This window comes from Lissotriton helveticus, chromosome 5_1 (genome assembly GCF_964261635.1).
Source record: "Lissotriton helveticus chromosome 5_1, aLisHel1.1, whole genome shotgun sequence".
Lineage (NCBI taxonomy): Eukaryota > Metazoa > Chordata > Amphibia > Caudata > Salamandridae > Lissotriton > Lissotriton helveticus.
Genome location: NC_136065.1, coordinates 289,089,043 through 289,377,400, shown reverse-complemented (window position 1 = coordinate 289,377,400; position 288,358 = coordinate 289,089,043). Strand labels below are relative to the sequence as shown.

Below are 288,358 nucleotides of genomic sequence, written 5' to 3'. Positions count from 1 at the left end.
CACACCCCCCACCCACCACCACCCTCCCAGTGGACATGGGGGCCTGTTGGGAGTTGTTAGTGCTGGTCTCTCACACACCCCACCCACCTCTCACACACACCCCACCCACCACCACCCACCCTGTCGACATGGGGGCCTGTTGGGAGTTGTAGTGCTGGTCTCTCACACACCCCACCCACCACTACCCTCCCTGCGGACATGGGGGCCTGTTGGGAGTTGTAGTGCTTGTCTCTCACACCCCCACCCACCACCACCCTCCCTGTCGACATGGGGGCCTGTTGGGAGTTGTAGTGCTGGTCTCTCATATACCCCACCCACCACCACCCTCCCTGTGGACAAGGGCGCCTGTGGGGAGTTGTAGTGCTGGTCTCTCACACCCCCCACCCACCACCACCCTCCCTGTTGACATGGGGCCTGTTGGGAGCTGTAGTGCTGGTCTCTCACACCCCCCACCAACCACCACCCTCCCTGTGGACATGGGGGCCTGTTGGGAGTTGTAGTGCTGGTCTCTCACACACCCCATCCACCTCTCACACACACCCCACCCACCACCACCCTCCCTGTAGACATGGGGGCCTGTGGGGATTTGTAGTGCTGGTCTCTCACACACCCCACCCACCACCACCCTCCCTGTGGACATGGAGGCCTGTTGGGAGTTGTAGTGCTGGTCTCTCACACACCCCACCCACCACCACCCTCCCTGTGGACATGGAGGCCTGTTGGGAGTTGTAGTGCTGGTCTCTCACACCCCCCACCCACCACCACCCTCCCTGTGGACATGGGGGCCTGTTGAGAGTTGTAGTGCTTGTCTCTCACACCCCCCACCCACCACCACCCTCCCTGTCGACATGGGGGCCTGTTGGGAGTTGTAGTGCTGGTCTCTCACACACCCCACCCACCACCACCCTCCCTGTGGACATGGGGGCCTGTTGGGAGTTGTAGTGCTGGTCTCTCACACACCCCACCCACCACCACCCTCCCTGTGGACATGGGGGCCTGGGGGGAGTTGTAGTGCTGGTCTCTCACACCCCCACCCACCACTACCCTCCCTGTGGACATGGAGCCTGTTGGGAGTTGCAGTGCTGGTCTCTCACACACCCCATCCACCTCTCACACACACCCCACCCACCACCACCCTCCCTGTCGACATGGGGGCCTATTGGGAGTTGTAGTGCTGGTCACTCACCCACCCCACCCACCACCACCCTCCCTGTGGACATGGGGGCCTGTTGGGAGTTGTAGTGCTGGTCTCTCACACACCCCACCCACCACCACCCTCCCTGTGGACATGGGGGCCTGTTGGGAGTTGTAGTGCTGGTCTCTCACACACCCCACTCACCTCTCACACACACCCCACCCACCACCACCCTCCCTGTAGACATGGAGGCCTGTTGGGAGTTCTAGTGCTGGTCTCTCACACACCCCACCCACCACCACCCTCCCTGTGGACATGGGGGCCTGTTGGGAGTTGTAGTGCTGGTCTCTCACACACCCCACCCACGTCTCACACACACCCCACCCACCAGCACCCTCCCTGTAGACATGGCGGCCTGTGGGGAGTTGTAGTGCTGGCCTCTCACACCCCCCACCGACCACCACCCTCCCTGTGGACATGGGGGCCTGTTGGGAGTTGTAGTGCTTGTCTCTCACACCCCCCACCCACCACCACCCTCCCTGTGGTCATGGGGGCCTGTTGGGAGTTGTAGTGCTGGTCTCTCAAACACCCCACCCACCTCTCACACACACCCCACCCACCACCACCCTCCCTGTCGACATGGGGGCCTGTTGGGAGTTGTAGTGCTGGTCTCCTACACACCCCACCCACCACCACCCTCCCTGTGGACATGGGGGCCTGTTGGGAGTTGTAGTGCTGGTCTCTCACACCCCCCACCCACCACCACTCTCCCTGTCGATATTGGGGCATTGTGGGAGTTGTAGTGCTGGTCTCTCACACCCCCCACCCACCACCACCCTCCCTGTGGCCATGGGGGCCTGTTGAGAGTTGTAGTGCTTGTCTCTCACACCCCCACCCACCACCACCACCCTCCCTGTCGACATGGGGGCCTGTTGGGAGTTGTAGTGCTGGTCTCTCACACACCCCACCCACCACCACCCTCCCTGTGGACATGGTGGCCTGTTGGGAGTTGTAGTGCTGGTCTCTCACACACCCCACCCACCACCACCCTCCCTGTGGACAAAGGGGCCTGTGGGGAGTTGTAGTGCTGGTCTCTCACACCCCCCACCCACCACCACCCTCCCTGTTGACATGGTGCCTGTTGGGAGTTGTAGTGCTGGTCTCTCACACCCCCCACCCACCACCACCCTCCCTGTGGACATGGGGGCCTGTTGGGAGTTGTAGTGCTGGTCTCTCACACACCCCATCCACCTCTCACACACGCCCCACCCACCACCACCCTCCCTGTCGACATGGGGGCCTGTTGGGAGTTGTAGTGCTGGTCTCTCACACCCCACCCAATACCACCCTCCCTGTGGACATGGGGGCCTGTTGGGAGTTGTAGTGCTGGTCTCTCACATACCCCACCCACCACTACCCTCCCTGTCGATATGGGGGCCTGTTGGGAGTTGTAGTGCTGGTCTCTCACACACCCCACCCACCACCACCCTCCCTGTAGACATGGGGGCCTGTGGGGAGTTGTAGTGCTGGTCTCTCACACCCCCACCCACCACCACCCTCCCTGTGGACATGGGGGCCTGTTGGGAGTTGTTAGTGCTGGTCTCTCACACACCCCACCCACCTCTCACACACACCCCACCCACCACCACCCTCCCTGTCGACATGGGGGCCTGTTGGGAGTTGTAGTGCTGGTCTCTTACACACCCCACCCACCACCACCCTCCCTGTGGACATGGGGGCCTGTTGGGAGTTGTAGTGCAGGTCTCTCACACACCCCACCCACCACCACCCTCCCTGTCGACATGGGGGCCTGTTGGGAGTTGTAGTGCTGGTCTCTCACACCCCACCCAACACCACCCTCCCTGTGGACATGGGGGCCTGTTGGGAGTTGTAGTGCTGGTCTCTCACATACCCCACCCACCACCACCCTCCCTGTCGATATGGGGGCCTGTTGGAGTTGTAGTGCTGGTCTCTCACACACCCCACCCAACACCACCCTCCCTGTAGAAATGGGTGCCTGTAGGGGGGTTGTAGTGCTGGTCTCTCACACCCCCACCCACCACCACCCTCCCTGTGGACATGGGGGCCTGTTGGGAGTTGTTAGTGCTGGTCTCTCACACACCCCACCCACCTCTCACACACACCCCACCCATCACCACCCTCCCTGTCGACATGGGGGCCTGTTGGGAATTGTAGTGCTGGTCTCTCACACACCCCACCCACCACCACCCTCCCTGCGGACATGGGGGCCTGTTGGGAGTTGTAGTGCTTGTCTCTCACACCCCCCACCCACCACCACCCTCCCTGTCGACATGGGGGCCTGTTGGGAGTTGTAGTGCTGGTCTCTCACATACCCCACCCACCACCACCCTCCCTGTGGACATGGGCGCCTGTGGGAGTTGTAGTGCTGGTCTCTCACACCCCCACCCACCACCACCCTCCCTGTGGACATGGGGGCCTGTTGGGAGTTGTAGTGCTGGTCTCTCACACACCCCACCCACCACCACCCTCCCTGTGGACATGGGGGCCTGTTGGGAGTTGTAGTGCTGGTCTCTCACACACCCCACCCACGTCTCACACACACCCCACCCACCAGCACCCTCCATGTAGACATGGGGGCCTGTGGGGAGTTTTAGTGCTGGCCTCTCACAATCCCCACCCACCACCACCCTCCCTGTGGACATGGGGGCCTGTTGGGAGTTGTAGTGCTTGTCTCTCACACCCCCCACCCACCACCACCCTCCCTGTGGTCATGGGGGCCTGTTGGGAGTTGTAGTGCTGGTCTCTCAAACACCCCACCCACGTCTCACACACACCCCACCCACCACCACCCTCCCTGTCGACATGGGGGCCTGTTGGGAGTTGTAGTGCTGGTCTCCTACACACCCCACCCACCACCACCCTCCCTGTGGACATGGGGGCCTGTTGGGAGTTGTAGTGCTGGTCTCTCACACCCCCCACCCCCCACCACCCTCCCTGTGGACATGGGGGCCTGTTGGGAGTTGTTGTGCTGGTCTCTCACACACCCCATCCACCTATCACACACGCCCCACCCACCACCACCCTCCCTGTCGACATGGGGGCCTGTTGGGAGTTGTAGTGCTGGTCTCTCACACCCCACCCAACACCACCATCCCTGTGGACATGGGGGCCTGTTGGGAGTTGTAGTGCTGGTCTCTCACATACCCCACCCACCACCACCCTCCCTGTCGATATGGGGGCCTGTTGGGAGTTGTAGTGCTGGTCTCTCACACACCCCACCCACCACCACCCTCCCTGTAGACATGGGGGCCTGTGGGGAGTTATAGTGCTGGTCTCTCACACCCCCCACCCACCACCACCCTCCCAGTGGACATGGGGGCCTGTTGGGAGTTGTTAGTGCTGGTCTCTCACACACCCCACCCACCTCTCACACACACCCCACCCACCACCACCCACCCTGTCGACATGGGGGCCTGTTGGGAGTTGTAGTGCTGGTCTCTCACACACCCCACCCACCACTACCCTCCCTGCGGACATGGGGGCCTGTTGGGAGTTGTAGTGCTTGTCTCTCACACCCCCACCCACCACCACCCTCCCTGTCGACATGGGGGCCTGTTGGGAGTTGTAGTGCTGGTCTCTCATATACCCCACCCACCACCACCCTCCCTGTGGACAAGGGCGCCTGTGGGGAGTTGTAGTGCTGGTCTCTCACACCCCCCACCCACCACCACCCTCCCTGTTGACATGGGGCCTGTTGGGAGCTGTAGTGCTGGTCTCTCACACCCCCCACCAACCACCACCCTCCCTGTGGACATGGGGGCCTGTTGGGAGTTGTAGTGCTGGTCTCTCACACACCCCATCCACCTCTCACACACACCCCACCCACCACCACCCTCCCTGTAGACATGGGGGCCTGTGGGGATTTGTAGTGCTGGTCTCTCACACACCCCACCCACCACCACCCTCCCTGTGGACATGGAGGCCTGTTGGGAGTTGTAGTGCTGGTCTCTCACACACCCCACCCACCACCACCCTCCCTGTGGACATGGAGGCCTGTTGGGAGTTGTAGTGCTGGTCTCTCACACCCCCCACCCACCACCACCCTCCCTGTGGACATGGGGGCCTGTTGAGAGTTGTAGTGCTTGTCTCTCACACCCCCCACCCACCACCACCCTCCCTGTCGACATGGGGGCCTGTTGGGAGTTGTAGTGCTGGTCTCTCACACACCCCACCCACCACCACCCTCCCTGTGGACATGGGGGCCTGTTGGGAGTTGTAGTGCTGGTCTCTCACACACCCCACCCACCACCACCCTCCCTGTGGACATGGGGGCCTGGGGGGAGTTGTAGTGCTGGTCTCTCACACCCCCACCCACCACTACCCTCCCTGTGGACATGGAGCCTGTTGGGAGTTGCAGTGCTGGTCTCTCACACACCCCATCCACCTCTCACACACACCCCACCCACCACCACCCTCCCTGTCGACATGGGGGCCTATTGGGAGTTGTAGTGCTGGTCACTCACCCACCCCACCCACCACCACCCTCCCTGTGGACATGGGGGCCTGTTGGGAGTTGTAGTGCTGGTCTCTCACACACCCCACCCACCACCACCCTCCCTGTGGACATGGGGGCCTGTTGGGAGTTGTAGTGCTGGTCTCTCACACACCCCACTCACCTCTCACACACACCCCACCCACCACCACCCTCCCTGTAGACATGGAGGCCTGTTGGGAGTTCTAGTGCTGGTCTCTCACACACCCCACCCACCACCACCCTCCCTGTGGACATGGGGGCCTGTTGGGAGTTGTAGTGCTGGTCTCTCACACACCCCACCCACGTCTCACACACACCCCACCCACCAGCACCCTCCCTGTAGACATGGCGGCCTGTGGGGAGTTGTAGTGCTGGCCTCTCACACCCCCCACCGACCACCACCCTCCCTGTGGACATGGGGGCCTGTTGGGAGTTGTAGTGCTTGTCTCTCACACCCCCCACCCACCACCACCCTCCCTGTGGTCATGGGGGCCTGTTGGGAGTTGTAGTGCTGGTCTCTCAAACACCCCACCCACCTCTCACACACACCCCACCCACCACCACCCTCCCTGTCGACATGGGGGCCTGTTGGGAGTTGTAGTGCTGGTCTCCTACACACCCCACCCACCACCACCCTCCCTGTGGACATGGGGGCCTGTTGGGAGTTGTAGTGCTGGTCTCTCACACCCCCCACCCACCACCACTCTCCCTGTCGATATTGGGGCATTGTGGGAGTTGTAGTGCTGGTCTCTCACACCCCCCACCCACCACCACCCTCCCTGTGGCCATGGGGGCCTGTTGAGAGTTGTAGTGCTTGTCTCTCACACCCCCACCCACCACCACCACCCTCCCTGTCGACATGGGGGCCTGTTGGGAGTTGTAGTGCTGGTCTCTCACACACCCCACCCACCACCACCCTCCCTGTGGACATGGTGGCCTGTTGGGAGTTGTAGTGCTGGTCTCTCACACACCCCACCCACCACCACCCTCCCTGTGGACAAAGGGGCCTGTGGGGAGTTGTAGTGCTGGTCTCTCACACCCCCCACCCACCACCACCCTCCCTGTTGACATGGTGCCTGTTGGGAGTTGTAGTGCTGGTCTCTCACACCCCCCACCCACCACCACCCTCCCTGTGGACATGGGGGCCTGTTGGGAGTTGTAGTGCTGGTCTCTCACACACCCCATCCACCTCTCACACACGCCCCACCCACCACCACCCTCCCTGTCGACATGGGGGCCTGTTGGGAGTTGTAGTGCTGGTCTCTCACACCCCACCCAATACCACCCTCCCTGTGGACATGGGGGCCTGTTGGGAGTTGTAGTGCTGGTCTCTCACATACCCCACCCACCACTACCCTCCCTGTCGATATGGGGGCCTGTTGGGAGTTGTAGTGCTGGTCTCTCACACACCCCACCCACCACCACCCTCCCTGTAGACATGGGGGCCTGTGGGGAGTTGTAGTGCTGGTCTCTCACACCCCCACCCACCACCACCCTCCCTGTGGACATGGGGGCCTGTTGGGAGTTGTTAGTGCTGGTCTCTCACACACCCCACCCACCTCTCACACACACCCCACCCACCACCACCCTCCCTGTCGACATGGGGGCCTGTTGGGAGTTGTAGTGCTGGTCTCTTACACACCCCACCCACCACCACCCTCCCTGTGGACATGGGGGCCTGTTGGGAGTTGTAGTGCAGGTCTCTCACACACCCCACCCACCACCACCCTCCCTGTCGACATGGGGGCCTGTTGGGAGTTGTAGTGCTGGTCTCTCACACCCCACCCAACACCACCCTCCCTGTGGACATGGGGGCCTGTTGGGAGTTGTAGTGCTGGTCTCTCACATACCCCACCCACCACCACCCTCCCTGTCGATATGGGGGCCTGTTGGGAGTTGTAGTGCTGGTCTCTCACACACCCCACCCAACACCACCCTCCCTGTAGAAATGGGTGCCTGTAGGGGGGTTGTAGTGCTGGTCTCTCACACCCCCACCCACCACCACCCTCCCTGTGGACATGGGGGCCTGTTGGGAGTTGTTAGTGCTGGTCTCTCACACACCCCACCCACCTCTCACACACACCCCACCCATCACCACCCTCCCTGTCGACATGGGGGCCTGTTGGGAATTGTAGTGCTGGTCTCTCACACACCCCACCCACCACCACCCTCCCTGCGGACATGGGGGCCTGTTGGGAGTTGTAGTGCTTGTCTCTCACACCCCCCACCCACCACCACCCTCCCTGTCGACATGGGGGCCTGTTGGGAGTTGTAGTGCTGGTCTCTCACATACCCCACCCACCACCACCCTCCCTGTGGACATGGGCGCCTGTGGGGAGTTGTAGTGCTGGTCTCTCACACCCCCCACCCACCACCACCCTCCCTGTGGACATGGGGGCCTGTTGGGAGTTGTAGTGCTGGTCTCTCACACACCCCATCCACCACCACCCTCCCTGTCGAAATGGGGGTCTGTTGGGAGTTGTAGTGCTGGTCTCTCACACACCCCACCCACCACCACCCTCCCTGTAGACATGGGGGCCTGTGGGGAGTTGTAGTGCTGGTCTCTCACACCCCCACCCACCACCACCCTCCCTGTGGACATGGGGGCCTGTTGGGAGTTGTAGTGCTGGTCTCTCAAACACCCCACCCACCACCACCCTCCCTGTGGACATGGGGGCCTGTTGGGAGTTGTAGTGCTGGTCTCTCACACACCCCATCCACCTCTCACACACACCCCACCCACCACCACCCTTCCTGTAGACATGGGGGCCTGTGGGGATTTGTAGTGCTGGTCTCTCACACACCCCACCCACCACCACCCTCCCTGTGGACATGGAGGCCTGTTGGGAGTTGTAGTGCTGGTCTCTCACACACCCCACCCACCACCACCCTCCCTGTGGACACGGAGGCCTGTTGGGAGTTGTAGTGCTGGTCTCTCACACACCCCACCCACCACCACCCTCCCTGTGGACATGGGGGCCTGTTGGGCGTTGTAGTGCTGGTCCCTCACACACCCCCCACCCACCACCACCCTCCCTGTAGACATGGGGGCCTGTGGGGAGTTGTAGTGCTGGCCTCTCACACCCCCCACCCAGCACCACCCTCCCTGTGGACATGGGGGCCTGTTGGGAGTTGTAGTGCTGGTCTCTCACACCCCCCACCCACCACCACCCTCCCTGTGGACATGGGGGCCTGTTGGGAGTTGTTAGTGCTGGTTTCTCACACACCCCACCCTCCTCTCACACACACCCCACCCACCACCACCCTTCCTGTCGACATGGGGGCCTGTTGGGAGTTGTAGTGCTGGTCTCTCACACACCCCACCCACCACCACCCTCCCTGCGGACATGGGGGCCTGTTGGGAGTTGTAGTGCTGGTCTCTCACACACCCCACCCACCTCTCACACACATCCCACCCACCACCACCCTCCCTGTAGACATGGGGGCCTGTGGGGAGTTGTAGTGCTGGTCTCTCACACCCCCACCCCCCACCACCCTCCCTGTGGACATGGGGGCCTGTTGAGAGTTGTAGTGCTTGTCTCTCACACACCCCCACCCACCACCACCCTCCCTGTCGACATGGTGGCCTGTTGGGAGTTGTAGTGCTCGTCTCTCACACACCCCACCCACCACCACCCTCCCTGTGGACATGGGGGCCTGTTGGGAGTTGTAGTGCTGGTCTCTCACACACCCCACCCACCACCACCCTCCCTGTGGACATGGGGGCCTGTGGTGAGTTGTAGTGCTGGTCTCTCACACCCCCCACCCACCACCACCCTCCCTGTTGACATGGGGCCTGTTGGGAGTTGTAGTGCTGGTCTCTCACACCCCCCTCCCACCACCACCCTCCCTGTGGACATGGGGGCCTGTTGGGAGTTGTAGTGCTGGTCTCTCACACACCCCATCCACCTCTCACACACACCCCACCCACCACCACCCTCCCTGTCGACATGGGGGCCTGTTGGGAGTTGTAGTGCTGGTCTCTCACACACCCCACCCACCACCACCCTCCCTGTGGACATGGGGGCCTGTTGGGCGTTGTAGTGCTGGTCCCTCACACACCCCCCACCCACCACCACCCTCCCTGTAGACATGGGGGCCTGTGGGGAGTTGTAGTGCTGGCCTCTCACACCCCCCACCCAGCACCACCCTCCCTGTGGACATGGGGGCCTGTTGGGAGTTGTAGTGCTGGTCTCTCACACCCCCCACCCACCACCACCCTCCCTGTGGACATGGGGGCCTGTTGGGAGTTGTTAGTGCTGGTTTCTCACACACCCCACCCTCCTCTCACACACACCCCACCCACCACCACCCTTCCTGTCGACATGGGGGCCTGTTGGGAGTTGTAGTGCTGGTCTCTCACACACCCCACCCACCACCACCCTCCCTGCGGACATGGGGGCCTGTTGGGAGTTGTAGTGCTGGTCTCTCACACACCCCACCCACCTCTCACACACATCCCACCCACCACCACCCTCCCTGTAGACATGGGGGCCTGTGGGGAGTTGTAGTGCTGGTCTCTCACACCCCCACCCCCCACCACCCTCCCTGTGGACATGGGGGCCTGTTGAGAGTTGTAGTGCTTGTCTCTCACACACCCCCACCCACCACCACCCTCCCTGTCGACATGGTGGCCTGTTGGGAGTTGTAGTGCTCGTCTCTCACACACCCCACCCACCACCACCCTCCCTGTGGACATGGGGGCCTGTTGGGAGTTGTAGTGCTGGTCTCTCACACACCCCACCCACCACCACCCTCCCTGTGGACATGGGGGCCTGTGGTGAGTTGTAGTGCTGGTCTCTCACACCCCCCACCCACCACCACCCTCCCTGTTGACATGGGGCCTGTTGGGAGTTGTAGTGCTGGTCTCTCACACCCCCCTCCCACCACCACCCTCCCTGTGGACATGGGGGCCTGTTGGGAGTTGTAGTGCTGGTCTCTCACACACCCCATCCACCTCTCACACACACCCCACCCACCACCACCCTCCCTGTCGACATGGGGGCCTGTTGGGAGTTGTAGTGCTGGTCTCTCACACACCCCACCCACCACCACCCTCCCTGTGGACATGGGGGCCTGTTGGGAGTTGTAGTGCAGGTCTCTCACACACCCCACCCACCACAACCCTCCCTGTCGATATGGGGGCCTGTTTGGAGTTGTAGTGCTGGTCTCTCACATACCCCACACACTTCTCACACACACTCCACCCACCACCACCCTCCCTGTGGACATGGAGGCCTGTTGGGAGTTGTTGTGCTGGTCTCTCACACACCCCACACACCACCACCCTCCCTGTGGACATGGGGGCCTGTTGGGAGTTGTAGTGCTGGTCTTTCACACACCTCACCCACCTCTCACACACACCCCATCCACCACCACCCTCCCTGTAGACATGGGGGCCTGTGGGGAGTTGTAGTGCTGGCCTCTCACACCCCCCACCCATCACCACCCTCCCTGTGGACATGGGGGCCTGTTGGGAGTTGTAGTGCTTGTCTCTCACCCCCCCACCCACCACCACCCTCCCTGTGGTCATCGGGGCCTGTTGGGAGTTGTAGTGCTGGTCTCTCACACACCCCGCCTACCTCTCACACACAGCCCACCCACCACCACCCTCCCTGTCGACATGGGGGCCTGTTGGGAGTTGTAGTGCTGGTCTCCTACACACCCCACCCACCACCACCCTCCTTGTGGACATGGGGGCCTGTTGGGAGTTGTCGTGCTGGTCTCTCACACACCCCACCCACCACCACCCTCCCTGTGGACATGGGGGCCTGTGGGGAGTTGTAGTGCTGGTCTCTCACACCCCCCACCCACCACCACCCTCCCTGTCGACATTGGGGCCTGTTGGGAGTTTTAGTGCTGGTCTCTCACACCCCCCACCCACCACCACCCTCCCTGTGGACATGGGGGCCTGTTGAGAGTTGTAGTGCTTGTCTCTCACACCCCACCCAACACCACCCTCCCTGTGGACATGGGGGCCTGTTGGGAGTTGTAGTGCTGGTCTCTCACATACCCCACCCACCACCACCCTCCCTGTCGATATGGGGGCCTGTTGGGAGTTGTAGTGCTGGTCTCTCACACACCCCACCCACCACCACCCTCCCTGTAGACATGGGGGCCTGTGGGGAGTTGTAGTGCTGGTCTCTCACACCCCCACCCACCACCACCCTCCCTGTAGACATGGGGGCCTGTGGGGAGTTGTAGTGCTGGCCTCTCACACCCCCCACCCAGCACCACCCTCCTGTGGACATGGGGGCCTGTTGGGAGTTGTAGTGCTGGTCTCTCACACCCCCCACCCACCACCACCCTCCCTGTGGACAAGGGGGCCTGTTGGGAGTTGTTAGTGCTGGTTTCTCACACACCCCACCCTCCTCTCACACACACCCCACCCACCACCACCCTTCCTGTCGACATGGGGGCCTGTTGGGAGTTGTAGTGCTGGTCTCTCACACACCCCACCCACCACCAACCTCCCTGCGGACATGGGGGCCTGTTGGGAGTTGTAGTGCTGGTCTCTCACACACCCCACCCACCTCTCACACACATCCCACCCACCACCACCCTCCCTGTAGACATGGGGGCCTGTGGGGAGTTGTAGTGCTGGTCTCTCACACCCCCACCCACCACCACCCTCCCTGTGGACATGGGGGCCTGTTGAGAGTTGTAGTGCTTGTCTCTCACACCCCCCCACCCACCACCACCCTCCCTGTCGACATGGTGGCCTGTTGGGAGTTGTAGTGCTCGTCTCTCACACACCCCACCCATCACCACCCTCCCTGTGGACATGGGGGCCTGTTGGGAGTTGTAGTGCTGGTCTCTCACACACCCCACCCACCACCACCCTCCCTGTGGACATGGGGGCCTGTGGTGAGTTGTAGTGCTGGTCTCTCACACCCCCCACCCACCACCACCCTCCCTGTTGACATGGGGCCTGTTGGGAGTTGTATACTGGTCTCTCACACCCCCCACCCACCACCACCCTCCCTGTGGACATGGGGGCCTGTTGGGAGTTGTAGTGCTGGTCTCTCACACACCCCATCCACCTCTCACACACACCCCACCCACCACCACCCTCCCTGTCGACATGGGGGCCTGTTGGGAGTTGTAGTGCTGGTCTCTCACACACCCCACCCACCACCACCCTCCCTGTGGACATTGGGGACTGTTGGGAGTTGTAGTGCAGGTCTCTCACACACCCCACCCACCACCACCCTTCCTGTCGACATGGGGGCCTGTTGGGAGTTGTAGTGCTGGTCTCTCACACACCCCATCCACCTCTCATACACGCCCCACCCACCACCACCCTCCCTGTCGACATGGGGGCCTGTTGGGAGTTGTAGTGCTGGTCTCTCACACCCCACCCAACACCACCCTCCCTGTGGACATGGGGGCCTGTTGGGAGTTGTAGTGCTGGTCTCTCACATACCCCACCCACCACCACCCTCCCTGTCGATATGGGGGCCTGTTGGGAGTTGTAGTGCTGGTCTCTCACACACCCCACCCACCACCACCCTCCCTGTAGACATGGGGGCCTGTGGGGAGTTGTAGTGCTGGTCTCTCACACCCCCACCCACCACCACCCTCCCTGTGGACATGGGGGCCTGTTGGGAGTTGTAGTGCTGGTCTCTCACACACCCCACCCACCACCACCCTCCCTGTGGACATGGGGGCCTGTTGGGAGTTGTAGTGCTGGTCTCTCATACACCCCATCCACCTCTCACACACACCCCACCCACCACCACCCTCCCTGTAGACATGGGGGCCTGTGGGGATTCGTAGTGCTGGTCTCTCACACACCCCACCCACCACCACCCTCCCTGTGGACATGGAGGCCTGTTGGGAGTTGTAGTGCTGGTCTCTCACACACCCCACCCACCACCACCCTCCCTGTGGACACGGAGGCCTGTTGGGAGTTGTAGTGCTGGTCTCTCACACACCCCACCCACCACCACCCTCCCTGTGGACATGGGGCCTGTTGGGCGTTGTAGTGCTGGTCTCTCACACACCCCCCACCCACCACCACCCTCCCTGTAGACATGGGGGCCTGTGGGGAGTTGTAGTGCTGGCCTCTCACACCCCCCACCCAGCACCACCCTCCCTGTGGACAAGGGGGCCTGTTGGGAGTTGTTAGTGCTGGTTTCTCACACACCCCACCCTCCTCTCACACACACCCCACCCACCACCACCCTTCCTGTCGACATGGGGGCCTGTTGGGAGTTGTAGTGCTGGTCTCTCACACACCCCACCCACCACCACCCTCCCTGCGGACATGGGGGCCTGTTGGGAGTTGTAGTGCTGGTCTCTCACACACCCCACCCACCTCTCACACACATCCCACCCACCACCACCCTCCCTGTAGACATGGGGGCCTGTGGGGAGTTGTAGTGCTGGTCTCTCACACCCCCACCCACCACCACCCTCCCTGTGGACATGGGGGCCTGTTGAGAGTTGTAGTGCTTGTCTCTCACACCCCCCCCACCCACCACCACCCTCCCTGTCGACATGGTGGCCTGTTGGGAGTTGTAGTGCTCGTCTCTCACACACCCCACACACCACCACCCTCCCTGTGGACATGGGGGCCTGTTGGGTGTTGTAGTGCTGGTCTCTCACACACCCCACCCACCACCACCCTCCCTGTGGACATGGGGGCCTGTGGTGAGTTGTAGTGCTGGTCTCTCACACCCCCCACGCACCACCACCCTCCCTGTTGACATGGGGCCTGTTGGGAGTTGTAGTGCTGGTCTCTCACACCCCCCACCCACCACCACCCTCCCTGTGGACATGGGGGCCTGTTGGGAGTTGTAGTGCTGGTCTCTCACACACCCCATCCACCTCTCACACACACCCCACCCACCACCACCCTCCCTGTCGACATGGGGGCCTGTTGGGAGTTGTAGTGCTGGTCTCTCACACACCCCACCCACCACCACCCTCCCTGTGGACATGGGGGCCTGTTGGGAGTTGTAGTGCAGGTCTCTCACACACCCCACCCACCACCACCCTCCCTGTCGATATGGGGGCCTGTTTGGAGTTGTAGTGCTGGTCTCTTACATACCCCACACACTTCTCACACACACCCCACCCACCACCACCCTCCCTGTGGACATGGAGGCCTTTTGGGAGTTGTTGTGCTGGTCTCTCACACACCCCACACACCACCACCCTCCCTGTGGACATGGGGGCCTGTTGGGAGTTGTAGTGCTGGTCTCTCACACACCTCACACACCTCTCACACACACCCCATCCCCCACCACCCTCCCTGTAGACATGGGGGCCTGTGGGGAGTTGTAGTGCTGGCCTCTCACACCCCCCACCCATCACCACCCTCCCTGTGGACATGGGGGCCTGCTGGGAGTTGTAGTGCTTGTCTCTCACCCCCCACCCACCACCACCCTCCCTGTGGTCATCGGGGCCTGTTGGGAGTTGTAGTGCTGGTCTCTCACACACCCCGCCTACCTCTCACACACACCCCACCCACCACCACCCTCCCTGTCGACATGGGGGCCTGTTGGGAGTTGTAGTGCTGGTCTCCTACACACCCCACCCACCACCACCCTCCTTGTGGACATGGGGGCCAGTTGGGAGTTGTCGTGCTGGTCTCTCACACACCCCACCCACCACCACCCTCCCTGTGGACATGGGGGCCTGTGGGGAGTTGTAGTGCTGGTCTCTCACACCCCCCACCCACCACCACCCTCCCTGTCGACATTGGGGCCTGTTGGGAGTTGTAGTGCTGGTCTCTCACACCCCCCACCCACCACCACCCTCCCTGTGGACATGGGGGCATGTTGAGAGTTGTAGTGCTTGTCTCTCACACCCCCCACCCACCACCACCCTCCCTGTCGACATGGGGGCCTGTTGGGAGTTGTAGTGCTGGTCTCTCACACACCCCACCCACCACCACCCTCCCTGTGGACATGGGGGCCTGTTGGGAGTTGCAGTGCTGGTCTCTCACACACCCCATCCACCTCTCACACACACCCCACCCACCACCACCCTTTCTGTCGACATGGGGGCCTGTTGGGAGTTGTAGTGCTGGTCTCTCACACACCCCACCCACCACCACCCTCCCTGTGGACATGGGGGCCTGTTTGGAGTTGTAGTGCTGGTCTCTCACACACCCAACCCACCACCACCCTCCCTGTTGATATGAGGGCCTGTTGGGAATTGTAGTGCTGGTCTCTCACACACCCCACACACCTCTCACACACACCCCACCCACCACCACCCTCCCTGTAGACATGGAGGCCTGTTGGGAGTTGTAGTGCTGGTCTCTCACACACCCCACCCACCACCACCCTCCCTGTGGACATGGGGGCCTGTTGGGAGTTGTAGTGCTGGTCTCTCACACACCCCACCCACGTCTCACACACACCCCACCCACCAGCACCCTCCCTGTAGACATGGGGGCCTGTGGGGAGTTGTAGTGCAGGCCTCTCATACCCCCCACCCACCACCACCCTCCCTGTGGACATGGGGGCCTGTTGGGAGTTGTAGTGCTTGTCTCCCACACCCCCCACCCACCACCACCCTCCCTGTGGTCATGGGGGCCTGTTGGGAGTTGTAGTGCTAGTCTCTCAAACACCCCACCCACCTCTCACACACACCCCACCCACCACCACCCTCCCTGTCGACACGGGGGCCTGTTGGGAGTTGTAGTGCTGGTCTCCTACACACCCCACCCACCACCACCCTCCCTGTGGACATGGGGCCTGTTGGGAGTTGTAGTGCTGGTCTCTCACACCCCCCACCCACCACCACCCTCCCTGTCGACATTGGGGCCTGTTGGGAGTTGTAGTGCTGGTCTCTCCCACCCCCCACCCACCACCACCCTCCCTGTGGACATGGGGGCCTGTTGAGAGTTGTAGTGCTTGTCTCTCACACCCCCCACCCACCACCACCACCCTCCCTGTCGACATGGGGGCCTGTTGGGAGTTGTAGTGCTGGTCTCTCACACACCCCACCCACCACCACCCTCCCTGTGGACATGGGGGCCTGTTGGGAGTTGTAGTGCTGGTCTCTCACACACCCCACCCACCACCACCCTCCCTGTGGACAAGGGGGCCTGTGGGGAGTTGTAGTGCTGGTCTCTCACACCCCCCACCCACCACCACCCTCCCTGTTGACATGGTGCCTGTTGGGAGTTGTAGTGCTGGTCTCTCACAACCCCACCCACCACCACCCTCCCTGTGGACATGGGGGCCTGTTGGGAGTTGTAGTGCTGGTCTCTCACACACCCCATCCACCTCTCATACACGCCCCACCCACCACCACCCTCCCTGTCGACATGGGGGCCTGTTGGGAGTTGTAGTGCTGGTCTCTCACACCCCACCCAACACCACCCTCCCTGTGGACATGGGGGCCTGTTGGGAGTTGTAGTGCTGGTCTCTCACATACCCCACCCACCACCACCCTCCCTGTCGATATGGGGGCCTGTTGGGAGTTGTAGTGCTGGTCTCTCACACACCCCACCCACCACCACCCTCCCTGTAGACATGGGGGCCTGTGGGGAGTTGTAGTGCTGGTCTCTCACACCCCCACCCACCACCACCCTCCCTGTGGACATGGGGGCCTGTTGGGAGTTGTAGTGCTGGTCTCTCACACACCCCACCCACCACCACCCTCCCTGTGGACATGGGGGCCTGTTGGGAGTTGTAGTGCTGGTCTCTCATACACCCCATCCACCTCTCACACACACCCCACCCACCACCACCCTCCCTGTAGACATGGGGGCCTGTGGGGATTCGTAGTGCTGGTCTCTCACACACCCCACCCACCACCACCCTCCCTGTGGACATGGAGGCCTGTTGGGAGTTGTAGTGCTGGTCTCTCACACACCCCACCCACCACCACCCTCCCTGTGGACACGGAGGCCTGTTGGGAGTTGTAGTGCTGGTCTCTCACACACCCCACCCACCACCACCCTCCCTGTGGACATGGGGCCTGTTGGGCGTTGTAGTGCTGGTCTCTCACACACCCCCCACCCACCACCACCCTCCCTGTAGACATGGGGGCCTGTGGGGAGTTGTAGTGCTGGCCTCTCACACCCCCCACCCAGCACCACCCTCCCTGTGGACATGGGGGCCTGTTGGGAGTTGTAGTGCTGGTCTCTCACACCCCCCACCCACCACCACCCTCCCTGTGGACAAGGGGGCCTGTTGGGAGTTGTTAGTGCTGGTTTCTCACACACCCCACCCTCCTCTCACACACACCCCACCCACCACCACCCTTCCTGTCGACATGGGGGCCTGTTGGGAGTTGTAGTGCTGGTCTCTCACACACCCCACACACCACCACCCTCCCTGCGGACATGGGGGCCTGTTGGGAGTTGTAGTGCTGGTCTCTCACACACCCCACCCACCTCTCACACACATCCCACCCACCACCACCCTCCCTGTAGACATGGGGGCCTGTGGGGAGTTGTAGTGCTGGTCTCTCACACCCCCACCCACCACCACCCTCCCTGTGGACATGGGGGCCTGTTGAGAGTTGTAGTGCTTGTCTCTCACACCCCCCCCACCCACCACCACCCTCCCTGTCGACATGGTGGCCTGTTGGGAGTTGTAGTGCTCGTCTCTCACACACCCCACACACCACCACCCTCCCTGTGGACATGGGGGCCTGTTGGGTGTTGTAGTGCTGGTCTCTCACACACCCCACCCACCACCACCCTCCCTGTGGACATGGGGGCCTGTGGTGAGTTGTAGTGCTGGTCTCTCACACCCCCCACGCACCACCACCCTCCCTGTTGACATGGGGCCTGTTGGGAGTTGTAGTGCTGGTCTCTCACACCCCCCACCCACCACCACCCTCCCTGTGGACATGGGGGCCTGTTGGGAGTTGTAGTGCTGGTCTCTCACACACCCCATCCACCTCTCACACACACCCCACCCACCACCACCCTCCCTGTCGACATGGGGGCCTGTTGGGAGTTGTAGTGCTGGTCTCTCACACACCCCACCCACCACCACCCTCCCTGTGGACATGGGGGCCTGTTGGGAGTTGTAGTGCAGGTCTCTCACACACCCCACCCACCACCACCCTCCCTGTCGATATGGGGGCCTGTTTGGAGTTGTAGTGCTGGTCTCTTACATACCCCACACACTTCTCACACACACCCCACCCACCACCACCCTCCCTGTGGACATGGAGGCCTTTTGGGAGTTGTTGTGCTGGTCTCTCACACACCCCACACACCACCACCCTCCCTGTGGACATGGGGGCCTGTTGGGAGTTGTAGTGCTGGTCTCTCACACACCTCTACCACCTCTCACACACACCCCATCCACCACCACCCTCCCTGTAGACATGGGGGCCTGTGGGGAGTTGTAGTGCTGGCCTCTCACACCCCCCACCCATCACCACCCTCCCTGTGGACATGGGGGCCTGCTGGGAGTTGTAGTGCTTGTCTCTCACCCCCCACCCACCACCACCCTCCCTGTGGTCATCGGGGCCTGTTGGGAGTTGTAGTGCTGGTCTCTCACACACCCCGCCTACCTCTCACACACACCCCACCCACCACCACCCTCCCTGTCGACATGGGGGCCTGTTGGGAGTTGTAGTGCTGGTCTCCTACACACCCCACCCACCACCACCCTCCTTGTGGACATGGGGGCCAGTTGGGAGTTGTCGTGCTGGTCTCTCACACACCCCACCCACCACCACCCTCCCTGTGGACATGGGGGCCTGTGGGGAGTTGTAGTGCTGGTCTCTCACACCCCCCACCCACCACCACCCTCCCTGTCGACATTGGGGCCTGTTGGGAGTTGTAGTGCTGGTCTCTCACACCCCCCACCCACCACCACCCTCCCTGTGGACATGGGGGCATGTTGAGAGTTGTAGTGCTTGTCTCTCACACCCCCCACCCACCACCACCCTCCCTGTCGACATGGGGGCCTGTTGGGAGTTGTAGTGCTGGTCTCTCACACACCCCACCCACCACCACCCTCCCTGTGGACATGGGGGCCTGTTGGGAGTTGCAGTGCTGGTCTCTCACACACCCCATCCACCTCTCACACACACCCCACCCACCACCACCCTTTCTGTCGACATGGGGGCCTGTTGGGAGTTGTAGTGCTGGTCTCTCACACACCCCACCCACCACCACCCTCCCTGTGGACATGGGGGCCTGTTTGGAGTTGTAGTGCTGGTCTCTCACACACCCAACCCACCACCACCCTCCCTGTTGATATGAGGGCCTGTTGGGAATTGTAGTGCTGGTCTCTCACACACCCCACACACCTCTCACACACACCCCACCCACCACCACCCTCCCTGTAGACATGGAGGCCTGTTGGGAGTTGTAGTGCTGGTCTCTCACACACCCCACCCACCACCACCCTCCCTGTGGACATGGGGGCCTGTTGGGAGTTGTAGTGCTGGTCTCTCACACACCCCACCCACGTCTCACACACACCCCACCCACCAGCACCCTCCCTGTAGACATGGGGGCCTGTGGGGAGTTGTAGTGCAGGCCTCTCATACCCCCCACCCACCACCACCCTCCCTGTGGACATGGGGGCCTGTTGGGAGTTGTAGTGCTTGTCTCCCACACCCCCCACCCACCACCACCCTCCCTGTGGTCATGGGGGCCTGTTGGGAGTTGTAGTGCTAGTCTCTCAAACACCCCACCCACCTCTCACACACACCCCACCCACCACCACCCTCCCTGTCGACACGGGGGCCTGTTGGGAGTTGTAGTGCTGGTCTCCTACACACCCCACCCACCACCACCCTCCCTGTGGACATGGGGGCCTGTTGGGAGTTGTAGTGCTGGTCTCTCACACCCCCCACCCACCACCACCCTCCCTGTCGACATTGGGGCCTGTTGGGAGTTGTAGTGCTGGTCTCTCCCACCCCCCACCCACCACCACCCTCCCTGTGGACATGGGGGCCTGTTGAGAGTTGTAGTGCTTGTCTCTCACACCCCCCACCCACCACCACCACCCTCCCTGTCGACATGGGGGCCTGTTGGGAGTTGTAGTGCTGGTCTCTCACACACCCCACCCACCACCACCCTCCCTGTGGACATGGGGGCCTGTTGGGAGTTGTAGTGCTGGTCTCTCACACACCCCACCCACCACCACCCTCCCTGTGGACAAGGGGGCCTGTGGGGAGTTGTAGTGCTGGTCTCTCACACCCCCCACCCACCACCACCCTCCCTGTTGACATGGTGCCTGTTGGGAGTTGTAGTGCTGGTCTCTCACAACCCCACCCACCACCACCCTCCCTGTGGACATGGGGGCCTGTTGGGAGTTGTAGTGCTGGTCTCTCACACACCCCATCCACCTCTCATACACACCCCACCCACCACCACCCTCCCTGTCGACATGGGGGCCTGTTGGGAGTTGTAGTGCTGGTCTCTCACACACCCCACCCACCACCACCCTCCCTGTGGACATGGGGGCCTGTTGGGAGTTGTAGTGCTGGTCTCTCACACACCCCACCCACCACCACCCTCCCTGTCGATATGGGGGCCTGTTGGGAGTTGTAGTGCTGGTCTCTCACACACCCCACACACCTCTCACACACACCCCACACACCACCACCCTCCCTGTGGACATGGAGGCCTGTTGGGAGTTGTAGTGCTGGTCTCTCACACACCCCACCCACCACCACCCTACCTGTGGACATGGTGGCCTGTTGGGAGTTGTAGTGCTGGTCTCTCACACACACCACCCACCTCTCACACACACCCCACCCACCACCACCCTCCCTGTAGACATGGGGGCTTGTGGGGAGTTGTAGTGCTGGCCTCTCACACCCCCCACCCACCACCACCCTCCCTGTGGACATGGGGGCCTTTTGGGAGTTGTAGTGCTTGTCTCTCACACACCCCACCCACCACCACCCTCCCTGTGGACATGGGGGCCTGTAGGGAGTTGCAGTGCTGGTCTCTCACACCCCCCACCCACCACCACCCTCCCTGTCGACATGGGGGCCTGTTGGGAGTTGTAGTGCTGGTCTCTCACACCCCCCACCCACCACCACCCTCCCTGTGGACATGGGGGCCTGTTGGGAGTTGTGGTGCTTGCTGCTTTGACAACATGCAAGGCAGGGAACGTAGGAGGCAACATTTGTGTTTGGTCATGGTGGGTGCATTTGAGCCCAGGACTTCACATTTGGGTGACTATGTGGCCCACATGCATGGATTGCAGTCTGGGAGATGTGTGTTGGCAGTTGTGCAAGACAGACCATGGCAGTGTGATAGTGGTCATTGGTTTGTACTTACCAGCCTCCAGTCCCTCTTCGATTCCTTCCAGGCTCTCAGGGTGCAGTATGCCCAGCACCTTCTCCTCCCATTCTGCATATGGTATGGGCCCCGGGGGAGTGCCGCCACCAGTGTGGTGTGCCCACAGGTGGTTCTTTGCCCTGATGCCTTTCACCCTTGTCTTGAGGTCGTGCCACCGCCTCTGGATCTCGTGTTTGGTGTGTGGCACGGTCCCTGACGCATTAACTCTGGTCACTATCCTGTCCCACATGTTGGTTGTGGTTGCCACGGTGGTCTGCTGGACAAGGGTACCGAAGAGATGTGGTTCGACACGGATGATTTCATCCACCATGACCTTCAACTCACTGTCTGTGAACTTGGGATTTTTCTTTGGTGCCATGGTGTGTGATGTGCAAGGTGTTGGTGGGGTGGGGTGGGATGTGCAGGTGTGTGGTGTGTAGGGATGGTGTGGTGGGTGTTTGTGTGGTGGGTGTGTTTGTGTGCAGGTGGTATGTGTGTTTTTGTGTGTCTGCTGTTAGTGGTATTCTGCCTCTTGCTTGCAGCTATGCTGTGATGCAAAGGATTGTGGTTGTGGGAGGGATCCATTTTATAGTCTGTGTAGTGGTTGTGTCCCAATGGTTGTTGCCAGTCAGGTGTACTGTGGGTGTGGTGACTTGGGTGCATTTTTCGGTGCTTGGGGGGGGGTCATTGGGGCGTGTAGTTGCTTGGGGTGGGTGTTTCTGGTGGGTGGGTGTCTTGCTTAGTGTGTTTTCTATCTACTTCCGTCTGCCATTTTGTAATCGTTTTGACGCCAGGGATGGTGTTCGCGTGGTCCTTCCGCAGTCATGCTCCATTTGTCGATGCATTGTTTCCGCAGCGGTAGAGGAAGGTGGTGAGTTCCGTTGGAATGGCGGCGTTATCCTAATCGTGAGGCCGGAGCCTACGCAGGTATGGCGGCGGTTGTGCCTGTTCCCGCGGTCATGTTCGTCCGCGGCGGAGGGTGTTTCTTTAGTACCGTCCGCTTGCGGCGGTCTTTGGTGTGCTCCGTCCGCCGCGGACGGTGTTTAATGTGACCCGTCCGCCGCGGTCGGAGTTTCTTGACATTATTATCCTAATTGCAACCGCGGATTATCCACGGTGCGGTCGGAAGTGGTTTTGCCGCGACCATGGCGGACGGGACACATTTCCGTCCGCAATCCTAATAGGCCCCTAAATGTCCTAAATCTGGGACTCAAGCTGCAAATTTAATAAATATGTTTATAGATTGACCGAAATTACAACTTTACTGGCAGAAGATCGGCCTAGTGTTTTATAGTAAACTTGGAATGGGACCTACATTTACTCCTATAGAAATCATGTTGGGGTATAAGGTAGATAAACCTGTTCTAGCACGGCCATTTACTATCATGATGCTAGCAGCTAGGTTGGCTATCGCCCGGATGTGGGTTTTCCCGCTACCACCAACAATTCATGATTGGAGGTCCATTATTAAAACGACTTATGGTATGGAATTCGCCCGGCTAAAGCTGGGGATACAACCTCTATGGTAAAAAATGTGAAAATATGGGGCCCTATGGATCTCTCGATATAGGTTATTACTGATAAGGAAGGTAATTACTATTATTTAGGAATTGGAATGTCCCAGATTAGGCAGCCCATCTGCTGACGAGGATTATGATTATTCTGTTTCTTTTTTCTTTTTAATTGATGATTCTATGCATATAATTGAATTTGTGTTATGAATTATTGTATATTATCCTTATGTGATGTCAATAAAAATTGATAAAAAAGAAAAAAAAGAAAACTGCAGGGCGAAAATGGATCGAGTTGAAAAATTAGAAGAACTGTATGCCCAAACGGTGGTTGCATTTAGGAAAGCCAAGGGAATTTGGGATTTTTCTAGGGCAGAGGTAGCAGAAGAATAATGTAATGTGATATTATGTGTTGTTAGATTGATTCCTAACAACAAATTATGCAATCTCAGAAAATACTGTTGCTATTTTATGCAGTAGTATTTATATATTGTCAAATGAACTGTATTCAATGGATGTTGTTCTGATTTTATGGTCATTTATGGACTATGATAATATTCTTGATCATCAAAATAAAATATACCCCACCTTGCAGAGTGTGAGAAGGGCGACCTGTAACTGGATCTTAAGCAGACTATGCTGTTCCTATATTTCTCTGACCATAAAAAGTTTTGCTTTCCGCTCCTTGATGCCCTTTCAATGCTCTGGCATGATTCCAAGGCACAGGAGTTATGGTCCGATTCGAGGAACCAGAGGTAGATGGAATGGGGATCTATTATGGGTGTTTGCCCCTTACAGTCCCCACAAAGTTTAAACCCTGATTGCTTGGGGTGGACATGATACAGCATCAAAATCTGTGTGCAAGGAAAACTTAACAGAGACTGTGCTGAAGACGCAGAAAAAAGGGAACTGAAGTTGTTGTGCCAGAATGGATGATGTTGGAAATGGCCCTTTTGCAGGGTTATCACCATACATTTTGCTTCTTCATCCTATTTTTTCTGACCTGCTTTTGTTGGCTTTAGGACTCTGGGCACTTTACCGCTGCTAATCAGTGATATGGTGCATACTAATAGTGGGCCTGCAGCACTGATTGTGTCACCCACGAGTAGCCCTGAATAGGTGCCCAGACATGCCACTGCAGTGTCTGCGCGCAGTTTTAAACTGCCATGTTGACCTGGAAAGTGCACCCACTTGCCAGGCCCTAACCTTCCCTTTTCTTACATGTAAGGCCCCACTCAGGTAAGCCCAAGGTACCCCAATGGGCAGGATGCAGTGTATGTGAAAGATAGGAAATGTACTGCTGTGTGTGGCATGTCCTGATAGTGAAATTGCGCCAATTTTGTTTTTCTTTATTGAGGCTATCTGTCCCATAGGATAGAATGGGAAGTACTTTGTAACATCTAACAAATGTAACTTCCCATTGGGACAAGATAGAATAACGTTTAGGCTCTCTGAACTCAGAGTTTAATAACAAATATTGAAGTAAAGATATTTTTTTAATTGTGGGTTTGAAAATGCCAATTTTAGAAAGTTGGCATTTTCCTGTTTATCCATTCTTCTGTGCCTCTGCCTATTTGTGAATTGACGGTCTGGTTTTAGAGTGACAGTGGCTGGGGATGTGCATTCCCTGTAGACAGCCACTGGTGGGGGGGGGGCGTGGAGGTGTGTCTGGCCCTTCCTGGATGACACAGAGCTGAGCTGAATAGACTTTCGCTGCATTTAGAGTTATGGGAGGAGTTTTCCTTGCACCTGAATAGGGCATAGCTCCCTTGCACAATGATGTCTCCACCCCCTGTGGTCAAACTGCACCAGTGAGAACAGAACTGGTTTGGACTTTGCCTGCAGTTGCTGCTTCTGCCAAGGAAAGGACAAAGACTGGAACTTTGCTGAAAAAACCTGCTTGAAGAAGGGCTTGTGTGTGCCTGCCTCCTGCTCTGAAGTCTCAGGGACACAAAGAGTTCACCCCAGCTCCCCTGAACTCTACTGCTGAGAGTTCTGACCTGCCAGTAGGTGCATGTTCCAGTTTTGGGCCACTGGAGGTTGTTCCTGCTGTTGGGAGCTGGAACAAATTGAAGAGGCGCAAGAAAAGCAATCTCCGACCCTTGTCAGGGGGCACTGCTCGTTAATTGCACAACGTACCAGCGGGCCTGCACTGCAACTCCAACGCCCTTCGCCGGCTGCAGTTATCTGCATTCCTGACACCAGTGCTCGCAACGACTCCGTCATTGCCAGCGCCTGCATCTTGTTATCACGGCGCCGATAACCCCCGGGGGTGACTCCACAAGCTTACCGACTTCGAATCGCCTCACCAAAACAGACACCTCACCGCCAACGCAACCGACTTCTCCTGTCCTGGACTCAACGCATCACCTCCTCGCGGACACAACACCTCGACTCCCCCATGGCAGCCAGGGAGCCGGCCTCCACCTCAGTACTGACGCCTCATCTCCACAATTCCGTGCATCGTCATACACTTCGTTTTCCAAGGTACTGTTGTTTGGGAGTCCATGTATGTTGGATATTTGTCATTTTGGTCTTGTTGACTTTATATAAAGACACTTTATTTTTCTAAACTAGTGTAGTGTCCATTTGTGGTCTTTTCACTATAGAACTGTGTGTTTTGAGTACAAATACTTTACACATTGCCTTTGAGATAAGCCTGTCTGCTCGTGCCAAGCTACCAAGGGGGTGAGCAGTAGTTATCTAGAGTGTGTATCCCCCTAACCCTGACTAGAAGCAAGGATCCCTACTTGGACAAAGGTACATACCTCTGTCAACTAGAGACTCCCTTTACTAACAGGTGCCATACGGCTTCAGTAAAACCATGTGATGCCCCTTTCTGCATAGACACGAAGCCAGTGCCCCTTACCAGTAACACAAGAGATTTGAATTTTACGGATCCAGTGTGGCATCTGGATTAGTCTACAGGTTAGGAATCTGCCTATAGAAGTATCCATCATAAGCGACAGTCAAACAGATCATAAAAAGTACCTCAAAATATTCATAATGATATCCTCTTTCAAGTCACATGACCTGTGTTCTCGCCTAGAATACACAGTCTTGACACAGAGGCAGCTGAGACACCTGCCAATCTTGACCACAACTGGCAAGTTACAAGAAGGCCACTTGTGCCCTCTGCCTGACAGAACCAGCTAGAAACTGAAGGTTAACATCAAGGGGGCAGAGGGGCACTGCATACATTTCTCTGTGAAAGACCAGACACCCCCATTATTACACAAACAAATCTGCAATTCCAGTTCATTTGAACCTAAATTGACTATTTGGTTAAAACACACCACCTTAACAGCTGCCAACCCCATCTAGATGCCTTGTGAATGCCAGTCTGTTATGTTAGATCTTCTGGCATCACTAATGTAACAAGATAGGCCTACGTGCTAGCCATTGAAAGAGAACCACGTCCCATGGAGTAATATAGGTCCTTGAAAAGCAGACTATTGCCACCATTATATTTTAGGTAAACCTATGTAATTTATCAGTGCTGTACACTATCCCAGACTGGGCATTTACCTCAAATAAGAGTGTTTTATTCAGGCATGACGGTGGGCCTGATGCCAATCTTCCCAGCTTTTGTAATCACACGTACAGCTTCAGAAATTACAAACACAGCACTAATTATTCCCTAACTGGTCATTAGTCTGTTTGGCTGTAACATTAAATGTGAGTGGTCTGAAACAAATATGTACCCGGTGTACCTGGTTGCCGATGGCATGAGCTGCTTGAGATAACTCAATATAATTTACTGAAGAGCTAGGGAGTAGAGCTTTACCAACCTGGGTATCTCAGGGCTCTATTGTACCAAACTGAGCAATTAGGATGTATACATGCATACAGTATGGACTAGCCACTCATCACAACAAGCATGCAAGGATGCATCACCTTGACAAAGACGTTTGACAAGGACAATGGCACTGCTGCCATATGGACAAAGAAGAGCTCAGTTGGGGCAGAGGAGGACTGAAGCCAGAAACAAGTGCCTCACAGGAATACTATTCAAGTAGAATCCACAAGCCCTGGTGGTATTAGGGGATTTCTGCCATCAACACTAAATCAGAACATTGAGAACATTTTAAGTTCTTCTTTACCAAGAAGCCAAGCTAAACTTTAAACATGATGCTCTTGAACCCAGGCGTCAGGCTGGATTCGGAAAATGTAGACCAGTACCTGTGTACGCCAGTAGGCTATGTATTGTGGCTCAGCACTGACACTCCGGAAATTATGTGTGGGGCCTATTTAGGCACCACTCCCGCTCGCTGAGGTCAGTTGCTTTTAAGTCTGATGCCCCCAACAGAAAATTGGCTTTCAGCAGTATGCAGATCCCTTGACTCTTATTAATTAGTACAGCCCAATTCACAGAACGTGAAGGATCATGAGGAATTTGCAGTTAAAAAGAGACTCTACCAAACAGAACGTTGCCAAAGGAAAATAACTTGTTCTTCTGAGAGGGACTTCTAACTGCAGAGTCTTCATCTTTTGAATAGATACCAAAGCAGTACCCATTAGGAGGTGGGTCTGTGAATTGGTTCAAACCAAGAAGTCCTAAAAGAACGAGCGGGCAAAAAGCCCTTCTCGTCGAACTTGGCTGTCCAGACAGTAGTGCTTCCTGAACGTATGTAGCGAGACCCATGTAGCCACCTGGCAGATAGTTCACTGACAAAATATCGCCACCCAAAATATCCCCATACAAAAATATCATGACCAAAATATTGATGTCAAAAATATCGTCATCCTATACTTAACTCCTTCCATGCTCAGGACGTGTCCCTGCCATCATGAGTCACAGTAGACGGGTGCTCATGACGGCCGGGAGCCGTCCGAGCGTTGCCGCTCCGCCAAACGCATGATTAATTTCCTGCCTGTGCGGGAGAATTAATCAGTGGGCAGAGTTTGGACGGCTCCCGGCCGTCATGAGCACACGCCCATTGTGACTCATGACAGCCGGGAGCCGTCCCGAGTACGAGTGCCACGCCCAGCCCCGCCCCCCCTCGCACCGCGGTGGAATTTGCCACACGGCGAAGGGGATACAATGGTAAATACAAAAAAATAAACAAAAAAACTATTGTTGTCATAACTATCGGTGTATTAATATCGTTTCGTAAATATAAATTAAAATATTAACTATACTAAATAGTAACATTAATTAAAAAAATAAAATAGCCTAATATATATTTTAACAAATATAACACAAACTAATTTTTACAAAAAGTTAAACACACATTTAATAATTTATACATTATATTTATACTAATGATTTTAAATAAAAAAATTACACATAAAAATATGACAAATACATATATATATGTATATATATATATATATATATATATATATAATATATATATATATATATATATATATATATATATATATATATATATATATATATATATATATATATATATATATATATATATATATGATAGAAACAATCCGGTACGCCCTCTTCGTTCAGCGGAAGCACAGGCTCGGACCTCCCAACTCCAAAGGCAAATTAACACTCCACAACACGTAGGTGGGGGAAGCAGTGACGATTTATTTCAAAAATAAAACCGTGAAATTCACAGGACCAGTGCCTGCCATGACGCGCTCCGCTCCTCACAGGGAGCTTTATCACATGATGCGTCTCCAAACTATGATGTGATAAATAGTGATGAATGGGCACAACCAGCTCCTGAAACAATATATATATATGTATAATGACAGAAACGAAGTAAGCGCTCTCTCAGGGGATTGTATCAAAAGCCTCTCCTTGTTCACACACACGTCTGTGGTTCAAGCACATATTTACATAGTAGAATTATGACATAGAAGATGGACAAGAGAGAAACAATGGTGCACTGGGTTACCACAGCGACCATTTTGAAATGGCTATGTAGAACATAATTGTTGTCTAGTAGAAATGTAATGTCTTTCCACCATTGTCGTGGACACTTGTAAAATTAAAAATACAAATTAAAATTAAATTGTAAAGTGTGTCCCAATCTAGGATGTCCCTATTAGAAAATTGCAGGGTATCTTCATGTAGAGACAAATCCTGAAACGTTTTCGATGTCAGATTAGCAAAGGGTGCACTGCCATCAGTGTACGCATCAATGAGTAGCGCGCTGTGTAGAAGTGGTGCAACTGGGTGAGTGGGAAACCCTTAGATCCACTCAGTAGTTAGTAGAAAGAACTACCAACTAAATGAATAACGGGAGTACCCTATGCACACACAAAAAATCATTCAAAAGTTATATAACAATCATTAAACAGTGTACAAAGAAACAAAGCAACAGAAAGTTGTAGGGATCTCCTGTGGGAGAGTAGTCCGATGAAATCCTTTATTGTGTTAGACAGCCAGCCGACACGTGTTTCATCGCCTATGCGAATCCTCAGGGCTGAAATAACAAATAGGTAACAATGGAACATCTCGTATACAGTTGTGCAATAATATTGATCACAACATCTCATGGTGTGTGAAAACATGTCATGGTTCCACTGGAGTGAGACAAACATTTTATTAGCAAATGAGTGCCAATGGAATGTGGCAAAAACAGTGTAATATGGGAGGTAAACATTGTTCATTGCATCTTATCTTGGCCATGGTTCCTTAGATCTGTTCGGGGGCGAATTCATGGCTTATTAGTTTCAGCTCCACTAGTTTCACGAATTTCACCAACTTCCCATTTAGTGGCGGAAGACCTGGATCAAAGCAAGCGAGAACTGCTTGTCTGCATGTGCAAATTCTTTGTTCATTAAAAGCAGTTTTTAGCAGGGCTGCTCTTTCCTCTTTCAGCCCCGGGCAGGTGCATAGCAGATGTTCAAAGCTTTCGTTTCCTGCACCGCACAGCCTACATTTTATCCCACAGTTCCTTCTCAGCCATGGTTGTAGATGTGGTATGGCTGGTAGGATTCCTAGCCTATGTTTTAAAAAGGCTTCTTTAGTTTTCCTGCCGTACCCCAGACCAAAATAAGCTTGTAGCCCCGGTGATTTATATGTGCACAGAGTCATCCAGGCGTGACGCCTGTGGGAAAAGGTGGCTTTATCTTCCACATGCGAGTGTCTTTTTATGCTCTTGTTTACTACATGCTTGAATTGCGCATGCGGTAGTGGAGTATCCCATAATTCTTTCAGACCTGTGACAGTCAGGGACTCCTCTAAGTATGCTTTCGCCGGCAACTTGGAGAAACTGCTCAAGTCTTGCCAGAGCTGATGGTTCAATGTATTTTCTGGTGAATTCTTTATTTTATGCCAGCACTTTAAATATGCCCCTCTTCTTGCAAGCGTTTGGCAGGTCAGTCCAAATTCTAACCGGATCTGGGCTTGTGAGGTGTAGGTTGGCAGGTTAAAGAGAAGTCTGTAGGCCTTTGCAATGATTATGTCCAGCAGTTTCGCGTCTGTACCTTTTAGAGCCTCACTGCCGTACGTAATAGATGATTCTATTTCGACTTGAGCCACGCGGAGCAGTGGCATAAGCGTAGGACCATTCAAGTTTGACTTTAGCTGTTTAAGTGTTGTAGCTATCAGCATACCTTTCCTCTCAATGGCCTCTAGTTGGTTTGAGTGGCGACCTCCTTTGTCGACTAGGATTCCAAGATATTTGTATTCCGAACAATTTGCGACAACCTTCGTTCCGAGGAACCAAGTGTGCGGCTTTTTATTCCCAGTTAGATACGAAACTTTGGTCTTGTCGATGTTTACTTCTAGTAGGTTTGCTTCGACGTATCCGTGCAGCGTATTGATAAGATTCTGGAGACCTACTTTCGTGTGGCTAACCAGGACCACGTCGTCTGCATAGGATATGCTGGACAGTGCTTTGCCCCCCAAACGGGGTGCGTGCGCGTTGCAAGCCTCTAGAGCAGGTGGCAGGTCGGCTGTAAATAGATTAAAAAGGGTGGGCGCTAAAACGCACCCTTGCTTTAGACCTTTCGTAGTCGGAATACGCCTAGAGAGGTGTGTGCCCTTCCCGAGCTTTACCTGAACCCACGTGTCGGTATGCAATTCGATCAAAAGGTTTAGTAGAGTCGCGGGGATCCCCCAAGAGGCCAGTTTTCTCCAAAGGTTGCCCCTGTTGACATTGTCAAACGCCGCCTTGAAGTCCACAAAGCAAAGGTGGAGAGCCTGTTTAGTCACCCTTGCCTTGTCGATAAGTAGCGAAATTGCCAACAGATTTGTTGTTGTTCCCGTGTCTCTGCAGAATCCCGTTTGGCTAGATGGAATTAAGTTGCGGTTTGTTGCCCATTCGCGCAGCTGTGTCAGTAAGAGCCCCGCGAAGTATTTAGCCTCAATATCCAAAAGTGCTATCAGGCGGTAGTTTTTTAGTAATGTCCTGTCCCCCGCCTTATATATAGGTGAAATGGTTGAGCCCCTCCATGAGGCAGGAAGGCATCCCGAATGGCTGACAGACGTGTAGAGGGGGGGTCAGCGTTTCTGCCCAGTATTCCGGCTCAAGTTGAAAGAGGGACGGAGGAATTCCGTTTGGCCCTGCTGCGCCGTCTTTTCTTCCTTTGGAGATTAGTTTCCTGAGTAAAGTCGCAGTAGTTACAGGTTTGAATTCTTCACATGGTGTTGTGGAGGTTGGCCCTCTAATGCAACATGGGGCTTACTTGTTATAGCAACCTGTTGGTTAAAGTGTGTGTCTAAGAAGGATTCCCATGAGGATTTAGTTATGTGGGATGTTATTCCACTGTTTTTCGGATTTAACATTTTATTTATTGTGGACCAGAACTGGGTGCTGTTGTTTCCCTTTGAGTCGTAGTAAAGTTTGGCCCAGAAGTTGTCTTCGTTGGATCTTTTGACTGCCCATTTCAGTTTTTTTAGGTCTGCCCGGTGTTTGTGAAGCTGTGCAAGAAGAACACCGTCCCCCGGGCTTTTTCTCAACAATCTTAGGGATTTATTGATTGCTTTTTTGTGGATTTTCAAGGCTAATTTCTGGGTGCTTGAGGCATTCCTTGTGAAACCAGAGCAAGAAGATGGAAAATGCCGTACAGTTGTTGAGTATTTGTTTGCGAAGACGGCCGTGAATTTTTCCCATCCTGCTACTGGGTTGCCCGAAGGATAGTTTAAGCTGTTTAGTTGAGATTTAGCTGCTTGAAGTACCTCCACCGTGTTTGCGACCGAGGTTTTGATTCGTTTAAGGTTTATGGTATAACTGGCATGTGGTCCTGTTGGGTTTGAAAGAATTAGGTCCGAAAGGGCACAAAAAGAGACTTCTTGGGGGCGATGGTCACTATCTCCCTTGTCCCCTAGTTTGAAGTCCAGTACATGGTGAAAAAGTGGAAGAGAGACTAACGTGTAGTCTATTGTAGAGGTTGCGTTGCCTGAGTTGAACGAGGCCACAGATGGAGAATCTTCAGGAAATCTTCCATTTAGAAACCTCAGGCCGGTATGTTCCAAGTCTTCCAGCAGCTCCTTTGCAGGCTTGGGGATTTTACCTTGGCTGCTGAATGATTGGATTGGAATATTCCAGTGGTAAGACTGGGCCTGTATGTCACTGTTTAGGGATGACCCTAAGATACATTGATTGAAGTCTCCAGAAAGAATTAAATTGGGAGAGATTTGCATAGTCATGAGGTAATATAGGTGGTCCATTAGACGTTTCACCTCTTGTTTCTTCTTCCTTGGATTAATGTAGGTGTTAATCAGCTGAACCTCTTTCTTCTTACCCCCAAAATTTAATGTAATCCCAACTGTGTTGATAGCCAGAGAGTTGATGGTGAATGCCTGGACTTTGCCAACAGTTGAGATTTTGATGTAGGTTGCTTGGCCGCCTGCCAGCCGCCCGAATTTGCTTTTCCTTGTGGCTGGGGAGTGGTAGCAGGTGTAGCCCTCTATGTGAACCGGCTCCTCCACCCATGTTTCCTGGAGGAGGATGATGTCGAAAGCTTTCACGTATTGTAGGAAATCAGAGTCTGCTGCTTTGTTGTTGAGCTCATTTAGATTCCATGAGCATAGTTCCAGGTGTGGCGCGGCCGAGCGCAGGCCTGACTCCGTTGAATTCCCTTGTCAATGAGGATTACTTGGTGTATTGCTTATTCTGAAGAGCTGGTGTTCGACCGTGCTGTACGAGTTGGCGATCATTGAGCTGTTTTTGGTCAGTGTCGCCTGAGCGGTTGTGGGAGATCGACCCAGTGCACCCCTCAGCACCGACCCTGTCGTCGAAGTTGTTGTAGGTAATAACTGCTTGGGTCTCTCGAGCAAGGGCAGCGGATATCCTATGTTGTGGTATACCGCCGATTTGATCCCCCATGTTTTAAGGAGATTTTCCTCTTTTAAGATTTTATTTGCAATTTCTGAAGAAATCCATGTTGCTTTTGTCGCTTCATTGCCGTATGTCCTATCAGATTTTATGAATTCTATAGAGAGAAGGTCAGCTGAGGATAGGTCGTTTAACGCTGGTATGGTGCTAAGTAACCGTAATAAGTTCCCTCTATTCAGTATGTCGAATGGGCCCGTTGATTCGTACTCTGGAGTGAAGAGGATAATAGTAGAGTTCCTGTTTAAATAATTCGACTGTACTGTTGGCAGATGGGTAAGGACTTGGGTCCTTAAGTTGCTGTTGTCGGACTGCGGTACGATTCCTATGAGAGTGTCCCCGGAGGAGCGATTTATGGAAGTGAGAGCAGATGGAGCTGTAGGAACACTCACTATGGTGGAATATAGCTGAATTTGGGTGCACGGGAGCCCTATTTCCCTCTGTTCTTGAGCTTGGGATCTTTCACAGTGGGTGATAATAGAAACTTCCCGTGCCGAGTCCATTCTGTGCTTAAGCTGCTGTAGCCCCCTTGGTTCAAATGTTGATAGTGGTTTGGCGGGGCTAGCGTCGTTCTCTTTATCAGGGCCACGGTTTTCCTTCGTGTTTTGGTTTCCAATGTCCCTGCCAGACCGAGCCCTCCCATCCTCCTGCGTAGATGCCCCTGTGAGTGCTACTGGGTGTACTCCGTTTGAGGAGGATCTGTGCCCCGTGGAGGTTAGTTCTCCACTGGCATTGTTTACTGTAATTGGGCCCAGGTCTTGCTGCTCCTGTCTTTTTCCTGACTTAAAAAGTGGGTAAACTTCTGGCAAGCTTGTGGTTGTTAATTTTTTGCGGCCTTTCCTCTTTTGCTGCCGCCACCCTTTCGCGTTCAGGGGCGGCGTGTTAACCTTCGGAGGTGGAGAGGAGCATGTTGTCAGATGGCCCGATGGCAACATCAGACAGCCCGACGTCGGTTCCAGTGCAGCCTTGTCTGCTGTGCTGCCTATGATAGGCCCTCTTGTTGGTGGTACGAGGAAGGCTGTTTTGCCGGGGTTTATGAGCTGGAGCCTTGCGTTGGGACCTTTTGGCAGCCCTTCTATCAGAGAGGATACTATTTCTGGAAGTGCTGCCAGTTTGTCGGTGATAGGACCGCAGCTGCATAACAGCTTTGCGTCTTGCTGGGCTCTGCTGATTAGAGAGTTTAATTGGCCAAGTTTCTCATCTATCCGCCCAACAAAGACAGCCAAGGTGTCAAGTAAAGTCAGCTGTAGATCCATTTTGTCAGATTGGAAGTGGAGAGTGTCTACAGTCCGCTGCATGGTGTTTAGAAGAATGTCCCACGTGTTTGACACGTCTGAAGCTTGAGTCCTGGGTAGGGACATTTTTTGGGTTGTCTGTTTGTTGGGTGTTGAAGACATAGAAGAATTCGGTAAAGCGGTTGAATTTGAAAAAATACCCTCCCGGTCAGAGCCCCTTTTAGTAGGCTGGATTTTTTTGATTGATTCCTCTGTAGGCGAGGATGGGTTAGCCAGCATGGTCGGAATGTATGAAGCAACTAGTTCTGCCCACTCCTGTGAACCCAAATAGGTTAAGTTGGCGGGCTGTTGCTCCCAAGGTTTGATATCTTTCCCACGTCCTCCTTGCGATGGTCATCGGAGCTCTGGTCTTTTGCAGTTTCTTCAGTTGGCTTTCGGTGAGATTTTGAGCTGTCCAGTTGGTCCTGAAGGCTTTTATCAGTAATCAGCGAGTTGTTTAGATTGTCTGGGTTATCGCTGCTTAGGGGTTCTTGCCATTGAGAGAAGTCCTTGCCGCTGCAGGTAGTGTGGTTGTGCAAAGAATGCTTTGGTTTCTGACTACTTACAATTGAAGGTAAGGTTGTTGGTATCGGTGGCGAGTTGGTGTATGTAAGAGAGGAAGATAGATGTGGGACAGGGGTAGGCCACCTGTCGCCTGACCGTGGGGCTGGGGGGCTGCAAAAGGCCTTGATTGTTGGCTCACCTTCACCCACGGGCCCTATTATCCCCTCTACAGGTGGACCCGATACAGGTAGGCCGTCTGCTGTGGAAGAGCGGTTCGTGGTTCCGCTTACTTGGCTCAAGGATTGGTCTTTTTGCAGTTCACAGGGGGATAGTGGAAGAAGTGAGTCCTGGAGGCCCAGGATTTTTCCACTGGACGAAAGATAGTGGAGAGTGGATCCTTCAAGAAATTAAATGTTGATGTTATTTTTAGTTGTCGAAGGTTGGGGCAAGAAATCGCAGCTGATGGGGCTTGGTCGCTGGACACTCCGATTTCTCCTATAGATGAATCCCAACACCCACTGGCTTCGTTTGTGTTTTCCTTTTTGTTGGCGGTTGCTGCAGCGTCCTGCTTTGCCTTTCGCTTGGTTTTAGGCTTGTTTTCGAGGTGGATCCTTTTCTTGCCTGATCTCATACTGAAATTATGCCAAATATGCCAATAAGTTAGTCAAATAAATTAAGAAAGGTGCTTGGCTATGCAGTCTTTGCCCCAAAAAACGTGTTCAGTGGCTGGTGTCCCAGAAGCGAGGTACAGGTGAAAGGGACGCAGTCTCGCAATGCACCAGTCTCTAGGTATCGCCACCCCCCCTGTCCTCAAGCCTCAAGCCTCAGGGCCTCTGGTCCTCTCTCTTTAGGTCTTCCAATCCACTCTGCTCCACTCCGCTCATTCAGCTCAGTTGGACCAGCACCTTTTTTTTCCTCCCTTCCTTCTTTTCTTCTCCCCACTCCTTCCTCGTGGTGCTGCCGCTCCCTTACCGCAGGCTCTCTGCTCACCGCGGGGCTGCAGACAAGCTGACTGAGCTGAACTCGCTTGCTAGTACGGCCGGCTGGCCGGCTGGCTCGACTATTGAGTTATTGTCCGATGTAGCTGTTGAAGCTGTTACGGCTATTAGCTGTTAGCTATTGGAGGTCGCGGCGGGGGTCATGGCGGCTCACCTTTCCACACCTCGCCGATGCCGCTGGCGCCTCCGCCGCCACTCCTCCACCTCCGCTCTGCTCCTTTGACTCAGCCACTCAGCCACTCCACTTCAGAGCTCAGCTTCTGAGCTCTGCTCCAGTACGCTCCGTAGCTTCCCGCGGCAGATTCTCCGGATCAGCTGATTCAGGCTCCGGTTTGGCTCCTACTGCAGCCGCCGCAGGTCACACAAGCAGCACGGCACGGTGGCTTCACCCCGTAGCTCAGATTTGCCCCTGCTATTTCACAGGGTCTTCGGGTCACCCTGCCGTAACTGGAGAGCTCTGGGTCGCCGGTATTCACTTCCACCTGTGCGCCTTGGAGCCGGCAACATCCCAACACCGGCACCGGTTACAGCTACGGCTATGGCTACAGCTTCGGTTACGGCTCCAAGGCTCCAAGGCTCCCAGTGCAGATGCCGCCAGAGCCAAATTCCCTCTCTCCTCTCTCGGCTACTCGAGGCCAGTGGTCCGCGGCTTGTGGCGTTCGCAGCTCTCTGCGGCTCTCTGCTCACTGCTGCTGCTCACTGCTGCTGCTCACTGCTGCAGCTCTCTGCTCTCTGCTCACTGCTCACTGCTGCTCTCTACAGGTCTCTTCACATTCCTGACACATTGCATTCAGAAACATTAAGACGACCACGCAACAATACTTTGAGACGGATCACTGATGTTAATTCCCTCCATGGTGCGTTACGCAAAAGCGTGACTAAAAATTGGGCGCTTTTGAAATCTGAGAGAGCTATTAGAGACTTTATTTCTGACAAACCTCAGATTGCTTTCAGGAAGGGCGATACACTCAGGACTAGATTAAGTCCAACTGTACCTCGTGGTACCAACCTCACAACCTGGATGACGCAACACAGTCTTGGATTTTATAAATGTGGATTCTGTACCATGTGCAGATGGGCCAAACATTGCACCACACATTTCACTGGTCCTAGAGGGGAGAATTTTTCCATTAAAACGAACATAAACTGTACCACCAAGTTCGTAGTATACATTATTGAATGCAACTGCGGCAGATACTATGTGGGCAGCACAATTAGACCCCTCAAAGACAGAATAACAGAACATCTCAGAGCTATACACAAACGAGACCCCAAGTATCCTGTGGCTTTACATGTCGCCACAAGCCAAAGTGAGGAAAGTGACATACATGTACGATTTTTTGGCATTGACATGGTCCCACAAGGAGTTAGGGGTGGCAATAGGAAACTCAAGCTACGTCGTACGGAGGCCATGTGGATCATGTGCTTACGTACTGTCGAGCATGGACTGAATTATGACCATGAGCTGCAATATTTCTTAGGTGATTGATATTTCTGTGACCAATTGTATGTGACAAATTTCCTGTCAGAAATGTGAGCTTGTGATTGGATTTACTACTTACTGGTCAATGAGGCTGAAACTTGGCCAGTGATCTTTCTATCATTCTTTGAGCTTCTTGTCCGTTCTGTTTGATAATATACATTAATACTATACAACAGCGTTTCAATCCACTGAGTTCAAGATGTACAATGTACCAAAGACGATAATAATGTAGTGGGATGACCTCTCACTGTTCTGTACGATTTGTTATCACATGACTTTGGATATCCCCTTTTATCAAAAAATAAGAGCCTTTTATCCTTGAGAGATATTACTAGACACATTCTCACACTTATGGTGTCACTATATACCTCCAGAGATGTTAGGACATTGTGGTTGATATGTCTTCTATGTGTTTAAGAGCTATGTAACTGTTAATTAGCTACTGGCCAATATCATAATGTACTGTATCTAGCCACGTATGAGTGGGAGTCGGACCTGCATGTATGCACGTACTAGCACACACACAGTATTGCATGTTTGCGTTATATCACAGTTAGTTTGATAATCCCGCTGTCCTGGTTTTCATGTTTTATTTTTTCAGGGAATTGACTCAATAAGCGATCCGCTTTGAGGAATTTAATTTTGTTACTCCGTATGATCTCAGCTTTTGTGATGATGCTCATGCCGTCCTTCGGGATTATGATTAGCAGCATTGCTCTTACTTACTTCTACGCCGGTCGCACGCAATACGGTTAGCGGCCCAGTCTTTAATGAGCGTCTGTTACGTTACGCTTCCTATTTAGTATTCGCAACTTCCGGGTCACATGTCCATACAGGAACCGGTGACCCAGGAGTACGCGGCTTCACTGCACTCGCGTTCATCAGGTAAGATTCTGGTTACCTTAGCTAGAATCGTTGTTTTCGTTTGTAGTTTTGGCTGATTTTTCGATTTTAGCCTAACAGCTGACAGTACCTTGTCTCTGTTGTTCCCAGACATTTCGGAGACAATTGGGATTCTTTATCGAGTTCGTACACGACTCCCGGGTACTACACATCTTTACACCATCTATAGGTAAGATGGTGAGCTGGTGTCCAGGGCCATTATTATTGTGATCCCTGTGATGTACTGTGTTCTATTTTCCAGATGTGTTCCCGCATAACTCAAGGGCACTGATCCATATGTTTTTTAACATTACAGAATCGCACGATTTTCACGATTCTTCCACACGTTGCCTACGCATTATACTGGGACCCTTCATAGTGATCACCCACTCCAGGACACAGGGGTAAGCACTGTTTGCCAAGACTTGATAATGCCGGATATGGTTTTGATATTTTCTATGATCGGCAATTCTTTAATTTTATTACCGGGATACACGCGAATTACCTGATGCACACCCAGCTAATAGTATTGAGTGCTAGTCCTATACTCAGATTACGGGTACAACACAGTGCCTATGTAGTCTGGGATGCTATACGAAAAAGAGGCACAGGTTTTCGAATCAGAGATAAACTACTCAAGTCTCTAACTGTGATGTACACTCCTACTATTAGATATTGACACATTGTTTTTTGTGCCTTTTAGCAAATTGTTGTTTTTTGATATTGAACCCTTTTCTTACTCTCTAACTCAATCAATTAATTGAGACTCCGGCTGTTTACCCTCTTTTTATCTCATCACCCATATTGTTTGATCCTTGTACAGTGTGGACGTCATTTCCCTGAGACTTACAACCAAGGTCACGGGCCCTGCTGGGTCGGAAATATCTCTAATAAAAGAGAGGGACCCCAACGTCCAAAAGGGTAGGGTACCAGACGACAAATGTCAAAAAAGGATTCCCTTTTGGGTGAAACCTTATGATATAGAAACACTTTTTCACACATAACAACTCATTTATACAGGAGCAAGAAGATTGAATTGATTAAAAAAGACAGTTTATTCAATTATAGTCATAAAAAAGCTTATCATTCCTTAACATTCGACACAGTTAAAAATTACATTCACAAAATAATATACAATAAAAGACTTATGGCAGTATACATGTGGAAAACAAAGCCAAAGGAATAAATGGATCCTAATGACAAGAGGTAAGTACATTAGTAACAGTCATAATCCTGCTCTGATATCCAAGAGGTATTTTCAACCAGAGTTGTTATTACCACAACTTAAAATACTTTGACTCAGCAAAGAGCATCAATTTGTTATTTCAGCCCTGAGGATTCACATAGGCGATGAAACACGTGTCGGCTGTCTGTCTAACACAATAAAGGATTTCATCTGACGACTCTCCCACAGGAGATCCCTACAACTTTCTGTTGCTTTGTTTCTTTGTACACTGTTTAATGATTGTTATATAACTTTTGATTGATTTCTTGCGGGTGCATAGGGTACTCCCGTTATCTTCATGTAGAGAATTTCTACTATGAAAACGTACATTCTATTGTGACTCGATAGTGTGGAAATCCTAGACTATAGTAGTCTGTGACCTGCTCATATGTGTACTCACACTAGTGGCTACTTGGCTGCTTGGAGTTGGTTTAAAGTTGAATTCTATATTCTCCTCCTATAGTCGTTCTCTAGTGGAAGTCGTGACATATTTCTCGCACCTAGTGGCTAGAGAACTAAGATGTCGAAGTATCCTAGATCTATTGACTTATCTCCTTGATGCGGTTGTCACAGCTCTAATCTACGTCTTTCCAATGTATGTCCAGTGAGGTTCGCCAGCACCGCGCTCCAACTGCCACGGGCGAGAGAAGGGCAGTAGAAGCAAATCGGAATCAGGGTGTGTATATATATATATATATATATATATATATATATATATATATATATATATATATATATAGATACATAGATAGATAGATATAACTTGTACATGCTGGAATAGTGATGCAGCAAACTCTCTAACCTGCTAATAAAATAAGAGAAATACATGCCAGGTGTGGCGTCTCCATGGTGAGCAACTCTTGTTGGGATGTTTAAGCGGCCTGCTCGGGTCGCAAGACGCCCCACTGCTGAAGTGCAGGTACGGCGTTGATGACTTCAAAGGCGCACGAGGAACAGCATGGCTTATTGGTAAGGATTCAAAAGAAACACAGTTTACGGCCTTACCTGATTTTAGCAACCACTGTGGAAAGTGAAGACAGTTGGGGGAACAACAGCATCCACTTGGATTATAGTATGAACTCTAAACAAAGTAATACCACTAATGCATACGCCCATAGAGGCGGGATATAAAATGACTGCGGTGATTAGTTTGCTACAGTTTCTCGTGACTACGCCAGTGAGCAATGGCTTGAGAGAGCCCGAAACGCATTTGGCGAACTTGTACAAGCTGGAGTAGTGATGCAGCAAACTCTGTAACCTGCCAATAAAATAAGAGAAATACATGCCAGGTGTGGCATCTCAATGGTGAGCAACTCTTTTTTGGAGATATATATATATATATATATATATATATATTATCCAAAGGTGCCTCTGATTCAAGGACGCCACTCCATTGAGAGGTAAGTTTACAAACCTTTATTTCTGAAAGCGGCACATTGTGGCTGTTTCTTAAATCCCCAACGCATTTCAGAGCCACAAGCTCCTTCCTCATGGGGTAGCAGTTACAAGTCACGGCACGGCCACACCTATTATTTACCCAAAATGCATGCAATTTCCAGTGAAGCATGCTGGTAGTTGTGGTCAAGTATTCCCCGCAGTTAGGGTCCATGAATTTTGTCAATACAGTTTATTTTGCCAATTATTCAGTTTTCCAGCCCTCCGGTGGGCCCCAGACATAATGCACAGCTTTCCCAGTGTAGCCTCTCAATGCTGCTTTCACGGCAAACAGTTTTCTGCCGTGCAATCCCGCATCCATATTTCAAGCAGGTGGTGCATCCTTCGCGGTTGAGGCCGCCGCGTTTAATATTATCCAAAGGTGCCTCTGATTCAAGGTCACCACTCCATTGAGAGGTAAGTTTACAAAACCTTTATTTCTGAAAGCGGCACATTGTGGCTGTTTCTTAAATCCCCAACGCGTTACAGAGCCACAAGCTCCTTCCTCATGGGGTAGCAGTTACAAGTCACGGCACAGCCACACCTATTATTTACCCAAAATGCATGCAATCTCCAGTGAAGCATGCTGGTAGTTGTGGTCAAGTATTCCCCGCAATTAGGGTCCGTGAATTTAAGAAACAGCCACAATGTGACGCTTTTAGAAATAAAGGTTTTGTAAACTTACCTCTCAATGGAGTGGGGTCCTTGAATCAGATATAAGAAAGGGGAGGTTGTGTCCAAATGAGCACTGGGTAGGACAACGTAATTACATGAATTAAATGAGGGGCACCCAGTCGCTTTTTATTTTTGCTGCTTATTTTATTTTGAGCAGATTCCACCCAACGTTTTTAAATTCGTGGGTGTTGTGATTTATTTATTTATAACCACATTTACAAGTTGCTTCACTTATATCAACCAGTGTAATAGTCCGAGGGTTTGTTTTGTCAAACACCAGAGGCTAGTATTTATATACAATTTTTACAAAAAACGTTCAAACAAACAATTGGGAGACAAAACTATACATTACTATACATATTTACTTATATTTACATACAATATGCAACAAAGTGAAATGGAACCCTACTAACGATTTTTACCACCAGGCCATTATTATATGACTTCAATGTGATTGTGGACTGGTTGCGCCAGGGCATGCCTTTTTCATGCACATTTATGTGAAAAATCACAACATTAAACTAATGGCCCTTAGCGCGTTAAATGTTCGAGAACAAATCAGGTGTAAACAAGCCGACGCGTTTCCAAGCCTGTGTCTTGTTCGCCAGGCTTTTCTTCAGGGCTTTTGTCAGTCGGGTGCCTATAAAAATCGGGGGGAGATCTTATTTAAAATGGGACCTTACATATGCATCAATCCTGTACTTTAAACCGTTTGCATTGTGTATTACCTTTATAGGCTGTGGGTTGACTTTATCATGGTGGGAACTCCTGGGCTTTTGATAATTCTGCAGGGGTAAGAGGAGCTTATTATATCCATTGTCTATGTTTGTGCAACCAGCTATCACGATAATTGAAGAAAACAGGACTTACGTTTGTTAAAACTAGTCGTGGTATTATAGCTTGGTGTCTGTTTTTCTCTGTGCTTTTTTTCTATTAGCTCTCGTTTGTCAGGGCTGCTACGGCAGGGTCTGTGTAGATGAGGCACGGGGAGAACCCTTAGTCGTCTACTCATCTATTTTCCAAAAATCAAGTGGCAACATTATATTAGACTTGCTTACTTGGGGGTATTAGTCCGCGGTCCAACCGCTGCTTTTTTTGATGCGCGACGCCGCCTATGGCTCTGTTTTGTTTGTCTCGCGTGTAGCTGCAAGAATTCAATGGAAACATTTATTTTAGGAGTTATACTGTGTTTGCGCCTTGTTTACCCTGCAGGCAAACTGCCCTTACCTTTGAATCTCTTAGATGCTCGTAGTTTTCCTGCTGGCTTTCGTGACAAACTAGTGTTCAGTAATGTTTGGTCACATGACTACTTCTATTTATTCATGTCATGTGATCAGGGAATTATGGGAGATGTAGTCCTAAATGGAATTTTATGGGTCAGTGTTTTCACAGGGACATCAGTGAACGTTCAGATTTCGAATTGTTCATTCAAGCCTGTATTCATGCAGTTGAACTTGGCGATTAGGTATGCTTCTCTTCTCAATAATAGCATTTCTACATTTCCTCCTCTCGGAGGAATTTTTATTCCAGAAAGCACAGACCAACGAAAATCTTTTTCGGTGTGGTTTTTCTCTACGAAGTGTTGGACCATTGGTGCGGTCAACACTTTCTGCTTTATTCTCGAGCGGTGTTGGGCCAATCTCTGTGTGATTTGTTGATTTGTTTTGCCTATGTATATCTTGTCGCAAGGACAAAGTATAACGTAGACAATGTTTTTGCTTTTGCAGTTAGTGAACTCATTGTGATTCCATCTAATGGAATTATGTTCAAATTTTGTCCCCTCAATTGTACTTGCACATAAGATACAGGTGCCACATTTATGGTGGCCCTGTATTGGACTCAAGTTCCATAATGTACGAAGATCACTTTTCACTGTTGAAACACCCAAGTCGGCTCTTATTAATTGTTGACCCAGGTTTTTGTTCTTTTTTAGAGCGAACATCGGTCTTGCAAATGGGGCTTCTAGATTTGACAGCATGTGCCAGTTGTTCAACACAATTGATTTGAATTTGTTTGTCAGGGGACCATATGTGGAAACACACACTAGCTGTTCCAGAGGTTTTTTATCTTTTTTTGTTAACAAGGCCTCTCTTGGGGTAAACCACGCCCGTTTGGTTGCGTGTTTTAGCATCTTTCTCGGGTAGCCTCTCGCTCTAAGTTGCTCACAGAATATTTCAGCACGTGTGAAATAGTCTTCTTTTCTTGAGCAATTGCGCCGAATTCTTAGTAGTTGGCTGTATGGTAGATTTTCTTTTAAACTCTGTGGGTGGAAGCTTTGATAATGTAGAATGGTGTTTTTATCAGTCTTTTTTCGGTGTAATGTGGTGACTAGTTCGCTATTGTTGACAAAGACCTCGACATCCAAAAAAGTTAAGCGAGTATTACTGTGTGCCATACTGAATTTGATGTCTGGATGCCTGTTGTTTAGCCAATCATGGAACTGGGCCAGATGTTCTAGGGTCCCGCTCCAATGGCACCAGACATCGTCTATGTAGCGATACCATTTTAGGACATGCTTATTGTATGGATTATTTTAATAGACAAATCTTTCCTCATACAGGGCCATGAAGAGCACCGCCATCTCCGGGGCATAAGGACACCCCATGGCGGTGCCCTTCACCTGCACGTAGAAAGTGTCCATGAATCGGAAGAAGTTTCTTTTTAGTGCCAGGCTGGCCAAGGCTATTATGAATTTGGTAGGAACTCGCTTAACTTTTTGGATGTCGAGGTCTTTGTCAACAATAGCGAACTAGTCACCACATTACACCGAAAAGAGACTGATAAAAACACCATTCTACATTATCAAAGCTTCCACCCACAGAGTTAAAAGAAAATCTACCATACAGCCAACTACTAAGAATTCGGCGCAATTGCTCAAGAAAAGAAGACTATTTCACACATGCTGAAATATTCTGTGAGCAACTTAGAGCGAGAGGCTACCCGAGAAAGATGCTAAAACACGCAACCAAACGGGCGTGGTTTACCCCAAGAGAGGCCTTGTTAACAAAAAAAGATAAAAACCTCTGGAACAGCTAGTGTGTGTTTCCACATATGGTCCCCTGACAAACAAATTCAAATCAATTGTGTTGAAAAACTGGCACATGCTGTCAAATCTAGAAGCCCCATTTGGAAGACCGATGTTCGCTCTAAAAAAGAACAAAAACCTGGGTCAACAATTAATAAGAGCCGACTTGGGTGTTTCAACAGTGAAAAGTGATCTTCGTACATTATGGAACTTGAGTCCAATACAGGGCCACCATAAATGTGGCACCTGTATCTCATGTGCAAGTACAATTGAGGGGACAAAATTTGAACATAATTCCATTAGATGGAATCACAATGAGTTCACTAACTGCAAAAGCAAAAACATTGTCTACGTTATACTTTGTCCTTGCGACAAGATATACATAGGCAAAACAAATCAACAAATCACACAGAGATTGGCCTAACACCGCTCGAGAATAAAGCAGAAAGTGTTGACCGCACCAATGGTCCAACACTTCGTAGAGAAAAACCACACCGAAAAAGATTTTTGTTGGTCTGTGCTTTCTGGAATAAAAATTCCTCCGAGAGGAGGAAATGTAGAAATGCTATTATTGAGAAGAGAAGCATCCCTAATCGGCAAGTTCAACTGCGTGAATACAGGCTTGAACGAACAATTCGAAATCTGAACATTCACTGATGTCCCTGTGAAAACACTGACCCATAAAATTCCATTTAGGACTACATCTCCCATAATTCCCTGATCACATAACATGATTAAATAGAAGTAGTCATGTGACCAAACATTACTGAACACTAGTTTGTCACGAAAGCCAGCAGGAAAACTACGAGCATCTAAGAGATTCAAATGTAAGGGCAGTTTGCCTGCAGGGTAAACAAGGCGCAAACACAGTATAACTCCTAAAATAAATGTTTCCATTGCATTCTTGCAGCTACACGCGAGACGAACAAAACAGAGCCATAGGCGGCGTCGCGCATCAAAAAAAGCAGCGGTTGGACCGCGGACTAATACCCCCAAGTAAGCAAGTCTAATATAATGTTGCCACTTGATTTTTGGAAAATAGATGAGTAGACGACTAAGGGTTCTCCCCGTGCCTCATCTATACAGACCCTGCCGTAGCAGCCCTGACAAACGAGAGCTAATAGAAAAAAAGCACAGAGAAAAACAGACACCAAGCTATATTACCACGACGAGTTTTAACAAACGTAAGTCCTGTTTTCTTCAATTATCGTGATAGCTGGTTGCACAAACATAGACAATGGATATAATAAGCTCCTCTTACCCCTGCAGAATTATCAAAAGCCCAGGAGTTCCCACCATGATAAAGTCAACCCACAGCCTATAAAGGTAATACACAATGCAAACGGTTTAAAGTACAGGATTGATGCATATGTAAGGTCCCATTTTAAATAAGATCCCCCCCCCCGATTTTTATAGGCACCCGACTGACAAAAGCCCTGAAGAAAAGCCTGGTGAACAAGACACAGGCTTGGAAACGCGTCGGCTTGTTTACACCTGATTTGTTCTCGAACATTTAACGCGCTAAGGGCCATTAGTTTAATGTTGTGATTTTTCACATAAATGTGCATGAAAAAGGCATGCCCTGGCGCAACCAGTCCACAATCACATTGAAGTCATATAATAATGGCCTGGTGGTAAAAATCGTTAGTAGGGTTCCATTTCACTTTGTTGCATATTGTATGTAAATATAAGTAAATATGTATAGTAATGTATAGTTTTGTCTCCCAATTGTTTGGTTGAACGTTTTTTGTAAAAATTGTATATAAATTCTAGCCTCTGGTGTTTGACAAAACAAACTAAATAAATAAATCACAACACCCACGAATTTAAAAACGTTGGGTGGAATGTGCTCAAAATAAAATAAGCAGCAAAAATAAAAAGCGACTGGGTGCCCCTCATTTAGTCCTTGAATCAGAGGCACATTTGGAATATATATATATATATATATATATATATATATATATATATATATATACACACCCTCCTCCTCTTGAAGAAGTAGAGGCCACAACGGGGGACAGTCAGGAAGCAACTTTAATAAAACCATGGCGAATGCATTTCGGCATAAAATGCCTTCTTCAGCGCCCAAGACTTCAGGAGGCTTCCTTCAAACTACCATCACAGTCCTGCAGCCTTAACTAATACAGTGATAATAGGCTCCGCCCTACACGATGTTCTCACACCTGTTGCTGTTCTCGATGTGGTCGCGAACTGCAACACCCAGAATGCAGTTTTCTGCTGCCAGGTAAGTGCTGTGTGGAAGGGCTGATGCCGCAAATTGTTGGGCGGTTCGCAGGGCTGGAATGTTGTCAGGTGCCCAATCTTCCTGCTTGTGGTGATACTCTAAAGCGCTTCCTTGTGTCCCCCGCACCGCTTCAGCCCCATATATATATATTTAAAAAGAACACACACGCTCTTCCAGCAGCGTCGGACAGGCGACACCACCTGCTTCTGACTGAATCTTTATTTAAATAAAAGGCATTACGCGTTCCGAGCCCAACAGACTCTTAATCATATGCCAAATGCTGCTGTCACGGTGGGTTCGTTAAGCTTTTATATAACGTGACTAATGGACATTGAAAAAGGACATTTCTTCCAGCTTTAAAGGAACAGTCTGTTTTCATTTTGCGGGTATTATTCTCAATTTTAACACAAATCTTGAATGTAACGAGGTTAAGTACAGTCATTTGTATAGGTTTGTCCTCTTAACCCCCTAATGGTGAATATTTCATGTTTTCCCTCGTTGTACATATTTCAAAACACTCTTTACTGCTGTTTCTGGGACTGCAACTCCCAAAATGCTGTAAACCTGTCCTTTTGTCTTTCTGGTTCTCAATGTCGGTTTGGGTGAACCTTCACTCATTATTACTGTGTGCCGAGTGCAACCTTGCTTCGAATGAATAGTTCCATACCTCTGCCACAGCATACAACGTGGATGTCCCACTACCATCGTGTTCCTTAGCAGCTCTCAGTCAGCCTTTTAAAAAAGTCACAAGCAAGAAGTGCATGGGGAGAGATTCTATTACAGGACCGGAGGCTTCAGATTATGCTTCTCAATCTTTACTGCATAAAACACAGCAGCCAATGAAAATGTATATTTTCAGTAAACATTAACAACAAAACTTCATTACCCATGAACACCCATGAGTATAGGCACGCCCCCACAGTCCATAAGAACCCCTTGCGTGCTCCCATCATCCTCTTTCTTTGCTGCTCACAAGCCAGAGTTAAGTGCACCTTCCCTGTCCCCTCACTCTGCTTGTCGGTTTGGGGGTGCTTTGGGAGACTATTGTATTTGTTTATGTTTATTCGATGGTTTTGAGTTGCTGCGGCTCAGTCCGCTCCCTGATTGAGGACATAGGTGTATATTCTGGTGTTTAGTGTTTCTTGCTGGTAAATTTGTATTACGCGCGAGGGGTCCTCTCACCTCGCTGTACACTCGCTGTGGGGCCGTCTTGACACTGGGGCAGCTTCCGCTGGGGAGCGCACGCGTTTTAGCGCGATCACGACGGTCTTTGACCGGCGAGGGGCCGCCGCGTCTTCCAGATGGGCCCGTTACCGGCAGCCTGAGGGCGCGCAGGAGCTCCCTAATACGCCCTGCGTACAGGCCGGGTGGCTCACGGCCGACGCGCGCGCCCAAAAACGCTGACCATTTGGGCTTCTTTTTAGTAGATTTTGGTAGCGTTTTGGGCGGCGCGCCTCGGCACGTATCCAAGGCTGACAGGAACGCGCGTTTTGCGCGTTTTCACACACCGGCTTGCCTCTCGTCATACCGCCAACTTCTGGTTGTAGAAAAACGAGGTCCTGAGCGAGCACACGCTCTGTGTATGTTGGACCTGGGTCACTGGCCCTGTTGAGTACAGCGTTGCTGAGGGGGTTTGGGTATCGTTTGACCTATTTATTGCTTGTGTGCAGTGGGCTGACCCCCCCCACCACCCCCAGTTCTGCCAGGGTTTATTCCCTTGTGATTAGCTGTATAGCACCATGGAAAATTGGGCTAAGTACCCAGATGAGGAACAGGCAGAAGGGGAGGAAACATCAGAAGGACAGCACGATGCTGTCCTGGAGGATAATATTGTGGAAGCCCTGGATGCCTCGGTCCAGGCTTCCGTGAATAGAGCCATGGACACGAAAGTCCCTCAGACTGTGCAGCAGGCACTCGCAGTGGCCCTGCGCCCCATTAAAAAACAATTGGAGGGTTTTGCTAAGCGCCACGGCTATGGCAAGCACAAGAAGCAGAAGCGGCCTACCCCCTCTACCTCTACAGCAGTTTCGGACGACCGCCACCTGTGGCCTCACGCTCAGTCCATGGCTTCCTTGCAGGATCTTGACGCTCCTACTCAGCCACGATCTGGTGGCAAGGCGAAGAGTAAGCGCCAAATAGTAGTGGACACAGATACCACCACCTCCTACACTGATTCCAGTACAGGCACTGATTCATCGGAGGAGCAGCCTCCGCCCCCTAAGAAGGCTAAGTCGGCTCCCAAGGCGGCGGAGGACAAGGCACCCAGGGCCTTTCATTTTGACCCTTCCGACATAATTCACCCTCGGTCTTCGGACTGGGTCCCGCCAGCGGAGGTTTCGGAGTACATTCACGAGCACCTCCGGAAGAGTTTCACGAGGGAAGTACGCAACCGGCTGCGGTCGGAGTGCCCGCGTCCAGATATACCGGACAATGTCGCCGACACTCCGGGAATTGATGCCAGTATGTTGACCTTTTTGAAAAAGTTTTCTAAAGACCCCACAAGGGGGCTTGACAGGGCCTGGCGGGGCTGTCAGGACAAGATGCTTGATGTTATTGGCCCCCTGGCCAAGATCTTAGAAATGGCCCTTGCGGCCAAGGAAGGGGCAACACCTGTAGACCCAGACATCTTGGCTGAATGGACTCAGCGCGCGATTTGCTTTCTAGGCAACGCGAATTGCGCCGTCTCTTCGGAGAGGCGCAAGTCCTTGCTGCTTCGAATGGACGGTAATTTGACAGAACTTGCGGAGGCGGAGCCGGGTCCCCTGGCTGGTGGTTGTCTCTTCGGGGACCGTTTCGTTAAAGATGTCACCAAATATGTTGGTACCTTCACCGCGTTGGACAAGGCCCAGAGCGGTATCAAGCGAGCACTCACACAGGGTGTTTTCAACAGGGCCGGGCGAGGCGGGGGTCGCTCGTCAGGCCGAGGCTTCCAGAGAGGCTCCCAGAGAGGTGATTTTGGACGAGGCCGGGGCGAGTGGGACTCGACCCGCGGCGGCACCTTCTATCCGTCTCGGAAAGGCTTCAACAGAGGACGTTTCCAGTCGGGAAACAACAGGGCGAGTTTCAAGGCCCATCAAAGTTCCGGTGAGTGTCACGGCCTTATCTCTTCTTCCATTGGGGGGTCGCACGCAACATTGTCTTCTGCACTGGCAGGCGTTGACTCAGGATGCTTGGGTTTTACAGACTATTCAGGGGTTCCGGCTGGAATTCTATTCTCCTCCTGTGCAAGCGTTACCCCCGCCACCTCTCCGTTTTTCCCAACTAGATCACAGTTTCATAGACGCAGAGGTGGCGGACTTGCTGAGGAAGGGCGCGATCGCTCAGTGTCAGCGAAGCCCTCGCGGCTTCTCCAGCAATGTCTTTATAGTTCAAAAGAAAGGAGGGGGCAACAGACTAGTGCTCAACCTCAAAGATTTCAATCAGTATCTGGTATACAACCATTTCAAAATGGAAGGTATTCACATGTTAGCAGACTTATTACAAGAAGGAGATTGGATGGTTCGATTGGACTTGAAAGATGCTTATCTTTCTATTCCGATTTTTCCGCCACATCGCAGGTTCCTGCAGTTTCTTTGGAACGGCCGTTGGTACGAGTACTTGGCTCTTCCTTTCGGTCTCTCCTCGGCTCCCTGGTGTTTCACCAAGGTCATGAAGCCAGTGGTAGCCTACCTCAGGGAAAGAGGAGTGCGTCTGATCATTTATCTGGACGACGTCCTGATCATGGCGCAGGACCGGTCGGTCTTACGGCAACAGCTGACCATGACTACTTCACTGTTGCAGCGCCTAGGATTTGTGATCAATCTGAAGAAGTCCGTGATGATCCCTTCTCAGGTGATAGATTTTCTGGGATTCACGATCAACTCCCTCACGGCGCAACTGTGTCTCCCACGGGCGAAGTTGAGGGAGCTGAAGAAAGAGATCACAAAATTACTGGACAGTCAACTGGTCACGCTCAGAACTCTGGCCAGGATTGTAGGGGTCCTGGCGTCGTCAATCCAGGCGATATTCCCGGGTCCTTTACATTACAGGGCCCTCCAACGCCTGAAGATCAGGCACCTTCAGAAGGGTCTCTCATATACGGACTCGGTACCGCTTACGGACGAGGTTCGGCACGAACTCCAATGGTGGCTAGGCCACGTGGATGCCTGGAACGGCTGGGCGATCTTCGGGTCGCGCCCGGACGTGGTAATAGAGTCAGACGCCAGCAGATGGGGCTGGGGCGCGCGCTGTGGAGATGTTTCCACAGGCGGCAGGTGGTCATCACAGGATCTGGAACTCCACATAAATTGTTTGGAGCTACTGGCAGGATCGTTCGCGGTCCGCACGTTATCCCCGAAGCAGACGTCATGTTGCATCCTCCTGCGTCTGGACAATGTGTCCGCAGTGAGGTATATCAACAAGTTGGGCGGCACGAGGTCGTCTCTTCTTGTCCAAATAGCCAAGGAGTTCTGGCACTACTGTCTGCAGAACCAGATATCTGTCATAGCGGAGTACATCCCGGGTCAGGCCAACCAAGTGGCGGACTGGCATTCCAGGCACTTGAGGGATTACAGCGACTGGAAGCTGCTTCCCCAGGTCTTTCTCTGGTTGCAGGCGATTTGGGGTCCTTTTCGGACGGACCTGTTCGCCTCCAGGTTGACGTATCAACTTCCCCGGTTCTTCAGTTGGAGACCGGATCCGATGGCAACGGCAACGGATGCCTTTCTCCAAGATTGGTCGATGGGGACCCAATATGCCTTTCCCCCCCTTTCTGTTGATCCCCAGAGTAATGACTCAAGTGATACGGCAAGAGGCGGAAATTGTCATGGTAACGCCGTGGTGGACATCACAGGCGTGGTTTCCCAAATTGTTGCAGTGGAGCTGCGACCGCCCCCGGCTACTACCGGATTTGAAGTGGTTGTTGCAGGGCCCTCGTCAGGAACAGCACCCGTTGCTGTTGGAGGGCAGGTTAACCCTGATGGCATGGAGGCTTTCAGGGAACAATGGCAAATGCCAGGAATTTCGGACAAGACTGCTGACTTTATCAAACAGGCTTGGGCACCTTCCACCAGGAAGCGATATTCCGCTGCCTGGAAGAACTGGGTGGATTGGTGCGTGGGACGACGTCTGGATCCCGTGGGGGCAGAGTTACCCCAAGTTTTGAACTTTCTATCTGAGAAAGCGGCAGGAGGCCTAGCATATCGTTCAGTCAACAACTTTCGCTCAGCCATCTCGGCGGGACATGCCCAGGTGGACGGTAAACCAGTGGGCATGCATCCGGTTGTTTGTAAGTTGTTGAAAGGCATCAGGGTGGCCAACCCTCCCAAACCCAAGTATACGGGTTTGTGGGATGTCTCAGTTGTAATTTCTTTGCTCAACAGATGGCCGGTTAATTCTCTCCTGTCCAGGAAGCAATTATGGGCTAAACTGGCCATGTTGCTTTGTTTATCGTCTTGCAGAAGATCTTCGGATGTCAGAGCACTCGACGTAACAGGTAGAGTGTTTACCCCGGAAGGGGTTTCTTTTCATATTACAGGTCGTACTAAAACATTGTCTCGACATATATCTTATAATGCTTTTCCTGAAAATGAAAAACTGTGTGTGGTCCAATGTTTAAAGACCTACGAGGAATGTACGAAGGCCTTGCGGCCGCAGGGCTGTTCACAATTGTTGATTGCTATTCAAAAGCCCTTTAAACCAGTGGCGGCTGCCACTATTGCTAGATGGCTTCGGTTCATTATGAAGGAAGCAGGTGTTGATACAAACATTTTTGGTGCTCATTCAGTTAGAGGCGCGATGGCGTCTAAGTCATATGGTTTAGGATCAAGTATCCAAGATATCATGCGTTGTGCAGATTGGTCCTCTGATTCAACGTTTAAGATGTTTTATTATAAGCCGGTGGGAGATATTACTTCAGTGGTTTTTAATCAGCGTTAAACTAGCATAATCTGAAGCCTCCGGTCCTGTAATAGAATAAAAAATTTGCTAGCATTCGCGACAAGAATTTTCAATTCTATTAGGACACGGAGGCGAGGATTATCCCACCCGGCTTAATGTACTGTATGTATTAAGCTTACCCACCCTTTGATGCAAGGATTACGGTGGTGTTATTTCCTTTATTTCAGGATCTGATAAGAAGTCGGACTGATCGACTTTGGAGGTCAGGATGTTCCGCCTGATGATGTTCTTCCACGTTGGAGGATTATGACCGTTCAAGTTTTGTTGGACTTGTTTCGCCTCAAAGAAAGAGGATGATGGGAGCACGCAAGGGGTTCTTATGGACTGTGGGGGCGTGCCTATACTCATGGGTGTTCATGGGTAATGAAGTTTTGTTGTTAATGTTTACTGAAAATATACATTTTCATTGGCTGCTGTGTTTTATGCAGTAAAGATTGAGAAGCATAATCCTCGCCTCCGTGTCCTTAATAGAATTGAAAATTCTTGTCGCGAATGCTAGCAAATTTGTTATTCTCCTGCAGATCCTGGCTGTAAGAAAGTTCATTTGCCAAGTTCGGGCGGGCCTCACAAAGGGGCCCTTCCATCAAGCTTAGTTCATGTTCCATATCGGGCATCCCTTTAGGTTAAGCTCCGAGCTTCAAACAACATCCTGACATAAGGAATGCCTCTGCCTTGCGGATCGTGGGCTCGTCTTCAGGTGTTTCAGACACCTCTTTAACAATTAAAAAGAACACACGCGCTCTTCCAGCAGCGTCCGACAGGCCACACCAACTGCTTCTGACAGAATCTTTATTTGAATAAAAGCCAAACAGGCATTACGCGTTTCGAGTCCAACTGACTCCTAATCATATGCCAAATGCTGCTGTCACGGTGGGTTTGTTAGCTTTTAAATAACGTGACTAATGGACATTGAAAAAGGACATTTCTTCCAGTTTTAAAGGAACAGTCTATTTTCATTTTGCAGGTATTATTCTCGATTTTAACACAAATCTTGAATGTAACGAGGTTAAGTACAGTCATTTGTATATATATTCACATACACACACACACACATACCAGTAACATAATTTTTTTACGAAACAAACCATTTTTATTAAAATTAAAAAGTAACAAATTTTTTTTATAGAAATAAATGAATATTGTTACACATTAAAAATATTAATAATTATAAATATTATATCAAATAAACAAAAACATAATAATATAAATTATATAAACTAAAACATAAAATATAAACATTTAATATGTATACTTTTCCCACTACATTATATATAAGAGTATGCAAACTATTCTAGTAAGAATGTAAAAAACATACTACTCACTTCACACAACGCAAAAGTAATAAAACTATGTAAAATTTACAATTTTCCCTCCATTCAATGCAACATTAGGGAAAGTTGGATTACGGAGGGGTAAAATGTATTATTCTCACTCCAGTCAATGGAACAGTAAGGAAAGTGTTTGATTGGGGAAGGGTAAAACCTACTATTCCCACTCCAATAAATCCAACAGTAGTGAAAGTGTTGGATTGTGGAGGGGTAAAACGTACTGTTCCCACTCCAATAAATGAAACGATAGGGAAAGTGTTAGACTGCGGAGGTGTAAAACTTAATATTCAGAACTCCAGTCAATGAAACAGTAGGCAAAGTGTTGGATTGCGGAGGGGTAACATTTACAATTCCCACTCCAGTCAGAACAAGAGTAGGGAAAGTGTTGGATTGTGAAAGGGTAAAATGTGCTATTCCCACTCCAGTGAGTGCAAAAGTAGGGAAAGTAATGGATTGCCAAGGGCTAAAATGTACTATTTCAACTCCAAACAGTGAAACAGTAGGGGACGTGTTGGATTGCGGAGGGGTAAAATGTACTATAACCAACATAGTCAGAACAGTAGGGAAAGAGTTGGATTGTGGGTGGATAACATTTACTATTCCCACTCCAATGACTGCAAAAGTAGGGAAGGTGTTGGCTATTCCCACTCCAGTCAGTGCAACATTAAAAGCAAAAAAATATCTTCAAAACAATAAAATAATTTGTAAAACAAAGTAAATAAAGAAAAATATAAATATATAGAAAAGAAAATCAAATATTTTTAATATTACAAATTAAAACATAAAAACATATCACAATATTAAATACATACCACACATAACTACAAATATTATAAATAAAATACAAAAATAATTTTTGCCCAAATAAATATTTTTATTTAGAAATTATTTAACAGAAATAATGTGTTAAATAATTTTAATTTAGTGACTGACCACCCCATAAACCCACAAAACTCACAACCTGCATCTAAAACCTAACATTAAAAAGAAAAGTATTTACACTTTTATTATAAATATTTACCAACAAACTCATTATCATTAATTAAATAATAATTATTAATTATAATCAATTTACTTCCAACAATATACGTCCACAAAACACACAACACACTCCTAACTTTTTATAGAAAATTAATCACAATGAACATAATGATCAATTTAATAATTATCAATTAAAAAATTATTACTTACTTAAAAAAAATTTTTTTTTGAGTTCAAATCTTTTTTTATTGAGCAAAAACAAAAATGATAACGGCCATAAGGCATCAGTAAAGTTACATTCGTATTGGAGTGACGCCGTGGTCAAGCATGGATCAGTGCATATAACACAATACATACATACATTAACGGAAAATAAAGCATAATGAAAACAAGAAGGTAACATCAGTCCGGATCTGTAAATGAGATGAGATGAATGAGATGAATGAGATGAATGAACAAATAAATGGATAAACAAATAAATAAATGAAAAGGTGAACAAAAAAATACGCCATCCTTGCAGTCTTTACGTTTGTGTACGGTTCCGTAGTGCTCTCCATCCAGATCTAGTCAGATAATACTAGGCATACTTTGTCATCCCTGCACATTGTGTCTAAGTCTGGTAAGCCCATATGGGCAGGAGATAACCAGTACAATTCGTGCATCGGGCACCCCCACATTTACCAAGTGTTGATCTCATTGGTGGTGAATCATGGTGGATCGAAGGTAAAGGAGGCCTGGTCTAAAGAAGACCATAGTTTTTTGTTGGTAACCTGCCATGGTGATGAGTGAAGAGCGGGATTGTCAGTGCCCCTAATGCAGGATAGCCATTCCCTCCAGGCATTAAAAGAGACCTCAGATGCTGATTTCCAATTGCATAGGACTACCTTGCATGCTAGTGTTAGCAGGAGATCCAGGAGCTGACGGTCATGATCCCCCTTTAGTAGTGGGTCTAAAGCCCCCAGGATAATGTAGATGAATTCCCTTGCAGGGGGTATGTCAAACGTGTGCCCAATGTAGTCAAAGATTTTAGTCCAATATGTTTGGAGCATGGGGCAATTAAATAACATGTGTGGAAGGTCACCAATACCCAAGGAGCAGTTCCAGCAAGTCGGTGTGTCTCGTAGGCCAACCTTAAATAATCGTTGTGGGGTCCAGAAAGCCCTGTTATACTTACTTAAAAAATAATGTACTTCCCACCCTATGCCCCTACAAAACCCACAACCCATATCTAAAATCTAAAATAAAAAATGTAATCGCTCAGTTAACATATTTATCAATTAAATAAATAATATTAATTGAAAACTATTAGTTACTGAGAACTAATTAACTTGCCACCCTTTACCACAGTAAATCTTACAACCTGCACCTAAACTTTCACTTTAACAAATTTTATTACACAATTAAAACAATTGTCAATTAAATTAACACTATTTACCAACTAATTATTAATTTAAATAAATGTACTGCCCACCCTTTACCCCTTTAATCCCCACAACCTGCACCTAAAAAATCATTACACAGTTAACATAATTATCAATTAATTAATATTAATTGACTAATTATTAGTTAATTAAAAATAAATTAATTCCCACCCTGTACCCCTATAAACTCCACAATCTGCACATCAGTTAAATAAATATTAATTAAAAAATAGTTATAAATGTCATATCATTGAAGAGTTTCCACCCTTAACCCCTATTAACCCACAAACCACTATGTCACCAAATTTCACACACATTAATCAATTTAAATGTATTAACTACTAAAAATGTAACAAATATATTCAAAAACAAACAATAATTTTACACAAATTAACACCATATACATTTAAAATATATACTAAAATACATTAACAATAATTAAAAAACAATGTTATAAACAGCGATATTTTTGTAAACTATAATAATGACTTCTATAATTTAAAAATCGATATTACTTACCTTAAAATCAATATTCTTGACAATGATATTTTTGCTGACGATATTTCCATTTCACAATGTTTTGGACAAGGTATTTTGGTATGAAGATATTTAAGATTTGATATTTTGTCTGAAAACCCTGGCAGATATCCAAGACAGGAAGTCCCCAAGCTAATGCAGTGTTAGCAGCTTTTGCCCTAGTGGAATGGGCTCGCAGACCACCTGGAGGCTGCTTTTTGGCCAATGCACAGCAGAATTTAATACAGAGCATGATACAATATGAGATGGCTCTCTTCTATACAGCCTTGCCTTTTTTCGCTCCACCGAACTTCACAAAGAGCTGCTTGTCCACCCAGTGCTCTTGGTATGATCTATGTAAATGCTCAGCTCTCTTTTGGGGTCCTAGAAATGAAGTCTCTCTTCCTCCTAAGTTGGTGAATGGGTAAGACAGAGCATATAACACCAGCAGGGTGATGGTTTCACCGATGGGGAACCTCCTCACAACTTTTAGTGAGAAGGATACTCACATTCACAGAAACAGCTTGTATAGGATGGGGGTGGTATATGACAGGCTAACATAGCTGGAAGTTTGTTCACTTGCTGAGGTGATGGTGATGAGGAACGCAGTCTTAATGGTGAGGAGCCGCAAGGGACAGCTGAGAAACAGCTCAAAGGGAGTGTGTTTCAAATATGTGATGACCAATTAAGGGCCCACTTAAGGCATATAGGATGAGATCGGTGTAAACAAAAATGCTGAAGACATTTAAAAAAATGCATACCAACTGGTGATTTAAACAATGAGGGCTGGTCCATCTACCGTAAAAATGCCAAAAGAGCTGAAAGGTGCCCCTTAACTGTGCCCACAGCAGAGCTTTGCTGGGCAAGTGACAGAACGTCAAGTTAACTTGGAATTAAGGGGATTCATCGGGCATGTGCCGCACCAAGCCACAAATGTGTCCCAATAACAGGCGCATACAGTTTTTGTTGAGGGACACCTGGCTGCTTATATGACATCAACAACCTCCAGAGGAAGGTCGAAACAGTTCAGCATGCGTTGCTTAATCTCCATGCGTGAAGGTGAAGATTGAGAAGGCCTAGTTGTAGAATCCTGTCCTGTGGTTGTGTGACGGACCCCACGCTTGTGATTACCACACATGCCAGTGGCACGCAGTCTTAACCATAAAAGTATTAACCACACATATGCCTTTACCAAGCATGCCTTTACAAAGAAATATGCGTTGTTAAGGCATGTATGGCAAAGACATATGTGTGGTTAACACTTATCAGGTAAGTGTAACCGCCCCACCCCCCCCCCACCCTGAGCCCCAAAAACGACCAACTCATGGCCCCTCGCACAAGCCCAAAAACGTCCCCCAACCCTCTGCCCTGAGACCTAAAACTAAACCCTCCCTCTTGAAACCCCCCTTGAGCCCTATAAACGTTCCTCCCCCTAAGTCCTAAGAACTACCCAACCCGCCCCCGAGTCCTAAAAACTACCCCGACCCCCTGAGCCCAAAAATCTTCCCTGACCCCCCCAGCCCTGAAAACAACCCAAACCCTCCCCTCAGCCCTGAAAACTACCCGCAACCTTTAAAAACCCAGCCCCACTTACCTCACCGTGTTACTCCGCGATCTTTCCTCTTCCTTCTTCTTCTTCAACCCCCTTATTCCAGCAACTAGACCGCGCACTGCCTTAACCACGCATATGCGTGGTTAAAGCATGAGTAGTTGCGCTTGTTGCGTTGTTTGGACACTCGTGTCTCAGCCCACGTTGTTTGGACAGTTTACCCTGTCCTGTTGTTGTGACTGCAGGTCCCCCCAGAGGGCAGCCCGCTCGTAGAACAGATGCTTAGGCCTCGGAGTTCATTATACCATACACACTCTGTGTCCAATCTGGAGCTAATAGTATGACTTAGGCCTGGTCGTTCCAGAACTCAGGGCAGGAGTGGTATCAGCATGAAGGCACACAGGAGTCCTGAGTTCCACTCTAAGTGAAATGCGGCTCCTAGCAAGAGATGCCTTGTTAAAGCCAACGTGCAGAACTGCTGCCAATGTGTATTCTTAGCAGTGCCAAATAGATCTAGCAAAGGTTCTCCTCATATGCAACAGAGACCTTGCACCACCTCTGGGTGTAACTGTCATTCATGATCAGCAAGGAGTCGACAGCTGAGCTCATTCACACTGGCATTCAAAGATTCTGTCAGGTGGTTTACCACCAGGAAGATCTCTTTATGGTCCAGCAATTTTCAGAGGTAAAGCACCCCCTAGCACAGCTTCCAGAAACCCACACTACCTTGCTTTTTGCAATACCTAATGGCAGTAGTGTTATCCATAAGTGCCTGAACCAGCCTCCCATTGATGGACAGCAGGAAGGCTTAGCCGATGACCCTCAAGCACGTGGAGGTTGATATGAAGCCAGACCTCTGCGGTCAACCAGACATCTCTGATCTCTATCTCTCCCAGATAGCTGCATCAAATCGGAAGGGAAGCATCAGTCACCACTCCTAACTCTGGGTGGGGTATGGAAAGGGGTCTGCCATTGTCCCAATCGTGGTCCAGTAACCAACATTGCAGATCTTTCACAGTCTCCTCTGAAATCTGGACGTGGTTAATGAAGTCCCCTTGATGTTGGACCCATTGAGACTTCAGATTCCCCTGCAGAACCTGCATAGGCGATCTGGCATGTTTTACCAGCAGGATGCAGGAGGCCATCAGTTCCAGCAGTCTCAGAGTCGAATTCACTGCAATGCAGGATACAGGCTGAAAGATCTGGATCATAGCTTGAATGCCCTGGACACGAAACAGAGCCATGCTCGAATGGCTCCGATGAGGAGGAAGGTCTGATAAGGACTCTGTTGTGACTCAGCACATTGATAGTGAACCCCAAAGATGACAGAATGTTCATCGTAGTCTGGAGGTGGGTGGCAACTTTCTGGGTCGAACTCGTCTTCATTAGCCAGTCATAGAGGTAGGAAAAGATTGGTACGACCACCTCCATCTTTTGTGAATACCAGAGTGGGCACGGTGAGACCAAAGGAGAGCACGGTGAACTGAAAATGCTCCTGTCCCACCACGAACCACAGGTAGCACTAATGGGACTGCAGGATGTGTATATGGAAATAGGCATCTTGCAGGTCTACCACAATCCAGTCTCCAGGGTTGAGGGCAGCCAAGACCTGGGCTATTGTGAGCTTTTTTTTAATTTTTCCTTGTGGAGGAAAGCATTGGGAGGCATTGAGAAGGCACCTGTCTAAAATAGGGCAAAGGCCTCCTTCCTTCTTAAGCACCAGAAAGTAGCGGGAATAACAAATACAACCTTCTTCTTGCGCAGGCACCCTCCTCTCTTTAGACCCTTTGGCCAAAGGCTCTTACATTTCCTGCTGTAAGACAGGTCCTCCGTCAGTTACTCTGGCGATGGTGGAATGTGCGGCGGAGTAGAAATGAAGGGAAAGGTGTACGTATTATGGAAATCAGCAGGACTTCTCTGTCTGATGTGACTGTCTGCCAGCTCGTCAAGAATTGTTGTATCTCGCCTACCTTTCGGAATCCCTGATGAAAGGCCTCCCAGCTACGTGGGGCCTGAAGGCACACCAGAGGGAGTCAACAACGATCCGAGGGTTCAGAGGATATCCTCGCTGAACTCTTTGATCTGCCTCAATGTCAAAGACGGCCCTGGAAACTTGGGTTGTGCCAGAACAAATTGTGGAATCAACATCAGGAGCGAGAGTGAGAATTGAAAAAGAATGCAGAAGAGAGAAAAGCGAAAGGAAGGGAAGAAAGAGGCAGGACAAGAGACAGTAATTAGGAGAGAGGAGGAGATGGAGAAGGAATAGGAGAGTGAAGAGACAAGGAAAGATAAAAGGACAAGGAAAGTAGTGAACCTTATAGCAAAAGGCAGGACTGGGTGAACAGATGAAAGGGCAGGAGAGAGGAGGAAGAAGAGAGCAGAAAGGGGAAAGGGAAGAAAGGAGACCCTGGGATTGACAGGAAGTAAAGGGAGATAACCAAAGGAAATTAAAAACATTGTTATGGGGTGAGCTCTACTGAAGACAATGACGTGGCTCAGGGATTATAATAGCTGGTATAAGCCTCTTGCTCCAATATTCCAATGTTTGTGTTTCTGCAATTCTTAATTCAGGACATTCTATCCTTAATGGGTGGAAAATTCGTATAGCCCTTATGCCTCAGGCTATACCGGTTGTTAAAGACTCTGCCCCTTGTTACAGGCCCAAGATGCAGGTGTATGTGTGGAGTGTGTTGGATGTGTGAGGTGCGTGGGGCTAGTGAAGACGGTGAGGTGGAGAGTCTGTGTGAAATGGCAGGTGGTGCAGAAGAAAGCAACTTCAGTGTTGAGTGGCGAGGTGCGGCAGCAGTGCTGGCAGATGCAACCGGGATTGAGGCTGTGGAGGGTCATGGTGGAGTAGCGATGGGGGAGGTGGACAGGAGGAGGACCAGGGTCCTGGCGCTATGGAGGCACAGACAGGTGCAGTAGGACTTGACATCGTTGAGCCAACTGTGCGTCTACCTTGCAGCCTCCATTAAGTGAAGGTAGTTTTGGTGAGAAACCAGTGATGTCACTTCCTGTGCAGATGAATGATGGGGAATCTATTAGCCACTTCCTGAGCTGATGGATAATGGGCCATCCAGTGATGTCACTTCCTGTGCAGATGGAGAATAGTTAATTTAATCCCACCTCTCCTTTATGTATGCTGTCCGCGTGACTAGCTTTGATTGCATGAACGTGCATCTTAATCTGCCATCAAGAAAATCTAAAAAACGTCATAAGATGTCCTGCAGCCAAAGCATTTTTAGATTACTTGAATGGTCAATTTTTAAAATGTATTGTCTTTTTTAGTGCTTTTATGGGTACTGCTGTACCCGAATAAATATGAACTGACCTGGGTGCACCATGACACAAAGCCTTAGCAGTATGCATAGTTCCAGTTTGCATAGTGCTGCCTCATCGTAATTGGAATCTCCCTGAATAGCCATACCTCTTTGTCGAAGATTAAAACAACAAAATTCTAAAACTTGAGGAGCCTTACTGCTAAATTCAGTGACTCGGGGTCAGGGTGGCTGGCCCGATCCAGATTAATTGCTAAAACATAATAATATGTTAATAATTTCCAACGTGGTTTCAGTGACACGGTCAAAAGTGTCCATCTGGTCCAGTCCGCAGTAATAATATCCATTTCAAAACGAAAGCCTGATCCTTTTGCACACCTATGGGATTAATTTTAAATGGGCAAGAATACATTAATGTCCTGTACCAACAGATCTATACAACATTGTCTTTCAATCTACATTAAAATTTATTTATTTATTAAATTAAATATAGTATACAAGCATGAAATAAATTAAAATGTCACCTGTAACCAGAAAATGCAACAATATAAATGTGGTAATCAAAGAAAGTCAATACAATTAAAGAAAGCTCCTACGCCGGTTTTGCACTGCTTCTTCCCTCTCACCGGTACTAGAGGTTCAGCTTTCAATGAAATTAGGTTTCTTGAACTCACTGCAGGAATAGGATTTTGCTTACCTGACCCTGCATTTAGGCAGCACCAAATCTAGAAATAACACTGCAATCAACATTTTCCACCTTGACTTCCATACCTTCAAAAGGTATGACGGTTCTTCACAACCATCATAACTCTGACACATGCACAACCGAGTACGGTTGGATGTGGACCTAAGGCACACAAAAGCGGGTGAATCCAGAACGATGAGGAGCACTAACACTTTCCTCCTCGTCCCCCCCTTATTAAAAAAGAAAACCACTCAACCTCGCGCCTTGTCTGGAAATTCACCAATCGTCTGGAATGCCCTCCCAAAGGAACTGCGTTGCAACCCCTCCTACCTTGCCTTTAAAAAAAGACCTTAAACTGCACCTCCTCTGCAAATACTGGGGCCCCAAATTCGGACCATGTACCTTCCCTGTCTCTACCCGCCTCCCCTTCTCTCTCCCCTATAACTTCTCCCCACTCTCCCTCACCCCCTTGTATCCCCCACCACCTTCCCTCCACCCTCCTACTCCTCTTCCCCTTTCCTCCTTCCTCTCAACACCCCTCCCAGCTGACCAACTCCCCTCTCCCCCAATCCTGGTTTACCCCGGAATATCCTTCCCTAACTTCTGCTGCACCTACAGCTCTGCCCAGAATCCTGTTCCCACCGCAGCCACTATATATATATATATATAATATATATGGTGGCAGTGGTGTGGGCTAAATAAACAGCTTGAAGCACACTATCTTGGGTCTGCATCTGTTCTTGTTGGCAGTGAACATTTGGAACGGAGTGTTGGATATATATATATATATATATATATATATATATATATATATATATATATATATATATATATATATATATATATATATATATATATATATCCAGATGCAGAGAAAAGATCCTCATTGAATGGTTCCCGTGTCAGGTGGCGCATAATCCGGCAGGATCCATTGTGCCGGTTCGTAATGTAAACAGACCAGATTCCTAACAAAAGGATTTGATGCGCACTCAGATAGAGGGTAAAACTCGCCAAAGTTTTATTATTCAGAAGTCGCTACGCGTTTCGAGACCCACCGGTCTCTTGATCACACGATGATTGCTTTGTCTCCCAAACCGTGCATACATAAAGTTTCAAAGTGACTGCGTGAGTAAACACAAAGAAAAGACAATCATAACCACATGCTGTAAGCTTGTGAACATGGCGGCCATTTTGTAGTGGAGTATATAATGTATACTTCTCTAGTCATAGTGACTGGTACATACATAGAAAACAAAGACTGACATGCCTGAACTTAAAAAACGACCAGTGTCTGTATTGCATGCATACTGGCCCAGCCTTATAGATGCTGCTAAATAACATTAAACATTTAAATAACATAATTTTTTTCTGATTATTCTGTGCAGCAGACTACCATTGTTAAACAATGTGGTTCATTTTGGATCCATCATTTGCGCAACCAATGGCACTATGGAAAGCTCAGTCATGAGTGCTTTGTCTCTCTTTCACATTTGGAGAAAGGTGAACGAAACCATGTTTTGTATTCGGACTAGTGCCCCTAATACAGTTGTCAAATTAAATTCAAAATCAATTGCATCTCCCATGAACAGAAAAAGTACTGTCTATATTCGGACTAGTGCCTATGGGACATATGTAACAAATTATAATGCCGCTAGTTTGTACACTGCTATATATATCGGTCAGTGGTATCCAATGTCTTTTCTAAATTTCATATCCAGAATAGATATACACCCAATAAATTTACCTTAGTGCATATTATGTGATGATTTTAGTGATTTGTACCAAAATTGTGAGATAGATTCTCTCCAATAGACATTACTGTGTCATAAGGTCAGAGAATTATTGAAAAATTGAAACAGAATTCATCCCTTAACTACATGTCCTTCCTGTACCTTACAGCAGGTTTAGTCATGTGTAGAAAAAGGGTAGGAGGCCGTGCATCTTTATCAAAAGTGAGTTGTGAAAAGGCCCCTTCCTTTTCCTCCTGAAATTTAAACAGAATGAAAGGAAATAATTAAAATGCTGTTAAAACATATGTACATCTTAAATCATCAAATTTCTTGTAAAACAGACTTATTTACTTTTTCACAACATGGACTAGCAATTCATCAAGTATCGTATAAATGTGATGCTAGCTCCTCATCAAGGTTATGTCCCCCGGGATAGCTCGTCTCGAGCTGCATTATCCAGCTTGATTCTCTTTTCCGCAAAGCCATGAGACGATTGCCCCCTCTACCATTTGTGTGTACTTGTTCCAGAGCAAAGTATTTCAATAAAGCATTGTTAGACTGATGATGTGTCTGGAAATGGCGTGCAATGGGATAGTTCTTATCAATATTAGTGATTGCACGCAAATGTTCCTGCACCCGTTTCTTTGCCATACAGATGGTACTACCCACATACTTGAGTTTACAGGGGCACTCTAGGACATATACAACATAATTGCTGCTGCAGGTGAGGAACTGTCTTATACTATGTTTTTTGTTGAGAGCACCTGGTATCTCCACTTCTTTCACCATGGTACTGGTTGAGCATGCTCGACAGTGTCCACAAGGATAGAAGCCTTTGAGATTATGTGGGCTCGCACTGTTTCTGGGGCTAATGTCCCCTTTCACCAGGATGTCCCTCAAACTTTTACCTTTCCTGTAAGTGACTAATGGTCGATCACCAACTTTGGCACCAATGACATTATCACTTTTTAAGATATTCCAATTGGCCAACAGTACTTTATTTACATTCCTAGAATCTTCAGTGAAGGTTGTGATAAGCCTTGTGATAGGTTCTGTCTCTGTCTCTGGGATTTTGGGTTCTAAGGTACTCTCCCTAGTTCTTTGACTGACTTTAGTGACTGCCTTGTTGAGAACCCATTCTGGGTAGCCTCTCTCACGAAATCTCTTGAGCATCGTGTTTTTTTCCAGCTCATAGAGGTTTTCTTCGCTACAGTTGCGTTTGGCTCGTAGGAGTTCCCCGTAGGGGATACTCCATTTGAGACTCTCGGGGTGGGCGCTCTGGGCATGTAGTAGGCTATTGCCTGCTGTATCTTTTCTGTACAATTGGGTTACTAGACGTCCGTCTTGTACTGTGACCTTCGTGTCCAGAAACTCAATACTTTGGGTACTGGTATTCAGGGTAAGTTTAATGTTGTAAGGGTTACTGTTCAGTTTCATGACAAAATTCTGAGCCTCTTCTTCGGGTCCGTCCCACACAATGAAAAGATCATCTATGTACCTGACCCAGGTCCTGACTTTCCTGAATTCTTCTGTGAGTGATTGATCTTTGTGGAGCTCCTCCTCCCACTTGCCCAGAAAAAGGTTCGCCAGGCTCGGCGCAAAGCTCGAACCCATGGCGGTCCCACGTACCTGTCTAAAAAGGTCCCCATTGAACATAAAAATGTTGTTTTTTAGACATAATCTGAGCATCTCCATGATCATGTTGGTATGATCAAGGTACGCTAAATCTCTTGCTTGCATGAAATGTAGGCACGCTTTTATGCCTTGTTCATGATCAATTATAGTGTAGAGTGAGCTCACATCCATTGTCATGAGTGTGAGCCCTTCCTCCCACTCAATTGCAGAGATTTTGTTCAAAAAATCCTTAGTGTCCTCAATATGCGAAGGCAGAGCGTTGACATAACCACGTAAAAAATGATCAATGTATTTTGAGATATTTTCATTCACACTGCCTATTGAGGACACTATGGGTCTTCCTGGTGGTCTTCTGGGGTCTTTATGGACCTTTGGAAGAAGGTATAGGATAGGTAACTTTGGATAGTCTTTTTTCAAAAAGCAGTATTCATGCCATGTGATAAGTCCCTCATTCTGCCATTTCTCAAGATTTTCCCAAGTACTGGTGATACATTGGTTGTATTCAGCTGTGCTACTTTTGCAATAATAGTTGGCATCATTCAATTGTTTCTGAGCTTCAGCAATATACATTTCCCGCCCCCAGAGCACTATGTTGCCTCCCTTGTCCGAGGGCCTAATGACAATGGTATCATCTTTAGCTAGTGATAAGATGAAATCTCTTTGTGATTTGGTTAAGTTGAAATTATGTTTACTACTGTTTGCACTCTTATGTTTCTGTTTTATCAATTCTTTGGTCACAACCTCATGAAAAGTGTCTATACTGTCATGGGGCATGGTCGGATAAAACACAGATTTAGGTTTAAAGTTTGTGTGTGCTGCCATGTCAGTTCTAAGTGCATCTGGGGTGTGTAATTCTGGGGTATTGCCATCATCCTCAGGTATTCCTCCTAACTCAAAAACAGTGTGTAACATCTCATTATCCCCCACAGTGAGTTGTATTGATTCAGATTGGTCATATTCCATATATGGTGGCTTCCTGTTGAACATTGTATGCCACTTTTTAAGTTTCAATTTCCTTATGAATTTAAAAATGTCAACACGAGTGTTGGAATAGTTGAACAATTCTGTCGGACAGAATGTGAGGCCCAAGCATAACGTACTTTTCTCTGAGTCATTTAAATGTTTATCAGATAAATTGATAATTGTTCTATTTACCATATTGATGTCCATCATTGTTTTCCCTTTTTGGAGCCACCATGCACGTTTCCCACGGGCTTTTTGTTTGTTGTTTCTTTGCTTTGCTTTGAGGCGTCTCTTCTTGGAGCGCCCCTGCCTCTTGGTCTTCCCCTTGCTCGTCCTCGTTCTTGTGTTCTCTGTGGTGTGCTGTCTCTGCTTTGTATCTGTTCTTTTTTCCGCCGGGACCTGAGGACCCTGAACTCGTCTAAAAAAGTCGCCTGCTTTTTGGTGACCACTACATCCGACATTGTGCTTGTTGTTTGGATGGACCCCTCTGTATCCGAATCTGTGGCTGATGTGAGATCTGGGTGATCATCTCCACTTTCTACAGTTTTCACTTCATCACTTTTATCTTCTTGTTGTCTGTACAAATGATCATATTTGGGACTGTAAGTGAAAATCCTCCCACTCTCGTAATCTCCACAGTCTCTGTGTAGCTTTCTCTGTTTCCTATATTTTATATCATCTTCATATCTTTTCAATTTGTTTTTTAATTCTTCCCGAAATTTTATAATCCTATCACCTTCCGTGCTTTTTTTCCCACTCTTCTTCTATTTCTTTCAATTCCAAGAGTATTTTTCACGGTCCTCCCAAGCATACTTTATCAAAATGCACAACATGTTTCTTGAGCTGTTTGCTGAGTTAGTCGCCCAATCTTGTAGCATTTGTGGGTTCATTGCTTCGTGTGAGGGGGTGAAGTAGATTCGCAGACCTCGTGGAACCATTTCCTTGTCCACGTAGTCCTGTAGTGAAATGGCTTCCCACCATTTAGATGCTTCCTGTTTTTTCAGTTTTTCGTATCGTTTGAATGATGCCGTCATAGTGTCACTTTCAGGTTGTTCTAACATAACTGTTACTCCTGTTGTTTTGCCTGGTGCTCTGGCAAATAATGCTAACGCCTCCTTTCGCCTAGCGCCCTCTTCTTCCATGTTGTGATTCTGTATTCTTTGTCTGTGGTAAAAGGTCGTGTTGTTGTTTGGTTGCACGTGCTGGCAGAGCTCTGAAAGCTGTTACCGCAAGCGCCTTGCTTACGGTGCAGCAAGTGTCTTTTAATGGCAAGTTTACCCTCTATCCCCACTTGAAATAAGTGGTTCCTGATGCCACCTTGTTAATGTCCGTGGCGCTGGTTTGTGAAGTTAAATGTTCGTCACAGGTAAGTTGCAAATTGCTCTTTACTTTCATGTGGGGCGATCCCCCGTTATGTCTCTTTTTGGCTACCACCGGACTGTCTTTCAGATATAGCCCTACGCACACCTTAGGCTCGAATCGCAACCCGGCATAGCCTTGTGAAGGATTCACGGAGCGGTAAAACTCCAGCGTTTCCCTCCGTAGCAGCGCCTAGTTATGAGCTTACCTTCGTGCTGTCCGGGCGATCCAAACTTCACGTTCTTCCCAGTCGCCTCAATGGAAATCCATCTATGTCGCTGTGGCCGGCATCCCCTTCAACCGAAATTGTCCAGATGCAGAGAAAAGATCCTCATTGAATGGTTCCCGTGTCAGGTGGCGCATAATCCGGCAGGATCCATTGTGCCGGTTCGTAATGTAAACAGACCAGATTCCTAACAAAAGGATTTGATGCGCACTCAGATAGAGGGTAAAACTCGCCAAAGTTTTATTATTCAGAAGTCGCTACGCGTTTCGAGACCCACCGGTCTCTTGATCACACGATGATTGCTTTGTCTCCCAAACCGTGCATACATAAAGTTTCAAAGTGACTGCGTGAGTAAACACAAAGAAAAGACAATCATAACCACATGCTGTAAGCTTGTGAACATGGCGGCCATTTTGTAGTGGAGTATATAATGTATACTTCTCTAGTCATAGTGACTGGTACATACATAGAAAACAAAGACTGACATGCCTGAACTTAAAAAACGACCAGTGTCTGTATTGCATGCATACTGGCCCAGCCTTATAGATGCTGCTAAATAACATTAAACATTTAAATAACATAATTTTTTTCTGATTATTCTGTGCAGCAGACTACCATTGTTAAACAATGTGGTTCATTTTGGATCCATCATTTGCGCAACCAATGGCACTATGGAAAGCTCAGTCATGAGTGCTTTGTCTCTCTTTCACATTTGGAGAAAGGTGAACGAAACCATGTTTTGTATTCGGACTAGTGCCCCTAATACAGTTGTCAATTTAAATTCAAAATCAATTGCATCTCCCATGAACAGAAAAAGTACTGTCTATATTCGGACTAGTGCCTATGGGACATATGTAACAAATTATAATGCCGCTAGTTTGTACACTGCTATATATATCGGTCAGTGGTATCCAATGTCTTTTCTAAATTTCATATCCAGAATAGATATACACCCAATAAATTTACCTTAGTGCATATTATGTGATGATTTTAGTGATTTGTACCAAAATTGTGAGATAGATTCTCTCCAATAGACATTACTGTGTCATAAGGTCAGAGAATTATTGAAAAATTGAAACAGAATTCATCCCTTAACTACATGTCCTTCCTGTACCTTACAGCAGGTTTAGTCATGTGAAGAAAAAGGGTAGGAGGCCGTGCATCTTTATCAAAAGTGAGTTGTGAAAAGGCCCCTTCCTTTTCCTCCTGAAATTTAAACAGAATGAAAGGAAATAATTAAAATGCTGTTAAAACATATGTACATCTTAAATCATCAAATTTCTTGTAAAACAGACTTATTTACTTTTTCACAACATGGACTAGCAATTCATCAAGTATCGTATAAATGTGATGCTAGCTCCTCATCAAGGTTATGTCCCCCGGGATACCTCGTCTCGAGCTGCATTATCCAGCTTGATTCTCTTTTCCGCAAAGCCATGAGACGATTGCCCCCTCTACCATTTGTGTGTACTTGTTCCAGAGCAAAGTATTTCAATAAAGCATTGTTAGACTGATGATGTGTCTGGAAATGGCGTGCAATGGGATAGTTCTTATCAATATTAGTGATTGCACGCAAATGTTCCTGCACCCGTTTCTTTGCCATACAGATGGTACTACCCACATACTTGAGTTTACAGGGGCACTCTAGGACATATACAACATAATTGCTGCTGCAGGTGAGGAACTGTCTTATACTATGTTTTTTGTTGAGAGCACCTGGTATCTCCACTTCTTTCACCATGGTACTGGTTGAGCATGCTCGACAGTGTCCACAAGGATAGAAGCCTTTGAGATTATGTGGGCTCGCACTGTTTCTGGGGCTAATGTCCCCTTTCACCAGGATGTCCCTCAAACTTTTACCTTTCCTGTAAGTGACTAATGGTCGATCACCAACTTTGGCACCAATGACATTATCACTTTTTAAGATATTCCAATTGGCCAACAGTACTTTATTTACATTCCTAGAATCTTCAGTGAAGGCTCGTAGGAGTTCCCCGTAGGGGATACTCCATTTGAGACTCTCGGGGTGGGCGCTCTGGGCATGCAACTGTAGCGAAGAAAACCTCTATGAGCTGGAAAAAAACACGATGCTCAAGAGATTTCGTGAGAGAGGCTACCCAGAATGGGTTCTCAACAAGGCAGTCACTAAAGTCAGTCAAAGAACTAGGGAGAGTACCTTAGAACCCAAAATCCCAGAGACAGAGACAGAACCTATCACAAGGCTTATCACAACCTTCACTGAAGATTCTAGGAATGTAAATAAAGTACTGTTGGCCAATTGGAATATCTTAAAAAGTGATAATGTCATTGGTGCCAAAGTTGGTGATCGACCATTAGTCACTTACAGGAAAGGTAAAAGTTTGAGGGACATCCTGGTGAAAGGGGACATTAGCCCCAGAAACAGTGCGAGCCCACATAATCTCAAAGGCTTCTATCCTTGTGGACACTGTCGAGCATGCTCAACCAGTACCATGGTGAAAGAAGTGGAGATACCAGGTGCTCTCAACAAAAAACATAGTATAAGACAGTTCCTCACCTGCAGCAGCAATTATGTTGTATATGTCCTAGAGTGCCCCTGTAAACTCAAGTATGTGGGTAGTACCATCTGTATGGCAAAGAAACGGGTGCAGGAACATTTGCGTGCAATCACTAATATTGATAAGAACTATCCCATTGCACGCCATTTCCAGACACATCATCAGTCAACAATGCTTTATTGAAATACTTTGCTCTGGAACAAGTACACACAAATGGTAGAGGGGGCAATCGTCTCATGGCTTTGCGGAAAAGAGAATCAAGCTGGATAATGCAGCTCGAGACGAGGTATCCCGGGGGACATAACCTTGATGAGGAGCTAGCATCACATTTATACGATACTTGATGAATTGCTAGTCCATGTTGTGAAAAAGTAAATAAGTCTGTTTTACAAGAAATTTGATGATTTAAGATGTACATATGTTTTAACAGCATTTTAATTATTTCCTTTCATTCTGTTTAAATTTCAGGAGGAAAAGGAAGGGGCCTTTTCACAACTCACTTTTGATAAAGATGCACGGCCTCCTACCCTTTTTCTTCACATGACTAAACCTGCTGTAAGGTACAGGAAGGACATGTAGTTAAGGGATGAATTCTGTTTCAATTTTTCAATAATTCTCTGACCTTATGACACAGTAATGTCTATTGGAGAGAATCTATCTCACAATTTTGGTACAAATCACTAAAATCATCACATAATATGCACTAAGGTAAATTTATTGGGTGTATATCTATTCTGGATATGAAATTTAGAAAAGACATTGGATACCACTGACCGATATATATAGCAGTGTACAAACTAGCGGCATTATAATTTGTTACATATGTCCCATAGGCACTAGTCCGAATATAGACAGTACTTTTTCTGTTCATGGGAGATGCAATTGATTTTGAATTTAATTTGACAACTGTATTAGGGGCACTAGTCCGAATACAAAACATGGTTTCGTTCACCTTTCTCCAAATGTGAAAGAGAGACAAAGCACTCATGACTGAGCTTTCCATAGTGCCATTGGTTGCGCAAATGATGGATCCAAAATGAACCACATTGTTTAACAATGGTAGTCTGCTGCACAGAATAATCAGAAAAAAATTATGTTATTTAAATGTTTAATGTTATTTAGCAGCATCTATAAGGCTGGGCCAGTATGCATGCAATACAGACACTGGTCGTTTTTTAAGTTCAGGCATGTCAGTCTTTGTTTTCTATGTATGTACCAGTCACTATGACTAGAGAAGTATACATTATATACTCCACTACAAAATGGCCGCCATGTTCACAAGCTTACAGCATGTGGTTATGATTGTCTTTTCTTTGTGTTTACTCACGCAGTCACTTTGAAACTTTATGTATGCACGGTTTGGGAGACAAAGCAATCATCGTGTGATCAAGAGACCGGTGGGTCTCGAAACGCGTAGCGACTTCTGAATAATAAAACTTTGGCGAGTTTTACCCTCTATCTGAGTGCGCATCAAATCCTTTTGTTAGGAATCTGGTCTGTTTACATTACGAACCGGCACAATGGATCCTGCCGGATTATGCGCCACCTGACACGGGAACCATTCAATGAGGATCTTTTCTCTGCATCTGGACAATTTCGGTTGAAGGGGATGCCGGCCACAGCGACATAGATGGATTTCCATTGAGGCGACTGGGAAGAACGTGAAGTTTGGATCGCCCGGACAGCACGAAGGTAAGCTCATAACTAGGCGCTGCTACGGAGGGAAACGCTGGAGTTTTACCGCTCCGTGAATCCTTCACAAGGCTATGCCGGGTTGCGATGCGAGCCTAAGGTGTGCGTAGGGCTATATCTGAAAGACAGTCCGGTGGTTGCCAAAAAGAGACATAACGGGGGATCGCCCCACATGAAAGTAAAGAGCAATTTGCAACTTACCTGTGACGAACATTTAACTTCACAAACCAGCGCCACGGACATTAACAAGGTGGCATCAGGAACCACTTATTTCAAGTGGGGATAGAGGGTAAACTTGCCATTAAAAGACACTTGCTGCACCGTAAGCAAGGCGCTTGCGGTAACAGCTTTCAGAGCTCTGCCAGCACGTGCAACCAAACAACAACACGACCTTTTACCACAGACAAAGAATACAGAATCACAACATGGAAGAAGAGGGCGCTAGGCGAAAGGAGGCGTTAGCATTATTTGCCAGGGCACCAGGCAAAACAACAGGAGTAACAGTTATGTTAGAACAACCTGAAAGTGACACTATGACGGCATCATTCAAACGATACGAAAAACTGAAAAAACAGGAAGCATCTAAATGGTGGGAAGCCATTTCACTACAGGACTACGTGGACAAGGAAATGGTTCCACGAGGTCTGCGAATCTACATCACCCCCTCACACGAAGCAATGAACCCACAAATGCTACAAGATTGGGCGACTAACTCAGCAAACAGCTCAAGAAACATGTTGTGCATTTTGATAAAGTATGCTTGGGAGGACCGTGAAAAAATACTCTTGGAATTGAAAGAAATAGAAGAAGAGTGGAAAAAAAGCACAGAAGGTGATAGGATTATAAAATTTCGGGAAGAATTAAAAAACAAATTGAAAAGATATGAAGATGATATAAAATATAGGAAACAGAGAAAGCTACACAGAGACTGTGGAGATTACGAGAGTGGGAGGATTCTCACTTACAGTCCCAAATATGATCATTTGTACAGACAACAAGAAGATAAAAGTGATGAAGTGAAAACTGTAGAAAGTGGAGATGATCACCCAGATCTCACATCAGCCACAGATTCGGATACAGAGGGGTCCATCCAAACAACAAGCACAATGTCGGATGTAGTGGTCACCAAAAAGCAGGCGACTTTTTTAGACGAGTTCAGGGTCCTCAGGTCCCGGCGGAAAAAAGAACAGATACAAAGCAGAGACAGCACACCACAGAGAACACAAGAACGAGGACGAGCAAGGGGAAGACCAAGAGGCAGGGGCGCTCCAAGAAGAGACGCCTCAAAGCAAAGCAAAGAAACAACAAACAAAAAGCCCGTGGGAAACGTGCGTGGTGGCTCCAAAAAGGGAAAACAATGATGGACATCAATATGGTAAATAGAACAATTATCAATTTATCTGATAAACATTTAAATGACTCAGAGAAAAGTACGTTATGCTTGGGCCTCACATTCTGTCCGACAGAATTGTTCAACTATTCCAACACTCGTGTTGACATTTTTAAATTCATAAGGAAATTGAAACTTAAAAAGTGGCATACAATGTTCAACAGGAAGCCACCATATATGGAATATGACCAATCTGAATCAATACAACTCACTGTGGGGGATAATGAGATGTTACACACTGTTTTTGAGTTAGGAGGAATACCTGAGGATGATGGCAATACCCCAGAATTACACACCCCAGATGCACTTAGAACTGACATGGCAGCACACACAAACTTTAAACCTAAATCTGTGTTTTATCCGACCATGCCCCATGACAGTATAGACACTTTTCATGAGGTTGTGACCAAAGAATTGATAAAACAGAAACATAAGAGTGCAAACAGTAGTAAACATAATTTCAACTTAACCAAATCACAAAGAGATTTCATCTTATCACTAGCTAAAGATGATACCATTGTCATTAGGCCCTCGGACAAGGGAGGCAACATAGTGCTCTGGGGGCGGGAAATGTATATTGCTGAAGCTCAGAAACAATTGAATGATGCCAACTATTATTGCAAAAGTAGCACAGCTGAATACAACCAATGTATCACCAGTACTTGGGAAAATCTTGAGAAATGGCAGAATGAGGGACTTATCACATGGCATGAATACTGCTTTTTGAAAAAAGACTATCCAAAGTTACCTATCCTATACCTTCTTCCAAAGGTCCATAAAGACCCCAGAAGACCACCAGGAAGACCCATAGTGTCCTCAATAGGCAGTGTGAATGAAAATATCTCAAAATACATTGATCATTTTTTACGTGGTTATGTCAACGCTCTGCCTTCGCATATTGAGGACACTAAGGATTTTTTGAACAAAATCTCTGCAATTGAGTGGGAGGAAGGGCTCACACTCATGACAATGGATGTGAGCTCACTCTACACTATAATTGATCATGAACAAGGCATAAAAGCGTGCCTACATTTCATGCAAGCAAGAGATTTAGCGTACCTTGATCATACCAACATGATCATGGAGATGCTCAGATTATGTCTAAAAAACAACATTTTTATGTTCAATGGGGACCTTTTTAGACAGGTACGTGGGACCGCCATGGGTTCGAGCTTTGCGCCGAGCCTGGCGAACCTTTTTCTGGGCAAGTGGGAGGAGGAGCTCCACAAAGATCAATCACTCACAGAAGAATTCAGGAAAGTCAGGACCTGGGTCAGGTACATAGATGATCTTTTCATTGTGTGGGACGGACCCGAAGAAGAGGCTCAGAATTTTGTCATGAAACTGAACAGTAACCCTTACAACATTAAACTTACCCTGAATACCAGTACCCAAAGTATTGAGTTTCTGGACACGAAGGTCACAGTACAAGACGGACGTCTAGTAACCCAATTGTACAGAAAAGATACAGCAGGCAATAGCCTACTACATGCCCAGAGCGCCCACCCCGAGAGTCTCAAATGGAGTATCCCCTACGGGGAACTCCTACGAGCCAAACGCAACTGTAGCGAAGAAAACCTCTATGAGCTGGAAAAAAACACGATGCTCAAGAGATTTCGTGAGAGAGGCTACCCAGAATGGGTTCTCAACAAGGCAGTCACTAAAGTCAGTCAAAGAACTAGGGAGAGTACCTTAGAACCCAAAATCCCAGAGACAGAGACAGAACCTATCACAAGGCTTATCACAACCTTCACTGAAGATTCTAGGAATGTAAATAAAGTACTGTTGGCCAATTGGAATATCTTAAAAAGTGATAATGTCATTGGTGCCAAAGTTGGTGATCGACCATTAGTCACTTACAGGAAAGGTAAAAGTTTGAGGGACATCCTGGTGAAAGGGGACATTAGCCCCAGAAACAGTGCGAGCCCACATAATCTCAAAGGCTTCTATCCTTGTGGACACTGTCGAGCATGCTCAACCAGTACCATGGTGAAAGAAGTGGAGATACCAGGTGCTCTCAACAAAAAACATAGTATAAGACAGTTCCTCACCTGCAGCAGCAATTATGTTGTATATGTCCTAGAGTGCCCCTGTAAACTCAAGTATGTGGGTAGTACCATCTGTATGGCAAAGAAACGGGTGCAGGAACATTTGCGTGCAATCACTAATATTGATAAGAACTATCCCATTGCACGCCATTTCCAGACACATCATCAGTCAACAATGCTTTATTGAAATACTTTGCTCTGGAACAAGTACACACAAATGGTAGAGGGGGCAATCGTCTCATGGCTTTGCGGAAAAGAGAATCAAGCTGGATAATGCAGCTCGAGACGAGGTATCCCGGGGGACATAACCTTGATGAGGAGCTAGCATCACATTTATACGATACTTGATGAATTGCTAGTCCATGTTGTGAAAAAGTAAATAAGTCTGTTTTACAAGAAATTTGATGATTTAAGATGTACATATGTTTTAACAGCATTTTAATTATTTCCTTTCATTCTGTTTAAATTTCAGGAGGAAAAGGAAGGGGCCTTTTCACAACTCACTTTTGATAAAGATGCACGGCCTCCTACCCTTTTTCTTCACATGACTAAACCTGCTGTAAGGTACAGGAAGGACATGTAGTTAAGGGATGAATTCTGTTTCAATTTTTCAATAATTCTCTGACCTTATGACACAGTAATGTCTATTGGAGAGAATCTATCTCACAATTTTGGTACAAATCACTAAAATCATCACATAATATGCACTAAGGTAAATTTATTGGGTGTATATCTATTCTGGATATGAAATTTAGAAAAGACATTGGATACCACTGACCGATATATATAGCAGTGTACAAACTAGCGGCATTATAATTTGTTACATATGTCCCATAGGCACTAGTCCGAATATAGACAGTACTTTTTCTGTTCATGGGAGATGCAATTGATTTTGAATTTAATTTGACAACTGTATTAGGGGCACTAGTCCGAATACAAAACATGGTTTCGTTCACCTTTCTCCAAATGTGAAAGAGAGACAAAGCACTCATGACTGAGCTTTCCATAGTGCCATTGGTTGCGCAAATGATGGATCCAAAATGAACCACATTGTTTAACAATGGTAGTCTGCTGCACAGAATAATCAGAAAAAAATTATGTTATTTAAATGTTTAATGTTATTTAGCAGCATCTATAAGGCTGGGCCAGTATGCATGCAATACAGACACTGGTCGTTTTTTAAGTTCAGGCATGTCAGTCTTTGTTTTCTATGTATGTACCAGTCACTATGACTAGAGAAGTATACATTATATACTCCACTACAAAATGGCCGCCATGTTCACAAGCTTACAGCATGTGGTTATGATTGTCTTTTCTTTGTGTTTACTCACGCAGTCACTTTGAAACTTTATGTATGCACGGTTTGGGAGACAAAGCAATCATCGTGTGATCAAGAGACCGGTGGGTCTCGAAACGCGTAGCGACTTCTGAATAATAAAACTTTGGCGAGTTTTACCCTCTATCTGAGTGCGCATCAAATCCTTTTGTTAGGAATCTGGTCTGTTTATATATATATATATATATATATATATATATATATATATATGTATCTGCTTTAACTGTATATCCATGTATTAGTCTTCAATGGAGTGTTTTTATTTACTTATCGTTATATTGTACCCTAAAACTTTTTCTGTAATTCTTGTCTTTGCACATTTAATTGGAGTGTTGTTTTTTTACCACTGTTATACTGTGCCCTTGAACAACTCCTATAATCCTGTCTGTGTACATGTAAAGCGCTCTGATACCCCCGGGTCTAGCCAGCGCTATATAAAACCTTTCAAATTAAATAAATAAAAGGCAGGTCTTGACAGGACCCTCTGTGACCCTCCTAAAACCCCAAGCTGTGCACAGGCCATGGCCCATACCGTGTTTTACCTAAATCACAAAGCCAAGTGTTAAGGTGACTTGGGCACTATGTGTACTGAGGTATGGGCAGCGCATCTGGTGCAAAGCCAGCACATGGCTTTATCTTAACAGTGGGCCCTGCAGGTAACCTCAAGAGGTGATCAAGATGAAGCTTGGTGGAAGACCAGCCGGGGTCCTCAGCTGAAGCACTGCTTGGGACTATGAACACCGCCAAGGGAGAGGCACAGTCAAGCATCTGCCAGGGAGGCAGAGGTGAAACCAGGAATGAAACCCTAAAGGGCTCCCTTTGAGAAATCCAACACATGCCCCCAAAACACACCTTTGGGGCACCGAGGGAACAGTTTAGATGATGGTCTTAAAGCGTCCCCCCACAAAAAAATTAAATCCCCTTCGGTTCAAAAGACACCAAGAGCAAATACCACAGGGCTGTAGCACAGAGGTCCCGGAGAGGAAACTGAAGGTGCCCTCTAGCTAATCAGCCGATTAATATTCTATTATCCTTCCCACGCAGGCCTGGCGGGCGACACCGCAGTCCACAAAGCGCCGATGCGCACCAGGGCTGCGCACACTTCACTTGCCCATAATTGAAATTCTGTAATTCAATTTCCGGCTTTTACATAATTTATGTTTTTGCATGTTTAAGAAAAAGTTTGCATGAGGTTTCCAAACTCACTCTATTCTCCACAGACAATTTCTAGATGTGAAACTGAAATTCGATTTTGCTTTGGTAGCTTTTCGGGTCCCTCGGGGCACAGAGTCGCTCGTCCTTATGCGTTAAGGGGGCACTAACCTAACCTCCGTGCTAACTCTGCAGTGGACATTCAGAGCCATGCTATGCACGTGAATCACTGCCACAGCCCCACAAGTGTATTCGAGACATCACCCGACAATAATTAAAAACAAGCATTTGCAATGCAATAGGTCTCGCATTAGGAAAGTTTGAGTTATTGGTTTTGTAAATGACACATTTTTTATTTATGTGTTGGTTTTGAGAATAGCGAAATTAATAGCTTTGTCATTTACAATGCCAATACTTTTATCTTTTGCAAATGTGACACCTATAGCATTTGTAATGCAACATGTTTTGTCTTTACGTGACTTAGATGTATTGATATTACAAATAACAATGGCTTATCATTTTTTTAAATAATTAATACTTAAAGAAAAGTTATTGTAATTTATACTGGCAATAGCTTAAACTTTTGTAAATAACTTTTGTGAAGATTATGTTCAGTGTATTTTATTGTGACGAAAATCCAAGAACAGAAGTGAAATATTAACATCTTTTTGTGACATTTGTAATAAAGCTTGAAACATTGAGAGAAAATATTTGAACCAGTTATTGTTGAATGGTTGCACAGATTGATACTGTGGTGGCGCTGAGTGATGTTGTGGTGGCGACGAGTGATGCTGTGGCGTTCAGTGATGCTGTGGTAGCGCATAGTGATGTTGTGGTGCCCTTGAGTGATGCTGTGGTGGTGCGATAGATAGAGTGAGGGCGATAGATAGATAGAGTGAGGGCGATAGATAGAGTGAGGGCGATAGATAGATAAAGTGAGGGCGATAGATAGATAGAGTAAGGGCGATAGATAGATAGAGGGAGGGCGAAAGATAGCTAGAGGGAGGGCGAAAGATAGCTAGAGGGAGGGCGAAAGATAGCTAGAGTGAGCGTGATAGATAGATAGATAGAGTGAGGGCGATAGATAGATAGAGTGAGGGCGATAGATGGACAGAATGAGGGCGATAGATAGATAGAGTGGGGGCGATAGATAGATAGAGTGAGGGCGATAGATAGATAGAGTGAGGGCTATAGATAGATAGAGTGAGGGCGATAGATAGAGTGAGGGAGATAGATAGAGTGAGGGCGATAGATAGAGTGAGGACGATAGATAGATGTGTGTGATTGTGTGTGTGTGGTTGTGGGTGTTGTTGGGTGTGGTTGGGTGTGTGGTTGGGTGTGTGGTTGGGTGTGTGGTTGGGTGTGTGGTTGGGTGTGTGGTTGGGTGTGTGGTGGCGTGTGTGGTTGGGTGTGGTTGGGTGTGTGGTTGGGTGTGGTTGTGTGTATGGTTGTTGTGTGTGTTATTGAGCGTGTGGTTGAGCGTGTGGTTGAGCGTGTGGTTGTGTGTGTGGTTGTGTGTGTGTGGTTGTGTGTGTGTGGTTGTGTGTATGTGTAGTTGTATGTGTGTGTGGTTGGGTGTGGTTGATAGCGGGATGGAGGGCGATGGAGGGAGGGCGATAGAGGAGGGCAATAGATAGATAGCGGGAGGGCGATAGATAGAGGGAGTGCGATAGATAGATAGATGGAGGGTCGATAGACGGAGGGCGATAGAGTGAGTGAGGGCGATAGAGTGAGTGAGGGCAGTAGAGTGAGTGAGGGCGGTAGAGTGAGGGCAGGAGGGCTTAGAGTGAGGGCGGTAGAGTGAGTGTGTGAGGGCGGTAGAGTGAAGGCAGTAGAGTCAGGGCGTGTGGGTGGTAGAGTGAGGGCAGTAGAGGCGGTAGAGTGGTAGAGTGAGGGCAGTAGAGTGAGGGCGGTAAAATGGTAGAGTGAGTGCAGTTGAGTGAGGCCGTGAGGGCGGTAGAGTGGTAGAGTGAGGGCGGTAGAGTGGTATAGTGAAGGCGGTAGAGTGAAAGTGTGAGGGCGGTAGAGTGGTAGAGTGAGGGTGGTAGAGTGAGGGCATGAGGGCAGTAGAGTGAGGGCGGTAGAGTGGTAGTGTGAGGGCGGTAGAGTGAGGGCAGTAGAGTGGTAGAGTGAGGGTGGTAGAGTGAGGGTGGTAGAGTGAGGGTGGTAGAGTGGTAGTGTGAGTGCGGTAGAGTGAGGGCCTGAGGGCAGTAGAGTGGTATATTGAGGGCGGTAGAGTGTAGGTGCGAGGGCGGTAGAGTGGTAGAGTGAGGACGGTAGAGTGAGGGCATGAGGGCGGTAGAGTGGTAGAGTGAGGGCGGTAGAGTGAGGGCGGTAGAGTGGTAGAGTGAGGGTGGTAGAGTGAGGGCGGTAGAGTGGTAGAGTGAGGGTGGTAGAGTGGTAGAGTGAGGGCATGAGGGCAGTGGAGTGAGAGCAGTAGAGTGGTAGAGTGAGGGCGGTAGAGTGAGGGCGGTAGAGTGAGGGTGGTAGAGTGGTAGTGTGAGGGTGGTAGAGTGAGGGCATGAGGGCAGTAGAGTGGTATATTGAGGGTGGTAGAGTGAGGGTGTGAGGGCGGTAGAGTGGTAGAGTGAGGGCGGTACAGTGGTAGAGTGAGGGCGGTAGAGTGGTAGAGTGAGGGCGGTAGAGTGGTAGAGTTAGGGCAGTAGAGTGAGGGCGGTAGAGTGGTAGAGTGAGGGCGGTAGAGTGGTAGGGTGAGGGCGGTAGAGCGGTAGAGTGAGGATGGTAGAGTGAGGGCGGTAGAGTGGTAGGGTGAGGGCGGTAGAGCAGTAGAGTGAGGGCGGTAGAGTGAGGGTGGTAGAGTGAGGGTGGTAGAGTGAGGGCTGTAGAGTGGTAGAGATGGCGGTAGAGTGAAGGCGGTAGAGTGGTAGAGAGGTAGAGTGAGGGCGGTAGAGCAAGGGCAGTAGAGTGAGGACGGTAGAGTGGTAGAGTGAGGGGATCGAAAATCAAACATTTTCATATAAACAGACAAAAAACAGGTATACATTCATAAATGTGAAAAAAGTCAAAAATTAAAAAAAATAATAATTAAATAGAAAAACAACAGCAAAACAATATTACAACTCCCTCCATTACATGCACGTGAACATGGCAGGTGCGAAGCCATGGGGATGTCAGCTTTGTTTCGGTCCAATTAAACAAACACGCCTGAAAACAATGATTTGTAAATGAAAAGTCCAGGACGGTGAAAATGCTGCCACAAAGATGTGTTGTGAGGTTGTGTCCCTGCCCCAACGATACAAATAGCTTTTGGTTAAAAAGTAAGGACTGCCTGAAGGTGTCACTTAGGGATGTATGATGATACATCGCTAACCGCCACAACGCCAGCAATGACCACGCCGTTTTTACATCGCAAAAGGCATCACATCGCACGCATTCAGTGCGCATGCTGTCCCCACGCTATTGTAGTGTATCTTCCGCTTTAGGCAAATACATCGCCGGTCATCACATCGCATTTGTTTTCCCGAAAGTGTTTATTATAGTCCAGACTTTGTTAATATGGATTGCACGCATCTGCCATCTTCCGTGTTCGTGACAACTCATGTCATCTTGCATCAGTGGGTCTAAAGTTATCATTTTCTATAGTTTAAAAGTAACGTTTTTTTCATAGTGTAACCATATGTCATCTAATGTCAGCCCCGTGGCTATTGGTATAACGTCACGCAAAATGTCATAAATCTGCACGCATCTGTCATCTTCCGTGTTCGTGCATACAATCTCCCATCTTATCTGTCATCTTCCGTGTTAGTGCATACTATCTCCCATCTGCCACCCCCGTGTCTATTGGTATGACGCCACTGCAGCACACGCATCTTGCATCAGTCATAATGCGCAGCTGTCATCTGCACGCATCATGCATCCTTTGATACTATGTCATCCATGTGCCCCTGCTAATTGCATAATAATTTGTATTGATAGAAGTGGTCGGCATGTGGATCGGCATCTGTCATCTTGCACGCATCTGCCATCTGCCGTGTTCGTGACCCCCCATGTCATCTTGCATCAGTGGGTCTAAAGTGATATTTTTGTATAGTTTAAAAGTAATGTTTTTCCATGTTCAATACAACTAATTGCTAATTGCATAATAATAATGTTTTTTCATATTCCATACAACTGCACGTATCAATAATTTGTAATGAATACAAGTGATTGGCATCTGTATCAGCATCGGTCATCTTCACCATCTGTATCACTCGCATCTTACATCTCATCTGTCTTTTCTAATGTCACGCATAATGTCTATCTTCGCACTCCGAGTTCAATACAAGTAATTGCTAATTGCATATTGCAAATTGCACAATACTAACGGTTTTTTCTTATTAAATACAACTAATTGCATATTATTTTTTATAAAACACAAGTGATCGGTGCACGCATCAGTCCTACAACTAATTGCTAATTGCATAATATTTTGTATTAAATACAAGTGATCGGTGCATACAAGTAAATGCTAATTGCACAATACTATTTTTTTTGCATATGAAATAGAACTAATTGCTAACTGCATAATATTTTTTATGAAATACAAGTGATCGGTGCACGCATCAGTGGCCTCCCGTGTACCATCTCCCATGTCATGGCAGCAACCACGTGGCTATTGGTATGACGTCACTGCATGCCGTTGAAATCTCCCATATCATCTTAGTCTGCGTACAAGTGATCTCCCATGTTATCTGTCACCTCGGCACAGTCATCTAAGTGGGACGCATCAATAACTGTTATTGAGATCTACATCTCGTCTGATACAAATCTCGGCACTCTGCGTTTTATACATGTCGGCACTCTGAGTCTGATACACGTGATCTCCATACATCTCAAATCTCGGCACTCTGCGTTTTATACATCAGTCATACAACGAATTGCTAATTCCATAATAATTTGTAGTATTACATACAAGTGATCGGTGCATGCAACTAATTGATAATCAGTCACCTCCCCTCCGCTGTGGCTATTGCTATGACGTCACCGGCACAGCAGTCACCTCCTGTGTACCATCTTCAATGTCATGGCAGCACCCCCATGCATCAGTGGCCCGCATCAATAATTTTTATTTCCGCACTCTGCGTTTTATACATGTCGGCATACAACTAATTGATAATTGCACGCATTAGTCACCTCCCCTCCGCATCAGTCACCTCTCGTGTACCATCTCCCATGTCATGGCAGCACCCCCGTGACTATTGCTATGACGTCACCGGCACAGTCATCAATTTTTATTTCGGCACTCTGTGTTTTGTACATGTCGGCACGCGCATCAATAATTTTTATTTCGGCATTCTGTGTTTTGTACATGTCGGCACGCGCATCAATAATTTTTATTTCGGCACTCAGCGTTTTATACATGTTGGCACTCCGCGTCTGATACAAGCGATCTCGGCACTCGCGCATTGTCATGGCTAGCGATGTTAATGTGAATGCGCATTAGTAGCATGCTTTCTAAAACCATGCACTGTAATGGTTCCTGTGATGTGAAAGTTGCGTTGCGATGGCAGTGCGTGAAAACACAGTCGTTGTAATGGGTGTTTCCCGTCACTTAGCAGTATTGTTTCTATAATCGGACTAAGAAAATTGGTAGAAAGCTGTAGCTGATATTAAAAGTTGAACCTAGCAGCACTGAGATGCCAAAGGGCGCAGTGTCACGTGCCACGCCTGTAGCCAGTTTGGGGCTTTTAGCCAACACCGTTTACTATTTTTGGACAGGGCTTGTGTTTAGACTTAATGCGTGTGGGCTTTCAACAGTTTCCCAAATAAAATCGCTTTGCGCCTATCGGATTGAAACTGGCTGTCTCAATGCATTACACATGACATGCGGCTGTCTCGCTTGTCTGTCCGGTGTAACGAATTTCTATTTAACGTGACATCTGAAAATAAAATATAATTTGAGTCAGAACCAAGCAGGGCTGGAGCAGATCGGCTGAAGCCGGAGGTTCGCATTCCTCTTCTAATCTGCGCCGGGATCTGAAGGCGTCCAAGCGACAGACGATAGACAGAAGTGGAGCAGTCCTGCGCGAGCCGAGACCACTGGCAGCAGAGACAGGAGGGCGCGCGCTCGCCTAGGGGGAACGGCAAAAAAAAAAAAAAAGAAACAAAACGTGTGCGTGAGGAAAACTGCCATGGGGCGGGACTTCTGTTTCCTGCTGGAAGCCCACGGATTGGCTGGCTAGGAGAGGAGCAGTGGTGACGCGGGGCTCCCATGCCCGAGGGAGAGCCCCGCGGTGGCAGCTGAACTACGGAGTTGCGCCGATGCTGTAAGTGGGGTTGGGGGGGCGTGTGTGTATGTATAAGTGTGGCTGTGTGTCTGTTAGCTGTGCGTGTGTATATGTGTCCTGATGCATTGTGCCTGCGTGGGTGTGTGTGCGCATGCGTGAGTGTGGCTGTGTGAGTGTGTTTGCGCATGGGAATATGAGGCACGAGAGGGGCACGGCGCCGTGCGCGCCCACGAGGTGAAATCTGCGCTTGTGCCCCTCTCGTGTCCACATTCCCAAATACGGCTGACAATAGGTCTAGAAGCAGACAGCAATCAATGCTTCGCATTGAATGCAGGTCTGCTCGACCTAACTAGCTTTGAACTATAGGCCCCATGTTCACGTCCTTAACTTTATCGGCAAAACACTGCTCAATGACTATCAAATCTCTTAAGGTAATCCGTGTAAGCAATGCAGTTTCCATTTCACGTGTTTTACTTCATCTTGGTTGCAATGAGAGTATTTGATTTTTCCAGATGTTGTGTTTCTGTAACTTTTTTAAGCAACATATATCGCTTGTACAGTTCAGGTTGTGAGTTATGTTTACAATGGTGCAACGCTGACAAGCCCGGAGTGGAGGATGAAGTCAGTGCTTTTTTCGCACAGTGCCGTTTGTGTGTTATGAAGGTGTTCAGACTACTGCACATCCAATCTTTGGCCTCTCTGCAGAGTGCATAGCACACTGGGCATATATGAACAAGTTACTTACCTTCGGTAACGATATATCTGTAAGAAACAGTAGTTAGTATTAGATTCCTTACCTTAGAATATCCCCAGGCGTCAGTCTGGATCCGGAAACTTTTGCGTAGCAGTACCCCTGCGCGTCGGTAGGCGTCGTCTGCAGGCGTCCCCTGCGGCTCCGCGTCGTCAGCGTCGTGCGCCGTGATGACGTCGCTGGAGTATATAGACGCCGCCTCCGCGCGCTGACGTCAGTTCTTTGCACACAGCTTTTCCGCGCCAGAACACGCAGAGCCATGTGAGAACTAACACTGGTGCCATTTGAAACTAGGGCCCTGAAAGGGATGTCCTTAACCCTAGGTATCAGTTCGCAGAACGGGGAGGATGGGCGGGGCGGTAAGGAATCTAATACTAACTACTGTTTCTTACAGATATATCGTTACCGAAGGTAAGTAACTTGTTCATCTGAAAGAAACAGGTTAGTATTAGATTCCTTACCTTAGAATAGATACCCCAGCAATACCAACCCCGGAGGTGGGTCTGCGAACCAATACAACCTACATCAGAAAGTCCTGGAGGACCGAACGGCCAAAAAAGCCGTCCCTCCGGACTTGACTGTCCAGGCAGTAGTGCCTCGCAAAGGTGTGCAGCGAGGCCCACGTAGCCGCCTGGCAAATGTCCTGCAAGGGGACTCCCCGGCCCAGGGCAGTAGAAGCCGCCGTAGCCCGAGTGGAATGGGCCCTCAGCCCAACAGGAGGCTCCTTCCGAGCCAAAGAGTAGCATGCTTTGATGCACAGGACGACCCACCGAGAGATGGTTCGTTTCTGTACCGCCCTTCCCTTCTTCTCACCCACGTAGCCAACAAACAGTTGGTCATCCACCCGGAACTGGCGTGTGCGATCCATGTAAAATGAAAGCGCACGTTTTGGGTCCAGACGATGGAGCCGCTCTTCATCCTTTGAAGGATGCGGAGGCGGGAAGAAGGAGGGCAAGGTGATGGACTGCCCAATGTGAAAAGCAGAGACTACCTTGGGCAGGAAAGAAGGTCTAGTCCGAAGAACCACCTTGTCAGGATGAACAGACAGGAAAGGAGGTTTTACAGAAAGAGCCTGGAGCTCACTCACTCTCCTGGCAGAGGTGATGGCAACCAGGAAGGCCGTCTTTAAAGTGAGAAGACGGAGAGGACAGGAATGAAGGGGCTCAAAGGGAGCACACATCAGGAATGTCAGAACCAGGTTCAAGTCCCACTGAGGCATCACGAACGGAGCAGGTGGATACATGTGCGTGATGCCCTTTAAGAATCTTAACACAATAGGGGACTTGAATAAAGATGGCTGATCAGGTAGCCTCAAGAAGGCGGAAAGGGCAGAAAGATAGCCCTTGATAGTGCCCAGAGCAGAGCCCTGCTGGGCAAGGGAAAGAAGGAAGAGGAGAACCTCAGACAGAGGGGCAGAAAGGGGATCCACAGCCTTCGCTGTGCACCATGCCACAAATCTGTTCCACCGGCAGGCGTATACCGACTTTGTGGAGGGACGCCTGGCTGCCAGAATTACGTCACAGACTTCAGGAGGCAAGTCAAATGGCCTCAACTGTCGCTGCTCAATCTCCAAGCATGGAGGTGGAGACTGGACAGGTTCGGGTGGAGGACCGTCCCCTGCTGCTGCGACAGAAGGTCCTCCTGAAGGGGCAGGCGGATCGAGGGACCGACTGTCATGCTGAGTAGCTCGGGATACCAGTATCTTCGAGCCCAGTCCGGAGCCACAAGGATAACTTGGGCCCGGTCGCGCCTGATCTTCAGCACTCTGGGCAGAAGTGGTATAGGCGGAAAGGCGTACAACAGACCGCAACTCCACTCGCGCCGAAAGGCGTCGCCGAGCGAGTGCCGTCTTGGAAACTCCAACGCGCAGAACTGATGACATTGCGCGTTCTCTTCTGTGGCGAATAGATCTAACCAAGGCTCTCCCCATTGCTGAAAGAGGCCTCTCGCCACGTCCGAGTTCAGACGCCATTCGTGATCCACCGAGCACCGACGGCTGAGTTCGTCCGCCCTGGCGTTCAGAGAACCTGCCAGGTGTTGAACCGTCAGAGTCACGCCCTGACGTTCCAGCCATTGCCAGAGACGCAGAGCCTCTTGGCAAAGGGTCCACGACCCCACACCGCCCTGTTTGTTGCAGTACCACATGGCGGTGGTGTTGTCCGTGAACACCTGCACTACACTCCCGTTGACAAAGGGGAGGAATGCCTTCAGTGCTAGGCGAATCGCCCGCAGCTCCAACATGTTGATATGGAGCCGGGACTCCGCCGGAGACCAGATGCCTCTGATCTCTGCCTCTCCCAAGTGGCCTCCCCAGCCCTGGAGGGACGCGTCCGTCACAACTACGTGCTCCGGTTGGGGAAGGGAGAGGGATCTGCCTCTGACCCAATCGCGGTCCGTAAGCCACCACTGCAACTGTCTCGCAGTGCCCTCCGAGATCAGGACATGGTCGGACAGGTTGCCCTGATGCTGGGCCCACTGAAACTTCAGGTCCCACTGCAGAGCCCGCATCCGCCATCTGGCGTGATGCACCAGAAGGATGCAGGAGGCCATCAGCCCCAGAAGCCGCAGCGTCAACCTGACCGAAACCCGGGATAACGGCTGAAAGATGGGAATCAGAGCCTGAATATCCCGGACCCGCCGTTCCGGAGGATAAACCCGAAACTGCGCCGAGTCGAGAACCGCTCCGATGAAAAGGAGCTTTTGAGAGGGACACAGGTGTGATTTCGGCACGTTGATGGAAAACCCCAGCTCGTGCAGGAGGTCTGCCGTCATCTGGAGGTGGTGGACGACTGTCTGGGGCGAGCCCGCCTTCAACAACCAGTCGTCGAGGTAGGGGAAGACTGAAACCCCTAACCGGCGCAGATGAGCTGCGACCACCGCCATCACTTTCGTGAACACCCGTGGGGCGCTTGTAAGGCCGAATGGGAGCACGATAAACTGAAAGTGCTCGTGGCCTACCGTGAACCGCAGGTAACGCCGGTGGGCCGGCAGGACGGGGATGTGAAAATACGCATCCTGCAAGTCCAACGCTACCATCCAGTCTTGTGGGTCTAGAGCAGCCAAGACCTGAGCCAAAGTCAACATCTTGAACTTCTCCTTCCGGAGGAAGCCGTTGACGTTCCGTAGGTCCAAGATAGGACGCAGGCCTCCTTTGTCCTTCTTGGGCACCAGAAAGTAGTGGGAGTAGCAACCACACCCTACTTCTGGCCCAGGAACGCGCTCGATGGCCCCCTTGGCCAAGAGGGCCGTAACTTCCTCCTGCAGAAGTGTCAAGTGGTCCCCCGACACACGGTGGTTCTGCGGTGGCATGGCTGGAGGAGTGGACTCGAAGGGGAGGGAGTAGCCCCTTCGGACGAGCTGCAGCACCCACCTGTCCGATGTAATCGCGCGCCAGCGGGAGTGGTGATGGCGAACCCTGCCACCCACTGGCGTCACGTGAGCCCGAAAGCTCGGACTAGGAAGACTTGGAGGCTGCAGCGGGGGGAGGCGTGGACTGACCTCGCCGCTGCCCTCTACCGCCACCACGGCGGAATCCACGGCCGCCACCGCGCTGGGGAGCGTTCTGCGGCGCGTGGCTGGCAGCACGTGTGGGACCGCCCCTTCCTTGGCCACGAAAGGGGCGAAACAAACCCGTCTGCTGGCGCTGGGTCGAAAGACCCAAGGACTTGGCCGTGACCCTGGAGTCCTTGAAGCGCTCCAGCGCGTGGTCCGCCTTGTCACCAAACAGGCGACTGCCATCAAATGGCATGTCCATGAGGGCATTCTGGACGTCCGGTGAGAAGTTGGCAGATCTCAGCCAAGCATGGCGCCGAATCGCCACAGTCGTGGACATAGCCCGTCCCAGCGAGTCGGTCGTGTCAAGACCACACCGGATCGAGTACCTCGCCGCATCCCGGCCCTCAACCAAGGCCTGGTTGAGCTTGTCCCGCACTTCCTGCGGGCATTGCGGCAAACACTCCGCGACCGTATCCCACAGGGAGTGGGTGTAGCGGCCCAAGAGGCATGCGGTATTACAAGACCGCAGTCCAGCGCTCAAAGAGGAAAAGACCTTTTTCCCAAATTGGTCATACCGCTTTGATTCCCGATCGGGCGGGGCCGATGGAAATGCGGACTGCGAAGTGGAGGCCTGGATCACCAGACTCTCCGGGGAGGGATGGGTGGAGAGGAAGGCAGGGTCGTCCGAACACGGACGGTGACGCCTGGCAACGTTCCGGTCAACCGGTGCACCGGAAGCGGGCCTAGACCAGGTGCCCAAAAGGACATCCGTCAGAGCCTCATTAAACGGCAGCAGAGGCTCCTGAGGGCATGACTGCGGTTTAAACACTTCGGTCAGAATGTTTGGTTTGACCTTAGCGACGGGGAGCTCCAGGCCCAAGGTCTTGGCAGCCCTCAGCAGGACCACCGAATAGGCAGCCCCCGCCTCAGACGCCACAGGGGTCGGCGAGACAAACCCAGTGTTGGGTGACTCGTCCAGACCACTGGCATCACCCAAGTCACCTACCCAGTCCACATCATACTGGCAGGCACGGGATAAAGGGTCCTCAGACCCCTCCCAACCCTCTCCATACTCGTCCTCATCGCCGTAGTCTGGGTCGACGATATAGACTTCGGGGTCAATGGGCCCCATCGGCGCCGGATCCGGCGTCGGACGACGCCGGTCCGACTCCGCGTCAGGAGTCAGAGGGGGAATGGGGGTGGCGCCGTGCGGCGCCGGCGCCCCGACGCCGGCCGGAACCGACGGCGGAGTCACTGCGCCGCGCGGAGGCGGCACCACGGGTTGGCCCAAAGGAACCGACGCCGGAGAGGCCGGTAGACCAGCCGGCGACGAACCTGAGGGGCCCAGCGGCGCCGGGGCCGGAGCCACCGGCGGCGTCGAGGCAGGAGCACCCGAACCGCTCGGGCCCCCAGACGGGACCGACGGCCCCGCAGGCGCCGTAGGCCCCGCCGGAGGAGACCTCGCCCTCATAGCCATGAGGAATGCCTCAATCTCCTCGCACGACGCGCCTTCCCCAGGGACCGACGGGTATGGGGCAGACGGCGTCGGCGACCCACGCGGGGGTGGGGCCACCCGAACCCCCGGCCGCATCACGCGGGCGTCGGGGGGAGTCGGGGGTGCGATGACGACGCCCCGACTTCTTACGCTTACCTGACGAACCGGAGGAATGGTGGCGACTCCCGGAGCGCTCATGGCGGCTCCGCGATCGTTCCCTCGACCGCTCCCTCGACCTCCGACCGGACCGGGACCGCTCTCGACGCGGGGCCGACACTCGGAGCTCGAGAAGCTTGCGGGACCGCTCCCGCCTAGCTTTACCAGTCAAGGCCCGACAGTCGACGCAGGACTCCACGACGTGGTCCGCGCCCAGACACCGGAGGCAGAGTCGATGGTGGTCGGTGACCGACATCATGCGGTCGCAATTGTCGCAACTCTTGAAACCGGGCATCCTACCGGCACCGTAGAAGATTTATTCAACAAAAAACTTGGTCAAAAGACCGGAGTACTGCTCTTCGGATCTGCGCTAACTGGCGCGGAAAAAAGAAGAACTGACGTCAGCGCGCGGAGGCGGCGTCTATATACTCCAGCGACGTCATCACGGCACACGACGCCGACGACGCGGAGCCGCAGGGGACGCCTGCAGACGACGCCTACCGACGCGCAGGGGTACTGCTACGCAAAAGTTTCCGGATCCAGACTGACGCCTGGGGATATTCTAAGGTAAGGAATCTAATACTAACCTGTTTCTTTCAGATATGCCAATTTATCTGAGATTCTGTGAGCAACAGTGTGGAGGAGATGCACAGCTGCTGAAACATGATGCTCACTAAAGGAAAAAATGCAGCGTTTAGGTGAATGCCAGTGCTTTAAATGGGCCAGTAGTCACAGGTATTGAGTACAGGCACTTTGTATTTTTTATCTATCCGGTTACCAGCACTTCTCTACTGCCAAGGAGAGCACTGGTACTCATGAACAGTAGGCTTATTGTTTGCTAGCGCTGGTGAGCACTAGACTGATAGGGTTGGAACTAGTCTCTGACAGTTTAGTCTGTAGCTCTGAGCTAAGCCCCAGCTCCACTATTCAGCGTGGACTCATTTGCATAATGTCCAGGTGTTCACCATCACACTGTATTTGGCAGTGGAGAGTCCATTTAGGCCCTATGCTGTCGATTAAATTCACACTATTGTGTGCATTTGTGCAAACACACAAATCGAGGCCGCCGGCTGACAGAAGCATTTAAGAAAGCTGTTGGAGGAAAGGAGTTTTAAATTGCTTTAATCCCACCTGAGACTTTTGTGTGAGTGAATGCTTATGTTCGTGTCTTGTGTTGTTGTATAGCTTTTTAGGACCCAAGTGAAAATGTACTGATTCATGCCCTTATATAGGTAAAATTCACATTGCCCTTATATAGGCATAGAAATCATAACCATATTTAGACATAGCCCATCCAGTCCAAATACAGGCATGGCTACTTCCACTAGTTCCAAAAAGCCACAACGATTTCTTGGAAAACTCGGCTTCAGCAGTCAGGGACATCCCCTTTCTTGAATATTGATTTGTCCTAGAAATCATGGTGTTTTCAAAGAACTACCATTCCCTTGGGGTTCTTTGGTGACGTTATTATGTCCGACTTTACGTCAAACTAGGCACCTTCAAGGTATACATATGCCTTCACTTGCCCTAGCAAACACACGGTGGTTTGGAGCAGTTCGACTATCTACTTGCCCGACACATTTTGCTACAGCAAGTGCCGAAGGAAGCCGACCCTTCAGCTGTCGCACTGACAGAGAGGCTGCCTTTCTCTCGCTGAGAATCCAGCTCCAGTGTTTCCAAGCTCCCCTTGCATGGTGTTGGGAAATCAAGTCCGAGGCAGAGATACCAGACCTCCTTCATTCTAAAACCAAGGTACGGAGCTGATTAGACCCTAAGAGAAATCTTGGATAGATTCTTGGCAAAGAAACTAAACCTATGCTACACCACACTTACTTCTTCCCTCGTACTAGACTTAGGTTAGGTACATTGGGGTAGGCGTACTTTAGAAGCACCAGTTGAGTACTTTTAGTCTTTGTTATTTATGTATGTATTTTATGGCTTAGAAACCATACTATGCTTTTACAGTATTATTTTATAATACTCTTCTTACTGTACGCATTATACTTTGCAACCAGTATTACGATTGTAGTAGTTAATTTCTTTTGCATGAGAAAGAAGACTGTTCAATAAATCCTTTTATTGAAAATGCCAGTCTCTCTATTTCTCTGCACCTCTGGTGAAACGAAGCATGCACGATTGACTGAGTGAAATATCTATCTATTGTTTCCGTGACTCTAGAGATACTTCTTATTCTTGGGAAACAAAGTTGTCATGTTTATGCGGTTGTCAGAAACTAATCCCTTCTTGTTTATTCGAGAAAGTTTCTAGTGACCTCTGAGCTAGCTGGCACTCACAATTAAGTCTAATATATTCGATAGAGACCTAGTTGACATAAGTCTTAAGTCAAATCTATAGGATATGTTATTCCAATGCGCAGAACCTATTGGGAATATAGGAACTACACTACAGTGTGTGCCTATTTTTGTGTAAGAGAAAGAGGGAGAGAGTCAGGACACTCTCAGGAGGTATTTTAAAAGAAGTGTGTGGAATGCTGTGTGCCAGGTCTGCTTATTTTTTTCTGAGTGTCTGCATGCTTGAAAATATATAATATTGTGCCAAACAACAACAAATTACAGTATGGCATTAAGAAGCTGCAAATATTATAAAATAAGGAAATGTTAACATATTGTGTTTGGCTTTCATTTTATGTAGTGAACTAACCAGTTTTGTTTACTTAAACACATTTCTCATGTGTTTTGGTACGTGATGCTAAGGGTATAGAAGTCATTAAGTATCATCATGTCTTGCCCTTAGCCCCACCCATTTGCCATACCTCTATAGCTCCTTTTAATGAGTACCTGCACTTATTTTTTACCATTCAATGCACAGGTGAGTGGTGAAGTAGAGGAGATGAAAGGAAGTACAGCAAGACAAGAGTTAAAAAGATGGTGCTGAGGAGGAAAAGATGACACACAAGATATGCGTATAAGGTATTTCATGAAGATGTGAGGAAAAGGACAGACGGCTATAACAGAGTGAGATTGCAAAGAAAGGGGTGTGAAAGGGAGAACGGGGGGTGACTGAGGTACTCCAAAGACCACTACCACTTCCACAGACCTTATTAATATTCAATTCACAACCTCATAAACATGCAAACCTCGATCTTTACATGACCACTCATGTTCTATGTATAAGTTTACCAGTAGAGGACCAAGGAATAACATGGGATAGAACAATGGTTCTTAACATGTAGGCCAGACGATGTATCCTATGTTTTTTCTGTCTATCAAAATTTCAATAAACAAAATAAAAAAATAAAAAATTCACAGCTTCATAGTTTCAAAATGTAAACTTTTTCAATTCTAATTAGTCAAAACAACATTATTCTTACTCATTTATTTAATACTGCTAACAAGTACTGGAAAAGCCATCAGGTCTAGCATGTTTTAAGTGTATTTTGTTATATGTCTGGATATAGTAAGCGAAAACTCAGTGGGAGGCACCAAATCACAGGTGAGGTAGAACGCTGTGTGATGCACAACATTTTATTTTATGTGTTTTACTTACATAGGCCACACCTTTAGTATAGGGTTCCTAGTGAAGCTTATTTGGCCACACCGCTCTCAAAGATCCCACCCCCTAATACCTTAAACTTAAAGCATTAGGAGCAGGGCACTACTTACTGTTGTGTGGGGGCATTTTAGAACCGTATTATGTAAGTATTCAATACCTGTGTTCGGAATAGAATGCTATTGTAGTACAATGCATTTTCCTTGTAGCAGCTGGATTGCAAGGAGGTGTGGACCAGGCCTGTAGTAAATTATTTCAGAAGTACTTACCTTATACGTGTGTATCAACTAGGAGACACAAGTTCAAGAAGCCCTGAGTACCACTTACTGAATAATTGTTTTGATTCTTTGTGCACACATTTTTATTGGTAGTTTAATCAAGTTTCGCTGTGTGCTGCTACATTCGTTGCACTTAGTCGCAGTGCCTAAAATATGAATTGTAAAAGGTTCGGTCAGGAGAGTCCTTATCCGAAGAATGTGCGCACTTTTTAGTTGGAATAATACTGTTCCTTGTTGATTTTGCAACACGTTATTCATTCAAAATAAATCCAGCTTAAAAAAAGTCTGGTTTTTTGAGTCTTTATTCCAAGGTTCATAAACTTCTTATGTTTCTTCAATTTTTAGAAGCTGTTCAAATTTATGGGTTATCAATAATCATTCCATCAATGCCAAAACCCAATGCATATCGGGTCACTCAAATGGACCCTTCTTCAGGGGTCTAAAGAAATAAACAAAATCTAATCAGTCCTGCAATATATAAAGAATATATATACACTGTTCAGAAAACATTTTCAATAAAGTTGGTTCAAAGCGTGGCATTATAAAGTTCTAGTACATAATACACGGTTTCATGTGACATATATGTTGCAAAAACGTTAGATTATTGCTATAATACCATGGTTACATAATGTGTGATAATATAAATCTCGTTAAAAGAGTACAGGTCTAGCGAGACTACTCTATTTGTTACGTGGCATTTATATGCGTAATGAACCCTCCGATAGCTTACTTAGTGTTTGCATGTTCAAATCCAGCAAGTCGAGTGGTTGTCATTATTATTTGGCGCTATTCATTGAAGGACAAAAATGTGTGTCGGGAAAATAGAACGCTCATCATATTTACTGGTAGCATCTACAACTAAAGAAAAAAATCAGAATTCACCGTAATTGTGAAAGTTCTATTAGAATGCGTAAACTGTTTTAATCTGTGAGTTTAGTACATAATCAAGATTATCTTGTACTCGTAGGTACGGAAGGTGACCAAAAAGCGGTCTTTAACCCCTTCCATGCTCATGACGAGCTCAGCTCATCATGCAGTACACTGCTTGTGTGCTCATGACGAGCTGAGCTCGTCCTGAACAATGGGATTCATAGATCATCAGCATGGAGGAGGAATCTCTGTAGCATTGATGGTTTTAATGAAATTGTGTAAGCGGCATCAAACTCGCTTTTGAATAAAAGAAAAAAAAGATTAAAACATGCTGGCATGGTCGTAGAGAATGGCGTTAATGCCCGAAGTTAGTACGATCAAATTTGGTTCATCATTTCAATTATTGTGCTCAACTGTTAGATATTAGTGGTCTAGAAATTAAAAATACCCTTGGTTTTTTAAATGCTTACCGCATTGAGCCTTTGATGGGTTATTAAGCAGTTTCCGTGTTCCTCTGATCAGGTGAAATGTTTAACCGCGAGTCTGCATTCAGACGCCGTAATGCGAGAGAAAAAAAGCTACGTTTTACGTGTTACGAGACGCGTGCGCGAGTCACATGTTCAAGGTTATCTAGTTTTTTAAAGGGGTAGTAGCCATCGACGCGATGGTGTACATTGGTGATATGAGTCACTATATATTTAACAAGATTACGAGTTTCACACATTAATGTATCTGGATTAAGAAGTTCTACATGCACCTGTAATATGCAATCATGTAATGGATAAAATTTACATTGTTCTTAATTAACATGATTAACCATTAGTTGCATTAAAACAGTGTTACACTTATGTAATTAATTTAGGTCATAGAAAACAAGCTAATTTAATACCGTCATTTAACCCTGCAGGTTTTAGGGAATTCAATCTCTTTATCCCCAAAAAAATCAGATTTTAGTAACTGTTTATGTGGATCTGTCCCAGAACAGAATTTCAATGGTTCCAATATGGTGAATCTTAATTGTGAAACATTATGTCCGGCTTCTTGCCAGTGAATTGCTACTGACGATTTTTCAATCTAATGTTGCTCTTATGTTCCGTCATTCTGAATTTTTTTATGCTGGATTTATTTTGAATGAATAACGTGTTACAAAATCAACGAGGAACAGGATTAGTTCCAACTGAAAAGTGCGCACATTCTTCGGATAAGGATTCTCCTGACCGAACTTTTTACAATACCACTTACTGAACCCAGAATTTAACTATTGTACAGTCTTCACAGACTGAATTTGCACCTCCGGAATCGTGACTTAAACACTACATGTAATGAGCCTGTACCTGCTTGAGAACAGTTCAGTTACATTACGGAAGCTCTGTTTTGCTTGCCATGCGGTTATGTACAATTACAAACATGCATCTCTAACGGCTGCGTGAAAATGAGCGATGTGCTGCTGGTTGCCACTAGCATTTTGCTTTACGGTACTCTTGAAACTTGATGCGCACTGTACGTACCACAGTGGGCAAACTTTGACTTCTGTGTCATATAGTTGTGGTGGTGGGCGAGCGAATAAATAAACATGGGAAGCCAAGTCAAAGTCTGTCTTGGCTCTAAGAGCCCTGGCTCGAGCCAAGCCATGGAAATGTTTGCCATGTAAATCATGCAACATCAAGTGAAGCATGATATTGTGTAGTACCTGATTGTTAATTACATTATTGACATGTGAATATCTTCGTTGCTTTCATTTAATTGAGGGTGTTGCATACTTAGGATTCTTATATGGAATTGTAATGTTTTACACATCTAGGGGTCGATTCCGATTCAGGAAACTAATCTGTACGACGATTCGGATTCGTAGTCGTTTCCGTCCGAATTGTACAAATCCGTCCGAATCGCGTAATACGATCCGTAGTAAAATAATACGTCCGAATTCTAGCGAACCGTACGAAAAGCAAGGGAAAATCCATACGATACAGACCCTGAAAGTGAACCGTACAAATCGTAAACATGCCGTATGACCCAACAAGTACGATCTGGATTGGGGACCGAGAACGCGATTCGTACGGGAAACGCCATATGAGCAATTCGTACGGAGAGCCACACATTCACATACCGCCGTACCACTGCAATCATGGGGGATACGCACCGTACCCCTATGCTCTGTACCCCATGCATCGTGCCCCGTGGCACCATACCACTATGCACCGTACCCCAATGCTCTGTACCCCTACGCACCGTACCCCATGGCACCGTACCCCTACACACCGTACCCCTGCAAGCATGTGGTGTACTCACGTACCCAGGGGGGGTCCATTTCGCACGCGGTTCGAGTCGAAATCTGCTTTTACGGACGTTTTAAACTCCCATAGAAAAAGAGTCGTACGGAGTGCTGTCGTAACGAATCGTACTCGCTGGGTCGGAAAAAGCTGCTTCGATCCGTACGGACATCGCGTACTTCGTGTTCCGAAGGCGATTTGTACGTATATGTAAGTCGTACGGTGTTTAGTACAATTCATACGGAGATCTGCTTTGGGTTCAGATCGTACTTCGTCGTACATACGGGGCCGTTGAAGGTGTACGATTCATACGGGAAAAACGCTCCGTAGGGCAATTCGTAGGGGATTTTACCGAATCGGAATCAACCCCCTAATGTTGTGTCATCGAACAGTTATTTGAGGTGGTGACAGCTGATGAGACTTAGCTTTTCGTCTTTACTGTTGCTCCTTGTGGGCCTTAATTCTTTGTGAAAAAAAGAAAGGAAAATACACTTGTTCCATTACAGAGTTTCATTTTTATGTAGTGCCTGTGTTTCTAAATTTGGCAACTAGTTTCTACAATTGTTTAATTTTCATAGGCCCACAAAGTAGAATCAAGCCTTCAGCAGACACAACTTTATAGTAAGCTGAAGACAATTCAACACTGGAGAAATTAACAATTTTAGTTGAATTTGAGGTAGTGTTGCGACACGATTTGCGGAACTACAAAATATTAATTTTTGGATAGTTGGGCTGTTTTATTGCACCCGAATCAGTGCCCCATTCTCGTGCAGTATGACTCTTTGATGGGCTGTTTACTCACTAGATCGGCGAGTTTTTGGAAAGATACTCAAATGCAGACAGTTTGTGCTGAACAATGTTTTCAGGACTGTCTCACCTGAAGAGTGGTATGGCAATGTTTTTTTTTTATTTATTTTTTATTTGAGAAGTTTTATATAGCGCTGACCTGACCCAGGGTATCGGAGTGCTTTACATCAGTTACAAAGCAGAACATAACATAATACAGTAATGCGGAAAATCCCGTAATAAAAATAATAATAAATGACAATGAAGGAGAGTTCAAGTTCTGAGCCTTGCTGACGCAACGACGAAGAGGAGTGAGGTGCCTACTTCAGTGCTCCGACTGCTCCTATCGGTTCACTAGGGATCGGTCAAGGAACAGGATTTTGAGCTGACTTTTGAATTTAGCAAAAGAGGGAATAGTTCTGATGTGAGGGGGAATAGAGTTCCAGGTTTTGGGTGCGTTTCCGGTAAAGGACCATGCCACGGTTTTTTGTTTTCGTGATTTCAGCGGGATGAGTAGTAGGGTGTTAGAGCTTCTGAGGTTCCTGCTCTGACCCGCTTTTTGGAGTTTGGCAGGCAGATATTCGGGTTTGCCGGTGTGCTGGGTTACCTTATGCCCCATCGTTCATCGTAATTCCTTCATGGGTTTCTTTAAAAAACAAAAAAGTATGCTTGGAACGATGACTGGTACTGCACAAATAATAAAATTGTCTAATTGGAAAATATATTGATGCAATTTTTCTAATTTTTAATGGAACTGCTAACAAACTGGTTGATTGTAACAGTTTGGTTATTTGTACCTGTGAATTGTTCTTAATGTGGAACCATTTGTTGGTTTTTCTATATGTTGATGGAATAATATGATGCAATGTTTATCTATAATCGTTTTTTTCGCTGCTTTAGGATGTGAATGAATTCGCTCTGAAAAATGTAATTATGTTCTGATGAAAACATGATGATAAACGTATATTATCCTTACTATTTATATAATACGTAGTATTATACAAACTAATATATATGTGGTCATTAATAGCAGAGATATTGTGGGGGAGCTATGATATAGGTAGCTTGGTATTATAATGATCCAGATACTGACTGTCTAATTTCTTTAAGAGATATATCTGTAAACCATATTAATATGCAATATTATACTGTTCAAGATGTCAATGACAAATACAAAGTGTTTTTTATTTCAAAAATTAGTCAGGTGAAAGAATTTGTGCATAAAGTGAAGCTTAAGAAAGGAGCTATTCCAATTCAACATACATTTTGAATGGTACCATTCAGTGTTCATCAAAACGTAAGGAACATCTTGATAAGTTGATTGACCGATAGCTCTGAATTGATTTTTGCAGTTGTAATTAATTGCTTTACAAAATGGTGATAGATTTCTTTGTGCTGACTTGAGATCATGAAACAAAAATATTGTGGTAGACTGTCACCTCCTACCAAGGATACAGGATTTGTTACTAGCTCTCAGTGGTTGTAAATATTTTTCTATAATTGATGAAAAATCTGCATATTACCAAATTGCTTTAGCCTAGGTGTCATGTGATCTTGGTGTGTTTGTCTTACCATTTGAACTTGCTTCTGCAGCTAATGCCTTTCAAAAGTTAATGGACGCACTTATCCAAGGTCTGAATGGAGTGCAAACATTCCAAGTTGATATTTTAATCTTGCAAGGAATCTAAAAGAACGTAATAAGTTGTTAGTTAAGGTGTTACAGATGTTGTAAGACAAATGTATGGCTGTAAGCATTGACAAAATGCAAACTTCTTGAGAATTAAGCTGACTATATAGGACACAAAATCACAACTAATGTCATTGATCCTAAAACAGATTTAGTCAATGCTATTGTCAAGGTTGCTAAACCCTATGATAAAGATCTTTCATATATTTCATAGGATTGAGAGAATATTAAGCATTGTTTTTGCTGGGTTAAGCAATTTTTACAGAACCACTGTGTAACCAGTTAAGGCAGCGTGAACTTTTTAAGTGAGGCAAAGTGCAAGATGAAGCATTTGAAAGGATTACATTTTTGATTGTTCGAGAACCAGCACGTAAACATTTTGGTCCATGTGGCAAAAGATTTGTAACTGTGGATAAGAGTGCTTTAGGATTAGGTGCTATTTGTAGCCAAGTAGTTGAGGGGAAGGAGATCACAGTCTCTTATTTCTACTGCATTTCATGGTGCAACGTTGCACCACAGCCCAACTGAAAGAGAGACGCCTGTGTACGGCTGTAGAAGAACTAAAAACGTTTCTGTCGGGGAAAGTTACTTCATGTAAACTGTTGTTTTACTTGATGGATGTAAAAGGTCTGGCAGAGTTTCCTCTAGATTGGCGAGACTAGTTTCTAGACTTCAAGGATTTCATTATAAAATAAGACATATTGGTGTTGGGAACAAATGTAGCAGTTGATTGTTTGTCTAGACTTCCACATGGTTCTAAAGGATTGGAGACTGTTGCATCAACTGGAATGTGTTGTTGCTGTTTTAGATGCGGTTGTTTGCATGGTGTCATTGCTGAAAAGGAATGGTAATAAATGTGTGAGTGCAATAGTGAATTTGTACTTATACACATATTTAGTGAATGGACAGCCACCTAGCAGAAACCTTGATCTGGGTCTACAGTGTTTTGCACAACTTTCAGCTGAAGTAAGTTATGAACCAGGAATTGTGTTAAGACCTGTTATATTTGTTCCTCAACTATGTCTCAAACAAATAGAATAGTTCATCAAGGACATCCTGGTGTGTCAGCTACTTAGAAATGTCTTATACAACATTATTGGTACCAAGTATGTATTCTGTTGTATAAAAATATATTGATTTGTGTGCTGTTTCTTTTAATTCTGATAAACATTGGAAAACCTCTTGTGAAGAATCTCATTTTGCCGAAACACCTAACAGGCCATGGCAGAAAGTTTCTATTGATTTCACAAGTCCCTATAATGTGTTAGGACGAACAAAAGGTTTTGATTGTACTTACTGATAATTTATCTAAGTGGATTTATTATACTTTTGTCAATAATCCAACAACTGAAGAAGTAATTTCTTTTCTTGTTAAGATTTTCCAGGTGGAAGGGTTTCCTAAAGTGCTTTTATCGAAAAAGGGAGTGCAATTTTTCTCCAACAACATTTTGCATTTTCTCAAATGTTGTGGCATGAAAACAGATGGAATTCCTTTGTATTGTCCCAAAACTAATGACCAAGTTCAACGCACCAACAATTTCTTGAAAGAGAGAATCCTTTCTGCCCTGGCTAATTGCAAAGATGTTCAGGAACTCTTAAAAAAGCCTTTGGAGTTATCATAACACTCTACATTTGGCAACATGCTTTTCTCCCATTGAAGAGAGGAAGAGAAGCTTACACTTTAATGACCTCAGGTTTATCTAAATTTTCAGCAGTAGAGACTATGAATTGAAAAGATTGGTGAAACTGAGAGGAGATTTCATTCTAAGGAAGCTACCAATAAACATACGATGACATTGTAAATAGAACAAGAGCCAACAAGCATTGGAAATGCAATAGGTCTCGCAGCATTAGAGTTAGTGCATTTAGAATTGTTTTTGGTTTTTTTGTTGTAAATCTTTTGCATTTTTTTTTTTTTTTGCCAATGCTAAAGAATTACAAATCAAAAAAGCAATAAACAATTGTAAAAGCTGTAACTAAAAATCCTACGAGACCTATTGCACTGTGTGAGGGTGAGGTGTTGAGGGTGAGTGAGGGTGGGGATGAGTGAGGAGTTGAGTGTGAGTGAGGTGTTGAGGGTGAGTGAGGTGTTGAGGGTGAGTGAGAGTGAGAGTGAGTGAGGGTGAGGGTGAGGGAGGGTTATTGCGAGTTAGGATGAGGGGTTGAGGGTGGGTGATGGTGAGGGTGAGGAGTTGAGGGTGAGTGAGGATGAGTGAGGGTGAATGAGGAGTTGAGGGTGAGTGAGGGTGAGTGAGGGTGAGTGAGGGTGAGTGAGGGTGACTGAGTGTGAGTGAGTGTGAGTGAGGGTGAGTGAGGGTGAGTGAGAGTGAGTGAGGGTGAGGTGTTGAGGGTGAGTTGTTGAGGTTGAGGTTTTGAAGGTGAGGTGTTGAGGGTGAGGTGTTGAGGGTGAGGTGTTGAGGGTGAGGTGTTGAGGGTGATTGAGTGTGAGTTAGTGAGGGTGAGGTGTTGAGTGTTAGTGATGGTGAGGTGTTGAGGGTGAGTGAGGGTGAGGGTGAGTGAGGGGGAGGGGTAGGCGTTGAGGATGAGTGACGTGTTTAGGGTGAAGTGTTGAGGGTGTGGGTGAGGAATTGAGGGTGAGGGAGGGTGAGTGTGGGTGAATTGTTGAGGGTGAGTGATTGAGGGTGAGGTGTTGAGGCTGATGTTTTGTGGGTGAGTGAGGGTGAGATGTTGATGGTGAGTGAAGGTGAGGTGTTGGGTGAGGCGTTGAGGGTCATTGAAGTTGAGGGTGGTTGAGTGAGGATGAGTGAGAATGAGGGTGAGTGAGGAGTTGAGGGTGAGTGAGGGTGAGGTGTTGAGGGTGAGTGAGGGTGAGTGAGTGTGTGATGTTGAGGGTGATTGAGGATGAGTGAGAGTGAGGGTGAGTGAGGATTTGAGGGTGAGGCGTTGAGGGTGAGGTGTTGCTGGTGAGTGAGGGTGAGAGTGATTGAGTGTGAGTGAGTGTCAGTGGGTGAGTGGCGTTGCGTGGGTGAGTGGCGTTGCGTGGCTGAGTGGCGTTGCGTGGGTGAGTGGCGTTGCGTGGCTGAGTGGCGTTGCGTGGCTGAGTGGCGTTGCGTGGCTGAGTGGCGTTGCGTGGCTGAGTGGCGTTGCGTGGGTGAGTGGCGTTGCGTGTGAGTGGCGTTGCGTGTGTGAGTGGCGTTGCGTGGGTGAGTGGCGTTGCGTGGCTGAGTGGCGTTGCGTGGCTGAGTGGCGTTGCGTGGCTGAGTGGCGTTGCGTGGGTGAGTGGCGTTGCGTGGGTGAGTGGCGTTGTGTGGGTGAGTGGCGTTGCGTGGGTGAGTGGCGTTGCGTGGGTGAGTGGCGTTGCGTGCCAGAGTGGCGTTGCGTGCCAGAGTGGCATTGCGTGGGTGAGTGGCGTTGCGTGGGTGAGTGGCGTTGCGTGGGTGAGTGGCGTTGCGTGTGTGAGTGGCGTTGCGTGTGAGTGGCGTTGCGTGTGTGAGTGGCGTTGCGTGGCTGAGTGGCGTTGCGTGGCTGAGTGGCGTTGCGTGGCAGAGTGGCAGTGCGTGGCTGAGTGGCGTTGCATGTGTGCGTGGCGTTGCGTGTGTGAGTGGCGTGTGTGAGTGGCGTTGCGTGGCTGAGTGGCGTTGCGTGGGTGAGTGGCGTTGCGTGGGTGAGTGGCGTTGCGTGAGTGAGTGGCGTTGCGTGGGTGAGTGGCGTTGCGTGGGTGAGTGGCGTTGCGTGGCTGAGTGGCGTTGCGTGGCTGAGTGGCATTGCGTGGCTGAGTGGCGTTGCGTGGGTGAGTGGCGTTGCGTGGGTGAGTGGCGTTGCGTGGGTGAGTGGCGTTGCGTGGGTGAGTGGCGTTGCGTGGGTGAGTGGCGTTGCGTGGGTGAGTGGCGTTGCGTGGCTGAGTGGCGTTGCGTGGGTGAGTGGCGTTGCGTGGGTGAGTGGCGTTGCATGGGTGAGTGGCGTTGCGTGGCTGAGTGGCGTTGCGTGGCTGAGTGGCGTTGCGTGGCAGAGTGGCAGTGAGTGGCTGAGTGGCGTTGCATGTGTGCGTGGCGTTGCGTGTGTGAGTGGCGTGCATGAGTGGCGTTGCGTGGGTGAGTGGCGTTGCGTGGGTGAGTGGCGTTGCGTGGCTGAGTGGCGTTGCGTGGGTGAGTGGCGTTGCGTGGCTGAGTGGCGTTGCGTGGCTGAGTGGCGTTGCGTGCGTGAGTGGCGTTGCGTGCCTGAGTGGCGTTGCGTGGTTGTTTTAGCGTTACTGAGCGTGTGTGAAAGAGTGTGATAGTTTTGTTGTGTGAGGGTGATGTTAAGAGTGTGTGTATATGTTAATAATAATTAAGTAATGTGTTGTTTGTAACTAAAGGTGTCCCCTTTGTATTACTTCAGTCTTATGTGTATATTAGTATGTAATTTTAAATGTGTATGTATTGTACTAACTATGTGTATGTTTTGTAACATGTTTGTGTAGTCTCGTTTTTATTTTTTTTTTAAAATGGCCGACGTATAGCGTCACGTCGACGTCTGCTATGTTTAGCGGTCTAGTTTATTTTTGAGTTGTGTGTGTTTTTTGTTTACGTATTTTTCTAGCCAATCGGAGCGCGACGTTTTTGACGTAGCGTTCCGATTTGCATACGTCAACCGTTGAATTCCCCATTGATCGAGAATGTTGGTGTGCGGAAGGCGTGTTCTTGTCCCGGTGGTGTTGCTGCGTCGTTTGACAGGTAAGAATGTATTCCTAAGTTTATTTTAATGTAATGTAATGTAGTATATATACTATGTAAAATTTAAATACTTGCTAAATTTATTTAATTCACTCGTAATATTTGTAAATGTTTGTAATGTAACATAAAGTAGTGTTTTTTATTGGCGATGTGTAATGCATATGTTTTGTTAAACTGTAATGTAATGTATTAATGTCCTTTTTTTGGTAATTTGACATACAAAAGGGGTTTGTTTCATTTCGAAGTGGTAAATGTGTTGTAATATATTGATGTAAGTTGTTTTTTTATTATTTTTTTGTGTGATGCTGAAGTAGTCGGATAATTTGTTATTGACGTACTTGAAGTATGAAATGAAACTTTGTGTCTTTGCTGACTGTAGTATTTTTAGCAATGTATGAACGACATGTACAGTGAACTAATGTATTTTTCGTTAGATTTTTGTGACTGACTCTTTCTATGTTCGTAATATGTTTTATTGTATTTGAACTAATTCCGTCTGGATAAATGCTATTGTGTTAAGCGTTTCTTTTTTTTGTGTAAATCTCGACTATTGTATTCAATGCGTCCCATTTTCCGGATGAATCGTTCTTGTTTATTTCCCTCTGAAAAATTTGATTGTTTCTGAATTTTTGTTTATTTCGTCATATTTGCTTTATATTAGACGGAATTCCGTGAGAAGAAGTGCTATTGTTGTATGCGTCCGGTTTTTTGTGTAACTGTTGACTACTGTCTTTAAACCGTCCCATTCTCCGGATGAATAGTGCTTGTTTATTGCCCGGCGAAAAAGTTGCCTGTTTCACTTGTGTCTTTGTATCTCCTCGTCCTCGCTTCCTGACACATATTTGTATTTGTTTCCTTTGTGTAATATTGTTGTAATATCGTACGAATTAAATTTACTTTTTGGCCCGAAGACTGATTAACATCCTTGCATCCTTTTAGGTCAATGATGTTAAGTTTTTTTTGTGTCTAACGTATCTGATGCTATACTCCGTCGACCCCCTTGTTTTCCGTCCTGAAATTTCTTTATGTGTAAGAAAATGGCCTAACATTCCTCAAATTGCAGAGTGGGTGAATGCTGCAGAGTGGGTGAATGCTGCAGAGTGGGTGAATGCTGCAGAGTGGGTGAATGCTGCAGAGTGGGTGAATGCTGCAGAGTGGGTGAATGCTGCAGAGTGGGTGAATGCTGCAGAGTGGGTGTATGCTGCAGAGTGGGTGAATGCTGCAGAGTGGGTGAATGCTGCAGAGTGGGTGAATGCTGCAGAGTGGGTGAATGCTGCAGAGTGGGTGAATGCTGCAGAGTGGGTGAATGCTGCAGAGTGGGTGAATGCTGCAGAGTGGGTGAATGCTGCAGAGTGGGTGAATGCTGCAGAGTGGGTGAATGCTGCAGAGTGGGTGAATGCTGCAGAGTGGGTGAATGCTGCAGAGTGGGTGAATGCTGCAGAGTGGGTGAATGCTGCAGATTGGGTGAATGCTGCAGATTGGGTGAATGCTGCAGATTGGGTGAATGCTGCAGATTGGGTGAATGCTGCAGATTGGGTGAATGCTGCAGATTGGGTGAATGCTGTCTATTGGGTGAATGCTGTCTATTGGGTGAATGCTGTAGATTGGGTGAATGCTGTAGATTGGGTGAATGCTGTAGATTGGGTGAATGATGGAGATTGGGTGAATGATGGAGATTGGGTGAATGATGGTGAGTGGGTGAATGATGCAGAGTTTCTGAAAGATGGATAGTGTGTGAATGATGGATAGAGTGTGAATGATGGAGAGGCAGAGTGCTGTTGCGTTTTTGAGTGTTAGTGTGTGTAACTGAGGGTGAGTCGTTGAGGGTGAGTGAGGGTGATGTTGAGTGAAGGTGAGGGTGAGGTGTTGAATGGTATTGAGGGTGAGGGTGAGGTGTTAAGGGTGAGTGAGTGTGACTTGTTGAGGAAGAGTGAGGGTGAGTGAGGTGTTAAGAGTGAGGTGTTAAGGATGAGATGTTGAGGGTGAGTGATGGTGATGTTGAGTGTAGATGAGGGTGATGTGTTGAGTGTGAGTGAGGGTGAGTGATGGTGAGGGTGAGTGAGGGTGTGGAATTGTGGGTGAGGTGATAAGGGTGAAGTTAGTGAGGGTGAGGTGTTGAGGGTGAGGGTCTGAGGGTATGCTGTGCTGTACCTGCTCCGTGTGTGAGGGAAGCTTGCACTGTTGCCGCCTGTGCTGTACCTGATGTATGTGTGATGAAAGCTTGCACTGCTGCTGTCGGTGCTGTACCTGTTCCATGTGTAAGGGAAGCTTGCACTGCTGTTGGCTGTGCTGTACCTGCTCCGTGTTTGAGTGAAGCTTGCATTGCCGTTGCCTGTGCAGTACCTGCTCCGTGTGTGATGGAAGCTTGCACTGCAGCTGCCTGTGCTGTACCTGATGTATGTGTGAGGGAAGCTTGCACTGCTGCTGTCGGTGCTGTACCTGTTCCATGTGTAAGGGAAGCTTGCACTGCTGTTGCCTGTGCTGTACCTGCTCCGTGTTTGAGTGAAGCTTGCATTGCCGTTGCCTGTGCTATACCTGCTCCGTGTGTGATGGAAGCTTGCACTGCAGCTGCCTGTGCTGTACCTGATGTATGTGTGAGGGAAGCTTGCACTGCTGCTGTCGGTGCTGTACCTGTTCCATGTGTAAGGGAAGCTTGCACTGCTGTTGCCTGTGCTGTACCTGCTCCGTGTTTGAGTGAAGCTTGCATTGCCGTTGCCTGTGCTATACCTGCTCCGTGTGTGATGGAAGCTTGCACTGCTGCTGTCGGTGCTGTACCTGTTGCATGTGTAAGGGAAGCTTGCACTGCTGCCGCCTGTGCTGTACCTGATCTATGTGTGAGGGAAGCTTGCACTGCTGCTGCCTGTGCTGTACCTGCTCTGTGTGTGAGGGAAGCTTGTACTGCTGCCGCCTGTGCTGTACCTGATCTATGTGTGAGGGAAGCTTGCACTGCTGCTGTCGGTGCTGTACCTGTTCCATGTGTAAGGGAAGTTTGCACTGCTGTTGCCTGTGCTGTACCTGCTCCTTGTTTTCGAGTGAAGCTTGCACTGCTTCCGCCTGTGCTGTACGTGATCTATGTGTGAGGGAAGCTTGCACTGCTGCTGTCGGTGCTGTACCTGTTCCATGTGTAAGGGAAGCTTGCACTGCTGTTGGCTGTGCTGTACCTGCTCCGTGTTTGAGTGAAGCTTGCATTGCCGTTGCCTGTGCTATACCTGCTCCGTGTGTGATGGAAGCTTGCACTGCTGCTGTCAGTGCTGTACCTGTTGCATGTGTAAGAGAAGCTTGCACTGCTGCCGCCTGTGCTGTACCTGATCTATGTGTGAGGGAAGCTTGCACTGCTGCTGCCTGTGCTGTACCTGCTCTGTGTGTGAGGGAAGCTTGCACTGCTGCCGGCTGTGCTGTACCTGATGTATGTGTGAGGGAAGATTGCACTGCAGCTCTCGGTGCTGTACCTGTTCCATGTGTAAGGGAATGCTGTTGCCTGTGCTGTACCTGCTCCGTGTTTGAGTGAAGCTTGCATTGCCGTTGCCTGTGCTGGAGCAGCTCCGTGTGTGATGGAAGATTGTGAGATCTGGCATAACGGAAGGATTGGTAGTGCGTGCCCAGTTTTTTTTTTTTGTTTGTTTATTGTTGTAGTGAAAAGTTTTATGTATGCACTGTGTATGTTCTCTTTGTGTGTTTTCTTTTTTATATTTTCTTTATTTCAGGGAATGAGCTGCTACGATGGACAGGTAATGACAAATTAATTTGCATAATATTAAAGCGTGTCTTTGTGACTTTTATACTTTTGTTTATTGATTTGCTTATTGTAAAGCTAATGTAATTATTTTATTAGGTCTCTCTGCTCGCATGTACTTTCTGCCTGGCTTCTTGGATTTGATTTTTATTTTATCAATGGCTGCTATTTCGGTGTATTTGTTGCCATGGATTGTGTTCCGTTTTGCCGTACGTGTTTTTTGGTCGCACTTGGCTTGTGTATACGTTTCTAAAATTATGTAGTGTATGTAATTAAAAGTTTTTGTTTTTCTGTTCTAGTAAAGGGTATTACGCAATGTATTCCCTTTACGTTTGTTACGTAAGGGATGTTAGCGTTCTATTTTTTAATTGATGGTGATGTAATTATGAGCGTTACGTAATTTTTAGCCGAGTAGGTGAGTGGCGTTGCGTGGGTGAGTGGGTGAGTGGCGTTGCGGGTGAGTGGCGTTGCGTGGGTGAGTGGCGTTGAGTGGCGTTGCGTGGCTGAGTGGCGTTGCGTGGCTGAGTGGCCTTACCGTAATTCGACTTGAACTGTCTGCTCCAAGTTACCCTTCAAAATAGCATGAGGGGTTGAGGGTGAGTGAGGGTGAGTGAGGGTGAGGCTGCTGCGGATGCGCCCCTTAATGTGTGTGTATAAGAAATATGGTAGTTATCCAAAAGAAGGCAACATCGGAAATGTTCCACTGAAGGCAACATAAGAAATCTTTAGTCTGTACAAGCGTCGACGTAGAATAGGCCGATTTTAAATACCACGCTGTAGAGGGAAGTTGTGAAATACTAGACATGGTTATGTGAAGTAAATAATTTTTGTTAAAAAAACATCACGTTTCTAGTGTTAGTATTTTCGTTCAGTGGGATTGTTTAAGTTTAGCGAAAAAGCATCACGTTTCTAGTGTTAGTATTTTCTTCCAGTGACTTTGTTTTTGGGGGGGTTTGTTGTTGTTCTCGAGGTAACACCCGGCTCGCATCCTGCTGTTCTAAATTAGCACATCCCCAAAGGAACTTCACAAGTGATTACAATCTTGAACACGGCGCTTAAAGTAGTCTAGCATCCTGGAGTTTTGGTAACGAAAGCCTTGGAGTCTGTGGCCTGGCTTTGTGTTCATGTAAATGGTATTAAAGAATGGTCCCAGCAGGTCCGTCGTATTGTTGGGGGTTATGGCGGGTTGCGAGGACTGTTTAGTCACGTGGATGTGCTAGAGGCTCTGTGATGTCACTCTGTGTCGGAGGAGGGAAATAGTAGGCCCGTTGAATTGAACTGACTCTGTGTGTTTCATTCCGTTTATAAACATGTCAAAATATTACATGTTTTTTAGGTGCAATGCTATAGATACAAGCGCTATTTTTGGCGTAGCAGGCTGTAGAGGGAGGGGTGGGAATAGTAGGTCTGCTGATTAGGGAATGTACAAGGCCATGTAGCTTGTAATGCGTCTGTCATTATTTCATTTTGTAGACGATTTCAATTTCAAGTCTTTTTGTGTTCTGAGAGCCTGGCTGTGTGCAGGGACAGAGAGGGGAGGTGCTGGCGTCTGGGGAGGGGGAGTTGAATTGCGAGCCTGGATGTGTACGGGAACAGAGGGGAGAGGTGCTGGCGTTTGTGGGTTGTAATATTAACTGTTTTTTAGGTGCAATGCTATACATACTAACGGCGTTGCGTGGCTGAGTGGCGTTCCTTGGGTGAGTGGCGTTGCGTGGGTGAGTGGCGTTGCGTGGGTGAGTGGCGTTGCGTGGGTGAGTGGCGTTGCGTGGGTGAGTGGCGTTGCGTGGGTGAGTGGCGTTGCGTGTGAGTGGCGTTGCGTGTGTGAGTGGCGTTGCGTGGCTGAGTGGCGTTGCGTGGCTGAGTGGCGTTGCGTGGCAGAGTGGCAGTGCGTGGCTGAGTGGCGTTGCATGTGTGCGTGGCGTTGCGTGTGTGAGTGGCGTGTGTGAGTGGCGTTGCGTGGCTGAGTGGCGTTGCGTGGGTGAGTGGCGTTGCGTGGGTGAGTGGCGTTGCGTGGGTGAGTGGCGTTGCGTGGGTGAGTGGCGTTGCGTGGGTGAGTGGCGTTGCGTGGGTGAGTGGCGTTGCGTGGGTGAGTGGCGTTGCGTGGCTGAGTGGCGTTGCGTGGCTGAGTGGCGTTGCGTGGCTGAGTGGCGTTGCGTGGCTGAGTGGCGTTGCGTGGGTGAGTGGCGTTGCGTGGGTGAGTGGCGTTGCGTGGGTGAGTGGCGTTGCGTGGGTGAGTGGCGTTGCGTGGGTGAGTGGCGTTGCGTGGCTGAGTGGCGTTGCGTGGCTGAGTGGCGTTGCGTGGCTGAGTGGCGTTGCGTGGCTGAGTGGCGTTGCGTGTGAGTGGCGTTGCGTGTGTGAGTGGCGTTGCGTGGGTGAGTGGCGTTGCGTGGGTGAGTGGCGTTGCGTGGCTGAGTGGCGTTGCGTGGGTGAGTGGCGTTGCGTGGGTGAGTGGCGTTGCGTGGGTGAGTGGCGTTGCGTGGGTGAGTGGCGTTGCGTGGGTGAGTGGCGTTGCGTGGGTGAGTGGCGTTGCGTGGGTGAGTGGCGTTGCATGGGTGAGTGGCGTTGCGTGGCTGAGTGGCGTTGCGTGGCTGAGTGGCGTTGCGTGGCTGAGTGGCGTTGCGTGGCTGAGTGGCGTTGCGTGGGTGAGTGGCGTTGCGTGGGGGAGTGGCGTTGCGTGGGGGAGTGGCGTTGCGTGGGTGAGTGGCGTTGCGTGGGTGAGTGGCGTTGCGTGCCAGAGTGGCGTTGCGTGCCAGAGTGGCGTTGCGTGCCAGAGTGGCGTTGCGTGCCAGAGTGGCGTTGCGTGCCAGAGTGGCGTTGCGTGGGTGAGTGGCGTTGCATGGGTGAGTGGCGTTGCGTGGGTGAGTGGCGTTGCGTGGGTGAGTGGCGTTGCGTGGGTGAGTGGCGTTGCGTGGCTGAGTGGCGTTGCGTGGCTGAGTGGCGTTGCGTGGGTGAGTGGCGTTGCGTGCCAGAGTGGCGTTGCGTGCCAGAGTGGCGTTGCGTGCCAGAGTGGCGTTGCGTGCCAGAGTGGCGTTGCGTGCCAGAGTGGCGTTGCGTGCCAGAGTGGCGTTGCGTGGGTGAGTGGCGTTGCGTGGGTGAGTGGCGTTGCGTGGGTGAGTGGCGTTGCGTGGGTGAGTGGCGTTGCGTGGGTGAGTGGCGTTGCGTGGGTGAGTGGCGTTGCGTGGGTGAGTGGCGTTGCGTGGGTGAGTGGCGTTGCGTGGCTGAGTGGCGTTGCGTGGCTGAGTGGCGTTGCGTGGCTGAGTGGCGTTGCGTGGCTGAGTGGCGTTGCGTGGCTGAGTGGCGTTGCGTGGCAGAGTGGCAGTGAGTGGCTGAGTGGCGTTGCATGTGTGCGTGGCGTTGCGTGTGTGAGTGGCGTGCATGAGTGGCGTTGCGTGGGTGAGTGGCGTTGCGTGGGTGAGTGGCGTTGCGTGGCTGAGTGGCGTTGCGTGGGTGAGTGGCGTTGCGTGGGTGAGTGGCGTTGCGTGGCTGAGTGGCGTTGCGTGCGTGAGTGGCGTTGCGTGCCTGAGTGGCGTTGCGTGGCTGAGTGAAACAGGCAGAAACGTAAATGGAGAGGGGGGTGAGAGTTAAAAGAGAGAGTAAAACAGGCAGAAACGTGGAGAGTTAAAAAAAAAAGCAAATGAATCTAAGCTGCGAGATGTGGCATAACAGAAGGATTGGTACTGCGTGCACCGCTGCTTGGGGTATCTGCGAGATTTGTGTAAGTAAATGGAGAGGGGGGTGAGAGTTGGAAGAGAGAGTGAAACAGGCAGAAACGTGGGGAGTTAAAAGAAAGAGGGAATGAATCTAAGCTGCGAGATGTGGCATAACAGAAGGATTGGTACTGCGTGCACCGCTGCTTGGGGTATCTGCGAGATTTGTGTAAGTAAATGGAGAGGGGGGTGAGAGTTAAAAGAGAGAGTGAAACAGGCAGAAACGTGGAGAGTTAAAAGAAAGAGCGAAAGAATCTAAGCTGCGAGATGTGGCATAACAGAAGGATTGGTACTGCGTGCACCGCTGCTTGGGGTATCTGCGAGATTTGTGTAAGTAAATGGAGAGGGGGGTGAGAGTTGGAAGAGAGAGTGAAACAGGCAGAAACGTGAATCTAAGCTGCGAGACGGAGAGGGAGGGAGAGAGGAGGAAAAAGAGAGGGGGAGTGAGACAGAGGGAGGAACACAGTTAGAGTGAGACAGAGGAAGACAGGAGAGAGGGAGGGGGAGCTATAGATGTAGGGAGAGCGCGAGAGAAAGAGAGCGATAAAATTATGTGTATGCCGGGAGGGCTCAGTGCACGAAGCCTTCGGCTGCAGGGTCCTGTGATTAACTTCATGGTCAGTTTTATGTTGTTGCTCTCCCTCCAAGCGCAATGCCGCTGCCAGCAATACCAGCATCAAAGAAAACAAGACGGAGGGAAGAGAGGGGAGAGGGGAGAGGGGAGGGGGGAGGAGAAATGCGACACGGCGGGAAGGGGCAGGCAGGATGACTCAGGGGAGGGGGCGGAGCGGGGCAGAGCGGCATGTGGGTGTGAACAAGCCGGGCCTTTGAAGTGAAGCTAAGTTTCACTTCAAAGGTGTCGGAGGAATGCGGGCGGCTGTGCACGCGCTTTTAAGCTCAATGCACATGCGCATTGAGCTTAAAAGTCACGGGCACTGCAAGGAATCGCCACGATTCCTTGAAAGTTAGATAAAGTCTGGATGAGCCCCTATAGTCTCGCTTGCTCGATGCGCATGCGCATCGACAGGCGAGACCTAAAAAATCTAGTTACGGGAGAGTGTGTGTGTAACTAGAAACCTAATATTGTGTCTATTGGTAATCCAAGTTTACTGATCCTGTACAAGTTCTTAAAGTCACAGATAGCTGTTGTGGAGTGGTGGAACAAGAGTTCTGTAGTTGTCCTCAAACTAGGACAATAAGATTTTGGTAAACATAAAAAACTTGCGGATATCTCCGATGTGGAAGATTTTACTGGTTTGAATTTAGGCAAATAATTCATTTTTAAGCGAAAGAAATTCTTATTCTGTTCAGTTTCCACTTGATGATACAAATATCGTTGAGATTGTGCAAAGTAATATGATGGACCACTGTTAATGCGTTGGACACACAGTGTGAAACAAGGTTTGAAATAGTTCAAAAAGGATTGTGAAAGTGCCGGAAAAGGTTAATGATTTTATTTAATATTAATTGATGAATGTTTAGTAATGCTTGTTTCTTTTTTATGTGTTTACAAAAAAAAACCTGACATGTAATACCTGATTGTTAGTGCATCATTGATATGTGAATTAAGTAGGTACTTTCGTTTAGCTGAGGACGTTGCATGCTTAGTTTTCTTATATGGAATTAGAATGTTTTTACTGCTCTAATGTTGCGCCACAGTATGATCATTTGATGCCGTGACAGCTTTTGAGACTGAACTTTTCACCTTTACTATTGCTCCTTGTGAGCCTTTATTCTTTGCAAATAAAAGGAAACAACACTAGTTCCAGAACTGTGTTTCATTTTTTATGTAGTGCCTGTGCTTCTAGTTAAGTCTCTTCTACATTAAAAAAACACACATCTTTAACATGCTGCAGCTTTGACATTAATCATTCACATTATAGGTTCATTAACAGGTAATGAAGAAAAAAGTGCGGCTGGTGAAAGAAAATATTTGCCTAAGATCACACATTTTGATTAAGAGGGGAAGCCGGGATTAATCCCAGGTTTTCTGGTTTCACTTTGTACATATCAGCCACTCAATGGGTATTTATTTGTCGCTCTTCTTTACCTCACATGTTAATGCTTTGTTTTTTTAACTTTTTGCACAAGGGTAGGGATAGGATGGCATGCAGAAGCCACATGAAAGCTCTGCTCATTTTGGGCTTGAGGTTCCAAGAGGACCTAAGGTTGAGCCAGAGGCCTGCATCTGGTTCGAGCTTGAAGTGACTGCCTACTCTACACCCTTATCGGCATAAGACACTGTGTCAGAAACTACTTGGGAAAAACAAACACAGAAGGGTTTTGGCAGTTTCCTGTAGACACACGTAACCAGGAGAATGTAGGCTTAATACAATAGTACACCTGTACTAGTAAAGGGCAAATAGCCTCTTTGCACTCAAGCTCAACTCTTATTTACTATATTACATTTACACTGGTCGGAGTTATATGTGGAAAAAAAGGTACTGGGGCCCCTCTTTCCTTTTGGAAATATTTGCTGCACAAACCTACCGTTTGACTCATCCACAACCTTTTTTATATATTCCTGTAGAACCACCCTCTAAATGGCAAGAGCGGCAAGAAAAGTTCATAGGGGGTGTGGCTGGCAGCCGACGGGAATGGTCGCTTACTGAAGCGGCTCCTCAGCCCTCTCCTGTAAATCCGCATCACAGATCCGATTTCTATACTCAAGAGCTCCCCAAAGCTGAGGGATCTCCTCTATTCACAGTCTGGGCATTATATCCGCTCTTTCCAGCTACCTCAGTGATCCACACTGAAGAGAAACATCTGTGGCAGTTTGTGCCTTGCGGCTTCAAGATGGCGGCTGGGGGTGACGAGCGCTTCTGTGACCGAGAATAGCCGTGAGACCGGAACTCTTCGAGGTGCTACAATCCAGCAGCGGGGTCGTGTGGAGGCTCCGGGGTGTGATCGGAAGCGAGACAGACGTCTCAGAGGAGGTTGCGGCACCCGAAACCTGCAGGGTGGCTACGACGCTAAGGTGTGGCTGGCCGGCTTGGAGCCGGGGATTCGGCTATGCGAGCTCCCCGGCTTTGGGGCCTGCACGCAAGACCGGCTGATGAACCCAGGGACTTCCCGGACCAGGAAAGGTGCCGACCCGCGGACTGGCGGACCAGCTTGATGAACGCACCCCCCGCGATTTCTGAGGAACATTGTCCCGGTGCGTGGAGGCGGGCGGAGGCGCCGTCTGTCCCTGACGCCCAGGTTCATGGCCCCCGTAACAGATGCTGGTGAGCCTCTGGCCCTCGACAGTAGAGGCGGAGAACAAGGCCTGGTTAAACGGGTGAGTGCTTTCACCTGACTGCTAGGACTGACGATGTCCACAAGAGATCCCAGGGGCCATTGGCTTTAAAGTGAGACATGGTGCCTGTGGTGACAGGGCCTAGAAGTTTTGCGACCCGCTCACAGAGGAAGCCCCTTTGGTCGGCGTCGGTGTGGATCTCCCGGTTCCCGGGACAGTCTGCTTATTGCCACCCTGGCTTTGGCCCGCAGAGTTTTGAGCACAGCCGAGGGGTACTCACGCTGGGGTAAATGACTCACCTGCCCTGAACTGCGGGTTGATGAGGACCCGTCATAGTGACAGTAGAGCCGAAGAAAGACCCCATGGTCTGGGCATGCTTGGCTTACTGAGTCCACGGTTTGCCCTGCACAGTAGACGCTGGGACTGTGCTTGCTTTTGGCCCTCAGGCCTGCGCTCGGGAGTTATCCGAGATCAGAGGCCCCCTCCGGAGGTGAGACCTGGCTGTGAGGACAATCCCCCCACTATCTCAACAAGACCTACCTGGGCGTTCAGCATCTAGTTAAGGAATACCCACTTCCATATATAGAGGATTACTGTTGCAAGCTGGACTTAAGGGAGAGTCGCTCCGTCTACTTTACGAATGGCTTCAAACAGGGGGAACAGGCCGTCCACACAAAAACAACTTACTAAGTTCTCTTGGACTTCCAAAGGAGAGAACAGAGAGAAGGCTTCTGAGGGAGACCCAAAGGTTGTGCCCTCATCACCCGCGACAAAGACTCTAACGATGGAAGATGTTATGGAGGCTATAGCTGGAGTGCGGACATCTCCCGAGTCTCGTATAGATTCAGTAAACATTAAAGTCACTCTGTTGCGAGCAGATCTGCGCAAGATGGACTCCAAGGTCAAGGATGTCGAGATAAAAACTGCGGCACTCATAGATGATACCTCCACTCTCCAGCAGCAGGTGGCCCAGCTTCAGAAACAACAGCACCAGATGGGTGAGCTCCTGGATGACTACGAAGGGAGAGCAAGACGGAACAACATCCGTATTCTTGGGGTTCCAGAACGAATGGAGAGGCCTGCGGTCGACTCCAGTTATTTCTCCATCGAACGGGCACATAGAGTTCCAGGGGTAGGCCGAGACCTGGGCCCCCCCCCACGCCCAATTATAGCCAGAGTATTCAACTTCCGTGACAGGGATGTCATTATTCAGACTGCCCGAGCGGGACCACCGACGAAACTCGAAGACGCCAACATTACATTCTTCCCGGATTTCACAGTGAAGGTGCAGGCACGCAGATGCAGCTTCACAGAAGTTAAAAAAGCACTGCGGGTAAAAAATATAAAATATTCTATGTTGTTTCCTGCAAAATTACGTGTAGATTCGGAGGGCAAGGCCTGTTTTTTCCTATCCCCGGAGGAGGCATGGGACTGGATGGAAGGATGGCGCCAGGTGGGGAAGTCATCGAACAATTGTAGGGCAACCGAGACAGATGCTCGTCACAATCATCCACTGGAACGGAGAGAGCAGACCACGATGCCGGCCAGGATAATTCGCAATGAAACCTCCAATGATGCGGTCTGAAACGGACGCTGTGTGCTACCATCTTCAGGACGGCTGGGCTTATCGATGCCATCCCCGCCCTTGGATGCGGGCCAGAGCTCGGGACCCCTCATTAGACCCTCATGTCTTTCCTCTTCGGATTGAAACGGATACATACGCCAAGTTGTATAACCCATTTTTTATGCTGCCATAGGAACTGGACTGTTAAGTTTAGAATATTATTAATCTACATTTTTATGCTGCTTTAAGGCGAGAGGTACAGGCGGCTCACCAGGTACCCCGTAAATGGTTGGGAGGGCGACAGGCACTCTGCCTAGTTGGGGTGTGGATAGTTTAAAGTCCGCGGGCAGGGGGGCAGGGTGGGTGGGAGGGAGAGGGGGGTGGGTGGGAATGTTGTGGTTTGTGGTTATTGTATTTTCCTTTCGATGCAGAGCATTTTGTGGTTTTGGGTCATGTCAGCAGCAGTGTCCAGATTCGGGGGGCCACACCGGTCCGAGGCGGGGGGTTCCTCAATCCCCCCGGGGGGTGTCTCAGAGTATTTTCCTGACTGTGTCTGTGAATTTTAAGTGGGGAGGCAACTTTCTCGAGTGGTCATCCGAATTGTTTTTGCTCCAACCACCGCCATGACGAAGTCCCCGGAAAAGGCACTCATAATCATGACGTGGAATGTAAACGGCCTAGGCAACAAAATAAAAAGGGGGTGGTTCTGCAGTATCTCAATCGCCACATGCCCGACCTAGTTTTATTGCAGGAGACACACCTGGTGAGAAACAGCTGTCAGGCACTTCAACGCTGGGGTTACAAATTATTAATACATGCGGGGTTGACATCCGGATCCCGTGGTATGGGTATCCTTGTAAGGAAAAACCTGGCACTCACACACACGAACACCTGGGCTGACCTGCTGGGACGGTTTGCAGTGCTGGAGGCCACCTGGGAGCGATCTGCGCAAGATGGACTCCAAGGTCAAAGATGTCGAGATAAAAACTGCGGCACTCATAGATAATACCTCCACTCTCCAGCAGCAGGTGGCCCAGCTTCAGAAACAACAGCACCAGATGGGTGAGCTCCTGGATGACTACGAAGGGAGAGCAAGACGGAACAACATCCGTATTCTTGGGGTTCCAGAACGAATGGAGAGGCCTGCGGTCGACTCCAGTTATTTCTCCATCGAACGGGCACATAGAGTTCCAGGGGGTAGGCCGAGACCTGGGCCCCCCCTACGCCCAATTATAGCCAGAGTATTCAACTTCCGTGACAGGGATGTCATTATTCAGACTGCCCGAGCGGGACCACCGACGAAACTCGAAGACGCCCACATTACATTCTTCCCGGATTTCACAGTGAAGGTGCAGGCACGCAGATAAAGCTTCACAGAAGTTAAAAAAGCACTGCGGGTAAAAAATATTAAATATTCTATGTTGTTTCCTGCAAAATTACGTGTAGAATCGGAGGGCAAGGCCTGGTTTTTCCTATCCCCGGAGGAGGCATGGGACTGGATGGAAGGATGGCACCAGGTGGGGAAGTCATCGAACAATTGTAGGGCAACCGAGACAGATGCTTGTCACAATCATCCACTGGAACGGAGAGAGCAGACCACCGATGCCGGCCAGGATAATTCGCAATGAAACCTCCAATGATGCGGTCTGAAACGGACGCTGTGTGCTACCATCTTCAGGACGGCTGGGCTTATCGATGCCATCCCCGCCCTTGGATGCGGGCCAGAGCTCGGGACTCCTCATTAGACCCTCATGTCTTTCCTCTTCGGATTGAAACGGATACATACGCCAAGTTGAATAACCCATTTTTTATGCTGCCATAGGAACTGGACTGTTAAGTTTAGAATATTATTAATCTACATTTTTATGCTGCTTTAAGGCGAGAGGTACAGGCAGCTCACCAGGTACCCCGTAAATGGTTGGGAGGGCGACAGGCACTCTGCCTAGTTGGGGTGTGGATAGTTTAAAGTCCGCGGGCAGGGGGGCAGGGTGGGTGGGAGGGAGAGGGGAGTGGGTGGGAATGTTGTGGTTTGTGGTTATTGTATTTTCCTTTCGATGCAGAGCATTTTGTGGTTTTGGGTCATGTCAGCAGCAGTGTCCAGATTCGGGGGGCCACACCGGTCCGAGGCGGGGGGTTCCTCAATCCCTCCGGGGGGTGTCTCAGAGTATTTTCCTGACTGTGTCTGTGAATTTTAAGTGGGGAGGCAACTTTCTCGAGTGGTCATCCGAATTGTTTTTGCTCCAACCACCGCTATGACGAAGTCCCCGGAAAAGGCACTCATAATCATGACGTGGAATGTAAACGGCCTAGGCAACAAAATAAAAAGGGGGTGGTTCTGCAGTATCTCAATCGCCAAATGCCCGACCTAGTTTTATTGCAGGAGACACACCTGGTGAGAAACAGCTGTCAGGCACTTCAACGCTGGGGTTACAAATTATTAATACATGCGGGGTTGACATCCGGATCCCGTGGTATGGGTATCCTTGTAAGGAAAAACCTGGCACTCACACACACGAACACCTGGGCTGACCTGCTGGGACGGTTTGCAGTGCTGGAGGCCACCTGGGAGGGATGGCCGCTATATGTTGTATCGGCGTATCTTCCACCGGCGTTAGGTGGGGTAGCGCTGCGAGCCTTAAGTAAAATACTGCTGGACCTCCCCCAAGGCACACTGATTATCGGTGGCGACTTTAACATGACAATGAACGACGAGTTAGATAGACATCCCCAGAGACGATTGCACCGACATGGGTCCGAGCTTACAGATTTTGCACAGGCAATGGGGCTTGATGACCTATGGGGAACATTACACCCAGACACTCCCCACTTCACACACTATTCCAATGCACACAACAGTATGTCCCGTATTGATTATTTCTTTTGTCCCACGGCGGATGTCGGCCACTTTCGACATCTAAAAGGACTCCCCCGGGGCATCTCCGACCATTCTCCCCTTAGTGTTGAACTTGCAAATCATCAGCAATTTACCCGGGGGCCAATAATTATTAACCTGTGGCTCTTAAAAATCCCCGACATCAAAGATGATTTGATTGAACACACAGACTATTATTTTAATGAGAACATAGGATCGGTGCAGTCTGCAGTTACAATTTGGGAGGCCTATGAAGCCGTTATTAAAGGAAGAGCCCTGGCTCTTCAAGTTGGATACCTACGCAAACACAACGAGAATCTGATACAGGCTGAAACGCTCTATCTTGAGTCGGCCCATAATACTAACCCCACAGAGGATACGGCTAGTCAGCTCCAAACTAAGCAGCTAGAATATAAGGCTCTGGCTCACGAGATGGCACAGACCAGGCTGCTTCAGACTCATCATCGAGTCTATGAGCTTGGAGACCGAGCCGGCAAAATGCTGGAATGGCTGGAACGGCGTGAGCAGAGAAGTAGATGGGTCCCACTGCTTGTCCGACCAGATAAGACACGAATTGCGGATCCCCAAGAGGTGGCAGAGGCCTTTGCCGACCACTTAGAACATGTCTACACGGCCAGAGCACAGTACACCTCGGAGGAATCTCGACAACTATTGGAGGGGATGCATTTGCCCACTCTTTCCGAGATGGATAGAGATGCTCTAGATGCAGACATTACGGCAGAAGAGATCTGCAAAGCTATCTTCGCCATTAAGTTGGGTAAGGCCATGGGACCCAATGGGGTCCCCATTGAATTCCTGAAGGGTATGGCTCTTGGAATAACCCCCCACCCAAAGACCATGTTTAAGGAGAGCCTAGATAGAGGTATTCTGCCTCTGGATCAAAGATTGGCCTCCATAGTTGTTATCCATAAACCAAATAAACCAGTCACCGAATGCTGTTCATATAGACCGATCTCCCTGATAAGTGCGGAAGCCAAGGTCCTGGCGAAGCTTTTGGAGACTAGACTCCTTACAGTTCTCCCGTCTTTGATTCACGACGGGTCGTAACACAGCTTTGAATCTCCGGAGGATAAATAATGTTTTGGGTAGACGGCCTTATTTACAGGAAGATGCCGTAATACTATCTCTCGATGCCACAATGGCATTCAATTCGATAGAGTAGTCTTACGTTTTTGAGGTCCTGGCAAGATTCAGTTTTGGCTCTAATTTTATCCAGTGGATTAGATTGTTTTATACAGACTTACTGGGACAGGTACGGGTCAATAATAATACATGCCGGCAGTTCACACTGCATAGGGGGACCAGACAAGGCTGCCCCCTCTCACCATTATTGTTCGCATTGACCCTGGAACCGTTGGCCCACTGGATCCGCAATGACACCTCTATTAGGGGTCTCAAGTGGAGTGATGATACAATCGATAAGATCTCCCTATATGCTGACGACATTCTTGTCTATGTGGCCTCTCCCGTCACTTCCATCAACAGTTTATTCCATGTCATCACTAATTTCGGAGAGTATTCTGGTTACTCAATTAACTGGTCCAAGTCAGTGTTATATGTGTTACATGCCCCCCCCCCGCCCACTCTGCCCCGGAGATATTCAATTACCTTGGCCCCAGACAGTTTTAAATATCTTGGCATCTTCGTTAACTCTGATCCTAAAATGTTTCATGATCGCAATTTGGTGGGCCAGCTGAAAAGACTGCATGATGATATATCCCTGGAGATCACTGCCTTTGTCCCTCCCCGGCAGGGCAGCCCTATTTAAAATGTTACAAAGGGAAAACAGCTGGATTTACCTCTTGAACTCCAACAAACCTTTTGGTCTGAATGACCGGACAGAATTTATGTGCTATTTGTAAATGACATTTATTCGGTAGACCTTTTGGTCTCGTTTTGCCTTGTATCTGACCTGTGAAGACCCCAGGCCTTTTCTGACAAGCAAGTATTGTTCATGCTCCGTATTATGCTCATGCTTAATTATGCTTTATTATTTAATACTTTATTATTCATGGTCATTTTCTTTCGCTCTGTTTAGCCTGCTATTCGTCTCATTACTAACTTTTGTTTTGTTTCATATAACTTTATTTATATTGACACCATGTTTTTCTATAGACTGACAGTGGCGAGAATATCTGTTCACGAATGGCTGCTCCTCCGGTCACGTGATAGGGAGCCCAGCCAATCGCGCAACATCTACTTTGCAAGCTGCATGACTGTAGTTGTTATTAAGAATGTGGATGGCCGCCACAGAGGGCTGTCTTACACCAGCTACTAGCGTTGCTTTGGGCACGGCTGACATGAGAGAGACGCTCCGCGTCTTCCGAGTAAGTTGCAGAATTTCATTGCCGCTGTGATACACGCTTTACTTTTACGTTTATACTAGCACTCATACTTGGATATAACTATAGGCACCCATTGTCGTGTGTTCTTTCGTTAGGTTTGCTAATAACATTATCGTGATACCTACCATGAACAGAACGACATGTGAGTTTCAATGAACTTTTCACTTTACGCACCACACACCTGGGTTTATTCACTGGTTTGCATGTTATTCCCACATTCACATTGTCGACAGAGCATGAATTTTGTCAGTATACTTGTCTTATTTTGTATTCAACATATGTTTATCTGATACTGAATACGCCGTTATTTTGCCTTGTTTCTAGCCTTGTGGTCCCCGAAGAAGGGCTTAACAGCACGAAATGCATTGAACTAAGGAATTTGTTGTTCATCAATTTAACATAAACACTAAGAAAGGATCACTGTGATATATAAATGGACTTATGAATAAAATAAGACCGTTATGATGAAATGTTCTTTTTGATATCTTACTTTCATTGAGAAATTCTGGTACAATCCAGAAGATCAGAGTGGAGCGCCAGGGGATGCTTCCAATGACCCATTGGAATCACAACAGAGAGTTCTATTTAAAATGTTGGCACTCCCACAATTCCTATATGCTCTTCAAAACTGCCCATTTCCCATCGTGGACTCTTACTTCAGCGCGCTGGAAGAGGATCTGCGGCTTTTATTATGGGATGAAAGGGCACCCCGTATAGCCCTCCACAAGCTCACCAAGGGATAGTATGATGGTGGCATTGCCCTACCTGACATGCGCCTATATTATTGGGCATCCCAACTGGTAGCCACAAATCATTGGATCCACGGATCACCTTCAAATCCAGCCTTTCACTTAGAGAGATATCAAACGGTACGGGAGGGTTACTTAGAAGCTCTCTATAGCAAGAATACTCGGAATCGTTACTTGAGACCAATGGCGCAGACAGTAGCCGTATGGCGTCGGGCTAATAGAAGTCTGGGTTGGTCTAACAAATTCACTAAAGCCACGCCGCTATGGTCGTCGCAGATCCTCAGCTCCCTTTGCTTCCAACTAGGCTTTTATAAATGGGACACCACAGGTATATATACACTGGGGGATTTGATCCATAGAGGGGTGCTCTTAACCTTCTCCGACCTCCAGCAGAAACACGCACTCGCTCAGGGAGATGTTTTTCGATATTTACAAATCATACACGCCATTCTCACGAACATACCCGACCTCTCCTCCCTACCTGAGGCTTCACCCCACAAAGACAGACTGCTCTCCGAACCCCTCCAGACAAAGGCCTTATCATGCACCTATCGCAAACTATGCAATAATTTGCCTGACTCTTTTCAAACTCTACGTGACAAATGGCAGGGCGACATGGGACACCTGGAGGACGAGGAATGGCAGACGGCACTGATGTCCCCCAGAGAAACGGCGATAAACCATCGCTTCTGACTGATACAGTTGAAAGTTTTACACAGGGCCTATATGTCTGGTCCCCTCCTGGCTAGGATAGGCCGGCCTCCTGATGATTTATGTCTGTGGGGATGCGGCCTGACTGGCACCTTCTATCATATCTTATGGGACTGTCCTGTGATTCAACTGCTATGGAAGGGGGGCGACCCAGAAAATGACAGATGCACTGGGGAAACCCATCCCATTATCACCTAGGGGGGATCCTTAATGTCTGGGGGGCCACAGACTTCACAGAGATAGTACTTCAGTGGGTGGCTCTGGGATGCCTTCTTATAAAACGCTCGATAGCGATGCACTGGGGCGCTCCTCAACGACCACCGATAGTTGGATGGGTGGCAGAAATGGATAGATGTATGATTGCTGAGAAGACCGTCTATAAACTCAGGGGCGGTTCCAAAAAGTGGGACAAGAAATGGGGACACTGGAATGTCTACAGGGGAGAGATTTGTAGTTCCCCCACCGCTGAAATGGCCATGGACAGAACTGAACCTTTACACCGCGGTACCCGCTGATATACTGTGTTTATTATGTACAATGCATATCGTATTGATCTCTGTATGTCTTTGTGCTATTGTATTGCTGACTCTGCTCTGCTTTATTTCAATAAAATGTTATTTTAAAAAAAAAGTTCATAAACTACATAAAGACAATAGAAGACATGGAAATTACTCCAGAGAGAAAAAAACATTTTAATAGTTTCACTGGGCCCAGGGTGCTTACATAGGTACAATCAAATGTAAAACGAAATATATACAAATAGGAACAGAGAATGTGCCCATCAATGGTTTATCAGATTTGGATGATTATTGTGAACCCAGGGAGTGTGTTGCAATAGACAAATATATTTTTTTCCACAAACATACGAGGGAAAACGAGACCATTTCTGAGTATGTGCCTGCCTGAAAGTAAGTCAGTAGGAATTGTAGATTTGTGACTGAGATAGGGACCCACAAACAAATCAATTTGTGATCAAATTATTATGCATACGAATAATGAAAATGTTCATGAAAGACTCCAGGAGCATGGTGATTGTACATTAAAAGAGGTTATTGGTGATTTCTCTATGGCAGGAATGTATATACACCGTGCCAAAGCAGCAATACCAGAAAGTGAGTGTGAAAGTAAAGACATTGGCTATATTCACAAACTGCATTTTGTAGTCCGTTTAGCAGGGCTACAACAGTACTGCTAAAGTATTACAAAATGCTACTCACAAACCTAAGAACGCAAACCCCAGCTTCCACCTCTCCTATCTGTTCTTTTGGAAGATCCTCACATATGTAAGATTACTACTTGGGGGCTCATTACGCACTTCCGCCCGACACGGACTCGGTCATGGGACGACCGACACCAGGTCATCGGTCCAGATTGCCCCCATAGGATGCGACCGAACACTGTTCCTCCAATCGGAGACTGTGCACCAAAGAGGGCCCTGCTGTCCCCCAAACATGCTTTCCGACATGGTTTCATGTCGGACTGACCGGCATGGAAACCATGTCGGAAACCGGGCATTGTAATCTGAAGGGCGGAAAGAGCCGCCATTGAGATTACAGGCTGCATTCCGACTGGCGGACAGGCTCTCCGAGCCGATCTTAAACCAGCCCGAATGACCGATCAGATTACTTTCCGAACGCCTCCAATAAAATGAGGCAGTTGGAAAGGAATCCGACTGGCCTATTACAATGTGGCCCTACTGGCTCCGACCGAGGGTCGGAACCTTTACGGGTCGTATAGTAATCAGCCCCATAGTAGCAACTGTGGGAAGGACCGGGGAGTGGCTGGAAAAAGGGGTACACTTACTACTAAACTGAAGGGGTTTAGGGAGGAGTAAGGAGGTGTTTGGAGACAGTTAGGGAGGAATCTAGGGAAGGATATGCACCCACCCACAAAAGTAACCCCACATACATTCAGAAACTGCACTTCTAAAGTTACTCCAGCCAAAAAGGGACCCAAAAGAGTAGTAAATTACTCCAGCTCAGAACTGGAGTGAGTCCAGCACCACACATTGCCAACCACTGGTACTGCAACACTCTTCCATAGAAACAAATGGTGAATCAGCATTAAAATAATAGCCCATAGACAATAAAGATAAATACTAAATGTTTGAATAGTTGAAAATATAAACAAATATCATTTCATGTTAAAAATATCTAAAACAAATATTTAACTACAAAATATTTTAAACTTTTTGGAACTTCCCTCTGACCTGGTGTGATGACTCTGTGAAATATCGAGGGGTTCACATCCATAGGGACAATGACCGCATTCTGCAGCTGAACTATGGCCTAGCTGTAGAGAAACTGGAACGCATCATTGAACGTTGGTTGCAACTACCCCTGTCAATGGCTGGAAGGATAGCTATAATTAAGATGGTGGTACTACCACAATTTCTGTACTTCTTTTTAAATATCCTCATCCCGCTCTATAATAGCTTCTTCACTAATTTACGAACGTTGTTACTACGACTGGTATGGGGAGGTAAGCGCGCCCGCATTGGCTGGTATACCTTAACACTCCCATATGAGAGGGGTGGGTTTGGCGTGCCTAACCTACAGCTTTACTAGTTGGTAGCGCAGGCGAGCTTTGCGTGACAAGGGTACTACACACATCTTCAGATACCATACCATATGCCTGAAGCTGATCTGGTCCTTCCTGCTGCACTTAACACCCTGTTGCCGTGGGGGTTCCCTAGGGACCCGCAGGATATCCAGACAGTGTCCATGACTAGCTGGGCGTCTGACTGGGGCTCGTGTGTTATACTCTCCCGCTCTACCACTGGCAGGGAATAGCTGAATTCCCATCCGGGAAGAGACCCTGGTCAAGTGTACGTTGGCCAAGTTCCAGATGACCATGTTTGGCGATCTGTTTCCGGGTGGGCACATTTTTTCCCCCACTGACAACCCTCGCCTCCGCACCGCCACTACGATTGACCACTTTGTGTTAATGAGAGTGCAGAGGGCACTGCGCATGTGTATGGATAGTTATCCGTAGGAGCCTCCTGACTTCGCTATTTTAACTGGGGTAATAAGGGGGGTGATGGGAGCCACTTAGTGGTCCGAATGTACAAGGCAGAGGTGACATTGCTCCCATGCCATGATGCGAAAGTGTGAGCAGCGTGGGAGCATGAACTTGGGTACCCCTTGACCGATGTGCAGTGGGGGCGGTGTTGTGTTCAGATACCCCGGGTGTCTCCCAATCACAGGCATAAACTGCTGCATTTCAAATTTCTTTGGAGGGCGTATATGACCCCTAGTAAGTTGCATCATATGGATTCCACACGTCCGCACGCGTGCCCGCGGTGTTGCTCCCTGGGGGCCATTTTTGCGCACATGACATGGACCTGCTCTAGAATTGAGGATTATGGAGATCAATTTTTTGGGGTGGTATCCCGGATGATGGAGGTTGAGATTGTGCCATCGCCTCTATTAGCACTATTGGGATATGTTCACAATCTCCCTAAATCTAAACGCCGCTTTGTTGCCATAGCGCTACTGCTCGCTAAACGTGAAATTGCTATCAAATGGTCCTGCTTGCGGCCACCCACACTTGCTGCATGGCTTCGTAGCATGACGTTTTGTAACACCACCAGCGACACATGCGCAGCTGCAGCTGCTGGCTTCTCGGCCTGTAGACATCTGGCAACCGCTCCAAACCTATCTCTTGGCTGCGCAGGATGGTAGTGATCCTCCCTCTCAGAACCCAACTAACCCCTCTGGGCCTGCAAATTTGTAAAGGTGTATTTCCTTTATGTGTTCCCTCCCCTGATTCAGGACTATTGCACTCAACAACTGGTTCTTTTGTAAGGAAGACCTACGAATGCATTCATATCTGGTAATGTACGGGACCTTGTATTTCTTGCTATATCTGCACAAGTTACGCTACTATGTACGTGCCAGCAGACAAAGGTGGTGCCATGGTAATTATGGACACTCATTTCTATGAGAGGAAAGTTAACGATCATGTAACAGATACCAATACCTATTTGTTACCCCACAGTAAAACTCCAACAAATGCTAAAGGAATTATTACAAATTGCTATTGACCAAGGTTGGATTGACAATAACACACAAGGTTTTTGATGACCTCGCATCTAAGATGCCCTAAGCTATATATGATCCCAAAGGTTCACAAACACGTGACTAATCCTCCATTCAGACCAATTGTCTCGGAGTGTGGGTCGATATTCGACCCCCTCGGATGTTACTTGGATTATTTTCTGCAAAAATTTGTGCAGGGATGGAGTTCTTACATCAAGGACACATCAGATTTTTTGAATAAATTATCCACAAGGCAACGGGATTTCCAGGAACATTGGATTCTGTGTACAATTGATGTTGTAGCACTTTATACTTCGATTCCACATTTATCAGGTCTAGAATCTATCGAATGGGCATTACTTAAAATGGAAGATGTACCCACAGACAAAGTATTCTTATTGCAACTTCTTCAGTTTTGTTTACACAACAGTTATTTTCAGTGGAAAGACCAATATTTTGCACAACTATCTGGCACTTCTATGGGTTTTGCAGGGGCTCCTGCTTACGCTAATATCTTTATGGCCCAATTCGAGGCAGAGAATTTGATGAACACTGATGCATGGAGCAACATTAAAATGTACTGTCGGTTTATTGATGACATCTTTTTAATATGGGACGACACAATAGATGCATTACAAGAACTAATCTTAAAACTCAATCAGGTGAATCCGAGAATACAATTTACTCATAAAATTGACAATAATGTGATGGACTTTTTGGATGTCAGAATAATCAAGAAAACAACAAGATTTGAGACCGAACTGTACTCAAAGCCTACAGATCATAATAACGCACTGATCTACACAAGTTTTCACCCTAGAAGCCTGGTAAAGAATCTTCCACTTTCTCAGTTCATCAGGATCAAGAGGATCTGTTCAAACCCAAAGACATGCATAACATTGTTACAAGAACAAGCACAAACATATGTGGACAGAGGCTACCCAAAAGAAGAACTACAAGCAAACATAGATAAAGTCATGAAGATGGATAGACAAGAACTATAAACACCTAAAATCAAAACAGCCAGTGATAGAATGTTTTTTGTTACGAAGTACAGGACACAATCTAAAGCTATCAAAAGCATCATCAACCAGAGATGGGAATTACTGTCCTCAGAAATTGAGTTCAAAGATATATTCAGAGATAGACCCATGCATGCTTACACAAGAGGACAAAATCTCAGGCAAATATTGAATAAACAACGGAAACACATAACCCAACAGATACCAGCGCATAAAGGAACAATACGTTGTCAGAACTGCACGCATTGTAATAATGTGGTCACAGGAAATGCATTCACACATCCTACAACAGGAGTAAAGATCAAACTCAGACACACAAGTGACTGTAATGCGTCGAATGTGGTTTACGCGATTAAATGTGCATGCAGGAAGATGTACGTTGGTAAAACCAAACGCAAACTAAAAATCAGACTCACAGAACACAAGAGCAGAATACGTAATCTAAATTTATTTTCTCCATTGGTCACGCATTGGAGAGATGCGAAGCACACCATCTCACAAATTTGTTTTCTTATCATCGAAAAGGTTGATATGCGACCTGGAATAGATAATGACCAAAGACTGTTACAACGTGAACTATTTTGGATTAAACATCTTAAGACCATGATTCAAATTGGTCTAAATGATAGGTATGACTTATCGTGTTACCTGTAAACTTTGTTCGATAACTAAAACAACTGAAGCTCTTCATTCAAACTACCCACAGTGGTTTAATGGTGATGGTGTATAGGACGTAATAGATGTCTTTAATGTTCAATAACAAATAATGCTTTATTTTGAAACGAACATATGATATCTGCAATAAGTTTTATCCCAATAATGTATTTTAGCACTTTCTAACCACACGTGATGTAAGAATGTAACTCAAATTCGCATTTGAATGTGTTCAAATAGCATGTATGTACAAAAAGGTTTGGTTAATAAGAAGGATTAGATAACATGATCTGTTCACAGTGTGGCAACTGTTCATCAAGTATGGTATGGAACCACATAGCAAACGACAATTGTATTGATATTGAGCTACAACTTGTGTAACAAGGCATCAAACATCAAAGCAACAGTAGTTACCGCATCCACTGAGCCATATTGGTAGTATCACACAGTAGCATAAGGTTATTGCTTGTAAATCTCTTAGCTATGAGTTATCGCCATGCATTGACAAGGATCATTGCATTTAAATTTAGCTACCACTAGTGAGATAAGTATCCAATACTATCACAGCTCTCGTCACTGCACTCATTAGATACACTTTCACCTCCTATGACATGTTTCTTAGAATATGTTCAGTCCGTCCGCAGAGCGCTTAAATATGACATATAGTTGTATTTGACTGCATATAACAAGGTTCAGACAACAAAAGTTGTTAGTCCCGTTAGCAGCCATATATTACACATATTTTAACTAGACTTAATTGAGTAACCTCGGACACTGAGGGTACACAGTCCCCTACGGGGGCAGTAACCACTATATTAGATGCACGTTGCGCTCTCCAGTGAGACCGCAACTATAAGAGCTAACATGTCGATTCGACAAAATCCCATATAACATCTATTTCGTTTTTTAATACATTACACCATCGTAATAAAATGTGGGATTCTTACATTTTTAATCACAGTCGGATTATGGAGCAGATAGTATCTTTCACCACGTCGTTAGTGATATTATCCCCCAGTTTAACATGGCGTTCGTTGAAACCATTGTTTTAGACAATGTAGTTTTTTAGTCCGCTCTTTATGTTCAAGGCGGATCAGCGTCGGGGACCTCCCTGTAAAACCGCGTCGGGTATGGCGGCGATGTAGAAAGCGATTCTGAATACTTTGGATACTTATGGACGGTAACAGACACGGATAAAGGTTAAAGCGGAATACGAGTTTTTTTGCAATCTAAGCATTCTTGTTTAAATCAGTGGCAAGAACTCACGGTGCTTTTTTCGTTTTTTCCGTTTACTTTTTAGAGCATCTATCGGAGTATTGAGGTACGTACACATGGTCTATTGGCCTTTCTTAACAAGCAGCAACTTGACTTGCGAGGCGATTTAACACCAGTTACATATTTTTACAGGACCATTAACAGATCGACTACGGTCCAGGTATGTTTGGTTAATTGCATATATAGTGTAAAAAGACATTTAAATGGATGTACTATACGGCGTTACATAGAGTTTCATCACCATGATTATTTCACTTTCACAGCTCTTCCAAAGCAAAACAGAGTTATAAACACGGTAAGCTCTATCACTCATTTTCTCAATGAGACAGTGAGTAATCACAGTCAATTAGAAATAATACTTCATGAGTAAACATGAATATTTTTTCATCCTTATTGATTTCAGCTCGCGAGTACATCAATTTGATTACACAGGTAGGATTCGGCACATCCACCAGATCACAACCATGGGCGATCTATAAATACCGATACACTTACATCTCCCTATTGTTTATTTTTTCAGAAACTGGCCCCTGATGAAGGTACCATTGTGTACCGAAATGCATAGGGCAGAATAAGAAAACTGCAATGTTCAAACAAAGAATGAAGGAATATAAATGATGTATATGTATGATTTAAAGTGCATTTAAATGTTATTGTATATGTTGATATGATGAAATAATCAGCATCGTGTAAAAGTATGCACAGTAAACAATGACTATTATGTATTAAAAAAGACAATTGTTTTCAGGTTTAGCATTTAAAGGAATTTTTTTTTGAAGTTGGTGAAGGTGTAAACACACCAAGTGCACAGTGCGCGCCTAGGTGGGTTTGTTAACCCGCCATAACTAATCTCTCTCTGTATTGCCACACTGTAACACTATGACCATTGTGTTTCTTTATTTTGTCCGTTATTTGTAAAATTCAATTAAAAAAACAAAAAACTTTTTGGCACTTATAAATTAATGTAACATTCATTTTGAATAAAATATAATTAAATACTTTTAATTATTTCTGTTTATCACTTTTAATATTTATTAACAATAAATGTTTTTTTACTTTTGGTGGGAATATATTTAATTTAAATTTCAGAAATAATTTAGCTAATTTATTAAGTTTAAACTGATTAAATATTTATTTCAAACATAAATAAGGCTGTTGAATCTTTTTCATTTTGCTCTACATTTAAATAAGTATTTAGAACTAATTTATATAAATATTTAACATAAAATATTTTTACTAAATTATTATAAAGTTTAAAAAAAACTTTTCAATGCTTAGAATAGAACCGAAGAAGATTAAGGGGAGCAGGAAACAGAATGTCTCAAGAAGCAGTTGGAGAATCTTTGGGGTAATGTTCTTACAGAAAACCAGTAGAAAATACGGAAAATTTGGTGTGACTCCTATACTATATCTCAGACAGTGATTAAACCATCGAATCTTAGAAGGAACCACATGTATACAGCCTATAGAGTATATTGGACTCCGGGGAACTATCCAAGGTTAGCACAAGGTTATACTACTGCCCCAGATGTAAACATCAGGCTGCTGATGATCAACATATGTTTATGGGTTGCCCAAAGATTGCTCCATACTGGGCTGAGGTGTGTGGCTTCCTGAAGGAGGTTCTATTAAGACCTATTGAAGTCACTACTACATTAGTTTTTTTCGGACTATTGTATAAGCACCCCCGCTTCAAAATTTTTGTTCTACGTAATAGTCATTGCCAGAGGGAAATCTGTAGGGCATGGAAATCGGAGGCCCCACCCACATTTACTGACTGTCTTAAAAACATCATCATGACGAGTCAGTCTGATATGGCCTGCGATTAATCTAGTAGTAATAAGATCTGGGCAGCCTTGGAGACCTGGAGGAAGAACTAACATCGGTCCTATGATTATGCCAGAGGTTTGTTGTCCAGTCCTCCCTAGTTTCCTGCTTCTTGTTTAGTCAGGAGAATGGGAGTGGGACCAGGAGGCAGTCCTACCTCTGGGTAAACTCTGTCTGCCTGGCACAGATATCCAGGGCGGTTATCGAATATGTTTGAGTGAAAGGCACAGAGGGATCCCATCTAGAGTTTATCAGGTCTGATGGCATGTATGAGGACAAAAAAAAAGAAAGAAAAAAAAAGAAGCAGTGGGCAAGACCGATCAAAGGATGGTCGAGTGAGTGATGTACAAAAGAGAAAGGATTCGCAAAGCAGGTGTTAAAGGTGTGGTGGGAGCCTGGAACTTCTAGCACTGAGTAAACCACGACCTGTACATTAACCAAAAATATGATGGTTGTGCTATCAGAGGTAATTTTGTATTAGTCTGTAGGAAGACAAACAGAAGAAGGGTTAAGTAAGTGGAAGCAAAGTGAGGGAAGAGTCAGATAATGATAGTTCAGATGATAAAGATAGAAAAGGAACAAAAGATTAAGCCCTTATTGAGCATAAAAAGTTGAATGCATGTACATTCTGAACTGAAAGTTGAAAAGTACTCCTGTTTCCGCAGTTATACTGGGAAGAGTGACTCTGTGGATCGAAGCAGATTCAGGCTCACCCCATACGATTACTGACAAAAATATGCGGGGGGAAATCTGTTGCGGTTTTATGGCGAAGGCTCACATTTTCAGATATTAACATGGACAGATTTAAGGGTGAGTCTATGTCAATGCTTGGGTCCAGGACAGTCATCTTTTACTTTAAAGATAGGAAGGCAACTGGAAAATCATACATAGGAGAGGAAAGATAATCGGACCTTGAGTGAATTGCTCAAAATGCCTTAGATATCATACTGAATACCAACAGTTCAGAACAGGTACTGTAGGTGAGTGAAGAGAGTAAGCACAGGACATTAATTGCTGAAATAATGTCCAAGAGTATTTTCCAAGAAAATAGGCGCCTTGAGGCAGTGTTCTCATTAGCTAATTTTAAAAGAAGGTGCCACTCCAATGGTACATAAGTTGAGGAACTTACTCATGACTGTGAGAGAGGAGGTTGATAGGGAAATTAACAAGCTGTTTGAAGCTAGTATTATTAAGACCATACAATCATAGCTAGAAGGGCCAATTGTAAAATTTGCCTTTGCAGCGACCATAGAAATCTTAATAACAATATTACCATAGAGAACTTTCCCCTGCTGAAAAAAATGCAATGCTGGCCTTGGCTAATGGGATGAAGTAGTTTTCTTCAACTGACCTTTCCTCAGCGTACCAAGTACAGTTATATCATGACCGCAAGATTCAAAAAGGTACATTTAGATTTTTGTAAGTTTACTACTTTTTGGTATTCATAAAGGTAAGTTACCACATAACTTTAATACTAGTAATTTTAACAAACAAGTAATTGAACCATTTGTAACTTTATTAGTATTAATGTTACTAGTAGTAACTTACTTTTGTGAATACCAAAAAGTAGTAAACTTAGATTTAAGTCTAAGTTTACCTTTGTGAATCGGGTCCAGCATTTTTAATGCCACAAGGTTGTTTTCAATACATTACTATGCCACTTGGAATATCGTTTGTAGCTGTTGTGCTTCAGAATATAACATAATTTTCTTCATAACCTCCAGCGCATAATGTTCCATTCAGGATGACATTTTGGTATTGGTTTTAAATGTCCTGGAAAACATGGTGTCATAAAAGAGCATATAAGTGCAAGTTTGCTATACAAAGTTTCAATTATTTGGAACATGAAGGTAGTTGTGAGGGAATTAAACCGAAAGGAGACTTGTTGAGGGTGACAAAAGAGACACTAACTCAAATAAGCAAAGATGATCGGAGGTTGTTCCTTGTCCTTGAATTAGTCAACTTTTTTTAAACAAACTAGGAATTTCTGTGCAAAAAAAAGAATTCCCCCACGGTCACAGTGAAGTTTAACTGAACAGCTGAATGTCAGGATGATTTTTCCAAAATCAAGAAAGAGGTGTTCTGCAGCACCATTATAGGGTTACGATCCAACAGCAAACAATATTGCAATTATGGATGATCGTTGTAAGGGCATCGGAGATGTGTCATCCTAAAGAAATAAAAATGGGTAAGAAGGGATTATCATATTTGGGATGGATTGCACACCATTATTTTTAGTTCACGTTCATCCTTGTTTATACCTTTAAGTTCAACGTTGCGTGCATTTTCATTGGCGACGTGCTTAGCCCAAACTGCACGTTTAAAACTTCACAACATCTGATTGGGGCGACCTTTCGTCCCAGAACCTATGGCACTGCCAGTAGTGCATTTGCAATTTTACTCTATCCTTTTTGTATTTATCATTTGTTTTTTCAATTCGTTCCACTCTTTCTCTCTTGTAGCTCTTCTAACCATCGTGCAAGAAAAGCAATTTCCTGGGTTTCTAGTGTTCGAAATGGGCCATCCGAACCTCTAATTAAGAACACGTACAAGCGCTGTATTCACCAGAAGCAGTTTATTTAAACCCAATGCATTTCGGGCCTCTATAGGCCCTTCATCAGGGGATACTGCATTCTAAACTGTTCTTTTCACTCCATCACCAAAAACGTTAAGAAGGGATTATATCATTTGCATCACAAGCTTTAACCGGAGCAGCGGAACGCTTGTAAATTATTGCGAAAGAGACACCAGCGGTGGTTTGGGTTTTAGAACATGATTTCCAATTTGTGTGGGGAATAGAAGTGTTAATTTAATGTGATTACAAACCACGGACTATGGTTTTATGCTTGGAAGGACTCTTCAATGACTGCTTGGTTATCTATGCGATTAATGGATTGTGACTGTAGGTTTCAATTTGTTCCTGGAATCAAACACCGAGTGTCAGATTTTTTGAGTGGACTTCCCTTGCCGCCCAAGAGATTCAGAAAAGTGTTTGGATCAATACCATGCTGCATGGTTGGGTGATAAAAATATGAATGCCATTACGAACAAAGAATGGAAAGAGGCTTAAAATGAGGATGAATGGGTGAAGTGAATTAGAAGCATGTAATGCATGGTTAGACAATAAAGAAGTAGGTGAATACAGCATTGAAAGGATTCTGGGAAATCTGTAATGGACATTCAGTAGAAAATGGAATTCTATTTAAAAATGCCAGAGTGATTCCACTTGTCAGTATGATGGAGAGAAAAATGTGAACTTACATTATGAGGGTCACCTAGCAATATTTAAGAGTAAAAAAGCAGTTCAAGAAATTGCATTGATGGCCAGGTTTAGACAAAGATGTTGAGTGAAAAGTGGTAGTGTGTGTTGAATGTTAAGGGGCAAATAAGTCTCAACTAACTTTGAGCCCACCCTGGAGTTCTAATAAATGTCCCAGCATGCTTTATGGAACTGGTGTAGAGGAGATCATGGATCTGATTTCCAGGTTTTTTTTTTTTTTTTTTTTAGTTTTATATAGCTCGAACTAGACCCGTAGATATCAGGTATCAGAGTGCTTTACATGAGCACCAGTTTGTTACAAATGGACACATTCGTTTTTTTTGCTAGTGATAGTATTGTTAAGTTTGCTTTCGTACTAATGGATGTTGGTTGTTTCACATAACTCTCACAGTTAAATGGTATTGTTAGTTCTATATATGCAAGATGAAGATGTTACTTCCTTTCAGTAACATTCTTTCTGGTGAATACTCTATCTAGCCATAGACTTCCCATCTGCAGCATACCCCTCCCCAGGCTTCAGTCTAGATCTGCCCGTTTTCACAGCATTTCTCCTGCACGACGCTAGGTGGCACTGTGCCATCTGCGTTGGTTTTGTTTTGTCAAGGAAGTGGCAGAGTGGAGGTGCATATAAGCGCCACTCCTGTGCACCAACGTCAGATTTTTGCCTGCAATTTCCATAACTTCAGGCATGGAGCACAAGACAATTGTAGGTACCAGCGTGAAAACCTATAATTTGAGTACATTCAAGATGGTAACAAGTGGCTACTTCACAGATCGGAGAGATGGGAGGGAGGTGAGGAACCTGTGTTTAGTTAAGATTATCCACCAGAAAGAAAATGTTACCTGCCTTGTAAGCATCTGCTTGTGTCATGTAGTGCAGGAGATTCGCATACTGTGCATACTTCTGCCATCTAGTGTGGGGCTCAGATGTGAGCAAGTTGCATTTTTAAGAAGTCTTTTCAAGTCCTGAGGTAGTGTGACTCCACCTCTTGTTGGTAATGAGCATGATCACCGGCTCCACTGTTAAGATTGTTTTCCGCGTGGCGGGAGAGTATGGATCTGGAGCAAAGCAATATAGAAGAGAGATGATCATGAAAGAGCATTAAGAAGAAATGATAACTGAAACAGCCAGAGGCCTCCAGGGAGGAGGGTGGGTGCATGTGAATCTACCTCATTACATGCCACAAACAGATGCTTAGAGGGTAAGTAACATTTTCAGTTTGTGGCATGTGTGGCTGTAGATACACATGGTGTACATAGACTGTAAAGCAGTCCTCCCATAAGTGGTGGCTAGCCTGTGGGTGTTGCAGAAGACTCAAAAAGGGTAAGGAGTATAGCTTGACCAGCGTTGGCTTGCTGGCATGCTAAAACACCTACAGAATAGTGTTTAGAGAAAGTGTGTGGTGTAGACAAAGTAGCTGATTTGTAAATGACAGCTAAGGTGATGTTTCCCAAGAAAGCCATAGAGGCCCCTATATTCCTAGTAGAGTGGACTCTTGCAGGAATAGGCAAAACTCTCTTCGTTTTTACAAAACATGTTTGAATGCATTTAACCCTTTGGATGCGTGCGAAATTCGGACGGCTCCCGGCTGTCCGACGCACACGCCACCTGTAGCGTTGGACAGCCGGGAGCCGTCCGACGCAACCAAAGGGTTAACTATCTATCTAGCTATGCCGGGCTATAAGACTTTTCCTTTATGCAGTTCAGAAAAAACAACAGAGCTGATGAGTCTTTCGAAAGGGTTTGGTCCACATAATACATAAGGCTGCTTAAAATCTACGGTATGAAGGGCCCGTCCTGCAACTGAATATGGTTGAGAAAAGAAAACTGGGAGCTCTACAGACTGATTAAGGTGGAAGTGCGAGACCACCATAGGAAGAAACATAGGGTGAGCATAAAGGACACTCCTATCTCTATGTACCTGAAAGAAGGGTTCTTCAAATGTTAAAGCTTGGAGCTTAATGCCATTTCTGTGTGAGGTGATAGCCATCAGACATGCCACCTTTCAAGAGGGTAATTAAAGGGGGCATGAGTAAAGGGGCTCAATGGAGGACCCTTGTGTCTTGTAAGGATGATACTGAGATTCCACAGCGGTGCTGTGGGGACCAGTGAAGGAATGACCCTCTTGAGGTCCTCCATAAAAGCTTTATGACTGGAATCCTAAGGACTCAAACAGGTTGCCTATTTTGGAGAATAACCGCCACATCAGTTAAGTGGAGCCCAGGGAGGTGAAGGATAGTCCAAGTTTGCAAATCTAGTAGGTGGCAGATAAAGTCCTGGATGCTAGCTGCTATGGGGTCCATGTGCTTTGAAAGACAGTAACAGACAACCCTTTTCTCATTTGGCAGAGAAGCAGGCACAATTAGTAGGCCAGCATGCCTGCTTGAGACTATTCATGCATTCTGAAGGTAAAGTGAGATAACCAAATTCTAAGACTTTAGGAGCCAGGTTGCAAGGTTGAGGCTCCTGGGGTCGGCATGCCTGATCTCTCCTTGGTTTTTCTTAAGGTCAGGACTGTTGGGGAGCCTCTCGTGCGGAGCCACAGAGACCTCAATGGGAGTGGTTAACCATGGCAGGCTAACCCAGATGCGAGTCACTAGGATGAGAGAGGTTTACCGAAGCCTCCACGCCACAAATGAAAGGACGGGAGAGAGGCAGAAAAGCATAGGCAAATACCCCTGGCCAGGTCATCCATAGTTCATTGCCCATGGACTGTGGGGGTGGAAATCTGGAGGTGAATTTTGGGCATTTTGCGTTTTTTTCTGTGCTGAAGAGGTCCACGTCGGGAAACCCCCATCACTGGTAGTATGGGTGGAGGGCTCGCAGGTGGAGTTTGTGGATTTGTTGATGCATCCTGCTGAACAGGTCGGCAAAGTCGTTGTGCACCCCCAGCAGGAACTCCGCTAGCAGATGCCTCCCAGTTTAAGTAGGTAATACATGGCTGTCATGTTGTCCGTCCAGATGAGGACTACCTTGCCCATGTCTAACAGCTTCAGATAGTTGATGTGGAGACCACGGTGACTGCGCTCGCACTGGTCTTGAATGGGCAAGTTCTGTAGATGCGCACCCCACCCTATGAGAGATGTGTCTGTTGTAATGGCAATCTGCGGACTTGTGTCAAGAAAAGGCCGCCCTTGCAACAAATAGTTGGTGTTCCAACATTGCAGAGAGTGATAGGTGTGGTGGTGGATCAACACTGGATAGTCCCAATGAACCCACCACTTGAGAACATTGATGAGTTAAGCATTCTTGCAGCAGGCGCCTGTGTAACCCGGAATGGGGAACTATGGCAGTGCAGGAGGCCCTCATGCCAAGGAGGCACATGACCATCCAGACTGAGACCTGTTGATCCGGATGAAAAAGAGGTAGCAAAGCATGGAAGGACTGGACCCTCGCGGGCTGGGATAGGCCATGCCCACTTCTTGATTGAGGATTACGCCCAAAATAGGGTTGGATCTGAAGGATTGGAGGTGGGACTTTCCAGTGTTGATGGTAAACCCCAGATCGTGTAATAGGTTTATGGTGGTTTGTGTGTGTGCATGCAACATTACTGCTCTGCTGTGTTGCAATCTATCTGGCAATTTTCCAGGTATGGATGTCCTGTCTTTGCAGGTGTGCAGCTACTACTGCAAGGCCCTTTGTAAACACTCGAGGTGCAGTAGTGACTAGGATTGGCGGTACCATGCACTGATAGTGTTTGCCACTTACCACAAACTGGAGGTAGCACCTATGTGCTGAATGAATCGGGATGTGGAAGTAGGCGTCTTTGAGGTTGAGTGCAGCCATTAAGTCGCCTTGCTATAGTAGGGAAATGTCATCCTTTAAAGTGACCATGTGGAAATGTTCTGACAGGTAGTATTCGTTGAGGGGCCTAATGTCCAGAATATGCCCAAGGGATCCATCCTTCTTGGGAATGAGGACCCAGTGGTAATACATCCCTGTGCCCTGTAGGTGTGGTGGCACAGGCCCTAAGGCCCCTTTGAGGAGTGCTTGAACCTCTTCCCAAAACAGGCGTTGGTGTTCTGGGGAGTGAAGGTGTCTGCTAAGTGGTATGTTGGGAAGTGTAGAAGTGAGCTCCAAGCGGTAACCGTGTTGAATGATGTCTAACACCCACTGGTCTGGGTGATGTGTTGCCAGGTTGGCAAGAACCTCTGATGTCATCCCCCAACAGGTGTTGAGTGGTCAGGAGAAGGTGGGGCAACTCACTGCTTGGCAGGGGAGCCAGCCTTGCCTCTACCTTTGGAGCCGTTACCCCAGTATCCCTCTCGGAAGTAGCCCCTTGTGGAGGGTTGCTGAGCCTGTTGACGCTGGAGAGGAGTGGAGGCATCTGGGAGAGGTGACCTTGGAGCCACATCAGTATGCTGGTCTGCGAAAGTAGCTACGAGGGATACGCATCTGGAAGGCACCCATGGCTTTCGCGTCTATGTGTCCTTTTATATTTTTTCAAGCATCTCATCAACCTGTGGCCTGATTAGGTGTTCCCCATTGAAGGGTAGGTTGAGGAGTTGCTATTGGACCTCCGGCTTGAATCCGAAGACACGGAGCCAAGCATGTCTGCATAGGTGCAAGCTGGAATTCATGCCGCATGCGGCGGTGTCAGCAGCATCTAGGGCACCTCTGATGGTTGTAGGAGAGTAAGATCTGCTTACTATGGTTACCCCCATTTTTTGCTGGTGTTTCACTGTTTTTCGACTTTAGTCTGGCTGGGGCCCTGCTAACCAGGACCCCAGCCTAGCTGCTTCCGCTCTAAAATGATTGCATGTACATTAGATACACTCCAGATTGGTTACTAGGTTACCCTTGTGAGTCCCTAGTATATGGTACCTTAGGTTCTAAGGGCATAGGTACCCCAGAGGCCTACCAGGGGCTGAAGCATGTATTATGCCACCCCTGGGAAGCCTTCCAAAATGGCATCACAGGTCTGCTACTGCAGCCTGGGTAAGGTGGTGCAGGCACCCCTTACTAAGATATAGGTTACCTATATCTACCTTTAAACACTGACACATATAAAACTATAAGTCACTCCTATGGCAGGCCTTATCAATCCTGAAGCCAGAGTGCTTGGTTTTGTGTGAGAGGGTGCCCATGCATGAGCAGGACCCCTCTGCAGCTTTCGGAATCAATTCTCTGAAGCTGTTCTGTGATGCAGCCAGACCATATACTCTTAAGTGCATTATAACCTCGTGGTAAATGCTAACTTTGGAATGGCTGCATGTAAACATGTCGTGTTTGGTGTAAAAAACTTTGGAATCCTACCCCCCACCCCACCCCCTCCCAGGAGGGGGGGGGGGGTAGATTTCCACCCTTCTAGAGGGAGAAGACATGTACTCACTTACCTAACCGGTAACAGTTTAAAAGCGCCCCAGCATCACAAAATGGATGCTGCAGCCACAGACACGGTTCTGACCTCCTGCTGCTGGACGAAACTTGGGCAGGGGAGGCCTGGACAATGGGTTTCCTGTCACAGAGAGGTGTAACCACCTCCCAGACAGGCTTTAGTGTATTGGGGCTGGGTGGGTGCATTCATAGAATGCTTTTCAGACAGTGCTGGGGGCACACTCGGTGTTCCTGTGCATATCCCAGTTCAAACCGTTTGCAAGGGCACTCAGCCCCTGCTCTGGCGTGAAACTGGACAATGGGAAAGGGGTGTAGCCACCCCCCTCCCTGGATGCGCCCATAGGCAGGTCCCCAGAGTATGTCTAACCCCCTAACTTAGTATAAGTATGGGACCCCTGTCCTTAGGACTTCAGATTACACCTGGACGAAACTTTGCAACATATATCCTAGAACTTCGACATTCTACATCGACTAGAAGATGGAAGAATCTCCCTTGGGGTCAAGGAATGACTCCCCTGTTCAAACAGGCACCAAAGAAGCATCTTGCCGGTCTGCATTTCCACAGGACACGGACTTTCAGACTTCTCAGGGGCCGACACAGGATTCCAGCAAAGTTGAGACCTGCAGCCCTCATGAGTGAAATGGGACCGGAACTCCTGGACACTGTGCACATTTGCTAGTGCATCCACTTCCCGAGCTTTCCCGAAGTTGTACATTGGGCTACTTGTAGTCCAAGCCCCGAGCACCATCTGCACTGAAGATTGTGGGCCTACACTCCACGAGTGTTCCGTGAGCCCGCTTTTAGCATTTCTGCTCGAGGTCCCTTCGCGATCCCTGGTCCGTCGACTGGTGGGTCCCCACGAAGGTAGCTCTCCTGTTCCTTGGGCTTCCCTGGTTGCTCCAGACGTGCCCGACTCCCCTCCGAAGGGTGAGTCCCTCAGACCTTGCTGGTCTGCACCGAAGCCAATCTCTGCTTTCTGCGTGGGTTGCTGTTGCCAAGGCTTGTTGGGTCCAATCCGGAATTTGACACCGCAGCACTCGACATCCTTCGTGGGACAGCTCGAATCCAGCTTCTGGTCGTCCTCGACGCCTCCTGGTCCTCGTGGCTGAAGAGTCAAGCTTCACCTTCTTCACCTGAAATCAACCGACATAGTTTGGCATCTTCTCATCGCCTTCCTGGTCACTGGCAAGTGACCCAGACTCTATCCCCTCTGCTTTCAGGTTCTTCACATCTCCAATCCACCCTTGGATCCACCCGGACAGTTTCCACTTGGTCGCCAGCAGCACTTTGCAGCAGCTCGCCATTGAAATAGACGACGAAACCCGACACGAAAATACACCTATGCACCCGGCTTCCCTGGTAGATAACTGGAGTACTCCGGTGTTCCCGTAGATGTTGACTCTAGAACCTCCTAGTTCTAAAGGGGTTTGCTCCAAGTCCTACCTTGGGTGGTTCCTGGTGGCCCCAGCGGTTCTAAAGGCTCTAAGCCTTGTAACTATGTCAGTCGTTGTTCTTATACCACTTTCTTAATATATGGTTTGGTACGCCCCTAGGCCTCAACGTATAGTGTGCTAATTTACTGTGTGCTAAATAAGTTTACTGAATGTACTTTTGCCTCTAGCCTCATAAAGAGACTAGAGGGATGTGTTTAGAATAAATACATATAATTTATATATACACCTGGTGTGGTTCTTTCAATTGGTCATTCGTGAGATTATAGACTGGTAAAACAAGCTACTTTACATTCCTTCAAGACTTAGCCTGAAAGCTGCTCTCCACAGCTACCACTAGGATAGCTTTCTATATAGGTTGTCTTTAAACCTACCATCAATAAGGGTCGTTTGGACTGGTGCAAGGAGATGTTGGAGAAGCTCGTCCATCTCATGCCCTCTTTTGTGGTACTCCTCTGGAAGATGTAGGAGGAGCTCCTCCATCTTGTCCCCGTGGGCCTGGTCATATCGTGAAAGCATGCTAATCGAGTTGGTGATGTGCCAGTGGTTGGCCAATTGTGGCGTGACATGATTATCACCTGCCTCAATGCACCTGCTTCCCTTTGCTGGAGGTCGAGTGTCGGCAATACTCTTGCGTTGGCTCGAATAAGAGCTGTATGCACCACCAAAGAGCCGGGAGGGAGTTGGCCCCGGATGTAAAGTGGGTCTGAAGGGGTTGCCTAGTATTTTTTGTCTACCCTAAGGGTGACTACACAGGTTTTAACTAGCACCTTAAAGATGTCTGTGGTAGGTTTAAACAAGCCTTTCAGCATTGCAAGGTACTGCATTGAGTGTTGCGAGAAGGAGTGTTTCCAGCAGAAAATCATCTTCAGTGGCACCCCTATGCATGTCAACCTTGTGGTATGAGGCTGCCGTACAAAGAAGCTCATGGTAAGAGGTAATATCTGGTGGTGAGGTACAGGCAGGGTAGAGATCAGTGTCTCTGTCAACTGACAGGTCTATGTCATAAGAATTCGAAGCATCATCATGTGGGGGCATGTCATAAGGATCCCCTGTGTGTTGGACCCCAAAGTCAAGTAAGGTGTGTAAAGAAGGGGGTCAGCAGGGCGAGAAGGACAGGAGGGTGATGTTTGAAGTCGGGGAGGGGGCAGGTAAGGGACAAGTGGCTGTGGAAGAGGGCTAGTAACCTTGATGTGCAGCTTCCTCTGTTTGGGTGGTGGTGGAGGCTCTAAGTGCACCGGTGGCTGGGGGATGATGTGCTGTTGGCTGTCGTCACTTTTGTCCTGCAGTTTCTGGGGAACAGGTTCCACAGAACTGGTGGAAGGTGTTGGTTTCGGCACTAAAGGCTTTGGTGCATGGGATGTCAGGCCCTTGCGGGCTTTCAATAGTTAAAGCTTAGGCTCCGAAGAGTGTTTTGGAGCAGAGGTGGAGGTGGTCGATGCCAAGTGTGTCAGCATTAAGATTTTCTTTGGTGCCGACCATGGCAGCTTCTCTCTGATCCTCGAGTTCGGCTGTCAGGCTCTGGGGGACAAGGTGGGCTTTTCAAAGTGCTAGCGGTGTGGAAAGGGTTAGGGAGGAGGGAGGAGGGACCATCCTCACGACCAGTAGAGCCGGAGGGAGGTTTTCGATCGCCAGGTTGGAGCTGAAACTTGCTTCTGCCATCAAGGCCACATTCTCAGCTGCCAATGTGCTTCAGTTGATGTTCCCTGTTGAGGCTTCATGTCAAAGAGATCTGCGGTATCATTGCCACTTGTGTATGATTTCCAAGAGACGAGTCCGACAGTTCGGAAGTCTTTTGCAAAGATTGTGGTGTATTGTATGGCACTGTTGTGCGACCTTACCAGGTAACACACTCACAAAACTATCTTTGGTCCAGTCAGGCTCGTTTGTAACATCTTTAGCTGAATCCTGGGTAGCTGTGGTTTCAGGGAGCAAGGCTAAAACAAAGGAACTAGTGTAAAGCATTTAGAAACATCAAACAACGAAATACGCAAGTCATGCAACACAAAAGAAATCTGACATTAATTTATAAAAATAGTCACCAAGATGAGCAAAATCCACCAGAGGGTTCTGGAGATATAGATTTTTATGTAAAACGTAAATATAATCTTTTTAGTCCAAAGCACAAACAAGCATCAATAACCGTAATATTTAGAAACTTTTTAAAAGGTTGAAAGAGCTGTGTTTAACTACACCATCCCAAGTGGGGCAACCAAATCCAACCGTGAGTAGCTCAGAGGGGGCTACTAAGGAGTATTTGGACAGTTACCTGGTCAGCAAAGCAGTTTCAAGTCCAGTTCCACACTTTACATCAAGAACGCAATAGACTTCAATGGAGTAGTCCTTATGCTGGGGATGTAGGATGCTGAAAAATGATCTGGGTGATGTATGGTCGACGGGTGTAATTATTCCTATGTCCACGTGTAGGGTGGGGTGACTTAGACCACAGAGGTCAGTGTTGTTCAAAGTCCTTTTTGAGTCAGTAGAAGGCCAGTTGCTGCTGGGCTATCGATCTCTGCACACAAGGGGTCCAACAGTATCCCTTGGTGAAGGCTGGTGTCCATTTTTGGTGACACTCCTAAGTTCAGCAGAGTTGGGTACAACTTTTGGTCAACGATGATCACATCTTGGGTTGCCCCTTGACAGTCAGCTATGATACAAAGTATGTGGCTACTGAATTGCCGGAGTGGGCTATTTCAGCTTCGATGGCCCTGGTGCTGGTTCCACGGTGTCAGCTGAATAACCTTCAAGTCACTTTTTTGGTCTAGGGCTCGGGAGAGACCTTTCCGCAAGTCAGGAAGCACAGTCCTCTTTTCGCTAGCCCAAGGTGCGGCAGGTGCTGTCTCTCTTGCCAGGTCCAGGGTTCCGCAGGGCACTCCTTTGGTCATTTGTCCAGTTCCGGCATGATCGGAGGTTTAGCGTGCCATTTATATGCCCAGAAAGTGCCCTCGGGCAGCCACTAGACTAACCCTCTCATCCTGTGACAACTTTTGTCTATGTGTGACATCTAGCAATCCCAGAGTGCACTATTCTGCCCAATCTCTAGATGTCTGAACACTTCCTTGGATGTTAAGAGCTTGGTAGTCCACCCTAGAGGTGTGGCTCCCTGTGAGCTACACGCCCACAGGAAAATCGGTTTGGGCACTGGTCTCCCCTCTCTGTTCCCGCCACCAGCCTGTCTACCTGAACAAAGGGGTAGCCCTTATGGAGTGTGGTAGCCACTTTCCCAGCAAAGGTGGCTTTGCCTTTGAAGCTCACATTTTTGGTATACACCCCGAGAGGCTTCCACCAAGAGTGAGGTGACACCTCCCTCTGTTTTCGGCCTACTATTGTTCCTGAGCCTGGGAGTTGCCCACACTTCTCTCCATGGACGGGACCAGAAGGTGTCTGGTGGCCATCAACTGTGAAAGGCCACTGAACAAACTGGGCAACAGAGGGGCAACTTTCTAAAAGTTGCCTCTATTGAAAGTGACATTAATGTTTTGCTGTTGGGTGATATATTAACCCCTTCGCTGCTAGGCCTAAACGCCCCCCCCCCGGCCTGGTAAGCATTTATTTGGCTATTTGGGGTAATTCGCTCTTAGGCCCCTGTAACTTTTTTACCACATAAGGTATCCACGCCAAATTTCAAATTTGCGTCCTTTTCTTCCAACATCATGGGGATTCTAAAGGTATCCATGGTTTGTAGATTCCCCTGGAGGGGACCCAGAAAAATAGCCAAAATACAGCCATTTTCTTTATTTGGGAAAAAAGTGCTGCAAATGAAAGTGTCTGGTTTTTTCCCTGCAAATGGTATCAACAAGGGTTTGTGGGGCTGAAATCACCATTTCCCAGCTTTCAGGGACTGACAGACTTTTGTCAGAAACACACAGTTTTGAAATTTTACTGGGACACAGCCTATTTTTGCTATTTTTTGTGCTTTCAACCTTCTTCCAGTTAATGGTAGAAATGGGCATGAAAGCAATAATGGATCCTGGAAAGCTATACATTGTTGTAAAGTAGACACAAGTCTGATTTCAGCAAGGGGTCATTTGTGTAGATCCTTCAAGGTTTCTTTATAGAAACTAACAGCTGGCAATAGGAACATTGCAAATGAGTTGAAAAAACAGCCATTTGTGCCAACATTTTCACCTGTAACTTCTAATTATGACAGATGTTTGAAAACAATATACCATTACATCCGTTGGACCTTTCTGGTTGTGGGGATATATAGGACTTGTAGGTTCACCAAGAACCCGACGAACACAGAGCCAATAACTGAGCAGCGTCTTGCAATGGTTTTTTATTATGTACCGGGTATACAGCAATTTATTTGGGAAAATATATACAGTGAAAAATCAGGATGAAAGCCACCTACGTATTTCTGAAATTGGAAAAAAAATTAGAATTTAAAAACAGTAGCTATTTGCACATTTCCGAAACTATACCCATACTAGAAAAATACAAATAGACGAATGGCTGGGTTAACAATTGCGCATTGTTGCACGATTTATAATTTTAGTCCAATTAGTTAGAGCTCTAAGGATAAAGTGATGGCCATTCAACATTCACCAGAAGGTGTGGAAAATCCAAACCATTAAGTAGAACATAGGGTATATCCTGAGCTCAAATTCCAAGTAAAAAGTTCATAGAGACAAGATGATCTTCACAAATTTCTTCTTTATTCCAACGATTATGTACTTCTTCAGAGGAACAGAATTAGCTGCCACTAGCCAACACGTGTTTCGTCCTGTGTTCGATCAACCACGGACTTCCTCAGGGCAATTCATCATAAGTTTCCATATCCATACGAGGTTAAAAATTGTTGAATATCCAATCTCGAATATTGTTCTAAAAACGAACGTGGATCTTGTATCTTCTTCCAACAGTCCGTTGCAAATATTAATTCAATGTCAACGTACCGATATTTACTATGCTTCTCGTACCGGCATTCTCAGTAGATTGGCGTCAATCTACTGAGAATATCGGTAAATGGCACTGACCAATCTCAAGGTTGTGCTGACTGAAGAGAACAAACATTTCCCATATGCCTCAATCTTTTTCGACTCCCTGTCAGGGAGAGCTGTCGGATGAAAGCTTGGACCAACAAGCTCTCAGGAGTAGGATGCAGAGTAAGAAAATCTGGGTGGTGAGGCGCTGGGCTGGAATGTCTGGGCATCTGCCTGTTCACTGGTGGGCAAGAATGAAATGATTACTTACCTGTAAAAGTAGTTTTGCAGGTTGAAGGCTTTCTGGATTTGCAGGATATGCTTTATTCCATCGTTTAGTATTTTGGTCTGGAATTTGTCCGTTTTCCCTTCTCTCTTTTTTTTTTACTTGACTAGGCGGCGTTAACCATTTGGTGCTATGCCTCTTCTTAATGATATCATATGTACATCCAGGAAACTCCACTGTGTGACCCTCCTCAGATTATTCTGATACAGCAATTTAATGGCTGTAGTTTACCTAGTGTTTGTTTAATCACTTTCTCTTCCCTGTTGCAAATTTCCACACTACTTTTCTGGTGGAGGTAAGAGGACTGCATGTAAATTCAGAAAGTCTTTAAGCTGAAAAACTGCTCCAGAGGTTAAGTAATCATTTCATTCTGCAGCACATATCTTTCGTATTCCCCACTATTCATAGATTATGTAGTTGTGTCCTCTTGTCCTGTGAGAGGTTGTTTAGAGAACGAGTATGTGTTATGTACATTTTGCTTCAACTGGGATTCCTTGTATGCAGATACAGTAATATTTGGTGCATGTGTATATGGAGGAGCACGTAGCATCCCTGCAGAAGTCACTGATCAAGACATTAGCCATGAAGGAGAGTGTTTCCCGTTCTTCCTCGTGGAATGTGCTCTTGGTCTCTCCTCTTGCGTCACTCCTGCTGCTGCATGACTTGTTTGTATTGTCTGAACTAGCCATCTTGCTACAGTTCCCTTTGTCATTGGTGATCCCTGGGTAGCTGGAGCGAATGAAATGAAAAACTGGTTCCTTATTGCCTTGGTTTACTGCATGTAGTACATCACGGCCGTTCTAATGTCCAGCATGTGTAGAGTGCATTCTGAGATGGGATTTTGGTAGTTGGAAGAACCCTGGCAGGTGTATTGCTTGGCTGATATGGAAATGTGCTTACATCTTGGTCAGGAAATTAGGGTTAGTTCTCATTACTATCCTGTTCAAATGAATCTGAATGTATGGGTCTTTCATTGTTAGTGCCTTTAGCTTACTCACTCTGCACAGAAATATTATGGTTACTACAAAAACGGTTGTCAGGGTGAGGATGTGCAGCCTTGTACGCTGCATGGGTTCAAAGGGTGGCTTCATTATTTGCGTAAATGCCAGATCGAGGTTCCACATGGGTGTGGGAGATGCTCTGGGCAGGGCAATGCTAGTGTTATTGCCCTTCCGGAAACTTTTTGACCACCAGTGTTTGGCAGGATATGTCTAATTAGACTTTATGTTATTGATTTGTCTATTACTTTTTTCCACAGGAGGCTGGCTACTTCCTTTCTCAAGTGAATGGTGCCGCTGCTGCTTTGGGGTCTCGCCCTTGGTCCGATATTAGGCAGTGGTTTTAAGAGTTCTATGCAATATTCGTGGTGGATTATATTGAGTATCCACTTGGAGGATTTGTTTTGCCATTCCCTAAGGATTCCCCCAATTCTCCCACCTACGGGTTTTGCATGTAGGGGTTGTCGCTCTGCGAAGTCATTTGCCGATGTATCCAGCACCTCTTGGGGCATGCCCTCCCAAGAAAGGGCTACCTTTGCAGTCCGGTATACTGCCACTGTGTCGTGTCCTGTGGCTTAGCTGTTGTGCACCAAACAATGTATGGGGTATTGCTGGCTGTAAGCCGCACCTAGAGGTAATTCACTATTGTGGAGCAACTCTTCCCCTGAACTGGCCTCTGAACTGTAATGCATCTATGGACTTTGCTGTCACTTGAGATAGATGCATTTGTCAGGGTGAGGAATCCAGGTAGAGTGGAGGAAGAAGTGATGAAGCGAGCTTCAGAAAATATTTTATTCTGACTTGTGAATTCAATTCCCTATAACATGAACTAATCAATTAATGAATTGTTGCATGATTTGTTTGAATAATCCAACCTAGATTAAGTTTGCACCACACATGAACACGCGGGAACTAATAACATGTACTCTTGTTGCATTTGCAAGTCTGTTTTGTAACACATGATTAATATTGTTTTGTTTGTCATGTCTGTCCTATTGTCTTTGTCACTATTAATATGCGGCTGATCATTCAAGGCATGTGCTTCATTATATGTGCTTACTTGTTTGTCTTATGTTGTGATTGTCTGTCTGTAAAACATTTAATCATCTTTTAATTCTTTCAGATTCATAAAGCTGGACTATATGAAGAATGGTAGTTATTTTATGTGCTGCTTTATTTGTTTGCTTCTGATAGTTGTCATTTATTAATGGGTTAATCACTAGCAGGGAAGGGTGGGTAACAGAAGGGTTTGTTTTACCTGAATTAATCACTCTTTTTGTGTTTGTTTAAATAATAGGCCTAAATGTGGTTTGAGGCCTAGCTTTAGTTCTGGTTCTGAAGAAAAGTTGGTCGGCCTGTACGTGAGCAGAGTTGGAGCCAAGTGCAGTCATCTTGGAAACTTTCCATGGAGAGTTTTGTTTTGCTTATTTCGTTGAAAAGACTGTGGCTCTGACATTTAAAAGAAAAAACTGTGGCTCCTCTAACAATGGAACTTGTTCACGAACTGCTCTGGATGTTCTTTTCTCAAGGCCGAGGAAATGGCAGGGATGATTTTGCCGAGCTCTGGTGGAAGTCAGAGAAGCAACTTTTTAATTTGTTGCAAAGACACTCGGAAGCTGATGTCACTCTATGTCAATGAACAATAGTATGGTGAAGCTTACACCCTGGACGAGGTGGTTTTGGTGGTCTGACAGACCGCAACCAATCAGAGTGCTGAACTTTCAGAAAGAATTACATTTTAGTTAGATTAGCAAGCAAATAGGGTATAAAAATTGGCCTCTTGAAGGGATTGGGGCTGACTGTTTCCTGAGGGCGAAGTGCTGTTCGATTTTCCATGGACTTGTAAGCATTCAACTGTTTATTCATTATTTTCCTTTTCAGGTCAGAAAGCTAACTTAGGGTTTAGGGCCATGTTTTCTTTAAATTCATTATTTCATACAATGTTGAACTGCCAGAATTTGAGCCAATGATTAATACAATAAAGCATACTTATTAAAATTAAATGTTTGATATTAATAAAGAACTAATAAAGTTTATGCAATTTTAAGAATTTTAAAATAAACTTTTAAAATGACAAGCTGGTCTTGTTTATTGAAAAGAGTTTAATAACAACATATCAGATCCATTCACCTCATGTTTCAGCTGCTCTGTTGTTTCTTATGGGCCTGGTTTTGATTGGTAAGTGTAATACTAGATTGTGACATCATTTATAAAGAATTTCTGTTAGAGCGCTGGAACAATTTTTGGTAGCTTCGTACGGTTATATGTTGTTTTTGACATGCATGTTACATATATGTAGGTATATTCATAGGATTATTGTCTAACATATGTTGATCTTAATTTTGTCAGGTTGTTATGTGTAGTATGTAATCTTTGGGGTTTTTCCAGCAGTGTGAAAAATTCCTGGTTTGCCATGGCAAGAGTAGTGTAGCTAGAAGAGTTACACAGTGCATTTGTCTGTTTCAAAATTGTGGTATAGAATATATCACGTGTTGTCGATGTACAACACAAGTTTAGGGACCTTAGATTGACTGGTTGAATGTATAGTGAGGATTGCCTATGAAATTGTAGCATTAAGCAGAGGGACCTGGTGAGCCTGTTTTAAAACTTTTTGTGAAAAGAGTAGTAGGATTTATCTAAGCTTGAGAGAAGGGTGAGATAACGTCGTCTATTCTTATCAACGTTTGACGTTTTCTGTGGTTGGTTTAAGTCCTGCCAAGATTTCGTGTGTGTATGATCAGGGTTTTCTTGTTTGAATGATTGGTAACTGAAGGGTAGGGTAAGAATTACTCTATTGGCAATTGAGACTATTCTGTGAGAATAGCGTCGTCTATTCCACGCTGAGGATACTTGAATGAATGTATAAAACTATCTCTTATTTAGAGAAGCAGACAAATGGTTTCCTTTATGTAGTTATTAATTGCGTTTTTATAAGGTAATTGGAAAGCGTTTTTGGAGCCTTCATGGTAAAAAATATGCTATTTTAGAGTATTGTAAAGTGTTGTGCGCTATTTAGATCATCTTAAGGACATTGCGCGCTATTTTAAACAATTGAAAAGTGCCCCGATCGAAAATTGTGAAGGAGGGGCTATTTTTAGGTCTCGTGACCTATCAATGCGCATGCGCATTGAGAGAAGCGAGACTATAGGGCTTTAAACAAAGTTTACCTAACTGTGGCGATTTGGTGCTGTGCCCGTGGCTTTTAGGTCAATGCGCAAGCGCATTGACCTAAAATGCGCGTGCACATCACCAAATCGCCGTCTGTTCCCTCAGCCGCACTCCTCCCACACCTTTGAAGTGAAGCTTAGCTTCACTTCAAAGGCCCCGGCTGCTTCACACCCTCATGCCGCTCTCCCCGCTCCGCCCCCTCCCCTGCCCGCCGTGTGCATTTCTCCTCCCCCGCCCTCCCCACAGCAATGCCCTCCGTCTTGTTTCCTTTCTTGTTTTTCTTTCAGGTGAGATATCTTTTCCATCATTTGCGATAATACAGTTCTCATATGCATTTTTTAATTATTAGCAGCATATACACAGGCGCCCCTTCGGCGCTTTTGCTCTCAACCCTACTATCCTGTCAGCCGCATCTCTATAAGTTACTCGAAGCATGGCCTGACATGTGCACAGCTTATTCCGGCACCACCATCCTGCCAGACGCTTCTGCTTTGTTCGCCCACCGCATGGCCCTATTTGTGCACATTTTACTTTCGCGCATACCCTTACCCGCAGCCTCTCCTTCCCCACTTCTGCCTTTTCGGGTCTCGCGCTCACCGCAGACCCCTTCACATGGCTCACACCCACCTTTTTTTCAGGTTACCATGCCATTCCCAACCTATCCCCCAGTCATTTCCGGGTAGGACGCGTGCACCCAGTGGACTCTCGGCCTTGGCCCGCTTATTCTGCCAGCCGCTTCTGCTTTGGTCGCCCACCGCATGGCCCCATTTGTGCACATTCACTTTCGTGCACACCCTTACCCGCAGCCTCTCCTTCCCGACTTCTGCCTTTTCGGGTCTCACACTCACCGCAGACCCCTTCACATGGCTCAAACCCACATTTTTTTCAGGTTACCATGCCAGGTTACCTCACTCACCCTCAACCCCTCACTCACCTTCAACCCCTCACCCTCACCCTCACTCACCCTCACTCACCCTCAACCCCTCACCCTCACTCACCCTCACTCACCCTCAACCCCTCACCCTCACTCACCCTCAACCCCTCACCCTCACTCACCCTCAACCCCTCACCCTCACTCACCCTCACCCTCACTCACCCTCACCCTCACTCACCCTCACCCTCACCCTCACTCACCCTCACTCACCCTCACTCACCCTCACCCTCACTCACCCTCACCCGTACTCACCCTCAACCCCTCACCCTCACTCACCCTCACCCTCCCTCAACCCCTCACCCTCACTCACCCTCACTCACCCTCAACCCCTCACTCACACTCACTCTCACTCACCCTCACTCACCCTCAACCCCTCACTCTCAACCCCTCACCCTCACTCACCCTCAACCCCTCACCCTCACCCTCACTCACCCTCAACCCCCCCTCAACCCCTCACTCACCCTCAACCCCTCACCTCACTCACCCTCACCCTCACCCTCACTCACTCACACTCACCCTCACCCTCCCTCACTCACCCTCACCCTCACACCCCCTCACTCACCCTCAACCCCTCACCCTCACCCTCACTCACCCTCAACCCCTCACCCTCACCCTCACTCACCCTCACCCTCACTCACCCTAAACCCCTCACCCTCACTCACCCTCACCCACCCTCACCCTCACTCACCCTCAACCCCTCACCCTCACTCACCCTCGACCCCTCACCCTCACTCACCCTCACTCACCCTCACTCACCCTCGCCCTCACTCACCCTCACCCACCCTCAACCCCTCACTCACCCTCAACCCCTCACCCACCCTCACTCACCCTCAACCCCTCACTCACCCTCAACCCCTCACCCTCAACCCCTCACTCACCCTCACCCTCACCCTCACTCACCCTCAACCCCTCACCCTCACTCACCCTCAACCCCTCACCCTCACTCACCCTCACCCTCACCCTCAACCCCTCACCCTCACTCACCCTCACTCACCCTCACCCACCCTCACCCTCACTCACCCTCAACCCCTCACCCTCGACCCCTCACCCTCACTCACCCTCACTCACCCCCTCACCCTCACTCACCCTCACTCACCCTCACTCACCCTCACCCACCCTCACTCACCCTCAACCCCTCACTCACCCTCAACCCCTCACCCACCCTCACTCACCCTCAACCCCTCACTCACCCTCAACCCCTCACCCTCAACCCCTCACTCACCCTCACTCTCACTCACCCTCACTCACCCTCAACCCCTCACCCTCACTCACCCTCACCCTCACTCACCCTCACTCACCCTCAACCCCTCACCCTCACTCACCCTCAACCCCTCACCCTCACTCACCCTCAACCCCTCACCCTCACTCACCCTCACTCACCCTCAACCCCTCACCCTCACTCACCCTCAACCCCTCACCCTCACTCACCCTCAACCCCTCACCCTCACTCACCCTCAACCCCTCACCCTCAACCCCTCACCCTCACTCACCCTCAACCCCTCACCCTCACTCACCCTCACTCACCCTCAACCCCTCACCCTCACTCACTCACCCTCACCCTCACTCACCCTCACTCACCCTCACCCTCACTCACCCTCACTCACCCTCAACCCCTCACCCTCAACCCCTCACCCTCACTCACCCTCAACCCCTCACTCACCCTCAACCCCTCACCCTCACCCTCACTCACCCTCACCCTCACTCACCCTCAACCCCTCACTCACCCTCACCCTCACTCACCCTCAACCCCTCACCCTCCCTCACCCTCACCCTCCCTCACCCTCAACCCCTCACCCTCACTCACCCTCACCCACCCTCACCCTCACTCGCCCTCAACCCCTCACCCTCACTCACCCTCAACCCCTCACCCTCACTCACCCTCAACCCCTCACCTTCACCCTCACAACACATATTGTGTTACAATAGGTGTCACATTTGCGAAAGATAAAACTATTGGCATTGTAAATAACAAAGCTATTAATTTCGCTATTTTCAAAACAAGCACATACATAAAAAATGTGTCCTTTACAATACCAATAGCTCAAACTTTCCTAATGCGAGACCTATTGCATTGCTGTGCTTCTCTCCCCTGCTGCACTCTCCTGCTCTCTAGAGATGTGGCCTAATGACCAGAGCTGCCATCTAAGTGACGTAAATACAAAACATGTTGCATTCCAAATGCTATAGGTGTCACATTCGCGAAAGTTATAACTATTGGCATTGTAAATGACAAAGCCATCAATTTAGCAATTTTAAAAACCAACAAATAAATAAAATATGTCATTTACAAGACCAATAACTCCAACTTTTCTAATGCGAGACCTATTGCATTTCCAATGCTTGTTTTTAGGAGCGAGAGCGTGTGGGGAGAGCTTCGAGCTGCAGCGGCTGTGTACGTCATAGCCCTGCCGCACTCTGATTGGTTAAGGCGCCTGAGGCATCACAGCAAAGCAGTGCTGTGATTTGCTGAGAGTGTTCCATTGATTTAGAAGTGGTTGTGCAATATTTGGCTGACGCGCGTTACCACTATCTGACAAATTAATTAATAACATTAAAAAAAAAAAATGTTGTCCTCACTTTAATGCAGCCGCGCAAATAATAAATAATGCGTGTGTCACAGAGGCTGAACGCGGAGAGCGGCTGTATAGTCAGAGCTGCCGCGCTCTGATTTGTTGAGGTGTCTGGAGCGTCACGGTAAAGCCGCGCTCTGATTAGTTGAAATGTCCGGAGTGTTAGAGCAAAGCAGCGCTCTGATTGGCTGAAGCATTGCCAACAGCGCTGTGATTGGCTGAGGCGCGTTGCCACTTCGGAAATAGTTATTAATATTTTGTGAGTGTCCTCATTCTAATTTTAGTCCCCGCTACAGCAGCGCTATTAATTTAAAGAAAGGAAAGTGTATCACGGCTGCTTCGCTGCGTGTCACAGCTGATTTGTGTATAGCTGACGACGAGTGTTGCGTGCTGTTTTAGAATTAATGGCACGATGTTATGAGCCATAGTGTTCCTCATATTAAGTATTGAGCTAATATTACAAATGAGACGCTGAGAGCTAGGGGAGAGAGACTACAGCAGCAGCAGTAACGTTATAGCTACAGCCGTGCTGTGATTGGCTGGGCTTGCGAAAGCCGCGTTCTGATTGGCTGGAGCACCGTGTTGTGATTGGCTGAGGGGCTGCAAATGGTTGATGTGTGTTGTTTGTTTACTTTTACTCTAGCGCTATCTTATATTTGCCAGTACAGACCTTGTCTGTCGTTTATGCCTGGTATCTGCAGTTATTCTTACAAGTGAGTGTGCAATATTAAGTACAGATTTAAAGGACACATTCTAGTGCATTTTACTTTCCTTTCCTGCAGTCCTCTCATAGTTTCACATCAGCGTGGGAACAGGTCAGTGTTTGGTTCAATTAGACAGGTGTTACCAGATACCCTGTCAGTGAAGCGCATGTGCGCAATGTTCTTTCTCACACTCCCTGACGGTAGCTTTTACAGTGGATAATAAATAACTGTGCTTTTTCATTGCTCCTTTCACGCTTTGCTGAAAATGATAGGCTTTAGTTGGTAGTTGACTGTTGAAAGTGATTTTATCACTGCAAGGATCCTTGAAAGTAAACATTGCATTCAGCCAATTGTGGAGAGAGGCTCGTGCTGAAATACATGCTGTGCCACTAACATTGTGTGCAGAGAGCGTGAAGGAAAGCTTTTGCTGAAACATTCTGTTCTATAATTAGAAAATATAGATCGCATGGTTTCTTTTCCTTTAAAAAGTGCGTGTTACAGTTGACTCGTGTTGCAACAGCCAGCAAGTGTTGTGACATAAATGGAATTAGTGATTTATGGGGTTTAAAGGGAGTGTGGGTCAGAAGAAAGCAGATTTGAGCTAAAATTATTGTTAAAAGGGTCTAAAGGTTTTTGCAGCAAGACATTTTATTTAAATTAAAGGCAAACACATCAAGTTTTCTTTTTTCACAGCTGTTGATGCAGAAAGGTGTGTAAGTGCAAATAAATACATTTTAAACATACCCAATCATATTTAAGTGTTTTGTTGTTGTAAAATAAATATTTTATATTGCTGTTTTTGCAAATTAATATTTTTCTTTCCAGGTTTATTAAATTAGTGATGTAAATAAAATTGGAGGTATATTAAATTGACCAAGTTATAAAGTTTTTTTTTACACCTGATAGTGTTAAATTAATTTATTAATTGATCAGCAAATGCTATAAGGCCAATTAAGTGAATACATTTACCTATTATAATTAATTTTAAATAAATTTTAACATGGATAACAATTATAAAAAGAAAGAGAAAAAGATTTCTTGGTACAAGAAAATGAAAAATGTTGTTGCTAAATGTGAGAATAAATTAATGATTCCCAAATTAGCGAAATTAAATAATAAAGGTATCAGAGCAGAAGATAGTGATCAATGTAAAATAGACGTTGTAAATACAGATCAGGACAATAATTTAAGTAAATTGCCAGAACAGATTAATGTAAAGCCAAAAGTCTCAGATCAAATTAATAGAGTGTCAACTCAGACTTGTTCTCAACGTGATGCAACAGAAGAACATGATGAAATGCCAAATACTTCTGGAATTAATATTCCTAATCATGTGAATTTATCAAATGATTTAAAACAGTCGATGAATGATAAGGAAGCAATGACAATGCCTGTACTTGAAAATGATAAAACTACTCCCACAGCTTTAAAGATCCCATTAAATTCTGAAATTCAAAATTTTACTGAAAAACGTTATTCTATTATACTTAAAATTGAACTGGTAATGATTACAAATCAACAAGAAAGAGTGATGACTCCAGTTCTAGCAAGTGAGAATTCTGATATTGATCTAATTAAATTGACACAGTCTGATGAGTCAACATTATGGTCAAAGGAAAAGAAGTTTAAAATAAATGAGCTGAATGAACAGTTACAAATACAGCGACAGGTGATGATTCAACAGAATGAGATGGCTTTACCGCCATTGCAAAATTTTGTTAATAAGGAACAGGAATACAGACCACAAAGAATAAGTGTACTTCCAGTATCCTGGAATGAATATAATGGTCTTTTAAGTGAAACCATCCAAGTAACAGATAAAATTGATCAACAGATTAAAACATTTATTCCTACAGGTTCACCTATCAGAAATGCAAAATTAATTAAAGGATTGATGGATGGCATTCAGTTGGTGGAAAGGATTGCTGACGTGAAATGTGTAGCATACAAAAAGAATGATGAACATGCTTTCAGTTCACTAATACTAACATCTGTAGTTGAAACTTGGCAGGGAGTCAAAGATTTACAAAATAAAGCAACTCATGAAGAGAAAAACACATGGTTGAGAGCAGAATGTAGACATGGAGATGAGGATGAAATTTTGACACACAGAGATGACAGAATAGTTTTACCAAACAGCATGATTGATGACATGGCTAAAATGTACCATAGTTTGGAACATATTAGAAAAGATTTAATGGTCAAGCTGTGTTACCAGCAAGTGAACAAAATTAAGAAAACAATTTTGGGATTGGAAACAGAATTACAGGAGAATGCTTCATTCACCAGATTACAAATGGATTTCATTGAGATGGCACTGCATATTAATCTGTGCTACATTTTTGTGATTATCTGTTTGTTTTCAAGATGGGTTGAAGCATTTCAGATGCGACATATTGATGAAATTACTGTTGCAAAGTTATCAGATGACAGAAGACATATTGAAAACAGACTGCTCCATTGTACAGATAGAATAGAAATTTCAGGTGTTGAGGAGCAAGAGAACGGTACTGTAAAGAACAGAGATGCAACAATGAATCTAGCTACAGGTACAAAGTGGACAGATGTCCTTCCACTTGTTTTGATGTTTCTGAGAAGTACTACTGATAAAAAGACAGGTTTAAGTCCACGTGATATTATGTTGGGCAGAGTCATGAGACAGACATTCATACCAGTGGAAAGAATAATGGCTATCATTGATAGCATCAATTTGGAGTACTGCAGGAATTTACCAGATGTAATGACTTCTGTGTCTAATGAAGATGAAAGTGAAGTGCAAAGAAGAGACAAAGAGCAAGCACTTAATCTGTTACCAGGTGAAAGGATCAAGAAAAAGGTTCGTCTAAAAAGAAATTGTCTAGTGCCGAGGTGGCAGAAAGGGAGGCCAGTTAGTCTTGTCACCACAAATGCAGAGAAGTGCAAAAGACTGAAGAGGTGGATTGACACTGGTCATACTTTTAGTGTAACTACACCTGAATATCCTGATGAGGATAGTATCATCACTGCTGATTCAGATTCTGAAGAAGAGTCTGAAAAGAATCCAGATCTTGAAGATCGACAGGTTGGTCGACATCTGGAAATTCTGAATATAAAACAAGCCTTGAATAAAGAAGACTTGAAAGTTGTGACTGAAGGCTCAGAAAATGATGGAGATCTGCCAGAAAAAGAAGCAGAAGAAGAATGTGATCAAATTGTGATTCAAGACCAGGAGAGTATTGAAAAGCAGAAAAGTAGCTCTGAAAGCAGGAACAAGAATTCTGAAACTGGGAAGTTGAAGGTAATTGAAGAAGAACATGAATTGCCAAGTACCAGCTACAAAGGTGAAGTTCCTAACAGAGTGAAGCTGCCAAGTAAAGAAGTACCTGAGTCCAGAATTCAAATTTCTGACACTGAAACTGATGAGAGTGATGAAGATTCTCAAATAAGAAAATTGACAAAAGGAGCTTGGAAATTAGAATGTAATGTGACGAAGCAAAAGAAGAAATTATCAAGAAAAGATGATAATTGGCTAGGAGAAAATGAAGGCCTGAAATCGAAATTGGTATACAGATGTAAGGAACTGATTGATGAGATATCAAGTCAAAAAGGTTCAGAAAAGAAAAGTGAGGCAGGAAGGAAATTAGAGGTGATACCTGTAATGGAGGTAAATAGTAGCAGGCAGAAAAAGATTGAAGACAATAGTGATAATGATTGAAGTATTTACCTGTTAAAAATTTAGGTTTTCTGTTTTTGGCATAACGCTGAAGAAAATGTGTTAGGTGACACAAGGTTGAAGAAATTGTGTTAGCTGGAAAAATATAACTTGTGACATTAGGTTGAAGAAAAACTGTTAGAAGGTTTAAAGGTATATATAAAAAAAATTTTTTTTGAAAAAGGGGGGTGTTAGAAATTTTTAGAAAATTTAGACAATTTTAACATTTTTGTTTTATTTTTCCTTGCAAGCTTAATGAAATTACTTTCATGTTTTTTATAAATAACAGCTCAAGATGCTTAATGTTAAAGAGATATTGTAAAATTGTCTCTGATATATATGTTCCTAATAATTGATACTTTGGTTAATTTAGGTTGTAATTTTTCCTTTAGAAATGATCAAGGAGAAGTTTTATGACAAGCAAAGCTTCAGCTAGTCAAGACAAACATAGTGTAATACTGACACCTTTATTAGTTATAGTTTTTACAACACTTTTGTTGAAGATCAGTTGCATGTTACACAAGAGGAAGAAATACTTGAGGAAAAGAAGAGAATTTATAAAATCAGGAAGGTATAAGAGAGAGAGATAGAACTGGAAGGGTTTTGTTAATCTGAATTTGAGAGTTGTAGGCAAACTGATGAGACAAATCCTTAGAAATACTAACACAGGTGAAATTGAATCATGTTCATCTTAGATACAATTTTTGCTAAAATTTTTGGGTGTTGTTTGGTGATTTTTAAATCACCAGATGAGGGAGTTGATGAAGCGAGCTTCAGAAAATATTTTATTCTGACTTGTGAATTCAATTCCCTATAACATGAACTAATCAATTAATGAATTGTTGCATGATTTGTTTGATTAATCCAACCTAGATTAAGTTTGCACCACACATGAACACGCGGGAACTAATAACATGTACTCTTGTTGCATTTGCAAGTCTGTTTTGTAACACATGATTAATATTGTTTTGTTTGTCATGTCTGTCCTATTGTCTTTGTCACTATTAATATGCGGCTGATCATTCAAGGCATGTGCTTCATTATATGTGCTTACTTGTTTGTCTTATGTTGTGATTGTCTGTCTGTAAAACATTTAATCATCTTTTAATTCTTTCAGATTCATAAAGCTGGACTATATGAAGAATGGTACTTATTTTATGTGCTGCTTTATTTGTCTGCTTCTGCTAGTTGTCATTTATTAATGGGTTAATCACTAGCAGGGAAGGGTGGGTAACAGAAGGGTTTGTTTTACCTGAATTAATCACTCTTTTTGTGTTTGTTTAAATAATAGGCCTAAATGTGGTTTGAGGCCTAGCTTTAGTTCTGGTTCTGAAGAAAAGTTGGTCGGCCTGTACGTGAGCAGAGTTGGAGCCAAGTGCAGTCATCTTGGAAACTTTCCATGGAGAGTTTTGTTTTGCTTATTTCGTTGAAAAGACTGTGGCTCTGACATTTAAAAAGAAAAAACTGTGGCTCCTCTAACAATGGAACTTGTTCACGAACTGCTCTAGATGTTCTTTTCTCAAGGCCGAGGAAATGGCAGGGATGATTTTGCCGAGCTCTGGTGGAAGTCAGAGAAGCAACTTTTTAATTTGTTGCAAAGACACTCGGAAGCTGATGTCACTCTATGTCAATGAACAATAGTATGGTGACGCTTACACCCTGGACGAGGTGGTTTTGGTGGTCTGACAGACAGCAACCAATCAGAGTGCTGAACTTTCAGAAAGAATTACATTTTAGTTAGATTAGCAAGCAAATAGGGTATAAAAATTGGCCTCTTGAAGGGATTGGGGCTGACTGTTTCCTGAGGGCGAAGTGCTGTTCGATTATCCATGGACTTGTAAGCATTCAACTGTTAATTCATTATTTTCCTTTTCAGGTCAGAAAGCTAACTTAGGGTTTAGGGCCATGTTTTCTTTAAATTCATTATTTCATACAATGTTGAACTGCCAGAATTTGAGCCAATGATTAATACAATAAAGCATACTTATTAAAATTAAATGTTTGATATTAATAAAGAACTAATAAAGTTTATGCAATTTTAAGAATTTTAAAATAAACTTTTAAAATGACAAGCTGGTCTTGTTTATTGAAAAGAGTTTAATAACAACATATCAGATCCATTCACCTCATGTTTCAGCTGCTCTGTTGTTTCTTATGGGCCTGGTTTTGATTGGTAAGTGTAATACTAGATTGTGACATCATTTATAAAGAATTTCTGTTAGAGCGCTGGAACAGAAGAATGCATGTTTTCCGAATTCTTCAGGGTCATTGAGGTTTTGACCAACTCTGCGAAATATAATGAAGGCAGGGTTTGGCACATAAGCACACTGGCCAAATGTAAATGTGAGAATGTAAAAAAAGTGAGACGGTTTGACTGGTTAGAGTATGAACTGCTAATATATAGGGGAGAAGTAAGTGGCTGTTGAATGCTTCAGTCAGAGGGGAATATGGACGAAGAGATTGAGTCTGTTCTGGATTCCACTCGTACTGTAGGTGAAGTACCATTGCCCTGTACCTCTTCTGGTTGAGTTAAGCAGTACGTAAAGTGTCGGGTACTTTTACTACTGTTCTGTCTAGCAGCAGCACTTCCTGTGGATGATTACACGTCCCTAAGAGATTATGTGGCCAGTGAAATTAGAGTTGTCCTCTGCGTTTTAAAGTATATTGTTGTGTCTTCGATAATGAATTTATTTTTTGTTTTGGTTTAAGAGGGGAAGATGTTTGTGTTGGGGTATTCCAGAACCATAATTTGCAAGTAATCCATACCTGTGTTTAGAATACGTTATTACACTAGAATGTTTGCTCTTAACTTATGAACAGTTTTCCTGGTAGTTGTTAGAGTGGACCTGGGCTGCCATACATTACTTCAGACGTACTAGTGTGTATCATATGGCCGCAGCTTGCATCAAACATGAAGGACGGCAAGTCTAGCACCAGCAAGGAGGAGATTTGGAGTGGCTGGGTGCATCTGTCTGAATGAAACTCCAAATACGAACAATATGGCGTCACAGTTATAGCAGATTGTGGCATGAGCATTATCTCACAGCATGTAATCTCATGCTTGGCCCAAGTGCTGATTAGAACAAAAGACACAATAACTTTCAATTAAGGTCGTTTAATTTCGTGATTCTATGGTATATCCATAATTACATTGACAATACACAGTGATGCAGGTAAAATGAACGCAAACAATTAAAAGTAACGAAACATCACTCAGAGGACTGCTCTTGCACATCTCACCTGCTCCCACATTGGGGAACGCTCATGCCCACACCTGTTAAAGCACATCACACTCCTGCACATACACACTGTCGCACACCTCACACCTGCCCATACCCTGCTGTAGCACACCTCACTCCCGCTCATACATGAAGGCTGCCTTAGCGTAAACTACACTGCCAAGAACACTGATGCTGTCTGGCCTGTACAAAAGTGGCACTCTAGCTCTTTTCTATACCATCTACACTGAGATCAGTTCTACAACAACACTCCTCCATGCATTCACCTAGCTCGAGCAACACTCACCCCTGCTCAAACATGGCAGTGCTCTAGCATTCCTCCCTCCTGCCTATGTGTTGCATTAGCACACCTCACTCTGACAACATCAAGGACCATGATAAGCATGCCTCACCACCGTCCGCGAGGGACTCTAAAGTCTCAAGCACATAACACCCACACCTGCCTCTGACACAACTCACTCACTTCACACCTGAAGCCCACCCTATGAAACCTCAACTCCTATCCCATCAAGGCTGCTCTAGTCATCCTCACTCCTCTCTGATGAAAGAATTGTGACAACACTCATCCCTTTCCCACGTTGAAAGCCGATATAGCACACTCCAACACTCCCCAAACCCTGCTCTAAAACACCTTACACCTGCACCTACCGGCTCCATCTAGCACACTCTAATACTGCCCACAAAGAGGCCAATGAACAGAATGAATTCCTACTCATACTCTGCTCTAGTGCACTCATTCCTGCCCACAATAAAGGATGCACTAGAACACCCATTATCTTCTACATTGCCCTACACTCTGGTTCCCAACCTATGATTTGTAAACAGACATGAACTAAATGAGGTGATAAACAAAACAACAAATATCAGAAAAACAACAGGCTTTCAGAAAGAGCTGCTCCCACACACAGCATAGTATTTTAATAAGACACAGCAGTATTATACTTGTACATTCACCAAGCGGTATGTGTCACTGCTCAGATGAAGACCGACCCGGTGCTGAAGAAACATATGCATTCCCTTCTCGCAGTAAGCCACCCCACAACCAAAGAGAGAGGAGACAGGGGCCGTGTCTTGATCTAAATAGGTCGCCCCGAGGGGGACCGAGAGGTATATTTTGGAGTGAAGGCATTGTCTAGTAAAGAGGAATATCAGAGGAGAGCCCAGAGTTCAAGTCTAGCCTCAGATGCTTGGCACACTCAACTTGAAAGGTGAAGGATGAGGTGGTGGAGAGAAGAGAATGATCTCAAATGAATAGAAATTAGTTACTTAACAGAAAGATGCATCTTCCTCAAGGGCTATGACCATGCAAATCTCACCAAAGAACCATCATTCCATCAAACTGGAAACACGCGCCAGATAAGTAGGAAGTTTTGCATTGTGCTTTACACAAAAGCCTTTTACTTTTGGCTAAGCAGAGATGACTCCCACAGTTGTATGATCAGAAGTGTTGTATCTGCATATCCTTCATGCTAAAGAGTTGGTAAAACATTTTTACGTGGATAGGTTTCCTCCAGGTGTGCATGTACTGGTGGTTAATAGGAGGTGAGAGGAGGGTGGGGGAACATAGGGCATTAATTTTGTGTACACCTTATCGAAGTGACTTGCAGGCGTGCAGGTTTTGGGGAGAGGGGAGCTGGATGATGAGGGCATGGGTGACAGAGACAAAGCACTGGGGTGACGCAGAGCTCTGTGTGCGAGTTCCGCAGAGTGGACAGAGCTCTGTAAATAGGAGATAGGGACAGACAGGAGGACTTATTTGAAAGCATGCAGGGCATTAGGGTCATATTATAAATATCAAAGTACATTGAAAGCAAGTGAACGAGACAGAAATTTACTAGGAGAATAAGCAACTTGTTCTGAATGTCTAATAGGAAGGGGTGACAGGGAGTGAAATTTGGCAGACCAAGACCTGGGGTGGACACCTATGCATTGAAAAAAGATAAAGAGAGAGGCATTGGGAGAAGAATTAGCCTCTATCCTTTGGTTCTAATTCATGATTTTAGGGCCTCAGAGGCCAGACTTAAAGCTCCTTTCAAGTTGCAGTGATGCTAACAGGCTAACTACATTTGGCAGTTTTTTTTTTGTTTTACGGAAAAGACAAGCTAGATACGAACAAAGAAAGACGAAGAAACAGTAGAGTTTCAGAGTCCCTTGCTGATTTCCCTGATGATGCACCACCATATACCCCTAACAGGCCTCGAATATTGCAGTTCTCATCCTGGACGCCTTAATCATTAGGTGGACTGGTATCACACAAGGATGGTGGCCGGTTCGGAGAGCATCAGTTCTTCTCTCAGAGAAGTCCATGAGCATCAGCAAGTTGTATGTTTTCTTTTAAAAACCATGATTATTCATAAAAGCACTGAAAGTCTGTTCCCTGGGAAGGCGCGAGTCCAGTCTTCTCCTCACACATCGCTGAGCGCCTGAAGAGAGAAAACCCAAGAGAACAGGGGGAAAACAAGTGAGAAAAGGAAATGCCTTGAAGTATAATTCAGCAGATTTATTTATAAAGTTTTATATGCACAATATTCCAAATGCAATTTAGGCTTTAATACTAGAGTAATCCCTACATCAGCCATACGAATTTGTAGATTCAGTTAGCAGGCATATCACAGGAATAGTTTGTAATTGCTGCATAAAAACACAACTTAGGTGGTCAGGTCCCAGGCATGCATGTTTCTAATATGGACCCCCTTCAAGTGAGACCAGGTCAGGATTGTTGTGACCATAAAAACATCATCCATGGAGTAAGACTTACAGCAATATGGGATATTTACAGCCATGCTGCTCAACAAAGTGTAGTGCAGTCTCAAGAGGTAAATACCCAGGGATGGGACTTACAACGCGATACCCCCTGCAACTGCAGCAATTAGAGGAAAGGCCAGAAATATGGGCAGAAGGCTGATAAAGTCAATATTTTCTGGAGTTATTATAGGAAGGTACAATTGAACTAACAACCTGACAAGGAAGGCTCCCCGCACTTCAGCACAGCAAATAAACCCAAACCAGCACCACATAACTAACCAAACCCCATCCTGTGAACAGTACAGATTAACTGGCCCGCTAACTTCCTGGTTTTTAGGTCTCGGCTAGCGTAGGCTCCGCATGCGCTGTATCGCTGGCGAGATCTTATGTCTCAGAGTAGCGAGGTTTAAACCTGCCCCTCTTCTCCATTGGCTGGCCTTCTAAACGGCGGCCAGCCATTGGAGAAGTGGTCTCTGTGACTATCTCTTTTCGCTGTAAACCCCGTCCTTTTCGGATTGAGGGGCGTGTTTTTTTCTTTTCTTTCTCTAAAGAAAAACACGCCCCCCAATCCGAACAGGACGGGGCTTACAGACTCCTGCTGCCCGTCTGCCCGCGTATTTGTATGTAAACCGGGTGCGTTTTGGGATGTATAAACATTATGTGTTTTTGCCCGCGTTATATATATTAGGAGTTGTTGAATAAGGTTGATAGCAATTAGAATATCACAAATAGAAGGGTGGCTGGTGCACGCGATCCAATAGGAATAATCGGACAACTCATTAATAAAATAGCAAATCCACAATGAAATACCGAGACAGGAGTCGTCGCTGACTTTTGTTATCACAGGATGTAAATATCCCTCTTGCGTGGCGGCCATTTCAGGGAAGGGGGGAGGGGAGGAAAGCGATGGAACGTGCATACAATAATTGATTTTCATAGTGAGGAGAGCGGGTTATGTCTCTTTGGGAGCTGCCTGCTACATTTCTGCTTGAAAGGAGCTCACCGCGCCTCGAGCCTCAGCGCCCTCATAAAAATGTTAATTAATAATATTCCAAAAAAAGGAAGCTCAGAGAGGTCTCCAGCTATCGGGTGACACTGCTGGCTCTCTAATACACCAGGACAGATTAAATCGGAGTAAATTACAGCCTTCACGCGGCACTGCTTGGAACAGTTACTAGAACTGACTTCCTTTAACAATTAATTGTTACGGTCTGTGGTAGCCAAATGGTTTGATCGAGGCAGAATTAGACCAACTACTGCCCTGTTCCCTCGTTTTTCTGCCCTCTGTTCCCTTGTTTTTCTGCCCTCTGTTCACTCGTTTTTCTGCCCTCTGTTCCCTCGTTTTTCTGCCCTCTGTTCCCTCTCGTTTTTCTGCCCTCTGTTCCCTCTCGTTTTTCTGTCCTCTGTTCCCTCTCGTTTTTCTGCCCTCTGTTCCCTTGTTTTTCTGCCCTCTGTTCCCTCGTTGTGATTGTTTTTCTGCCCTCTGTTCCCTCGTTGTGATTGTTTTTCTGCCCTCTGTTCCCTCGTTTTTCTGCCCTGTTCCCTCTTTGTTCTGCCCTATGTTCCCTCGTTTTTCTGCCCTATGTTCCCGCTTGTTTTTCTGCCCTCTGTTCCCTCTCGTTTTTCTGCCCTCTATTCCCTTGTTTTTCTGCCCTCTGTTCCCGCGTTGTGATTGTTTTTCTGCCCTCTGTTCCCTCGTTTTTCTGCCCTCTGTTCCTTCGTTGTGATCTGTTTTTCTGGCCTCTGTTCCCTCGTTGTGATCTGTTTTTCTGGCCTCTGTTCCCTGTGTGTGGCTCTGTGTGTGTGTGGGGCTCTGTGTGCGTGTGTGTGTGGCCCTGTCTGTGTGTGTGTGGGGCTCTGTGTGTGTGTGTGGGGCTCTGTCTGTGTGTGTGTGGGGCTCTGTCTGTGTGTGTGTGTGTGTGTGTGTGTGTCTCTGTCTGTGTCTGTGAGTGTGGGGCTCTGTGTGTGTGGGGGGGCTCTGTATGTATGTGTGGGGCTCTGTGTGTGTGGGGAGGGCTCTGTGTGTGGGGGGGCTCTGTGTGTGTGTGGGGGGCTCTGTGTGTGTGGGGGGGCTCTGTGTGTGTGGGGGGCTCTGTGTGTGTGTGTGTGAGGGGCTCTGTGTGTGTGTGTGAGGGGCTCTGTGTGTGTGTGTGTGTGGGGGGGGCTCGGTGTGTGTGGGGGGCTCTGTGTGTGGGGGGGCTCTGTGTGTGTGTGGGGGGCTCTGTGTGTGTGGGGGGCTCTGTGTGTGTGGGGGCTCTGTGTGTGGGGGGGCTGTGTGTGTGGGGGGCTCTGTGTGTATGGGGGTCTCTGTGTGTGTGTGGCTCTGTGTGTGTGTGGGTGTGGCTCTGTGTGTGTATGTGTGGCTCTGTGTGTGTGTGTGTGGCTCTGTGTGTGTGGTTGTGTGTGTGTGGCTGTGTGTGTGTGGGGGGGGCTCTGCGTGTGTGGGGGGGTTCTGTGTCTGTGTGTGGGGGGCTCTGTGTGTGTGTGTGGCTCTGTGTGTGTGTGTGTGTGGCTCCCTGTGTGTGTGTGTGTGTGTCGCTCTCTATGTGTGTGGTTCTGTGTGTGGCTCTGTGTGTGTGTGTCTCTGTGTGTGTGTGGCTGTGTGTGTGTGGCTCTGTGTGTGTGTCTGGCTCTGTGTGTGTGTCTGGCTCTGTGTGTGTGTGTGGCTCTGTGTGTGTGTGTGGCTCTGTGTGTGTGTGTGGCTCTGTGTGTGTGTGTGGCTCTGTGTGTGTGTGGCTCTGTGTGTGTGTGTGGGGGGCTCTGTGTGTATGAGGGGGCTCTGTGTGTGTGTGGGGGGGGGCTCTGTGTGTGTGAGTGGGGCTTTGTGTGTGTGAGTGGGGCTCTGTGTGTGTGGGGCTCTGTGTGTGTATGGGGCTCTGTGTGTGTGGGGCTCTGTGTGTGTGTGTGTGTGTGTGTGTGTGTGGGGCTCTGTGTGTGTGTGGCTAGCATTTTTTGTAGGTGGCTCTATGTGTGGGTGGCTCGGTCTGTGTGAGGGTGGCTCTCTGTGTGTGTGTGTGTGTAGGTGGCTCTGTGTGGGTGGCTCTGTATGTGTGTGTGGGTGGCTTTGTGTGTGTGTGGGTGCAAATGCAATAGGTCTCGCATTTGCGAGAAATTAAGCTATTGGCATTGTAAATGACAATGCCATTTATTTATAGGTTTTAGAAACAAAAACATAAATAAAAATAATGTCATGTGCAATGCCAATTGCTCTAACTTTAACAATGCCGAGACCATTGCATTGTAAATGCTTGTTTATCTTGGAGGACTAAGAGTGAGGCGAGTGAGATCAAGAGGAATACTGACTGATACAGGAGCAAGAACCCTAAAAAATAAACAAAACCAGACCAAACACTGCAACAGGGAGAATGAGAAGCGGCCCCTGGGAAACAACGCTGGAACATGGGTACATGGAATCAAGGGAACTGGAGATATAGGGGCAGGTAGATTACTGTTTAGAAAGGATTAGGCCCTCCGCCCACATAATTATCCACCAAACACATTGAAAAGGCAGTGACAAACCCATGCAATGTTGGGTCTGGCAGGACCTCAAATAGCAGGCTGCACTTCCATATCAGACTCTAGTATACAGGAGTGTCAAAAGAGCACTGCTCTGACTGGTGGAGAGGAAGAAGATGATGCATATTTATCCAGCCTAAATGACTACCCTTTGTTCTGAAGACAAAAAATAATAATCCCTTACCAAAATCAAAGTTCGAAGGGAAAAAAGTAATCTGAGAGGCTATCTTTTGACTCGGAAGAACTGCACTTAAAAAGGTTGCATTTATCTTTTCACATCAGAGTGCTTCCCCGGCAGCAGGCCAACCTAGCAGAGATGGAGCTAAAACCACTGGCTGGTGGGCATTGGCGATTGCGTAATTGGCTGAGGTGATGCTTCTGGTGTCAGAGATCCACATGAAGGTAAGCAAGGGAGTCTCCACTGATAGGGGGTGTAATAAGACTCCATCTTTCACCCACGCCCAGCTCCATTGCCTATCTGAGACTAGAGCACTGTGCCTCTCTAGAGCTCTGAGCGACGTATGTCCAAGCACTGCAAGTTACATTACCTTGCCTTCTTAAGATCATGGGTCTCAAAAATGCTTAATTTAGGAAGGAGAGATTGATTTGAGTAGAGTTGGGCATAAATTAAAGTAGTTTTAAGAAATATGCACATACTTAGTGTGCATACACAATTCATAAGAACAAGAGTATTTTGAATCCACACCACAGTTCCTAGACATTGTGCTGTGACCATTTCCCAATAGTTGGAGGTAAAAAGTGCCAGACACAATGGCCCAAATCAATTTTTCATTAAAATACAGTGTGATCACAGTGCAATTTGCTAATAACTACACAACGTTTCAGTAAATGCTGAATGTTAACGTGAGTTGATTAAAATACTTGTATGAACAAGAGCCTATTATTTTATGACTATTCCAATTTCACATTTGTAGAAATCCATCTGACTTTTCTTTAATGTTTTCAAATAAAAATTAATACTCCTTTCCTGCGGTATACCTATTCTACAAAGCAATGCTGGGTTGCAGGCACCAGTTCACTGACTTGAGTAAGACTTCCGAAGGGACCTAGCCTTCAGACCTGTAGAGAATGACAGTAACAGTCAGAGGTGGTTGGCTCAGTCCTTTTGTTTGGCTGTGGATTTTTCACTTGGTCGTCACATTTGTACCAACCAGCTTTGTATGATGCTCCTGTTTTACCTCCGCGCACTGGTAGCTTTATCTTCTGTCTGTCAGACGTGCTCAAGCAGACCGACATTATGCGGTTACACAGCAGGAGTCACCACTGCCCCTGCGCTTGATTCCCGGACTTGAAATCAACATTAACTTTACAGACTTGAATGAGTAACATCACCCGACTTTGCAATTTCTGGTTCACCTTTCTGGCTCAACATGAGATCTGCATCGAAATTTACATGATGGGCCCTTGATCAGCATTGCCTTTTGCTTAAACCACGACTCATTCTGGTTACCCATAGGCTGCAATCCCTCTCCCCCGCTCCAGTCCTGACAAAGCACCGCCTTGACCATACAATATTATGCATATACGGTTGAAAAGTCGCCGATACCTCCCGGTCCAGTTCATGGCCCTGCTCGCAAAACATTGAAATTGATTAGAGCAGCAGGGTCATTGTGTCTCTGTTTAAACTGGCCTCTTCCAAACGTGTATATATCTTAGCCACCTTGTAAATATCACACACTTATTGTGTCATTGATCACACCATGTCACGTGGATCACAATTCACTGTAAATTCTCACCTTGTTGGCAGCCGTGTATGCAACAAAAATCCTTATATGTGGGTACACATAAATGATGTAATTTATATAAAATATCTTAATACCCCAAAAAAACGATTTCATTGTGGTTACTGTGCCTCTATTGTGTGTTCCATGAAAACATTTTCACATTCAACCTGTGCAGAAAATAACTTGTTCTTTAATTGAATTGTATTTAAAATAAATATTTTGGTTATACCCGACAGAACCATTGTACCTTTTGCATTACTATACCCAGGTTCTGAGGGACACAGTGTCACCCCATTGTTTATTGAGATTTTTAGGTTACCTGGCAGGTTAAGTCCTTATCTTTGCAATATTTCACGTTCAATGGTATGCTACTTGATCTTTTTCTTCTGAATCTTAGAAACATGGACATGGCACTCTTGAATTTGACTATATTCAGTTAGTGGAGTCCGGGTGGGTGGACCTGGGAAGCTCGTATACTCAGTACTTGCTATTCTGTTCACTGCTCTCCTATGACTGCGCAATTCTCTATGCTCCCTTCCATAAGTCCTCCTGGATATATTTTCTTTTGTCACTCTCTCCCCTTCTTATTTCACGGTGTCACTTTCTGTTCACTCCTACTTAACTCTCCTGTTCATCATTTTTTTGTCTTCAGTGTCTCCCCTCTCTATTTTGCACTCTTTTCAGTCTATTCTCTCGCTATTGTTTCTCTTCACTGTGATGTTTTTAGCTATGTTTATGCCTTGTTGTCTCACCTCTCTCTGCCTTTTTCCACACTTTCATGCCTCTCATTCAGTTTTTACTTTCCAACTTAATTTGAACGGACTTTCTCTCTTTTTACTGTGGCACGCTGCCCTCTTCTCGATCTTCCAATCTCACCCTTTTCCGGGTACCAAAAACTGCGTTCGTTTGACCGTTTTTTTTTACCTTGCAGCCCCTTACACATTTCTCTGGGGAAAGTCCTCCTCACACTGCTGGAACCCTCCCGGAAAGAGGTCCTATACTTCGGTGTATAAATTTGCACCCAACCACTTTAAACGTTCACCAGCCGCCACTGAGGTCCAACATAAAGCTGAAATTTCAGTAGGGCCAGCTGTTAATGTAAATAAGTGTATTTGGGAGCACAGACATGCCCATTCATAACCTCCTTTGTCTGATGACGTCCAACTTGTATTCAGAGAATTCTATGGGAAGAATCACGCACAATCCTACGCTGGTGTTGCATACCTTGGTGAAAAGGCTACTTCAAAGTCTGCCTACTTTCCACAAGAGCATGACGCCCCTCTTGCTTCCAAGCGTATGGCAGAGCAGTGAGATATATATGTTGGGAGTGAAGTGAGCTGGTGATCCACTGGATGTGATTTTTAAGTTCTGCTTTTGGGAGCCAGAATCATTTAACTGCAATATTAGTTCTGTTTTCCCTGGGACCTAGCGAGGAGCAGACATGAATGCCATCTTTCTGTCAGGAAGCAATACTTTGAGATTACCTGCATGAGAGTATTAACCGATGGAGAAGACGACTATTTGGTAGTGATTAATGTCAAAATGTATGCCTAGTCTACAACAGTGCTGATCCTTTACCATCAACATGCTTTAAATTTCTTTTTTAAACGTTTTAAAAGAACAGGTTCATAAGTAAAACGAATCAGCAATGGTATGGTTATTAAATAACCTAAGGAAAATGCTACTTACCAGTATGCATCTGTTCTTGGCATGTAGAGCTGCAGAGTCGTACACTTAGCATTAGATCGCCACCTGGTGTTGGGCTCGGATGATTGCAGTTTGTTGTCTTCTTGGAAGAAGTCTTTGTAGTCACGAGATAGGTGACTCCTCGCTTGGACAATACTGCGAATGGTCATCGACTCCATCTTCAGATTGTTTTTCGCCATGATGGGAAATGATGGAGTTAGTAGAAGTAAAGAGAAAGGATGTCCATGCGTGTGCATCTAAGTAAGATGAGAACTGGAATGGATACAAGTCCCGGGCAGGCGGGAGGGCGTGTACGACTCTGCAGCTCTACATGCCAAGAACAGATGCATACTGGTAAGTAGCATTTTCCGTTCGAGGCATATGAGCTGCAGAGTGTACACTTAGCATCGATTGTGCAGCAGTGTCTCCCCTATCGGTGGCCGCTTGTATCCGTTGCAGTAGTTTGAAGCAGTGTTCCAAGGATAGCTTGGCCCACTGCAGCTTGCTGCTTGGCCTGCACATCAACACAATAGTGTTTAGTGAAGGTGTGTAGTGTAGACCATGTTGCTGCCTTGCATAAGTCCTCTAGTGGTATATTTCCTAAGAAAACCATAGAGGCTCCTAGTTTGCGAGTGGAGTGCGCTCTAGGAGGAACTGTTAGTGTACGTTTAACTTTTTGATAGCATATTTGTATACACTTTACAATCCACCTGGCGATCCCCCCTTAGAGATGGGGTTGCCTTTGTGTGGGGGAGAGAAAGATACAAATAATTGTTTTGTCTTTCTAAAGGATTTAGTCCTATCTGTGTAGTATAACAGGGCTCTTCTAACATCTAAGGTGTGTAAAGCCCTTTCTGCAACAGAGTCTGGGGTTTGGAAAAACACAGGTAGCTCTACAGATTGGTTAAGATGAAAAGGAGTGATAACCTTTGGCAGAAATTTTGGATTAGGCCTAAGAACCACTTTAATAGGATGTATTTGAAAAAATGGTTCTTGTATTGTGAATGCATGTATTTCACTAACTCTTCTGAGAGAGGTGATGGCAACAAGAAAAGCAGTTTTCCATGTTAGGAATTGCAATTCACACTTGTGTAGAGGCTCGAAAGGGGGTCCCATGAGTCTTGTAAGGACAATGTTCAGGTTCCATACTGGAGCAGGTGGTAACCTAGGTGGGATTATTCGTTTTAATCCTTCCATGAATGCTTTGATTGCAGGTACTCTGAAGAGAGATAGATGTTGCCTATTCTGTAAATAGGCTGCAATTGCTGCCAGATGCAGGCGTATGGAAGAATAAGCTAAATTGGACCTTTGTAGATGTAAAAGGTAACAAATCATATTTTGGATGGAAGCATCCAGTGGATCAATGTGATTATTGTTACAATATATTGCAAATCTTTTCCACTTAGCGGCATAACACGCTCTGATAGTGGGTTTTCTAGCTTCTTTATGATGTTCATACAGTCTGGTGGCAGGTCCAAGTAACCAAACTCTTAGACTTCAGGAGCCAGATCGCCAAATTCAGTTGGCTTGGCTCTGGGTGTCTTATTTCTCCATGGTTCTGTGTTAACAGGGAGGGTATGAGCTGTAACTTTTGATGTGGAACCAGTGAGAGATCTAGTAGTGTGGTGAACCACGGCTGACTTGCCCATGTGGGAGCTACTAGTATTAGTTTGAGACTGTTGTCTGAGTTTGCGCACTACTAGTGGAATGAGTGGGAGAGGCGGAAAAGCGTACGCAAATCTGCCTGACCAGTTCATCCATATCGCATTCCCTTCCGACCGTGGGTGTGGAAACCTGGCGGCGAAGGTTGGGCATTTTGCATTTTCGTGGGTGGCAAACAGATCTATCTGTGGATGCCCCCACATTTGGAAGAATGGCTGAAGAACTTGTGGATGTATTACCCATTCGTGAATCTGTTGTGACTGTCGACTCAACAGATCTGCTATCTGATTGTGAATTCCTGGAAGGTGTTCTATTGTCAGGTGTATGTTTTGAGGAATGGCCCATCTCCAAATGTTCTGCGCGAGCTGGGACAGTTGTAGAGAGTGTGTCCCCCCCTGTTTTTGTATATAGTACATAGCTGTCATATTGTCCGTTTGGATTAAGACAGGTTTGTTTTGTACTTGCAGTTGAAACGTTTTGAGTGCTAGGAAAATTGCTAGCAGCTCTAGGTGGTTGATATGGAACAGTTTTTGTTGGTTGTTCCATTGGACTTGTGTGGTGTAGTGTAAGAGATGGGCTCCCCATCCTGTGAGGGATGCGTCTGTTGTGAGCACTATCTGTGGGACAGGCTCTAGGAACGGCCGTCCTCTTGTCAAGTTTTTGGTGTTTCACCATTGCAGAGAACGATATGTACAGCTGTCTACCAACACCAGGTCTGTGAGCTGACCTTGAGCCCGATTCCACTGTTGTGCTAGACATTCTTGTAATGGGCGCATTTGCAGTCTTGCATGTGGAACTATGAAGATGCAAGATGCCATCATGCCTATTAGTCCCATGAACACGCTGGCTTGGAGAGGCTGCTGGTGTTGAAAGATGGAGACTAAGGTCTGACGGCTCTGTATCCTGGCTGGACTGGGATACGCTCGAGCTGTAGATGTGTCTATGGTAGCTCCTAGATACTGTTGCACATGCGAAGGCTGCAGGTGCGACTTTGTGAACCCCAAGTTGTGCAATGTTCGAATTGTTTGATTTGTGTGTTGGACATATTGACTGAATGATTTTGCTTTTATGAGCCAATCGTCGAGGTAAGGGAAGACATGTATCTGTTGTCTTCTGAGATGTGCCGCTACTACTGCTAAGCACTTTGTGAACACTTGTGGTGCTGTTGTGACCCCGAATGGAAGGACTTTGAACTGATAGTGCTATCCTTGTATGACAAACCTTAAATACTTCCTGTGAGCAGGATGTATAGGAATGTGAAAGTAGGCGTCCTTTAGGTCTAGTGTTGAAAGAAAATCGCCTTGTTGTAGTAGTGGGAGTACTTGTTGTAGAGTGATCACGTGAAAATGATCTGATTGTATGTAATGGTTGAGGGGCCTGAGGTCGAGAATTGGTCTCAGTATCCCGTCCTTCTTGGGGATTAGAAAGTACAGGGAGTAAACTCCTGTTCCCTGTTCTTCTAAAGGAACTAATTGAATAGCATCTTTTTGTAGAAGTGCTAGAACTTCCTGTTGAAGCAGATTCAAATGGTCTTTAGAAATTGGCCGCTGCCTGGGTGGCATGTTTGGGGGGGGTTGCTGTGAGTTCTAGGCAGTAGCCATGTTGGATAATCTGTCTCACCCACCTGTCTGTTGTGATGGAATTCCAGACAGGTAGGAACTGTGATAATCTGCCCCCCACAGGAGTGGAATGCTGTAGGGAAAGCAGAGGGAAGTCACTGTTTGGGAGTGGAAGAGGAGCGGTTGTTGTTGTTACCTATACCTCTTTCCTTGTTATTATTGCCTCTGTATCCTCCTCTAAAGTAGCCTTTGTTAGAGGAGGTCTGTGTGTGCGTTTTGAAAGATGATGTTGTATCTGCACCGGTTTGCTTGGAGCCTCCTCTATAAAAGGAGCGGCGAAAAGAACTTCTAGTCTGTGTGGATTGTAATGCTCCCATAGACTTAGCTGTGTCCGTGTCTTTTTTCATTTTTTCTAGCGTAGTGTCTACTTCCGGCCCAAACAATTGGTTTTGATTGAAGGGCTGGTTCAAGATGGTAGTCTGCACCTCCGTCTTAAACCCTGAAATGCGTAACCACGCATGTCGTCTGAGTATGACACTAGTATTGACTGCTCTGGATGCTGTGTCAGCTACATCTAGTGCACATTTAATTGAGGCATTGGATATTAATTTGCCTTCTTGTATGAGCTCTGTTGCCTGATCTTTGTGTTGATCTGGGAGGTGCTCTAACAGTTTTTCTAATTGATCGTAGTGAGCCCTGTCATAGCGTGAGAGCAGGGCTTGTGTATTTGCTATGCGCCATATATTTGTAGCCTGCGCAGCAATCTGTTTCCCTGACGCATCAATAACCTTGGATTCTTTGTCAGGAGGGGGCGTGTCACCCGAAGTCTGGGAATTAGCTATTTTCCGTGCATTGGACACTACTAGGGAGTCTAGTGGCAGATGTCCCTTAATATAGACTGGATCAGATGGTGCTGGTCTATATTTCTTTTCTATTCTTGGATTTAACACTCTACAGCGCACAGGGTCTTTAAATATTTCCGGAGCATGTTTAATGACTCCTTTGATCATGGGTAGTATTTGTGTAGACCTTTGTGACTGCTCAAATGTGTTTAATAAAAAATCCTCCTCAATGGCATCAGAGTGCATTGTAACTCCGTGGTAAAGGGCAGCTCTATTTAAGAGGTGATTAAACCCAATGCTATCTTCTGGAGGGGAAGGTTTCGTTGGGTAGGACTGAGGATCAGGAATGTCAGGCACATTATTTGGTGGGTACTCATAATCTTCATCAGTAGGATATGTATCTGGGTTGATATCTTCATCTACAGAGTATGTGTGTGGGTCTGGTGTGTTATTCCCCCCACCTATATCATACTCCTCATCAGTGTGGTGTGATGATGCTGGAGATTGAACAGGAGAAACTCTAGGTGAAAAGTAAGGAGGGGTAGGCGAGGAAGAAGGTAAAGGAGAGGAAGGGTGTATTGGCGAAGTTGCACAATCCTTTCTTTTTGGCAGGAACCACAGGTAGAAGAAGTGGTGTGTCTGCTGGTCTCTTTTTGTGAGGAATAGCTCCCACATGTCCAGTTTTTGGGTTGATATGGACCTTCTTTTGTTTAGGATCTGGTCTAAACAGTTCTTCTTCCTCTACAACCTTCTTCGGCGTCGATTGTTTCGGTGCCGAAAGGGATTGTTTTGTGTTTTTTGCTGTAGGAGGCGTTACAGAGTCCCGTGGCAAATTTTTCGGTGCCGAAGGTGGTTTTGGCTTGGCAGGCTTGTTAGAGGGTTTAGGTGCCTCTGAAATCAGGCCTTGGAGTCTTTGGTACTGATGTTGGAGTTTCTGGAGTGGAAGCAGGTCTCCTTGGCTTTGAAGCGTCGGACGCTGGCTTTCCATCTTTATTCTTGGAACCCGAAGGGTTCGGAGCCGGATCTTTTTGCGGGTCCGGTACAGTTTTTGGCTTCGGCACCGGTCTCGACTGGGCCCCATGGGTGGAGTGCTGACCGTTGCCTTTGGCTTGGGCAGTGTCTGTTGGGCAGGGGCAAGAGTACTCACGGGTTGACGAGGTGGAATCAAGTCATCGGAGTCCTCTGCCTCTGATATGATCTGGAGATCAGGCGAGTCTTCCTCGGCGACGAGTGGAGCCTCGTCCTCCGAGATGTCTTCGAGTGGATCCTCGCCTTCGGAGATGTCTTCTTCGAAGATCTCCTCCTCGAAGATGGCCTCCGGTGCTCAGGCCGTCCTCCTCATCTGGTGTCGACGTGCCCTCCGATCCCGAATGGTCTTTTTCGATCGGAAGGATGCACAAGCTGTGCAGGTCGACTCGTCGTGTTCCGGTGATGGTGATAAACAGAGGTTGCAGACCTCATGATGGTCGCTATGAGGGAATTTTGTTCGACATATCGGGCATCTCTTGAATGGAGTTCTGTCCATGAGGCATAGGACGCACGGCGCCGATAGGCCCAACGGCCCGCGTCGACGCACCGGAATGTAGTTGATGGTGTCGAAAGTAGTCTTTTCGATGTCGATATGTTTGTATGACGTTTTTACGCTTCGAAGTTGCTGGAAACGTTTTTCTAGCCGGAGCGGAAAACTTTCATCCGAAACCAGTGGCGGAAGAAAACAATCTGAGGATGGAGTCGATGACGATGCGCAGTATTGTCCAAGGGAGGAGTCACCTATCTCGTGACTACAAAGACTTCTTCCAAGAAGACAACAACCTGCAATCATCAGAGCCCAACACCAGGTGGCGATCTAATGCTAAGTGTACACTCTGCAGCTCATATGCCTCGAACAAATATTTCCAATTAATATCTTAATTAGGTCTAGGTTTCAACAGTGCAGATGTCAAACAGACCAATAGCTACTAATATACAGAGAATGGGCTCGAGGTACACCCATGTAACAACTGGCTCTCTTCAACCAGCTTTTTTCCAGCAATGGCTTAAGACTTTGTCATTCACCTGCTGGCTCAACCCTGTGGAAAATTCAACACTTTATACCCAATGCTATTTGGGTGTATCCTTCCGTCTCCACTTTAGAGCTTGCATTAAACTTCATGAAGGCCTACTTTACAACTGTCACTCCCCTAGCTCTGTTCCGGTCGGCTCCCTCCCTTGTGTGTTGCTCTCATGTGCTAATGCAGCATGTGTTGGCACAATAAACCCAGATATACTGGCTTTCAGAATGCTTGCTGAAATTGCCTCTGTAGATATAAGCAAATTTGCAAACAATTATCAGCTGCTGTCCAGCTGATGAGAATTCCTTGCAGCTTCAGGGATAAAAGGTATCATCCCTAGAACAACATTTAAAACATGTTTTTAAGTTAAATTGAAACATTCTCAAGAAACAGTTTAAGTATTCCAATCAAGTTTTAGTGTGCAAGGGATCGTTTATTAAAAGGTTTTCTTTCACATTAGACAAGCTGGGCCTTTTCATTACTGCTTTACATTGTTCAATTGTGTTGCTTATTTAATTGTGCCAATCATGTTTCCAATTAACATGAATTACTCTTACATACTACCTAAATGAGAGTGTAGAAGTCCTTCTTCATATTCCTCCTCTGCAAAGGAAACCCTTCATCTGCAGGAGATTTTGCCCCTGCTTATTAAACTAACACCAGTCATCACATTTACTGAGAGCTGACAAAACCCTGCGGAAATATGAGGTTTGCTGCGGGTTATCTCTAGATTTTCTATGATGGGGAAATAAAAGGATAGCAAACCTTTTAAATATCAGATTATTAAATTAAATAAATCACTCCATCTTATATCCTCAAGTTTGCACTGGTAAAAAAAATGTCATAACCCACCTCTAAGACTAAAGTCAAGTGCCCTCCCTCCTCATCAGCCCAGAGATGAATTTTTTTATGAACATATCATCCAATGTTCCCTGGAATGATGCCAGTCCTCCTACCTTCCGTGCAAACTCTGGGAGAACAAACGAGGCCCGATGAACATCGGAATTGTAATACCGGAGGTTCCTTGCTTCCACCTGCTCCTGGGAAAGCTCCTGCACTGGCACTTGGAAATTCGTATTCTGGACAGAAAATAAAAATACAGTTTTTACAAAATTAAATCCACACAAAATGGCAAAAAAAATATTAAAGTATACGATAAAGGCAGGAAACACATCAAATACTAGACAGACACTCCAGCCCTTTTTTGAAGCAGAGTTCTGGTTCTGTGAATTGGTCCAGGTTGAAAAGTGCTGGAGTCTGAACTATTAGAAGACAAGACTAGAGGGAGGCACGGATGGCTCTCTAAACAAACCAATGACTTGTCTTTGTACGTGGTAAAAGCACAGACGTGTTCAAATTATTACAGTTATATACAAAAATAAACATTTACATATCCTATTTGAACTGAACACTATCTTTTTCGGTATTACATTTTGTCTCCTAAGGTTTCAAAATTTCAAATCTTCTGATTGCACACCCCATAAACATATATTGTAAAATAAAACATCCAAATCCAAATCTTGTGCACCTGGTTCAAATTCTAGTGCAAACTCCTGCAGGGCAACCTGGTCTAAGCAAACTCCTGCAAATCGAATCACACAATGCATAGGACGTAAAAGGCATAGACCGAGGCCGATCCTCAAGGTCACGCATATGACTGCTACTACTGGGGATTACTCTCTGTGACTTTGTGCCGTGAGGAGTTTAAAGTGCTGGGTCAACCGCTGCTGCATCTCTGCATCTCCCTACCTCGCCGCACCCGCTCCGCGGGTGCCGCTTCGTGGTTTGGGGCAGAGGCATTCAGAACCGCCAGAAGGAGCTGAGGTCCGTGGGTTCCTGCTTGAAGGTCGCATCAGGGCTGCGAGCGTTGTTGCGGGGACTCCATCTCCCAGGAGTCCCTGCCCGACCAAGAGCCATCACCTGGTCCGCTCCCCCGGTTGCTTCGCCTACAGCCCACCCGAGGGGATTTTAATCGTCAGCCTGCATTCCCTATGTGGGATTACGCTCTGTGACTTGGTGCCGTGAGGAGTTTAAAGTGCTGGGTCAACCGCTGCTGCATCTCTCCATCTCCCTACCTCGCCGCACCCGCTCCGCGGGTGCCGCTTCGTGGTTTGGGGCAGAGGCATTTAGAACCGCCAGAAGGAGCTGAGGTCCGTGGGTTCCTGATTGAAGGTCGCATCAGGGCTGCGAGCGTTGTTGCAGGGACTCCATCTCTCAGGAGTCCCTGCCCGACCAAGAGCCATCACCTGGTCCGCTCTCCCTGTTGCTCCGCCTACAGCCCGTAACCCTCCCTACTTATTGGATCCAGCATCCCGCAGCGCGGGAGCGACGCCGGGCAAAGCCCGGGCCAAGGGCGGGCCCGTTTGTGCCCGTTCGTGACCGGGCCTGATCGGACCGGGCCCCCCCTCTTGCATCTGTCATCACTGTTAGCAATTTTAGTGTGGGGAGATGTCCTGTCGTGAAACAAGGAGCAAGTCGTTCTCAGCTGGAGGCAACATAGCTGGAGGTATGGAAAAATTTCTGATCAGAGCCAATACCCTAATCGACACTGAAATAAACGTCCTTGAAAAACGCTTATCTAAGGATCTATCGGCTAGAAAGAGATCTTCCCTTGGAACATTAGCTATCGCCAAAACCCCCGAGCGGCCCACTGACACTATTAACAATGATGCGATTGGCCAAACTACAACACTCGAGGAGGCTAATTTGGGGGCCCTTGACCTGGACATTCTGGTTAATGAAATTCTCCCAGAAATTGATATAGTTCTTGACAATAATGTGTCCACTTCTTCGGAGCCAAAAGTCATTTGTAACAATATGTCAAATGTGGTCAATGAAGGGGGCGCAACCAAACGCACGAGATCCTACCACACGAAATTGGGTAGAAAGTCTAAATCAGCAAAGCACAAACACGATACCCCCTACCCCACATTAGGCCTAACCCAATTGCTGCCCAGTACAGAGTTAACACTAGAAAACCTGGGAGCTCTTTTTTTTTTAATATATATTTTTATTAATTATAACACAAGAGTAGAAATGTACATTTCAGGTATCGTTGGTAGAACATATTACATTGGCGAACGGACAGATGACATGAAGAAATACAATACAATTGTAGGCATCTGGAAAGTATCAATACCAGCCGGAGCTGGGTCAAAACAATACAAGACAAATAATCATAAGCAAACATTATCAGAATCTGCCCACCAAGGATACAGGATATAAAAATGGACACTCAACACCCGAATATGCATAACAACAGGCTCAGGAGAATATGCCACATCTCTTGTGAAGAAGGGAAAAGGGAAAAAGATAGGTCATAGAACAAAATAAAGGAAAAAAAAAAAAAATACCTCAACCCCCCACCCTGCATCCCTGCGGATGGCTACGACCTAACCCCACTAGCAGCGTGCCTGTCGCCCCCTAAACTACACCCCAAGGAAGGGAAAAGACGGAGGAGGAATATCTTACGATACGATGCGGGCTCCCGGACTCCCCTCCCCCCTGCCGCGAGCAGATGTTCCCTACCATGGTACTAAGCGAGGTAAAGCAGGCTTATAAGCAAACTGATAGGGAAATCACCAAAAGAGAAAAGACCATCCCGCCCAGCCCCAGACATCACAGAGGCAGCAAATCCCATTGTCGAACACAGTCAGTACACCAAACCCAGAAAAGCAGAATCCCATCTGGCCCTCACTCCCACCGATACCACCCAGCAGTGTCAAATGAAGTCCCTGTACAGAATTAAAACAGTCAAGTTCAGCCCTGGCCTCTACGATCCATCACACAAACCCTTTTCGATAGGACCAGCACAATAGCAAAAGAGTCAAAACGTTGTAGAAAAGGGAGGGGATCAATATAGCATGAAAGGGTCAGAAGAGTCAAGTCTCGAAGTCTATCAGAAACACGAAAGTCAATCCAAAGAATATCGATGGAGGTCTCCAGAAACGAAGAAAGAAATAAGTCCTGTGCGGGCGATGACTTTGCCGAGCTTCCTGGCTGGTCAGGGGCTCCAGTCGCGGGCTGCTGTAGTTGCGCAGATACAATAGGCATCAGATTATAATGATGCTCGGGGTTCTCCTCTCGGATAAAATCAAGCTTCGCGGGGGTCACCATTTGTTGCGGGTCTGACTCTGGGCTAGGGTCCGGTCTCGAACAAATAGTCTCGATGCGTACAGTCAAGTTGTGGAGAGCAGCCTCCATTTGCCAGTGAAGAGCCCCGATGGCGGCCATTACAGTCCCCAGTGTCGGTCCACACGTCGTCCGATCCATCTCCGCTTAATCGATGACAAAGCAGGCCATCAACCCCGGAGGCCGGCTACTCCGGGGAAACCAACTGGAGTGGGGTGGGCGAAGGCGACTGGCGACTTTCAGGCTTTGCGCTCTTTACACCGCTGCCGAGAGCGGGCCCCCCCCCCCCCCCGCGGACCCCGAGGGCTGCAGCAGGGTCCCAGGAACCGGACCCCCACCCACCGCGGCATCCACGTCTCGTCGACGTCTGGCCAGTATACGCAGGGACTCGAGACCACCACCAGGATCGAGAATTCGTGTCACTCCAATGAGACCGGACCCTGCCAGGTACCCGCGGCCGATGTTGTTCAACTGAAACCCGGCTGGGTCAGTACTCGATGCCCCGGCTTACAGTCTGGAGGAGGCCCGAAAATGACAGACGGTGTAACTTCGTCAAAAAAGGTGATAAAGACTCCGGGATTGCGCCCCTGGACTCAGAGATGATTCAGACACACGGGAGTCTGGCGGGAGGTCAGGATTAAGTTCAGGATAGATCCGCCAGCGACGGAGGTCGACGGAGCCGGGAGCTTATGCGGCCATCTTGGTTGCTAGCGTAGCACCTCCCCCTGGGAGCTCTTTTTAAATCAATTCTGTTCCCTCTAGAGTCCAAAATGGAACAGATAGAACTCCGACTTGCTAACATCGAGAAATGCACAGATGCCATTTTGGCTAAATCCACCAAGCCCAACACCCAGTGTAACCCCCAAATCACCCCTACTATCCCAGGTCCCTCTTTAGTGAAAGACGCCCCTAAACCGCCCTGTCCCCCAACAGGCCTTTCAGTCCCCATCCCCATCCATCACAAGATAAAAAAAAACTCCCCCCTTGCTACCTCTAAGGCCAGTTCAATCTATGGCTAATACTAACGGGGTTACAGCTGATGGCCAAATAGTTTCCTCAGCTCCTGACCAGATAGCCCCTACACCGCGACGGCCTGATCTGCCGCCTGAGGCCAATCGCTTTACGGTAGTTTTGGCTGGAGCTCCACCGCTGGAAGCCGGAGAAGCTGAGAGCTTTCAATCCCTCAAAAGTAAAGTTGTTAGATGGTTGAATTGGAACAGACCCCTCCCGGCCCACCTTCATAACGAAATCATCATGGTTAGAAGGGTACCCTGGCTGGGTAAAACTAGGAAGTCTGTAAATGGGGACTGTATAACGGTCAGCTTTAGAGATCCCAGAACTGTCTCACATATCTGTGCAGGCTTTAATAGATCCTTGGATTCCACCATCCATACGCTACCAGTGTCCTTTTTCTTTCCCCCTAACCATCTGCACCATGACCGAGGTAGAGACGACTGGACCAGGGTTGAGCGGAGGGGCACATATAGAAGATTTAATGCAAGACCGGTTACGATGCCCCCGGATACCCCATTCCGTGATTTAACCGGTTCAGCTGTCTAGATGGTTTAGATGGAGTCGACTGACTACCTATGACTCATGCTTCAAGCCCTCTCCTCCCTGGTACTGGTATTAGTTTACAAGAGGCTAACGGTAATGGTATACCAACGGACTCAGTCTCTATAATGTACCCTACCCCTAACCATTCTGTACTCCGGGATTTAGACCCAGATGCTACTCATCTCCCACCAACACCTATGGTTACCCCTGATGAAACTTCATCGTTCACTGAGCCCATTAGCGCTCCTAAGTTTATTGATCATACAACGTGTTTCCCTGGCTTTAAACTTGCTAGCTGGAATATCGCAGGCTGGAGTCGGCAAACGTTGTCACTGGGTTGGAGTGAATCCCTTTCCCAGTTTGACGTTTTATGCTTACAGGAGACCTGGGTAGCAACTGATATCTTTTATGATGGTTTTGTGTCCTATAATAATCCTGCTCAAAGGTCTAATATGGGCAGGGCTAAAGGTGGGCTTGTAATTCTACTCTCTGTGAATTTCCCTATACGTGTGAAATTGCATTTGACTGTGGGTTTTCATTCACAAATTTTAATTTTGGAATATAAAAGGGGTTATGAAACATTGTTGATCAACCATTATAATAACATGTTTGACGTTACAAACACCTCTGTTGTGGATGAGCTCGATTCAGCAATGAGGAAAATTTGTAAAGATACTCATAAGATCTATAATATCATTTGGGGTGGGGATTTCAACATCCGTACTTGTTCTCACTCCTTCACCAATGCATGTGGGTTTGACGGGGATAACGGGGAAAACCGGGCACATTTTACCCACACACCCTACGGCGACTCACTTAATTCCCTTATGCTTAGCCATGATTTATTGATTCATTACCCGGCTACAGATAATGAGGGTAATATTATCCCAACTTTTGTAGGTAGGAATACGGCGTCCGTTATTGACCATATACTGGTATCTGCATATATTGCCCCATATTGTTCAGTCCCGACCGTTGTAGACTTTGGTAACAGCGACCATAATGCCATCACTATGTTGACCTCTATCTGGGGGCCACCACCCTGCGATCAGCGCATGATAGTAGAAGATATAATCCCCTGCAGGCAAAATGGTATTCGTATCAAATGGTGTGGAGACAATTCAGAGAAGCTGTTGCATAAAATTGTGGAAGCCGGGTCGGAAGTGATATTTAAATGTCTGGACTATGATGCTACCGCCCGGTGCATTATTGCTGATTTTGAGGAACTTGGTACTATAATAAAAAGGTCCTTTACCATCACCAAGGGCATATCTAAGAGGGCTACGGTAGGCTGGTTTGACAGTGCTTGCACTAAATCTCTTCAAGAACTCAAGCGCGCACTGTCAAAACAACCCAGAGACAGGGAGGTTATTACACACCTTAGGTCGTCCTACAAAAAGCAACTTATATGTAGAAAAAAAGAGTTAAGGGAGCAAGCCTGGGACAACCTGACAAAAGCAGCAGCCTTGCGTGACAGTAAGCTTTTTTGGAGCATGGTCAATAGTCCCTTCCTCCTTAAGGAAGATTTCCCTACACTTACAGCCCAAGTTAGCGAGGAAAACTGGGTACAATATTTTACAGGAATCTTTGACCCGGTTAGGGGGGCCCATGACATTTCTTTTGCCACCCTTACTAATCCTAAGCTATCCTTGGGGATTACCGTTCAGGAAGTTGAAATTACCATCAGTAAGAGCAAAGGTGGGAAGGCACCGGGACCGGATGGGGTCCCGGTTGACCTGTATAAAACCAACCAGGCACTTTGGAGTCCACTCCTGACCCAGGTGTTTAATGCATCCGTTAGTGATAGTACACCATCCACATGGTGTGAATCCATAATCCTGCCGATCTACAAGAAGAGAGATAGAGGAGAGGCTAAGAACTACCGCCCTATCTCCCTTCTGGATTCCTCACTCAAAATCATGAGCAGGGTCTTACTAGCGCGATTGGAGGAATGGGCTGAGGACAACAAAATTCTTGCGGATTCTCAATTTGGCTTCCGTAAGGGCCTTGGGACAATTGAGCAGTGCATCAACCTTGATCTCATTATAGGGAAATATACCAAAGCGAAACAGGGCTCTTTATTCCTTTGTTTCGCTGACCTCTCAAGTGCATTTGACCTGGTGGACCATACTTTGTTATGGTCCACTTTACTTGAAATGGGAGCCCCAACAGCAATAATCTACTTCCTGGCCAGACTTTATAACAAGCTTTCAGCCCAGATTCGCTTTGGCCAGGCAGGGGAATGCACCAACAAGATCAGGGTCAAATTTGGCATAAGGCAAGGCTGTGTGCTGGCCCCGTTACTTTTCTCCCTTTTTATAAACTCTATGGAGTCCGAACTTAAAAGGGTTCAAGCTGATTCCACGCAGATTGACGGCCATCCAGTCCCGGTACTGCTATATGCCGATGATACGGTCCTTCTCTCAAGAACCCCAAACGGTCTCCAAAATCTTATGAATTACTTTTATGATTTTATCCAGGGGAGAAAATTAAAAATGTATAATTCTAAGACCTTCATTATGGCCTGTGGGAAAAAGATGAAACAACTTAAACCATTTAAATTTAAAGAACACAGAATAGAGGTTGTGGATAAATTTTGTTATCTAAGTGTAACTTTTAATAGTAATGGGTCATGGGCATCTGAGATTTTAAATGTGAAGGCCAAGATGGGCAAAAGCTCCTCTGGAGTATTTCGTTTTGCCTCAAAGCTGGGCAGTCGCCGCATCCCAGATATGTTAAATATCTACAAGCATAGATGCGCATCCATTGCCCTATATGGTTCAGGTGTATGGGGACACTGTAACCATGGGGATCTGCAAGTTACAGAGAATCAGTTCCTCAAAAGACTCCTGTGCCTCCCCTCTTCGGCATCCACCGAATTGATTCATAACGAGGTTGGGTTAGACTATCCGACAGATCTAACGGGCATGAGACCCCTTATGGTTTGGAGGTCAATTTGGGCAAAGGACGAATTAGAATTTACCAGGCGAATTATCCTAGACTGCCTTCGGTTGGATAATGTTCGCAAGATCCCCTGGTTAAAATACGTTCTCACGTCCTATAAAGAAACTTTTAATCTGGACATTCTTGAGGACCCCTTAAGTGCCGTTAATATACCCAAACAGGAGGTTAAAAAAGTTTATTTGGGAACTAAATCTAATCTGCGTAGAGTCCAATGTAGCCATTTTACAACCCATGTTCTTTACCATTCTAACAAGGAGGTTGGCAAGGACATGCCTATGTATTTAAAAGAAATCACCAAACAATCCCACCAGTTTGTTCTCACCAGGCTGAGACTAGGTATTGTCCATAACTTGGTGGCATTCCCACGGATGAAAATACATAGTTCAAGCCCTTGCCCGTGTGATGGTACCACTAAGCAAAGCACATTGCACTTTATGCTAATCTGCCCATTATACCTGCACATCCGACTATGTTATCTTAAACCTGTTTTTAAGAAATATTATGTGTCCACTACTGCCCATGCCATTAATTTACTATTTGCACTTGACACTTTGGATATCTGCTTTTTTACCGCTACTTTTATTTTAAAAGCTGTGTCCCATAGGAAAAGTTTGGTTTTTTTATGTCTGACCTATTTGTAAAAATTCCTCTTTATGGTCGAATATTTGTCTCTAATTGAGTTGTTCCATTTATTGTGACCTATGTTTTTGTTGTGTATTTTATCTTGTAATTTTTATCGCTGTATGCTTTTATGATTGTTTATAAATAATCGAATAAAGCTTTGAAATTTGAATTTGACTGCTACTATCTTAGGTATCCTCTGCTTACTCTTCCTTAACCACTCCTTGTCTTGAAATAGGCACACCCACATATGACAAGGAGGCTACTTACTGCTTTACATGGATCTGTTAAGCTGATCAATTTCTAATATTCTTCAAGTTCCATGGGATCTTTCAGTGAGTCAAACACATGGGAACAGATGTAGCATTTACCTTGACTGAACTCGAAGTGGGCTCTTCTATAATTTTTTTCAGAGAATATTGAGGCACATGATGACCTTAAACGGTTGTTGGCAGTGATCCTAAGGTTGCATCCAACTGGTGCCTCCAACAAAAAGGTTTCAAGTAAGATACTGTTAGCCGCTAACTATATATACGTTGACATTTCTTCAAATGTCCAGGATTGCCAACTTAATTTTGGACTATAACTGTACAAACACAAGACTTCCTACTTCCCTATTGTGATTGATGCAGCAGCTGCAGCCTCAAATGTGGAAATAATGTAGCCGGCTTAGCTGTAGAATATTCTAATCAGTCAGTCAGACAGCAAACGTCAGCCTATGAATGCTTGTTACAAAACTAATTCCATCCTTGGATGAGCTAAGCAATTGCTTTGGCAGTGTTTGATTGTAGCAAACAAGATATTACAAAACCCTCCTCATCTCCACTCCTCTCAAGACTGCAGTGCACAACATTTTATGAACAGTGGGTGATATAAAAAGGTTGATGCAAGACCCCTGCCAGCTCCAGTAAAGGTGGTCAAGGCATGTGAAATACTCACCGGGTTCTTACTGCACAGCATGAAGCCAATCTGTCCACTGGGATAGGTAGGGATGGTGCAGTAGGCGTATCCCACTACTGGAAAGAGAGACTTGCAGAAGTGATGCATCTCCTTAATAAGGTCCAAGTGCAACCACTGGCATTCTCCTGCAAGAGGAACAGGAGGATTTGAAGGAAGATTCATGCTCCCTACATCCTGGAAGAAGGTTTTCTAGTAATGAACTGTAACAGGAGATTCACGCCTCCTATACCCTAGAGAAAGCTTTCCAGTACTGGACCAAGACCTGGGAACCACTTTCAAAGCAAAAGGCCTTGGAAGCCACAGGCTGGAACCTCTAAAACACACCTTTTACAACCAGTAAAAAAGATTCCAAGTATGAAGAGAGAAGCCCAAGAACCATACCTTCTGCATGCAGGGCAAACCTTTCTAAAAAGTGGAATCAGAGTGCCACTTCGATTTCATCCAAGGAAGGACATTCCAAACCATAATTTGTAGGGGTAAACCAAATCTTCTCACCTCAATAAAGAATATTCTCAGCCTCAAACTGAACCACAAGGAAGGACCTCCTACGTGACAGACTAGTTGTAGAGAACAGCACTTCACAAAAAATAGTTCATTGAATGGATGGAACTGATTAACAATACCACCAGTGCCATATAAAATACTTAAGAAAAATTCTAGATAATGAGGACCACATGTTTCAACCAAAGAAAAAATGCCAACAAATAGAACTTGAAAACCCTGACTGAGACCTCAGTACCACTCACCCTGTAGTCAATAAAGAATAAACCAAGCCACAGTACCTCTCATCTTACCCCTTCAACCCCACTCCTATAGGCTAGGAAACCTAGAGGGGACATGGAGAATATTAGCTCTACTTTGAGGACACAACCCACAGCCACCATTGCCCTCCTGAGAATAATAATACAATTCTATGGCTCCTGGGCCAGAACAGGCACCTCACCCTGGCAGCATAGGATGCCGTCCTCCCTGAGTGCAGTCTTCATCAGCTGATAGTAAGATTCCTTGAAGAGGCTCTCAGCTGGACCTGTGGAACAGAGGACACATCAAGTGCTTACACATTATTGAAGACTTTTTTTTAATCTGTTACCACTTTTTTACACTTTCCTGCTGTTGTATATTTATCGGATATGCATACTCCATCAAGGCTTGGTTTTGGAAAGCGCGACTTCCTTTTCGCAAACGTTTGTTTCGGCTTTGTTTGAAGACTTCTCTCCAATGACTCTCTGTGAAGGTGATCGGCAACCAACAAAAGTACCAGGCACAAAGGCCAGTTTCAGACAGTCAAATTAGTAATTTTCATCATGCATGCGGTCTTGTTGATGGTGCATGTAAATAGGTTTATGCTGTTGATACAAAGGTCTGTTTGGCTTGGTAATGATCTGTCGCCCTTCTTTGTAATGTTTTTCTCAGCAGCGCACTGAACGCCGCAATGAACTTAAGACTCATCTAGCCCGCTGGTGTTTCTTCATTCATTTTGCTTTTCTCTGATTGACATTAGAGCTGTGGGACACTAAGAATGCACCACCTTTCAGAATGGAGGGTAATTCTGCATCAACCCAGGGCATGTGATGGGTGAGAGGAGTGGCAGTGACAGAATGTAATATGTAACTAAGTTAAAGTCTAAAATGCATTTTTCAGTGTGTTACATTCCCCTCTCCCAGCTCTGCATAACCGAATTTTAATTTTTTAGAGTTTTATATAGCGCAAACTAGACCCGCAGATATCAAGTATCAGAGCGCTTTACATGATCAACAGTTTCGTTACAGATGGATACATTCATTTGCTAGGCACGAGGAGATTAAGGGCCAGATGTAGGTAACTTCCATTTAGCGAGTCCATAATAGCGATTATTACCGAATCGCTATTAAGGACTCGCTAAATGGAATGTAGGTAGGAATTGTTAAAATAATAGCGATTCCTTAACATTCCTTAATAGCGAATCGGTAATTCCGATCCGCTATTAAGGAATACCTAGCCATTCACTCCTATGGGCTAAGAGGACCATAGGAATGAATGGGAAGAGATTCACTATTAGCGATTCGGTATTACCGAATGATTAATAGCGGGAGGTATTTCAAGGGTGCTAGGGTGTCCAAAGGTCACCCTGTTGCACCCCTGAAATATGCATGTGTGCACATGTGGCGCACATCCATGCTCTAAGGGCATGGATGTGTGCCACATGGCACATTAAAAAAAGCAAAAAAGTGTTTTTTGTAAGGAAATCGCTACTTACCACCAACTTGAAGTTGGTGGTAAATAGCGATTCCTTAAGGCTGAGGTGCACTGTTTTTAGTGCTACGTACATTGCATTTAAGGAATCAGTATTTCCGATTCCTTAAATGCAAGAGCAAAATAAGGAATCGCTATTTTGCGATTCCTTATTTTGCATGTAGGTTTAAAGTCACCTACAATGTAACGAATTTCTGCGTTACCGACCGGTATTTAGCCACCTACATCTGGCCCTAAGTGATTTGCCCAGGATCACAGGATGTTGAGCGTCGTTGCCAAGACTCGAACCCAGTTCCCCAGCTTCGAGGTCGATCGCTTTAGCCGTAAGGCTACATCCTCTATTGCCTAACACAATTGCACAAGTAGGTTACAATAAGTCAGTTTCTTTACTTTTCTTCAATAAACGGACATGCATGGTTTTCCTGCCCCAAACAGCACGATGTAATGTTTTGTGAACCCAGGTGCCAATTTTGTGTAATTTTCACATGAAATGTGCGTTAGGTGAGCCAAGAAACTATTGTGCTATGGTTTTGTGGCATTCAGGTAACACTATCACGCCAAATATTGCCATAACTTGAAAAAACGAGAAAGGCTCGAGTATGTAACAATACACTGGATACATATCTCTTCGAGCACCAGCAGAGCTTGACTAAAGGTTGGAAATGTGAGGGCAAGACATGCAATAAAAGACATTATGTTTTTCGTGGTGGGAGGAAATAAAGGTATGGCCACAAAAAAAGAGGTGAAATACTGCTGAGGTGGGATGTGATAAAACAATAGAGGGTCCAATATTAAAGCGACAGGACCACAGCAAAGTAAGCAGCAGGAATGAGAAGAGTATCAGAATTGCAGAAGATTGTCCACTTCCTCTTAGACACAGAAGTGGACGGATGCATTAGCCACCTTACCCACAGGATCTGAGGAGTCTGTGATGATCACATCAAAGGCGTCCTGGTTCTGTTTCATAAACTCAAAACCATCTCCGACATGTAGGGTGAGTTTCGGACTAGAGTAGCCTGAGGCTAGGCTGGGTAGGTACTTTTTTGACACTTCTATCACAGCCTGTAAGAAAAAACCCACAACATACATGTGAAATGGGTGCCATGTAATTATAGTTCATAATTTTCTTCCTACCACTCAGTCTTTAAGCACTGAAGTCCTCTACTCTTAGAATGTCAGACACGACAAGCAACATTGAGAAAAACTGCAAATACATCTAAAACAGACAATCACCAGAGTACACAGGATCCAGGCAGGAACATACGGCTAGACCAACAAGTCTCCAGAAAGCCTCTAGATATAAAAGAAATGCGGTCGGAGTGTCCCACTAAAGTAATCAGGTACACCTAGGTCCATTTTACCCAGCCAATAGTTTACATCAGATCACTTTGGAATTCCAGTATCTCTACGTAACAGGTTGAAGTATAAATAAACTTTAATTTCATACAACTTTTCAACCAATATCCTAAAAGATTGGGGACGAGTGCAGTGGGATGGATTGGGGTACAGAGGGGTAGATTGGGAGGATTATAGAAGGGTAGACTGGAATGGAGTGGGGTAGATTGGGCAGTGGGGTAGATTGGTGTGGAGTAGATTGGGATGGTGTAGAATGGAGTAGGGTGGAGTGGGGTAGATTGGGTGAATTATAGTAGGGTAGATTGGGGTAGATTGGAGTGGTGTGGAGTGGGGTGCAGTAGACTAGGGTAGAGTTTGGGGAGATTGGAGTGGGGCATGTGGTGTGGAGTGGAGAGGTGTAGAGTGCTGTGGCGTGTTGTGTCGTAGAGTGTCTTCGATGGAAGGGCGTATAGTAGTGTGGCCTGTCACAAGTGGAGTGGAGCAGAATGGAGTAGCATGGAATAAAGAGGAAGGGAGTGGCAAGGAGTGTGGTAGTGAGGAGTATGCATGGTGTGGTAGTGCTCTATTACTTTGAAACATGTTTTATATACTTTCTGGGCTTCAGCCAGCCCATATGTTTCTTATGTGCTGGCTCCATCATCGCTCTCCTATTCTTTCTCCCCATTTGCCTATGGCATGCATGTGTCCTGTCTCTCTCTGCGTTTAGCCCTCCTCGAGCAAGGGCCAATAACTCCATCAATTCACTGGTCACATTTTAGCATTTTTTTAGGAACTACTTTTTTCTTTGTTAAAAAGCAATTCACACGGTGGGTCCGGTTTTCACTCGCTCCTATGCATTTTTGTAAACAGGCCTGTAAATCTTGTTCTTATCTTGTGACATTTGCTGAGCATTCAAAGATTGAGGTCAAATGGCAGACACTGTTTTCAGAAAGCGACTGTTCTGTGCCCCACTCCGCCCTCATTCGCACTCCTGCTTCCATGTAATACTTCACCTTGGTAGCCATAGCAGCCTCTGTGCATTGTTAAAGCAAAGAATGGGTCACAGGCAGATCACCTGCCTGCACATCCCTCTGCTCAGCAAGACGCTGGAAGAGGAGGTTATTACGGGCAACAGCAACTTATTAAGATTTGGAAAAGATTTCCAGCTTTAACAAAAACAGAGCCTTAGCAGGTAACCACATTTTTAAACACCGAGGCGGGAGCACAAAGTTGGGTCTGCGTTTGTTCTGTTGCTGCGAGAGGGCTGGCATGTGCTTGTTTGGAGGTAGGCTGTGATCAGTAACATCTTAAAAACCGGGCTGTGCACATAAATATGGCTATTTAAGGCATCAAGGGCAGGGCTATGCATACATGGTGCAAGCTGCTGAATGGACACCTTAGGAAAATATAATCTTCACAAAATCAGATCGGGAATGTGTTAAAAAAATAATAGTAATTCTACGTTTTATCTATAGTTTTCACTGTTAACTAATTAGTTACATATAAATGCCTTACTCACGTTTTTGATGGTTCTAGATATTGCTGGCCACGCTAATAAAAGCTTGACCTAGATGCCTGGCTCTGGCTCACTTGTAATATTCTTAGATCTTTGAGACAAAAACAAACCGAGCTTGCATGTGGTTTCTGCATGCCACCATTCGTTAGGCTCACGCTCCAAGAATAGTAGACAAAATATTAACCTTTGAGGTAAAATAGGACATAGAAAAAAAATACCCATTTAGCTATATATTTATCACTGAACTGCTCAATGTGAAAAAGAAAACCTATTATGAATCCTGGCTGACTTGCTCGCAAATTGTATGATCATAGGCAAAGATTTTACTTTCACCTGGCCTCCTTATTCTTCTTTTTTATTTTTTATTTAAATTTGTTTTTATTGTTGCAGTAAGGTATTTCAGTACAGAATAGACAGTCCGCCGACGTGGCCTCAACATTCAGCCACGAACAGCTATGTGTGCAACGTTTTCTTGCTATATAGAACTGGTACACATAAACATGACTTCGGTGAATCAGTGCATTATAATCATGTAAAGGCTCCTGCAGGCTGAGAGGTGATGGGACGGTATCGCCATAGGGGCGATGAATAAGATCAGATGGGTACTTTCATGCCGTAACAGCGCCGAATCTGGATCTGTACTGTGCACATAACAGTGTTACCAGTGAACAGGGGGGTAACGGAACTGTGGGAGGGAAGCATGTAGGCGCTAGCAGGGTCTAAGTAGGGAGATAATGGCGGCGGGTGTCGAGGGGGGGGGGGGGAGAAACCCATGGCTGGCCGGACATGCGAGAGGTTGCCTAGGACGTGGGGGGTTATCTGGGTCCGACTCTGGGGTGGCTCACTTCAGGTCAAGGCTACCGGTCTTCTCGGGTGGGGGGAGGGGAAGGGTCAGGCGAGTCTCCAGCTTGCGTGGACTGGCGGAATCTGTGAAGGAGCATGGCCCATTCCATGGAGATGGGAAGTTTGCGCGCGCCCTTGGCTTCTTCTTCCCTTAAAGCATCTTCCTCCGCTGCCGCCCATTTGCTAACCGCCCCTTTCCATTGTGTTATGGGGGGACCCTCTGGGGATCGCCAGCGCATGGTTATACATCTATTGGCTAGTAGGAGCGCTAAAGACACGAAGCGCCTATGCACCGGTTCACGCTTAGAGATGTGGAGGATGCCTAATGCACTGGACTCCCAGGTGGCTAGTGTAGTGAGACCCGTGAGTTCCAGTAGTGTGTTGTGCACCCCCTGCCAGAAAGGTTGGAGATCGGGACAGTCCCAAAACATGTGACGGAAGTTCGCAGCTGGGGAACAGCATCTGGGGCACAAGAATGGCGTGGAGGGGTAGAACTTCTGCAATCGCGCTGGGGTGAGATATGCCCTGTGTAATATGTAATATTGAATATTTTTGAAGCGGGCGTTCCTAGAGACGCGTTTAGGGGCCTCAAGAGCTTTAGTCCACTCCGAGTCGTGCAGAACACGGCCTATGTCCTCTTCCCAAGTGGTACGTAGGGTCGTCAGGGGGGTGTATGAGAGTTCCCGGATGGATTTATATAGCCATGTGACCAGGTGGCGACCCACCCCCATATGTAGGATAGTATGTATTACTGGATGCGTGTCTGGCTCGCCATTTTGGAGATTGAAATGGGGTCGGTATCCGTCGAGCAGTTGCCTATACCTGAGGAATTGGCCTGGGGGGAGCCCGGATTCTGCGACCAGGCGGTCCAGCGGTTTCAACTGACCCTCCTCGAAGAGTGATTCTAGATCTGTGATGCCACAGCGGGACCAGTCGGCGAGTAGTGGGGCCGCAAAGTAGGAATCCTGCTTGGGGCCGCCTATTAGCGGCAGCAGCGGGGAGTATGGGGGTCTAGCGGGGGACAGCCGGTGTATCCGCAGCATACATCGGCGCGCTATCGTCACCTGGAGGGGGTAAGTGCGCCGTGGCTTGGTGCCCGGAAGGAGCAGACGGGTGAGTTCCGGAGTCGTGATTCTACCAGTAGGAGTAACCGTCTCCTGAGGGTAACGGTCCGCTGTCCAGTAGGACAGCCACTGGAGCTGTGCTGCGAGGAAATATGCCTCGAAGGATGGAGCTCCGAGTCCCCCCTGTGTTGTGGGGAGTTGTAGAGTTTTCAGGGCGACTCTGTGGCGGCCTGCTCCCCAGATGAGAGTTCCTAAGAGGGAATCAACGTCGCGAAAGAAGGATCTGGGTGGTATCACCGGCAGGTTCGTGAAATGGTAGAGGAGCCGGGGGAGCATCACCATTTTAGCAAGGGCTATCCGTCCAATCGGGGCCAGTGGTAATTTATTCCAGAAGGCTACCGTCGGGCGCAAACTCTCGAGTACCTTGCGGTGGTTGCCTTCAAAGATGTCCGTCGGAGAATGGTATAAGCGGACGCCGAGGTATCGGGGAGCTTCCGTGGACCATGAAAGCCTATGTGGTCCAAGGTCGATGTCTCGGGGGGGTAGGTCCGGGTGTAGGGGGTAAACCGTGGACTTGTCCCAGTTGACTTGTAGACCCGAGGCAGTTGCAAAGTCCGCCAATGTGGCCCCTATGGGGGTTAGGTCCATTTCAATGTCTCGGACATATATGAGGAGATCATCCGCGTACATGGACACACAATGGGTCCCGTCTGCAAGCGGTACTCCCCAGTCCACACCCTCCCGACGCAGCCGAACCGCCAGCGGCTCGACTGCTAGCGCGAACAAGAGGGGCGACAAGGGGCAACCTTGTCTTGTGCCTCGTCGGACTGCAAACGCCGGTGAGATACGTTTCCCGATACGTACTCGAGTAGTGAGGTCGGTGTATAGGAGGCGGGTATATGCCATGAGCGTCGGGCCGAGATTAAGGCGCCGCAGGACCGAAAATAGGTAGGGCCAGGTGAGGGTGTCAAACGCCTTCTCCAGGTCCATAATGAGGCAGGCAGCGCGGGGAAATCTGTCGCGTACCTGATCTTGGATATGGAAGACTCGGCGGAGGTTCTGGGAGGTATTCCTCCCGGGGACGAAGCCGCATTGGTCGGGGTGGACCAGCGGGCGTATGACCTGCGCATAACGATCAGCTAGGATCTTCCCCAGGATCTTACAATCAGCCGACAGGAGTGTGATAGGCCGGTATGACCCCATGAGAAGCGGATCTCTGTGGGGCTTAAGAAAGGTGACAATCACGGATTCCCGCAGCGACTGGGGCAGTTTCCCCAAGTGGAGTGACGCCCCGAACACCCGTGACAGACGGGGAACCACCAGGGGAGAGAATGTTGCGTAGTATTCTAGTGGGAAGCCGTCCAGTCCCGGTGCTTTATTTCGGGACATGGCGCGTATCGCTTGGGTGATGTCAGAAGGAATTATCTTGGCGTCGAGCGTGCGCTTGTCGGAATCCGATATCGTGGGCAGCGTCAGAGGGTCTAAGAACTGATCCGCGGTAAACGGGGTACAGCATGCCGGGGCTTCGTACACTCGTGTATAATGGCGTTGGAATGCTAGGAGAATCTCAGCTTGTGATTGCACCAGTACATCCTCCGGGTTGAGAATGTCCGTGATCGGCTTGATTTCGGTGTCCTGCTTCGCCATCCAGGCCAGAAGCGCCCCGGTTTTGTCTCTGTCTTTGTGCACCCGAGAGGCGTATGCCCTGAAATTATACTTACGGAGGTCAGCGCAGGCAGTTTGATATTCCGTTTTGGCCTCTGCCGTAAGTACGGCGTGTTCCTCCGAGTCGTCAGGCCGTTTGGTGAGAGCAGCTAGAGCTTGTTCCGTCGTTAAGAGCGACCGTTCTAAGGTGCGGCGGACCCCCACTATCTGTTTGATGCATTCTCCCCTTGCCACCACTTTATATGCGTCCCACTCCACTAGTACCGATGACGTCGTGTTCTCATTGTGTATAAAGTAGTCGCGTATGCTGGTTTTGTGCGCGTCCCTGAAGACCGGGTCCGTTAGGCAGTCTCTGGGGAGGCGCCAGGTGGGGACCGGTGGATGCGGGGGGCGCCAGGTAAGCCGTATTATGTGGGCATCATGATCTGAGAGGATCCGTCCCAGGTAATCTGTAGATGTAACCTTAGGGAGGATCGGAGCAGAGCAGAGGAAACGGTCTAGGCGGACCCGAAGGTTGTGTGGAATCGAGTGGAAGGAGTAGATGCGAGCCAGTGGGTGTAGGTGTCGCCATGCATCAGTGAGCGCCCAGTGTGTGGTCCATGCCTTGAAGAGGGCCGCCTGCCGGGGGGCCGGGGAGTGCGTGGGGGGAGGATGTGAGCGGTCCAGCAAGGGGTCTAGTGTGCAGTTAAAGTCGCCTCCCAGCACCCATGGGACTGTGGTGAACTGGGCCAGGACGCCCGTAAGGTGATCCCAGAACCGGTCCTGATCCGTATTAGGGGCGTATATGCTGCCAAGAAGTACCCCTTGCCCATCAAGAATTCCCTCCAGAAGCGCGTATCTGCCCTCTCTATCTACTATTCGCCGGAGCGCCCGGAAGGGAGTACCAGGTCTCACCCAAATTAATGCGCCGCGTGCGAACGCTGAATATTGCGTGGCGCAGATGGTCCCTCGCCATTTGGCTTGTAGGCGAATGAGTTCAGTAGCGTTAATGTGCGTCTCTTGTAAGAACGTTATGTTGGCCGCCATGCGCCGTATGTAGGAGTATACAGAGTAGCGCTTGCTGGGCGTGTGTAGGCCCCGTACATTTAGTGTAAGGATACTAACGTCAGAGTGGGGGACAGCCATTTCTAGGGTGACGTGTTTGGGGGAGGGGCACCTCTACAGTTCCCGTGTGCCGCCCATGTGTGCGTGTCGTATATGTTCCTGCGCGCCAAGCCTCCTTAAACGTGGGGGGGGGACTGGGGAGGTGAACAGCAACTAGAACTTCGGGTGGGTAACCGTCCCAATACTGAGGATACGTCACTGGGGGTGGCATATCCAAACTAGTGTCCCACTAGGGGAAAAAAGTCAATAGAAGTTTGCGGGGGTGGCAGCATGTGTCGTTGCTGGGCCTGTGCGCGGGTCGGGCTCTAGTAGGAGAAGTATCTATCGCTCGCTGGCGCTTACATTTATCTGGTAGAGCAGTCTAGGCTTCTAGACGTCGCGCATCATCACAGGCATTCAAGAAAAGGATATGTCAGGTGACAGTTCAGTTGTTCACGAGGAAGTGACAGGTTGGCTGGTTAGGGCAGCGTCCAGTGTGTGTGCCACAACAAGGGGGGAGGAGATCGGGCCAAATCCCGACATAGTTCCATCGCTGTCCCGATCTTTCTCTGGGGTGAATAGGTGTGGCTGACCTTCCAAGTCCGAAGCCGGGGGTGACGAATGTAGTTCAGTGACCGCCCGCAGTGCGTCTCGTCGTTCCTGCATGATTTGGGTGAGATCGGGTGAGCCCGCTGGGGAGGACGTCTGGCTCTTGGGGTGGCCAGATCGCTCATGGTTAGCGCCACGTTTCCTGGGCCGTCTGTAGTCAGTATTGCGCGCCTTCTGGGGTCCGGGCTTAGGGATCAGCGGGCAATGAAATTCGGTCCAGTCCTGTGCGTCTGCCGCCGTGTCGAAGAAGAGGGCTTTCCCTTTGTGGATCACCTTGAGGCGGGCAGGGAACAGCAGGGAATATTGAAGATCGTTTGCGTGGAGGCGCCTCTTGACTTCTAGAAACGTGGATCGACGCTGTTGAACCTCCCTGGCATAGTCTGGGAACACCATAACGTGTTGGTCCTCCACCTGTAGGGGGCCCGCCGTCCGGGCCGCACGAAGCACTGCATCCCGGTCTCGGAAGTGCAGAAACTTGGCCAGCATGGGCCGCGGGGGAAGACCAGGTTTGGGCGCCCGGGCCGGGACCCTGTGTGCCCTCTCGATGGAGAAGTATGGCGACAGGTCACAGTCCGGGGTGAACGATTTAGTCCAGGATTCCATGTAGGTCAGAGGGTCCGAATTTTCAATCCCCTCCGGTAGGCCCAGGACGCGAATGTTGCAGCGTCTCGAGCGCCCCTCCAAATCCACTGTGCGTTCCTCCAGGGTCGCCACGCGGCGTAGGATCTCCTGCATGTCTGCTGCCTGCGATTGCACCGTTGGTTGCAATTCAGTCACGACCCGCTCACCCTCCTTCACTCTATCCGCTAGTTTACGGTGTTCATCTCGGATTAGGCTAATGTCTGTTGCCAGGGTGCCCAATCTCTCCTCCATCGAGAGGCGAGACATTTCTATTGCTGCCAGCACCTGGTCCAGCTTCGTTGATAGCGTAGGGTCGGCTTGCGACGTATTGGACTGTGTCCATGCCCTCGTCTGGGGGGGGGGCATCTTCTCGACAGCCGTTTCCGGGACTGTCGTCCCCTGGGTGCTCCTCGGCTTCCCCATGGGTGCTGTTGAGGGGAAGAGGGGGGGGTGTCCCCTCGGTCGTCGCGTGTCCTGCGGGTGGTAGGTCGTCGCCACGTGGTATCGGTGGGTGAGTGGTCCGCCACTCCGGTTCCTCCGGGTCCAAGGCGAGGCTCGTTTCACCCCGGGGGGCCACCACCAAGGGCGTCAAGGGTGGTAAGCGGTTTCCGGGGTCGGTGGATTCGACCGTGTGGGGGTCTCTGCACTCCACGGGGCGGGGGCCAGTGCCCGCGTTGACCGGCAGGGCAAGGTCGGGTGGCGTGGGCTAGGGGAGGCGCTGACAATGTCTTCAATGCAAGTGGAATGCTCTCGTCCCCAGAGCGGGACTCGTGGCTGTTCCCGGTGTCAGGCCTGCACAGGCGCCATGTCAAGGTCAGGCACTCGGATTCACTGGGCAGTTCGTACATGTGAGTGCGACCTGGGTGTTCTGGTCGGGTGGCAGCGTGCTCTGTGGCTGTCCTCGTGGGTGGACGTGAAAAGGGGCCACCTGGGTGTCGACTTGAGATCCTCGGGGAGCAGGAGGGGAAATGGCAGCACAGCACTCACCGATGGCAGTGGCGGGTTCTCCGAAGCGCTCAGCTCCGTGTGAGTGGCGGCCCTCCTGTAGTCCGCGATGGCAAGCTGTCAGGGTTTGAGGGCTGATTCAGGCTTCTGGCAGGGAAACAGCTCCGAGGCGTCGGAGCCCCGGGGTGGCGGCCGCCATCTTGGGAGCCAGGGCCCCGGGGTGAAAGAGGGCTCCGTTCGGTGTTTTTGCCCTCGCAGGGGTGGCTCCCGGTCGTCGGCTGGTCGAGCTCTCTGGGGCCGTCGTGCAGGGATCCAGCGCTCGGGGGTTCAAGGGTCCGAGGCTGAGGCGCCGCAGTCAGGATCTCCGGGGGTGGGGCGGGAGAGACCACCATTCACCGCCCACAATGAGGGCGTCGGACACCTGGGATGGTCTGCTCCGCATCGGTGGCGTGCACGCCGGCCTCTCGTGGTTAGCGGTGACAGGCCGTCCGGGTTCGGGAGCCGATCAGGCGTCTGGTGGGTGTCCAGCCTCTATGCATCGGAGCCCCGGGGCGGCGGCCGCCATCTTGCGTGTCAGGGCTCCGGAGTGTAGAGAGGCGCCATGCAACAAGCCCCTCCGTGGGCCAACGTCGTCCCTCTTGCAGGTTCCTCTGTGGCCGCTGCTGGTCGCGTCGTCAGGTACCGCTGTCCAGGGAGTCGGGTCTCGGCGGCTCACAGATCCGCAGGTTCAGGTAGCGCCCGCCATTTTCCAGGGTCGGCGTCCCTCGGACCCGGCAGGATACAGCTCGGCTAGTGTTGTCCGCCCGTTGTAATTGCTGGTCACTCGGGGGGTGCCCCAGTGTGCGGGGGCATCCCGAGCGTTGATGCGGGCAGGTTGAGGCTCCCAGCGATCACGGGAACTGGGCAAGATGCTAGCCCGATCGCGGAGCCTCAGCAAGACACAGCCGCCATCGTAGCTTGCTAAGCCACGCCCCCTCCTTATTCTTCTTTATCATATATGAGAGAACCTTTAAAATACAATAAATAAGTTCGGGAAGTGCACTGTACAAAAACCTCTTGTGTTTGATTTAAGTCTATTCTGTTGCTTTATCTATAATTAAGATTTTAACTACGCTTAGGCCATCTCACTTGCCTCTTAGTTCCCTAATGCAATTGTTGTGAGGACGGGGCAGGACTAGAAGTTCTTGTTTGAATACATACTGTTCAATGCGGTTATATAATCTGAGGTTCTAAGGTGAAACGCTTCAGCGTGTTAAATAAATACACATTTTGAATTTTGATGAGACTTGATCATATTTTCACGTTTGTTTTATGATTGATATGCCTAATATTTCCCAGGCTTGGCTCGTGCAAGGGCTTTTAGAGCCAAGTCAGACCTTTTGCTTAGCTCTCGCAGTTAATTTGTTGGTTCACCCACATCTGGTTTGAGATGTTTACGTAAAAGACCGACTGTGTTAAACGCATTTTCCTGCAGCGTGTGTTGGACCCAAACTAGACACTTATACCAGCAAGCTTGTATTCTAGCAACAAACGCACCTTTTATATCTTCACTACCAAATTTTCTGAGTACATATGTGTAAAATTTTTGTATTTGTCAAGGGCCTATATGTAATGTTTACATGGCTCTTGGGGCACATAAAAGGACACGGACACACTTTCCAACTTTCCAAGTCTCTAAATCCTTTGTTTATCCCTTTACACTTGTGCCTCTCTTTCTCCCAGTTTAGCAATGCTTTCTCAACACAACACTGCTTTGTATATCAAAACTAATGATCCAATTTCACTTCACACCACACACATCCACTCCATCAGGGTCCGATTGGGATCAACCCAGCACCCCCCAATAAGTGTACCAAATTCCCGGATCACAGCAGTTTATGAAACCACATTTGACAAGCCTCAATGTCTCATTTTTAGGTCTCGCGACCTATCGATGCGCGCAAGCGCATCGAGCGGAGCGAGAATTTAAGTAGCCAAAATCCTCGTCAAACTAAGCGCTTTCCGCTGGCGTTTTGTTTACGTTCACGTGAATCACGTGATCAAACACGAACGCGCATCAGCCTCCCTCCCTCCTAATTGCATTTTTTTAACGGCCGCCGCACAGCACATCAAAGGGCTTCGCCCAGCGTGCGCTCTGCGGCTTCTCGGCTTCCCCTTCCCTAATTACTCTTGGATGGCCGGCCGGCACACAGCCTTCCTTGGATTTCTCCTCCCCCTCCCCAGCCAGCTTCCCCCAGGCCGTGTTCCCTCCCCTGCTACCCCATCCTCACTCATCCCTCGCACCCCCTCCTCCTTCAGGCCCCCACCATTTGCTTTTGCTTGTTTTTTTTTTTCAGCTTAGTAACGTGCTTTGTAAAGGCTTGCAGGTCTGTCTGTGTGTATTCACTTTACAAAAGTCAAACCCATTTGCTTTGTCGTTGCTTGTTTAAATAGCCGGCTTTCCCTCGTTCGTCTTTTCTCACTTTTACAATCTTGGCTTAATGCTCCTCCCCCTCCCCCAACTCAGAGCGCGTCTCAGAGCTGCGCGTCGTTTTTGTTGCTTGTTAGTTTTCCTAGTTAGCAACAGTTTGAGATTGTCACTTTCATTTTAAATTATTGCTCTTTTCAGGCTACATAACAAGTGTTATTCCAGTTCGGGATTATTTTAATTTGTACAGTCACATAGATACAAACTGCTAGAATGCTGTAATTCTTTAACCAGCACTGCAGCCGATAACAGAACCTCTAGTTCTCACTGCTCAGCAAATGCCGTCTGCAGTGTCCGGCTCTGAGCAACCGCAATTTTCAAGAATGTGTGAGCTTACCTCAGATCATTAGCCCACCAGCTCACCAGCAAGTGCTACACTTGTTTTCTTTCTTTGTCTTAATTCGATCTTCCAGAGGAAGATCATAAAATATACACAAAAGAGATCATACAATAAAAACATCTACAATAAAAACATTTGATAACTTACATTCATGGGAATAAACGTGTTTAGATCTTGGTTCAATACCTCAAGATGCTAATGGTAGCATATTATACGAATAAACTCACGTCCCCAGCAGCAGCTTTAAGGGATTTAAAGTGCATAGGTCAAAATTTAACATCATGGTAAGTGGCCAACAATCCATGATACATATTAATATATATACACTATTATTAAAACTGCTTACTCCGTCTTTCTGGCTAAAATGCTTTTCAAAAAGCAAGCAACTGAATAACGTGTCACAATCGTTGAGTTGCAATAGAAACAAGCATTGGCATAGCCAATAGGCCTCGCCTTTGGGACCTTATAAGTACTTAGCTATGCAGCACAATATCCTTGGTGCAACAACATCAACTGTTGCATGGCTAAACACTTATAAGGTCCCAAAAGCGAGACCTATTGGCTATGCCAATGCTTGTTAGAGAAATGTTTGATAAATTATGTATTTTTTATGCTCATAGAGGCAGAAACATTGTTGGAAACTGGAAGCACTACATTTTGGCTTGCGATCTGGCTGTCTTTTTAACCAGCATTTTACTGTCATGGCTAATATGAAAATTAAGAAAATCACACAAAGCTGGTATTTTTTACACTGATCATGTGTACGTTAAATATTTAACATAAGGTGAAAGGGGTTTAAAATGTGGTCTAAAGGTGCTTTCATGGTCCGTGACACATAATTAACACTAAACAAAGGCACAAAGCCATGTTAAGAAGGAACATGGACGTTTTTATTATCGTATAAAGAATCCTCCTTCATTATTAAGTTCCAGCCTTTGCAAACTCTTAAAACATGGAGCAAACAGAATGCTATTTTTATTATAGTTTCATAGAGCGTGAATTTGGCCCAAGGGTAGCGATTATATGAGCACTAGTCAGGTTAACAGAAAATACAATTAATTTGTATTTTAGTCCTTGGGCAATTAAGTATTCCTCCCAGAATCACAGGATGTTGAGCTAAAGCTGGGACTCAAATCCATTTTCATAGTTCCAAATTCGGCAGCTCTGACCCCAACATTACATCCTATCAATTTTCCTCTCTTGGAAAGGTGCCTCACAGAGAGGCCTAATCAAACATACACCCGCTCCATCAAGGCCTGAAAGACTCTGGAGCCGAGATGCCAACAACAGGCCCCCAGCGTGGCCACCTCCCTTACTCTTCCTCCTGCCCAGACAATTATATCCTCCAGGTGATGGTCTGGCAGGGAAGGGGTGAAGAAAAACACAGAGCTGCTGCTGCTGCTGCTCCAGGGGAGCTGAGGTGATGGCCCAACAGCAGGGCTCGAGTCTGGGTACCACGCGGGTGGACGGCGTCCCCCCCACTTATTTTACCGGGTGTTTACCGGGTGGACTCCATCCCCCCTGCCCAAAAGATGGAGCCGGTACCCGAGGCTGCAGCTGCACGCACGCTCAGCACTCACCAAACCTCACATCTTATTGTCGAGAGAGGGCAAACAGAGCTCTTTTAGCCACATGCACCCCGTTTTGCGTGTGGATCAGGCTGGCTTCTCTGGCAGGCCCAGTACAACTCCTCGGGCAGGTCAACTTTCGAAAGCTAGGCCGGTCCGCAGGGAAATAGTTCATTATGCAGATATTCTTGAGCCCGGCTACTGCAGCCGGCGCTTGTCCTGAGATTTAATGGAAGCTCGCTTCTGACACAAAACTCTTTCGATACTATGGGACTGTGCTCAAAGGGGGGTGGTAAACACGGTAGTGCATGTTACAGTTAATGCTGCTGTTGATTGCCGACCTGTGCAGCTCAACTAGTGCGAGGGTAATATGCTTGATTTTCATTTTATAAATAGGCCTGGCTGTGCGATTCTTCCTGCACATTCAGCAGGAAGGAAGCCCAGTGGAGACTACATTCATGTAGTCTAATCTGGATATCACCTCGGCCCTCAACAAAACCCTCCACGAAAGGCAGCATGAGCTGGTGATTACCGTTTTTAGGGCTCGACCTCTGCCAATGCGCAAGCATTGCAGATGTTGAGACATATTGGAGCTTATCCAGAGCTTAATTAAACGGGCGATTTGATGCTGTGCCTGTGAAAAAGCGCGTGCACAGCATCAAAGCCACCAGCCTCCCTCCCACAAGCTTTCCCCAGCATGCGCTCTGGCATTTCTCCTCCCCTAATTATTCACTGCCCACGGCCGGCCAGCACATCAAAGGCTGCTGCTCTCCCTGTGTCTCGCTTTTAGTGGTGTCATTGTCAGCTCTTTACATTAGATGCTATCATGGTACATGAGACCGTACTTTTCTTTTGTTTTTTCATGTACAGATCTTCTCGTATTATTCTGCCATTGTAGATTGCTTTTGAACTGTTGGACTATACTGGGAAGCTCCCTGCCGGTATTCTTCTTTAAAGAAATACTTTTAAAAAACATGGTGGTGGTCTTTATCCGACATCCGGGGTTTCTTTCTTATTGTTTTGAGACTTCGTACTGCATTCTGAATTTTCACTTATTTCCTCTGTGGCCGCTGCCGGTGATCACAATGCTTTGTAATCTTGGTTTTTTTTCCCGCTCAAACTTGTGCTCTCTGGTGTGTCCGTTCACAATTGCGGTCCTTCTCCGTTTTGAAAATATTGAACTAGATGTTATCCTAAACTCCAGGGTTTGTGACTTAATTTTTTTTAATGTACAGCCACATTTTGCTAATGCAAGATTTCTTATGTAACAGAATCTGGTCCAGTTACTCTTGTGACTAACCTTCCAAAATCTCAGTGGCCATCTTTTTTCCCCTTTTTAGGGCTCGACCTCTGCCAATGCGCCTGCCAACCCACCATACAGCTCCACCGATGCACCAACAACACAGCTCCACCGATGCACCCACCACACAGCTCCGCCGATGCACCCACCACACAGCTCCGCCGATGCACCCACCACACAGCTCCCCCGATGCACCCACAAAACAGCTCCACCGATACACCCACCACACAGCTCCACTAAGGCACCCACCACACAGCTCCACCAATTCACCCACCGCACAGCTCCACCGATGCACTCACCACACAGCTCCACCGATGCACCCACCACACAGCTCCACCGACACAGCTCCACCGATGCACCGACACAGCTCCACCGACACAGCTCCACCGATGCACCCACCACCCAGCTCCACTGATGCAACCACCACACAGCTCCACCGACACAGCTCCACCGATGCACCCACCACCCAGCTCCACTAATGCACCCACAACCCAGCTCCACCGATGCACCCACCACCCAGCTCCACCGATGCACCCACCACCCAGCTCCACTGATGCACCCATCACACAGCTCCACTGATGCACCCACCACACAGCTCCACCTACACAGCTCCACAGATGCACCCACCACCCAGCTCCACCGATGCACCCACCACACAGCTCCACCGATGCACCCACCACACAGCTCCACCTACACAGCTCCACCAATGCACCCACCACCCAGCTCCACCAATGCACCCACCACCCAGCTCCACCGATGCACCCACCACACAGCTCCACCGACAGCTCCACCGATGCACCCACCACACAGCTCCACCGATGCACCCACCACACAGCTCCACCGATGCACCCAGCACACAGCTCCACCGATGCTCCAGCTAAGTTCCACCAATGCACCCACCACACAGCTCCACCAATGCACCCACTAAGCTCCACCGATGCACCCACCACACAGCTTCACCGATGCACCCACCAAAGAGCTCCACCGAGGCACCCACCACACAGCTTCACCGATGCACCCACCACAGAGCTCCACCGAGGCACCCACCACACAGCTCCACCGATGCACCCACCACACAGCTCCACCGATGCACCCACCACACAGCTCCACCTACACAGCTCCACCGATGCACCCACCACACAGCTCCACTGATGCACCCACCACAGAGCTCCACCGATGCACCCACCAGAGCTCCACCGATGCACCCACCACAGAGCTCCACCGATGCACCCACCACAGAGCTCCACCTATGCACCCACCACAGAGCTCCACCGATGCACCCACAACAGAGCTCCACAGATGCCCCCACCACACAGCTCCACCGATGCACCCACCACACAGCTCCACCGATGCACCCACCACACAGCTCCACCGATGCACCCACCACACAGCTCCACTGAGGCACCCACCACACAGCTCCACCGAGGCACCTATCACACAGCTCCACCGATGCACCCACCACACAGCTCCACCTATGCACCCACCACACAGCTCCACAGAGGAACCCACCACACAGCTCAACAGATGTACCCACCACACAGCTCCACAGAGGCACCCACCACACAGCTCCACAGATGCACCTACCACACAGCTCCACCGAAGCACCCACCACACAGCTCCACCGATGCACCCACCACGCAGTTTTACCGATGCACCCACCACACAGCTCCGCCGAGGCACCCACCACACAGCTCCGCCGAGGCACCCACCACACAGCTCTACCTATGCACCCACCACACAGCTCCACCGATGCACCCACCACACAGCTCCGCCGAGGCACCCACCACACAGCTCAACCGATGCACCCACCACACAGCTCCGCCGAGGCACCCACCACACAGCTCCACCGATGCACCCACCACCCAGCTCCACCTACACAGCTCCACCGATGCACCCAGCTCCACCGATGCACCCACCACACAGCTCCACTGACACAGCTCCACCGATGCACCCACCACACAGCTCCACTGATGCACCCACCACACAGCTCCACCTACACAGCTCCACCGATGCACCCACCACCCAGCTCCACCGATGCACCCACCACACAGCTCCACCGACACAGCTCCACCGATGCACCCACCACACAGCTCCACCTACACAGCTCCACCGATGCACCCACCACCTAGCTCCACCGATGCACCCACCACACAGCTCCACTGACACAGCTCCACTGATGCACCCACCACACAGCTCCACTGATGCACCCACCACAAAGCTCCACCAATGCACCCACCACACAGCTCCACCAATGCACCCACTAAGCTCCACCGATGCACCCACCATACAGCTTCACCCATGCACCCACCACAGAGCTCCACCGAGGCACCACCACACAGCTCCAGCGATGCACCCACCACACAGCTCCACCAATGCACCCACCACACAGCTCCACCAATGCACCCACCACACAGCTCCACCTACACAGCTCCACTGATGCACCCACCACACAGCTCCACCGATGCACCCACCACACAGCTCCACCGACACAGCTCCACCGATGCACCCACCACACAGCTCCACCGATTCACCCACCACACAGCTCCACCAATGCACCCACCACACAGCTCCACCTACACAGCTCCACTGATGCACCCACCACACAGCTCCACCGATGCACCCACCACACAGCTCCACCGACACAGCTCCACCGATGCACCCACCACACAGCTCCACGGATGCACCCACCACACAGCTCCACCGACACAGCTCCACCGATGCACCCACCACACAGCTCCACTGATGCACCCACCACACAGCTCCACCTACACAGCTCCAACGATGCACCCACCACCCAGCTCCACCGATGCACCCACCACACAGCTCCACCGATGCACCCACCACACAGCTCCACCTACACAGCTCCACCGATGCACCCACCACCTAGCTCCACTAAGGCACCCACCGCACAGCTCCACCGATGCACTCACCACACAGCTCCACCGATGCACCCACCACACAGCTCCACCGACACAGCTCCACCGATGCACCGACACAGCTCCACCGACACAGCTCCACCGATGCACCCACCACCCAGCTCCACTGATGCAACCACCACACAGCTCCACCGACACAGCTCCACCGATGCACCCACCACCCAGCTCCACTGATGCACCCACAACCCAGCTCCACCGATGCACCCACCACCCAGCTCCACCGATGCACCCACCACCCAGCTCCACTGATGCACCCATCACACAGCTCCACTGATGCACCCACCACACAGCTCCACCTACACAGCTCCACAGATGCACCCACCACCCAGCTCCACCGATGCACCCACCACACAGCTCCACCGATGCACCCACCACACAGCTCCACCTACACAGCTCCACCAATGCACCCACCACCCAGCTCCACCAATGCACCCACCACCCAGCTCCACCGATGCACCCACCACACAGCTCCACCGACAGCTCCACCGATGCACCCACCACACAGCTCCACCGATGCACCCACCACACAGCTCCACCGATGCACCCAGCACACAGCTCCACCGATGCTCCAACTAAGTTCCACCAATGCACCCACCACACAGCTCCACTGATGCAACCACCACACAGCTCCACCGACACAGCTCCACCGATGCACCCACCACCCAGCTCCACTGATGCACCCACAACCCAGCTCCACCGATGCACCCACCACACAGCTCCACCGATGCACCCACCACACAGCTCCACCTACACAGCTCCACCGATGCACCCACCACCTAGCTCCACCGATGCACCCACCACACAGCTCCACCGACACAGCTCCACTGATGCACCCACCACACAGCTCCACTGATGCACCCACCACAAAGCTCCACCAATGCACCCACCACACAGCTCCACCAATGCACCCACTAAGCTCCACCGATGCACCCACCATACAGCTTCACCCATGCACCCACCACAGAGCTCCACCGAGGCACCACCACACAGCTCCAGCGATGCACCCACCACACAGCTCCACCAATGCACCCACCACACAGCTCCACCAATGCACCCACCACACAGCTCCACCTACACAGCTCCACTGATGCACCCACCACACAGCTCCACTGATGCACCCACCACACAGGTCCACCGATGCACCCACCACACAGGTCCACCGATGCACCCACCAAACAGCTTCACCGATGCAACCACCACAGAGCTCCACCGAGGCACCACCACACAGCTCCACCGATGCACCCACCACACAGCTCCACCAATGCACCCACCACACAGCTCCACCGATGCACCCACCACACAGCTCCACCGAGGCACCCACCACACAGCTCCACCGAGGCACCCACCACACAGCTCCCCCGATGCACCCACCACACAGCTCCACCGATGCACCCACCACACAGCTCCACCGATGCACCCACCACACAGCTTCACCAGTGCACCCACCACACAGCTCCACCGAGGCACCCACCACACAGCTCCACCGATGCACCCACCACACAGCTCCACCAATGCACCCACCACACAGCTCCACCTACACAGCTCCACCGATGCATCCACCACACAGCTCCACCGATGCACCCACCACACTGCACCCACCACACAGCTCCGCTGATGCACCCACCACACAGCTCCGGCGAGGCACCCACCACACAGCTCCACCGATGCACCCACCACACAGCTCCCCCGATGCTCCAACTAAGCTCCACCGATGCACATACCACACAGCTCAACAGATGCACCCACCACACAGCTCCACAGATGCACCCACCACACAGCTCCACAGATGCACCCACCACACAGCTCCACCGAAGCACCCACCACACAGCTCCACCGATGCACCCACCACGCAGCTTTACCGATGCACCCACCACACAGCTCTGCCGATGCACCCACCACACAGCTCCGCCGAGGGACCCACCACACAGCTCCGCCGAGGCAACCACCACACAGCTCCACCGATGCACCCACCACACAGCTCCACCGATGCTCCAACTAAGCTCCACCAATGCACCCACCACACAGCTCCAACAATGCACCCACTAAGCTCCACCGATGCACCCACCACAGAGCTCCACCGAGGCACCCACCACACAGCTCCACCGATGCACCCACCACACAGCTCCACCAATGCACCCACCACACAGCTCCACCTACACAGCTCCACCGATGCACCCACCACACAGCTCCCCCGATGCACCCACCACACAGCTCCACCGATGCACCCACCACACAGCTCCACTGAGGCACCCACCACACAGCTCCACCAATGCACCCACCACACAGCTCCACCGATGCACCCACGACACAGCTCCACCGATGCACCCACCACACAGCTCCACCGATGCACCCACCACACAGCTCCACCGACACAGCTCCACCGATGCACCCACCACAGCTCCACCGACACAGCTCCACCGATGCACCCACCACCCAGCTCCACTGATGCACCCACCACCCAGCTCCACCGATGCACCCACCACCCAGCTCCACCGATGCACCCACCACACAGCTCCACTGATGCACCCACCACACAGCTCCACCTACACAGCTCCACCGATGCACCCACCACCCAGCTCCACCGATGCACCCACCACACAGCTCCACCGATGCACCCACCACACAGCTCCACCTACACAGCTCCACCAATGCACCCACCACCCAGCTCCACCGATGCACCCACCACACAGCTCCACCGACAGCTCCACCGATGCACCCACCACACAGCTCCACCGATGCACCCACCACACAGCTCCACCGATGCACCCAGCACACAGCTCCACCGATGCTCCAACTAAGTTCCACCAATGCACCCACCACACAGCTCCACCAATGCACCCACTAAGCTCCACCGATGCACCCACCAAACAGCTTCACCGATGCACCCACCACAAAGCTCCACCGAGGCACCCACCACACAGCTTCACCGAGGCACCCACCACACAGCTCCACCGAGGCACCCACCACACAGCTCCACCGAGGCACCCACCACACAGCTCCACCGAGGCACCCACCACACAGCTCCACCGATGCACCCACCACACAGCTCCACCGACACAGCTCCACCGATGCACCCACCACACAGCTCCACTGATGCACCCACCACAGAGCTCCACCGATGCACCCACCACAGAGCTCCACCTATGCACCCAACACAGAGCGCCACCGATGCACCCACCACAGAGCTCCACAGATGCCCCCACCACACAGCTCCACTGAGGCACCCACCACACAGCTCCACCGAGGCACCTACCACACAGCTCCACCGATGCACACACAACACAGCTCCACCTATGCACCCACCACACAGCTCCACAGAGGCACCCACCACACAGCTCAACAGATGTACCCACCACACAGCTCCACAGAGGCACCCACCACACAGCTCCACAGATGCACCTACCACACAGCTCCACCGAAGCACCCACCACACAGCCCCACCGATGCACCCACCACGCAGTTTTACCGATGCACCCACCACACAGCTCCGCCGAGGCACCCACCACACAGCTCCGCCGAGGCACCCACCACACAGCTCTACCTATGCACCCACCACACAGCTCCACCGATGCACCCACCACACAGCTCCGCCGAGGCACCCACCACACAGCTCAACCGATGCACCCACCACACAGCTCTACCGATGCACCCACCCCACAGCTCCACTGATGCACCCACCACACAGCTCCACCGATGCACCCACCACCCAGCTCCACCTACACAGCTCCACCGATGCACCCACCACCCTGCTCCACCGATGCACCCACCACACAGCTCCACTGACACAGCTCCACCGATGCACCCACCACACAGCTCCACTGATGCACCCACCACACAGCTCCACCTACACAGCTCCACCGATGCACCCACCACACAGCTCCACCGATGCACCCACCACACAGCTCCACCCACACAGCTCCACTGATGCACCCACCACACAGCTCCACCGATGCACCCACCACCCAGCTCCACCTACACAGCTCCACCGATGCACCCACCACCCAGCTCCACCGATGCACCCACCACACAGCTCCACTGACACAGCTCCACCGATGCACCCACCACACAGCTCCACCGAGGCAACCACCACACAGCTCCACCGATGCACCCACCACACAGCTCCACCGATGCTCCAACTAAGCTCCACCAATGCACCCACCACACAGCTCCAACAATGCACCCACTAATCTCCACCGATGCACCCACCACAGAGCTCCACCGAGGCACCCACCACACAGCTCCACCGATGCACCCACCACACAGCTCCACCAATGCACCCACCACACAGCTCCACCTACACAGCTCCACCAATGCACCCACCACACAGCTCCACCTACACAGCTCCACCGATGCACCCACCACACAGCTCCCCCGATGCACCCACCACACAGCTCCACCGATGCACCCACCACACAGCTCCACTGAGGCACCCACCACACAGCTCCACCAATGCACCCACCACACAGCTCCACCGATGCACCCACCACACAGCTCCACCGATGCACCCACCACACAGCTCCACCGATGCACCCACCACACAGCTCCACCGACACAGCTCCACCGATGCACCCACCACAGCTCCACCGACACAGCTCCACCGATGCACCCACCACCCAGCTCCACTGATGCAACCACCACACAGCTCCACCGACACAGCTCCACCGATGCACCCACCACCCAGCTCCACTGATGCACCCACCACCCAGCTCCACCGATGCACCCACCACCCAGCTCCACCGATGCACCCACCACCCAGCTCCACTGATGCACCCACCACACAGCTCCACCTACACAGCTCCACCGATGCACCCACCACCCAGCTCCACCGATGCACCCACCACACAGCTCCACCGATGCACCCACCACACAGCTCCACCTACACAGCTCGACCAATGCACCCACCACCCAGCTCCACCGATGCACCCACCACACAGCTCCACCGACAGCTCCACCGATGCACCCACCACACAGCACCACCGATGCACCCACCACACAGCTCCACCGATGCACCCAGCACACAGCTCCACCGATGCTCCAACTAAGTTCCACCGAGGCACCCACCACACAGCTCCACCAATGCACCCACTAAGCTCCACCGATGCACCCACCAAACAGCTTCACCGATGCACCCACCACAGAGCTCCACCGAGGCACCCACCACACAGCTTCGCCGATGCACCCACCACAGAGCTCCACCGAGGCACCCACCACAGAGCTCCACCGAGGCACCCACCACACAGCTCCACCGAGGCACCCACCACACTGCTCCACCGATGCACCCACCACATAGCTCCACCGATTCACCCACCACACAGCTCCACCGATGCACCCACCACACAGCTCCACCGACACAGCTCCACCGATGCACCCACCACACAGCTCCACTGATGCACCCACCACAGAGCTCCACTGATGCACCCACCACAGAGCTCCACCGATGCACCCACCACAGAGCTCCACCGATGCACCCACCACAGAGCTCCACCGATGCACCCACCACAGAGCTCCACCTATGCACCCAACACAGAGCGCCCCCGATGCACCCACCACAGAGCTCCACAGATGCCCCCACCACACAGCTCCACCGATGCACCCACCACACAGCTCCACCGATGCACCCACCACACAGCTCCACTGAGGCACCCACCACACAGCTCCACCGAGGCACCTACCACACAGCTCCACCGATGCACCCACCACACAGCTCCACCTATGCACCCACCACACAGCTCCACAGAGGCACCCACAACACAGCTCAACAGATGTACCCACCACACAGCTCCACAGAGGCACCCACCACACAGCTCCACAGATGCACCTACCACACAGCTCCACCGAAGCACCCACCACACAGCCCCACCGATGCACCCACCACGCAGTTTTACCGATGCACCCACCACACAGCTCCGCCGAGGCACCCACCACACAGCTCCGCCGAGGCACCCACCACACAGCTCTACCTATGCACCCACCACACAGCTCCACCGATGCACCCACCACACAGCTCCGCCGAGGCACCCACCACACAGCTCAACCGATGCACCCACCACACAGCTCTACCGAGGCGCCCACCACACAGCTCCACCGAGGCACCCACCACACAGCTCCACCGAGGCACCCACCACACAGCTCCACCGATGCACCCACCACACAGTGTTGGACAGGCCCCACGAAGGGCTCGCTCCCTCCCCGCATGACAGGGCCCAGACATCGGCTCTCCGGGGGCTACCCGCAGAAGCAACCCGCAACCCGTCCCCCTCCGGGACGCCTGCCCCGGACATCTCTGTGCCACGGGCCCAGGCCCCCGTCAACCCCATTGCCCGGCCCAGCCGCCATCTTGGACACTGCACCACGCGGCCGCGTGGCCTCGGCTCGACCCCAACCCTGGGCCTGGCCGGGCCCCGACATCCCGGCACCAACTAAGTTCCACCGAGGCACCCACCACACAGCTCCACCAATGCACCCACTAAGCTCCACCGATGCACCCACCAAACAGCTTCACCGATGCACCCACCACAGAGCTCCACCGAGGCACCCACCACACAGCTTCGCCGATGCACCCACCACAGAGCTCCACCGAGGCACCCACCACAGAGCTCCACCGAGGCACCCACCACACAGCTCCACCGAGGCACCCACCACACTGCTCCACCGATGCACCCACCACATAGCTCCACCGATTCACCCACCACACAGCTCCACCGATGCACCCACCACACAGCTCCACCGACACAGCTCCACCGATGCACCCACCACACAGCTCCACTGATGCACCCACCACAGAGCTCCACCGATGCACCCACCACAGAGCTCCACCGATGCACCCACCACAGAGCTCCACCGATGCACCCACCACAGAGCTCCACCGATGCACCCACCACAGAGCTCCACCTATGCACCCAACACAGAGCGCCCCCGATGCACCCACCACAGAGCTCCACAGATGCCCCCACCACACAGCTCCACCGATGCACCCACCACACAGCTCCACCGATGCACCCACCACACAGCTCCACTGAGGCACCCACCACACAGCTCCACCGAGGCACCTACCACACAGCTCCACCGATGCACCCACCACACAGCTCCACCTATGCACCCACCACACAGCTCCACAGAGGCACCCACCACACAGCTCAACAGATGTACCCACCACACAGCTCCACAGAGGCACCCACCACACAGCTCCACAGATGCACCTACCACACAGCTCCACCGAAGCACCCACCACACAGCCCCACCGATGCTCCCACCACGCAGTTTTACCGATGCACCCACCACACAGCTCCGCCGAGGCACCCACCACACAGCTCCGCCGAGGCACCCACCACACAGCTCTACCTATGCACCCACCACACAGCTCCACCGATGCACCCACCACACAGCTCCGCCGAGGCACCCACCACACAGCTCAACCGATGCACCCACCACACAGCTCTACCGATGCACCCACCACACAGCTCCACTGATGCACCCACCACACAGCTCCACCAATGCACCCACCACCCAGCTCCACCTACACAGCTCCACCGATGCACCCACCACCCAGCTCCACCGATGCATCCACCACACAGCTCCACTGACACAGCTCCACCGATGCACCCACCACACAGCTCCACTGATGCACCCACCACACAGCTCCACCTACACAGCTCCACTGATGCACCCACCACCCAGCTCCACCGATGCACCCACCACACAGCTCCACTGACACAGCTCCACCGATGCACCCACCACACAGCTTCACCTACACAGCTCCACCGATGCACCCACCACCTAGCTCCACCGATGCACCCACCACACAGCTCCACCGACACAGCTCCACTGATGCACCCACCACACAGCTCCACTGATGCACCCACCACACAGCTCCACCAATGCACCCACCACACAGCTCCACCAATGCACCCACTAAGCTCCACCGATGCACCAACCATACAGCTTCACCCATGCACCCACCACAGAGCTCCACCGAGGCACCACCACACAGCTCCAGCGATGCACCCACCACACAGCTCCACCAATGCACCCACCACACAGCTCCACCAATGCACCCACCACACAGCTCCACCTACACAGCTCCACCGATGCACCCACCACCCAGCTCCACCGATGCACCCACCACACAGCTCCACCAATGCACCCACCACACAGCTCCACCTACACAGCTCCACTGATGCACCCACCACACAGCTCCACCGATGCACCCACCACACAGCTCCACCGACACAGCTCCACCGATGCACCCATCACACAGCTCCACCGATGCACCCACCACACAGCTCCACCGACACAGCTCCACCGATGCACCCACCACACAGCTCCACTGATGCACCCACCACACAGCTCCACCTACACAGCTCCACCGATGCACCCACCACCCAGCTCCACCGATGCACCCACCACACAGCTCCACCAACACAGCTCCACCGATGCACCCACCACCTAACTCCACCGATGCACCCACCACACAGCTCCACCGACACAGCTCCACTGATGCACCCACCACACAGCTCCACTGATGCACCCACCACAAAGCTCCACCAATGCACCCACCACACAGCTCAACCAATGCACCCACTAACCTCCACCGATGCACCCACCAAACAGCTTCACAGATGCACCCACCACAGAGCTCCACCGAGGCACCACCACACAGCTCCACCGATGCACCCACCACACAGCTCCACCGATGCACCCACCACACAGCTCCACCGAGGCGCCCACCACACAGCTCCACCGAGGCACCCACCACACAGCTCCACCGAGGCACCCACCACACAGCTCCACCGATGCACCCACCACACAGTGTTGGACAGGCCCCACGAAGGGCTCGCTCCCTCCCCGCATGACAGGGCCCAGACATCGGCTCTCCGGGGGCTACCCGCAGAAGCAACCCGCAACCCGTCCCCCTCCGGGACGCCTGCCCCGGACATCTCTGTGCCACGGGCCCAGGCCCCCGTCAACCCCATTGCCCGGCCCAGCCGCCATCTTGGACACTGCACCACGCGGCCGCGTGGCCTCGGCTCGACCCCAACCCTGGGCCTGGCCGGGCCCCGACATCCCGGCACCACCATCCACCCAGGAGGTGAACGGACCCCTTGGCAGGTTAATGGGAGAAAGAAGTGTCGATGGCTCTCCCCCGCCAGGTGCCGATCGCCCCCAGCCTCCCCGGGTGCTGGCTCCACCCCCCTGCTGGGTGTCTGGACTCCCTCATCCCGGACCTCCCGACCTCCCAGTGCGAGGGTCCGGACATCAAAGGGCGCCAGACCTATAACTGAGGCAGCCCAGAGCAGGAAGGGAGTTGTATCCTGGAGTCGAGAGACACCGAGAAGAACTCATCCTTGACAGACTGCCGGCGCTGCCGCAGCCCTGCCTTGTGAACTATCGTCCTGCCTGCTGGCGCTGCCGCGGCCTTCTGCAACCTTCATCCTCCTGGGACCTGCTGGCGCTGCCGCGGCCCGTTGTAACCGTCATCCTCGTTGGGACCTGCTGGCGCTGCCGCGGCCCGTTGCCTCCTACGACCTCTTCGGGACCTGCTGGCGCTGCCGCGGTCGGACCCGTCCGAACGCCAAGCTCGAGGATTGTGAGCTACCACCGGTTCACCTCCGTACCTGTAGGTACCAAGACTGTCCCGCTACCCCTTTTCCCCAACAGAGACTAGAATTGAGAGGATCCTCGTGTCCTACTCTCCTTGTATCGTACCACCTTACTCAAAGAATTGCCTATAAAAGGTGTTAAGCTGATCTTCGTGTGGTGTCCATCTGTGGGGGGGAAGTTACTTGTCAGTACGATCGCTGGAAACGGCCCTCACCGGAGGCCTCTCCCCTTGTGCTCGGCCGACCCTCCAGGTCCCCGTCTAACATTGGTGGCCAGCGGCGCGATCCGAACCAACGCGTAACCGTACAGAGAGTAACTCACCCTACGACTAATCCACAATGACGACCAGAGAGAGCGGATCTGCAGAGAAATTCCAGATGGAAAAACTGGAAGAGTACAACCACCGAGAGCTAAAACAATTTTGCATAGAACTAGGCATTGCTACCACCGGTCTGAGCACGAAAGAGGACTTCAAACACGCCCTAGAATCCTGGGCAGAGACAAATATCGCCGGACCCCGGGACCCCGAGGCCCTGGAACCAAACACCACTCTGACAGAAGAAAGGAGAACGGATCTCTCCCGGGAAGAGATCCGAGAACGAGAGAAAAATAGACTTCACGAGTTAGAGCTGGCACGGCTCAAATTAGACGGAGAATTGAAACTGGCAGAACAAAAAATGAACTTAGAACACCGACGACTCCAAGAAGAGCGAGAGGAGAAGCAGAGACAGAGAGAACTCGAAGAAAAGAAACTGGCATACGAACACGAGTGCAAGCTAGCGGAGATAGAGATGCGCAAACAGAACAAAGACCATGGGGTGCCCGAGCAACCGCGCCCCCCAGGTACTACCGAACAGAAGGTCCACATCCCCAAAGATGTGGTCCGGGAATATTTTCGGAACGACGACATACAGCAGTGGTTCAAGGCCTACGAGATCGCCATGACTGCCCACCGGATCGCTCGGAGTGACTGGGGAGCCGGTCTATGGGGAAGATTCGTCAATGAAGGCCGTGATGCCCTGCTGCAGCTTCCGGACCATCAAATGACGTCCTATGACCACATGAAGGCCGCCCTCCTCAGTCGATATGGGCTGACGTCCGAGATGTACCGCCAGAGGTTCCGCAACTGCACCCGCATCCCGGGCACAACCTGGATAGAATATGTGAACTATTTCAGCCGAGCCTTCGAGGGATGGATCAAGGTTAGCAACGTAACAACCTACGAACAGCTCTTCAACCTCATTGTGTGGGAGCACCTCTCCAACAACTGCTTCGTCGAGCTCAGGCAGCACCTCCTCGACAGTAAATTGACTGACCCACGGCAGCTCGCCACCGAGGCTGACCGATGGGAGAGCACCCGAGTGGCCCGAAGTGGGCCCAACGAGCAGAACAGAACCAACCAAGGTCATCATCGCCCCCGAGGAGGAGGAGGAGGCCCGGGCCGGGGCAGAGACGCCGTCCCGGCCGCTCCCGCCAACAACACACCGCCCCCGGCCGGCCGGGGCAACCCCCCGATGCGCCCGGGGTTCCGAGCCAACGTTACGTGTCATCGATGCCAGCGAGTCGGCCACTATGCCAGTGACCCGACCTGCCCAAAGAACCAGACCCCCGGGCCCCGCCAGGTGGCGGCCGCCGCCCTAGGAGAAGAGCAAGTCTCCGAAGGGCCTGAAGAGTACGAGCAGGAGCCGCCCGAGTGGGAACCTGCCGCCATGACCCTGGCCTGCCTAGGGGGGAGAGACCTGATCCCGCGGGCTCCCCTACCAGCCAACACCAGGAAGTACAGCCAGTGGGTGAACATAAATGGGCGTAAGGCCGAAGCCCTGCGCGACACAGGGGCCAGTGTGACGGCCGTCCGTTGCCACCTGGTGACCCCAGAACAAATCCTGCAAAATGTTCTTTGCCCCGTCCGATCGGCCGACAATTCGGAGAGCCTGTGTCGGATGGCCTGCGTCCCCTTCGAATGGGGGGGGGAGTGTCCGGGATGCTAAAAGTAACTGTCCGCGACGATGCCCCCGTGGACTGCCTCCTGGGGAACGATCTCGAGAGTTCCCCGTGGGCAGCCGTTGAAAGAAGAGAGCACCTGGGGATGTTAGGCATCCCGGGCTGGGCGTGCGTAACAACCCGGTCCATGGCCGCCGACACCATCCCTAGATCTGAAGAACCCGCATGGCCCGCACCTCCTCCTCCGATCGCTCCGGAGGGAGACTCCATCCCTACCGACAACCCGGAACAAACCCAAGAAGAGCCCGCTCAGCCCCAAGACCTTCCGGACCCGGCCCAGTGGCGTCAGGAAGGGGGGCCCACCCAAGAACAATTCCGGCAAGAGCAAAAGACATGTCCCTCCCTCGAGGGACTGCGACAGCAAGCGCTCGCCCAGAGCGCAGGAGGCACTGCAGGGGCCCACTGGATCTATTGGGACAATGACCTACTGTACAGCGAACAAAGAGTAGCGGAGCTGGGGGCCAGTCGAGTGCTGGTGGTGCCCCTCCGCTTCAGAGACTTCCTTTTGAACCTGGCCCATGATGTCCCCCTGGCTGGACACTTGGGGCAAGACAAAACATACCACCGCCTGGTGACTCACTTTTACTGGCCGGGAATGAGAAATGACGTCTCCAACCACTGCCGGTCCTGCCCGACCTGCCAGGCCAGCGGGAAGAGCGGCCGCAAACTTAAGGCACCCCTGCAACCATTCCCCGTTGTGACCACCCCGTTCGAAAGGGTGGGAATAGACATTGTGGGGCCCCTGGACCCCCGAACAGCACAAGGGCATCGCTTCATCCTGGTCCTGGTGGACCACGCCACCCGCTATCCTGAGGCGGTTCCCCTTCGAACTGTAACAGCCCCCGTGGTAGGGCGAGCCTTAATGGGGATCTTCTCTCGAGTGGGCTTCCCCAGGGAGGTCGTCAGTGACAGGGGCACGAACTTTATTTCAAAATATATGAAATCCCTATGGCAGCAGTGCGGAGTCACCTACCGATTCACAACCCCCTATCACCCGCAAGGAAACGGACTGGTCGAGCGATTCAACCGCACTCTCAAGGGGATGATCATGGGGCTGGAAGAACCCCTACGCCGCCAGTGGGACGTGCTACTACCGTGCCTCCTCTTCGCCTACCGAGAAGTCCCCCAGAAGTCCCTCGGCTTCAGCCCCTTCGAACTCCTGTACGGACACCCTGTTCGCGGGCCGCTCAGCCTACTTAAGGAGGAGTGGGAAATGGCCCCCCTGAAGACCCCTCCAGACGTCTACAAGTACCTCCTGACCCTCCGCAATCAGACCCGGCGATTCAGAGAGCTCGCCAAAGCCAATCTTGAGGCCAGTCAGGAGGACATGAAGAAGTGGTACGATCAACATGCCTCCTCCATCGAATTCGAGCCTGGCCAGCAGGTGTGGGTGATGTCCCCCATCGAACCCTGTGCCCTACAGGACAGGTGGACGGGGCCCTTCAAGGTGATCGAGCGTAAGAGCCCCGTCACCTACCTCATCGACATGGAATCCCCCCGGAACCCCCTCCAGGTCCTCCACGCAAACAGACTCAAACCCCACTTCGTGCGCTCGGAGCTCAGCCTGCTGATGGCCACAGACAGTGGAGCTGAAGAGGACTCCGAGCCCCTTCCTGACCTGCTGGGGACCGGGGAAAAAGATGGTTCAGTGGACGGGGTCCACCTCTCCGAGGCCCTGACCCCGGAGCAGCGCCAAGACTGTCGGGCCCTCCTGCTGCAATTTGCAAACCTATTCTCCCTCACACCCGGGGTCACCCCCTGGTGTCTGCACGACGTGGACACTGGCGACAGTCCTCCGATCCGACACCGGCCGTACCGAGTACCAGATCGGGTACGCACCTGCATCCAAGAAGAAGTCTCCAAGATGCTCGCCCTCGGAGTCATCGAACCCTCGGACAGCCCCTGGGCCAGCCCGGTTGTACTGGTCCCCAAAGCTGCGGCCCCGGGCACCACACCCGAGCTCCGGTTCTGCGTCGACTATCGGGGTCTGAACGCTGTCACCCGACCCGACGCTCACCCCATCCCCCGAGCCGACGAACTAGTTGACCGCATGGGGGCGGCCCGCTACCTAAGCATCTTCGACCTGACGGCGGGCTACTGGCAGATCGGCCTCACCCCCAGGGCACAAGAACGATCCGCTTTCTCCACCCCGGACGGACACTACCAGTTCAGAGTGATGCCCTTCGGCATGAAAAACGCTCCAGCCACGTTTCAACGACTTGTGAACCAGGTATTGGCGGGCCTCGAAGAGTTCAGCGCCGCATACCTGGACGACATCGCGGTGTATAGCCGCCACTGGTCTGACCACCTCCGCCACCTCCGAGGGGTCCTGCAGGCCCTCCAACAGGCCGGCCTCACAATCAAGGCCGGCAAGTGCCAAATAGGCCAGGGGTCCGTGACCTACCTCGGACACCAAGTGGGGAGCGGTCTGGTGGCCCCCCTCCAGCTCAAGATCGCTGCCATCCAGTCCTGGCGGCCCCCCGTAACTCAAACCGAGGTCCGAGCCTTCCTGGGGCTCACTGGGTACTATCGGCGGTTCGTGAAGGACTATGGCAGCATTGTTCGGCCCCTCACGGAACTCACATCCAAGACCAACCCAAAAACCGTCAACTGGACCCCCGACTGTCAAGCGGCCTTCGAGAGGCTGAAAGCCGCCATGTGCACCGCGCCTGTGCTCCAGGCCCCCGACTACAGCCGTGAGTTCATCGTCCAGACTGATGCCTCAGACCATGGCATCGGGGCCGTCCTCTCCCAACTGAACACCGAGGGAGTCGACCAACCAGTGGCCTTCCTCAGCAGACGCCTTCTGCCCCGAGAACAGCGCTGGAGTACCATTGAACGAGAGGCCTTCGCAGTGGTATGGGACCTCAAAAAGCTCCGGCCTTACCTCTTCGGAACACCCTTCCGGGTACAAACAGATCATCGGCCCCTGCAATGGCTAATGCAAATGCGGGGAGAGAACCCCAAACTATTGCGATGGTCCATCTCCCTGCAGGGGATGGACTTCACTGTGGAGCATCGCCCTGGCCAAGACCACGCCAACGCGGATGGCCTGTCCCGCTTTTTCCGCCTCGACGAGGAGAGTCCCCAAGAGGATGGGTGACTCTCCACGCCTTCAGCTGGGGGGGACGCATGTTGGACAGGCCCCACGAAGGGCTCGCTCCCTCCCCGCATGACAGGGCCCAGACATCGGCTCTCCGGGGGCTACCCGCAGAAGCAACCCGCAACCCGTCCCCCTCCGGGACGCCTGCCCCGGACATCTCTGTGCCACGGGCCCAGGCCCCCGTCAACCCCATTGCCCGGCCCAGCCGCCATCTTGGACACTGCACCACGCGGCCGCGTGGCCTCGGCTCGACCCCAACCCTGGGCCTGGCCGGGCCCCGACATCCCGGCACCACCATCCACCCAGGAGGTGAACGGACCCCTTGGCAGGTTAATGGGAGAAAGAAGTGTCGATGGCTCTCCCCCGCCAGGTGCCGATCGCCCCCAGCCTCCCCGGGTGCTGGCTCCACCCCCCTGCTGGGTGTCTGGACTCCCTCATCCCGGACCTCCCGACCTCCCAGTGCGAGGGTCCGGACATCAAAGGGCGCCAGACCTATAACTGAGGCAGCCCAGAGCAGGAAGGGAGTTGTATCCTGGAGTCGAGAGACACCGAGAAGAACTCATCCTTGACGGACTGCCGGCGCTGCCGCAGCCCTGCCTTGTGAACTATCGTCCTGCCTGCTGGCGCTGCCGCGGCCTTCTGCAACCTTCATCCTCCTGGGACCTGCTGGCGCTGCCGCGGCCCGTTGTAACCGTCATCCTCGTTGGGACCTGCTGGCGCTGCCGCGGCCCGTTGCCTCCTACGGCCTCTTCGGGACCTGCTGGCGCTGCCGCGGTCTGACCCGTCCGAACGCCAAGCTCGAGGATTGTGAGCTACCACCGGTTCACCTCCGTACCTGTAGGTACCAAGACTGTCCCGCTACCCCCTTTCCCCAACAGAGACTAGAATTGAGAGGATCCTCGTGTCCTACTCTCCTTGTATCGTACCACCTTACTCAAAGAATTGCCTATAAAAGGTGTTAAGCTGATCTTCGTGTGGTGTCCATCTGTGGGGGGGAAGTTACTTGTCTGTACGATCGCTGGAGACGGCCCTCACCGGAGGCCTCTCCCCTTGTGCTCGGCCGACCCTCCAGGTCCCCGTCTAACACACAGCTTCACCGGTGCACCCACCACACAGCTCCACCGAGGCACCCACCACACAGCTCCACCGATGCACCCACCACACAGCTCCACCAATGCACCCACCACACAGCTCCACCGATGCACCCACCACACAGCTCCACCTACACAGCTCCACCGATGCACCCACCACACAGCTCCACCGATGCACCCACCACACTGCATCCACCACACAGCTCCGCCGATGCACCCACCACACAGCTTCGCCGAGGCACCCACCACACAGCTCCACCGATGCACCCACCACACAGCTCCCCTGATGCTCCAACTAAGCTCCACCGATGCACACACCACACAGCTCAACAGATGCACCCACCACACAGCTCCACAGATGCACCCACCACACAGCTCCACAGATGCACCCACCACACAGCTCCACCGAAGCACCCACCACACAGCTTCACCGATGCACCCACCACGCAGCTTTACCGATGCACCCACCACACAGCTCTGCCGATGCACCCACCACACAGCTCCGCCGTGGCACCCACCACACAGCTCCGCCGAGGCACCCACCACACAGCTCCACCGATGCACCCACCACACAGCTCCACCGATGCTCTATCTAAGCTCCACCAATGCACCCACCACACAGCTCCCCCAATGCACCCACTAAGCTCCACCGATGCACACACCACCCAGCGCAACCACAGCATCACTTAGCGCAACCACAGCATCACTCAGCACCACCACAGCATCACTCAGCGCAACCACAGCATCACTCAGCGCAACAACAGCATCACTGGTTCAAATATGTTCTTTCAATGTTTCAAGCTGTTTTCAAGCTTTCACGCTTTATTACAAATCACAAAAAGATGTTAATATTTCACTTCTGTTCTTGGATTTTCGTCACAATAAAAAACACTGAACATAATCTTCACAAAAGTTATTTACAAAAGTTTAAGCTATTGCCATTACAAATTAAATAAATTATTTAAGTATTAATTATTTAAAAAAATTAAAAGCCATTGTTATTTGTAATATCTAAGTCACGTACATACAAAACATGTTGCATTACAAATGCTATAGGTGTCACATTTGCGAAAGTTATAACTATTGGCATTGTAAATGACAAAGCTATTAATTTAGCTATTTTAAAAAATAACACATACATTAAAAAAAATCATTTATAAGACCAATAGCTCAAACTTCCTAATGCGAGCCCTATTGCATTTCCAATGCTTGTTTATTGAGCTGCTGATGCCTTCGAACCTACCCCCATCGCCTTGCCCTTTGAACCTGCCCCCATCGCCTTGTAACCTTTGTTAATGAGAGGAGACTACATTTCATTACGCCACTTCCTGTTGTGACGTCAATTCCGGTGACACCACCTAACTTGGAGCGTCCCCCCACTTCTTTTTTTAGAACTTGTGCCCTGCCCAACAGCCACATAACCTTCCCTCAGCCAGGCTCCTCAGTTGAACAGCAAGGCAGGGGAGTGGGACACTGCCTCTGGGTGTCTGCGCCGGCACCACGGAGGGCCAAGCCAACATCTGCATAGGCCAGAACAATACTGGCCTAGCGACACTGGTGCAAGCTAACCCCCAGAGCCTGCCTGCCTATAATACTTGCCCGATATTAAAGTGGCCTGTTGGGGAAGACAGTAAGGCAGTGTGGCCGGTTGACAGAGCTCCTAACAAAAACTGGACCTACATGTGAACCTTAGGCCCCGGCCCATCGCCCAATTCCCGACGTCCCCCTTCCCAATAAGATGTTGCACGCCACACCATAACACACAGCTAATTAACATGAACATTGAAAATGCCTATGGATCTCGGATTGCCGATACCTATTGGCTTTGTCAATGCTTGTTTGGTTGATTATTGTATTAGTACTGTCATACATGTAGATAACAGGAAAATGTGATGTTCAATCTGTCATGAAGGAAATTCAACACTATACATATAAATATGAAGAAAAAAAAGTATGTAATGTTGTACCAGGCATGTGACCTACCATAACGCTGCCCAAATAGCATTTAAGTAAAAACAGCAATTTACCTAAATCCGCCAAAACTTCACGTTTTACGTGACACTTTTAGCTAGACCCAACTTTGAAATCGAAAGAAGGATGAATTTTGGACCCTGTAGTTTCACTTTTAACAATGCATGCTTAGGGTTAAAAATCCTGGTATACAGAGATATTTTGGTTAAAAAAAACTAAATTAGGATGAAGGTGATATCTCGGAGATGGCATAAAGTCACTTGACATCTTGGATTTGCTATGTATTACTATAGATAACTAGCTGTACCCGGCCAAGCGTTGCTGTGGCTCAGTCTGGTTAAATGGAAGAGAAAGAAAGGAAAATGCTACTTACCAGTATGCATCTGTTCTTGGCATGTAGGGCTGCTGACATTCATATCTTAGCATAGATCGCCGCCTACTGTTGGGTCCGGATGTTTGCACCTTGTTGTCTTGGAAGAGTCTTCGAAGTATCACGAGATAGGTGACTCCTCCCCTGGACTACAGTGTGCGTGGGCATCTTCTCCATCCTCCGATTGTTTTTCGCCATTGTGGCAAAGATGGAGTATAGAAAAGTAAGAGATGACCATGTAAGTGTATGTTAAGAAGGTAACCCTGCAGCTGTGACAGGCACCGGGGAGGAGGGTGGGCGATATGAATGTCAGCAGCCCTACGTGCAAGAACAGATGCATACTGGTAAGTAGCATTTTCCATTCGAGGCCAGTGGGCTGCTGAATTCATATCTTAGCATAGACTGTATAGCAGTTTCTCCTCTAGCGGTGGTCGCCTGTACCAGCTGCAGTGGTTTGAAAAAGAGTTTTAAGGACAGCTTGACCTACTGCAGCTTGTTGCTGAGCTAGCAAGCCAACACAGTAGTGTTTAGTGAAGGTTTGTATGGTAGACCATGTAGCTGCCCTACATATGTCTTCTATGGGAATATTTCCTAGGAAAGCCATGAATGCCCCCATTTTGAGCGTTGAGTGGGCTTTTGGGGGAACTGGTAAAGTGCGCTTTGCCTTTTGATAGCATATTTGAATGCATTTAACTATCCATCTGGCTATTCCTGTCTTTGAAATGGGATTACACTTATGTTGTGTTTTTCTGAATGATTTAGTTCTGTCAACGTAATATAGCAGAGCTCTTTTGACATCTAGTGTGTGTAGGGCTCTTTCAGCTACTGACTGTGGGTTTTGAAAGAAAACTGGCAATTCTATGGACTGATTGATGTGGAAAGTGGATATAACTTTTAGCATTAATTTAGGTTTAGTACGAAGCACCACTTTTTTTGGTGTATTTGCATGAAGGGTTCCTGAATGGTTAGTGCCTGTAGCTCACTCACTCGTCTGAGGGAGGTAATGGCAATTAAAAATGCCACTTTCCATGTGAAGAATTGTAGTTCACATGAGTGGAGTGGTTCGAAAGGTGGCCCCATGAGTCTGGTTAGTACTACGTTTAAGTTCCAGACTGGCGAAGGTGGATGCTTTGGAGGGATAATTCTTTTAAGTCCTTCCATAAAAGCTTTGATAGGTGGTATTCTGAACAGGGACACGTGTTGCCTGTTTTGAAGATATGCTGCTAAAGCAGAAGGTGTAGCCTTATGGATGAGTATGCTAGATTACATCTTTGAAGATGTAGCAAGGAACAGATTATGTTTTGGATGGAGGCATCTAATGGGTTGATTTGGTTGTTATTGCAATAGATTACAAATCTTTTCCATTTAGCTGCGTAGCATGCTCTAGTAGTGGGGCGCCTTGCTTCCTTGATAATGTTTATGCAGTCTAGAGGCAAGTTAAGGTATCCGAACTTTAAGACCTCAGGAGCCAGATCGCTAGGTTCATCTGATTGAGATCTGGGTGCCTGATTTCGCCATGGTTCTGTGTTAGCAAATGTGGCAACAGGCGTAGTCTTTGGTGCGGGACTACTGATAGTTCTAGGAGCGTTGTGTACCATGGCTATCTTGCCCATGTGGGAGCAACCAGGATCATTGTGAGTGACTGTTGTTTTAGTTTGCGTTCCACTAATGGAATTAGTGGGGTTGGCGGAAAAGCGTGCTCAAATCTGCCTGACCAGTTCAACCATATCGGATTGCCCTGTGACAAGGGGTGTGGGAACCTGGCGGCAAAGGACTGGCATTTTGAGTTTTCTTTTGTGGCAAACAGATCTATCTCTGGTTGTCCCCATTTTTGGAAGAATGGTTGGAGAACTTGAGGGTGAATCTCTCATTCGTGTATTTGTTGGCTGTGTCGGCTCAGTAGATCTGCAATCTGATTGTCTATTTCTGGGAGGTGTTCTGCCAGGAGAAAGATGTTTTTTGGAATTGCCCACTTCCATATGCTCTGTGCTAGGTGAGACAGCTGTGGAGAGTATGTCCCTCCCTGTTTTTGGATGTAGTACATGGCTGTCATGTTGTCCGTCCGGATCAACACAGCCTTGTTGCACACGTAATTCTGGAAGGCTTTCATTACTAGAAATACTGCTAGTAACTCTAAGTGGTGTATATGCAATGTCTTTTGTTTGACTGTCCAGAGACCTTGGACTGTGTATTGAAGGAGGTGGGCTCCCCAACCTGTCAGTGATGCGTCCGCAGTTAATACTACTTGTGGAACTGGCTCTTGGAACAGTCGCCCCTTGGAAAGGTTTTGTGGGTTCCACCACTGCAGAGAGTTGTAAGTGCGACGGTCTACCAACACTAGGTCTTTTAGGTGTCCTTGAGCTTGGTTCCACTGTTGTGCTTGGCATTCCTGCAATTGACGCATTTGAAGTCGGGCATGAGGGACAATGAATATGCAGGAGGCCATCATGCCTATAAGCTGCATGAACACTGGAGCTGGCAGGGAGTGTTGTGGCTGAAACCTTTGAATGAGAGACTGTATGTTGGATATCCTGGCTGGATTTGGATATGCCTTCGCCACTGAGGTATCTATTGCTTCTCCCAGATATTGTTGTATGTGGGAGGGCTGCAGATATGATTTTGAGTAATTTATGGAAAATCCTAGACTGTGCAGAAGCTGGATTGTCCGAGATGTATGGTTTGCACACTGTACGTATGAGTTGGCTTTTATGAGCCAATCGTCCAGGTAGGGAAACACATGGATGTGTTGTCTTCTGAGGTGTGCTGCTACTACTGCTATGCATTTTGTAAAAACCCTTGGTGCTGTAGTTACCCCGAAGGGAAGAACTTTGAATTGGTAGTGGTGACCCTCTATTGTGAACCTGAGGTATTTCCTGTGAGCTGGATGTATAGGTATGTGAAAGTATGCATCCTTGAGGTCTAACGTAGCGAGGAAGTCGCCTTGCTGGAGTAGCGGGAGTACTTGTTGTAGAGTGATCATGTGGAAATGCTCTGAAAGTATATATTGGTTCAGAGGTCTGAGGTCCAATATTGGTCTGAGGGACCCGTCCTTTTTGGGAATTAGGAAGTATAGAGAGTATACCCCAGTGCCCTGGTGTTGAAAAGGGACTGGCTCTATGGCTCCCTTTTCTAGCATGGACTGCACCTCCTGTTGTAACCGCGTGATGTGTTCTTTTGACATTGGACGGTGTTTGGGTGGTATGTTGGGTGGAGTAGAAGTGAGTTCCAGGCAGTAACCATACTGGATAATTTGTCTCACCCACCTGTCTGTTGTAATGGCATTCCAGACCGGTAGGAATTGTGTTATTCTGCCTCCGACTGGTGTTAAGTGGTCTGGAGGGAGTGTGAACAAGTCACTGTTGGTGGCGGAGGCTCTGGTGTTATTATTACCACGTCCTCTGCCCTTGGTATTATTTCCTCTATAGCCTCCTCTGTTGGAGCCTTTATTAAAGGTGCCTTGGGTATTTGTTTTAAATGATGAAGAGGTTTGTGATGTGATGCCTCTGCCTGAGCCTCGAAAGGAGAAGCGGCGAAAGGAGCCCCATGACTGTTGGAATTGAAGTGCACCCATTGACTTTGCGGTGTCAGTATCTTTCTTCATCTTTTTCAAGACGGTATCAACTGCTGGGCCGAACAAGAAATCCAGGTTAATGGGTTGATTAAGTATTGTAGACTGTACTTCATTTTTAAAACCTGAGATGCGGAGCGAGGCATGCCAGGGTAGCAACACACTACTGTTGACAGACCGAGCGGCTGTATCGGCCGCATCAAGGGCGCATTTTATAGATGCGTTAGTGATGAATTTCCCTTCTTGAATTAGGTCGTTAGCTTTTGCCTTATAAGGTTCTGGTAGGTGTTGTAATAATCCCTACAGTTCATCATAGTGTGCTCTGTCATAGCGTGCTAAAAGAGCTTGTGTATTGGCGATTCTCCAGGTATTTGCTGCCTGAGAGGCCACTCTCTTTCCCGAGGCTTCTAAGATTTTTGACTCTTCGTCAGGAGGGGGGGCATCACCTGTCTGAGAATTCGCCCTTTTCCTAGCGTTAGAAACAACAAGAGAGTCTAGTGGTAACTGAGACTTGATATAAGAGGGGTCTGTAGGGGCTGGTTTATATTTCTTTTCAATTCTTGGATTGAGAACACGCGCTCTGGCTGGGTCTTTAAAGATGTCTGTGCGTGCTTAAGTACTCCCTTTAGCATAGGGAGTGTGCGTATAGTCTTCTCTGATGTTGGGAAGGTATTTAATAGGAAATCCTCCTCTATAGGGTCAGTGTTCATGCTTACCCCATGATACTGAGCTGCTCTATGAACTAGCTGGTTAAAAGCAACCGTGTCATGGGTAGGGGATGGCTTAGTGGGATATATGGTGGGATCTGGTCTGAGTTGTGTATCATATGGGTCATTAGGGTCATTTTGATCATCCCAAGTGTGATCTTGGTTTCCCTGATCATCAGGGTCTATAAAGTCCTGATGAGGGTCTTCACCCACGTCCTCTTCCTCCTCATAATGTGGAGGTGTAGGAGAATATGGAACATAAGGCATGTCAGGAGTGAAAGGAGGAGGTGTAAAAGGTCTAGAAGGGGATGTCCCAAAGTCCTTTTTCTTAGGGGGAACAGGAGAAGGAGCCTCAGTGTCTAGTCTTCTCTTGTTCTTATTGTAGACTGTTATGTGTCCTGTATTAGGGTCTATATGCAGTCTATTTTGGTCTGGGCTCACTGGATCAGGATGAAAAAGTTCTTCTTCCACTGCCCGTGGTTTCGGCGCCGATGTTTTTGGATTGGTCGCTTGCTTTTTTTTATTTTTCTCTTGAGCTTTCTTCAGCTTGACGTCTCTGGTCGGCTCGACAGCTGTTTTCGGCTCGACGGCCTTGTTGGACTCTACCACCTTCTTATGTTCGACAGCCTTTTTCGGGTCGACAGCCTTTTTCGGCTCGATGTGTTTTTTCGGGTCAACGACTTTCTTCGGTTCGACTGCCTTTATCGGGTCGGAGGCAGTGTTCGGATCGACGACCTGTTTCGGGTCAATTCCTTTTTTCGATCCGATGACCTTTTTGGGGTCGACTGTCTTTTTTGGATCGACGCTTTTGTTTGGGTCGACCGTTTTCCTTGGATCTACGCCCTTTTGCTGGTCGACAGTCTTTTTCGGATCAACTACCTTTTTGGTTGGCCGGTGTTTTTCGGGTCGACGACTTTTTTAGTGTCGTGGCCCGTTTTAGGCTGCGGAACAGTCTTTGAGTCTATGGCCTTTTTGGGAAGGGTCTTGCTCGGTCCCGGAAGGCTTGGTAATGGTCTTCGGAGCCGAGCCGGAAGGCGGGGCTTCTGAAGCTGTGTTTCGGTCGCGGCAAAGGCCTCTTGGCGATGCTTTAACCGGAGCCTTGTCTGGAGGTGGAGGCAGGGTAGGGGCGTTAGTACTCATGGTTTGCCCCGGTGGGAGGTCTTCCTCGGAGTCCGACTGGTCTTCTACGGTGACTAGCTCTAGGTCGGAGTCCGCTGCCTCTGGAAGTGCATGTTCGTCGTCGAAGAAAATGTTTTCCGGTTCAGGTGCCTGTCACTGCATCTCTTGTCGAGCAGCTCTTCTGTTCCGGATAGTTTTCTTCGACCGGAACTGAGCACAAGCTGGACAATCTTCCTCGTTGTGCTCCGGAGACCGGCACTTGTTGCATACTGTATGCTTGTCGCTATGTGGAAACTTGGATCAACATTGTGGGCATCTTTTAAACGGGGTTCTTTCCATCGGCGGTAGGCCCACGTGGCGTCGAAAAGGCCCAACGGCCCGCGTCGACTACCGGAGATGGATGGAAAGAGTTGTCGAGTCGAGGGATATCGAGCGGAAACAATACCATCGAAATTATGAGGTTTTTGGCCTTAGAAATTAGGAAACTTTCGATATCGAAGTTGGAGTTGTCGAAGTGCATCCGAAACCAATGGCGGAGAAAAATAATCTGAGGATGGAGAAGATGCCCATGCGCACTGTAGTACAGGGGAGGAGTCACCTATTTCGTGATACTTCGAAGACTCTTCAAAGACAACAAGGTGCAAACATCCGGACCCAACACTAGGCGGCGATCTATGCTAAGATATGAATTCAGCAGCCCACATGCCTCGAACAGAGTAAGCACACGTTTCTAATATGTTTAATTTCACAAAGCTTGTGGGTATACAATATGTTTTTGTGACTATTGTCTCTATGCATACCTTATAGTTATTGTGCAGAAAGCAAAATCGATAGGGTCTATTCGGCCTTTTGATTAAAAACACGCGCGTACTGTACATGCGCGTATTCGAATTCAACGGTATGTATCTATAAACACGCGCTAATGTTGTAAAGTGAACCAACTCCTCCCCACTCCCTCCATCCACTTCCCGGTCTGCCATCCTGACACCAACTGTCCATCCTGATAAATGTAGACTATTGTCTCTATGCGTCCTTTCTTAATGTTGCAAAGTGAACCAACTCCTCCCCCCTCCCTCCCTCCACCCACTTCCCGGTCTACAATCCTGAGACCAACTGTCCATCCTAATATATGTAGACTATTGTCTCTATGCGTCCCTTGTAGTTGTTGCGCAGCAGTCAAATCGATAGGGTCTGTTCGCCATTCGATTAAAAACACGCGCGTATTGGGCACGTGCTTAATCGAATCGTTGTGTCAAAATTTCAAAACAATCTGTGAAAAACTTTCGGAGATTTAAGATTTTGAACAAACGAAAATTGACATTTTTGTGTGTCTGTTCAGGCTTTCGATTAAAAACAGCGCGTATTCGACACGCACGTATTCGAATCCAACGTTGTGTCAAAATTTCAAAGCAATCGGTGAAGAACTTTCGGAGATTTGCGATTTCTTCTAAAGTATAGATTAAGTGAAAAAGAACCACACATTGCATTTATAAAAATATGTATTTATTATAAGACACTCACTAGCATGTACAGATATCTCCTACCCGGAGATATACACAATGCTTAACAATAGAAACAGGTAAGTAGCATTTAATACACGGTGGTCACAAGGGGCGTACCAAACCATATAGTAAATAAGTGGTATGCGAACCAAGACCATACCCAGAAGACAGATAGGTGTCGGGGACCCAAGGAACCACCCGAGGTAAGTAACTAGGAGCCCCACAGAGGTCTGGTGCTAAGTGGAACACGACAACATGATCAATTCAAGTCAATGGGTAAGTCGTGGTTAAAGAAGAAGGATCCTTCCCAGAGGACCCTGAAGAAACCCAGTGGCAGACAGAAGGTTGGAGAGCCACCCCGCCCATGGATACCTTAGGAACCAGGATACCTGCCCCTGGGAAGCCAGGTGCCGAACACAAAGGAGGAGTTCAGAAAGATGCCGCTGCTGAAGAAGGTGAAAGTGTCCGGTGGAACCCAAAGGTGGATTCAAGATGTGAAGAACCTGAAAGCAGAGGGGACAGAGTCTATGCCACTCAGAATGAGAAGGAGGCACGGAGGACGAATGCCCACTGATGTTGGGTGTTGCAGGGGAGCAGACGGTGACCTTAGAACTGCAGCTGTGTGGACCAGGTGATGCTGGGGAAGTCCAGAAGCCATACACGAGCTGTCCCATGTCAGATGTCGAGAGTTGAGATGTCGGTGTCTGGCGGGAGCACCAACAAGCCTTTGCACCTTTCTCCACTTCGGTTGCAGTTGCCATGTCGGGACCAGCAAGGTCCTGCAGACTCACCACAAGCAGGGGAGTCAGGGCAGGCCACGAGCAATCAGGGGAGCCCAAACAATACAAAGATGACCCTCAAGAGGACCCACAGGCCGTAGGCACTAGAGTCGCAAGAGGAACTCGAGCAGCTCACCAAAGATGCAAGAGGATGCAGTGAGGATGAAGATCTTGGTCACTGGTGATGCTCGAGGTTGGGGCTACTTGGAGCCCGAAGATCTTTGTGGAAGGAATCCAACAAGCCTTTGCAACTGCAAGTCAATGCGGTGCGCAGGGGTTCAGTCCCTGCGGCTCCAAGGGATACTGGCCTCAAACTTGGTAAGAGGAAAGGGCAGGCCTCGAGGGATGTGAAGAACCACCACCTGTGTTGCTGAGCCTTACGGAGTCTGTGGGAGCTCAGGATCAGCAGACCGGTCAGCTTAGTTGCGGTGCTTGCAGATGCAGGGAAGTGGCTCCTTCACTTCAAGGGAGAGTCCCTCAGGTTTCTTCGATGCCCACGGGCCTTGGAAGGTTCCTGTATGGTGCACAGGCACGGATGTTGCAGCAGACTAGCAGGGAGACGAGGTCAGGAGCAGCAGGGGTCTTCCTAGTTGCAGCCTTGATGCCCAGAGCGAAGTCCAGCATGCCCAGACGGTCGAAGAAGTGGTGTCCGAAATGAATCTTGTCGCACAACGAATCTAGGGACCAACCCATAGGTAAGCCCTTAAAAACCCTAAGGAAAGGGTTGTGATGATTCAGGGGTCCCTCCTTAAGGATGGGCTTGACTAAGCTGTTGCAGCTACTATTGGTGCTGGCAAGGCGCAGGGTGGCTATCACCTGGATGCGAAGTCGTGCCCCGGAGCTGTCATTCTGGCTTAGAGATTTCAAGGAATGGTCCCTGGCGGAGGAAACACATATGCAACACACACGTAGGGATGAGAAGCTGCAGGAGGATCTGTTGGCATGGCGCATGATGTGTGCTGTGGGGTCTGTAGATAGTGACTCGGATGCCACCAGTGCTGAGCTGTTCACCCCGCAGGGGTCGGACTCCGGGGAAGTGGTGGATGGGAGTGGTGATGATGGGGCTGCTAGGAGCTAGTGTCTTGCAAGTACCGCGCGCATAACCTCTGTAAATATGTGATTTGCTCCGAGTCCCAAATGGATCTGTGTTTGATTTTGATTTGATAACTGCGCCCGGATGGGCCCTGACGACCTGAACGGAATGTATATGCCTGTGTTCTCACTGATGCAGAGTTTTGTAGGGGAGGGAAAGTTTTTGTTATTCCTGAATTTTATTGAAGTTTTTACTTTGTCAAGTGTTTCCAAACAACGGACAGAAAAAAAAAAAAAGTGATGATGTACTTTCACCTGGCCGTATAAGCGGCATGTTTATTTTATTGCTTTACCATGACTACGGAGTCCATGTTTCTGGTACCATACTGTCGCCTGGCCCCCGGGATGTGGGCTGAATGGCTGTGTCCTGTTGGTTAACGTCCAGGTCCTTGACTCAAGGAGGAGCCATGTACTGATATACTCCGATGTATGTTTTTGCATCACACTCAAAATAAAGTATTTAAAAAAAAAAAGGATGGGCTTGAAAAGGAGGCAGATACTGCCCTGTCCTTTGTCCAGTTTCGTGCCAGAGCGGGAGCCAACAGCTCCCTGAACTGATTTGAACTGGACTATGCATGGAAGGCACCAAGTGTGCCCTGTACGCAGACTATGTGGATCTGGCAAGAGCTCCCACCCTGCCCCAATACACTAAATTCTATCTGGGAGGTGGTCATACCTCTATGTGACAGGATATCTAATGTTCTGCCTTCCACTGCAGAGCTTGGCTCAGCAGCAGGACCTGGTGAAGACCTGAGGCTAGAGTGGATCCAGAGATTTTCTCAGCAGTTCTCTAGTGCATCAACAGATGATGTCATGTGGCACCATGTCGGGTTCAACCCGCTCGCTATGTGAGAGGCCCCTAAATAACCGCCACCTAGGCAAGTTGACATAAGTTCCTTTCTTTTGGTGCCTTCCAACTAGGATCTGGAGCTCAATCATTGAGTTCTATCGGACTGGGTGGTATTTTTCTTTCAGATCTTTCTCTAGTGTGCTAGGGGCGTACCCATCCAAAGCAATAGGGTTCAAACCTTGAAAAGGCTGCCATAAATAGATGTTGGTGATGTGCCCACATACGGTCTGTCTCAGGGCTCCAAGCATGAATCAGCGTTGTGAGTCAAATGTGCCAAGATTAACTCAAAGGCCACCCAAGACCATGAGGCCATGATGTACATTGCAGAACATCACCAGAACTTGAAAAAGCCCCAGTCCCAGTTGAAAGCAGTGATGCACTCTGGCTCCCGGGGCCGATCTTATGAATGTTTATCATGGAAATAGAAATCTTCAGGTAAGTCACAAATTGAAGAAACACAAGAGGTCTAAACACGGCTCCCCTACATCCCACCATTCGGAGTAGTGCCATGCCTCGGATACCTCCAGGCCACAAATTCTGTCTCCCACCCTGGAACAGATTTAAAACCCTTCTTCCAATTGGCCCCTACTTCTCTGGCCACACGGAGACGCCACAGCAAATCAGGGAGTTTAAGGCCAGACTCTTGGTAACCGAATAAGGACAGATTCTTGATACCCGACTGGATCCAGCTGCTGTGCATTCAAGCACCAAGGATCTGAGGTGGCATCAAGTCGGCCACCACTGGCAGATCCATACCCAACTATCCTAGGGATGGGTTTCTACCCGCCGCCAATACCACTTATAGTGCCACAGCCCCGAGTGCTGACAGACGGTGACACCAGAGGGGGAGCTAATAGTCGTGTCCGAAGAAAACCTGAAGTGACTTCTATTGATCCCACATTTATCCACACTCTAGGCCAGAGTGACTACTGCAACGATTTCATGACTATGGCGATGATGAGTACAACAGCAGTACCCCATATGACGTGTAAAACCTGTTTTTAGACCTATAGGATGTTCGTGGCTTAGACACATTGCCAAACACTTACCGTTTCTCACCCATACCTAAAGCAGCTACAGAAGTCTGCCTCCTTTGCCATTGTCATATGGAGAGCAGCAGAAGCTTTGGAACTCACTCTACCCAACGTGGAGCTCAAAAGAAATATCTAAATTGAGGTCCTACATCCAGGACAAACAACACAGGAGCATCTCCTCCCTTTCAGCAAGACCCTCATGGACACATTGTAGGGCACCTGGGCAAAGCCAGGATCTTGCCCTCCACTTAAAAGGCATTGCAAAGCAGCACTGGCATGCCCTGGGAGATCCTGCCTTCTTTCTCCAGCATCTTTCACCAGAAAGTCTGGTGGTACAGACCTCTCTACCAGCGGACCGAATCCCAATGCGTTCCCAAATATAACTTCATATAGCGTGAGAAAACTCATTTGCATAAGAATATGCTCCTCAGCTAGCCTTGCTCTGAGATTAGCCTGAGCAGCCTTTGCAGCAATTTCCCCAGCAGTCTTGCCCATTTGAGGCTTTGGAAGGTGGTACCAGCAGAGGCAACACCAAACCATACCTCAACAGCAACAAGCCTCCCAAGCCTTTTAAAGCAGAGGCTGGCGATCAAGACGCCACCGTCCAGCCCCAGAGGCAATGTCTGCCCAATCCCCTACTCCTCCACCAGCAGCTGCCAAAAAACGCTTTCAGTCACCCACTGCAGCACATGATTACCCAGTGGGAGGCTGCATCATTTATTACCGTGGAGGTAAAACATTCGACCAGTTTGTGCAGAACGGTTACTCCCTCCTATTTCTGTCACAACCCCCCCCCCCCCGACATGCCTCCCAAACCACATTATCTCCTGGAGGACCACTAGTCTGTACTTTGAGAGGCAGTCCAGGCTCTCTTGGCCAAGACAGCCATAGAGAGGATGCCGACATCAGCGATCAGGACTGGTTATTATTCCTGATGCCAAAAAAGGATAAGGACTTCGTCCTATCCTAGATCTTCTCCCTCCGAGTTTCTCCCTCCGGAAGGAAAAGTTCAAAATGCTCACCCTGGTACAAGTTCTGTCTGCTTAGGATCGAGGAGACTGGATGGTGGCCATCGACTTATGGAACACATTTTCACATCCCCATTCTGCAGTTCCATAGGCATTACCTGCATCTCCAGGCAGCACAACAGTACTTTTAGTTTTCAGTGCTCCCCTCTGGCCTGACCAGTGTATCTCAGGTGTTCATGTAGAGGGAGGTGGTGTTTGCACCCATCTGTGGAGGTTGGGAATAACAGCCTCCCGATCCGTCAACAATGGCTTCTGAAGGCAGGTTTGCCTCAAATGGTCATCACTTCCAGACCACAGCCAACATGTTAACATCGCAGAGTTTCTCCATCCGTGTGCCAAAGTCAAATCTGACTCCTTCACAGCGGCACCCCTTCATCAGAGTCATCCTGGATACGGAGCTCTTTCGAGCTATTCCTCTGCCTCAACAAGTCCAGGATGTTTGGGCTATGATCCTGATGTTTCAACCCCTGAGCTGGGTCTCCGTGAGACTGACTCTGAGATTTCTGACATTTGGCCTCTAGCATCCTGCTTGTGGACCACGCAAGGTGGCACTTACGGACCCTGCAGTGAGATTTGAAGTCTTCCACATCCGTATTTTGCAGTCCTGGGCTACCTGGGGTTTCAGGTAGGCTACAAGCACTCAGTTCTCGGTGCTCCCTTTGGGCCTTACCAGTGCACCTCGGGTCTCAGCACCTAGATAACCTTTTTAATCCAGAATCCAGGTGTTCGAGGAAACTGGAAAAAACCTGCACTGGTGTCTGCTACGCCACAACTGGACTGGTGAAAGACCCTCTACCTGCCTCACCCAGACCTAACAGTTGTGACAAATGAAGCATTGCGGAGTTGGGGAGGTCATCTGGCAGAGGTGAATACCAGAGGATGATAGTCACCAGCAGAAGATTGCTTTCACATCAACTTGCTGGAGTTATGGCCGAATCACTTGGCACTGAAAGCTTTCTTCCCATCGAGGGGGAACAGGCACAGGTTCTTACAAACAACACTACAGCAATGTGGTATTGCGACAAAGAAGGTTGTGTGGGGTCTTGGGTTCTATTCCAGGATGCCTACACCTCTGGAAGTGGCTGAAAGACCAGGGCATCTCCTTGGTTGCATACCACATAGCTTGTTCTTTAAACGCCAGACGGTCAGACTCCGGCGATGCTACCTAGGGGGGGATCATGGATAGTGGATGCACTCCGAGATGGCACTGAGCATTTTCCAATAATGGGCAGAAACCAACAATGGGGAGAACCTGTGGTCAATCTTTTTCCCACTGCAGAGAACGCACAGTATCTAAACCTATGTATGTTGAAGTTCCCAAGGAAGTTCTTGCTCAGAGATGCCTTTCGCTTCACTTGGACAACAGGACGCCTGTACACCTTCCAGCCCAATCCTCTCCTGCCCAGAGTTCTCAAGAAGCTCAGGAAGGACAGACCCAAAGTCATCCTAGTGGCATGAGACTGGAAAAGGAGAGTGCAGTACCTGAACTATTGGCCATGTGAATCTCTCCTCTGCTCCGGCTGCCCCTGAGGGAGGACCTCCTGTTTGCAACCGGAGGGCAGGGTCTTGCACCCGAACATGCACAGCCTACACTTCCATGCATAAAGATTGAGCCGTGAAGGTTGGCGGTTTTCGATCTTCCTCCCAAAGTAGTTGGTGTTATTTTGGCTGACCGGCGTCCCTGCACCAAAAGTTTACGAGGGATGCTCGGAGAAATATGGTGTATGATGTTTCTCCTGCAATATACAGATGTTACCGGGACAGTTAGCTGACATACTGTTATTTTGTTGACCGAGCAAAGCCTTGCTATGGTGATAGTTAAAGATTACTTACATCCCGCTATGCCTTTTTATGCCTATCTGATCAGGCATCTATACTCAAATCACCTGTTATGATGCGTTTCGTGAAAGGCTTATTCATTTGTTCGCACCAAATTTTTTTCTGATGCCTCAATGAGACCATTATTTGGTGTTCACTTATCTCATGTGTGTCCCGTTTGAACTAATGCACAGCTGTTTTCTCTGCGGCCTCACGCTGAAAACCATCCTACTAATAGCAATCAGATCAGCTCATTGCTTGAGTGAGCTGAAAGCACTGTCTGCCCAGCTGTTATATACCACCTTCTTTCCAGATAAGCTGGTGCGCAGAAAAAAAGCACTATTCCTACCAAAGGTCATCACAGCCTTCCACATAGGGCAATTTATCAACCTGCCAGATTTCTTTGACCCACCTCATTCTTCTATTCTAGACAAGGAGTAAGACTACATTGTTTTTATCTCAAGAGAACCCTTTTCCCTGGGGCTAAAAAGGGCAAAGCTGTGCAGAAGAGAACCATCTTCAGATGGATTGTTTTATACATTAAAAACGGTCATGGGCTGGCCAAGACACAGCTTTCAGGTGGTCTTCGGGCTCATTCCACCAGAGCAATGGCTGCTACCACTGCACTGGTGCACAGTGTCCCAGTCTTAGACATCTGCCAGGCAGCCACGTGGGCAACAGATCACATGTTCAAGTAACACTACAGCCTGGACAGCTAGTTGAGGAAGGCAGCACGGTTTGCCCGGTCCGTCCTGACACTCCACACACCAACCATCTGGGGAGGTACTGTTTGGGTGTCTATTCTGAAAGGAGGGAATCTACAATTAGAAGTATCAATCAGAAGATAAAGTTGCTTAACTTCGGTAACACTATTTCTTGTGTGTACACTATCTAACCTCCGGTTCTTCACTGACCTAAACTCCTTCCCATTCTGTGGAATAGACACCTAGTCCATGTAAAAAAGATTCCAATGTAGAAATCACCACACTGGTACAATCTTATTTCTAATGGCTCAGTGTCAGATAAAACAGACAGATCAGAAAGAAAAGGACTTCAGCGTGTGAAGGTGGCGGTCATTTAGAGGCTGTCTGTGTCACATCCGGGGCAGAACAGACGTGACACAGAGCAGTACAACGCCACCTATTGACGCAATGGAAACATTTCTAGATCCAGTCATGTGACTGTGGGCATTCACAAGGTGAGAAATCCATAGTAGACAATCCACTAGAAAGAGCATTACCAAAAGTAAGCAGTGGTGCTGGAACAATTTTCGGAGTGGGGCACTTATACCTATATTACATCACTGAAGTAATAAGAATTGGGAAAAATCAGATTGTCAGAAAGTTTGCTTTACAAAGTCCTCTAACTCTACAGTCAGAGAAAGAGAAGTAAACACCAATCCACATATAAACAAATAAACAGCAACTTGTTAGAAGACATAGCCTGACATCTGACCTCTGTCTTTGAACAAATAGCAAATGTGACAAGATTTAAAGGCATCTTTAGTGCTCATTCACCTTCTGAACTTCAGCATGTTTATTTTGAGAGTGCTGCACCCCCAGCACCCCTACTTCCAGCGCCTATGAAGGTATGTAACTTTTTCTTTGCAACCAGACAGCTTGCACTGTATGGTAGGCGAGACCTAAAAACGTCACAGTAAAAGCAGCCCATTAGATCAGTACTCTACACAGTCTGGCCATGCAACTGGCCCTATGGCGCCACAATAAACTCACAGCAATTACCTCAAATAGCATACTGATCAGCAAAAACATGCAAATTAGATCCCTGCATTTCAACCAAAAAGTAGTCTAGTAACCTAATGGTGCGGCATATCAACCTCAAAATGCCACTCAAGAAAGAGCCATGGCTTCCGAGCAGCCCCTTTTCAGTTCTCCTGGTCGTACGTCGTGCTTTGTAAACGGTAACAAGAAAAGAAATACACAAAATCACTTCTGTGCTCTTCTTCCTCTTTCCCCCTCCCTATGCACACATACAGCCATTGGCCTGGGTACTTTCAAAGAGTGGTTCCTTTAAAAATGTATTGGGAAATGTAGTGAATCAGAGAATACCTATCAAAGCAGAGGGTTTATAAAAATAATTTCTAAAGTTTGTCAATCGGTTCATCCACAGAGACAAATGTAAAATATTTACAAAGTTGTTTCTGCACATATTGCACAGTTCCCTGCCCTTTGTGACCCTCCCCTCTAGAGAAATTCTCACTCACCTCATCGATTTCACACTGCACCACAGTTTCTACTAGTGGGTGTTTCACCACCTCTCTTAACACTCCACCGTCACCGCCGCCAATAATCAGGACCTGCAATGAGAAAAAAGAAATCTCAGCACAAAACCTATAAAATAAAGCAGACGCAAAAAACAAACAAAGACATGCCAAAGTGTAGGAAGCTGGCTCTTTATATAGTGGACCAAAATGAGGTGCACTGTGTAAAGCAAATCCCCAACTGGTTTACAGTGACATAAATGACACCCCAAATGCTCTGTTTAGAGGTACTGTGGGTGAGTAGTTAGGCATATCATAGGGTAGTGCTAAGCATTTATTGGACACAAAGTCAGTAAATGAGATACACACTCAAAGAAATTCGACACCAAATTATAAAAATAAAAAATACTTTTATATGAATTTAGATACCTAGATCATAGGAATCAGCCAAGTACTTTGAGTTATGAATTTTTACAGTTTCAAAAGTGCAATTTTTGGGACGGTTAATGTTATCCTATGGGGAATGACAAGTCCTGCATTCTGGCACTTAACAGCGACTTGCGGGAGGACTGTTCTTCTTGACTTAAGGAGAGTACGGGGCAAGGTCCAAGGCCACATAAACAGGTCACCTAGGGAGGCTCTGGGGCATCCGGGTGCAGAGGTGTGTTACAGTGTCGGGTGCCCCACTTACTTCAAAGGGGAACAGTCCAATCAGAAAGAAGCTGCGAGCTCGGCCTAGGGTCCACTCTGGGGGAACCCCCGGGGGGCTCGACCCTTGAGATGCTCGGCCACGTAAATACTAGCCTGAGGGTCCAACACGCCTCCTCATTAGCTAATTTTCCCACCTGTCCTTGTACCAAATGGGCCCAGGCAGGGGGTGGCCTTTCCCCTGTTCTGTACTAAACACAGAAAGAGGCATAACTTATGCATGCCCTTGACAAATGGGGAGAACGAAAAATGGAACGAAAATGGTTCCAGTAAATGGGAAGCCTAAGGGCTGGCTGTAAGCCGCCAAAAGCAGATACAGCATGTCTCAGTTCGAGACAGAGCATGCGTGCCAGTTAGAGCCCAGACATAAAAAGTTTGCATGAATGCCTGTTGCACCGTAGAGACATTTCTGTAAAACGCCCCAGATCTACTGAGAAATATTTGTGCCAGTTTCTTGACCATTTTAAAAAGAACATCTGCGATAACCTCTCAGTCACATTAGTTACTTTCGTTTTCTAGCCATTAAAGCCGGGAGGAGAGAAGAAGGGGATGTGATATATTTTCGATGATCTTTTATTTTCAAATGGCTGAAGTCTTGTCTCAAAACACAGTTTAAAACAGTGATTTCGGATTTAACAGAGGACAGGAGTAATTGCAGTCTTTGATTCTGCTCGGTCATGACATTTTTCTCGCCTCCCACAACATGTTCAGCAATGGCGAGGTAGGTCAGAGGAGAGAAACCACCCTAGGTGCCTTCTGATTCCATCCTCATACAGCAGGCTGCATGCTTCAGTGAAAAAGGCAAAGAAGCTACAGAGAATAGGTCAGGCATTTGGAACTGGAAAAGTATATACACATGGTCCACGTCAGAAACATTCATGGGGACACAGTCCAAGAAGGGGCCACCGGGCCACAACTTTAATGTATATAGTTGTTTGCCTTCAGTGTCCTGGGATGGGTCATTCTAGGACTCTGTAAAGTAGGCCAAGTACATCTATTCAGCATCTGACTCTCTGAGTAGCAAGGACAAGTGGCCACAGGCTCATCAGGGTGTACTCTGGGGAGTCAGTATTAATGTTAAAGGTTTAAAAATGCCCATGTATGTAGTCTGCTTACCAGTCCTGAAACTTCTTTAAACAATCTACGTGAGACACTGGTTTGTGCAGAACTCAGCAGAGGTGTGGTGGTGCAGGAATGGCGTCAAAAAAGCGCAAAGATTGGATATCATCCATGGTTATGGTGGACGTGTGCTAGAGTTAACACACTGAGATGCCAGACGCCACATTTTACTCGACAGTGCATAAAAAGTATGCCCATCTTTATCACTTTTTGGAGGTAAGACATTGGTGAGCTGGTTGGACGATACAGAGAGAAGACATGAATCTCTCTCAGGCAATAATAATACGACAGCTGTAGGACACACATCAAAGACGGTGCTAGATGGCACCTTAACAACAACTTACTCTATGATGCATCCATCAAGGGTGAGATACCAAACGCCATATGACGCTTTAAGCTAGAAAATCAAAGGAATGGTGTCAGTCACAAGATTGCGGTGCTGCTTTAAGGCAGTGCCTAGTGGGTGGATAAATACGTTTTACCACAAGATGAACTCTGAAATGTGCCATCATAGGCAAAATGTTATATGGCTAATTTTTTTCACATGGAAGTTTGAGCAAAAGGTGGTTTTGCAAAAGGATATCGACTGCTTACATGCACTGCAGCAAGTGGGTCTCCTGGACCCAGAATGCAATTTGATTTTGTGCACACCCAGAACATTTTACGTTTATGGGTGTTCATAAATGGCACTCTTTACACGGCACATGTAAATCCTTTTCCAGGGTCAGACGAGAATACACCTGAAACGGGTGGGATGTAGAAGAAGTAGTTTCCCAAAAAGAAAAGCATGCTCCCGGCGATGAAAGACATAAGGGATAAAGTTAACAAGTGCATTTGCAAGTGCTCAGTAGATTTACACACAAGCAGGTATAAGCATGTGTGTTTGCTCGTGCAAAAATGGATGGCACATAGGTCAGTTAGGATTCCTCTGGAAAAAGTGACTGTTTACTTAAGGTAAAAGAGAGCAACTGTGGTGGCTGTTGTGTTAGGTTAGAGATAGAAGCACTACGGCTGTAGATTTGGATCTTGGTGCAGAGTGCTCTGCTGTGCTCAACATTTCCGCGGAGGGCACCCAACTTTCCATGAAATTCTCCTCCCTTGAAGATATTGGGTCTCTTAACTCCACTCTAAAAAACCTCATAATAGGTTGACCTGCAACCACCTTAAACTGAATACTCTTAAAACAGAATTCCTTTTAATTGCACCCCCTAAACAATCACTTGACATTGCTGAATGGATTAAATATTCGTCAGCCCTCAAGTGCATTCCACACATTACAGATTCCACAAATTCATTGGGAATAACACTTGACAAGAATTTGAACATGTAGGAACCCATCAGTTCAGCAACCAGGAGAAAAGTAAACCCGTATTGCCTTTCAATGACTTCAAACCAGTTGTTCAACCACACAGAGTGAGACACACAAAAGTATTTCTCTGCAAAAAATATCCTGCATCTTCACAGCCGTTCCAACTGTTGTCTTTATCCCACTCATGCAGTTTCTTGGTGTGAGGTAACAGTATATGGACACCTTGACGACAGTCCCCCTCCCCTTCACACAATCTGTTTGGCTTCTAACTCAATATATAAACCTTCTTCCACTCCTCACCTTGAAATTCCCTTCCCAAGTCTCTTTACTATTTTGTGTGAGTTAGCAAACTCCCTGGCTGCTCGCTAACTAGTAGCATTTTGTGGATGATGGCTATTGCACACATTTTGTGGTAAGGGGTACCCCCATTAATCCACTTCTCATAGTCACTAAGCTCTCTCAAATCACTTTGCTGTTGGGTGCAGCACCTCATCACGCACCTGCAAGAAGGGAAATCTCTCAGGCTTGGTAAGAGCGCATGCACATCTTTAAGTACCTCCAATTATATGATCCGACCAATTTTTAATAAGGATCTCTGTGTTAGTGAGCCCCTTTCTCTCCATAGCTTAAATCTACCCCAGTCTGAGCCAGAGGGAGCTTCTGCATTATAACAAAAGGCCGCAAGAGTGAAGGAAACATTGTAGTTGATTTCTTTTGGCTCACTTTGTCCCATGCCAAGAATGGGGTCCTGGTATCCCACGAAGAGTATGAATTCCAATTCTTATGTCTTTTTTTTTCCCCAATCGGAACACTAGCCATAACGGGATACCTGCTATAACGTACGTGAGGAAGCAGCCCTGTTTGTATGTTTCCCTATTCCCCCTTTAAAAAATAAACTTCAAATGTGCAGCTTGATAGTAGAACATTACGCTGGAAAGGACGTCCTGCTTATTGCTGGTGGGAAATGCTTAAATTTATGTGCGTTTTGGGGCTTTTTACATTTTCAAATATAATTGTCAATGGTAGATTAGAATTGCTTAGTTGGAATAAGTTGCACTGATATCATCTGGATGTAGTATAGCAATGTAAGCAGTATCACCATCTTGGTCACTGCTGTTCTGCCAGTCCAAGGGATGGAACCCACGGTCTAGGATTTTAGGGCTTGACTAACGTATGTCAGAGGTGTAAAATAATCCAAACACCCGATCTGTGCATGTAGTTTGCAATTTAAATATGCAAGGAGGGCCTTGGGTGACCTCTTCTGAGCGTCTGGGGCTAAACGTGTGGCTGTGAATTCTGATGGTAGTTCTCGAATTCCAGTATATTGATTTAAAACCTGATATCTATCAAAATCGTTCCAACTCAGCCATTAATGGAAGGAGTGGCTGGACAGGTTTATCACTTAAGACCAATTTATCGTCTCCAAACATGGTTTGCTTGAACTTTTCCTGCCCAATTTTTATATTTCTTATATCACCATCAACCCTGCTCCAGATTATTAACTATTCCATTATTAGGGCTATAGAAGGGGGCGATGGAGGCGAGCCCTGTTTTGTGCCTCTCCTGATATAAAGAGCCTGGAAGGTTATATATTTTACCCTAAAGCCAGTTCTTGGATCCACATACCTACCACAACTGTGCCCCCAGACCTGGTGATACAATTGTGCATTCTAAATATTGCCATTTAACCCTATTCAATGTTTTTCTAACATCTAAGGAGAGTAACATAGCAAGTGTAAGACGTTTTGCTGTCGTCACCACACTGCTTTCTCTGTATGAAACCAGGATTGGTCAGGGTCTACCAACCCTGACATTAGAAGTCCAATATATTGACGGCCTGCCCGTGAATAAATTAGCATCTAAGCTTAGTAGTGATATTGTCCTATAGGAGCTATGCATACAAGCAAGAAAAGATTGGAAAAAATATTAAATATAGACCCAATCGGTACTATACTTTAGCCGTTATCCAGCTGGATAAGGGCAATTTAATGTGCAAATAAACGAGATAAACAAAACGTGTGAATTAATTACAGTGGGACACAAGCCTGTATCCAAGAACTCACAAAACAAGGGAAAACAGAGATGGCTCAGGCAGCATGTGGTTGTCTGTAGGAAGCAATCATAGTATAACAAACATTTAAAGAAATGTCACCTTTACACATAATGCATATTGACCGATTAACCGCGGTGGCAATTCCCTGCGGTGCGGCGGTTCAGCGGAGTGAGCGGGGCCACGTCAGCCAACAGGCGTGCGCAACACTACGAAGGTAGTGCACGCGACGGCCGTTGGCCAACAGAATCAAGCAAGGTTTATAAATAACAGTGTATAAGGTTGACAACATGTCGACGGCATTTCGATCCTTTACAGAAAGATATAGGATTATCATCAGGACATTATAGATATGATGCCTGAAAACAATTGCCTGTAATTACTCGTGTCAAGCCGGAAAGCACGTGGTGGTGTTGGGTAAAAGCATGTATGAGCGGGTGGTACACTGACCACAGGCAGCAATCTGTGGACATATTTAGGGACACTTAGAGTAAGTGTATGGAGAGTGGGCATTCCATACGAGATAGTTGGGAATTGCGTGTGCCGCAAAGGCGGTCGTCGTATCGCCCGTTACCGGGGAATTGCAGAACGTGTGGCGGTCCAAACAAGGTGGGAGCCCGCGGAGCGGCTGTCATGTCGCCCGCTCACGGGGAATAGCGAATGCATGGCGGTCCAACCAAAGTGGTTGCGCGGTCCAGATGCTCCAAGTTGATGGGGTTCGATCAGCTGCCAGAATGCACTAAAGATGCCTCCAACTTCTCCGGGACTGCCACGCATTCGGCAAGGTCTCGGTGACCTGGTGAGGAGGGGAAACTCTCAGTGCTGGCCTGGTGGATACTGATGTTCCTCTGCAGTAGGTCTTGCTTTGTGATGTTGGAGTCCGGACTGGAGTCCGGACTGGACCACCAACATACTCCGAAATCCCTAACTACCAGCATTCAACTCAACTCCATGTGGGCTCTATATTGTAATGACTGACAGACTAAGAAAACAGTAGTTACCTCAGTGAATGACTGGTTATTTTGTTATTCCCAATTGAGGCCAAAGTGAAAAATCACATCTTGGCCTGCTTTGTGGGGTTCGAGTCAGGAAAGGAGACCTATCTTTAGTGAACAAATGGAGTGCTAATGAGCTTTTTTTATCTCAATCTCTGTTTTTACCTAAAGGAAAATATACTTTGTGTATTGCACTGTTCATATTATCATTAAGAAAGCAGATCCATGTCCTGTCTAAAATAAACAGCAATACAACTTTCCTGAAAACTACCTTGTTGTGGTGGTACCTTTCATTTGAAACTGAATATGTCACATCTTATTAGTTTTTCCAAACATCTGGTGACAACCAACACAACGGTTTCCTATTTTGCGTGACGAACTGACCGCTATTGAGCAACTTGTTTCCAGTGGGATATGTGCTCATGGTCAAAGCAAATGGGTTCCTAACGCCCAGCCAGAACTCATAGCAAGAGTCACAATCCTTATGAAACCAAGTTTGGTTATGGTCCTTGAATCTAAAGAGGGGTCATACCAGGGTGTTCAATATAAACTTACTACATTTGGAGGATCAGAATAGGCATATTATGCCGTGGTTGTAGGCATAACATACAATCCTTTCATAAACACAATACATACATGTCTGCTTTCTAAGGAGTGATGCACCATACCACACAAAATGCATTGAATGTTTAAAAGAAATATCTTTTTAATATAAATAAAACTATCCAAATGAATAGAATTACTTTGTTTCTTTTGGGAAATGAATTCTGCTGCCCTTCCCTAAAGCAGACATAAATATCACAATCTCCAGTAGAATATTTTACATGCTGAATATTAATTGAGTTTGGCAATCATTAGGACCCAAAAAGCAGAATTTATCATTTTATTAATGAAAGAACAAAGGGAGATTGGCAGATATACCTTCAGGTGGCAAAGATGTACGTCCATGAATAAAACTGATTGATGCCCTCCTGTCATGGAGACAGGCGTTCATAAAAATTTGACCATATAAGTTTATGTGATTATGAGATAGGTACAATAACATCACACAGATTAGGGCACTGGATGTAAGTAGAGAATTTTACAAGGAGACCAAATGTTGTCACTAACTAAAGCACCTTCAGTTCTGGAGCGGAACCTAATACCGACTAGTCATAGCTTGGTTATCAGAGTGTGCACCTCCAAAATCATATGCCTTTAGATCAGAAGGAGGCTAGAACCATATCTTGTTGCTTGCGGTTTCAGTGTCACAAACAATGTTATCTAGGTTCTCTTTGCTCCTTTGGATGCATTAACTCTCATCATGCCTACTATTCTTCATCTGAAGAAATATTGATACATTTTGATTTTTCAGTAACTCCTGTCCAATAGGTAGGAAGTGTTTAGGGCTTTACACTGAAGACGCTAATTAAATCTAGGGTGCCTCAGGATTTCACACATTTATTTCTGTATGGCGAGTATCTTACACTATGTACCACCTCATTATCTTTATGTAGAAGGATATCCGTTTTTGAGCTTGGTACAAGAAAAATTCCTCTTTGTTGCTGCATGTGACATGGCACAAAAGTAGTTCCTAAATTCACAGATCTAGTGTAGAGAACCGCTTGGCTAGAGGTCCTGGCTGGAATGGAAGCCTTGCCCCCTATTCAGGGTTGTTTTCCACTGGAATCTTGCTCTTCTGGTCTTCAATCACAATGTTCGACAGCTTTTGGCCTCACTGCATGTTTTCTGTCAGGTTGAGATTTTCTGAACTATATAGGTCTCTGATTTGTGTTTTGAAAATTCCTCATTTAGGAAGCGCAGCAAGAAGTGGTTCCGTTTTGTCTCAATGAATCCTCCACTTTCCCTCAGTGGTTCAAAGTAATTATGACTCTTTCAGGCTTCTTCACACCGAATGAAGTAACTTCTCTTCTTTATAACCAATAATGCCACCAGTTCCAGTTGCCTGTTCTTCCTATACACTTACATTTACCTGGTTATTTTCCATTTTTACCTCCAAATTAGACACACTTCTGGTGGGTTATGTAGAGAGGATACTGATAAACTTTGCGCTGTGCGGAGATAGTGGGCAGATGAGGGACTCATCAGCTGTAGACTATCCAACCAGGCACAAGTATCTGTAGTATACTATTCGAGAAACAAACTGTAATCTCCACCATGCCTACTGGTCAGTGAATGTATCCTAATAATCAGCCCAGATTAATCATTTTATGTTAAAGAAAGACATCCTAGTCTCCTGCCCAAGAATAAACCAAGCTCACTGGATTCATAAACCCTTGTTAAACTCTTTACAGGTTAACTCGCACAGCTCCATTGATCCATCTCACCTTGCGTGGGTTTGGGTGACTGCACAGAGGTAAGTTGGCAATCATTTCTTGGTAAGAGAACTCATCCCGCTCCGTACACTGAATGACACCATCTAGCACCAACACATTTCCATAGGTCTTACTGAAAAATACAAAAGAGAAACTAGAGTTAGCAGCAGTGGACACATTCCTGGACCCCATACACAAGACTTACAAACTCGAGCTTCACACATCTCATGCTTCAGATTTCTTTCACACATTCTCCCCACTGACAGAACAGACGTAAATCTCTTTAAATGAGTTTTAACTAGCACAGTGTGGGATTGCTCAAAGTCTAAGAACACTAAACGCTGCAGGAGATAGCAGAAGCACTTATGTGCGGGCACCTATCAAACTTTTTTTAAACTGTACGTCAGGGTATTATGACAGACATCCTTATTACAACTATAATCTCTCAGATGTTGCAATTTAAACAGAAATACAATTCACAGTAGCTTTTGAAGAAAGACAGAAAAGAAAAAAAAAACAGTGTCTTGGTATTTTCTCATTTGTAGACGATATATGCAATTAAAGGCTGCGCTCAGCAGCGGTACCACTCATAAGGCAGACTCACTGAACACCACCAACGGGGCGAGGAATCAAAAGATTTGTAAGCAGCATTACCACGTATGTAAGTACCACACAAGCCATTACAACGCAGGTAAGGGTTTTTTTGTAGGTTTATAATGCGGTACTTTACTGTAAAGGTTAAGTATTTTTTTGAATAGCTTTAAGTAACATAACCTTAAAGCGAAATATATACATACTTAAACACACGCATTTTACTATTTTATATTATAAATAAGTATTCTGTTATATTTTTGGGTAATCGCTCTTATAAGAAAGGATAGTAAGTGATGTTTAGGACTCAGAGGGGGATAATGCACAGGTGCAGTGAGGGGTGTTTAGGGTTCAGGGGTGGGTAGTAAAGCGGTTTTCAGTTTCAAGGGTAGGTAATGTATAGGGGTAGGTAATGTATAGGGGTAGATAAGGGTTTTCAAGGATGGATACAAATTATATATATATATATATATATATATATATATAGTAGTTTTCCTCCAAATATCCGATCTCAAGTGATAGAAGAATAGCGGACCCAAAGAGTTCTTCGTGCCAAAAGTATTTATTATAAACGACCCAGCATCGCACTGCTTGCAGTGCAGTTTTTTGCTCGAGGGATCGAGATAGTTTGTTGTCCACCAAAGCAACAGGAGAAGGAGTGCAAAAGGTGGTACTTACCCCGGGACGCTGTGTGCTTACACTGCTGTCCAGCAGTCCGAGGGGACTTGAGGAGGAACTTTGGGACACGGAGGTTTCATTTATAAGTCCCACCATACGAGGCTGTAAAGGACATTGGAGCGGACATTGATAGACTGTCTGCACCCACACCACCGGCCCAGCTGCAAGACCATGTTGCATGCTGGGAGTTGAAGTCTCTACATACCCACGTGACTTCCAACAGGTGAGCCAACGCTTAAGGGGAGGAGTACAATGTCGACTGCAGCACTCGCAAAACAGCCTTGATGGAGATATGCGTGACTTTGTGTTGGGGCGTAAGCACTGAGGAAGGCTTGTGTTAAGCCGAAATGCATTTGCTGCTGCCAACTGATACCACCGAGAAATAAAGGGCTTCCACATGACCCCCCTCTGGCCTCCGCGCTTCTCTTTTTAAGGGAAGTGGTTTGTGTATATTTTCGCGCCAAGCCAGGAGCGCTTACGGATGGCCCTGCTGACAAGAAGACACGAACGAGACTGGCACCGCGCTGCTTGCAGTGCAGTTTTTTGCTCGAGGGATCGAGATAGTTTGTTGTCCACCAAAGCAACAGGAGAAGGAGTGCAAAAGGTGGTACTTACCCCGGGACGCTGTGTGCTTACACTGCTGTCCTCGCATAGCCAGAATCTCTCTGTGATTTGGTCCAGCAGTCCGAGGGGACTTGAGGAGGAACTTTGGGACACGGAGGTTTCATTTATAAGTCCCACCATACGAGGCTGTAAAGGACATTGGAGCGGACATTGATAGACTGTCTGCACCCACACCACCGGCCCAGCTGCAAGACCATGTTGCATGCTGGGAGTTGAAGTCTCTACATACCCACGTGACTTCCAACAGGTGAGCCAACGCTTAAGGGGAGGAGTACAATGTCGACTGCAGCACTCGCAAAACAGCCTTGATGGAGATATGCGTGACTTTGTGTTGGGGCGTAAGCACTGAGGAAGGCTTGTGTTAAGCCGAAATGCATTTGCTGCTGCCAACTGATACCACCGAGAAATAAAGGGCTTCCACATGACCCCCCTCTGGCCTCCGCGCTTCTCTTTTTAAGGGAAGTGGTTTGTGTATATATATATATATATATATATATATATATATATATATACGCGCACACACACACACACACACACATATATATTCAAACAAACCCACAGAAGGTTAAACAAGCAATGGCAAAGCCACAGGTCTCGCGAATGCGACTGTGTTTTCGCCATGTTGTACACCACTGGCTGCTGTTCAGAATGACTAAAAGTTAGTGCCGTGAGGTAGACTGGTGTAGAGTGAAGTGGGGGTAGACTGGAGTGAAGTGGGGTAGACTGTGGTGAAGTGGAGTAGACTAATGGGGTAGATTAATAGTGGGGTAGATTGGGGAAGAGTGCAGTGGATTGGGGTAGACTGGAGTGGAGTAGACTGGGGTGGGGCAGACTGGAGTGGGGAAGTGTGGAGCGTGGGTAGATTGGGGTGGAGTGGGGCAGAATATGGTGGGGTACATTAGGTGGAGCGGGGTAGATTATGGTGGGGTAGAGTAGGGTAAATTGGAATGGAATAGATTGGAGTGGGGTAAATTGAAGAGGGTTGATTGGAATGGGGTAGAATGGGGTGGGGATGGAGAGGAGTGTGGTAGATTGGAGTGGGTGGGAGGGTGGTAGATTGGAGTGAAGTGTAGTGAGGTAGACTTGAGAGGAGTGGGGTAGGTTTGAGTGGAGTGTGGTAGATTGTGGCGGTGTAGGGTAGAATAGAGTGGCGAGGAGTTTGATAGATTGCAGTGGAGTGGGGTAAATTGGAATTGAGTCGGGTAAATTGGAGTGAGGTAGATTGGAGTAGATTGGAGTGTATTCAGGTAGACTGGAGTGGAGTGGGTTGGATTGAGGTACATTGGAGTGGGATGGATTGGGGTAGATTGGAGTGGGGTAGACAGGAGCAGAGTGGGGTAATCTGAATGGAGTGCAATAGATTGGGGTGAAGTGGGTAGACTGGAGTAGGGTGGGGTTCACTGTGTTAGAGTGAGCGTAGTGTGGAGTATGCATGGTGTGGATGCACACTGCCATTACAGAAACACTTTTCAATTGAAATATATATTACATTTACACCATAATGTGTGCAAATGTCATCACCTAGTGTACTGATGTGTTTTGATGGTATTCAAATAGTACTGTCCACTACAAATCAGAATTACTAAGAAAATGTGCTTTATTTGTTCTAATTCTGATATATTCTGAAACATCAGCACAGTTCATTTTTTGAGTTGTGTGCTAGGGGGAGGGGGGGCGAAAGAAAACATAAGAACATCCCTACTCATCTTACATGGGGTACCCAGCAGGATTGTCACATACATTCTCTCACTTTGAAGTCAGAGAGAAAGAAAATAACCTCAGTCTTTGAATGCACAGCAAATGTGACCAGATAAGAACAAAATGTAAAGACCGGTTTACAGAAAGCGAGTTGGTGGAAGAATACAGTAAATACAGTTTAGGCAACGGGAGGGACGTACTGAACCTGTAAAACCTAATGCAAATAAAACCATCAACCAGAAAGCCAGAAAGTGTGATTTACAAACCACAAAGCCAATGGTAATCAACGAGCGGAATGCATTCGAAGGTCAACTTTCTGAAAGTCCCCAAGATGTATTTAGCAAACGAGACAGCTGTGCTGTCTGGTAGACTGTGACCTGACCTAAAAAGGGGACATGCTTATTAACAAAAGATAGTTATAGGTACCTTCATAAAACAGCTTTGGTGTGGGTTCTGACCAGAGAAACAGGAATATCAAGTGATCACAATATTATGGCCAGAATATGAAAGCTGCAAAAAGTCAATACATATTTTTGGGTTAACTCCATATATATGTACCTTGAGAATATACATATCTCCAAGGTAAGTAGTGAAGTTAAGAATGGTAAATCTATACCCCCCTCCTTAGAGTGAGTGAGTGAGTGTTCCTTAGTGACGCAGCCAGAGAAAACCTAATACCATAAATTATCTGCTTATCTAAGATACTTTAACAGTATTAAAGTGCCATGTGGATTTCCTTGAACATTCAAGCTGCATCACATTGTAAGCTTGATACTATTTGAGTTAGCGAGACTTCTCCTAGCAGCCATACAGCAGCTGGCAGAGGCAGCTGGATAAACAAACTAAATAACCACAACTGTGAGGAGAGGAGGCACTTTTTTTGTGGAAGCACACAATTGCTGCCCAATCAAAACATTTCCTCCTGTCCGCCAATGTGTGCGTCTAGCCAAAGCCACTCTCGGTACAACTCCTGAAAGCTCTTTTTTAGGTTGATTACATAAGGTCAGGCGGCAACTGTGTTGTCACGCGAGACCTAAACATTCTGGACTTGTATTTTAACCTTAACGCTATTTAACCAACTGACTGCATTTAAAAGACTGTGGCTTTTCTCTGCTGAAAGGTGACCTCGTATGGAAAAGGGATTATATGAAAACAAGAGACATTTGGGAGTATTCCCCTTCATTATTTCCCTTCATTCCTTCTTTTCTCTTAAGTCTTCTCCAGCTGGTATATTTTGTTGTCGTGATCTAACACTGAAAGTACTGGTTGCAAAGATCCACAGATACAGCTGCGCTTTTGGTAAACAGCATTATCACCTGCAACTGCAGTAAGGGCATTGCTGAGTGCAATATGTAAACACTGTGGAGTATCTCCATTCCCCTAGGTCTTTACATAGTTACTAGCGATTTAAGAGTCAGCATCCAATTTGAACACTGAAACCCCGGCAGACTGACTCAGAGAAATGTGTGAAGGCTCCTAGAAATGGGTCCATAAAATTTAGCATTATTATGGTGCACAAGGGCGTTGTTTCTTCCAACTGAGTAGCATGATTTCCAGATTGAGGCTGTCTGCAGACCACCCTTTGTACATTCAAATATATGCGTATGCTTCACATCCTAAGGGTACCACTCTCTTCACACCTTGTCCCTGTAGCTGATCACAACGACAATGCAACAACAGCTGAAGTAAGATACAATAAAAGTATTCAAACATAATTGTTCTGCCTTCTCCCATATCTTTGGAATAGCACAAGTAGCTAAAACAATCTTCCTAAGGCAGAACATTTGTTTATACTCATGTACTTATTTATTTTTTAACATGAAAAAGCAAAACAGTTTTTAAATGCTTTGCAGGTGAACCAAAGTGGTATGCAAGACCATGATCAAACAACACAACAGAGCCACAGACAGTGGTTGGTGAGTGTCAATACAACACGGAAAAAAGACCCAAACATAATATATTTTATAAACCTTGTTTGTAGCTGGTCTAAGGTTCATGGTGCCCAGCTAAAAGCACTGAGACGGGGTGCATTTAAGGTTGCTGGTTGGAAGTGTGTTATTTGCTATTGCAGTGGTTGAACTGGACAAGTGACTTTTCAAAGTAGTTTGAAAGGTGGAAAGGAAGGACTAACAAAGTCATTCACAAAGGCGTTTTAGTTGCAGAAAGCAAAAGTATAAGCAAAACTACAGGGTCAACTGTACACCAGGATCCCACATCGGGGGTCACAAGAGTCCACGATTTCTGTGCAATGTAAGCAATCACCAACACTAGTTGGCAAGTGTTTTTGATGCATAGGCACGTCCATTAACTGCCATAGTCCTAATTGTGCTGTTTCCACTGGTAAAACAACCGTTCTGAATAATCCAAAGAGCAAATTTGTGACTACTTTTCCAGAAGACTGGAATCCCAAAAGGTACCCCATCATCACCACTGTCCCCTAGACATTCAGCAGAGTCAACCCCGTCAATTATATGCAAGCTCAACTGGGGGAAGTAGACAGTTTGAAGTAGCTTAATTTGAACCGACTTAAAAGTTACCTATATCACCACCTGCCTAGGATTCAAAAGAGCATTCTCCCACTCAGAATCCTCAATGTTACTCAAGTCCTCTTTACAGAATTACTGTTCTCCAGCTTCTTGCACACCACCCAGCTACTTCAGGCATTGTTCTTAGAACACATTCGCCTCCATAAACAAGTAGTTTGGCAGTCCCACCCAAAGGTCATTGCTTTCCCGAAAAGCACGTCAGAGTTACAAGTATGTGAAAAAAATGAATTTGCATAATTCACAAATCTTCTTGTGGTCACTAAATGTATTCATCCCGAAGATATTCTAGAGATTGCACAACTTGAACAACGATATCAGGTCCAATTTTACAAACCTTCTGGCATACCAAGGCCTGTCAATATCTTACCATTCCGCATGGGAATACCCAGCAAAGTTTCTTTCAAGTCTGTCAAAGAGGTACCCCCCTACCAAGGGTGTATGATTGAACCTGTAACTTCTGGCAATATAGCAATCTTATCTCAATATAGTATTGTATGTATGTTTTATCCCACATCACCACCATGTCCGTTGTAAGGGAATGTTATCCTCAATGTGGCAAACTCTCAGCCATTTCAGTTTCCAACGTAATGCCCAGTAACGAATGCAGATAGATGGGACTATATAATGCTCCTACATAACGACTCTAAGAAGATTCAAAGTGCACATCCATCCCACAGGAGTGCCCTTAATGTAATTTCACCACATCGAAAGATCCCTTTGAGATCCAGAATACTGTATTCCATAAAACGCCATGAGTGTGGACAATCTGCATGGGGTCATGGACAACATGTTTTCATCGTATTCAATGCATTCCCCGTACAAGTAAACCTAATCTCATGTTGCAAAACCTTTGGTACTCAGTTTAGAGTACCTCAGCATTGATCGGTGAAAAATAACTCTCTGCCATTAAGGCAACGTTTGTATCCATGTATATACACATCATTCAAAATTGTACATATGATTCATTATTGCAACCTTTTACTATTAGTGGGAGCACGCTCAGAAAATGCAGTGAGCGATAAACTCTGCTTGCATTATTGACAGTGATTCCACTATAAAATGGTATATGTTTGCAAAATGTAATAATTTGAGGCAAATAATAAAGCACCCAGAATGCGACTACGTGCATAAGCAGGAAGTAAATGTTGTGATGGTTTGCTTTCAAACTAATATGTCCACAAAAATAAATTTGCAAGTTGGAAAAAAAATAAAACTCAAGTATTATGTAACTTGAAAATAACATTTATCTGCGACTGAATCACTTCTTAAAATGGGCCTGGTGCATGCTAAGATTTCTAAAGACATAGAAATGCACTTTCAGGTTTCTGATTTTGTATTTGTGCGATTTGCAACTTTCGGGAATTCGAAAGGGTTTATAGGTCTGGAAACGGTACCTGTAGCAAACTTTTGGAAATACCACGTTTGCCTCTTATACATGTTTATTATTCACTCAGTGAAACTCTGCTGAGTAATAATTGTAAATTCACTTCCCCTACAACTCATTTTTCCACACCCTGGAAAAGTTTCACTTCTGTTTTTATTGGGATTACATTTCCAGTATTTTCCAATTATGCGAAGACAATGAAGGGGGGCTGGTGAAAATCCCTAAAATGTTCGTTTGTTGGTGTACACACACCATTCCAACCCTTGAACTACAGCTTCCTCTCTATTTTCCGACCCTGTGTGAACATTTCCAGAAAGGTGGCAAAATCAGAGTCTTGCCGGAATCTAAACCTTGATCTAATATGAGCCTAACATAATCAGAGGTTATTTCTCTGAGTGTGGTACTGAAAAATATGGATCCGTAATAGTACCGGACTCGAGAATAAAAACTTCGTCGAAATAGGACGAATTTGGTATCAAAAGACCGATAATGACGAGTACATCAAGTACATGTATTTTCGGCATATTCGAGTGACGATTTCACCTCGAAATCGTCATTTGCCTTCTAAACCCTTAGCTGCATGTTGCCCTCTACATAGGCCTTAATCCAGTCGAATTTGATTCCACAAGGACACATACTCCTTAATCGACTTCTTCCTGACCCCAGTACAAGTTAGAACCATTGCCCCAGGCCGAGCTCGTTAGGTCAGTTCCCTCCCAGTGGCCGAGCAAGATAGCATCTAGGCCCAACCAGCCATAAAACCATTTCAGCACGCACACCTGCCATATCTCGCTCACATCTTTCTCCACTCCTTTTCCTCACTTATTTTATGGTGGGGAGGTGACCATTTTTATTAGGGGTCCAGCGATATCTGATGAAATGTTGGGCCTTGCCGGATGATTTGTTATGGGCAGCACGACGTGAAATATGTACATGTCATCATGACTCCGCTTTTCTTCTGTAATCAGTAACCATAAATGAAATACCACGAACCCAAGGAATGTTTTGCCAAAGGGTGAATATTGTGTATAAGAAGAGAAGCCTAACTTTGTGAAAGTGTGCAGTCTCCTGAATATACTGGTATTGTACTTCTAGGACCCTGTCACCTTGGTTGCAGCCAATAAACTAAACTTTGACTTCACCTGGAAGACTCTGAAGTTTCTGTAGGTCTGACTCAGGAGAACCCGAGGTCTCTGGTGTGTTGATCCCCTGGCACCGCTGGGTTACCGGTTCTGTGCCGGTTCTTAAAAACCCAGTACCTCATTTGGCGCCCAACGTGGGGCGATTCCAGTGGTACCAATCAGCCTGAAGATCGTGAGGAGCTTCGTGTGAAAATTCCGGAGGAGGGCCCACCACCTCATCGACCCCTGCATGTCGACGTGGTCCGAAGGTCTTTACTGCGAGGTTCCCCGCTTCTCGACGGCTACAAGGACTGCTGCCCTGGCTATCGCCCTGATGTTGGACCCTTGAAATTTTCGGTAGAGCGAAACGCTGAGACGAGTCTTCTGGTGAAGCCATCGATATTTTCAGTTAAGTATAAGTGGAGCGTCTCCCAGTCCTTAGCTGGACTTACTTTGTGGTATCTTAGAGATACATAAAGGTTTTTTATTGGTTCTTGCAAGCACCATAACCGAAGGACTCGTGTTTTCACGAGCAATATCGTAATCGATAACTCCTTTGAAGTTTTGGAACTAGACTAGAGAGAAAGGATGCCTAGTCTTAGACTCGGGAATTGGTTTTGTCTTGGTAATAATAATAGGGACTCCCGATTGGAGGACTCATGTCCGGTTCCTCCAGTTGGAACTCCGACTTACGAGCTGTACGTTAAACATGGGGTAGGCCCCATCGTTTACAACGAGGTATGGATTAAATACACTAGGAAAGACGGTGTTTTAAAATGGCCCCAATATGGTAGCTTTGATTCTGAAATCTTAGACAACCTTGAAGTTAAACTCTTCAAAAAGAAAGCCCGGCCGGCGATGTTTGACTCTTTCCGCATATGGCGCAAAGAAGCCAAACAAAAAGAAATTAAATTAGCTAAGAAAAATAAGAGAGAAGAGGGACTTTCAGTAATGCAAGCTGCCGTGCAGTTTAAAGATAATGAGGAAGAGCAGATAAATGAACAATTGCACAGGCAACGTAAAATGGCAATAGATAAGTGCTATCCAGTTTTGCCGTCTCTTCAGCAAGGGACAGAAAAAGAGCGTGAAAAAGACCAATTAATGTCGCAATTATTAACTTCACCACCGCCCTATGCGCAGAATGCTACAGCACCCCCGCAACCTTTCGTTGCGCAAGCTGCGCCTCTGGCTCTTCCACAGCACCCACCAGCTGTTCTTCAGCTGGCTCCTACTTCTTCGGTGCAGCCTCCTCCAGGCCCACCGACCAATTCTGCTTCATCTATGTCTTCTACGATTTTGCCTACTGTGCTTACTACATCTCCTAATGCCCCCTCTATGATTTTGCCTAGTACCACATCTATTATTCCTCATACCTCTTCTGCCATCTCTGCACCCGCCTTATCTCACCCCGTTTTTTCATCTGTTTGTCCTTCCGTTTCACCTTCCCTTCGGCAGAAAATGGCCAGCACTGTTACTAATCTTCTTTTACCCCTTTTCGGGTCGCCTGCTACGACCCCTAACATAAGTAGAAGACAGTTGCGAAGTCAACTGCCTGATTATCAAGAGAGAGATTCCCTGAATAGTTTAGCTCGGAAATGGGTCATGGACACTGCAAAATATGATTTACAGTCTGTCATGGAAGTTTTCCATCAATGGGAAACAGCGACACAGAGATATGTGTTCGAACAGATGTGTGTTTTTCTTTGCGAAGATTTAGAAGACAATGATCAGGATTGCCTCCCACAAGAGATGTGTCGTATAAGGTTTAAGTTTAGTCTGGGTATGATTGTAGGTCCCGATGTAGAAGAAGCAGTTGAAATGATATTATCATATCGAAGTAAGGGAAGTAGTTCTGGGTCACCATCGGAATCTAGTGCATCTAGTAGGAAAAAGGCACGACAATACCCTATGAGAGAAGTTCCCCCGCAGTGGAGAGAGGGTGACGCGACAGCTGTCCCACCTGTCCTGCCCCACTTTCACCGAGTATGGGTACATGTTCCATGGAAGCGAGCCGAAGTTTTAGCACTCAAACAAACACTACCAGATCCGCGTAAAAATCCTGCAGGGTACTATAAAGAATTGTCGCAAACTGCTGGGTCATGTATTATGAATTTGTCCGATATCGATATGTTATTCGGGAACGTTGTTCCACAGCCTTTATGGGGAAAAATTCGTCATGTAGATCATGACCAGGAATTAGGTGACACGTGGGCTAATATTACTGTTGCAGATGCACGACAAGTTGGTGGTGCCAAGCCTGAACCCCTGATAGCGGAACTACCTGGTAGGATAGTAGATTACATGAAGACAATAATGCCTGCGATACGTGTAAATTGGGATAAGTTATCTGCATGCAAGCAAAAGAAAGAAGAAACTGTCTCAGATTTCTTCACCAGATTTGAAGAAACATTCATTGACCACAGCGGTCAAGATATGACCACAGAAGGTGGTCAGAGATTGTTAGTCGATAAATTTGTGCACAATCTACTTCCAGACTTGTGTAGGAAATTAAAAGATTCAGAAAGCTCTTGGGCAGTATCATCTTCAGCCCAGATATTAGCTACCGCACAGTACTATGAGAATAGAGACATGGATGAGAAAGATAAAGTAGAGAAGAAAACTAGAGAACTCAAAACGAAGGTTTTGCTACAGCAAGCCTATCCGCCACGTGATGGTGGTAATAAAAATAATAATGGTCCAAATCACTACCGGAACACTTTTCAGCAGCCTCAGAGAAACTTGCAGAGATTCGATTACAATCAAAATCGCGTAGGTCCCAACCAGTGTTTATACTGCAAACAAGAGGGTCATTACAAATATGACTGTCCTGCCCTGCCACAACGAACAAACGAATTTTCGGGTGTAAGAGGTCGTGGTAGTCAGCAAGCGCCCAGAGGTAGAGGGCGTGGAAACACCCCTCAGGACGCACGTCCCCTTCCACCACAAAACTCTATGAACAGGTTTGACCAGCAAAATAACGTATCTGACAGGACAGCTCAATACTACGTTGATGAGTATTACACAGAAAATGAGCAGTGGGAGAGTAATGATTGCTAGGACAGCCTTAGACAAGGAGAGGGAGTTGTTTCAGTTCCAGTAGATCAGAGTGGACCTTACGTTGAGGTGATTACATCGGGTGTGTCAGAACCTTTTCTGTTGGATACTGGTGCTACAAAGAGTTCTATTATGCACTCCAAACTCCCTGGCGCACCTTTGTCTGGCGAAATGAACGTTTCCGTAGGTTTTTCTGGCGCCCCGGTTAGAAATCCGATTTCTGACCCTTTATCTCTTTCTGTTGGTCCTTGTGAATTCGAAGCACCCCTTATTTTGACAACAGGTTGTGGTGAAAATTTGCTAGGATTAGATTTGCTAAAAAGATTGTATGCAACTTTGTACTGTTCTCCCTCAGGAGTACAACTGACTTTGGGTAAGAAAGTGGTATCTCCCATGTATTTGTCGAGAAATACACTTCCAGCAGAATTGGCACTCCTTCCGGATATTCTTTGGGCTACTGGTCCGAATGATGTAGGTCTTTTAGAAATTCCACCATATGTTGTAACATTGAAGTCGAATGTCAAAATGCCACGAATTCCCCAATACCGAATATCCAATGAGGGCGAAAAAGCTTTGCTTGCGATTGTTTACGAGTTGATTGAAAAAGACGTAATTGAAGAAACACGAGGCAATGTTTGCAATAGTCCTGTTCTGCCTGTTTTAAAACGAACTGACCCTTCTCAGCCACCTGTGTATAGATTTGTGATCGATCTTAGGGAAGTAAATAAGATAGTGGTGCCACAATTCCCAGTTGTCCCCGACATTACAACATTATTGACTATGATTCCAGCCTCTGCATCCTGGTTTTCGGTGATTGACCTGAAGAATGCTTTCTTCAGTATCCCGATTGCTGAGGAAAGCAGGGATATTTTTTCCTTTAGTTTAGGTGGTCGCAGTTTCCGCTTTAAACGCGCTCCTCAAGGCTACTGTGAAAGCCCCTCAATATACAGTCAAGCTCTGAAAAGCCAGCTCGACGCAATGGTTTTGCCCGAAGGTTCCACTCTCGTACAGTACGTGGATGATTTGCTCATAGCTGCGGATACTGAGAAAATATGTAAAATTGCCACGTCGGCCACTACTGCATCATCTATGTGATCTACATCACAAGGTGTCACTTTCCAAGCTTCAATATTGCCGACAAGAAGTGACCTACTTAGGTCATCTCTTATCGAAGGAGGGAAGGAAACTGACCCCAGAAAGAATTCAGGCAATAGCAAAATTAAATGTGCCAAGAACGCAGAGAGAAGTACGCGCTTTCTTGGGCATTACATCGTACTGTAGACAGTGGATTCCAAATTTTTCGTTATTAGCCAAACCCTTATTGGCACTAACGTGTACAAATACACCCAATCCCATTCCTTGGTCTGATGAGTGTCAGAAGAGTTTTCTCGAATTACGCACAGCATTATGTTCGGCCCCTGTGTTAGGTAACCCCAACTACAGTAAACCTTTCACATTATATGTCCACGAGAAGGAGGGTTGTGCATTGTCTGTGCTGACTCAGTTATACGGAGATAGACAACGGCCATGCGCCTATTTTTCGTCAACTTTGGATCCGGTAGCACGAGCATTGCCAAGTTGTCTAAGGGCCACAGCAGCAGCAGCTGTTTCTATTCGACAGTCTGCAGGTCTAGTAATGAATAATACACTAATCGTGATGGTCCCGCATGCAGTAGACACATTGTTAAATAGGACCAAGACACAGCACTTAACTAGTGCTCGACTGTCCAGTTATGAATTGACGCTACTAGCAAGCCATGTGCACATCAAAAGGTGCAGTACCCTGAACATAGCCACATTGTTACCAATTGCTGAGGAATCGGATGCTTCAGAACAGCACGATTGCTTCCTCAGAACGGAGGAAGAGACGAAAGGGAGAGTTGATCTATTCGATACTCCTCTCGCTGAATGTGATGGTACATTATGGGTGGATGGTTCATGCTTTAAACTCCCAAATGGTAACGTGACTACAGCGTATGCTGTCACAACTTTGCACACAATCGTTGAAACTGCGCGAATACCACATGGTTCAGCTCAAGCCGCCGAACTCGTGGCGTTAACGAGAGCATGTGTGTTATCAAAAGGAATGAAAGTGACTGTCTATACCGACAGTCAGTATGCTTTTGGAGTGGCTCACAGTTTTGGACGACTGTGGAGAGAACGTGGGTTCCTGACTTCGCATGGAGCTAAGATTCAGCATGGTCAGTTGGTGAATGAGCTTCTTGAATCACTGACGTTGCCCCTGAAAATAGCGATCGTAAAATGTAGTGCACACAAGAAAGTGATTGATGATGTTGGTCGTGGAAATGCATTTGCTGATGAAACTGCTAAGGACACGGCAAAGAATGTGATGAGCCGAATGTATGTTGCGAGCCCAGAAAGATGGACTGGTGATGTTGGAATATGTGAAGACACGATAGAAAGTGTGAAGTCCATCCAAGCTGAGGCCACGGAGAAAGAGTTAAGCATGTGGAAAGAAAGTACAGGAAGAATGGATGCAAATGGTTGTTGGATTGAATCGACAGAGCAACAAAGATGGTTGTTACCCGATGCATATGTGCCTGCAGTGGTTACAATGGCTCATGGGATGGCCCATATCAGCGCGAAAGGGATTTGCGAGTTGTTGGCCCCAGTGTGGAAGAATTCAGGGATTCCCAAGTGTGCAGAGAATGTTGTCAAGAATTGCATGGTATGTCTGAAGCACAATCCTGGTAGGGGAACTCCAACTCCAGCTGGTCATTTTGCACCTCCTACGTATCCGTTCGAGGTTTTGCAGCTAGATTTCATACATATGGAGAGGTGCAACAACTTAAAATATGTGCTCGTGGTTGTTTGTGCCTTCTCAAGGTGGGTAGAAGCCTATCCCCTAAGGGACAATACTGCCTTGTCCACAGCGAAAGCCCTTGTGAAAGAGTTCTTCCCCAGATTCGGAATGCCTAGAATGGTCTGGTCGGAAAACGGAAGTGAATTTGTGGGTTGTGTGATGAAACGAGTGTGTGAGCGGCTAGGCATTAGGCAGAAGTTCCACGCTGCAAATCACCCCCAATCAGCTGGATTAGTGGAATGTTACAATGGCACGCTTAAACTTAAATTGGCCAAAATCCAAGCGAGCACGGGTCTTAAATGGCCCGACGCTCTACCCTTAGCACTCCTATCCACCAGAATGACTGTGCATTCGCGAATGAAACTCAGCCCCTATGAAATAGTCTTTGGTCGGCCAGCCAACATATGGGGAGTGCCTAGGCCCACGAAGTTTAGCGAGCTGCAACACCCCATTTTGCTTGACTATTTGTATGACTTGACGGCTAAATTGCGTGTTTTATATCAACAGGTCCACAACACCTTGCCTCCGATCTCTGAGACACCAGGTCACTCCATTGACCCTGGCTCCTGGGTGTTGGTCAAGAATTTCCAGAGGACAAGAAACGACCAGCCCAGATGGACCGGACCTCACCTCGTCCTCCTGTCTACAAGGTCGACCGTTAAAGTGGAGGGGAAGGCCAATTGGGTCCACGGGATCCATTGTAAGAAGATACCCTTCCCTCTGCCACATGACCAATGGGTCCGGACAGGAGGCACTGACTCAGAGCGCACAACTGATGAACGTGTAAAAGAAGCTAAACGTGATTGTGACAGTAAGAACATTTTTCAAGAAACTACGCCGCCATCAGAACAATTGAACTCTGTGGAACCTGAACTACTATTCCTGGACCAGACAGTACCCGGGAAAAGACGCTACCATTTACGACCGAGAAAAACAGACTAAAGTAAAAGTGATTTATTTTATGATCCGAGAGAAAAACCTGTGGACTAATAAAAAATAAGTTTTTTTTCCCAAAATGCTATTTTTGAAAGTGCAGATTCTCCCATCTAGGTAACTTGCTTATTTTTGTTTTTTCGAACCGCCATCCGGGTTCCGCTGCTAGGGTCGCGGTTGATTAAAGACTTTTGGGTGCAGCTGACAACAATAGGTTGCTGGTTCCAGTTGGTCGAAGGGAGCCACCCTAGACTGACGGAAGCATCCTTTAGCAGAAACAACCTACCGCCGCGGGCAGCACCTTAGAGAGGATGGAGTTTCCTGATGTGGAGAGAACTGTCAAACAAATGAACTTTAAGCAGAGACTTTTGAAAACAATGAGAAAGAAAATTTTTATAATAATGTGTATTTCTATGCTATTTAGCGTAATGGTCTTTTTGATAAGCTATGTTTAGTCTCTTTTCGTGTGACATTTACGCCCACTACATCACCCATACCTCCCCCTACTGTTTCCTCTCATTCTTTCCACTCTTTGCCTGACCACGAATCAAGTAGGAGATTAGAGTTCATTAATAACTCCTTCGTTCAGCTATTACACCAACACCAACTTGTGATGAACACAACCAACTGTTGGGTGTGTGGTCTCATGCCCCACACCACGGATAGAGGTATCCCCTATTTGGTCCTGCCATTTAGTCGCAATGGGTCAGTATGGGCATATAGGACAATGTTCATATATGCACGAGAAATCCAACCCCTACGTTCTGTAAAAGACAACCTCAAGACTAGCGCCCTAGTCAAGGGTATAGTTGACATGATCAAGATAGTAACTTCTTACGAAGATACCCCGGATGATGAGATACTTGCATATGTAGGTTGGAATGTGACCGGATATGGCACTACATTAAGTGAGAAACAGCAAGCCAAGAGATCGTCCCCTATCTGGATCGTACCCCATCAAGGTCACCTGTGTCTGCAAGGTATTGGTAGGAATCCCAGAGCTCAGCTAGGGAAGAGTGTCTGTACAGAAACGTATGTTTTTGGATCTCAGACTTCCCCTGCCTTTTTAGCCGCAAAGGGTACTTATTTTATCTGCCATGATAGAGCCTATACATGGTTGCCCCCTGACTTCTCGGGCTCATGTTTTGTTTCATTCCTGTTACCTCCCACCTACACAGCAGCGGCGGATTACCATCGGACAAGGATAGTTCGAGGTGTTTTGAGTAAAGAAGACACTGCGGGTCAAGAATTTGGTGACTTTGCAATGGGCGTTCTGCCGTTCTGGGGAGCCATGGTTAACAGCAGAAACATAAGGCAATTGACAAGGGTAGTTGAATCCACCGTGATTGAAACTGCTGGTGCCCTTAGTAACCTGACTGCTGAGCTCCAGTCGGATCGACTGATGACCCTTCAGAACCGGGTCGCTTTGGATATAATACTTGCGGACCGGGGTGGAGTATGCAAATTGATCCAGTCCAGTTGTTGCATTTTTATTCCAGATAATGCTCCAACAGTATACGGGGCCATCTCCAAACTACATAAGATTTCCGAATCTATTCATGTGGACAAAGGAGATTGGTCATTAATGGGATGGTTCTGGGGACTGATATCTGCCTGGGGATGGAAAATTCTGATGGTCATTGGGATGGTCTTAGCCATTCTTTTCCTGTTCTGTCTATGCATACAGTGTGCTCCTGCAATATGTGGCCTCTGTGCTACATCATGTGTAAGGAAACCTGTGTCAAGACACGAGCTCAGCACTAGAATGATGTTGCAGCAACATCTCAATGACTTTAGGAATATAGATCTGGACTCAGATTAACATGAGGATAGATTAATTGCCTATGTAAGGGCAAAAGGAGGGTCTGTGGTACTGAAAAATATGGATCCGTAATAGTACCGGACTCGAGAATAAAAACTTCGTCGAAATAGGACGAATTTGGTATCAAAAGACCGATAATGACGAGTACATCAAGTACATGTATTTTCGGCATATTCGAGTGACGATTTCACCTCGAAATCGTCATTTGCCTTCTAAACCCTTAGCTGCATGTTGCCCTCTACATAGGCCTTAATCCAGTCGAATTTGATTCCACAAGGACACATACTCCTTAATCGACTTCTTCCTGACCCCAGTACAAGTTAGAACCATTGCCCCAGGCCGAGCTCGTTAGGTCAGTTCCCTCCCAGTGGCCGAGCAAGATAGCATCTAGGCCCAACCAGCCATAAAACCATTTCAGCACGCACACCTGCCATATCTCGCTCACATCTTTCTCCACTCCTTTTCCTCACTTATTTTATGGTGGGGAGGTGACCATTTTTATTAGGGGTCCAGCGATATCTGATGAAATGTTGGGCCTTGCCGGATGATTTGTTATGGGCAGCACGACGTGAAATATGTACATGTCATCATGACTCCGCTTTTCTTCTGTAATCAGTAACCATAAATGAAATACCACGAACCCAAGGAATGTTTTGCCAAAGGGTGAATATTGTGTATAAGAAGAGAAGCCTAACTTTGTGAAAGTGTGCAGTCTCCTGAATATACTGGTATTGTACTTCTAGGACCCTGTCACCTTGGTTGCAGCCAATAAACTAAACTTTGACTTCACCTGGAAGACTCTGAAGTTTCTGTAGGTCTGACTCAGGAGAACCCGAGGTCTCTGGTGTGTTGATCCCCTGGCACCGCTGGGTTACCGGTTCTGTGCCGGTTCTTAAAAACCCAGTACCTCATGAGAACCGAAGTGCCTACCATATTCTCTATAAATACAGGTTATCGGTATCTGGGTATGTTGTTCATTTGATCTACTACAAAGTGGAGGATGTCATTCACAAAGCGTGACATTCTATATTCAACCCACTGCACCAACAAAATCTCTGTATAAAAAAATGACGTCTGGTCCAACCTGCCCGGGACTCAAGGGATAAAGTGAATAACAGGAAACCGAGAACGTTCCAGCCTCGCTCGCCTCCTCACCTTAAAGGTTTGTGATAGTACAGCATACGCCATCACCTTGGCAAAGGATTTTTGTAGAACAATCTTATCCAAAACCAAAAAGCATTGGTTCCAACACATGGCTGATGAAATACAATTGCAGAAAATCAAATTCCCCATTTCAATCTACTGACAATATCACGAAGAATATTTTTTACACTTTGCTGTCATTATCAGATATATTATACATTTCAACTTGATTTATCCACTTCCTCCCCAAACCCCTTGACCCCGAGGCTAAAAAAAATTACCCCTAACCCACGTTTCTGTACAATTGTTTGAGAGGTACTCAACACCGAATGCTTGAAAGGTCTGTTCTCCCAACATTCACCCTCAAACACCCTACAACGAGATATGACAACTACACTGATCGAGTTGCCATCCTGCAAATGGTGAAAAGAGTGGCCATAATTCTCTATGAAAGTACCAAATACTCGCCCTGACTCCTTGCGAGCAGAATGTATATAATCAATCGAAAATAAATGGGGCCCCATATGCATTCCACAGAGAAGGACCGTCACCTCTATTTTAGTATTTATATTACCTACCTTTCAATAAACAGTCCATCCTCTGGGACAGGAGATGCATAGCTTCTGTTAGGTTCATAGCACAAGTTGTGCAACTGCTCCCTTTATCAAAGCTGTATACAGGAGATATGAGTTTTGTGAAAGAAGTGATTTTTCAAGGCTAATACTAAAGCTCCCATAAATCTTGTCTTTGCATATGTCAAGTAGTAAAGTCAAGGTTGTATAATTTTGGGTTACAAAAATCCAACCATCTGTTTGGCCCCTGTATCGTATAACATCTGATAATGATTAGGTTGCTGCTTAATCCCGCAAATGAAATCTCAGTATAGCAACAACCTAAAATGAGATCCCCGAGTAACAGGAAATCGAGTTCATGTTGGGTCTCCACTAGAAGATCCTATCATAATAAAATTACTTGTTCTCACTGTATATCAAGGACTCAGCGAACTTCCACAGTTTCACAGCTGGAAGACTCACTGCTCAAGATGTACTTGGAAGTATCAGGAAGCATGTTATAGAAGAACTGCAGCACTAGCAACACCTTCCTCGCAACATGATACCACAATAATCCTGTGATTGACAATTGTCGTGGGAGGGGTATATTATGCCTGTTGACTGCTAATTAGTATAAATTCCCCACTATCTTGTAGTCCTTTTCTGCCAACTATTGAAATACACAGTGTGGGGCTGCAACCATAGTACAGACATTGCATCCTTGGTAAATAGTGTTGACAGGTCAAACAACTATAACAACAAAAAAGTCATGTTAGGAATCACCTCAACAGTCTAGACCACCTGCTTATATTTATTGTTCAGTCTTTAGCAAAACATTTCCTAACAGGGTCTCTCCTACAGCACGTACAGCACCCTGAGATCTCTTGGAGCCTGGTTTGTGGACAAGGTGCAGTAGTAATAACCTCGGTTGTTTTGCAAGTTGTTACTTTACTCACCTGCTTTCTGTTGTAGCATGCATTCACAAAGACCTAAAGGTTAACCATGTGCTTCGGTAGGTAACAATACATTTTAAATTAGCGTGAAACCTAGCCCCTGAATAGCTAGATAACGAGGGCCTGCCTAATAGCAGCGGTTGCAGGTCCCGAGTGTCAGATCTACCAATGGTAAGCAAACTTCACCTTTGATCACGCAATCAAAAATCTAGCACAGTCCATAAATATTATGCTCACATTAGCATGGTCAGTGATGGCGTTTCAACACTATCATTTGGGGGTCATCATCAGGACCAACATATCTATGATACAAGAGCAACACTTGTAAAAAGTGATCAAGGAATTCAATTGGCTATGCATACAGAGAGATTCAAAAGTTAAAGAAGGCTTATATTCCAGGGCCCTCACAAGGTTAAAGGATCTCTGAAAAATAGGAGGGGACAACCTCAGTAGTGGCACCGTATCTGGGGACTGAAGATGCGAGCAAGTCGGCGTCCACGACCATGGCAATGTGAACATAACATTTATGAACTGTTCACACCTTTCGACCCCAGAACTGCCCAGACTACCATTACTCACTATATAGTTCAACGGTTATCTGGATTAAACATACTTCTACACTATTTTCGTTTTATTCACTGTGTGATCAACTAAGCAGAGAGCACCTATTTTGAAGCATACGGCTAATACATGCAACATTGTATACTGAATGCGTGGTTCCAGCCTTTGCTTTCTTTTTTCTGTCAATAACGCACATGATCAATTCTATCATTGTTTAATTTAAAAATAGGTAATTGTTGTACACTGATCCACTTGGAATCTCTGTTGTTTATGTGTCTGTATGTTCGTAGTTCCAGGCAGTTTGGAGGCTCAGGCCTCGAAAAATGTGCTTGCCCACTCGCAATTGCGAGTGAAACGTTAACAGGTCGAGCTATTTTTAGCACCTGCTAGTCCCATTTGAGTGAACTTAAGCTGGAAAGGAACAGGTGCTCTGTTCATTCGGGAAGTGAATGGGCAAAAAAGATGCCATTAAATCTAGTTTTTATCTTGACATTTGCTGTTTGTGCAAGGAAAGAGGTCAAACATCAGTTTGTCTTTTTACTAATTGCAGCTTGGAAAACGGAGTTTATTTTTCTCTCTTACTACAGTTGGAAAATATTGTCAATTGAGCTGTTTAAAGAGGTCAGATTTTTTTTCTTTAACACTTAGCATTTAAATAAATGGCATGTAAATGAATATTACAAATATTTCAAAATATATCAGGAATTATGTAAGCATATTTGTTTTGTAATTAAGAAGTGTGATGCAAAGAGTTAAACAGGAGCAAAACAAATCGGAAAACTTTCCTTGGTGATGTGCAAATGACACATATTTGCAAAACGTTAGTACACTATATATAGTTTTATCAGTAAAAGCGCATGTCAGTGGGAAATTGTGTATCCATTTCAATGTAAAATCTGCTGATGGCAGTGTGCTACCACTTCATGCTTTAGTTATGTATTTATTAAAAGTGATTGTTTTTAAACATGATATGAGAAACATTCCTGCCCCCGCCCTTGTTACACTTCTGTTTTTGAACTAAGAGGCAAGTCAGGGGTCATATTTATCCTATATGTGGTTAGATGTATTTTACATATGGAGCAAAAGCTTAGTCTATTAAATAAAATAAATGCGGTTTTTTTACAGCGGACATGCTGAAATTACATATTTGAATGTACTCTCATGTGATAATTAAGGAAATGGCTGCTCAATTAATTAAAATATTTACCCACGATCACAGCATTTGAAACCAGTTTATGGGTCAAGAGCATTACAATAAGGTCGAGTAGATTATTTAATTCACTTGACCTGGAGGTGTAGTAAAAATGATATGATTTTTCGAGGCCTGGGGCCTGCCCTGTTCTTAATAGCCTCCACTTGTGTACAGCACAATCTCAACTCCGCAGCGAGGCAGCACATGCCAAGGCCATGGTTTGCATCATGGTTGGAGCCTGTTTCAAGATCTCAGTCAGTTCTACAGTTGCACATACTAAGGCGAAACTGACTGATGCTCTACTCTATGACTACTGTCAGTGCTGATAGCATGATTACTTACCCTTGACCCTTTGAGGCTATGAGGATCCTTGCCAATTACAATCATAATACAATGCACGCGATATAATAAACAACAGCGACACTGTTTGAGGTCCAGCCCTGCCAGATGATCCCTTAGAAGCCTCCCTGGCCTTACTCCTCCCTTCCTGGCGCCCAGGGCAATAAAACAGAGGGGTGAACAGCCCTTTCCACCTAGGGTGGCCCCATGTGCTCAGCCACCATCCTAGCAGGGGGCAACACTAGGATATCGCCCTGCGTGCTACCTGGCCAGCTACGATGTGACATAAGGGCTTATTTACAAGCCCATTGCGCCACTTTTGCGTGATTTTTAACATAGGGAAAATGAGCGCAAGGGGCTTGTAAATAAGCCCCATAGTCTCTCTCAACTATGGTTAATAGCGGGCCTGTACAACACTTAACATTAGTCTTATTGTGACATTCTACACCTAAGATCTCGCATGCGGGAACCTCTACGTGCACAGCACCCTCTGTACTATCCGTGCACGTCCTGGTCGCAGTGTTGGCAACTACTAGGTAAGAGTTCACAATACGGGGGTATATAGGTTGGTTTCAATAAATTCTGTGCTCCATAGTCTGTACTGCAGTAGGTCGGTAACACGGTTGCACTTTATACGAAGACTAAAGACTATACTATGATACAATAGTATGGTATGATGTAGAGCGCAACCTGCCTACACGTCTGCCGAGAGCGCTTCAGTGCATCGTCAAGGACGCGAAGCGCTATGTAAATGCAACTGCAATCAAATACAATATCCGCTGTGGTTCCGTAGTAATTAGCATGTTTGAAGCTTCTAATACGCTGGCAATATTGTGGTTGCCAATCTGCAGTGTGTACCCAAGGTGGCGCATGCGCAGCTCACCTCCTGAAGAGCAGGATATCTTGATAGGCGGACCTCCGCTGGTAGAGGACCTCCTCCACCTCCAGGGCCAACGCCTGCCCCGGCCACAGGATGCTGGCCTCCCGAAACCAGCCGTCCCGGATCAGGGTCTCCATGGCAGGAGCGGGGCGTGCAAGGGCCGGAGCAGGGAAGGATGGAAAGGCAACACCCGCCTCACACAAGCTGCTGCGGGAGCTGAGGGTTCGACCTGCCAATGGGAAGCGAGCTCGAGCTCTGCTCGGGCAATCACAACTCTAGCTGCTTTGAAGGGCGGGGACGCTGGACCAGCAAGTTCGGGAGTCCTAGTTGCAAAACGAAGCTTGCCCACGTGGGCTTCCGAAATTCGGTGCACAATTCAATCAAGATTTAGAAGAAGGACTGACTCGGAAGAGAAAGTGGAATGCATGAGCTTGAATGATTGACACAGCTTGAGGCAACTAGAGAAAGGATAAATAATTATAGGTTCTCTGAAGAACATAGAGGCGAGTATTAATGCTTCAGGGTAGAGCAGTTCTACACGATAGGTTTCATGAATGAGTAAATGTCAATTTGGAAAGTACCATATGGACGCAGAGCTCTTAAGTTTCCCAATTCTGTGCGTTAACTCATCTAGTTTATTTTTGTCAGTTTTATACAGCACATACATGATGGTCCAAAAGCTTTAACCCGTTCTACAGCAGAAACGGGATTAAGTAACGAATAACAAGCATAAAATAATAATAATAATTTGTCTGAGAATCATGGGCATTAGATGAAGCATTCATGTTTTTTTTGCTAAAGTGCTTTTGAACCAGGACGATTTTTGTGTAATTTTTAAATGTGACCAGACGATGATGTCGTGCGAATAGCTGGTGGAAGAGAATTGGCAGATATGCGCAGAGTTTTTTTGCTTGATTGTCGGAGGCTTCAGTAGACAGGATTCATTATGCGTTACGCAATTGTCATTGTCAACCAGAATTCTATTTCAGGACAGGAGGCTCCGATTATGCTTAGTCTAATTTCTTTATTAGAAATGCCCAGCAGCCATAGAAAAACCAGATAAAACCACAATACCCATAAACACCTGGGTAACAACCATAGAGTCTGCACTATATAAGGCCGTGTAGATAGTCCCACTTCCTCTTTCTTTGCTGCTCCGCAGCCAGTTAAGTGCTTATCTCTTACTTACTTGTATTTGCTGTGTTTATATTTGCTGATTGCTTACGCTTTACTAGCGCTTTGTATTTGTGCTGCATTCCGCGTTCGCTCGCGCTTTCCGCCGCCCTCCGTCTTTCTTTCCATTTGCGGCGCTTGTGCAGTTGGGAGCGTGTGCCACCTCCCCTTTGGGCCGGGCGCATTGTGCCCGTGTCCGCTTCCTGTGGAGTGGGAGTAGGGGGTTGGATAGGGCTCGCGCTGCCTGCGTGAGCTCCTCTCTGCGGTTGGGCAGGCAGCCGGTTTCCGCGCATGTGCGGTAGTGTTTTCCGGCGCTCTGTGTGTAGAATTCACTGGAGCTTCTACGAAGGACGTCCTATGCGAGTCACACGCCCACAGCCTCCCAATTAACCCCCAATTGACGCTGGTTGCTGGAAAAGGCTGCCGGCTGTATACTTCAGCATAGGCTCTGCCTAGAGTGCATTTTTGTGACGCGGCAAGCCCTCCCTCCACCTTTTGAATTTGTTTTTTGGGGCAGTTTACTGCTTTCCTTGGCTTGCTGTGGGGTTTTTGTCACTCCCCCTGACGTTTGCCTTCGGCAATTCCAATTTCCGTTATCTTGTGGGCATATTCACACTGCTGGTGTACAATGAGTGAATTCTATTATGAGTATGACGCAGATTATGAGGAGGAGCCCTCTGAGTCTCTCGAGCAGGATTTGGTGGAGGCTCTTGATAGGGGTTTGCAGCACTCCATGAATAAGGCACTGGTTCGTGCCATCACTCCTCTGAAGAGACATTTGATGCAGTATGCTCAACAGCAGGGTTGGGTTCCAGCTTCGCGAAAGTCTTCCACATCCCCAGGTAATCCCCATGCCTCGGACTTTCAGTGGTTGGCGAAATCTTTGGCTACTGCCAAATCGAAGTCTGTGCCCGTTGACCCTGACAGTGATGACCATTTGTCCTCTTCTTCCTCGGATCACGTCCCCCCTCCTCCCAAGAAGAGGAAATGTAAGGAGCATTTTGTGGATGCCCCCACGCATCCTCCTGTACTCACATTTGATCCCACAGACCTTATTCACCCCAATTCGACCGCTTGGCTTCCGTCCCCGGCGGTGGCGGAATATGTGCAGCAGCACATCCGTCGGCCTTTTGAAAAGGAGGTCCGTGCACGTCTCCGTTCGGAGTGCCCTCGACCCGATCTGGCTGACAACTTGGCGGACACGCCGGAGGTGGATCCCACCATGGTAACATACCTTCGCAAGTTTGCTAAAGATTCGAAAAAAGGTCTGGACCGTTCGTGCCAGGACAAGGTCCTTGATATGCTAGGCCCCCTGACTAAAATTTTGGATATTGGCTTCATGGCTAAAGAATCGTCGGCAATGGTGGATCCTGATGAGCTCATCGAGTGGCCTCAGAGAGCAATTTGCCAGCTTGGCAACGCTAATTGCGCTCTCTCCAGTGAGAGGTGCAGGTCCATACTTCTGAAACTCGATCCGAAATTGGCAGAGCTTTCCACCTCGGAGTCTGGTCCTGCTGCTCAGGGTTTACTTTTTGGTCAGCCTTTTTTGAAGGAACTGACTCCGTTTGTCAGTACCTTCAGTGGCTTGGACAAGGCCCAGGCATCACTCCGAAGAGCTTTTCGTCCGGTTTTTAGCAAGGCTGGACGTAACAGGGGACGCTCGTCCGGCCGTGGTCAGCAACAACAGCCCTCTCAAAGAGGGTATCAATCCCATAGAGGAGGTCATCAAGATTACAACAACTCCCAGAGATCCAACTTCTATCCCTCCAGAAAGGGTCGTGGACAGTACAAGAAGGGACGTTCCGGTGGTCAATCCGGAGGATATCAAGATTCTGGAACTTCAGGTGAGCCTGATTCCTGCATGCAGTGTTGTTCTGGGGGGAAGGATACGTTTTTTCCAAGACAATTGGCGCTTGATCTCCAGCGATGCATGGGTGCTGGAGACGGTCCAGGGATACAAACTAGAGTTTTATCAGTCCCTGTGTCAAACCCATCCTCCATCTCCGCTTTGTTTTTCCCAAAGAGATCAGGAGTTCATCACAGAGGAACTCAAGTCGCTTCTCTTAAAAGGGGCGATTATTCCAACCGTGCGTCATCCACTGGGGTACGTCAGCACGGTCTTCCTTGTGGAGAAGAAGGGAGGGGGATCGAGGTTAGTTCTCAATCTGAAGGAGTTCAATGGGGGAGTGGTCTACCGTCACGTCAAGATGGAGGGAATCCATCTGTTGTGGGACCTTCTGCGCGAGAAGGATTGGATGGTTCGCCTGGACCTCAAGGACGCTTACTTGTCCGTTCCGATCTTCCGTCCGCATCGCCGCTTCCTCCAGTTTCACTGGCTGGGGACTTGGTACGAGTACCAAGTTCTCCCCTTCGGCCTCTCGTCAGCACCTTGGTGATTCACGAAGCTATTGCGTCCGGTCGTGGAGTCTCTTCGCAGTCGAGGAGTTCGGTTGATCATTTATTTGGACGACATCCTCCTTCTGGCGGATTGTCCAGTCCGACTGATGTCTCATCTGAAGTGGACCATCGAGCTCTTGCAATCTCTCGGTTTTCTGGTGAATGCTCAGAAGTCTGTGTTGCGTCCAACTCAGGTGATCGACTTCTTGGGTTTCAAGGTCAACTCTCTCACGTGTCAGCTTCTTTTACCCAATCAGAAGATTCGGTATATCAAAAGGGAATTGACTTCCGTTATTTCGAAACCGACTGTGTCGTTGAGATCGTTAGCACGAGTTGTCGGTCTCTTAGCTTCTTCCCTTCAGGCGATCTTCCCGGCCCGCTGCATTACAGAGCGTTGCAGCGCCTGAAGATTCGGCATCTCCAGAACGGCCTCAGGTATTCGTATCAAATTCCTCTCTCGGAGGACGCGAGGTCAGAGATGCAGTGATGGCTGGATCATATGGAGGCTTGGAATGGTCGAGCCCTGTTCGGGTCCACGCCGGAAGGGGTGATCGAGTCGGATGCCAGCCGTTGGGGCTGGGGAGCCCGGTGCGGTCCGGTCTCGACGGGGGGTCGGTGGTCTCCCCAAGAGCTCTCCCTCCACATCAACTGTTTGGAGCTATTGGCGGGATCCTTCACGATTCGTTGCCTCTCTCCCCTTCAGTCCAACTGCTGTATTCTTCTCCGCATGGACAACGTATCGGCAGTCCGTTACATCAACAAACTGGGGGGAACTCGGTCGAGGTTACTGGCGGAAATTGCCAAAGATTTTTGGCATTATTGTCTGCACCACAAGATCACGGTTATTGCAGAATACCTTCCGTGGTGCAACAACCTCGTTGCAGATTGGAACTCGAGGTACCTGAGGGATTTCAGCGATAGGCGGCTTCACCCTCGTGTGTTCCGTCATCTCCTTCGGTCCTGGGGCCCATGTCAAATCGACCTATTTGCGTCCCGCCTCAACACCCAACTCCCACAGTTCTTCAGTTGGAGGCCGGATCCGGATGCCCTGGCCACGGATGCTTTTCTCCAACTGTGGCCGACTGCACTGTGTTATGCCTTTCCCCCGTTCATGATGATTCCCAGGGTTCTGGCTTACACGAAGCGTTACCAGACGGAGTTGATTTTGATTGCTCCTCTATGGAGAGCTCAAGCGTGGTTCCTGGTTCTCCTGGAAATGGCTTGTGCGGTGCCGTTCCTTCTTCCCCGGAGGTGGAATCTCCTGCTAGATCCGCTTCAGAATCCGCATCCCCTGATTCAATCAGGCTCTCTCCTTCTTCTGGCGTGGCGGATTTCGGGGAACGCTGGTCGGTCCCAGGCCTTTCTGCGGACGCTTCCAGATTCATCAATGACGCCTGGTCTCCTGGTACCCACAAACTCTACAGAGGCTCTTGGAAGCGTCGGTGTGACTGGTGTGCTCAACGGCAAGTTGATCCAACATCGGCTGATGTTTCTGTGATGGTCAATTTTTTGGCCTCGCTGGCTTCCTCTGGTTTAGCATATCGCACGGTGAACAACTTCCGTTCGGCTATTTCTGCGGGTCACCTCCATTTGGACGGTAAACCGGCAGGGGAACATCCTTTAGTTGTTAAATTGCTCACGGGTATCCGCCTTGCAAATCCTCCATGTCCAAAATATGTTTCCTTATGGGACGTGTCTATTGTTTTGCGTTTTCTGGAGGCTTGGCTGGTCAATTCTTTGCTGTCTCGGAAACAGTTGTCGGCCAAACTCACTATGTTGTTGTGTCTGGTCTCCTGCAAGCGGGTGTCGGATGTCCGGGCTTTAGATCTCGCCGGGCGCAGTTTTACTCCTGAGGGCGTCACGTTTCGTCTCTCTAGACGTACCAAGACCAATACTGCGGTTATTTCTTATCCATCTTTCCCTGCACGTCCTAATCTGTGTGTCGTTCAATGCCTCAAAGATTGCGAAGTAAGTACTTCTTCTTTTCGTTCTGATATGCAGGGTCAATTATTGATTGCGTTGCAGAAGCCCTTTCACCCCGTTACCCTGGCTACGTTGGCTAGGTGGGTACGGTGGCTCATGGCGGAAGCTGGGATTGATGTGTCTGTGTTTGGAGCTCATTCTGCACGGGGGGCTATGGCTTCTAAAGCCTTCTCTTTGGGAGTAACTTTGTTTGATATTATGAAGGCCGCTGACTGGTCCTCTGATTCTGTTTTCAAAACCATTTTACTTTAAGCCTATTGATCATGTTGCTTCTGTAGTGGTGGATCAGTTTTAAACAAGCATAATCGGAGCCTCCTGTCCTGAAATAGAATTCAAAATTTGCAAACATTCGTGACAAGAATTTTCAATTCCATTAAGGACAAGGAGGCGAGGATTATCCCACCCATTGTTGTATACATTATTGTTACTGTATGCATGTTCAAGATTTTCCTTGCTGTTGATATGATGCATTGATCTTCTTTCTCTACCCACCCTTCTTTATATGTTCATGATTGCACGGAATGTGTATTACGGCTCTGTGTCTCTTTTCAGGATCTGATCCCAAGTGACGACTCTTCGTTGCATCCTGGGTTTTCCTGCCTTCTCCTTTGAGGATTGTGTTTCCTGCCTTCTTCTGCCGTTGCATTTCTGGACTCTCCTTCGTTGTCCTGGATTGGATATGATGTTCCTTACTTGACTTTCCATGTTCCCTTTATGATTTTCCGTTAACAATTCTCACCAAAGAAAGAGGAAGTGGGACTATCTACACGGCCTTATATAGTGCAGACTCTATGGTTGTTACCCAGGTGTTTATGGGTATTGTGGTTTTATCTGGTTTTTCTATGGCTGCTGGGCATTTCTAATAAAGAAATGAGACTAAGCATAATCCTCGCCTCCTTGTCCTTAATAGAATTGAAAATTCTTGTCACGAATGTTTGCAAATTTTGAATTCTTCAGTTTATCGGCCAGGTAGCAGCGAGAAGAGGCATGACGGGCTTTGTGAGTGGTGCATACACCATTAAATGGAACTTTAGTTTCAGTGGGTAGCCATTGAAGAGTTAGCAGGACAGGAGTGATGTGATTACACATTTTTTGTGGCCGGTAACAAAGAGAGTTGTTGCTTGATGCACTGCTCTGAGGGGTGCCAGATAAAATTGTGGGAGCCTGGAGAGCAGCAAGTTCCCCATAGCAAAGTCTGAAAAGAACTAGCTCGTGTACAACATACATAGGTCCTGCTCTGGAATGAACGACTGATGCCTCGAAATAGCCTGAGATGGATGCAGTCACTCTTGGCCTTAGCAGCTATTTGCCTCTGAAGGGTAAGCAACTGTTTAAGAAACAACCTAGGGATTTAGTATTCTTTATGATAGCTGATTTGTAATCCAGGGCAGGAAAGGCTTTCATCCTTTCCTGCATAGGAAAGTTTGAATTCATTGGTGTGATTATTGCAAATTCTGTTTTAGTTCATTATGTTTAAGATGGTGGCTTGCCGTCCACCTTTAGATTCTGGTCAAAGTATTGGAGAGCAGTTGAATGTTGTTCAGGGAGGACATCTTCAGGTAGATCTAGGTATCATCAGCATACTAAGAAAAAGAATCCCATAGTTTTACTAAAAAATCACTCATAATGGTTCAAAGTATAAGTTTAATAGATTTGGAGATAAGATTTTTTTTTAATAACATTTTTATTGGCATTTTATCATCACTTAACAATGCAATCATGTAATCAGTATTTCGCACCTCCACATCCCGCACCCACCACCCTCCTCACATTACAGCCGTTAAATATTTCATTTCGATCCGACCCAGTGGCCAAAGTACCGTGTTGCAATTGTCCATACTATTCCGGCACAGGAGTCCCCAAGATGAACTCGTACATACATTTAATTGACCATCGTTCAAGTGTCTCTCACAGCCCCCCATCTAAGCCATGGTAGTGTCTCCATTTTCCCCAGACCTTACGGAACTTCTTCGGGCATCCCCTTGCTTTGTAAGTGACCCGCTCAGTGGCCATATATAGGTCTAAACCTCTCCTCCACTCATCCAACGCCGGTGGTTGCGGTGCGCCCCAGTACTTTGCTATATCTCTTTTGGCTACCACTAGCGCCAGTACCAGAAAAATCAATTGGGGGCGCGCTACATCCACGTCGTTAGTCATGCCTAAGAGGGCCAATCTAGGCTATGGTTGTGGGGTCTCCAGCACCTCACTCAACTCCCTGAAAACCTTACCCCAGTAATCCTGTATCTTGCAACATGTCCATAAGATGTGGAAGAAGTCCCCTTCCATATTACTGCATCTAAGGCACGACGTGCTTTCCGCCCTCCCCATTTTGTGGAGCCGCACCCTATCGTAGTAGGTTCTGTGTAGCACATTAAATTGAATGAGGCGCAGCCTGGATTTAATTGCCACATCTCTGGGATGCATCAGCACAATGTCCCAGTCGATATCCTCCATGTCTCCCACCTCCGCATCCCACTTCCGTCTAAGCGTGGCCAGATCCCCCAGCATGTTATTTGTCAACGACTTATACGTGTATGAGACTGCTTTTCCCTGAATGCGCTCCTGTAGGAGGCGTCCCTCTAAAGGTGCGTACTCCGCGAGTTCGTCTGCCTGGATGTTTTGGGCCCGCCAAGCATGTCTCAGCTGCGCGTATTTGAGGAACTGTGTACGATGCAGCCCAAATTCAGACCTCAGGGCCATGAATGATTTTAGTTTCCCCTTGGCCACTATGTCTCCCATGGTGGAGATACCTATATCATCCCACCTCTGGAAGCCCTTTAGTTTGTTCAGTTCTGTCAGCCATGTACAATGCCATATGGGCGTCTGTCTTGTGGGTGTCATCCCCCACCCAGTGCGAGTCATCGCCTTCTTCCAGAGTTGCAAAGTGATTCCTGTAGCCGGAAGCATCTGCCTCCGCCAGGAGCCCCCGTATAAATAGTACATCAACTGCCTTGATGACATCCTGCATCTTTCAAGGGCGTACGTGGGATGATCTGCCTGTGCGTGTATCCAGTCATTAATCGGAGCTAAGTGTTCCGCCCAGTAGTAGGCTTCCAGGTTCGGGAGTGAAATCCCTCCACTGTACTGATGCCTCTGGAGGGTGTTCAGCGCCACTCTGGGTTGTTTACCCAGCCAGAGGAAAGATCGCAGCTCAGCAGGTATCGTAGCGATCACTCTTGAGGGGAGTGGGTAATATTCATTCTGCAGGGCGTATAAAAACTTGGGTAATGTGATCATTTTGAACATCGCTGCCCGACCCAAGAGTGTGAGCGGGAGCTGCCTCCAGCGGGTCGTGTCCGCTGTAAAGTTCACTAGGATGCGTTACAGATTCTGTCGATATGACAGCTGTCGGTCTAGGGTGACATACACTCCAAGGTATTTGAAGCCCTCTACGGTCGTCAACAATCAACCCGGGAGATCCGGCCAGGTCCCCTGCCCCTTAGGGTCGTAGAGAACCGACTTGTGCCAGTTAATCTGGTAGCCCGCTCGCATTCCATACTGCTCTAATTCCAGAAACAATTCCGGTATGGTTGTTTCTGGGTGCGTGATGTACAAAAGGATGTTATCCGCGTACAACGAAATTTTTTCTTCTACGGAATCCGTCTCTCCCCGCCTGAACCCCCGAATGGATACATTTTGGCATATCCGAGCGGCTAGCACTTCTATTGTCAGCGCAAAGAGGAGGGGAGATAACGGGCAACCCTGCCGGGTCCCCCTCTGAACCTGGAACTCTCGCGACACCACTCCATTCACTCTTACTCTGGCTTTAGGCTCAGTGTAGAGCAGCTGAACCCACTGACGGTATTTGGGGCCAAACCCAAATTTTTGCAAGACACCCTCAAGAAACGGCCAATGAACCGCATCAAAGGCCTTCTCAGCATCAAGGGATAAGAACCAGTGAGGGTCCTCCCTTCCCTGCACCTCCTGTAGCCAGTTGTGGGTACGGCGGAGATTTAACCTAGTGGCTCTCTCCGGCAGGAAACCCGTTTGATCTAGATGTACTAGGTCCGGTATCACCGAGCGTAGCCGTAGTACCAGTATCGTTGCCAAGAGTTTCGCCTCTGTATTTAAGAGGGAGATGGGGCGATATGATGCACAATCTACCTGCGATCTCCCCTCTTTATGTATTGGGATTATCGTCGCCCTGCACAGGTCTGGGGGGAGTCTCCCATCCCGTAAAGCCCCATCAAAAAGTCCCTTCAGATGGCGCGTCAGGAGGTCCGCCGTGCGCTTGAAAAATTCCGCCGGGAACCCGTTCGGGCCCGGGGTTTTACTCGGTCTCAGCCTGGCCAGGGCTTCCCATATGTCCTCTAGAGTGATGTCCGTCTCCAAGGTTTCTTGCGCCTCAGAAGTCAGGGTCGGTAAGTCTATTTGTTCCAAGTATTGTAAGGCCTCATCGCCTGTCCCCAGGTCCCTGGCCCTGTAGAAACATTCGTAGTGATCAGCAAATGCCTCCGCTATCTGAGCGTCGGACCTAACGAGCAATCCCGCCGAGTCCCTGAGCTGCTCTACCCATCTGGCTGCGCGCTCCTTTTTACTGAGCCATGCCAACAGTTTGCCTGACTTATCCCCCACATCATAGAGGCGGTGCAGGGTGGCCAAGGCCTGGGTTTTGGCCTCTCCCGTCACTAGTTCTCTATACTGCTGCTGCAGGTCTGTCAATCTCCTAAGTGTCGCATCATCTTTTGAAGCCTGATAGTCCCTTTCCATTTCTAGAATGGTCACCTCTAACGCAGTTGTTTCTGCGTGAATCTTCCTCCTTTCCTCCGCCAGCCTGCTTTGAGTAGGTCTTCTGATCGGGGTGTAACCATCTCCAAACGTCCGTGAGTCCTACATTGTCAATCATTTAGGACAGGGGGGTCCGGGTCTGGTCTCTGGATGTCAGCCCCGTCCGATCCAACCCTACGTCCATCACGTCATTGAAGTCTCCCCCGACGACTTGTGTGGTGTCGGCTGTGGCTAAGAGGATCTCCGCCACTTTCTTGAGCGTATTAGCCTGCAATTTTGGAGGGGCATACACTGAAAGTATCGTATACATGTGTCTGTTCCAGGTCCCCCTAACTCCTACGTATGTCCCCTGTGGGTCTGTCCATGTTTGGGCTATACAGAAAGGCGTGGACTTTCTAATAATGATAGCCACCCCTCTCGAGTCCGTGGTGTATCCTGCATGTGCCAAGACCTTGTACTGACCCCTGGCCAAAAAGGCACAGTTAGTCCCTTTAAGATGGGTTTCCTGCAGCACTGTTATGTCAGGGTGTAGCCTCTTAATGTATGAGTGGACCAGCCCCCTGTTAATCTTACTGCCAAGCCCGTTAACATTCCATGTCAGGACAGTGAATCCCCGTTGGCCCCGACATTGTCCTAACTGGTCACCCGCCATTCAGGAGTATATGTTGCATTGTATAGTCGGTTTCCCGTGTGTGAAGGTGTCGTCTGGAGTACTGAAATGTGCGGCCACTGTAACTTGATTGTCCCCCCCCTCTCGGTCCCAACACCCCCCTCCCTCTTCCCTGCCCATCCCCCAACTTGGCTCCCGTCCCACCCCCGCTTAACTCGAAACGTCCATAACTGCCCACCTCCCCCATCCCACCCCCCTTCAGTCTCAGCTTCCGCAGGACTAAGACTGCTGGCGGAGTAGGCCTGTCGCCCTCCCCTGTGTTCCCCCCCCCCCACTTAACCTAAAGGAGGAATTTGCGTAACCGTTGAGCTTCCCACCCTCCCTCGATCAACCCAACAAGTGAACAAACATAGCATAGAAATAAGTTACACATTAAAGGTATAAAAAATAGAAAAATAAGGGGGGATATGTAACTTGCGTGCCCCCACAACGATGAGCTGCTTTCTCTGGTGCCAGTCCCAGCTCCCCTTATGAGTGCGAGTCCTGCGTCTCATTGCCCAAATCTTCCATCTGGCCGGGCGTTTCTTATTCAAGCTTCCGGATTGCAGTCTCTAGTGGATGTAATGAGTGTCGTTCTGCCTCCTCCGCACCCGACTGCTGGCCCTCCGTGTCGTAGTCCTCCTCCGATGTCTTGTGATTGGCCAGGCAGCTGAATCTAGATCCCGGCGCCGTCGTAGCATTCCCGGCCGAGGAAGCCGAATTCCGTCTTCTTCGTCCCAAGATGTTGGGTCCTGGGTATGGTGTGGTCTGCGTACGCCGCTTTGTTCATGGCTTTTTGAGTCTTTGAGTTTTAGGGGAGCTACTCCTAAGGCTCGCGGCTGCCATCTCTTCCCTTATCCGGCGGCCTTCATCTGCTGCCCCTCGAAGTATAGGACGTTCCTCAAGCCACTGCCAGGCTTCTTCCGGTCTGTTGAAGAAATGTGACTTGCCCTCGAACATCACCTTCAACTTTGCCGGGAACAGCAACATGTACGTCATGTATAAGTGTCTCAGTTTTGCTTTAACCGTGTCGAAGGATCGTCGCTGTTTCTGAACCTCCTGGCTGTCATCTGGGAAGATCATTATGTTTGTGTTTTCTAGCCGTATCTCTCCCAGCTGTCTGGCCTCCCGTAGTATTAGATCTCTGTCTGCAAAGTTCAGGAATCGTGCGATAACCGGTCTCGGCCTCGCTCCCTCCGGTGGTTTCGCCAACAGCGCGCGATGTGCTCTCTCTATGATGAAACAGTTCGAGAATTGCGCCTGTGGGAAGGTCTTCCTCAACCAGGAGTGCAGAAAGGTCGAACAGTCCGCCCCCTCAATGCCTTCTCTGAATCCCACAAAGCGGAGGTTATTGCGTCGCGCTCTGTTTTCCGCGTCATCCACTTTCCAGAGCAGTTGCCGATGTGACGCCTGAAGCTCCGCCATGTCCTTCCGCAGCGTGCTGAGGGAGTCTTCCGCTTCTCCTATCCTCGTCTCCGCGGTGGTCACCCTGTAATGTAATGTAATGTAAAAGGAACTTATAAAGCGCAACTAACACCCAGCGGTTTCTTGGCGCTAAAGCATAAGGAAAACAAACAGTCTGTGGGGCAAGAAGCGTTAATTATAGGCATTACAAAACAGGTGGGTTTTAAGGAGGGACCTAAAATGAGTGAGGGGAGAGGCTAATCTTAGACCTAGAGGGAGGGCGTTCCAGAAAGACGGGGCCAGAAATGAGAACCTCAGTCCTCCCTGTTTTTTGCGTTTAAAGGTTGGGACCTGAAGTAAGGCCAAATGGGAGGAGCGGAGATTGCGGGAAGGAACGTATGAGTGCAGTAGTGAAGAGATAAACGAAGGACCTATACCAGTAAGGGACTTAAAAATGATGCAACCCAGTTTGAACTTGCAACGCTCAGAGACAGGGAGCCAGTGGAGGGATCTTAACGA

At 47.9% G+C, this 288,358-nt stretch overlaps 1 protein-coding gene across 1 annotated transcript; it reads right to left on the bottom strand.

Annotated features, from left to right (window-relative positions):
• Positions 1-163,558: 163,558 nt before the first annotated feature.
• On the bottom strand, positions 163,559-275,740 carry SRM (spermidine synthase). The gene is made up of 8 exons (XM_078642237.1): positions 275,509-275,740; positions 252,624-252,744; positions 244,119-244,211; positions 192,878-193,031; positions 190,681-190,764; positions 189,717-189,862; positions 180,461-180,583; positions 163,559-166,121 (listed from the first exon to the last, which is right to left on the bottom strand). The coding sequence occupies exons 1-8, from the start codon at positions 275,640-275,642 to the stop codon at positions 166,104-166,106; spliced, it is 873 nt and encodes a 290-aa protein (XP_078498363.1). The 5' UTR covers positions 275,643-275,740; the 3' UTR covers positions 163,559-166,103.
• Between the last annotated feature and the right edge of the window lie 12,618 nt (positions 275,741-288,358).

Coding starts and splice junctions, on each gene's coding strand:
- SRM (XM_078642237.1), bottom strand. CDS start 275,642: ATGGAGACCCTGATCCGGGACGGCTGGTTTCGGGAGGCCAGCATCCTG. Junction 252,745..275,508: donor GATATCCTGCTCTTCAGGAG/GTGAGCTGCGCA, acceptor TGTATTTTTCAG/TAAGACCTATGGAAATGTGT. Junction 189,863..190,680: donor CGGCATCCTATGCTGCCAGG/GTGAGGTGCCTG, acceptor TTCCTCTTGCAG/GAGAATGCCAGTGGTTGCAC.